At 38.1% G+C, this 251,077-nt stretch overlaps 3 protein-coding genes across 8 annotated transcripts; all 3 read right to left on the reverse strand.

Annotated features, from left to right (window-relative positions):
- Positions 1-17,696: 17,696 nt before the first annotated feature.
- Positions 17,697-87,594, reverse strand: HSD17B4 (hydroxysteroid 17-beta dehydrogenase 4). The gene is made up of 24 exons (XM_053968921.1): positions 87,485-87,594; positions 84,550-84,603; positions 81,520-81,627; positions 80,870-80,929; positions 79,808-79,829; positions 79,665-79,711; positions 78,803-78,887; positions 75,778-75,965; positions 73,288-73,379; positions 72,677-72,701; positions 70,967-71,095; positions 65,132-65,238; positions 64,220-64,453; positions 63,741-63,792; positions 62,395-62,466; positions 60,803-60,906; positions 58,042-58,107; positions 47,870-47,939; positions 43,083-43,189; positions 42,698-42,784; positions 40,247-40,336; positions 37,502-37,640; positions 20,071-20,198; positions 17,697-18,112 (listed from the first exon to the last, which is right to left on the reverse strand). Exons 1-24 carry the CDS (start codon positions 87,543-87,545, stop codon positions 18,023-18,025), a joined length of 2,217 nt encoding a protein of 738 aa, XP_053824896.1. The 5' UTR covers positions 87,546-87,594; the 3' UTR covers positions 17,697-18,022.
- Positions 87,595-98,753: 11,159 nt separating this feature from the next.
- Positions 98,754-154,689, reverse strand: TNFAIP8 (TNF alpha induced protein 8). 4 transcript variants are annotated; one of them, XM_053932725.1, is made up of 2 exons: positions 154,597-154,689; positions 98,754-100,612 (listed from the first exon to the last, which is right to left on the reverse strand). In XM_053932725.1, coding segments are annotated over exons 1-2 (567 nt in total). In that variant the 5' UTR covers positions 154,598-154,689; the 3' UTR covers positions 98,754-100,046. The 4 variants fall into 4 exon arrangements, with proteins under 4 accessions (XP_053788700.1, XP_053788701.1, XP_053788702.1 ...); XM_053932726.1 differs by lacking the exon at positions 154,597-154,689 and adding an exon at positions 132,158-132,190; XM_053932727.1 differs by lacking the exon at positions 154,597-154,689 and adding an exon at positions 119,310-119,356.
- A 1,537-nt stretch (positions 154,690-156,226) lies between these two features.
- DMXL1 (Dmx like 1) lies at positions 156,227-233,679 on the reverse strand. Of its 3 annotated transcripts, XM_053968747.1 has the most exons (46): positions 233,534-233,679; positions 223,953-224,078; positions 220,428-220,505; positions 218,264-218,342; positions 217,637-217,769; positions 215,351-215,417; positions 212,540-212,715; positions 210,952-211,141; positions 209,298-209,466; positions 204,951-205,163; positions 203,933-204,186; positions 203,158-203,842; positions 202,513-202,634; positions 201,879-201,968; positions 201,474-201,576; positions 199,612-199,728; positions 198,162-198,386; positions 195,816-197,507; positions 195,175-195,285; positions 193,676-193,845; positions 192,414-192,511; positions 191,572-191,737; positions 190,547-190,799; positions 187,845-188,935; positions 187,422-187,613; positions 186,102-186,172; positions 185,772-185,899; positions 184,081-184,329; positions 183,589-183,702; positions 177,379-177,539; positions 176,289-176,428; positions 175,873-175,958; positions 173,842-174,043; positions 172,458-172,575; positions 171,112-171,174; positions 169,245-169,331; positions 168,475-168,596; positions 168,205-168,346; positions 164,347-164,397; positions 164,024-164,084; positions 163,411-163,538; positions 163,149-163,241; positions 162,596-162,687; positions 161,614-161,666; positions 160,305-160,522; positions 156,227-159,910 (listed from the first exon to the last, which is right to left on the reverse strand). In XM_053968747.1, the coding sequence occupies exons 1-46, from the start codon at positions 233,618-233,620 to the stop codon at positions 159,686-159,688; spliced, it is 9,291 nt and encodes a 3,096-aa protein (XP_053824722.1). In that variant the 5' UTR covers positions 233,621-233,679; the 3' UTR covers positions 156,227-159,685. The 3 variants fall into 3 exon arrangements, with proteins under 3 accessions (XP_053824722.1, XP_053824719.1, XP_053824720.1); XM_053968744.1 differs by lacking the exon at positions 183,589-183,702; XM_053968745.1 differs by lacking the exons at positions 164,347-164,397; positions 183,589-183,702 and having other exon boundaries at positions 233,534-233,678.
- Between the last annotated feature and the right edge of the window lie 17,398 nt (positions 233,680-251,077).

A 251,077-nucleotide genomic window follows, 5' to 3' on the forward strand; every position in this document is an offset into this window, starting at 1 on the left:
TGCTATTCATTTAAAAAGTACAGAGAAAACTAAAACTGTAAAAACCACCTATCCAATTATAAAAAGCAAATTTTTAAGAAATTGAAAGGATTTTTAAGAAATTTAAAGCTCTTCCTTTTCCCAAGCTTTTGAGTTGAGCCATTCCCATTATTTAGCAACATTTAAGTACTAGTTTATATTACTCCAAATTCCTTTTTAAAGTGTTTTGTAACCTTCAACTGGCTTAACATGTTCTTCTACTTTGTAAACAATTACCACAGTGGAGGTAATTCTTAAGTATTTCTGACAGATAGAGCAGCAAAATGCCTGTGTCAATCTACATGCTTTTACAGGCCTTTTATAATCAAGAGCCTGTGTTTAACTGCTGTTTAAAACTTACACTGTTAAAAAGCATGATTTCATTGTAGTAGCCACAGCAGAGATAAACATCAAATTACAATCCCTCAATACATTCATTTAATTTTAAGTCAGGCAAATAAAGGGGATAAATAATTTAGCTCTTCTCTCTTCTTTTCTCAGAAACTGTTCATATTGTTCTACATACACCATTGACACAACTGCTACATATTATATTTAATTTCATTTATATTTAATTTTTGTAAACTATTTCACAGGACTACTAAAATACATTCAGCTAATTCACAAGACTTAAAATTCTGTGAATTATTCTAAATAATTTTTATGTTAATTTAATTTCAAGAGCAAAGGCCTGTGCCCTCAAATATCCACACCTCCTATTGTCAAATACAGAAAAAAAGATACATTTTTGGATAGAACTGGTTTTAAGGACAGAAAGAGAAAGCAAATTACCATATCAAAAATTCCAACATTTAACAGGGGATGCCATTATATCACTCTTTTTGGTTACACTGGGTTTCACACAATCCCCAGGTATGCAGAGATGCTGCTATAGTCTTGGAAGTTCAGATGTCTCTGCATCAAAGTCTGAGATCAAAAGCAACAGGACACACATGGAAAAGAACAAATGCTATAACCACACCCTGTATTTAGTCACAAGGTTTAGCTGGAGTAAGTTGAAAGCAGCAAGGTGGGATCACACAGACATGGGAAGCAAACAGACACAGGAAACGCAAGTGGAGAGGAGGTGTCAGTCCTGAGGAGAACATGTGTGTCATCAACCACAGCTGCCAGCACCCTGCTCTGTTTCTCTGGGATGGAAGGGGCCAGTGTTTTTGAGCAGTGTTTATTCTCAGGACAGGAGTCTGATCATAAATTTAGAGGCTATTTAAGACTGTCCATTTGCTCCCTGGCTACCTGAGCAAGTACAGTGCAGCTTATTTTGCTGATGGTGCATATCAATCAACAACTGAAAAATATGCTGTATAGTATTGCTAATGCTGAATGAAATATTTCTAATTGATTCTAAATCAAAAGATGTTGTCTAGCTTTACAAAAAAGCAACACTAGTACATTCAACTTATTATTAAGCCACTCTGACTCAGAATTACTTTGAACTCACTGTGCTATCTTTAATTTAGAGAAAACAATTTGCTAACATTTTAGTCACCAAATTGCATTAACCTGAGCAATATTCAAAGAGCAGTGTTCACAACATGACCTAGTCATTACATCTGTTGGGTTTAGCTCAAATGTTTTGACAATTATATCAGCTCCCAGAGTCATTGTTAACCACTCTAGACATTGTTCAAGGTTTGTACAAATTGCCTCATGAGCAGTGTTGCTGCAATGTTTCACATCTGCTGCTCCCAAAGAAGCAATATTGCCCTCTCCATTGTTTAAAGATCAGAAGACCAAAACAGACCCTTACATTCATCAGGTCAGCAGAAGGAAGCCAGGGAATTTTCCCCAATAGAAAATTCCCAAAAGCTTCCTCCTTAATGGTTTAATGTTAACCTTAATGGTTAACATCAAGGAAACCATTAAGAACAAACTTGAATAATTAAAATGTTATGACAAATAACACAGCATAATGAAAACCAATCAATTTTTCTCATTTTCATACCTCTTAACAAAACACGAACTGCCAGATGTTCACTGTTCTTCCAAGCAGCAAGCGTAGCCCAGTTGTCAGGTGAAAGCCTTTTGTTAGTTCATAGATACATGGGTAGTATCTCAGATTCACATGCATTACAGCTGAATTGACTGAACTGCAGTTTTCACAACAAGCAGGAGAGCAGACCCCAAACCACTCAGCTAATGCACATAAATATCTTTGTCTCCATAGAGAAAAGTTTCATCAAGTCTTCAGAACAAGCCTTCATCAAAGCCAGGACAGCAACCACAGACTGGCAAAACATACCAGGTTATCTTTGCCTGAGCTGCTGCAGGGGCCAGCAGGACTACAGAGGTCAGCATAAGCTGCACGACCCACTCTGAGCTCTGCTTACCAGCAAATCCCACATACAACTCTGAAGTCCCTGGACATCCCTCTGCCAAGCAGCCCTGCAGCTGTGGGAATGCCTGCAAAGCTAAAGCGGAAATATGGTCTTCCCACATGCCTAGTAGTTAAAAAGGAAAATGCAGAAGAAAAGGTTGCTCTGAATGAAAGATATTGAAAGATAATGAAAGAGATATAAGGAAGTCTGGTGCAGCTAACACCATTTTTACTAAGGTTCCCTCTGAGTATCAAATAGTATTAAAATTTCATAGAGATTTGCTACAAATTCCCAAACTTCAGTTTCACAGTTTCCCCCTCTCTAGCAAATTGACCAATCTGATCTCTTTTTATGACAAGGCTATGCACTTAGTAAGTGAGGGAAAGGTTGTGGATGTATCTACTTAGTCCTTAGTAAAGACTTTTACACCATTTCCCACACCATTCTCCAGGAGAAACTGGCTTCCCATGGTGTGGACAGGTGTATGCTTTGCTAGATTAAAGACTAGCTGGATGGTCAGGCCCAGAGGGTGATGGTGAATGGAGCTACATCCAGTTGGCAGATGGCCACTAGTGGTGCTCCCCAGGGCTCAAGTCTCTTTAACGATCTTTATTGATGACCTGGACATGTAGATTCAGTGTACCCTCAGGAACTTCACAGATCATAACAAGTTGGGTGTGGGTGCTGATCTGCTGGAAGGTAGTAAAGCGCTGCAAAAGGACCTGGACAGGCTAGATTGATCAACTGAAGCCAAATGGATGAGACTGAACAAGCTGAAATGCAGAGTCCTGCTCTGGGACTTGACAACCTAATTCGGGGCTACAGGCTGGGGCAAGAGTGGCTGGAAAACTGCCCAGTGGAAAAGGATCTGAGAGTTTTGATTGACAATCAGCAGGACATCAGCTAGTATATGCACGAGTGGCCAAGAAAGCCAATGGCATCCTGGCTTGTATCAGCAATAGTGTGGCCAGCAGGACCAGGGCAGTGACCATCCCCCTGCACTTGGCACTGGTGAGGTCACACCTTGAGCCCTGTGTTGAGTTGCAGCCTCACAACAAGAAAAACATCGAGGTGCTGGGGCGAGTCCAGAGAACTCAGGTAACGGAGCTGGAAAAGGGTCTGGAACACAAACCTCTCCACACTCTCTATACAAATATCTCAAGGGAGGTTGTAATGAGGTGGGGGTCAGGTTCTTCTTCCAAGCAGAAAGTGGCAGTACGAGAAGAAATGGCCTCAAGTTGCACTAGGGGAAGTTTAGACTGGATGGAAAATGTCTTCGTCAAAATTGTTATCATTCTCTGGAACAGGATGCTCAGGGAATTGGCTGAGTCCTCATCCCTGGAGGTATTTAAAATTTGTGTTGGTGTGTCACTTAAAGGCATGTTTTAGTGGTGCAATGTTAGGTGTGCAGATGGACTTGATGATCTGAAAGATGTTCTTCAATCTAAATTATTCCAGGATTTTTTTCTTATAAAAAATACAAAAGCATTAATAAATGCTAAAAAAGAGTAACTAAAATTGATTCATAACTCAGATCAATATGTTAAAAAACATTTCTAGTGGCTTCCAGATTTTTCACCAAATGAATGCAGAGACATTGGAAATGCCTCACTGCATTTGAAAAGGATTAATTTAAAAATATCACTATTTTATATGGCCTAAGATTTGTTAAAAATCCTTCATTGAATATTGAAAATCTATTATACAAAATGTTTGAAATGACAGAGTAGAAAAGTATGCATAATACTACAACAAAAATATGCCTGTCATCTAAGACTTCATGGCTGCTTGGATTTTCACAGTAGTGAATCATTTACATTCTCCAAAACCAAAAGCAGAAGATTTTCCCTTCACAGCTAAGAGCTCTGACAGGTATAATTTAATCATACCACCCAGCCTGGCCTGTGACACACAGCAGAACAAATCTGACCATGTCCAGTACAGAAATGTTCATCATGACCAGCCAGGGTTCAGGCTGAATAATACTTCAGATGAAAAATACAATTCCCTAATGGAATTATTTCAAATATGAAGAAGAAAGGCATTGTAAGAGAGCATATAAATTTCACGGCTTCTTACTCCTTCAGATAAGCACCTTTTCTTTCAAGCAATGATGATCCAAGTAATTTAACAATTAACATAAAAGTAATGTTCTTTGAATCAAAATTATTGCAAATATAACTTTCTTCATCCTCTGATATGGTCAGCAATGGGAACAGTAGTGCCTTTAGGAAATGTGAGTATAGCAAAACAGAGGATGAAAATAGCACAGATATTGTTACTGTAAAGCCACACAGCAGTTTCAACCTGATGGTTTCCATTTGTTCAATACATAAGTCAATTAAATTGATTTTACTGGAGTCAGGGAATATTAACAATTGTCATGTTAGAAGAATAGCACTGTGCAGATAACACCAATATGATGTGGCTGCACCTAGCAACTAAGCACCATCTCACAACAGCTCACATTGTTATAACCTCTTCTAGTTTGTTCTTAGAGTTTCATAATTTAATCCAATTTTTGACTTTTTTCTCCTTCTTAAAGCAAAATAGTGTGTCAATACAGTTCTCTGGAAACAACAAACTTTCAATTACTTCAAAGTCATCAGTGTATTTCTTAATCTCTGACTTTTATCATGATGAAAGACGTCTTCTATCAAAATATATCAATGAGAAAAGCAATTATTAAAAAAATTACTTGCAGCTTCTTAAATCTGAGAATCACCAGCCTGGATTTTACTTGGGAGACATCTCAAAAGGACAAAAAAGTGCATAATTTTCCCTTTTATCAGAAAAAATATCATTACAAGATGGGAGAGTTAAATGTTGGTAAAATACCTTCAGAACTTACTGGGATAGATTCCTTGGGACAGGTGAAGCACCAGATCACATTTGCAGTGTTCACTCTTGGAATAAAAGGGCATACCTCAAGTTTTCCCAGTCAGGAGATAAAAGGGAAGCAAAAACCCAGTCCACTGTGGAGATCTAGACACTGTGGTATTTGATAGAGCAGGGCTTAGTAAGACATCCAAAATTTTGCAGCAGAAAGGATTGTTGCTATTAACAAAGAATATTTGAAAAAGCACAAGGTTACATGTTTGTTCATTTTCAGAGCAAGATTCCCTAGTGCAGCTTCTACTGTGGTCATTTAGTGCAATAAAATTACCGACTAATTACCAGCAGATTTCTCTCATACATGCACTGAATCTTAAACAGAAGAAACCACATGTCTAAGAACACAAGTCAGAAACGCCATGGGCTTTGTGAAAGACATTGTATCTGTGAAAATCTTCCCTCTGATCACAAAACATGTAAGTTGTGGCTACTGAAATTTTGCCTAGAACTAACGGAATTTTTCTAAACTCAGCAATGTACCAGCTCCAGTTTGATCAGATTATCTGAATTTTATTAGCTTTTTGTGAATGCATATGGTCTTAGTGCAGTGTTACTGTTCTCTGAAGTTCAATGAACAGTGACACAGGTTGTATTTCCTGCTAATACAGAGAAGAACTTCCTAAAATGCCAGTAAAATTTTTATAAAGTGCACATCTTAATGAACCATTTTAACAATTGAAAAATTTAAGAAGAAAATAATAATCAGTAGCTGCTTCAGTGAGAAACCAGCAAAATTGTTATTACCACCCACACATGGCATCTGTGATACCAGAGAATCCAAGAATTATATATGCATCAGAAAGAAATCTTGCAGCACTTCAGCACCAAGACAAAATAATCATCCTGACTAATACATGTAGATTCTTGCATGTCAATCTATCATTGAAATTACTCTTGAATTGTTAACAAATCAGTCTTTCCAACAATATAGGTATCATCTTTGCTAAATAAACACCATATTTATATCTAACAGGGGAATTTTCATTCTACCTCTTCCAGGAGATTTAATGCATTCACATTATTAATGATTCATAAACTTTCCCTCAGATTTCACTCCTTCTGCTGCTGAAGATTCTTTTTTAAATTAGTTCTTCTGTGACAGATATCTGTGTGTCACTTTAGAGACATTTTTGCAGGGCACAGTCAGCATATTGGGAAAATATTTTAAATATTTAAGAGATTATTACAAATGCAACAAAGAACATCAGAGTGATAAATGAAGAAATACAGCATTGGAACCAAAGCCTATTTTTGCACTATTAGAAAGAAACTCCAGTCCATGCATTCCTGATATTTTCAGATGTTCTAGACCCAGTTTTGTAAAACTTATTACATTTAAAACCTTTAGTTTTAAAAAGACTGGAATTCTTACACACTTGTGGTCTCAGCATCTTTAGACTACGGCTCTCCTGAGGAAGTGGGAAACTGAAAGATAAAACAAGCTCCCAGTTCTTTGCACAGTAGAGCAGAACTTCAGAAATTTAGTTTAGGAACCTGCTCCACTCATCTGTTACATTGCCATGAGCAAGTCAGGTAGCTTCCATGCACCAATCCTTACTCTGGTGAGTTTAAAAGTTGAGAAAATGGAAACTATGTCAACAATACCAGCAGGAAGATAAATATGGGGCAAGCACTGTCCAAGGAAAGTATTAGTACCAAATGAACAACTGAATCCCCATGGAAGAGATTTTTAAAAAGCTCTAATAAAAAAAAAAAAAAAACACTTAAAAAAAAATTAATTAAAAAAAAAATCCAACCTAGACATCACTCCTTTTTTTTAAGATCTCTAGAAACCAGATAATCAGATGTTGTATTGTGTTAAATTTCATGTTTTTATACCAGTTCTGTAATGGTTCATCCCTTTACCCCCATTTTCCCCCATGATTTTACCCTGAACTACCCCTTTCCTTGTATGTCAAACCCCTCCTCCTTCCCTGATGTCAATCTCCCCCCAGTTTACTGGGTCATTCCTCTGTCCCCTCCCTAGTGCCTTGTCCATCACTCGACTCCCCATCCCACTCATCCAGAACCTTTCACAAAGCCGTCGAGTGACTGGATGGGGACCAGGGGTCTGTCATGGTTTGACATGGAAGTGAATTTTTTCAGAAAGTTAGGGTCAAACCAGTCAGTGGTCAGGGTTGGATATTGGCACCTGGAGTGACTGAAGGCATGGACATGCCTCTGAGAACACGGGGTTAAAAGCAGGAACTCCCAGGGGAACTGTCTCTTTGGTTCCGGTCAGAGGGCAGTGCAGACCCCCCTGCCCAGCCTCGGGCTGGGTGGGGGAGGGGAAGCCATGCGGCCTGGTCGAGGTAGGCCGAGGGGGCTGAAGGTCTGGAACCGGGCCGGCCTCATGCATCGAAGGGTGGAGAGAAACGGAGATGCCTTTGTTCCCCCCCACCTCAGAGGGAAAGAGACAGAGAGCTGGCGGCACCTGGAATTTGCAGGCAGAGGAGAAGGGGAACAGGGCGGGGAAGGTGCACAGCCGTGGGAATTGGAGTTCTGGGAAGAGATGTCAGTCGTCTGGGGAGTCCGAGACTTTTAACCCTTTCCTGGGAAATGAAGGCTTTGTAAAATATTACTCCTCCTCAATTTGAAGTAGAAGAGAGACAGTCTGGGGTCTGAGATGTTAGAAGAAGAAATATTTAGGTGGGAGGAGATGATGGAGTGGCTTTTGGCTGGACTTTTCTTGATAGCCATAGACTGAACCAATTTCTCCTGCACTGCATTTTTAGGGGGATGCAATGGTGAGCCAAGAGACCTCCTTCAGCGACTACCAACATAGGAGTGGAGTAAACAGAGAAGAGTTGAGGAGGGTGTGGTGATGCTCTCTGTCATCAGGAAGAAGATGATCTCTGTTCTTGAGACCCTTGGCCCCAGGGGAGGAAGAAAGTGGGGGGGACTGTGGTCCCAAAATGAAAAGCTGAACTGTTGTTTCTTTTGGTTCTTGGCAAAGCATCCTTAAAAGAGCCCTATGAGCAGTCTGTCCATGCACGGTGGTGAGAGCACTGTGACATGGAAAGGAGAGTGTCACACTGGCAGATTTTCTCCGGGCAGTTGCCATGTGTGACATGGAAACACAGAAGGGTGGCAATTGTGTTTCCTGGGGGGGTCTATGGTGCAAGAGAGACTCCTCTCTCCCTTGATGGACTGAGTATTGATTATCTGAAAGGTGGCAACTTGATCAGGAATCCTGGGTGATATCTCACTGTGGTTTATTGGAAATTGGGTGGGGGGAGGAAGAGCGTTTTGGAGGGTCTTCATCCTGGATTTAGTGTGTGTCTTTTATAGTAGAAGTAGCTTAATAAAGTTTTGTTGTTTTTTTTTTTTTCCTTTATTTCTAAGCTTGGGCCTGCTCTGCTCTGTTCTGATCGCATCTCACAGCATTTATTTTGGGAAGGTGTATTTTCATGGGGGGCGCTGGCATTGCACCAACATCAAACCATGAGAGGTTCCCTCCTTCCCACCTCCCCTGGTGAATTCCCCATGTGTCTGTCTCCCCACCTTCCACTCCCCTGAACATTCCCATTGGTGGATGGGTGATCTCCCCCCATGTTTCCACCCCCATTTATATTGTGCTGCACAGCCCAGCTGGGGGGCTTCTGTCGGTTGGTTCCCGAGTCCCCTTGGATCTCCAGGTGGATTTCCCCAGAGATCGCCTCAATAAACCTGGACTTTACCCCCAACTGGAGTCTACTCCTTACTTCCACCATTGTTGCGACTGTCTCACCCTGCAAGGCCAAAAGCCTTAGCCACCCTCCTGACCTCTGGAGACATGGGAGAGTGTCCCTCACCGTCTCCGCTGTGCCAGAGCAAGCCAGGAGTCCCCGAGTGGATACAAGGAGTGGCACAGCGACAATCAGAAAATTAAGGATACAAAATACCTGGTTTAAGCAGTAGTAGCTTCAACCTAGAAAAATAATACTGTAATTACCTCAAGTTAGGAAGTATACACCTGGAACCTTTTTATTCTTAAACCTTTATCTTGCTGTGTATGAATGAAAATGAAATTTAGCATTATCACAGAGAGATGTACTGGATTAAAGCATTAATGTTTGAGCCCACGGAAAGCTTTCCATCTGACTGTATTGTCAGAATGGAGTTAATGTTCACCTACAAATCTGCAAGCAGCATCCCATAGCAGTACTCATGAGTTCTGTCTGGCTGGATTTTTAATGAAACAAAAATTTCCATGGATCTTCTTATCAGAGCCTGTTCTTCTGGTTCAATGCAATGATTAGCATCCCTCCACTCTTACTTGTAAGAGTACTAGCAATCAATGAAAGCAATTACGCTTATAATAGAGTACACAGAGAAACACAAGATTTGATGACCCTTTAAAACTTCAATTATCCCAGTTGCTAAATAATATTGCTAAAACACTCCATCTATATAATTATTTATACTGCTGACCAGTCCTACTGTGCTTAACCACTTTCTGCACTAATTAGATGGGACTACCTAGAGTTTGGATAACAGAACATTGCTTTCACAGGTTTTTGGTGGGTAACAACCAGTAGCATTGTGCCTGTCACTGTGTTTTTATCAGAACGTTGTTTCATTTTTAGCTATAAAGAGTACCATGAAAGCAATACTGATATTCCAATTGCACAAGATGTAAACACCATTTCTGGACAAGAAGCACATTTTCAATCATCATTTAATTGTTAAGAAGTGGTTACACAGAAGGCAGCACTGAAATGTGTGTTCAGATGAAAAGATCTGTGTCTGTATTTATGGTGGATTTTGCCACACGGGTCTCAAAAGCATTTGATGCTTTCTATACATCATGAAGCTCTGAGAGGCGCCTAGCAGAGGCACTTAATTTCATGCAGACAATGGATCTGTGCCTGAAATACCTAAAACTTTGGCTTCATTTGCCTACCCTCTTTCTCTCCAGCTCCTTCCCCATGCCTTGAATGCCCAGACAAGCTCCCAGATTGCTGAACAGATGAATCAGAATGGTTTTTAACTGGCAGCCTCAAGACTGCTATCTGAGATTATCAGGACTCTTTATATATATTTGAATACCACTTCTTTAATTCAAAGAAGGAATTGTCAGTTTCAGCATGCAGGGTACACACAAAGTGAATGTATTTATTAATTCCAATCTACATAGCGATGCGTGTTAATCAAATCAGAATTTCAAACTGTATACATTTGTATGTTCCTTCATGACCACCAAAAAAGGCATAAGAGTAGATTGTTTAAAGGTGCATTGTTGCTTGGAGTTAAAGAGTGAAAATACAGTGTTTTTGATGAGCAAACTAAGTATTATATACAGCACCGAGTTTACTAATTACTCATAATATCCATGCCCATCCTTTTATCAGCCAAATTTCACTAAATGATAATTGCAGAACTGGCACCTGAGAAGTTTAGAACTGATATTTCTCAAAGTGGTTTGTAGTGCCATGATGATTTCAGTTACTTGACACAACATTTGCCTTGCTCCAAAATAAAATGCACCCTTAAAATGCACCTAAATGCTAAAACTGCAAGTAAGAAGTATTAGAAGAAAATGTGAGAAGTACTATCTGCCCAAGGTCTTCTCTGGTAACAAAACCAAGGGGCCAGGAATCCCACAAGTGGTTTGAAGGCAGAATTTCCTTTAGCCCATTAGCAGTCTGTGCAAATTCACTAGAACTTAGGATATTTTATTGTCTGCTTTTAGTTGCCCTTCATATAACTCTAAGTCAATCAAATCAGTGACTACACCATCAAAGTGCAGACTGGTTCTTTCAGGAATTATTTAAAAATAAATGAAAATAACATAATGTAGCATGCCTTTTGGTTGTCTCTGTCAATCACTTAGCAACAGAGTGACAGAGTGCTCCATACATACATGTCAACCTCTTGAGTTGGAGTAGAAAGCATAGCAAAGATGTTTTCATGATGGCTAAATTTGTAAAGCAGGCTTTGCACCTACCACCTAGAAGTGTTTCAAAACCCAGGACCCCTCTGTGGCTTTCATTTTTGGTCTCTTCTGAGGGGGAAAGAGCAAACTGTGAGGGAGTACTGTTAGCTTGGTATGGGTTAAATGTCTCCATTTTCATCTACTTAAAATAGTATTTCATCAGCCCCCAAAAACAATGTTTTATATAATTTTTATACTAGCTACAAAATCTCAGAAACCATGAAAGCTTCTGAGAGACTTATGAAATTCTGAGAAGGCACTTAATAAAAATTACTGTCTAATGGGTGTAGCAATGCATTTACTATTGGAGCTTAGAGCTGAAACACACATCAATTGCATTATAATCATGTGAGTCCAAAGCTGTTGTAGCAGAACTGTTACATGAAGAGCTATGAAGATACATTACAGCCTCTGGTATCTAAACCACTGTGAAAAAAAATTTCCTTAGGTCTCCTAGAACTTCACTAGAAAGATTCCCTATGTGCTGCAGACTCTCAGTCTACCTTAGTAAGACTGTCTACTGTGGTTACAGAAACTGCCATAAATAAATGAAAATTCCTTTGCTAATCATAGACCTGCTAGGAAATAGCAAGAAGCCTTAACATGATCTCACACCATCAAGCAGGGATTTGATTAATTGAGCACTTGACCTCTGATGAGTTGTTTCAGCAGCTCTTTTTGGAATATTGGAAAATTAAATAAAAGCATGCCATTCTGACTGTAAATTGGTATCTCCTTACAAAATAAGGTATTTTGATAATAAACAACAGATTTGGACAATGAAAACTACTGAAATTGCAGGCTCATTAAGAGGCCTGGAATTAATCACCATACTCAAAGTTGCAAAAGGCATGTAGATAAACATATCTTTTTGAAAACAGAACAAAAACCCCCAAAATCTCACACTAACTTTGAATGACCACAAATGTTTCATTTTCCTCCAGATATGAGTAAGATCAACTATCGGAAGAATTTTGTAAAGTGAAACAGGACCTCAGTCAGTGTTGACCATTGGCAGCCTCAGAGACAGATGATTTCTGGGCATTCACTTAAGCCATCTGAATCTGTATTGTGCATCACAGACCACACAGGGAACATATCTCCCCATTTTAAAACCTTCTTTTTTAATTCAGAAAAAGAAAAATGACAAGTGGTTTTGTTCATTTTTCCTCCTTTTCTACAGTTATAGTTTTGCTTGTTGTCCTTGGTAACATATGTAAAAAACAGACTGAAAAAAAATCAGAAATTAATTTAAAGTATGTTTTGAGCTAGGAAAGTTGTATTTTTCCTGATACAGTCCCTAGGTGGACTGATTTCGTCTTCATGAAAAAAGAAACTTAAAAACCCACATGTATTACATTCAGTCAGAAATTCTGCTACCTTGTATTATCATTTCCTAACAGGATTACAAGGCTCTCAACATCAGAGCTATTATGAGCTCATATAAGGTTACAGCAGATACCCATTGCATTTCCCACTGTTCATGAAATTCACGCAGAAGGCTGAACTGTGCAGAGCACAGACCAGCTCTGGCCAGAAGAGAAGCAGATGCTGGGGAGCTGGGAACAGAAAGCAGCTCCAAGAGCGGTCAGGCAGCTTCACAAGCCTCATGGTCTTCATCTCAATGGAGAGACTACGAGTGAAGAACACAGAAAGAGCACTGTAAGAGGAAAAATACTTGTGTACTGCTTTGAAATCTAACCTAGGCACATTGATTGAAAGAGACAGCAACTCAATTTCTATTTTCTATGTGTACTTGCTGTCCTAGTAATTTTGGAAAGATTGTAGACTCTTTGACTCTAGTATGAGATGAGTATGGTTCCTTTTTTTTTTTTTTAAATGTGCAGGAACAGGAAACTATTTGGTTAGAGAATGCAACGAAACCTCAACAACTCACTACAATTGTTTTTTTAGCATTTACAGTAACATACTCTTTTTTGTGTGCGCTGCAGTTAAAAACACAAACTGAGACAGGAGCACAAACTTACATCTACTTATTCCATCTTTTTTACTTAGTTCACAGTAGTGCTGGAATCATAACTGTAAGACTTTTATGGCAGCTTCACTTGTCATGACCCAACAGTGAGTGAGATCCAGATGAAATCTAGGTTACCACAATGGGCTCTTCTTTCCCCTTCCAAATCCAAGTCTTCACAAACTACTGACTGCTACATTAACCTATGTTCATACTTCTTTTGACATGACTTCACAAGACAACTGGCAAAATGCAAGAGCACAGGCAGGAAAAGGGAAAGAGGAAGAACCGGTTAAAAATATTCCGTACACCAAATTGCTGACATTTTTAAAAACTATTTTATGACTCTATGAGATTATATGCTTCTAGAATTAGAAATTCAGAAACATTTAATCTTAACCGAAATGATGCATTTATTCAAATGTGGGTATTCTCAATTGTTCTTTCAGCTTATGTGATGCACATTTTTGATTCCAGTGGAAAAAAGGCACTTGACATCATGAGGGCAAATGTAGCATAGGGAAATATAAGGAAATTAGTATTCTAAAATGGCTCTTAGATGCACACACCATTACACCATATAATTCAGACAATTTCACATATTATTATACCTTGCTTGATTCTATCTTTGAGACACAGTGACCTTTCAGTATGTCATTTAAGTTAGCAAATAATGGGAACTTTGATAGTATTTACTGAGAGACACAAACAGATAGATACATCTCTCAGAGCTCAGCCTGCCCACTCATGTAAGATCCTATCACGCCAGTTCAGTGAACTTATTCTTAGACAGATGAAACATTTGAATTGTATCATGAGAGTAGTATTGAAGTCATATAAATGAAACCGCATTCATAGTCTACTTTATTTTTCCTAATTGACTTCATATCTTCTGATGTCTGGTGATTTTTAGGTCAGTCTACTGAAGAAAGAGCCGACGGCCTAAAGGACAAAAATTTCCTACTGCACATGAATTGAGGAGAACTCATTCTCATGCAAGTAGGAAGATATCTGCACCAACTGAAGTAGAATAAAAAAAAACATAGCACAAATGTGGAGTTATTAATATTTCCTCTTCTCCTGGCTTAAGTGAAATCTTGTTTCATGCTAGAAGGAGGCTGTGTTATGTGAAAACAAAGTCATCACCTTCTGAATGCTGCTCTGCCCCCAAGGGTTGTGCAAGAAAATAGAAGACAAAACTTCAGCAACATTGTTGGGTATATTGCATTAAAATTCCTGTTTATCCAACATAGAATACTTTATTTATTATATCACTGAATCCTTCAGTTTCATAAAGCTTTTCAATTTAACAAAGTAACTCCTGACTGATGAAGAACCTTTTACAGGGAATGCTGCACAGTGAACTAGAATACAAATAACCATTAGGCGTGAGCTCCTCAAAGGGAGAGTGGGAATAAGCCTTAGAGGAGACAACATCCAAGTTCCTCTGCCTGAAGTTGCTCAAGTATACTGTTCCCTCACACTTCTACCCCTCCCCACTTTTACTCATTTTAATATTCTCTGAATATGAATGCACTTGTCAACTTTTAAAGAGATGTTAACTGTAATTACTGATGGTACTGGAAGGTGTATTGAACTCCTCTGAAACAAACTAATTAAGAACAATTCCACTGACTAGAAAGCATAAACTTTCCCCATCCATTATTACTGCTCTCCTCCTTTAATCAGAAAACCCATAAATGACTGAAGAGGACATATGTCAGTGGAACCACAATTTACTTTTTGGAGGATTGCAAGCCAGCAGGAAGACTGTAATGAGTGTAAGAAGGGAAAAGAGAAATAAAATTATATTGTGCCATGTGTAGCAGATACTCAGTTATTCCAGAAAGATGAACAACTGAATTCTTATCTCAGTGTCATGAAATCTGATGTCCAGACTTTACATTCATGTCCAAGCACCTTTTTCACACTATTAATCAAAACAATGTGAGGTACATATGGAAATTAAGGACAATCTTCTACTCCACATTACAGAGATTATATGCACTGCTAAGAATCTTACTGCTAAAATGCTTGCATTTCTACTAAATTTTACAGTATCACTGAGGAGTTATCTGAGATGCTTGGTAAAGAAGTGTGGCTTTGCAATCCAAGGCACTCATTGCTGGCAAAGAAAGAATATTCAAAGCAGCAGCTACCCTGAAAGAAAAGGGTATTTCACTGTTACATGTCTTTAGGACCTGCCACAACAGAGATATTTTTGCAGGGGTATGACAAGAAAGGTCTCTAAAACCACACCAGACAAAATAAACATTGAAAGGTTTGAATACACAATATCCTGAAACAGGAAGACTGTTCTAGATGAAAGCAGCTGACAATCATCCACGCTCGAACAACCACCTTCCAAACCAGCCAACATTCCTGTCCATGGAGTCTCATAAAAATACTGAGTTTACTACTTGTTCTTGAGAATACTACTCCTAAAAGATAGTAACCATAAACAGAAGGTTTCCAAGTACAAGGAATTAGAAAAAAGCCAAAACTTCCAAACCACATCATGTATATATTCAACACAGCAAATTGACCTTACCTGCAGCAGAAAGCAGGTCAAGTTACTAATTAGCATCAGCTAACTAGAATGTTCTTAAGGTAAATACATTGGTAAATAAAATCAACATGCCAAAATAATCAATAGTGACTATTGAGGCCATAAAACAGATGACATAATTAAACACCTGAGTTATACTCCTAAAAAAGAGTCTATCACATTACTGAGAGGTGTGCTCAGGTAGCTTGGGTATGGGAAGCAAAAGGAAGAACAGGACCTTCTGTTCCACTCAAGGTTAACATATATGACCAATTCACTATGTGGAAGAAAGCTGAAGCCAGAGTAAAGATTTTCTGTCCAGCTGAAACTATGCAGGGTAGAAATTACAAGAGTAGCTATAAATCTTTCATTCTCAACCAACACATACCAAGACATTTAGTAAAATTATGCTATTTAGTAATCTCCAACCTGATAAATCGCAACAGATTTCAGTATTACCAATTTCCCCTGTCTGAATATTTTTGCTTCTCACTTAAATAGAGGAAATAAAAAAAAGCTTACTAGCACTCTGTTCCTTCATTGTGAAGCAGTACTTTCAGATTTCAGACTATTTATAGAATTGAGAAAAAAAAAAAAAAAACCACCTGTTTAGAATTATCAAGATCATGTAACTTAAAACGAATACCATATTCTTATATGGATGTATTGGTAATTGCTTTCCTAATCTCACAGTTAGTTACTCAGAGTTCCTTTTTCTTTAATACATATAGTTTTACGGCAATATATATATATATATGTAAAAAATAGGGGTTTTAGTGTACCAAGTTCATGCATAAAATTACAAAGCTTAAATCAATTTCTCTTTCTCATAGAATTTCTTCAGAGAAACAAATAGAAAATACCTTTACCTATTTGACACAAACCTGCTTGATAAATTGCTGGGCAATACAGGCAATTATTAATTCCTATTATATATGAAAATGACTGCTGCTGCTGCTGTGAAAAAAGTAAATGGTAAGCGGTAAAGGGACATTTCTTTCATAATTTCTACTTGATGGCCTCTTTAAGATAGCAAACATCTTACTTGTTCTATTAAATCTATTAATGATGTGAATTACATGAGATATTTGTTGACATACTTCATGTTTCTACGCCTGAACGAAAGCATGGCTGATAGTACAGCTGTGAAGAAATAAATTTGTTGAGAATATGTTTATGGGTTTAATTAGAAAACCATAATTTATTCTCAAACTGTCAAGCTCATCTGCAGCCCCACAAGGTTCTTCAATGGCTATAAGTCTGCTCACAAAGTCAGAGAATGGAAGTACCTTCCAGTTTTGGGACAAAAAACAACCCAAAGAGTTAAAAATTTCATCTTCTAAAAGATCTTCACATCAGGAAGAAAAGCCTGAGATGGCCTGAATTCTTTGATCTCCAAAAAGTAACAACACAGAACACGTGTGAAGGTGAAAAAAAGATAACTGAGCATGCAAAATGTTGGTCACTTTGATGAAATCAAATTTCCAGATGTTCATGTGACAACCAGTGATTAAGAGCATACTTTCTTTAGGAATACATATGGCTAGAGCTGCTAAATCAGTTCTGGCCACAGGTTCAAAATCAGCAATTCACTTCCATCTTTTCCTGCTGCCATAATGCCAGCCCTCATGAGAATGAATTTACATGAAGAACAGTTTGGCTCTAGTGATGGACTTTGGTGCAGTGTTAACGGCTCTCACATGAAAAAGCTTCCGCTAGAGAATGAACGTTAACCACTTCATGATTTACAAGAGTAATATATGAAAATGGTTAATCATTATGGGTTCTAAAGTTCCAAGAGGTTTTCTTCTGGTGCAGACAAAAAAAAACCAAAAACATATAATGACATGATGTAAATAAATGGAATTTACTTCCATCTTCCAGTTATTTTGATAGAATCATGAGAGCTTGAGACAAAAAACATTAGTTTAAATAATAAACCAGAGAAACTCATAGAAGCTAAATCTAAGGCAAGATGAAGACTGACAGACACATAAAAGGAGATATTAATGAAGTCTATTGGTTTAATTTTCTTCAGAATTAACATAGAAATATATGATTCTTTTTAAGAACTAAATACATTTTATTTAGATAAAGATGTACAATCAGAAAAGTATGATTCTCTACCGTTCCTGAGAAACTAAAAAGGGACAATAGTAACAGTTATTTTAATTTCGTAACTTTGGTCTACAGCAATTAAATCAGCTTGTGTATTAGCAGTATAATGAATCAGTACATTGATTTTAACTAGCCTGCAAATCATTGGTTCTGAACTAATTCAGTTTCTATCTTCTACAGTTCTTCACTGCTGTGGTAGATGATCAAGCAGTTCAGAGTTTGGCATAGTCTTTCAGGATCATTTCCAGTTTCTGGCTCAGCATGATGTTCCCCTTCACTTTTAGTTTACCAGAAAAGAATGCCTGAAAAAACAAGCGGGGTTGGGGGGAAACATGTATTCAACTGTTTACTCAGAAACCAAAGAGCTGCCAGAACAAAAAAAAAGAAGCCAAATAATGGTTGTTTAGCAGTCAGGAAAAAGCCTTCAGTGCACAATGCTTAATGGTTATCAGTAATTTAAAAAAACTATTCAATTCTAATACCATTCCGAACCAGATTTTTTTATCTATAGTGCAGACAAGGCCAACTCTGTCACTTATTAAAAAATTAAATAAATACAAAGCAACTTCAGTGGCCTCTGTTCCCTTTCCATATATATAGCACAGCACATTTCTCCACCTGTAAGACAAATGCCTTCACAGAACCTGATGGCAAAACTTCAGCAGGGCACAAAAAATAAAGCTCCAAGCATCATCCACTCACACTACAAATACCCATATATCATTATAAGAAATGAAAAAATTGAATGAAAAGGCTATATAATGAAAATTAAAGACCTAATGAAAATGTAAGCTACACACTCAAATTTGTAACAAATATAAACTTGCACAATGTATTACACACATATGTCAAAGAAATGCAATGGCTTTATACATAGCACATTATATCAAACAGGATATAAGCAAGATTTTGTTTCATTTGCAAAGTCATAAATCAATCAGTATTTTTCACTTCAGTGCTGGTGTATTACATTTTTATTCTCCCTACTTCAAAGAGCTGTATACCCTGTTTCAATTTAGTTTGCATTTTTTTAAAACTAGTTTTGCTTTGCTATGGCTTTGCAGTTTGAAAACCCTTTGAAAGTTCCTTAAATGTTCTTTTGCATAGTTCCATTAGCTTGAAATACATTCAAATAAAGAATAGAGAGAGCCAGCACAAAAGAATTTGAATACATGCTTTGAGCTTCTTCAGATGGAAAACTTCACAGAAACTCAAAGGAAATACTAATGCCTAAACATAGATGGTGTTCCTGAATTGCAGTCACTGTTCTTTAGCATTCTGATAATTACACATCAACATCTTGTTTGTTTTATGCCTGCTGTATACGGAGAGTCACAAAGGGTTTTATCATGTGGTATGTAAGACTTATAGAAAACATTCACCGTGATCATTAGTCTCCAATTTACAATCAAAGTCTCCAACAACTTCTGCTTGGGATCAAAGAAAAGAAACTGTTTGATATACAATGAGCTTAATTAAAGTTTTCATTTGCTCAAGCTTTAATCTGTAAGCTGGCATTTTAAATTTGTGACAGTTTAATTTACTTTTACACAAGGCATTTTTATTAGCAAAATTAGTAGTTTTAAGCTGTTGATTACTTCAAGAAGCTAAAAGTGCAGACTCACATTATAGACCTTCCTTAAATCTTTATTTCCCTGAAAAACATCCTGGTTTAGGTAAATTTTGACCATCTACATGCATGCATTGTCTTGACATTTCTCTGTGCTGCACTACTAGCAATAAATCAGACCACTGCAACAAACATCAACTTCCTGCAACACGATAATCAAAACAGCCTGAATGATCAAACTGACAAACCTAAGCTTGCAAATTCTATAGTGTGAAGTACCAGGAAGCAACAAACAAACTCCTAAATTTGCACTGCCAGGCTTTATGTCACAGAATCACAGTATACTCTATGTTGGAAGGGACCCAGAAAGATAATCTAGTCCAACTCTAAAGTGAATGACCCATACAGGTATTGAACCCACAACCTTGGTGTTATCAGGGCCCTGCTTTAGCCCTTTGTCGTTATCTTTGTCTTAAGATAGTAAAGATGGCACAAATGCCCCCTCACGCTTTCTGACTAATTCAGTTTAAGATACTGATGTGCTTATACCTCATCTGACTCTGGTCTCCACTGTCAAAACATCCCAGGGTTTAGGATTTCAGAACGCAAACAGTCATGAACCACAACTTGATGTAAGGCAAATAATATGTCTACATACAAGACAATATGTCTGTGACACCTAGGTTTTACCTTTTGGGGGTTGATCTTTTGTTGTATCACATCCATGAAATCCTCATCCGAGAGAGTGAAGGTAGTATCAGCAGAATTTCTCGCAGGTCCTTGATACACTGCTCCAGAGCCATTCTTTAAGTCAATTGCTGAGAAGCAAGAGCAAAGACAGTTTAATTTCAAAATAAAGATAAAATTTTCAGGCTTAAGAACAGTACTTTCCTTACCTATTATTATAAAGCATCCAGTCTAAACTATCAGCTATCAGCTACGTAGAAAACAAATGAAGTATAATTCTTCTTCATCAATGAAAGAAAATAAAAAATTATTCCTGTACTGAATGTGAGGGTGTTTACAGCAAGGACTTAAAAATTCTTGCAGCTATGGTAAAATCTATTTTCGAATGACACTGAAGATGCACAAAGTATTAATTAGTTCACTTACTGCAAAAATGTTCAAGTTAGTAATAAAGCTCTGAAGTTCAAAACCAGCATCCTGTAGTCAGACAAGGCAAATGTAGTGGTGTTCAAACATACTGCCACATTTTCCCAGGTCTGTCCCCCAGGCAACACAATATAGCCTATTCTGCTTCAAGCAAGGAGTGTTTAAAGCCTTGCCAATTATCTGTCTTTCTCTCCTGGAAAGACAAAAATTCCTCCAAGTGTCTGTAGCTTCAGAGTGCTCTTTTCCCACACCAAATGACCTGCCAAAATAATCTACTACAAAGCTAACACTATCAGGTATTATGTCATTTGTTTAGAAGAGTATTTTGACAGGATGTGCTCTGCTGAGTAATTCTCAGATTTAGCGAATTCCCATCTTTCCTTTACACCTTTGCCTCTTGATCCATCACATCCCTATCCCACACATTATCCATTGTATATTCCCGTAACGACATGGCATCTCTAGTCACAGAATCATGGTTGACGGTTGCTCTTCACGGACAAATTTTAAGACCCTTGCCTAACCATGGAGCTTTATTTCTGCATAAGCTATCTAATGTGCAACTTTTTTGCAAATAATTCTTTGACAGGGTAAGGGGAACTGTAGAGACTGGGAGTAGTTTTAGTCTATTTAAATCTTTCATTTTCTGAAATCTGCTTTAAGTAATATTTATACAGTTACAACATAACTAGAAGGGAACTTAAGTATACAACATTGCTCAGTGAGAAGTGACATATTGGATTATTATTTTCCAGTTGATTTTACGGTAAATTATAAATCGTGGAACAGATTTAATGCATATCTGTGGTAGATAGGGACAGGCGAACGGAAGATCTCGGGATGTGACGGAAAGCTAGACCCTTCCCCCCTTCTTCCTGCTATAGTTTATCAATTACCCCTAAAGCATGCAGCCCCTCCTAAACTCAGTAGCTTTCCACTCCTTACTAACCCTAGCCAGACCCACCATCCCCTTCTGACGTAGTGAAGCCCCCTTGACTATTTAACCCCATGAGATAAGATAATAAACGCCATTTGACCATCCACCACATTGGTGTCTGTGCATGTCTGTGGCCCGAGTGACCTGGGGGAGGCCGGGTTGCCGTGCTGTGTCTCGAAACCAGGTCGCCCGCCTTCTCATCAGAAGGTGACATATGGTGCCGAAACCCTAAGGTAGCGGGAATCTCCTGGACGAGAGACAGCGGCCAGAACGGCCAAGCCGATTCTAGGTGGGGGAGACGTCCCCGGACCAGCGAGCCACATGGAGGCCATCGCGAAGGTCGTAAGTTCGATTTATAAGCAGTGGGGAATTAAGTGTAAGCTCAAGGATTTTTACCTCGCTATTGCGAGACTCCTCGAGCTGGGGACGATTGAACGTCCCGTGGATATATTACACCCGGAGGTGTGGGGGAAATGTATGGCCGCATTAGCCGAGGAAACAAAAACCTCAGGCAGCGGGAAAAGCCTCAAGGCTTGGGGAAAAGTCGAGCGGGCTCTGTGCGAGGCGTTAGAGGAACAAGAGACATGGAGCGCGGCGAGCGCATGTTTATTAGCTACACCCAAACTGGGGGTAGGAGCGGCAACGCAAACCGCCCCCGAAAGCGAGGTACCCGGGAGCGGGGACCCGGGGGGATCGGGCGCGTCCCCCCCTCCCCGAGCCCGAGCCCAACCCCCCCCGCGGGGCTTCCCGAAAAACTCGCGGACCCCCCGTATGTCCTTTCACCGCGAATCGGCGACTCGGCGCCGGGGGCGCGACAGCGCGCGCAGTCCGTTTGGGAGGGACTGGCTAGGGAAGCCAGAGACGCTGAGGGACGAGGAGGGCCGCCGCCGCTGCCGCCGCCATACCCCGCCGAACATGGCGCCAGCGACCCAGAGGATGGGCGGGGCGCGCATGCTCCCTGCGGGGAGACCCTGAATACCCGGATTCTCGCTAGTGCGCAGCCGCGAGGAAAGGAGGAGGAGGGGGGTGGCAGAGAGCGCGTGCCCGATCAGGAGCCGTGCTCAATGCTGCTACCATTTAAGGGAGAGACCTCCCCCTGCGGGCGGCAGGGCAAGCCCAGGGGGCGAGAACGGCACCACCCCCGAAGGGAGGGGGAGGGACGGGGCCGGAGCTGCACGAAAAGGCACCGGGACCCGGAAACGCGCTGGCACTCGACTTCCGGCTCTGAGTCGAGCACCACCAGTTCCAACAGCTCGGGAGAGCTGACGGACGCTGATGGGGACTCAGAAACGGAAAAAGCGGAGCTGACGCGGTTCGAAACAAAACCGAATAAAGCCTTAAGCCACATCGAAAGGCAATCACAATGCGAACCAGCCCAGTTTACCGACTGGGCTAGAATAAAGATAGCTTGTGCAAAATGGGCTCCTTCCGGGGCAGTAAAAGCCTTCCCGGTGAGGATCACCGGACCTGAGGGAAACCAACAACGGGTATATAATCCGGTAAACCCCAAAGACGTACAGGCAATTGTCAAAGCAATCTCGGAGAAAGGGATCAACTCGGCTATGGTCTCCACCCTCGTGGACAGCCTCTTTGGTAATGACGACTTGCTCCCCTTTGATATCAAACAAATAAGTCGCATGATACTCGGCGGTGCGGGAATGATTGTGTTCAAACAGGAATGGGAAGACAATTGTACGAGGGCTCTAACCCAGGCTTCTGGGGTGGGGCAGCCACTGCATGGGTCAAGCCTATCCAGGCTGCTGGGAAAACATGACGAGATGGTTACACCTCAGCAACAAGCCGCATTGATGCGGGCTGAGGAGGTCAGGGCTACCACTCGAGCTGCTAGGGAGGCTATTCGGGCTGCCTCTCTGGTTGTGGCCAAGCCATCACCGTGGTCCACCATAAGACAGGCAGAGAGCGAAAGCTTCACGCAGTTCGTAGACCGCCTGCAGGCAGCAGTAGACTCCTCTACCCTGCCTGCAGAGGCAAAGGGTCCCGTGGTGGCAGACTGCTTGCGCCAGCAATGTAACTCCGTCACCAAAGACATCCTGCGCTCCCTGCCAGCCGGAGCCAGCCTAGCCGATATGATCAGGCACGTCGTAAGAGAAGAACACCTAACACCCATCCAGACAGCTGTTCGCACCCTAACCAGCGCCATGGCGTGCTTTAAGTGCGGTCAGGCAGGCCACATTGCAGTGAGCTGTCCCCAGCTGGCACAGCAGTCCGTGGCGGTGCCCCCATCTCAGGCACGCCCGAGAGGGCCCTGCTGGAGCTGTGGGAAAAAGGGGCATTTCGCTAAGGACTGCAGGTCCCGGCCTCAGGGAAACGGGAAAGGGAGGGGGCGCACTGGCCGCACTCAGCCTCCTCCCGCTGCAAATGCGAAGCGGCTCATTTATGTCAACCCCCAGTGGGGAGGGGGGCCCTCATACCCCATGCCCCCACAGGAGGCAGCCAGCCTCGCACCCCCACCAGCGGCGCAATCGCAGAGTTTTGCAGCGCCGCCAGTGGCACCTTCGTGTCCACCGCTGCCACAAGCCACGCTTGTGTCACAGGGCCAGCAGGGGACGCCCCAGAGCGGGACCCCTGGGTGGCCTTGGCCATGAAAATAGGGAAGGAACCCCTGAAGATGTGGGGAACATGCCGCCTTTACAGCAGTCAGGATCCCCACATCATAGGGCTCCAGTTCTGGGCGGACACGGGATCCGACTGCACAGTTTTCCCCCAAGCGCTTTGGCCTCAGCATTGGCAGTGCAAAGAGGTCCCCCCAGTGAACGGAGTGGGAGGGCCATCCCGGGCGTGGAAAAGCACCCAGTTGGTGGCTATAACGCTCCACACGAAAAAGGGACCAGAACGGACAGTGGCAATCTACCCCTACATTCTACAAAGCTCTCCACCCTTGACAGGAAGGGATGTCCTCGCTATGTTAGGAGCCAGAATTACAAATTTATCCTGAGGGCCACTGCCGTACACCCACCACTGCCAATCAGACTGACCTGGAAATCGTCAGACCCCATATGGGTCGAGCAGTGGCCCCTGTCAAAGCCTCGAATGGCAGCCTTGCTGGAACTGGTCAGCCGCGAGCTGCAGAAGGGTCACATAGAACCCTCCACCAGCCCATGGAACACCCCCGTATTTGTAATCCCCAAAAGGTCCGGAGAGGGTCATCGCCTCATCCACGACCTGAGGGAGGTGAACAGGGCAATCCAACCCATGGGTCCAGTTCAGACACTGCTGCCCACGAACTCAGCCATCCCCAAAGGGCAGCCATGCGCAGTGCTGGACATCAAGGACTGCTTCTTTTCAATACCCCTGCACGCTGAGGACAAGGAACGGTTCGCCTTTTCCATCGTGTTTCCGAACGGCGAGCGACCTAACCTCCGCTTCCAATGGAAGGCGCTGCCGCAAGGTCTCGTGGACAGCCCGACCATATGCCAGATCACCGTGGACAGAGCACTGGCGCCAGTCCGACAGTCCTACCCCGCTGCGACCATCATTCAATACATGGACGACATCCTCGTCGCTGCACCATCGATGAGCCAGGTGGATCACCTGGTGGCCGCGATCACGGAAACTCTCCAGGCCAATGGCTTTGAGATCGCGAACACGAAGATCAAGAGAGGACCCTGCGTGACCTTCCTGGGAGTGGGGATCACGGACTCCTATGTGACGCCTCCCAAGGTGAAGGTCCGCCGAGACATCAAGATGCTCCATGACATGCAGCGCCTTGTGGGTTCTCTGCAGTGGCTCCGCAACGTCATCCTGGTTCCACCCGAGGTCATGGAACCCCTATATGACCTCCTGAAAGGAAAGCACCGCTGGGACCCCAGGGAGCTGACACCGCAAGCAACGAGCTCCCTCGACTTCATCAAGCACCAGATGTCTACTGGCACGCTTGCCAGGTGGGACCCAGATGCGCCACTCGATCTGTACGTCCACTTCACACAAAAGGGAGGAGTGGGAGCACTAGCCCAAGGACCTTCCGAAAAGTCCCGGCCGATCCAATGGGTGGTCCTCGGAAGACCAACCTGAGCGTTCTCCCCGGGAGTTGAATGCATCGCCAACCTCATCATGAAAGGCAGGAGACTCGCTCTGAGACACCTGGGAACCGAGCCGACAAGAATCCACCTCCCCTTTCGCAAGCGGCCAACCACGGAGTCGACCGCGGTATCGGAGCACCTGGCCCTTGCTCTCACCGGCTTCGGAGGAGAAATCTCCTACGCCACCAGGCCACCTTGGACTCAGCTGCTGACCATCGTCGATATAGACATGCCGCCAAAGGTCATGGACCAACCGCAGCCGGGACCGACGGTCTTCACGGACGCTTCCTCCACGACCTCTACTGCAGCAGCAGTGTGGCAGGAAGGAGAGCAATGGCATTGCGTCAAAACAAGTGACCCCACACTGTCAGTGCAACAACTGGCAGCAGCAGCAGTGGTCTTGGCGTGCGGACTCTTCCAAGACGAACACCTCAACGTTACACCGTAACGGACTCTATATTCATAGCAAAGCTTTGCCTGGCCATGTCAGGACCAGGCGTGTCAACGTCAGCAGCGGCCTCAACGCTGGAGGAGGCGCTCTCCTTGCGACGGGGCACCGTGTCTGTCATCCATGTCAACAGCCACAACCCAGTCAAGGGCTTCTTCCAGACCGGCAACGACAAGGCAGACGCCGCAGCAAAGGGAGTGTGGACGCTGCAGGAAGCTCGGCAGCTGCACGAGTCGCTCCACATCGGAGCCAAAGCACTGGCGAGAAGATGTGGGATCTCGACCGTGGACGCAAAACATGTAGTGGCCACTTGCCCTCACTGCCAGAAGTCGCCCCTGTGGACCAGTGGGGTCAACCCAAGAGGTCTCAAGGCCTCGGAAATCTGGCAGTCGGACTTCACCTTATGCCAACTGCTAAAGCCCCGAGCATGGCTTGCAGTGACAGTGGACACTTACAGCGGAGCGATCGTAGCCACACAGCACCCCAAAGCTAACTCTAAGGCCACAATGCAGCACTGGCTGACAGCTCTGGCATGGCTTGGTATCCCCAAGCAAATCAAAACTGACAACGGTTCCAGTTTCATTTCCAAACCAGTGCAAGAATTCGCCTCGAAATGGGGCATCACCTTAGTACAAGGTATCCCGTATAACAGTACCGGGCAAGCCATAGTTGAGCGAGCAAACCGGACCCTGAAAGCTAAGCTAGAAGTATTGGCAAAGGCAGAGGGCTTTACCAATTCCGTTCCCCCAGGAGACCAAGCGCGTATACTGGCAACAGCTTTGCTAGCACTGAATCAGTTCCCTAGAGGAGATGAGGCAGACAGTCCTGTTCGAAAGCACTGGGCCACTCGAGCCCTAGAGGAGGGCCCACAGGTTGTAATCAAAAACGAACTGGGTGAATGGGAACGGGGCTGGAGACTGGTACTCACGGGACGGGGGTATGCGGCGGTTAAATAAGAGGGCAAGATCAAGTGGTGCCCACTTAAGTCAATCAAGCCAGACCTTCAGAATGAGACTAACGAGAATTGCGAGTTTCTCTTTACAGGACATGCTCGTGGGTCGTCCCCGTAACGCGTACATCCCGGTTCCAGAGAAAAGCGACGAACCACCAAAACGCTGGACAGCACCCAAGAGTTCTACACCGGTGAGACCCAGACAGCAACGGTGGCATTGTGTGATCTTGCTATTAGGGCTCATCGCTGAGGGGCGAGCCAACCCAGACTATCACCCCCATCAGCCATTCAGGTGGGTCATGCAGCATCTTTCAAGTGACAAGGTGTTCAAAGAAATCACCACGGCAGGCACCCCATCCTTCGTGTTCCATATCGCCGACCTGTTTCCAGGACGACCAAAACTACGACCCCATCACCCGCACATCATGTACATGTACCTGTCCTACTGGTGTCCAGCCTCCAACCCTGGGAAAAAGTACTGTAACTACCCGGGGTGGGGATATTGCGGGCACTGGGGCTGTGAAACCATTGTCACAGATGCCAGACCATTGGAAGAAGGGTGGGAACCACAAGAGCCCGATAGATTCTTGCAGTTCACCTGGGCACCTACCGGCTGTAAAAAGCCCGCCCTCAAGGGAGGGGTCTATGACAACTATCATACACAACCCAAATATCGGAAGTGCACAGACTATAACATGACGGTCCTGCAGCCAGAACACCCTAGTTGGGCCACAGGCAGAACATGGACGGTAGTCCTCAAGGCGCCAAAAGAGTGGGTGAACGTGCGGATTATCAGGCTCCAACCACCGGCACCCCGACCGGTAGGACCCAATATGGTTATTAAGGACGTGCTAAAAGGGGGAAACATTACCCATCCCAAACCACTACCCACAAAGGCCACCGATATCCCGACCGGCCATGCAGATGCCTTCCAAATAGGCCGCTTAGCCGAGTCGGACTCAGACCCAATCTTCCGCATGCTAGAGGCTACCTTTCTATCCTTGAACGAATCCAACCCAAACCTAACCAATTCCTGCTGGCTTTGTTACGATGTTAAATCTCCTTTCTACGAAGGAGTCGCTCTAGACACCCCCTTCAGTTACTCCACAGCCAAAGCCCCTCACCAGTGCAGATGGGACACCCCCCGTAGGGGAATCACCCTGAGTCAAGTCACAGGCCGGGGCAAATGCTTTGGCAATGCAGCCTTGGCGAAGCAGAAAGGCAACCTCTGCACCGAAGTCATCAAGCCCAACAGAAAGATCAACAAGTGGGCGGTCCCATCCGCATCTGGGATGTGGGTTTGTCAGAAATCTGGGGTAAGTCCTTGCCAAATTCAATGACGCTACCGATTTCTGTGTCCAAGTTCTAATTGTTCCTAGGGTCCTATACCACTCAGACGAGGAGGTGTACCACATCTTCGAGGAGCCCGGCCGACTCCACAAAAGAGAAATAATAACGGGAGTGACTATCGCAATGCTGCTCGGCCTGGGAGCAGCTGGCACAGCCACAGGTGTCTCGGCCCTCGTGACCCGACACCAAGGGCTTGCTCAGCTGCAAATGACCATCGATGAGGACCTGCAGAGGATCGAGAAATCCATCTCCTTTCTAGAGAAATCCGTTTCCTCACTTTCGGAAGTGGTCTTACAGAACAGGCAGGGACTGGACCTCTTGTTCATGCAGCAAGGAGGTCTGTGTGCCGCCTTGAAGGAGGAATGCTGCTTCTACGCGGACCACACAGGAGTCGTTAAAGACTCCATGGCAGAACTCCGAGATAGACTGGCTCAAAGAAAGAAAGACAGGGAAAGCCAACAGAGCTGGTTCGAGTCCTGGTTCAATCAATCACCATGGCTCACCACTCTAATTTCCACCCTAGTAGGTCCGCTAGCGATACTGCTTTTAACCTTCACATTCGGACCTTGCCTGCTAAACAGGCTGGTCTCATTTGTTCAAGCTCGCCTGGAACAGGCCAACATCCTGTTCATAGGCCGGCAACAAATGCTGTGAACCAAAAACCGAGGACACTGCCAGTCGCAGAGGTTCTCTAAACTTCCCTTGCGAAGATTACTCAGGTTTACCAAAAACCCTTTTCCCCTATCACATTACAACTTTATACCTCACCTTAGTGCCTATGTTTATAACTACCTCATTCATTAGTAAAAAAGGGGGGGGAGATGTGGTAGATAGGGACAGGCGAACGGAAGATCTCGGGATGTGACGGAAAGCTAGACCCTTCCCCCCTTCTTCCTGCTATAGTTAATCAATTACCCCTAAAGCATGCAGCCCCTCCTAAACTCAGTAGCTTTCCACTCCTTACTAACCCTAGCCAGACCCACCATCCCCTTCTGACGTAGTGAAGCCCCCTTGACTATTTAACCCCATGAGATAAGATAATAAACGCCATTTGACCATCCACCACATTGGTGTCTGTGCACGTCTGTGGCCCGAGTGACCTGGGGGAGGCCAGGTTGCCGTGCTGTGTCTCGAAACCAGGTCGCCCGCCTTCTCATCAGAAGGCGACACATATCACTAACTTCAAGCAATATGGGAAGAAATTAAAAAAGGTTACTGAGCACCAGATGAATTATCTGCACATTTGTGTTTGTGGATAGAGGTTGTGCAACAACATCCTTGTGACCCGAAACAGCTACTATATGGTCTAACATACCTGAGCCTTTAACATTACTCCTGTAGCTTATGCAGGCACAGACAATTCTTACAAAAACAAAAATAAAAAAAATCACCTTATGAATCATGAAATGCAAGCCACACACACCAACCAAAGTCTGAGAGTGGATACCAGCTTTCAGATTAAGTTAACCAGGCCTAACTGTCCATGTGCTTTTAAAATGCACCTCTACCCAAATGCTGCTTATGTTAGGCACCATACCAGTGTAGCCAAACTGCTCCCTTTGAGATAAATAGCAAGGTCAGCAAGCACAACAGATTAATTCACAAAACACAGACACAGTGTCTAGGATCCCTGCAGTTCCTAACTGTTTTGAATTACTTCTGGACCTTAGGAATCCCTTTTTGTATTTCATTCTGCTGGCAGTAATCTTTTTCCCTGTCCCTACCATTCCTACACCGCTCCAGAAGGGACCCAGATACCATCTGGGTATCTGACATACCGTCTCCCAAGACACAACTTCTCCTTCTTCACTAAGTACTGGCTGAAAAGAAATCTTTATATACTTTACTGATAATACTGATCCATCAGTCTCACCAGTGCCAGGTTCAGATGACAAAAAACAAATAGGTGTAATGACTCAGAAAAGTTCTCACAAACCCTAAGTTTTATTTTGAATACAGTACATAATTAACAATTGTTACATTGTTGTACATTAAGATATTACTTAACATTATTACATTCCTTGTCCTCCTTTTCCATTTCCTAACCAAATCCCAAGACCATCTTTTACCATCAATATCTACAATTAATACTAACCTCTCAAAGCACAACCATTCCTTTAACATTGCATAATCACAGCACCCATAATCAAGGTAAATCTTTCATGTTTACAGAATCACAGAATGATTAAGGTTGGGAAAGAGTCACTACCTTAACAACTAGAACCACTACCTTAACAACTAAATGCCACATACAGCAGTTTCTTGAACACTTTCAGGGATGGTGACTCTACCCTCTCTGTGAAGAAATTTCTCCTGATGTTCAACATGAACCTCCTGTGCTGCAGCTTCAGAATATTTCTTCTTGTCCTGTCATTGGTTTCCTAGAAGCAGCAGGAGAAGCCACTCCCCACCTGGCTACAGCCTCCTTTCCAGCAGTTACACAGAGCAGCAAGGTCTCCCCTGAGCCTCCTTTTCTCCAGGCTAAGCACCCCCAGCTCCCTCAGCTGCTTCTCACAGGACTTGTGCTCCAGACCCTTCCCCAGCTCCACTGTCCTTCTCTCGCTTCACTACCTCAAAGTCTCTCTGGCTGTGAGGGGTCCAGAACTAGACACAGCACTTGAGATGTGACCTCACCAGTGCCAAGTACAGGGGGACAGTCACTGCCCTGGTCCTGCTGGACACACTATTGCTGATACAGGTCAGGATGCCACTGGCCTTCTGGGCCACCTGCACATACACTGGCTCATGTTCAGCCAGTTGTCATCTAAAACCTTCAGATACTTTTCCACTGGGCAGCTTGCAGCTTTCCAGCCACTCTGCCCAGCCTGTGGCACTGCCTGGGGTTGTTGCGACCCAGTGACAGCACTTGGCACTTGACCTTGCTGAACCTCATCCAATAGGCCTTGGCCCATTGATCCAGCCTGCACAGATCTCTTTGCAGAGCTTTCTTACCTTCCAGCAGATCAACACTTGCACCCAAACTGGTGTCATCTGTGAACAGATTGAGGGAACACTCAATCCCCTCATCCAGACCAATATGATATCAAAGATATTAAACAAGATTGGCCCCAATACTGAGCCTTGGGGAGCATCACTTGTGACTGGCTCCACCATTCCCCAGGCCCAGCCATCCCAGCCAGTTTTTTACCCAGCAAAGATTATGACTGTCCAAGCTGTGGACCGCAAACTTTCCCAAGAGAATCCTGTGGGAGATATTGCCAAAAGCTTTGCTGAGGTGAGTCACCTGGTCATAAAAGGAGACCAGGTTGGTCAGGCAGGACCTGCCTTTTCTACACCCGTGCTGGCTTTGATCCTGGCCCCTTGGTTCCCAGATGTGCTGAGTGATAGTAATCACAATGGTATGCTCCATAACCTTGCTGGATACCAAGCTCAAGTTGGTCACATCAAATCCTTAATCCCACCTCAAGTTAATCCTTACTAGTTACTAGAAATTTTAAGTCAAAACAAAAAAAAACCAAAAAACCAAAAAAAAAAAAAAGCAAAAAAAAACCCAAAAAAACCAAACCAAAACAAAAAAAAACAAAAAACAAAAAAAAAAAACAAAAAAAAAAAAAAAAAAAAAAAACAAAAAAAAAAAAAAAAAAAAAGCACTGATCTAGTGACATCTAGTGACACATTCTTTTCCCAAAAATGTCAAATATCAAAAAGGTTATTTCCATTTCCTCTAAAGTAATTTTAAATAACATTAAGATTTTTGATAAGGATGAAAAAAAACCATAAACAGCCACAAAAGCAAAGCACTCTTGTTACAGAAAAACTGTCTTTTCTAGAAAAACATGAAGAACATTCTATTGTTACTTGATCCATCCCTTTTCATAGGCTTCATCATAAATGAGTTGATGCAAGTAGTTAAAAAAAAAAAAAAAAAAGTGCCACTGTGGAGAAAGAGTGACCCAAAATATACCACATATTAGTATTTAGAGAAGAAAAGTAACTCCCCACCTTATAAAGAATGAAAAAAATACCATAAAAACTTGCTCATTCAGTTTTTTTGCAGGACAGAAAAACAAACAGAAGGATTAGAAATATACACAATCCACTTTCTTCCCTCCTAATCTACACTTAGGATAGAATACTGAAAAGACAATTGAGACTAAACTAGAGCACTAGCTCATGGACAAATAAACCAGCAAGAAAGAAATAAGCTGAATGCCAGAACAGGTTTCAAGAATTGGAGCAGAAAAATCCTAGCTTTCCAATGACCAGAAAGAATGCCCTCTTGTTTGCCCTCTAGAATATATTCTAATATGCATCTGGCAGAAAAGTAGAATCAAGAAGTTCAAGTGAATGAAATGTTAGTTTTCCTTCAAATTTTTACTTTTATTTTGATACGTAGGTGTTGTATTACAATAATTAAAAATCTATTCATTATTATCATCGAAAAGATGCTGTTGTCAGAGATAAAATAAAAACAGGAGAAAATTCAGATACATAAGTTAGAACACTAGATAAAATACTAGATATTGACATTTTATAGCAGGTTGCCAAAAACGTAAAAACATAATATTTGGGGTAGGGATTTTATTTTGACTTTGAAGAGTGCCTTACCCTTTCTAGGAGAAAAATATTAACGGTTAGACTTTTTTTTTGTTTGGTTTGGGTTTTATTCTGCTTTACAGTGGGTAAGTAAGGGCAATACAAGACTCAACCACTAATCAAATAAAAACAAGTATTACCCACTCTTCATTGCCTGAAGTTATATTGCATCATAAATTATTGAGCAATGCCACTGTAATTTTTCAGCTGTTCACAACCAGCTACGTGTAACAGTTTCTTCCCACTACTCATATCAAAGTTTTATTCTTCTGAGAACTGGAAAGGAACAGAAACATCTCCTGCCTTCAGCACTAACTTCAGAAACATGAAGAAAAGCAACAGATGGCCTAAAAGAAGATAGATAATTAATTAATTAATTAACATCAAGTCACAGCTTAAAACAAAAAACTCAGCCAAAATAATATTTTTCCTCAAATACAAGTTGTTTCAGTGATAACTTGTCAAGAATTTTGACCATACAGTGAAATAATATGTAATATTTAGCTACATGAACCAAGCTGCAAATTAATTTTAATGTCATATTTTCCTTTTTTGCTTTCTTGTAGCTATATACATCATGGGATTCATCCTCCAATGTAGCAGTCAGAGGCCCTGCAAGGCCTCCATGCGGTCACTAGCCTAAGATAAGAAATGCAGAGTGATGATGAGTGGAACAGAGCTGCCCCTCTTCCAAACATCAGACCCCTGTTATCTCTCTGTAAGGCTATAGGTTGTATGCTCCTCGACCTCAGCCATAGGACAAATCCTGATCCCTCGACAGCCTATACAAACCCATACCATTGCCCAGTTCAGCGGAAGAGCTGTCACTGGAACCCTTTGCAGAAGCTGCCAATAAAGACATCTCCGCAGAACTCCATACAGCCTTCACCTCTCTCCATCCCTGCATCTGCCGAGGCACTTTGTGAGCACAGAGCTGAAATCACTGAGAGCTGAACTCACTCCACAATTGCTAGCTAAAGATGCCTGTGGCTAGGAGCTAGCCAGGGGGCCCAGACAGGCTGCGCCTCATCAGCACAGTGCTATCCGGGACACCTACGCGGCTGCTGCCCCGGAGGCCAGATGGACCCCTGGGACCCCAAAGCCGTAATACTCCAAAAAATGGCAATTTTACTTAGAAAAGACAGAAAGATAATTCAGAATGGATATAATCTAGCAGCATAACATTCACAAAAATGGTTGAAAATTCCTGTACACAGAAAATCAACTAATGACCACCAGGCCTAATTTAAATGTACAGTAAAAAAGTGCAATTCTACTAACTGAGGTGAGTAACATTAAAATCTGAAGCACCTTTGACAACCAGTCAAAATAGTGACACAGAAATAAATTCAAGCTATAGCAAAGGTAACATCATACTGTCACCTTCTGTTTTTAAAGTAAAAAATCGATTTGTCAAAAGCTAAAATTTCTAATTGTTTAGAGAAGCTTACCTTACATTAATAACTCAAAAAGTCAAGCATTCAAATAAGCAAATGGCATTGTCCATATTATATATTCTGAACTGATTGTCATTGCTCATCCGCATTACAAAAGTCTTGCTGATGACCATACAGAGATCTTGTAAAAAATCACATGAAGTCAGAAATCTTTTGGATTATTGAGAATATCCTAACTGCAAGAAAGCTGTCTTCCTTTGAATGTAAGTTCACAAGCTACCATCTTTTTTGGCACTTGCTGGTAAATGACTTATACCAGCATCTGGTAGAAGAGACACTTGAATACTGAAGAATAATATAACATATGGAAACACGCAAAAATAATTAAGTTGGCAACTGCTTATAAATCTCAAGTATTTGCCTCTGGAAGGTCTTTTGCTTTACGTTTGTTTGGGTATATGCTTTTTAATGGCAGGAAACTGTTTTCAAATATTCCCCAAATAAAAATTTCATCATGCAGATACATATATAGGTTGCCATTAAAAATGTGCCATTGGAGTTAAATAGACATCAACAATATAGGCTCTTGATCCATGTAGGGACAAACAGTGAAGGCTGACACTACAGTTGTCATAACTCCTAAAATTCTGCTAGTGAGTTTTCGTAACTATTTGCATAATGACAATATGAAATTTTAATGTTTAGATGATTTGTAACAGTTTAACTATTTTAGTACTAACCAACTCCTGTTTTCTTCATTCAAAAAGTACTTGAAATGTACTTGAAATGTAAAGGCAAACAAAAATATTCAGAAAACACAAACAAATACAGAAATAGGATGAAACAAAAGTTCTTTCAAAAAAAGTTATATAAGAAGGAAGTACTAGCATACCAATACTCCCAAAATGAAAAGTAAGCAACATTTTCTACAGACACCCTGCTGGGTCACCTAGATATTTACATTCAGCCTTACGTATTTACTACACCACAGAGACTACTGTAATTCATAAGAAATTGACCACACTGTAAAAATTTTCACAGTAACTTTTCCAAGCTTCTGGAAAAGTTTCATTTCAGCTCTTAATAGCAGTCAGCAGCAGGAAGTTTAATATATTAGATTAGCTCCACCAGCCTCCATCCCACTGGGATCTTCAAGTCTTTTTCCAAATTCATGTAATAGTACAGAAAATTTTCACTGCAACAGAAGCAGAGGGAATAAGACAAACAATAGCTATGTCTATTTAATACCTTAAAGCTAGAGACATATGAGTAGAAGAAAGCAGTACCTTCTTCCTCCTGCTTCAGTAGGAGAAGCAGGAGAGGACAAAAGGCTGACTATTGATTTGTTTGAAGCAGGAGCACTCTCTTGATCTGAATACAATAGCAAAAACATTCACCTGTTTCCCCTCTAATAAAATGTGATCTCATGAAGCAAGTAAGAGCACTGCTCAGGCCTAAATCTCTAAGTGTGCTTGTTCTGCATTCAGCAATTTGCAGTTTCAGACTTCCTGAGTGAGAAATTTTATTCATATCTTGAAACACCCCTCAGCAGATTTCTCCTCCATTGCCTTGTCCCTCTATTTTCTGGACAAACATAATATTTAACTTAGGTGATCAATAAAGCAATTCCAAAGCTAAAGCCAATGATCAATCAACCTGAAATAGTTTTCTAGTTGTTATTATAAACATGACCATCACTTGTATCAAATTTAGTTACACATGAAACAATAGACAGGACTTATGTGGAGTACAGAGTGTTTGCCCAACAAATACAAGTTTCCACTTCAAGTTTAACCAATGCACTTCTAATTACCATCTAAAAATGTAAGCAAGAATGCAAGTAAAACTTCATAAGCCTTCTCTCAAAGTTCTGTGTCCATAATTTAAATTACTTTACGCAGAAATGGAAAACTGCAGACAAGAAAAATGATTAAGAGCAGTAATGAATTTTAAGACAGAACATCTGAGGTGGATTATTCAGTATTTCCCTTGTCTCATTTTGATGTATAGGCAATCAGCTTGTATAATCTACACAGGTATATTCATAATATTTATTAACTTCTACCCAAATGGAAATCACTCTTTATCCCTCAAAAACTGCTTAAAAAGCAAGGGAAGTAGAACACAACTATCCTGACTGATCTCTGTATAATATTTTTCCTGAAACTTAACAGCAGTCTTGCTACTCAGAATCTCTACTGGTCAACATTAGGAAAGGATTAAGTGAAAATGCAGGTTTCTAAATTGCTCTACAGTAGTTTAAAAAAAGTCACAGTGTACAGAACAAAACATAATGCAGATCTGATCTGGCCTACAGTGAGTCTCCCCTCTCAGCCTGTCAAAGGGCAGCTCCTTCACTTGCGTCATTACCAAAACTCTTTTGACTACATCTAACTGCTAAGACCAAACAAAAAGAAGTCTAAGCAATAGGCTTGACCCAGACTTTCATTTCTCCACAGAAAGGCCTGGAAGTTACAACTTCACTAAGCTTTTTCCCTTTGGAAAATCTTCACATTCCACCACTAAAGCAGTAGACATGTCAACTAAAAAAAAACAAAAGAAAAAAATCCAAATATAAGAAAATCTATCCAATTAATAAAATAAGATTTGGGGTTGTTTTCAAAAATACATATCTTTATAAAGAAAGCAAAGGAGAATTTAAGAAGAAAATGTTTTTGAGGAAGTAGCTTTCCCCCATGAGACCACTTCAACATAATTCTATTAGTCATTTAATCAGGAAAAAGTTCTGCTGTGATCCATTGCTATTAGAAGCTTTAATTTCTTGTCATCAACCAGTCCCATGCTTAAACAATGGGAAATCACGATTATGCCTCTATTAAACCTTGATCTCAGAAAGTTTAAATGGAAACAAATTGGGCTACATTTTCACTGAAGTGACAAGAACAATGCACTAGAAAGAATTACTTATTTGTTTTAGATCAATTAGCATGTACATCACCAGCAGACTAATTACTGTAATACTCCTACTAGGCTAATTTAGCATGCTTTCCTAAGTGCAGTGACAGTCCAATCTGGAAAATGTAAATAGAAATGCACTGAAGTTCTAAAGGATGATGTAACCTATGCCTACATCTAAATAGGCAAGTTACAGAATTATGTTCCTTGAAAGATTAGTACCTGCAAACTTTATCTGACCTCCTTGTCATTTGTGCACCCAGAACAAATGGGTGTACCTGTAGATTGCACTGCATATTCATCTACTATGCTATGCTTAGTTCCAAGCTATCAGTTTAATTAGAATGATTACAATTAATCCCACTTCACAATAAAAATACATTGGGGTATCATATAAACATTACAACTTACTCCATTGCATTGCTGTTTTTCCATCTTTAGTGATGTCCCACTGGAATACAGCATTTACTTTCTTTACCAATTCATTTCCCATCTCTTTCACACGACGACCAATTTCTTCAAACACAAGGTTACTCTGCAGCCCTTCAGTCTTAAAAAAAAAAAAAAGAGTATGAAGAATTTAAAATTGAAACTTTATTAAAAGGTACTAAGTATGTCACTTTCCAGCACACAACGCTTCAACTATCTATAGCAGAATTACTAAATGCAATTGAGATTTCTTCTACTACAAAATAATCACCTCTAGCCACCATCAGCACTAAAGAATACATTCAAGCAGAAAATGCTTAATTTCAAATTTTCATTTAAAACTATTTCAAAACATGCTTTTATAGTTTTTGTCATTTATCAATACAATTTAAGTAATATTTTTTAATTAGTGCTCTAAGAGTTTCTAAATCACCCGTTTTTTTTCCTTTGGACAATAACCACTGCCACTTCTTCCACAGTGAATGTTATGTTAGTTTTCAGAACAAAAAAAAAAAGATTTTACCAGTACATTACTTGGACATGAAAGATGTTCAAAACATACAGTACCATGAATACAGTCAAAACTCCGGTGCAGACAAAATTTAACAGTGGGATTAGCTACATTTACATTTCCAACTTTTCCAAGCACTTTATTTTCCAAGCATTTCACTGTCTTGCTTTTAACAAATATTTTTACTGGATAAAAGACTAAACTTTAGGAAGCTACTTCAGTGACATTTTTCATCTAACTGGAACTGGAGCAAAGAAGATCTTGGAGCTTTAATTGTTCACTGTATCTACCTGTACAGCAGAACACAAAACTCCTGTACTATTCTGTCACCTCTTTGGTTAAGCCTAACATTTTCCATTACATTAAAGGGTTCCCAATGCCATTTAAATTTCCCAGTATTCGCTCAACTAGGCTGGTTTCCCCTGGTGGATGTCTGACCCTGTCAGCAAATTTCTGCCAAAGCACCTTAATTTCCCAGAATAAGCTTAAAGAAAAACACCTGTTCTGCCAAGTTAAAAAAAAAAAAAAAAAAAAAAAAAAAGAAAATCTGAGCAGTTCAAGAAAGTTCTAATGTTTGAACTTCATTCAACAATTCAGAAGGCGTCAGAAGATTAAACAAAAGCAGCAAAAAGAAGCAGGTCCCTGGATAAATCATAGAATTATAGGATGGTCTGAACTGGAATGAACCCTAAAGATAATCTAGTTCCATCCCCCTTGTTGGGGGGCAGCAAACTTGTCACTAGACCAAGGTGCTCCAAGTCCCATCCAGCCTGGCCTTCAACATTTCCAGGGATGAGGCAGCCACAGTCTGCTGAGGTTGCCACAGCCTGAGGCAGCCTGCACAACCTTCCCAGGTTTCTCTAGGAAACCTGTTCCAGTGCCTCAACAACATCACAGTAAAGAATTTCTTCTTAAGATCTAATATGAACCTATCCTCTTTTAGTTTGAGTCCATTCCCCCTTATCCTGTCACACAAGCTCTAGTCAAAAGTTCCTCTTTGTCTCCCTTCAGGTAATAAAAGGCCACAACTAGGTCACCCTGAAGCTTTCTCTCTTCCAGGCCGAACAAACCATATTTTCTTAGCCTTTTCTCATGGGAGGGGCACTCAATTCCCCTAATTTTCTTAATGTTCTTCTTCTGGACTCACTCCAACAGTGAGTCAATGCCCTTCCTGTGCGGGGGGCGTCACAGCTGGATGCAGTGTTCCAGGTGGGGTCTCACCGGAGCACAGCAGAGGGGCAGAATCCCCTCCCTCGCCCTGCTGGCCACACTGCTTCAGAGGGAGCCCAAGTATCACCCAATATTCCCCATTCTGTGATCAAAAGCTTTATATGAGTATCACTATCTCGGTATTAATAAACGTCAAAGCATTAGAATTTCATTGTTTGCATGCAGGAATCAATGGGGAAAAAAGACAACAGTTTATTAAGGCATTACCTTAATAGTAAATTTAACGAATATGCATTGCCTTAAGTGAATTTTAGACCACATTAGGGTCATCCTCACTACTGCATGTACAATTCTGTGTTTTGTGGCAAGTACAGTACCTGAGGCTTAAGGCATGCATGCACGCAGGGGATTTAAAATATACAGAGTATGAAGAGCATATTGTGTGCTAGGCCTAACCACATGTACAAACAGCTCTCAGAGTTTCATTTCAAAATGATTCATTGACGAAACTTCTTTTCTGTGAATAAATTATCTCATTTTCACTTATGCTAATGCCTTCTTGCCATCCCCCCGTGTCTCTGAAAAAATTGAGAAACACACTTTTACATCCTACACAGAGTTTGATCTTCAACACCTACAAAATGATAAGAAAATCATTGTTCTATAGTTACATTAATTATAAATTACATTAAATAATTTCTGTTTTGAGCTATGCAAGTGCTCAAAACACATGGCCCTCACTGGTACATGCCTTTGCTTGTTTTGTAACATACAGCACAATGCTTATCCTCAGAGTTCAATTAGCATCAAGCACATCAAACATCAGCATCCACTGTATCTCAAAACAACTGGAATTTTCCTCTCAAACAGATCAATTAACATCTGTATCTTAAACAACATGCATGTTAACATCTTTGAACTTGTAACTCCTCTGAATACTGCAAATAAGATTAGTAAGAGACCTAAGTACTTTTCCTGTGTTTTTTACCAAAATAAAACCTAACTATGCTTCTCTGCAAGTTAAGACTTCCATTGCTTCAACCCACCATCAGAGGCTCTTGAGCAGAAGGCTTTTCCAAGGCTGGCACTATATCCACATAGCCCCCTGCAATGGCAACTTCTCCAGTCTCCTTGATCTGTAGTGGGGGAAAATACATTGAAGATTATTTATTTGCAGAAAGCCACAAAAGAAAGGCATTTAAGGAGTATTCCTGATATTTTAAAATCAGAGATGTAAAGAAAAAACAAAAGTTACAGAGTGAAAAAAACACCTCATAAATGTGCTGTAATCTTGAGGCAAGTTCTTATAACATGTTTTCCAAACAACTCTTCAAGCAAAATAATTATTTTCCTCTGGAGAAACTGTACCAAAATATATTGCTAGGGTTCTGCTCACAAAACAGTTGAAAAACCTTATTTACCTCCAGTTTACAAGTTGCTGTCAATATTTCTTCATAGATAGTTCTTAGAAAGACATTGTTCTAAAATGTTTTTCCTTGAGGTAGATATTCAGTTGTCAAGAGTCCATTTAGACAATTTTACTATCTCCACATATCTTATACTTCAACTTGCACTAGAAACAGCTTTTTAAGCATTGCAAGGGAGAAAGATTACAAAAAGAATGATGGAAAATACCTGAATTTCTCCAGTTTAATTTTTTGAAATAGTTAATTCAGATAAGAAAACGGGTTTCAATTTGGCATTTTCTCTTTCAGGGATGAGACAAACCATACTGACTTATGGCAGCTAACAGAAAATGGCAAACTGATTCACTAATTATGCATACAGAGAGGTATATGACAAATAGCCAAGCTGAAGAAATATCAAGTACCACAGTCTAGTTTTTTTCACTACATTAACTATTACTCAAATCATGCCTAACAGGTGCCTTGTCACCTGCTGCCACTGCACTTCAGACAATGCTGAAAATGGATTCAAACCATCTTCTCAAAGTTTTAAGTCCATCTGTAGTTTGATTTAACCAGAGTTCATTTCAGCACAAAGATGGATTTAGTTCATACAAATCCAACATGCAATAAGAAACAAAATTCTGCACACCTCATAACTGTTTAAGATGGTTTACTATAATCCTATTAAACCTTGTAATTTCTATCCAAAATCAGTTACTCCAAAGTTGTGGAAGAAAAATCCTTAGCAAAATTCACCACAACTCTACATATTCACAATTACTAAACGAAGCATAATTACAAATTTTGCTTTTAAACACAACAGAACAACTCACCCTGCTTACAAATTTAGAAGGGCTTGGAAGCATATTATGAACTCTATTAACTAACATGGAAACCATCAAAAGAAAACATATGAATTCTAGATTCTGTCAGGACTGGGTGATAGCACCTTTTAAATATAGCTACAGTAATTTTCAAAGCTCACTTGAGGCACAAAACAACCTCATTTGCTACTAATAATTAGAAATGGAGATTTTGTACACAGCAGTCTCTACATTGTTACCATACTGAAATTCTGTAGCTGCTAACACCCATCAGGTCTGCAAACAAAATTTGATGCCTTCAGTCAATGTATATCGCAGAAAGCTGTATGAATACAGCATTCCTCTGTTCCTAGGATAACTCTCCTTGTTTGATTTTGCCTGCCCAATTCTCCCTGCAGCTGCAACTATACCCTGTTCACTAATAAAGAGCTGGCTGCATTTTTACCGAGATGAGGCTGCAAAACTTTGGCCAGCAAAGCAATGTAACTCTCACTGCATAAGACAAAGCAAATATTGACAAATACCAGTATCAAATCATAGGTTAAGAAAGTAAAAATGTCATATGATGCTACGTAAGTGATGACATTCACTTTTACTTTTTGCCCTTTACTTAGCTCCCACTAAGTACCCTATGACATAGAGACAACGATTACAGGATAGCCACATAAAATGCTACTAGCAAGACCAAAAAAAAATCTAATAATGCAAACTAATGCAGATCTCATAGAAGTGTATACTATGTTTTACTGTAGTTACTATGTTCAACTGCTACGAAATTTCCATTTTTAGGAAGTTGTTCTGTGCAGCTGCAGCTTAAGTTTAACCCAATGTAAGCTAAATCTGCAGCACACTTACGTGCATAAACTGTTAACATAAATAAATGTTAAAAAAAAAAAAGATGAATACACAAAGTTATGAGTAACTCCAGAAAACAAGTACACACTATGATGACCTGGAGATGACTACTCTTTTATTATTTTTCATTTTCCCCAGTGGAAAAACACGAAAAAGGCACACACAATGAAAAGAGTCCTCATTTAATATGAGGGTATTAAGTCCTAGGATTATAATGGTACTTCTATTAGAATCCTAGTGACACCATAAAATAAGTAGGACTATTTAATTCTATTTAGTGCATTTCTTTACAAAGCCTTTGCCAATGGTGTGCTTTTTAACAAGTCATCTATTCTTGCTCCTCCTCATATCCCCAGTCTTTTAACCAATACATCTTTCTCTGAAGCCCACAGTGAGACATTGTTCTGACCTTGGTCTGAAAATGGATTCTATTTCCTTCCTTCCACATTTCTGTTTGCAAAGTTTCCCCTGGATACACTGGCTTTGCAAAGCGAACCTAAAAGAAAAAAAGTGGGATTGCAAAAAGATGTGTCTGCTATATATAAATGCAAAGTTTAAACACATTGGCTCTACTGAAATGATAAAAAGAGGAAAATTAAATCAACTATTAATGTAGAAAGCCTAAATATTTAAGCAAACATACAATACAGAGGCATTAAAATGTATGTAGCTGTAAGTAAAAGCAATTCTGGTAGTTAAGACATGATGAAAGACTTCCCCCCCACTTAAGATTTCTTTTGGCACTAAAACCAAAAAAGTCCAGATAATTTACTGCAAAGAATGAACACACAGACCTTGATTGCCTTGAATCTGTTCACATCATTATTTGCAAACTGCTTCAAAACGTTCCTAGCAGCAAACCCAAAGGTGCATAGTCCATGAAGTATAGGCTTCTCAAATCCTATTTAAAGAGGTAACATTTTAGCATTTTAAATATTAGGACCTTCAATGCAACTTCTATTAGTAGCTATACCTTATTCATAGTATTTTCCTTTATTAGTGTTCTTAATTCTTTTTCTTTTCAACCTAATTTATCTCAACGAAAAAGTATCTGTTAGTATTTATTATTTCCTCTGCTTTTGGGCAAAAGAAAGTGCTTGGTGACAAGCTGCACTCTTAGCATGCCTGTGCTCTGTGAGACTCAGAAGTAGAATTAGTTCCTGTTGAGGTGACAAAATGAAAAATGAGGAGATTATCTGTTCTAGTATGCATGCATAGGCACACCAGACATACAGTTAAATGGAAGTATGTACATTAAGGGTAAGACGTATTGTAATCATTAAAAATGTAATGTAATCATCACAATACTAAGATTATTTGATACTTCCTGTTTTGAATTCCTATTCATGCTTGGCCAAAGTCTTCTAATACAATTCCTGCGTTAGGATTAATTTACCTTCATTTAGAAATTAAAAAAAAAATAAAAAAAGAAAACTTGCAGAGTGTTTTTCTGTTTTTCTTATACCAACATTTTTGTCAAGTTTCCTCAAATTCCTATGCTTTGAAGCAGGAGCTTAACCTCGGCAGAGGATAAGCTTTATGTTAGTGTTGGATCTTTTTCCAGTACTGTCAAAATGTGCCAAAATAAACCTTTGACAACTGGCCTCAGATTTGCTAAAGTGCAACACTTAAGTAATAAAGATGTTGCTTGTATGTTCTGATTTAACAGGTTGTTCTGACCTGACAAAGCAGGTAAACAGTAATTGATCACACTTGCAACAGTCCATGGAATCCAGACAGAGCTGTCCAGCTTTGGCACTGAATGCCCAGAATTTATATGGTACTCATGTTTGCCAGAGTCTGTTTTTCTTGAGCTCTTAACAACTTCTCATTGCATCTACGCAGCAAAAAATATTCTCCCAAAGGACAACAGCTGGGATAAAAACCAAAAGGAAAACGAAACAAACAAAAAAAGAAGAGACAGGAGAAAGTCTAGCCAGCAGAGAAATGGAAGATGTCAAAGAAAAGAAAAGAAAAGAAACCACCATCAAAACAGAGATAAAAAAGCCACAAGGACTCCTTCATCCTAGCTTTGGCTGGGCTAGGATGAATTTTCTTCTCTAGTAGCTTGTACAAGGCTGTGCTCTGAATTTACTGTGACAGTAATGCTGATAATACACTGATGTTTCAGCTGATGCTAAATAGTGTCCAACATGTGCCAAACACTCTTCTGTGACCGATGATCTGCCACCAAAGGGGTGCACAAGAAGCTGTGAGGGAGCATAACTGAAACTGCTGACCTGTTGTAGGTTGGGTTGATTTAGTCAGGGATTTTATTAATGTTAGTTAGGTTGTTCCTTGTACCCCTATTTTCCCTCACAATGGTTTGCTCCAAGTTGTTTACCACAAGAGCTCACTTGTCAATCTTCTCACTTCTGGCAGTTTTCTCCTTACATGGTTCTGTCAGTCAGGGGTTGTCACTCCTTGTTGGGGTGTCGGTCTTGTAATCACTCCCTGCTTCTCCATGAAAGTTCTGCATCAGTCACCCCACTTTAGCATTGCTATTTGTCCCAGAATGCTGTATCCACCTCTGTTATGTTACCATTGGTTGTTATAATCGATGTCACTCCCCTATCGTTTGTCCTTATAGGGTGAGCCAGGTTTCCACCCCTGTCCGCCCACCCCCTACTTAATCTGTTGCAAATTCTTTGTCCATTGCCATTTTGCCTTGCATTGCGCTGAGAGCAATTAGCTCTGACCACGCATGGGGGAATAAAAGCTCTTAGGCTCGCAAGCAAAGTGTCCTTCTCTTGTCCCTTCGCTTCCTCTCAGCGTGAAACTACCAAAGCTGTGTTACCCACACTGTGGCACCCTGCAACCCTGGAGTGCCCGCTCACGTGGTGGCTATAGCCTCTCAAAGGCAGCGCTAGCCGGCGCTTTTCGACTGCTTGAGGTCATAACAGGCATCCACTGCACTGACCCAAACTGGCCAAAAGGACATTCTGTATCGAAGAATCTCATGTGCAGGATATAAACTGGGGGAAGCTGGCCAGGAGCTACTGATCATGGCTCAGGGATGGGCTGGGCATCGGTCAGCAGGTGATAAGCAAATGTGTTGTGCTCTTGTTTCTCTTGGGTTTTATTCTTCACTTTTTCTCTGTCCTTTTAATTATTATTTGTAGTAGTAGCAGCAGCAATAGTATTAATAGTATAATATTTTACTTTGCTTCAGTTATTAAAGTATTCTTATACCAACCCACAAGTTTTACCTTTTTTTCTCTGCAATTCTACTCTCCATCCCACTGAGAGTGCGGGTGGGAGAGGAAAGGGAAGTCAAGGGAAAAACAGGGAGGGGAGAGGGTAAGGAATGAGCAAGTGGCTCTGTGGTAATTAGTTGCAAGCTGAAGTTAAGCCATGGAAGATTCAATGCTGGGAAATATGGGAATTACAAGACCAAAGGAAAGATAAAGCTAGCATAATTATGGGTGAGAAAGAGAAATTTTTTCACATTAGGTTAGGAGACATGACAGAATGACGACAGGCTTAAAGGAATATGAGTCTATTTTCTCACAGTAAGTATTCCAGCCTGATAATTTTGTCGTTTCTTTCCCATAAAATTTTTAGTATGCACACTTTTAACAGCACTTGATTTTGTATACAATGGGTACTGTTCTGAAAACACAAAGTTACCATGCAGTCAGATTACTGTACTATTGTAACATCGTCAGTTTTCAGTATCTCTCATTCAGAATGTTATGGTGACATCTAGCTTCTCAAAAACACAGTTTAATTCACCATACAAGAACCAGAAACCACTCACTCTATTCAGAACTCAGAAACAGCCAAATATACCCAATCCTATTTTTCCCAATATTTTCTTTATAAAATTAATGCATACTCAAAGAAAAATTCTGTAAGCTAATCAAGTTACTTTGTGTCTAAACTGAAACAAAATCAAAGTAAATGTTGCTTTCTAGTATTTGAAACACAAGATACAGGAATAAAGGCACAAGAATATAAACAGGTGTTTTCATGTAGTTTTATGTCTCCTGAAACTCCTGTTTAGCCACAGGAAGCCTTAACAATAATCCAGGAATGACCTGAATGCATTATGCTGAATGCTTGCTTCCCATGCACATTGGTGAGAACCAGTAAAGAAGAGCATCCACAGTGATTGTTACATGACGAGAAGGTGTGTGAATAGATCAGAAGAAAAAAAACATTTGTACACCTAGAAAAAAACATTTGTGGAATATCTCTACAGTCATTTCTTCTTTGATAGTAGTAGTTGTATTTAGTATAGGTAGGGTACTGTCATAGTTCCAAAATCCAGTGCAGCAGTTTTATGTTGAGACAAAGGGACACCTTATCTACAGTATTAATTTCATTTTCCCTATGTGCCAGTGCTCTTTGTTTGAACAGTAGAAGATTTCTACTTCTCTTCTTTTGTTAGTTTTTTAAAGTATTATCATCATTATTATTCCAAACACTGGGTTTTCAATTATAAACACGTATTTTTCATCTCCATCACCATCATGAACAAACCAGTATCATAAACAAAATAGAATGCTTTAACAAACTACAGAAATCTCTTCTTGGACTCTAGTATTTGACAACCATTACTTATGAACAGAAATTTACATAGAATTATACAAAACTGAGTTAACAAACTAATTAGTATGCATTTATGAAAGTTAATTTGCAAAAGTATGTTAAGTGTAATCTGAACAAGGAAGCATAGCTCTGCTCTATTTATCTTGATAAGAACACCATATGAGAGTGATATGCAAGTGATACTTGCATATTAAAAAGAAATTCATCAGGAAACTGGAGACTAATTATTACAGATTAGTAATCTCACATAATGTTTATGATGATAGCATAAATATTCTGGAAAAATTCTTAAAATCAAATTGCTGCCTGCCCAGAGTAATCAAACTATACTACTTACAAGGCCTGAAAATATGTCAAAAAAAAAAAAAAAAACAACTTTACAACACGATTTCAAGAAAACACCCTTTTTTATTAATTGCATCTCTTCAAGAATTAGTTAGTGCAGACTCCGATTTGGTGCTCTGGCATGTAGAATTATGTAAATGAACAAGCTAATGTACTAGCAAGAAGTGTAGTTAAGCAATTTTATAGGAAAGAAGTGCTAACAAGCTCTCTCTCTCCTGCCCTCCTGGATTTATTTGGATTGAGAAGACTACACTAAAGAACGAAAAATTCCACAGAGACCCGCATAACTTCAGTATTATTCAAATGGAAAGAACTATATATAAGAATTTATGGGATTCCTTCAGCAGCTTTGATAGTCAATTATTTCTGCTTATGAAACAGACATTGTAAAAACAGGATAGTGGCAATAAACAAGAAAATAGGAAAATAGCTTAGAAAGTACACTTCCATTGTAAGTAAAGTCTAAGCACCATTCCTCATTTCTAGCTGTAAGAAGCAATGCTTCAAACTGAAGTGTCATGCAGAACATTGAAGTTATTTAACTGATGACTCTAACAAAAGCTATAAAACAAGCACTGCTTTTTCCAGGTTGTTAAAGATATATATCATGAAAATAGATTAAAAATACATTTACATTATCCTTCATCCAAGTATTAACACAATGGTATCCCCATCAGCTCACCTCCAAGAGCAGCAAAACTTGGATCCACATGCAAAGGATTCCAATCCCCACTCAGCCGATACAAGGCAGCCTGCAGAAACAGAGAAGGAGGAGCAGGAGTCATCCATAAGTCCATGAAAGATTAAGAAACATATCACAGTCTACTATATGAGTCCTTACATAATACACTCTACAATAAGGCACATAAAATGGAAACCAGTTATTACTGTTTTCTTTGACAAATTTATCCACAGTATAAAAGTATATGTATTAATATAAAAAAGTATAAAAAAAGTATATGTTTTTTTTTTAGTAACATAGAAACACAGTATCGTGTTTTTCCAACAACAGATTCATCTTAAAGGGATCAGAAATATCCTTATTTTTTTTCCTTTTAAATGATTATATACTTCTCTCATAGCAGATTCATGGGCAGCTGATTCTGGTATCAAAAGCAAACAAAACCCTAAAGTAACACTCCAAGCTTTCTAGAAGACTTCTGATTCACGTTAAATATTCTCTTTTGTTACTAAAAAAGTAGAGAAACACAGATTTACTCTGTTATATACTGTGAATGTGAATAAACCTGAGAAACTATTAAAAAATGGCTACTGTATTTCAGGTTTCTCTCCCTGTGTAGCTGTAGTGTTTTCATTATCAAATCTTGTATTTGCTGTACATGCAGAGCAGCCAGCAGTCCATATTATGAGAGATATGAAAAGCCATCATGTGCATATTTCTGAAATAAAACCTTCTTCTCTGGTCAACAGATTACAGTGAAATCCAGTGACTAAATGTTAGTGGAGTAGTCTTTAGTAAAAATTTCCCAGAAGTACAGTGAAAATCAGTACATCACATTAACTAATGAAGATTCCAAGAATTGAGCAGCTTAATTATGATGACATACACAAATTGAACACAGAATTAACTGAAAAAAGCTTTTAAACTGAAAACAAATTGTACTTTAGTCAAGCACATTGCTGGCCTTTGGAACACATTGTCAATAAACATTTTTTCCCAGCATTTTGAACTGGGACAATAAAAAATGGTATGTATTTACTTGAATGAGGGTAAACTGTACTAAATTCCATTTGGAGGAAAGAAGACAGCAGATTTATCAAAGAGAAAGGTGAAAAAAAAAAAGATTCCTAAAAGGAGAATTTTTCCAATATATGTCTAACACTGTTTTTCTATCAAATCTGAAGCAGACAGTGTAACTAGAGACGTTCTGAACTCTTGTTATCATTTTAAACCATAATGCATCTGTTTTCTTTTTTAATCTATTAATATTCAGGTCATTTCTCCACCTAGCTACACCTTTAACACTAAGCTCTACCTCTGTCTTATTTCTCATAGCAATTTTCAGCTCACAACATGAGCCTGAGTTAAGGTGGAATGTAAAGACCTTGTCTTTGCTGGACAGCTGGAACCAGACACTAAAAACAGCAAGAAGAAAATCCTGAATTGTACCATAGCATTAGCATGCAAATCTTAGAAAGGCAAACAGTAAGCTAATACCTCTCAGTGGCTGTTCACATATTTGTTTACTGGTTTTGAAACACTTTTCCTTTTGGAAAAAAAAAAGACAACAGTGGATTTGGAACTTCTAACTGTAGTTTTATCTTTGCCAAAAAGATGTATTTATTATAACTTTTTTTTTTTCAATTATCTTCTAATTAATTGTATAATTTCTCAGGAAAATAATGAAGACTGGAGATTTAATAGTAGTGTAAGACTGAAGTTCAGCTGGGTCTGTGTTTGAGATCCTGAAAAGGACCAAAGAGACAACAAATAATTTCTTGAATATATAGAAATTATAACACTATGAAAGACATTTTTAGTGAGACACAGACCCATACTGTCTTTTCACACAAGTAAATTTAAATCTGACAATCTAAAGAGCATTCTTCAACAGAATTCTATGAAATAAGTTATCCCCCTTCATTACTCTTTTTACAAAGTTGACTTTCAAAAGAGTCTGAAATCTAACAGTAAATTGTTACTCAAGAAAAAAAAATGCCAGAGACTAAATTACTAAATAATTAAGTAACTTCATAGCTAAATTAAAATTCTAGGGTCTTATTATCATTCTTCAATTAATTTGAATTTGTACAAAAGCTGTCAGGAGGCTCAAAAGAACTGTTGCAATAAATTTTAATTCTAGCTAAATAACATTTAGTTGCAGTACTGGAAAATTCAATTTATGGTTCATTAAAAAAAAAGACAAATTTCTGTGTTAAGCCCAAAACTCAAATCTAGCTATGCAGCTGTTGCTAACTGTAAGAAGAACTAACCATTTATTTAATGGTAAGTAAGTAATGGATAATAAGCACTAATTGGGAAACAATACTTGTACCAAATCCTTTTTAAATTTACTGTAGTAAAAAATACTTGTGCTTTGCTAACAAAATAATTGTAGTAGTTAGAAAACAACTAGGTTCAGAGAATTAAATGTGGTCAATGTATTTAACTAAAATTCTGACATATTAATCTGGGAAATTATTTGTGTTTTTGTATTTTCAATAACAACACTGGTCACAGCTAGAAAAAACACAGGCAGAATTGAATAAAACAGTAACAATAGGTTTTCAAAGATTTATTGCAGCCAAATCAGGTCTGCCAACAAATTTCATTTACCACAATCTTTGGTAAATCTTCCTTTTATAAACTACAGTCAACATGAAAATGGAACTGCTTTAATGCCTTGTTGGCTCTACTTTCTATATTACTCCAGTAAGAATATTTCAAAAATGACAGCATTTGGGGGGGACAGGGGGGAAAAAGAAAACAAAAACCCAAGCAACAACTAAAGATGCATCCTTGAAGGATTACAAGAATCAACTGATGTAAAGCATTAGATTGAAGTCAGTCATAACATGGCTAAATTGTTCTCCAATTAATAACACAAACTGTCAAGTCTCATTTCCTAACAATTTAGGACTTCTGACAGATCACAAAAGAAAAGGCGATATCAAACCTGTCTGTGCCAATTTTCCATTCTTCCTGCAGACTGTCATAAAGGTCAGTGGTAAAGCTAATGAAAAAGGAAGTCAACTATCCACGTATTTTCCCTTCTAACTGGGCAGAAAAATACCTCTACCCAAAAGCTTACCTTACACCTTAAAGGTGCGTATATATGAATTGTACATACAGACATGGACATGCATGCATGTATGCGTTTATAGATTATTTAAGACAAAAAGTAGTCAAGCCACCTTACAAAGAAAACATCCACAATCTCACCTTCATGTGCCAATGGGCTCTTATTCACTTTAAGAACAGTGAAAATTTCCAGTTCAAATGGCAGTGTTGGTGCTTCAAGGGCTCAAATTTAGCACAGTACATAAGTAATTAACTGTACATAAAACTTCCCTACCCTGCACTATTCATACATTTTCTGCTTGTCCATATCAAATGCTTTTCAAATTTAGTATCAACTTACATATTCTGACACAGACTTCACAAAACATTAGTCACTTTTCAGTAGCATGACAAATATGCAAGAAGCCTTTCCCTTAACAATGCCTCTCTTAATTAAAAGAAAAAAAAAATTCTTCATTTTGGGGAACTTCAAATGGATTAACAATTTTTACAGCCTTTACTAAGACATGTATAGACAAGGGGACAAAACAAAGTCAGTAAGTAATACCGTCTTGTCTAACCAAACTGACTGCCAAACTAGTACATTTTCTTTTATCACTTTAATACACAAAATTCTACCATAATCCAAGCCCTTCAAATATTTGTCAAAATTGCCATGATTAAAAAATTATATTCTGATCTTCCCAACAAGAATAAACACAAAGGACTGGGGGTTATATAAAACTTGACACTAATATGAAATGTTCAGAGTAATTCTATTACAAACATTTACTATATAACAGTTCTCAGAGAACCATTTCTGCACACTGAAATTTCTAAATAAACAGAAAGGTTATCAAATCTTATCAAAAAATATGTGGATAGTTGACTTCCTTTGTCATTAGCTTTACCACTGACCTTTATTATCAAGACTTTACATCCCTTTGTTTCTATCATCCTTTCTTGTTTTAGTACTTTTTCTTCTGTCATGCTGTCCATATTTGTGAACCTGCATAACATCACTTTCTATATCATGAAATAAATTATTTATGCTATGAATAGAAAAAAAAAAATCACTGAATCTCTCAGGAGGCTCTTTTGTGCTATTGCCTGAAGTTCACTTAAATTTACACACTTTTAGGCAATGCTACACTACAGTCTTTACAGAACAGGATGTAAATTAGAATTTGCTCTACAACCATATTTTGATGGGAACTATGTCATACCTTTCCTGTTGCACCACAGCTTCCATTTTCTCCTGTTTGTTGCCCACGCTGCGTGCATTGGTGTAGATACATCTCAGTTGGGCTACTGATCCCATCACCTTTTTGTGAGTAAGAAGATGTAATTCCTACACTAGTAGGAACTCTCAAGTGGTTCCATGTTTTCTAACAGATCAATAACTCTTCTGTCTCTTCTGACACATGGATTCCATCTCCACTGAGACATCTTCCCTCAAATACTATCACGTTGCCCTCATGCTTATCTCTAGTGAGCCTGGTTTTACCCCCTTTCCTGCTTCAAATCTAGTTTAAAACTTGTTGAATGAGCCCTGCTAACTCCTGTGTGAAGATCTTTTATGCCTTTGAGACAGGTGTACTCTACCCATTTTACAGCAGGCCTGTTGTTGTGCCAACTGACCCGTGATCAATAAAGCCAAAATTATGCCACTGACACCAGGCTCAGAGCCAGCTATTGATCTGTTGAGTCTTCCTGTTTCTTCCTTCATCATTCCCTAAATTGTCTAAAAACACAAATATTTACATATGCTTGGGATTAAAACACATATGAAAACAGCAGAATAAAAGATGGCTTTCCACAGCTAAGGATTCACATTCCAACTACACAGAAGCTTGAACGGGTCTTATCACACCATCCGCAGGTATAAAGTAAAGCTCATAATAATGAACCTACTGGCAACAGGCAGAAACATTTCATAGTAGATTTTAGCTTAGTAATTCATTAAGCATTTATTAAAAGCTTCCCACAGTCCTCTTTCATTCCAAGAATTCTTCTTAGTAAGTTTTTATTGTGAAGTCCACTCTTACAACAAATTAGATTTCTGCACAATTGTCTTCACAACTGCTTCCGGTTACATCAGGAACTGTAATTTTAACTAAATTTGACACACTGAAAAACTAAACTCAGATAGCTGCAGTATGAGCAGGACTGCAGGACTGAGAATGACTCAGGAAGGGAAGGTGACTCCTGCAGTCTTAATCACTGGATGCTGATAACACTACTTCAAACAGGACAGGGGCCAATTATTTTCTCCTCTTTCAGAGAAAACAAAAAGTAACAGTATGGTTGAAAAAAACCCCAAAGCACTAAAAACCAGCAATTTCTTCATATCCTGTCAATTAATGCTAGATTTATACCTGGAAAAGAAGGCTTTACATAGTTTTTTTAGATTAGTCTAGGTATGATTTACTGAATCTCTCTCAAAATCTTTGATTGAGTAAAGAATCATTCATTTATACATAGTGTGTATATATATGTCTCTTTTTTATGCTGCTAACTGTATCACATCTGGAAAAATCACCATCTGATCCTGCATGCCACTCCTTTAAACATTCCCTGTACAGTTACAATGCCTCAAACATTTATAAACATTTTTGCTTTATAGATTAGAAATTACAAGGAGAAAAGGTTTTAACTGTCAAGTAGCAGAAACCAATTCCAGCTCTCCAATGGAAAATTTGAAGGCCTAGCTTTTTAAAGAACCTCACATTTTAATGTACAATTTACAAGCTCACACAGCCTCTGTTGATTTCAATTTCAGCCTGTGATGTCCAGCCATACTCAGCTAGTCCTACTCCCAAATTCCATCTTCCAAGTTCTATTGTCTAATCCTCTACTACCAGTCACTGATTAAGGAGTACCCATGTCTGAGTGTTTTGGGATACCTGGGTGACAGTGGCCCACAGAACAAAGTACAGAAAATCCACTATCGAACAACTGCAGCTCCAACCAGTCTCTAACCATGAGATAATTTTCCTCTCATTACTCCTCAGACTGTAACTTGTTGCAATAAATAACATAGGAAAACTGACTTCCTACACTGTCTCAGTTGATGCCTACAGCTTTTTCCTCACAAGTGGAAGGAGTTCCTGAAGAAGAGGGAAACAAGCACACCAATCATGCCAGCATCACTGAAAACTGTATATTTAAACATTGCACATAAAGCAGATTAAGACTACAAACCCCACAATCTTTACTTGGAATTTTTATCTTTTTAGATATCTGTAACACTTAAAACACTACCACAGTTTTCCAAATAAAAGCTACTTAAAATGACAGTACATAAATAAGCTCCTTTAACTGACCAGTATTAAGCTCAGCTTCATCAGCTCTAAAGAAGAATTTAAAAACACCTGAAAGCAAGAATGGCCAAACTGCCTGGCCCTGGAAGCCTCAGAGCAGAAGTACCATGTGTTTGAGATCTCCAAACTGTATGGAAAAGTAGCTGTAGCAGAAATCTGCATGTGATAGCTCACATGACACTGCTTAAAGGGCTCATGGTTTCATGTACACAGTTGGTTCAAAAGCATTACAGGCTGAGACACCATGTTTTTCAAAACCTGTCTAAATGTTCCTTTTTACTTTTTTGTCATGTCTATTTCTCCCTACTGATATAAGTAACAAGCACACAGAGTCAGAATTCAGAGTGGGAGAATGCTTTGGAGAAATAGATGATACTGTTGCAAGCAAAAAGAATTTTTCCACTGGCAAATATTTTGTAAAATTACTAGATGTTCTATTGAGATGAGCTGACATTAACAAAAACTTGGAAGTCCTGCAAACTCCATATACTACAGCTTTAGTTTTGCCACACTGCAAACAAAATAGGTAGCTTTCAGGAAAAGGTGAAAGAAAACAGAACAGTAAAACTGAAATGATGTGATCAAAAATTTCCTCCTGTGCACTGCCGTTACGCTGTTTATTTGTTATCATTACACTGTTCATTCTGAATATTATTTCTGATACTTGAAGATAGAGAACAGTTTTTTAGAAGGAAAGTTGTAGAATACCAGAACACTGAGTTTTTCCACAAGCAAACAAACAAACTTTGGTCCACAACAAATTCAAGACACCTTACTTGTTTCCTTCCTGAAAAGTGGTTTGTATTAGTTAAGGTATTATCTACTTTAAATACGCACTGCAGCTTACCTTGTGAGTCATCAGAAAATGAGTTCCCAAGAAATCAACATATTTAGGAAAAGAGTGAAAGCTATATGCAGACAAAATTCTCCAGAGATACAAGTCATTCCCTGCCTGTTATTTTTCATTGCATTAGTAACCATTCAGCAAAATCAGTTTGATTGATTAATTTAAGCACCCAGTTTGAAAACTTTCAGGACAAAAGCTCTGTAACTACATTAAATATTCCCTATAGGGTTGAAATTGAATGATCTATTCCTTGCTAATGGCTAATAGTCAAACACACTCTAGACATCTTGATCTTCTGTCAGAAGGTCTATTTGATTCAAAAAACTCACGGCAGTGTGTCTAGAAGTTCAGGTTACAGAGAGAGAACAAGCTAGAACAATACCACCACACCACATGCATCCCTGCAAGGCAAGATGCAAAAATTGTCATCGAGTTCTTTGCAGAAAAACTCATAAGTACAGAAGAAATATTTCATGTCCTTCTTCAGCAAGATGCAATTTTAAGCTTTAAAAGCTTTTAGAAGATCAGATACTTCTAAATTTTTCTTAGCCACTTTTACCTTTAAGCAGCTTACATCATGGTACTGTAACTCATTCATAAGCACTGGATGGAATATAAAGACCTTCTCAGAAATGGGTACAGATCTGAGAGGGATAAACATATATTATACCTCTTTTTGATACCACTAACCAAAAGGATTACTTTGTTCTGTCAACAGTCACATAGCACAAAGATTTTTCAAGGAACTGTAGGTGGCTGTACCCTGTCTTCTGCTGAACACATGGTGATGGGCAGAAACAGTTATTTAGCCATCCATTCCCAGTGTCCTCCTCACTAAGCAGTGCTTCATCTGGTCTGCAACATTCTTTCTCTTGGAAAAAACCCACTGCTGCAGAGTCAGAACTGAATAAACTTTCAAGGTAACCACAATCATTATCTTCAGTGAAAGACAAGTGTGTAAATATTTTTAAATTATGCATGGAAGTGTTATTTATTAGATGGTTTACTACACGATCATGATATGAAAAGGGAAAAAATGCTAATTATGAAGAGCAGTTTAGCCATGTAATTATTGTAACACAAAAATTGAGTGTCACAACTATCACTAGACATAAGTACAATTTAAGTTAAATCAAATGCCATCTGCAAATGGACTCTTCCAGTTTGTTTTATACTCTGTACCAATTCAATAGTTGAATGGAAAGTGTCATTTCTGACAACACACTTTTCATTTAAACAGCAAGACATTCAGAAATTTTGAAGCAGTTTGCGTGCCAGCTTCCATTTTTTAAAGATTTTGGGCAGTTATGTGTCACTCCACAGACATATAAATGAAAAATATTTTCCCAAGCTGTCCTTCCCATGAAAGTCTGTATCTGTACATAAAGGTCCCGAGTGCTACATGTTCCTCCCTCCTGTACATCCATCCTGTCATCATCAAATGCTACTGAATAATTTGGTACAGAAGCCTTCTTGTGATTATCAAGTGCACTGGCTGTGGCTCCTCTAACTTCTAACTAGAGAATAATTCTCTTTATATATCTACCTGTCAGAGTAGATCTTAAAAAAAAGCAAGTGAAGTGGCTACTCTCTGCTACTTCTTTTATTTCCAAGAATCAATCCTGCAATAGCAAGTTTCCCAACTTCTGTGTTATAGTGTTATTACTACCTTTTACCTCACGAACTTCAAGCATTATGTGCATGATAACAATTCTGACATATGGGTTTAAGGTTCAGAAACTATAACTACCATATGAACAAGGCAATCATAAATACCATGTGAAAATTGATGAGCCTGGAATCAATTCCAAATTAATCATGCAGTGGAGAATCTTTCCAACATTCAAAATAAATACTTCTAAATACTGAACCTTTAGAGATGCTGTATCTCATCTAATAAAGGGTCAGCTGCTAGAAAGCACGTTCCACCACATTTAGCCACCTGCCTGGAGAAAAGTGATACCTCACCATTCCCTGCTTCTTGCTCACCTTGCCAATTTTTGGTGAAGCCTATTGGGAAGATTAAGACACCTGTACTTCCTAGACCAACACTGTGAATTTTAGGATGCAGCCAGTACATCAGTGACAAACAAAAATGCTGATCTTGGCTATCTTTCCCAATTGAAGTGGGTAGGGATAACTTGGACTTCAAGCACAAGAATCAGCCGGATGAGACTTATTCCATATATAATCAGCGAGAGGCTAAGCAGACATTGCAATTACCACAGTTCAGCTAATGCTCAACATTTTAATATCATCTTCCAAAGTTACAGCCACCTGCCATGACTAAGTTGATTTTGGAAACACCATTCAGTGTCCTAATGTTGGTAGCTCCAGACTTTCCTTTCTTGCTTGTCTGACACCTGCAGGTTTACCTTGAGAGGAGGTTATATTTCTTTGCATAGGTTTCTGCCTGGGTAAAGCAGATGCCTGTGAACCACTGGGAATGTGGACAAACAGAAACATATCCAGACAGTGTCTGTCAGTATTTCAGGTTTCCCTTGACTCCTCTACTACATAAATTTAACATTTTCAAAACTGTGAGCCACAAGCAATTCTTTTTTTTTTTTTTTTTGGTCACAATATGTTTGCTTGCACCATGTGCTGTATATTTCAGAAAGCCTGAGCTTTCTTTTCAAAAGTACAACAGGGAACAAGCATTCATCTCCTCCTTCTATACAAAATTTGTAATAAACAATTATAAAATTTCATCAGTCTTAAGAAAAGAATGTTTTACACAGTACATTGAACATACTGTCATAAGCTAAAAGAAATTTTAGCTTTATACAAACATACACACACACATATATATATATATAAACATAAATAAGCAAGTATAAATACCTGAGGTATATCAGAAAACCTAAACTATTAGTTAATATCATTTAACACTGCTTTCTCCAAAGCAAAGATTTCCACACCTAAAGAACACAAAGCTTTACCTGATCAGCTGTTGTAACATCAGAAATTACAGCATCAGGGGGTCTCTTGGGTGGAACTGCTGTTAACTAAAGCACAAGTAATAGCATTATTAATATTTCACAGCAAAAAAAATTTATCCATACCTAATGCCAGAATATACCAGTTATGTATAAAAAGACACAATATTTACCAAATTGGTAAGCTTCCTTCTATCCTTTCTACATTTATGGACAAATAGAAAAAGATACTTAGTCCAGAAAACGTCTTTTATCAAGGTTACCCTTACAAAGATAGTGATTCTAAGGCATCAGATCCTGCCTACAGTTAAACAATTCACCTAATAATTTCTTCCAAATTATCCAAAAAAAGCCAAGCAAGAATCATTCACTCAGAAAAAAATAGCTGTCTCACAGAATAGTAAAATGCTTTGGAACACATAAACAAAAATGAAACTTTTAAAATAATACTTTTAAAAGCACAATGAAGAACAAAATTATTTACTACCTCACCTGTGGACTATGTTTCATTACTCTTCACCTTTATGAGCTTCCAGCACCTTTTTGGTTTACACTTTTTTCTTTTACCTTTTTTTTTTTTTTTTTTTGCAATTACATGCTGCATATTAAGCCCCTCTTTACTGCAAAAGAGCTGTTCCTTGTGCAATCTACAGCTTCATAGTTCAAAGACAAAAATCTTACCTACAGACTGATGGAGAACATCCTAGATCAGGACAAACAAAGTACATCATAACCAATTCAAGCTATTAAAGTAGCTGACATAATTTTTTTCTCCTCTTTTTTTCTACTCCTTGTATTTTCAAAACAAACAAAAAAGTCCAGAAAGAAACTAGCATAAATTCTAAAATGAAAGGAAGCAAATTGATTCTCACTTATCTTAATTTATGTAAGGTCTTTACCAAAGGAAAGAGAAATTAAAAGAAACCAAGTGCTTTGTAGTTTCATGTCTAACAAAAGCAAAGGCTCTTCCCTATTTATTAACACAGAGCAAGATCACTTCTTGGGTGGAAGACTTGATAACAACACTCCTCTTGTCACTTCAGAGAATCACAGTGGACCTACACAATCAGCTTGATAACAAGAACATTACCTAAATACGCTCTCAAAACAAGCATGACTTACCAATCTATTTCCAGCTTGTTTAAAGAAATACAGCTTGACCTACTGAGTCATTAAAACCAACCTACATGTGAATAATCAACAAAACCCCTCTACCCACATGTCAAGAAACCCTCAATTCAAGAAGAGACATATGACTTACACAAAACATTGCTCACCACAGACCTCAACTTGGAAAGCCGTTCCTCTTGACTTGCAATACAATATTCAAATACAACAAAAGTGTTAAGTGACAAAAAGAAACACTACAACATATGTCTGTTCACCCTGGGAATTTCTTTTTGCACAGAGGGGCATGAAACTCTTTTTAATTGGGAAGGTCTTCAAGGAAAAAACAGGAATATTCACCATTGGAAAACTGGCCTCTTGCATGCCAATGCCTCTGTTGAAATTGCTGTATTTTTGTCTTAATGAGACTACACTTGGGGGATTTTTTTTAATCATGGGAAGGAGCTTCCTCAAACAGGTATTCTTCAAAGGGGGATTTTTTTTAATCATGGGAAGGAGCTTCCTCAAACAGGTATTCTTCAAATGTTAAACTGTAAAATAATGTATATAACATTCTCACACTTCACTAAATAGAGTGAAGAAATTGCAGTTGCTGGAAGTGCAATCTTTAACTAAGAAGTGCCAAAGCACTACACTGGACTCACTGATGTCATCACAATAGGTTTGCCTTGAACAGGGTTTTTTACATGCACTGCTTATAAAATCTGACTGCAGAACAATTAAGGCCTCCTTCAAAGACCTTGATACATTGTCTGCAACAACTTCCTGTGAATTTTTTTATACTACAGATAGGCTCTTTAAAGCAGTAGGCATTTCAGTACCCGATTTGTGAAGTTTATATATTGTAAAACTTCTGTATAATTTATACAGATTTAAGTAAAAAAACCTTTAAGTTTACATGCAAAAATCCCAAAGAACATCACCTACAGTATTTCAGATACATGAAACCTAGGTATTTCATTAATAATGTTCAAAACCACTGTGCTTAACATAACCTCTTATTCAACTGTTTATTACTGTAGTGCCTCAGGGCTCTAGTTCACAGTAACAACATGAAGTCACAGCTGACACTACTCTCAAACACAGCATTGAAGGGGACAGTGTCAGGTACCTCAAGCATTTTGACATACACACTCTATGTCCATGTGACAAAGTTTGCTACTTGCTAACTCTCTGAAAACAGGAAAGTTCAGCTCCAAAATATAATGCTACTTCTCTTTTCCTCTTTATGCTTTCCAAGCCTCTTCCATACAAACACATAGATTTAGAAAGAGCTACACCTAGAGATCTTTTCTAGAAACTGCAAGCACAACCCTAATACTGCTTCCCATTAGGATATTCTACCATTTCAAATATTTCAGTGTAGGAATATTTCATCTGTATATTGTTTATCAATTCATTTTTCTCCTTAACTTTCAAAAAGAAACCACTGGTTCCCCAAGACCTGAACAGTACCTTTTCACTCAGGCTCTGCAGTGAACAGAAGTATTTAAGTTCCATCTGAGTTTGCTCAGCCACACTGCTTAAATGGTAGTTTATACTTCCTAGTTCATATAGCAAATATTCTTCTTGCAGTGATAACAGAACTCTTTATGTGTTTGGTGTTTTTTTTAAATATGGATATGTGTGGATTTACCTTGGCCTTTTCTGATGTCCGTTTTCCACCAAATCCTCCAGCTCCAACAAAAAACAAAGAGAACTGATTATAACACACAAGGTCCTTTCCACAATAGGTATTCACTGAAAGACAAAGAAGAGGAAGGTCATTTATTGTCTTCAATCTCCTTTTTCATACAACTGGCATGTGTTGTTACAAGAGACAAGTTCAGATGGAAACTTGACAAAGCTCATTTTAACAACTGTCAGTGGTCACACTTTCACACTGCACTGCTGCAAGTCACTTTCCTAGTAGGGAAGATTAATGATATGTTTTAAATAATATCATGAACTTTATCTATTTGAAAGCATTAAAATAAAAAAATGAGCTACCAAAATGGTGACAACATTCAAAGTGCTAAAAACATTCAACAACACAGTACTGAAATTAGATTTTTCTCAGCATCTCAGACTGTATTAATTTATTTAAATATAGAATTGTACCATAAAATATGATGTATTAAAAGCTACTGAGACTACCCAATGTGTTGAACAGATTATGAACTCATACAAAAAGTGGTACTAGCACCTTGCATGAGAAGAGTTCCAGAGTTTAAGGTCACCTGTTTCTTCTTTTGAAGAATTTAGACTTCTAACACAGTACTGAGATTCAGCTTCGTATTGCAGTTCATATCTATTTCACTCCTTTACAATTCAGACTGGAATTCAGAACTGTTTTTTTAATAAAGTTAATTTCCAGTTCTGGAAGAAATTTAAAAACCAGAGACTCTGCTCACAAAAAGAACTTCTGCATGTTGCAGGAATAGACAGGTTTCATATTAGCCCAGCATGAAAACAAAACACAGCTATGAGAAATGGTCAGTAAAAAACCTTTTACAATTTTATTTGACCGCCGAAGGAATAAAAGGTTAACAGTGTTTAGAAATTCACAGTCTATAAACCTACTCCTTCTTTCTAATTTCCTAAAGGACCTTGGCATAATCACACCTAATGAGAGTAAGATTCTGAAAACTGCAAGTTGTCAATTTCTGGAGACATTCTCATCCTCTAACTTGGGTTTAAAAGGAAGCAAATGGGTTTTGTTTAGAATAAAATAATACAGACATAAAAAAGGAATGCAGGACATGCTCTTATAGATCACTGCTTTGAAGATGGATCTACAGAACATTACAATATAATTAACTTTTGCAAAACCACCCACAAAACACATGCAAACATGCAGGCACACACCCCTTCCTGTGGGGTAGCGGAATATAAACTGGCTACCTTCAGGCAGGAGAAAGTATTATTATTAAGAACTTTGATCTGTTTGCATACTGCATTATTCTATTTACACAGGAAGAAAGTGTTCTTATTTCAGCATGCTAACTACCCAAGGACAATTACACTTTGATCTGTTTGCATGGTGCATTGTTCTACCTACACAGGAAGAAAGTGTTTCTATTTCAGTAGGTTAACTGACCAAGAACAATTACACAGCCACATCTCACTGAGATTTAATAAGCTAAAAGTCTTCTCTGTGGAAGGGCTGGCAGGTATTGGTAAAGCTAGTTAAAAATGAAGCATAATAAATATAACAGCACCTCCATCAAAAGCCATAAAACATTTTACCATCTATTAGCAAGACTGCTCCTGATCCTTTGTCCAGAATATCAGCAACAGTCGCAACTGACCTTAATTCTCCTGTAAGAGCAAAACATGGACACATTGTAAGGTTTTGCTTCAGGAACAAAGCTCACAGATCACTCTTTACATTTCCCTACTATCTTACTAACTTCCTTACCTAATACTATCATTATTGTTGCTGTTATTATTATTATTGTCATTATTATTATCAACATCATCATAAGCATTGTAAAAGTCATATTAATGACAATCGTTCTGACTATAACAACAGTGTCTGGGAATCTTTGCAAATCTTGGTTTGAAGATCTGAGTGTTGTTTTGCTTGGGGTATTTTTATAACTTTTGGGTTTTTTTTTTTAATAGAATTTTGCTATAGTTCACGTATTCAGAGCTAAACACATCCACAAGGATTGTCCACAGATTTCAGTAGGGCTGAAGCAACCATAGTCCTACACAAGAGGAGCTCAGCTCAGAGCCTAGGCACAGGGGTCCCTGAAATTTGTCATAGAGGTTACTGCTTTAGAGACACACATGTGTTTATAAATCAGCCTATAGAATGCAAAACCAAGAACCTTTATGAAGTCCTGGCAATCCATTACTAATCATCAGACTTCTCTGTAGTAAATATAATTTTCAGATATTTTCTTGTTTCAACAAAAAATTCTGCCATTTATTTGCAGCTTGAATTTTTTTTTCTTGCTACAATCTCAAAAGCTTAATTTTTATAAACTAGCAAGGAAATCCAGACACATGCATATCCTGAATTAATGTAACAAGTAACTCTCAGATATTGTAGTCTAGGAAAACTCAGCCATCACTGAAAAGAATTTGTTACTGCAGTAATAATGCCTTGACAATTCTGTCAGGAAGGAAAGTAAATCTTATTAGCTTCCTCATTAGGATATCCATTTGTTTTTTTACATACATAATTTAAATCCTATCCTCTTACAGGTACACAGACACAATCACTGTTGAAGAATTCTTAGGTAAACATCCCAAAGTTTTATGATACAATCTTATTAAAATATTTTAAAGTTTTGGTAGTTAGTATCAAATTAGACAAATAATCCACAAGTATGTAGTGTATTTGCTTATTGTATTAAAGATAATGCACACTTTACTAAGTATACTGTAGAAAAGCAACACCTGATCTCAAAACCACGGTTTTAAAATTCCTTCAAGCACACAACAGGTTGCCTCTCTTTTCCCCCACTCCTAGTAAAAAGGATATGCAGTACTGCAGTTTGAAACAAAGCTTCCCTGTTTCCATTTACAACATGGCTACAGGAACTGTTGTCATACTGAAAAACACATCAGAACACAGGACTGACCTGAAGTTGGTAATGGTTTATAAAGCTCCAGATATTGCTCACCATGTAGCATCTACATAAAGAAAGACAATGCTGTAACAACAATCAACAAATAGATTGCTTTCTCCCCCAGGTCAATACACAGCTATTTTAGAAGGTGTTCAGAGCAAACAAATTTAAAAAACCCCAAGTTTTATTCTTTTGTTTTTCTAACTTCATCCCCAAAATGTTTTCAAATAAAGTTTTAAGCCTTTATGGTTTTAAAAAAGTGAGGTGAACACAAAGTAAAATTGAATATCAAATTCATCACACATCTCATCATAGGAAGTGAATTATACAAGTGAAATAAAGGAATAATTTCTTAGGATGTAAGAATACAAACCACTGAGTTTTTCATTTCTAGAACAAAAGGAACTTAACAATATTACAAAAAAACTACCTGAAGTCACCTTTCAGTTATATGACACACAAGCAAAATTAGCTACTTTACTCATTCATACCCTTGCAAGATCAATATTTAGTCCTGAAAGAGAAGGAACACCATCAAACATTGACGTCTGAGCAGGAATTACTCCAAAGCTGGGTAAACAGCAGAACTCTTCACTTCCTTCAAAGAGAAATTTTAGGTGGTCTGGATCCTTAGTTGACATTCCCACACCAAGTGCATATAGAACAGGCTCCAAGTGAGTGTATTTATACACGTTGGTACCCAATTTACGGCCAACAATGCTTGCCTGGAAATAAGAAGTCAGCATAAAATAAAAGTCAAAACCAGTTAATATTGAACTTATATTCTTTCTGTAATTCTTCTATCAAACCTGGTGCCTGAGGTTTTTCTTTATAGTCACATGTACAAAAAGTATGAGTAATAAATAAACCATAAAATATTAATGTATCTATTGCAATACAAGCAACCCAAATGCAAGGCATTATACCTTACTTCAAGCAATCTACCTCAAGAACAAACAACCTAACTTCATACAGCTGCACTCTCAGCAGTGCATAGGATTTTTTGTAAAACAAACCACAACTGAAATAATTAACACCATAATAAGACTGAAATGAGGAAAAATTATCTATAGAGAAGGAGCCAGAGTAAAATGACACTGCCTAACAACACGCAAGCTCTGCCACTTTTCTGAATAACACCCTAATTAGAGATGCTTAACAGACCTTACAAGCGCTGAGATTCTGCACTATCCAGTCTTATTCAGCCATAAGCTTCCTATGATCAATAGGAAACATAGAGACTGGAGTCTGGAGACATTCTTCATTCTGCTTCCTCACTTCACATTTCAAATTCCACCTTCCTTATTGCAGACAGTAAGCCAGAGTACAAGCTGAGCAGCAACACTGCTCTGCTCAAGGTTTTCATCCAGCTTTGAGTGCATCTGGCAGACAGATTTACTTACTGTGTCAACAGAAGAAGAGACCACTGATCCAGAGCTTGTTGAATTCATAGAAACATTCCCTTGAGATTCTATCTGACTTAGAGCATCACTCAATACACTTATGGACTCTAGAGAAAGGAATTGGAAAAAACTCACTTTTAGATAACCATACATTACACACTCCAGTTACAGACACAAAACATGTGCATCCACCAGCAAATGAGATATAGCCTGGTATTTCTCAGTTCACCTTTAAACACAGTAAAGGTACATCTGCAAATTGAGCATGGCGCTGCATTTTACAAGCATCCACACAAAAGTAGAGGAAAAGTGATTCCTACACAGGTTCCATCAGTTCTGCACCCACCAGTCAACCATGACAGTTATCTCAATGTGTTAAGGAGAAGATAATGACTGCTGTATGTTTCAACTGTCTGAGAAGCAAATATCTGAAAATTACTACTGATTCTCTTATGAGAATTATTTGCAATGCAAGTGACAGGTCTAATCTTCTGACTGCTACCCTCTTTCCTGAATCAGACAGATAGAAAAGCAAATAAGACTGAGACTGAACAATGACAAAATTGCAAGTAATATGATGCATGGCTGAATTCATCTATGGTCACAGCAGGCCATCAAGTACAATTTATTCCTTGAAGCTTAATAGGGCTAAAATCAACATTAAACATTAGAATGACTCAAACAAAAGGTGATGAGAATCTCACGCAGAAAAATAAAAATGTGTTTAAATCAGAGAAGTGCAAAATAATTTCTTAACTACCTCAATACAGAGTCACTCCTCTCCAGTTCAAAACCCCTGTGCCAATACCAATTTGCACTGCTGTTTGCATTAAGACAATGCTGCTCTATCACACAGCACTACTCTAAACAGCCTGCAAGATAAACTGCATGCCCTCTTGCAGAATCCTGTTTCCCTAAACTATCTCTTGCTTACCACTCTCACTGACAGAATCATCGTAACATTTGTTTGTGGCCTGAATCTTGTGAAGAAAAGGAACATCTATAAAACAAACATATGTTGTCACCTCTTCTGCCAAAGACAAGCTTCCTCTTTGGATACAAACTCTGTCACAATATGACATGAGGTTATGACACTTACATAATGTGAAAATGTAAAAAACAAGATTTCTAATTTGTAAGAACCTTTTAAAAGGTCATCTCTTTTATCCCATTGTTCATTCATTAAATGAATAAAAGAAAATCAATACAGAGCTATTGGGAGAAGTAACAGACTGTTTCTACTTTCTCTGCATGAACAAAAGGAAGGTTTCACATTGTTTTAAAACCTTCACAGGACAATACAGCTTGACCTCCAAGCAAACATGAATGTTTCCTCAACTTAGCAAAGCCACAAACTACTTACATACAGGAATATAAAGATCACTTTGAATGGTGAGACCTAAAGATTAAAAACAAGCATTTTTGACAAAATTATTTGTCATAATTAAGATCAACAGTATAAAGGTAACCTGTAAATTAATAATGGTGCAGAATGCTTCAATCTCCTCTTCAAGGAGTCTTTTTTCCAGAATGTATGACGTGAGTGGACTATAAAATTGGTGAGCTGGCTAGTGTCTGGCTGAACACTAAGGAGATCATAGAATCATAGATTAGTTTGGGTTGGAAAGGTCAGCTAGTCCAACTCCCCTGCAATGTTAAGATACATCTTCAACTACATCAGATAGCTCAGAGCTCCATCATACCTGACCTTGAATCTTTACAGGATGGGGCATCTACTATCTGTCTAAAAAAAACCCATTCCAGTGTTTAACCATCCTTTGTAAAAAACTTCTTCCTTATAGCTCACCTAAATTAAGCCTTAGTTTTAAGCCATTACCTCTCATCCTATTGCAATAGTCCCTGCCAAAAAGTTAAGTACTGAAAGACAAAGTGTCACTGAAGTCTTCTCTTCTCCAGACTGAGCAAACCCAACTCTCTCCGCCCTTCCCTTTAGAAGAGGAGTTCCATCATTTTTATCATTTTTGTGGCCCTCCTCTAGCCTTGCTCCAGAGCTGGTCTAAGTCTTTCCTGTGTTGAAGACTGCAGAGCTGGATGTTGTACTTCAAGTGGAAAGGAGACCTCTGGGAGGAAGAATCAACTCCCACAACCTACTGGACATGTTTCTTCTAATGCAGCCTGGGATACAGCTAACTTTTCAGGCTGCAGGCGCACATTGCCAGTTTTTGTCCAACTTTTCATCCACCAGCATCTCCAAGTTGGTCTCCATAGGGACGTTTCTGATGCCTTCATCCTGTATTGATACTGGGGCTTGCCCCAGCCTAGGTGCAACACCTTGCACTTGGCATTGTTGAAGCTCATGAAGTTCCCATGGGCTCACTCCTCAAGTTTGTCCAGGTCCCTCTGGATGACATCCCTCAGGTGTGTCACCACACTATTCAGCTCGGTGCATCCTCAGCAAGTTTGCAGAGGGTGTACTCAATCCCTTATCTATGTCATTGATTAAGCTATTACACAGTACTGTCCACAATACAGTCCCCTGAGGGACACCATTCAATACTGATCACCATGTGGACATTGAGACATTGACCATCCAACCAACACCTCCTCCACTGAACATCCATCACATCCATATCTCAGCAATTTAGACAAATGTTATTGGGGGCTTTGTCAAAGGCCTTAGATGAGTTCAGACAGATGGTATTCACAGGCCTTCTCTTACTCATTGATGGAGTCACTCCGTCACAGAAGGCAATTGGGCTGGTCAGACAGGACTCACCGTAGGTAAATCTGTACTGGCTGTCTCAAATCACCTCCCTGTTCTCCATGACCTTCCCATGCACAAAGTTGAGGCTCACAGGATAGTAATTCCCAATTTTATTTCTAATTTTTTTTCTAAGACCCAAGAAATACACAATTATACCAAAGGGTATAATTTTGGCAGAAGCAAACCCAGTAGGAAACTTTATTGGCATAGGGGTATTTTTAAAATTGTTGGACTATCAGTGAACTCTAAAACCTTAAGTGTTCACCACCTCAGAATGGCCTGCTATTATACAGCAAATCATTAGGAGACAAAAGGAAAAGACTAAGCTGGAGAATAAAAGTTGAAAATAGTCACAACAAAGAGCATCTCTTTCCAATAAGGGGACATTGCATATGAACCATATCCCTTAACAACAGAGGAAACACCACAAGTGTTTAAACCTTTTTTAAATACATATAAGGAAAGCTGACACTGAAGCTGGAACACTTCTCCTCTAATGGAAATTCTTCATATACACACAAAGTATGCATACATATGCACACACACACCTTCAGTGTGTTTTACATTAATTTGCTCTATGTCAGACATAAGCTTTTAAGATGTGCCAGAAGTCAAACAATGAGAACACTTAAGTTATTTTCTGTAAATAGATAGCTTCTAGAGAATTAAAAATGTACAAAAAATTTCTAATAGCCAATAGACCTTTAGCTGAAACTCACTAACATTTTCACAACTGAAGAAAAGCTTGAGACAGAGTGCCTCACCCACGTCATAGACACAGTAAATTCTGCTTCCCTAGATAGCAGAACAACACACTACCTTGTGCAAGAGATACTATAGAATGCTGTGTACAGCATACAGTCTGCAAGACAGGGATGGCTGTCCTCTGCCTCTACCATAACACAGTCTGATTCCCTTTCCACAATAGGAAGAATTGGACAATGACACAAGAGCAAGTAGTACACTATGAAGGCAAGGAGAAAACAGTTGGGAGTTGTACCAACATGCAGTGCATGGTGCAACTGTGACCTACTGCACCCGGCAACACACATTCAGAAGCTTCTGCATCATACTTTATTTGGTCCTTCTGCTTTATGTACAGAATACAAAGTCATAAAGTCAAGCTTCTCTTATCAGTATTATTACTCAAGAAATAAGATTATCATCTCATATTACAGGGTTTTCTACTACATTAAAAGCAAATACTTTATCTAATTCCTTTTTGTTTTTTTTTTTTTTTTCACTGCACCTAATGCTCAGTACACAAATGCTCTTCACACCATCGTATTACTCAAATTAAGGAAATCTGCAGGAAGAGTTTTAACTTGCAGATGTTAGGTATTGTACCTTTTAATCTTTACTGCAAGTACGCTGATTAGTTTCCTTTATTTCACAGTCAAATACCTTCAAGCAACAAAGAGGAGAATTTGACAGTAGAAGAGACTTCTAATAGAACTAAAAATGCTATTCAGCTAACAAGAATTTTTCTCAACCCTTATGCTGATTCTCACAAATACACAATACAACAATTAATGCACAAGTGTTTATTCAGTATCTGTGGCTTGATGGCACTGGAAGGAAAAAGCTGTATCTTGGTCTAAGTTCATAACAGAAGCTAAGGCATGGAAGATCCATGCCAGTGTAACATTTATGATTCCCTGACTGCAGAAACCTGCAATATTGTATTGTAAGCACTTCTACTTGAAGTTCAAAATCTTCTTCAGTTTTTCCTCCTGATAGCATCAACTGGCAGATGTGAAATACCCTATATAATGTTGAAGCAACTTGAAAAGAAATTCCCATCTACAACACTTTTCTGCTAGCAACCCATGAAAGTAACACAGTACATGTGACAGGTCCTAGAACTGATCAGAAGTGATAAAGCTGGAATCATGTTGTTATAAATACCATTTCATAGCAGAAAAGAGAACATGTATAAACTTGCATACATTTGGAACAGGATACCTGTAAGCCAAAGATAGTGAGGTGACCTAGAACTACTGTTTGGAAGGTTACAGTCCCCAGTGTGCCAAGATGTGAGGCAAAGGACAAAGTGTGTACTATTCTGGTTCTGGCACCTAAAAACATATCTTTAAGGTTTTTAACAAAATATCCTAATGGATTTCTGAACCAACGGTTTAAACATCTACTGTGTGTTTAAGTATCTTTGAAATTCAACTGACATTGTATATATGGATGCATTTTTCCCTCCTGCCCTGCACTCTTAAATGCTGGCAAGGAACAAGAAAAGTAAACAAAGCATTAAAAGAGAAAATCATTTCAGTCACCAGCCAATGGGGTGATGTGACCCAAGAACATAAGGCACAGTAAGAACTTTTTTGATGTGATATATCCCACAGCTTAACCAGAGCTTTTTGGTAGTGAAATGTTCACCAAAAACCAAGATTCCAGGTCCGAAAAGAAAACACAATCTCTCTATTACACTATGCTGTCTGCATCCACGTGCAATCAAATAAAACACTGTCATCAGTCTGACACTAAATGCTCACAATGACAAGGATGTCACTTCTCCAGAAACTGTTGAGATAAATTATGCCTTAATACTATAGGTAAGAACACAACAATTGCTTTAGAAAGATCCGACCATAGTGAAACAGTAAATGATTAACGTAACACATTTACAAGAAAATTCACTAGTTCTGTAGATTTTGAAGTTTCAGCAAATGTTTGAAAGAAAGCATTCTCTTCTAAGCTTTGCTTACGCACATACCCAGAACCAAACTGTAGTTTGAATTGGAAGGGACCTTCAGAGGTCAGCAACTCCTGAGTAGGTACATCTACATCTACAAGTAAATCAGTTTGTTGAGAGCCCTGTCTGATCAGACCTGAATATTTCCAGGCATGGGGCATCCATCACCCCTCTGGGCAATTTACACCAGTGTTTCACCACTTTCACTGTAAAAATCTTCTCTCTTATATCTAATCTAAATTGATACTCTTTTAGTTTAAAACCATTACACCTTGTCCTATTGCAGCAGTATACATTTGTCCCACCACTTTTCTCAGAGGCCTCCATAAAGTACTGAAAGGTCTCCCAAAAATATTCCCTTCCTTAGGCTGAATGGCCCCAACTTAAAAGTCTCCCTTACCTTGGATGGTTCTGGGTTTGCTGGCATTATCGAAGTCACACACCTTCTCCCATTTATCTCTCACTGCTTCGGGCGTCATTGGCTGATTCTTTCCTCTGACAATGGCACCCAAGGATCGCTCCCAGCGCACTAATGGGAAACATCAGCCAAAGAGTTCCAGTAACAAACAAAGAAGTTTTTCATTTCTTTAGACAACTTTCCTCTAGGCCACAATCTTCAAGATGGTACAATAATAATAACAATTTTAAGTACTCCAATGTAACTCACTAGTATAACTTCCAGCTGGACTAAAAGGGTATACTGCTTTAACTAGCATTTAGAAAGGAAATACCACTGGTTTTAAGTTTCACTGAAGCTACAATAGCCTTATTACTCTCCAGAAATACTAGTTTAAGGATTCTGTCTACTGAAAAGTTGTAGCTAGTATTGATCTACAGACTTTCTCTTCTGACATGACTGACTACTACTGCTTAGGAAATCTTCTGAAAGTGTGGAAAACTACAGGGAAAAAGTGAAAACCACTTGTTAGCTGTAAAAGACAGTAGCCAGCACCTCTAAATGGTCTCTGAAGTTTTACTTCAATACTGTAACCTGAGAGAAACTGGTAAGGCCAATGTGAAATTAGTTCCATAAGGATACAGACCTGGATTACTTGCATCATAATTCAAATACTTAACCAGTCATGTTGGGTTTGCCATTAATTAGCAGAAGGCTATGAATAAGGCCACAATGGTACCTCATTAACAATCTAGTTTCATATCAGAAACTTCAACAATAGCCATTATAATGATGAGAAATGGTATTTTCTCTTGATAAAAGTGCAGATTTTCAGCTGTATTAAAACCTAACTGCTTGTGAAGGGCAGCAAGACATTTTGAGTGCTGCTACCCTGCTTCTTTTAATCTGTTTGCCACACTTCTTGGAAACACTATTCCAGTTACACAGCACACTTGAAGTTAGCTAGAAATGTACAAAATTATTATTAAGTTGGAAAAAAATTAAAAGTAAGCAGAATGACTTCCTGAATTAACAGCCCTACTTCCAACCCTCTGATGACACTCATGTAGGCTGAAAAATTGTGCAGCTCATGATAACAGTGCTTGTACTAGGTTCAATGGATTTAGGAAAAAAGTCAAGATATCTCACACACTGAATATTTTTTCTTCTCATAAGTCCTCAGTATGACCTGCAAGTTTTCCTTAAATTGGTATTTAAGCTAGTCACTGGAGTCACTAAGGAAAATACATGGCCTTAACATGCCTACACACCAGTATTTTAATAGAAGCATAAGTAATGGAGGAAAGCAATGAAAAAGAATGAAATGAAAAATGAAAAATACGCCTGTTTATCAGCATGTGATACTTTTACAGCATGAAAAATTAAAGTTATCAAGAAAAGGCAGCAAGGTATACTTAACACTACAAATTCTACTTTAAATTATGCACAAGATCCAAGAGTTCAAGTTACTTAGGCAGATTTTCAGTTACTGTTAGCTCAAAAGCATAATAATGCACATACCTAAGTTACCATTTTTTTCCACATGAAGTTAAATTTTTGACTTTTACTGAATATAAGCAGTTTCCTAAAACCTTAGGTTTTTATTCATCTTCTTGCCTGAGTAAAAAATGTCTAAAGAAAATTTGCATTTTTGGTAACAATTCCAAAAATTAGATCAATCCTGCAACAAAAAGTTGCAGGTAAAGTACTTACATTTTCCAATCCACCCAGCTCCCACCTGCCAAGAAAAAAAGAATACCATCAGCTTAGGACATGTCACAAAGCAAAGCTTTGGTAATGTTGGGAAACAAAACTATACTCTAGAACAAACTCAATATATTATGAATTTCTGAACTACTGCTGGTTGTACTTAACAGTTTAGTTAAGCAGCTGAATGTGATCAACATAGAACAGTTTCCATCTAATATAGGTGAGTTAGCAGTTTGATGTCAATACCTATAATGATCATTACTCCTTCCTACAAGCTACTTTCTATGTTAGAATTATTTTGAGAACAAAAATGTCTTTTGAATTTTGGTATCTTTTCAATCTTAAAGGAGTACAATAAGAATTGTAACAATCAAATTGGTAGTATTTTGAATACAGAGTAGAACTTGACAAAGCTACTATTGCCTGAAGTATTTGTCAAATACTGCACAACCAGATCAGTATTTCTTCTGTCTATGCTGAGTATGTAGCTCATACATGGTAATTTAGTTTCAGCGAGAAGTTTAAGGCTGGACAAGATAAAACAAAAAATTGATTTTGGGGGAAAGAACAAAGGGAGGGAAGAAGGGAGAAGAAAAGAAAAATTTAAAAATTACCTCAAATAGACTGCCATTTTCAGCACAGCTCTCGTGACAAAGCCAAACTACTAAAGGAGCAACATATTCAGGTTTGAAAGCATCGACCAGATCTAGAGCAAATCAGAGGGGGGAATCGTGAAATAAAAATACTCTACAGTTTCATTTAATCTAACACCCTCTTATGAACAGCGGAACCAGGAGAATTTCATCAATAGTGTTCTGTCATAAAAAGAAAGGACCAAGTAAATGAAACATTTGAAGATTCAATAAATACGAATGTCTAGCGAGATACATATATGCTGCCAAATCCCATGACATGGCTTCTCAGCCAGAGAGATGAAAGCCTGTTTAACTGTTGGGAACACTGCTACATGCAGACTGCAAAGCCAGATAACCTTCCTAAATTTCCATCTGACAGGCAGCCTGAAATAAGAACAAGATAGCTATACATAATCCTGACAGAGATGTACCTGAGCAATTTTCCTTTTAGTCTGCTAGTCAGCTATATAGAGAAGACATTACGAAAATAATTGCAGTGGCTGATTGTTTAAGAATTATCTCATTTGGAAATGCTGATTTTTCCAAAGTATATAGAGAATTATCACCTGCTAAATTTACATATCAATCCTATTTTGGGATTTTTATTAACATCTAGCACAATAGAAAGCTATCTGAAAATTGAGACATTGTCATGAACAGTGTGGTTGTCCAGCTCTTATCACATATTCTATCCACTGTCTGAATATTAACTTCGCTTAATTTCCTTTTTCAGCTTTTAGATTATTCTTTCAACAGCAGTAGATATACAGCTGTTCCTCAGCTAAAGGTCATCAAGCATTTTCAATTATAGCCAGATTTTCCCAGATGAAGAGCTAGGAAAGCTTATCATTAAAAGTACTTCTTTAATAGCAAAACTAAGGTATCAGAAGGTCATTTTTAGAAGTTCCACAAAAGTAGAAGAAAGTTGAATTCCATTTCATATGGCATGTTTTAAGTGCATAGCAAACCCATTACGCTTTTCCAAAGTATTCCACTTTATGCCACACATAATTTAGTCTCAAAATCTAGCCCTATACTATTATCACTAATGCTTGTAATCAATCCACTCTTAAAATAATTTTAAAATAGGTACTAGAAGTTTAAAAAAAAACAACCACACAAAAGATGCAAACTGCATTTAAGAGTTCTTAGCAAGAACAAGAATATGTGACTCAAGTTGAATATACCTAACAATGTATGGCAATGAAAAAGCATAGGTGCCTGCAGACATCTGAAAACAAACAGGAAAGTCCTGACTAAGATAACAACGATAATTTGGTAAGAACCCTGAAAATATTTTTAAGTTGTGGTATTCAAATCTTTTAGAGTATTTGAAAAACTGGACAGGGATAGAGTGAACAAGGTAACAAATCATCAGAGCTGTAAGCATCTTACAGAGAGACCAAAGGATCCCACTCTTCTTAAAATGACTAAGAAAGAAAATTCTGAGGTATTTTTATCATTCTATGTAGATTAAATATCTTCAGAAATTGCCAGCCACTGTAATCCATTTTACATTGCATGCTTCATGTATTTGGATCTTCTATAAAAAATTGCCATAAATCACTGGAACCTACAACTTCTAAAACTGCTAGAGTCATGATCATCCAGATTATTTAGATCTAAACCAGGCTACTTCAGTCAAACAAAATCAAGTATTCAGTCTGTTCCCAACATACAAAATATATTACTCTCCAATACCCCGTCTATCAGTCTGATGAATATGATGATTTCCTCGGCTTTGAAATCTGCCCATCATAAGGGAAAAGGAGGTCAGGAGTGAAATTAAATAGGCTGAGTCTAGAAGATTTTCTGAGCAATTTCCTCTAACAGACCTGTTTTCCAAATTATTTTTCTTTCTTCTGGTCATTTGCCAAAGTCAGTCTATTTATCCTAAATTTACACTTACATACAACTGTCTCCTAACATGCTCCTTACTGAATTTGCCAATGCAATACTCTGTTAAACCTGTTCAAACTTTCAAAGATTCGTAGCTCCTCAACAAAAAAAAAAAAAAATTAAGCAACTCAGTTCACTATCATCTCCTGCTGATCATGAAACTACTAAGTACACATATGACACATTGTGCAAAAACCCAGTATTTTGCAATTAGGCAATAATGTAACAAGTGCAGACACCTTATGCACATAGTTGATGTCACATGTGATGAAACAAACAAGCCTTTCCACTAGTGTAGGAGGATCTTGGAAGAGATTACAATTAAAGAGCCTTGCCACATGAAATTGCTTTTGCAAATGAGGAAACTTGCTTCCTGTCTTGTGGCAGAAAGTAAGAATTCCTCACAACAGACAAAGCAAATAAGTTGATAGTTCAAAGACAAAGACAGTAGGAAAAATGAATTGGTAGTACATGAAGTGTGAAGGACTTCCATTTTCTAAGAGGTAAGAAAGTTTTCTGTGCTTCAATTCACTGAAAAATATCAGTACATGTAAATGTTAAATTATTCACCTTGTGGCATGACAGTCTGGGTCAGCCTGGATCCAGCAGTAGGAGCAATTGTGTTGCAGTGGATGTTATACTTCCGACCTTCAATTGCAATTGTGTTTGCAAGACCCAAAAGGCCAAGTTTTGCAGCACTGTAGTTTGCCTGACCAAAGTTTCCATATATTCCAGCAGCTGAGGATGTCATAATTATTCTTAGGGGAAAAGAGAGGGAAAAAAAATTAAATTATTTCTTCAAGTTATTTGATTCTACATAACAGCATTTTCCAGCTTTGGCATCATAGACCCCATATTCCACAAAACAAAGTGTGCAAGTACGAAAATATTGTTTGTTGGTTTTGCTAACAATCGGGTAACTAATGTTTGATGGGCAGCAAACATCTCACAAATCCTGAAGCATTGGCAGAGTAGCAGAAAACTAACAAAGTCAATGAGGTTTTCTGAGTGATATTGCAACACTAGGCAAGACATTCTGTGACACTGGGCCCTGTATAGAGAAAAGTAATTTCATTTCTATCTGCATTTCAAGGGGCATTATTCTCACAACTAATAAAAGGTTTCAGCACTCAAAAGAAAATTACTTTACTGAAAATTACTTCCCATAATATTATCTACCTGGTAATATCTGTAGATCTATTCTCACAGAATTGACATTCAAAGAATTCTAATATGCATTAAATGCATGACAAAAGAAGACAGAAAAGGCAAGTCTTGTTCTTTGCTGTTCCCATTATTATTTTGGAGGTGACTGAACTGCTCATACAAGAGTTCTAAAACCACTGCAGCTCACAGTTGGTTTGAGGCAAGAAAACATTGTGCTGCAGGTCATCTCAATTCAATAGAAATGGGTCTAAACCTTCAATTTTAAAGAAAGCCTGTCATGGTTTAACACTGGCCAAATGCCAGGCACCCACAAAAGCCGCTCACTCACCTTCCCCTGCCAGAGCTGGGCAGGGGAGAGAAAAAAAATTAACAAAGGGTTAATTGAGTTGAGATAGGACTGGGAGAAAACACCTCAAGGGCAAAACAGGCTCAATTTAAATGTACAAAGTGAATTTATTACTAAGAGAGTCAGAGAAGTATAATGAGAAGTAAAATAAGCCCTTTTCTTCCGTCAACCCCTCCTTCCTTCCCACCAAGAGCACAGGGACACAGGGCATGGTGGCTTAGTCTGTTATCACTGAGAATTTTCTTCCACTGTTCCAGGAGAGGAGTCCATCCCCTGTGAGGGGTCCCTCCCACAGAAGACAGTTCTCCATTACCTTCTCTGGCGTGGGTCCACTCTCATGAGCAGCAGCCAAACCACGCCTGCTGCAAATGTGAGCCCCTCCTACATGCAGAGAGTCCTCCCAAAACTGCTGCAACATGAGTCACTCTTTCTATAGGGTGCAGTCCTCCAAGGACAGGCTGCTCTAGCTTGGAACAAGGGCCATCTCTTTCCACCGAGTTTTCCACTGGATCATAGGGTTCTCCAGACATCCACCTGCTCCAGCGTGGGCACCTCCCCCACAGGCTGCAGGTGGATCTCTGCATCCCCCATGAATCCCCATGGGTTGTGGGTGGATTTCTGCATCCTTGTGGATACCCAAGGGCTGCAGAGGCGAAGCTGCTTCACCACAGTCTCACCACGGCCTGAAGAGGAATCTCCGCTCTGGCACCTGGAGCACCTCCTCCCCTCCTTCTCCACTGACTTTGCCATGCTGTTTCCCTCACATGTTTTCACCTCCTCCTCTTTTCTAGGCAGAAAAAAACTGCCTGTCCTTTTGTTTTGATTTTCTTCTTAAATCTGTTATCACAGAGGCATTACCATCACCTTTAACTGGCCCAGACTTGGCCAGCAGCATGTCCATCGTCAGAGCCATCAGTGATTGACTCTGCTGGACACAGTGAAAGATTCCAGCAGCTTCTCACAGAAGCCACCTCTGTGATTCCCCGCACTACCAAAAACCAGGCCATGCAAAACCAACACAAAACCTTATCAGATGTTGTTCAAATCTACTTGTAAACACACTGCATAGCTGGGATCAACATATATTTCACTTTTTTTATCTCCCTCACTGCCAATAATCTAATGTTTTTAACCTAAGTAAAGAGAAGTGTTCCAAGTACTGGTTCAATATGATGAAGAAAAGCTACAAACTCTGTGTAAAGCAGGTATTTTGCAGATGGCACATGTCTATCCATAAACTTCAGAAGCACTCACTACCACTGTTATCTGAGCAAATACAGAAAAAGAGACAAGGGAAACATTATCCTAAACGGATGCAACTCTAGAATCAAGCTCTTTTTGAAGAAATAATTTAAACTCCCAGACTTAAGACGTCCACTGTCCTCATAGTTCACTTCCCTGGACGAGAATGAATGTTATTTAGGTCACAGGATGAGAAAACAGCTCACAGTTTTCAGCTGTGGATAGGGTTTTCACGTGGGTATGGTTAAGATTTATATAATCAGTGCTTTGATAAGGTTTTTGATAAAACCACAAAAATGGAAAAAAATCTGATTTCACTGCACTTTTTTTGAGTTAGCAGTAATACATACCAAAAACAGACTAGGAACACCCCCATAATTTTTTAAGACAAGTATATTTGTCCAAAGGGTTAAAACTGACTAACAAAGAAAACTCACGTCAACCAAATATCAAACAAAAAATTCCATGACCTATGAGCAGAATTGCATGTACCAGTCATTTGAATAAGGAGGACCAAACAAGAGTACCTCAAACTTGCAGTAGCATACAAGTAACAAATATTTCTAACCAGTGGTCATTAATTGAAATGGTATTTTTACATAATTACAACTTCTATTTGGGAGAGCCAGAAAAATATGTTTAAATATAAATATATATATAAACTTTATTTGCCTGAGGAAACAGAGAGGACAGATCAGAACTGTAAAGACATTTTCACTGATTTTCCTTCAACCCTGACAAACTGAAAGAAAAGAATGTAAGATTCCTCCTTCACTATTTGGGCATGCATCAGTCTGTTATACCCTACTGAAAAATGCAGAACAGAAGACACATTTTTACCTGCCAAATTTCTGATTTTTCATATGATCCCATGCAGCTCGGGTTACCAGGAAAGATCCCCTCAAATGAATTCTGTGAATTACATCTAGGAACAAATTTATGTCAGTTTAATAATTCCAGGATTTGTCTCCCAGCATGAAACGCACCATGGCTCTTCTTCATGCACTCCCTTCACACTGTTTTTTTGTTGGTTTTATTTGGTGCTTTTTTGGTGGTTTTTTTTGCTGTTGTTTTTGTTTTTTCTCCTCACACACCATTTTTCAGTACTTGCCTGAAGATGCACTGATCATGAAGGGGCTGCCCACATATACTACCTCTTGGATGGGCCTCTCCTGTACAGAACTCAAAAGCATTCAAAATTCCTGCACTTAAACAGACTCAGACAAGAAGTACAGAAGACAGACTATCTTTGTAAAAGTCTTCTCCACTGGCTTATCATCATCTACCATCTCAATGAAGGTTTTGCTTTTTCTTCTGTCCCTTATCTCATCAGTTTGTTTTCCTCTCTGGTTAGCTCTGGGTCTTTTAAGCCTATTCAGTATTCAGCCACTCAGTGCTGGCACTAGGAATGTTCTGTTCACAAAAACTATTGTGTGTAATTCACATGGCTCTTTTTCTTACTGCATTTGGCAAACAGGAGTGGGAAGAAAAGCCCTTCTTCCCCTTTGGAACTACATACACCTACCATGCATTGCAGCACAGACCTGGTTTGCACACTGAACACAAGCAGCTTTCCACTAAGCTTGCAGGGCAAAAGGTAAGCCTTCTCTGCCTTCTTTTCTTTCTTGTTCCCGTGGGAGGGATGTACATGTCACCTTTTGCACAGAAAGAACATTCTGAAGTCATTTTAAAATCAACTCACCCCAATCTTCATCGCTTATCCGAACAAAGGAACGGTCTCTCAGGATACTAAAATGCAACATTAAGAAAACAAAACAAATGCAATATCAACATTTGTTTACACAAAAGGGACAGCCCACACTCAAACAGGACAGGTATACTCACCCAGCATTGTTTACAACAATATCTGAAATAAAAAAAAGGTAACTAATTCAATGCACTAATAGAATACAAGCTTGATTCTATTTTTCTCCCACTTCCAAATATATATAGACAAGAACACTGGACATACACATCATATTACATATATTCTATAGCTCTTTGTCCTGATTAATGAATTCTACCCTTGGACAAAAATTACAATATAATACTTCAGGACAAACAAGTCTCAATCTGACAGGGACATCAATGGGACAAAATCTGAAAGGGAGGCATAGCTGTGAAGTGCTGGCTGCCTAGGAATTCAATACCTGCAGGATGCAGCCATCCTGTAAAGTTTTGAAGTCTGCTTTGAATTTCAGAATGCCCTGATTATGCAGTTTGTGCCACCAACTTTGTTGCAGTAGCCCAAATGATAACTAGAGGAACTACAGAGTCTCAAAGCTGATAAAGTGACCTGGATCATAGCAATTTCTTGTCAGATATTTAATTGGGTTCCTGTTGGCTTTGTTTATGTGTACTTTAAGCCATTTAATCCTGAGATAACTCACTGAATGGTTTTAAATAGTGACAATCACATGGTTAAGAAGAGTTTTAATTGTTAGATAAAATACCTTAGGGTTTTCTTTTTTTCATTTCTGTTAATGCATGTTGACCTTATGTAAGCAGAAGAGCTTACAAAACATGAAATGTTGCTTTCAGCAACATTATTTGTGCTAATTCTATGCAGCCAGCTATACCACTTCATAGACCTCATGCTTTGTGACAGAAATTGTTAAATCACACCCACAACCAAACAAAAAAACAAAACCAAACAAAAAAAAAAAAAAAAAAAAAAAAAAAAAAAAAAACAAAACAAAAAAACCAAAAACTACCAAAAAACCCAGAAAATTTGATCATTCAGATTAAAAGCTGAAAGCCCCTTATTAGATTTCATTGACTACAGGCATCAAGGGTTGGTGAATACTGCTGTTGTCAAAATGTATTTCATACACATGCTGTTAATTGCACTGCTTATAATGGCTTTGCACTTGCAAACAAGTTTCAACATGAATTTAGCAATTGTACCTATCCTCCCAAAAGCCTCAAGGGCCGTCTTCACAAGCTTTTCACCATCTTCCACGGAATCTGTAAGAAAAAAGTACAAATTCTCAAATGAAATTAACTGGATACACTGCACTTCCAGGATATTGACAACTAATTTGACAGAGCTAAGAAAAATAAATTCTGTACAGCCCCAGAGAAAACTTAATTTAGAAAAAAAAACCTTAAAAAACTTTAGGAAAAAAAACCTTAATTTAGAAAACTAAATTCAAATCCAGCCATTATCTGCATGTGGTCTAAAGCAAATCCTACACAGCAAATCTAAATGGCACAACATTTGCCACTGCAAGAAAAACATGTAGCAAAGCAAATAAGAACTATCCATTCCCATTTTGCCTCTGAAAACTGCAGACAGACAGCTGCTTAATACTTCAATGTTAAAAAAAATCAGACGAAAGGGAAGGGCATTAGTAGACGAAACTTAATTAAAAGAGGCAATTAATGCATCTGCTTTTAGCATCTATCTCTCCACTCCATGTGATACCATGTTTGTTTAATGTATATGTTATTGGTAAGCTGGCAGTAGTCTTTCACTAAGCAGCATCAACTTTTCATTTAACTTGTCCACTATTCCTACAGATAAAGCATTACACTCATCTGGAAATATAACGTACCATAATTGGGTACTGCTCTCCCTCCTTTTGCTCTGATTTCATCGACAACTTTGTCAGCAGCTGAGGAACTTTTGCCATATCCCTTAAAATCACCTCCAAGATCATTCACTGTGCATGACAAAGAAATGAAATTTTTGTTGTTAACACTCAGATATCATGGTCTGTCCTTACTTCATTATCATGCTGGAGGTTATAAGGAGTATTAATAAAACCTGCTGCATCTGGATCTTACTGAGAACTACAGATGACAAGAGAAAAATAGTAGGACATATGACTATTTTTTTAAAAGCAATACAACATACATTATCCCTTTTTCTTTAAATAACATGGAAAACAGATCCTTCTTCCCCCCTCCACCATGTATATTCAACTTGCTTGCTTTGCCCAGGCTACCTCTGTAATTGTGTTGTAGTTCAGAGATTAAGATCTAGATTACACCCCAATCATAGGCAATTTATTCCAGTCTCTAACTGTTGCATGAACCCTAAGCAAGACTGGCAAGACTTTGTTCCTGTTTAACAGAGTAGCTAAACTGTTACTAGTCAACACCACCACAGAAGAGATCCAGCGGTCTGAACAAAGTGAGAAGTGCGCTCTCTGGAGATTCAGATCCTGCTCCTGTGGGGTAAGAGGGCCACCTGACACACACAGATGTTCCAGGCTGCCCTCCACATTGGGGCACGCGTCACTAACGGCAGCTGGAATGTACCATTGCCACACTGTGCTGGACTCCTGCACATCCCACAGCTTCACAGAATTACCAAGGAACAAAAATACTCCCAAAAATCCCATAAAAATTGTATTTGGACAAAGTAGTTCAAAAAATGGCAAGAAGTTTTTTAAATGGTTCAAAATGGAATTGCAAGAAAGCCAGAATTGACTGAATTTACATGCAACACTGGTATTGTGCTAAACAGTCTTTTGCTATGATGAATTCCAGCTTTCTGCCTTCTAACTTCTAACCTCAAGAAGCCAGACACAATGAAATCCACAAAATATGCAGGATATTCTTGCTGGTCTTGATGAAAAACAGCAATGCCAAGTCTGTTATATCATGACAAAATGAAAGAGACCCATTTTGTGCCTTTTTTTTTTTTAACTCTCCATGTAAACAGGAACATGGCTTGCAGGATACACCACAAAATCACTCTGTATTATCCAGATCAAGAAGTCTCATCTGGAAACCTATATTCAGCTTTGTGTGCAGCACTTCAAGAGAAAAGTAAAAACATGACAGAAGATTTGTGAGTAAATAAAAATGCTGAAGTTCAGAAGAAGTGAGTATCAAAAGGGGAAAGACATGTCAAAAAAACAGAAAAAACAACCAACTATCAACAAACCAAACCCAAAAAATGCCCATCCTGAAGCATGAAGTACCTTAACAGACTGATGCAAAAAACAAAGGAGACAAAAATCTCTAAGCTAATAGATCAATATCTAAAAATCCAAACATGCAGCCAATGCAATTCAAGTGAAAAGGATTAAGGAAAATTCCTAAGTGTAGCGATGTGTTAGGATAGGCAACACAGGCAGACTGCTCAGTCTGCAACATCCATTATATTAAAGAAAAGCTAATCAGGAACAATACCCGGGAAAGAAGAATGAACAATTTGGTTGGTAAACATATATAAACCATTCAGCTCTGTTAAAACCTTACAACTTTCTACCACAGACAAGTATATATATGCTTATCCCACAGTTCAATAGTAATTTGCTGACAAAAACTTAATTAAATATTTGGTAAAATTTTCAGAGGCGGCAAAGTACCTTAGGCTGAGCACAGGCACTAATGGAGTTGAAACAAAGATGAGTATGCAAGAAAGAGTTGAGCTATTCTAGGCTTCAAAAACATTAATTCCATTAGTGGGACAGAGCAATGAAAAAAAGCCCCTAACAACAAAACATTACAAGTATAACATTAGTTTAAGCCCAAGCTTTACATCATGCAATTTTCAGTTGAAAACATGCAGTCAAAAAGAGCCTAAGACTGCAGTGGCTGTGACAGAGCATACTCATTTTTAATCAATGAAGTAAAACTGAACAATTTTATGAAATTTTTTAAACTGAGATTGGCATTGTCATTAGAAAACTACCAAAAAAAAAAAAAAAAAAAAAAAAAAAAAAAAAGTCAGCAAGGTCTTGTTCCATAATCTCTTTGAGGATTTAATCTTGAACTCATCAACAGTACCTGTACAAATTCATTTATAGGCAGCAAAATCATAAAATCACAGAATCATTTAGGCTAGAAACCTCTAAGTCAAACCATTAACCTAACACCGCCAAGTCCAGGAGTAAACTATGTCCCTAAGTGCTACATCTGCACATCTTTTAAATACTTCCAGGGGTGGTCATTCAATCACTTCCTGGCCCATTCCAGTGCCTGACAATCCTTTCAGTGAATAGATTTTTCCTAAGAGCCAATCTAAAAATGGCAATGCTGACTGCCAATGACTACCCAAAATACAACTTAACCTTCAGGATTGCCTTGTGATACAGCATTTTTCACAACTAAATATGTCCTGCTAAGCTTCAACCAAGGAACTATAAAACCACCAGAAATCCTTTACTGACAGCTATATAGCACTGACACAGAAAAACCAGAGGGCTCTTCTGTCCCATGAGCTGCAGAAAGAAACAATGCTATTGAGTCACATTTCAGTAACTTCTTTCCTGGGAGAAGGCACTTTAAGACAAGTCACATGGTCATATTGGAAGCTTCTGAGTGGAATTTACCTAAGACAACACACTCTCTGGCCACAGATTACAGTAAAGAATTGTATGCATAGATAAAAGTTAAATCTAGGAAATGATCTGACTCAAACTGGCTTTCCAGCAAAGGTGAGCCCTTGGACAGACTTGGGCAACTTGTTTCATAAGAAAATAAAGCTTAGAAGCAAAATTAAACAGGAAAAGATATGACAGAAAACCATTAAATAACAAAGGTTAGTGTCAAAAAGGGCATGGACTGTTGAATGCAAGCTATGTGAAAAGGCAAAGGTTCTAGATCAAGTTAGTTAAGATAAAACTTACCAACTACTGAAGCTCCTCTTTCAGCAAAAGCCAGAGCATATGCTCTGCCCAAACCTAGTTTAAAAAAAAAAAAAAAAAAAAGAAAAAGTTAAAAACAAGAATGAATTTGTTTCCTGGATCACAATTCAGACAAAAGCTACACAAAAATGAATTGGTTACAAGAAATGCACCAATTCAACACAATCTTTGAACCTTGCAGGTTCAAAGTAAAACATTATTTCCCCCATGAGCTCAGAATCTTTTATAAGAACAAAACATAAAGTAAACAAACAGATAAATAGTAAGTAAAACTTCCAGTCAAGAGAAAAAAAACCCTAAACAAACCATGCTTACTCTTTGTTATTGGATCCAACCGAAGCATCAGGAAAAGCTGTATGCTGCCGAGTTTGTGCTTGTGATAGAAAAATACATTTGGAAGGAAGAACCTTTAATATCCTATCGTAACACTGAAGAAGGAGAGGATGTTTCAAGTTAATTAATTACGCACTAAGTGAATAAGATACTTTCCTAGTTAAAGTTAAGATTTGCAAAAGAAACTGCTCAAGATTTAACTGTGACTGAAGATATATTGACAAAATCATTTGGATACAAAGGCATGCCTAATACCTCAAATCACCAAACAGATATATAGTTTGCCTGTCCTAAGAGAAGACTGTCATTTCTGCATTACAAACAAAAGCAAGGGTCTTGAACCTTCACTTGGGCTTAGATTCCAGTTGTGTTTGACATTCATTCCAATAAATGATTTACAGATATACTATCCATTGTACTAATAAAAAGTTGTTGGGATTAATGGCACTGATCTTTTTTTTTTTATTCCTTTCAAAAAAAAAAGAAGATTGGAATGATTAAAAAAATCATCAGTCAGAAGAAAGTTTCTCTGAATACAAACAGTATCTCTTTTCACCTCACCTGGACATTCAAAGCCACTTCTCAAAAAAAAAAAAAAAAGGGAAAAAAAAAGAAGAACTGTATATACTGTTTTGAAGCACGCTAATATCACAACAATAAATTGAAAATTTCCTTAAGACTCCCTTAGGCCTCTGGAATGGAGAGTATCACATGTGAGATGCATATACACCCACTGCTCATGTAACCCAAGTCCAAGAAAACCTTTCTTTGTTGTGTTATGAAAAGCCACAGAGAAGTGCACAAAACTCAGGCTGAGTTGTATGAGCTCACCTTCTCAACTGCTAAGCAAGGATTGAACGTCTGAGAATCAAAACTAATCTTTAAAAAAATCAAAATAGATTACATAAACAACGTCCAACACAGTAATTCACAGAGGATCTGCTCAAAGTGAAAAGAAACACTTTTCAGGTATGTGTGTGTGTGAAAACAGGTATTACTTTGACACAAAACAGTGATTCTAATTTGTCTAAATAAATTCCCATCTCTGATCTGTTCACCAGAATCCAAAAAAATCAATGCTGAAAAACAATGCTATTAGTAATGCAATCTAACTACAGTGATGTAAATTAAATAAAAGCAAAATGAGAACTAACCTGTAGATAACAGATTCCCTTAATCTTGGCTTAAATGTAATCAACACTTACTAAAAAGCTGTTGTGAAGTAAAACATACAAGAGGAATTTCTCTATTAACCATTTTAATCAATTAAACCATTTTCAAGCAGTCTAACCCTACAAGTACAAGGGTCACTGTAAACACACTTATGACATGCAACTTTTACTCAGTGCAATTCTTTTTAGAAGTTTTGTTGCTGCCACAGTGACCTTGTTTTGCTATTACGCAAGGTCTTAACCTGTTCTTCAGTGAAACACTATATAGCGAAAAGGCCACAAATAGAGATCTGGTAAAACCATTAAAAAACTCAGTCTCAATTATTATCAGGTTGGTCACCTTCAGGTGATGTATACAGACTGTTCAGTGCTTTCCAAAACATCTTCTTCACAAGATATCACTTAATCTACAGCCCCAGAATGACTCCTCTGGCTATGTGCAGCACCACAAAATGAGAGCAAAACTCCACTGTGGAGAGGGCAGAACCTTTTCAGAGTACGGCTAAAGAAGTTTCCTAAAGAGCTCATCACAAACACAAACTTTGCCTCTCACTCATCCACACTGACAGCCCATATTTTTGCTTAACCACCGAAGTAGGCAAAGGTCAAAGCATGGACGCAGAGACAGAAAAAAAAAAATCAAAGGGGGAAGAAACAAACAAAAAAAAACCCAACCAACCAACCAACCCCATGCCATAACAAGAAATACAAAAACATTTCCTGGCAGAACCAAGCATTCCACGGCAGACCACGCTCCCTGGAGAGATCGAGCCTGCAGACCACCAACAGCGCAGGCCAGCCCTGCAGCTGACAGAGATCTCTCCCTCCCTCTCCCACCTGCCTGCAGGCCGGCTCTCGGGAGAAACGCGAGCAGGGAAGGCGCAGGTGGGCGGCTACGTTCTGCAGCACCGACAGCACACATGAAAGCCCTGCTGCTGCAGCACTGTGCCAAGCCACACGGGTCACACGCCTCAGACACCACGTCCAAGGCTCAGGTGGAAGGAATTAGGATACCAGGACAGCGCTTGGAGGAGGACATACACTGCTGAGAGGGGCGCAGCGGCGCTGCTCCCCGCATGTGTTTAAACAGCAAAAATCCCCCACGTTCGGACGCGTTTCCAACGTGGGCAGTGCCAGGCCGGCCTCGGACGGCAGCAGCTCTCGACGGCAGCAGGAGGCACGGCCCTGACCCCTGCACAGCCTTGGCACGGAGACAGCACCTCTCCCGCAGCCCTTCGCTTCTCTCCTCTGCAGAAACAACCCGCTTTTCCCCCCCCGAAGCCGGATCGGCCGCCCCCAGGGCACCTGCCAGGGCCGCGGGCAGCAGCGGCTCCGAGGAGCCGCACCGCCCGGGCTTCCCCCGAGCAGCTCCGCCGTCTCCCGCGGGTGCGGAAAACCCAGCCTGTGCTCACCTCCTCCGGCACCTGTCACCAGCACCACCCGCCCGTCGAACCTCAGCCCCGACGCTGCCATCTCTCCACTCCGCGTCGCCCGGCCCCACGGCGCGGCTCCGACCCGCCCGCGGGAGGGACAACACGGGGAGGGGGGTGGGGGGGGGTGCGCCCGCAACGCGCATGCGCCAGCACCGCCGCCCGCTGGGAAGTGTAGTGTGGGATGGGACGCGATGGGATGGGCAGAGGAAGGGGAAAGACAGATGATGGGAAGGGGAAAGAAAGGGGTGGGGAATGAAGAGGCGGGAACGAGGGGGTAGGAAGGAAGTAGGAAGGAGGGGGGAGGAAAGGTTTGCAAAAGAAGGGATGAGATATGATGGGGTGGGATGGGATGAGGAGAGGAAGGGAAAGGAAAGGAGGGAGAAGAAGAGATGAGGAAAGGAAGGGGAGAGGATGGGCAAGGGAAAGTGATAGGGAAGATGTGTGCTAATGTCTTTACAAACAATTCGATGCGTGGAAGTATGGGTGTTAACGTCTTTGAAATCGGTTTTAATGTCGCTATTAACTTCAAGCTGCAGGTTTGTTGCAGAGCCCAGATAACTTGACTCCTGAGATAGACAAGGGTCTACACAAGCTCGGGTCTGAACTTTGGGGTAAAATGACAGGTTCAAGGTGGGATATGTGGTAGGTGGTTCGGGAAGGCTGTACCTTCCTAGTTCCTCAGCCGATGCGGAAAGGAAGAGGGCAACATGTGACCTGGAGTTTAGGATAAAAGGCGGCTGCGTCCTCCAAAACCTCGACACATAAAACCCCACGGGCATGTGCCCCAGTGAACTCTATCCCTTTATTTGAATAAAGTTGCCAGACTCCTCTGTCTCCTTTATGGACACTGGCTTTTCATAGCGTGGTTTTCCGTGCAAAAGGAAGGGATGGGGAATGGAGGAGAAGGAAGGGAGAAAGAGAGGAGAGGAAGGGTTGGGGGAGGGAGAGGATATGATGGGATGAGGAGAGGAAGGGATGAGGAGTGGAAAGGCAGGGATGGGAAAGGGAAGAATAAAGGCAAAGGGAGGGAGAGGAAAGGGAAAGGTATGGGTGGGGAAGGGATGCAGAACAGAGGGGAGGGAAGGAGATGGGGAAAACAAGGGGAGAGAAGGGTAAGGAAGGGATGCAGAGGGCAAGGAGGGGCTTGGGACAGAGGCGGTAGGGCCCAGGATCAGCCCTGCCTGGCCCTGTTTTCCCAGGCTGGCTGCTGTGAAAGGTGGGAAGGAGCAGGCTGTCCTGCCCTGTCTGCATGTCCAACGAGGCTATTGCTGGGCTGGATTGCACGACTAGGCTACCCTGGCATAAGACATCATGCCTCCATTTAAAGTTAGTCTGCAGTTACTTCTTTTATAGTAATCTCACAGTTCATGGTGTGCAATTTTTCTCTTCCTCTGTTTACTGTTTCCCAGTGGAAACGCTGCTTTCAGCCCTGGGTGCTCCGTATTGAGCAGTGAAAGTGCAACACACTGCCCTTCCTTTGCCCCGTGGAGTTTGGCTGCCCGTGTGTGGAGGATGGTGCTGGCTGCAGGTACCTGGGGCCTGCAGGCATTCCCAGGCCCAGCACAGAATTCCCACTGGATCCAAAGGACCCGCTGCCAGGCATGGCTCAGACCCTCAGAAAGGGTGCTGGTGGTGCCTCTCTGGGAACGCATCTATGAAAATATAAAACGTGTTTTGCAGCAATTGTGGAAGAGTGGTAAAGCTGAGGGAGAAACAGCCCTGCGGACACCCAGGCCAGTGAATAAGGAGTGAGAAGAGGTGGTCCAGCTGCAGGAGCAGATTCTCTGGAGCCCGTAGAGAAGACCATGGTGAAGCAGCCCATGGAGGTTCACACTGGAACAGATTTCCTTATTTGAACAGGACTTGTGACCCCATGGGGGACTGGAGCAGCCTGTTCCTGAAGGAATGCATACTGTGGGAGGGACCCATGCTGGAGCAGGTCACTAAGAGCCTGTGGGAGTGACCCTATGATGAAGCAAAGGAGAACGGAGTCAGGCACAAAGAGTAGCAGAGTGCATTGTGTTAAGTTGAACCAGCCAGTGGGTTAAGTACAAATGTACACACTTAATCATTATAGTATTGCAGGTGTTGTGTGAGACAGTGTTATTAGAATGTAATTGTTCTGGCATTTCATAGGGCCAATGCTTAAATCTAGAGGATGCTCAAGGAACAGAGAACTGTGTAAAGAATGAACAGAATTATTTTTGGGGAAAATCATCTACATATTCCCTCTGCACAGATAAACTTTAATTTATGATTAACCTTTCTTGTAAACTTTGGATTATTTCTGGAGCTAATAGAAAGAAAAGATGGTTTTGCTGCCTGGTTATCTTTCTGGCTGTAAATGCTTTACTATCTACATTAAAGAAAGGTGTTAGTTTCCTGGGCAACAGCTATTTGGAGACTTTTAAAATACAATAAATTATCATTTCTGGCCTCAAATCACTCCTGTCTGACTCAAAGGAGTGTGGCATTCACTCCTTTAGAAAGAGTGGGAACAGAGCGGTCTATGATTTTATGACACAGTTTGGCTTGTAGGGGTTTGAAAGCTTCAACTGCAACTTACACTGTGGGCACTAGAGCGAGCCCGTGCTACGGTAAAACTGCCCTAAGTGCCCACATTCATAGTACCACCCACAGGGAAACTACTGGAAACTACAGGAAAAAAATCTATTTCTGAAGGCAGCCAAAGGAATGTGCATCAGATAAATAACCTACAATCAATCACAAGTTTTAAGTGTGGGGAAATATTCTTGACTGTGCGCAGAAATAACCCATTGCACTTGGAGGTGTTTTATTCTGTCACAGCACTAAATACCCTCACAACTAATTAAACTTTGGAAGTTTGTCTATGTCATTTGAGTGCAGCTCAGTAGAAGAGTGAATTGCCCAGCAGTGTGAGGCCCGGTGCAATTGGGTGTGTTTTGCAGAGAGAACATCGCTGATTGTGGTTTGGCTGTGCTGAGCTTGGCAGCAGGAGGAGGCTCTTCCGGGGCGGGAGGATGGCAGAGCGGTGAGTCAGATTGCAGTTGCCCTTCCTGAGGAATTAACAGATTGAGCCCTTGACATCTGTGAGCTTTGGTTCAACCTCAACGTTTTGTTTATTGTTGCTACAGTGTGGAATTAGGCTCCCACCTGGGAAAAGAAAGGGAGGTCTCCAGGATGCTGTGAGAGCAGCATCCAGTAAAGACTGGAAATACCCACAAGGACTGAGTGGTCATCCTTTCAGTACCAATTTTATTTGCATACTCCCCTATGTAACCATATTAATCTAGAGCAGCTCAGATTTATGGGTACTTCTATAAACAAGGCCTAAGAGAAGCAGGTACATTTTCAGTGCTGATTCTGTTCACCACCAGATCTTTCACGATCTAGAGCCGTTTCCGCTCTAGTCTTTCACGTTCCATGGTCTTCCACCTCCTGTTTTTTATAGATGATGGGCTAGTCAAGAACAGGACTTACTCTTGAATTTGCCTAGAAGTTAGTGGTTACATGGCCCAAATAAAATCAGTCCCTGAGGTACTTCTACAGCAGAATTTGTTGTTTAGATACCAAATAAACAGGCCTTGTTAACAAGTCAGGAACTTCTACAGCTACCTTATTTTTGTGCATAGAATGGGATTAGAATGAAGGGAGAGCTCACACTTCGACACAGTTAAGTGTTTCCTCAACAGAATGGTGTTTTTTTTTCCTGTAGAATACAAAGTAAAGTGCACCGGAGAGACAGTACATCACTTCTATATTTTATGTTTTTAAAGTTAAACTTGTCTGTGTTAAAAAGATGCAAAATACAAAGAACCACTCTGGATGGAAAGGTGTTTGATGGGTTCCCTTAGCAGTCAGAAGAGTTTTGTTTCAAAAATCATACAGCTATCAGAAAATATCTGCATCAGTCTGAAAAAAAGTATGACGGGACTGCTGCTGCTTACCAAAGCGAGGTGATGGTAGGTGGAAACATCAGCAGAGAAGGTGTCAAGCCACAAACCAAGATCAGGTGCCATAGTGAGTTTTTAATGATTGAGACATAGTGCAAGAATAATAGCAGGATATTCACATCCCAAACACAGCCAGACAGGGTTCAACAAAAAAGTCAGTTCAAAAAGGAGGACCAAAATTGCTTTATTTTGTCTCAGTGAGCAGTGTGAATATTCATCATTAACATTTATACTGACATTTCAGACAGGAAAAATTTGCCAAAAACCCCACACAGTACCTTGTAATGTGATGATGTTTCTTTCCTGTTACACTTCAATGCCTAGAGCAGGTAAGTTCTTTTCATTAACAGTAAATTTTCATGCTGTGCGCTGAAACAAATTTGATGTATGTTCTAACATCTTTTGGCTAACAGGTTAGATAATTTGGTTTGGCTTTTTTCTTTTACAAGTCTTTTGTAAACTAGGGGCTTGCACTAGGCGGGGGCTTCCACAGTTGTGGGTACTGTGGGAGTTGTAATCCCATTGGAAATGGTGTCTACTGTGCTGCTGGAGATGGTGAGCACCCTGGAAACTTTTATTCAGGGGGAATAAAAGAATTTACTGGCTTGCTTTTACTCTGTATTTTTTAACATTGCTAAACGTTTGGATTTGCTAATGTTTGGATTATGAAGATCATTTTCAAGTACTTTATTTGCTTGCTAAATGGTTTTGCTTATGGAGATTTGCAGAGACCTATTCACTGGGAACAAAGACTTCTCTACAAATATGATTGAAGGGGAAGATATTTTTTTTGCCATGGCCAGGAACTAGATATGAATCCATGTTAAAAACTGTAGTGCTTTTCACTGAATACTGCAAAAATACGGCCTCCAACAGATAGTGCCTCCCAATAGCCTTAGTGCTCTAAATGTGCTTGGGTATGTGAACACAGATTTTTTTGCTGTGACCACAGATGCCTTGCTTGCAGCCAGGTCATCCTCCCCATTTTCCTTCTCCCTCTCTGCAGCCACTCTGGCTGCCAGTGCAGAGAGGTCATTGATGGATCTCAGACCCTAAGCTGGTCACATGTTTATCTCACAGAAACCAACTGCATGGCCCAGCTCACCATAGTAATTACTCCCTTAGTAAAAGTGTTCAGATAAAACTACTTAGAAACCTCCACTGAAGAATTCTTCATAGCTTGAATGTAATATTTCTATTGATTCCTTTCATCTGCAGTATATCAGCATATAGGAGTATTTCCATTCTAGCTTCCATTCTCGTCTTTTATTTTTCTGTGAGCCTGCAGCAATTAGTAAGTGGGGATTTTTTGCCATTGAATCCATTGTTTGTCACCTTCAGAATCTGAAAAGCAGCTTTTCCTGATGAGATGTTGAGGAGCAGCCTACTGTGTAGTAAACAGTGCACACATTCTTATGCACTAACTGCAAATGTAAATGCAAACATTTTTATAGCTGTTGTCAACAATCCACATCACAGGAGGTCTCATATCTCTGTTTTGGCAAGAAACATTAATTTTGGCATTTGTTGCACATAGCACTCAATTAAGTGGAAAATTCAAGCAGGGGGTACAAGCAGAGCACTATGGAAGCTCTCCATTTGATTCCATCAGAGACTTAGGATTTAAGGGAGACCGAAGCCCTAGGTCAGTCAGGGCTTGGTGGACTGCTGAGCAGGTATGAAGTGACACAGTAGTAGAACAAACTTTTGAAGCAGAAACTAGTTGCTTGTGCACATCTACAGCTTTGAAAATGCAACCTGTGGTGACAAGTTAGGGAGGTGCCAGCAAAAGGTTATGGCGTTACTCCCATAACACAACCACACAATTTCACCCTAAATGATTCTTCATGAAAAATCCATTAAATTGGTTCCTTTGAAGGGAAAAAAAAAGAAAAGAAAGAAAAGAAAAAAAATCGCAGTAAGACCCCACAAGGATTAAAAACGGGAACTAAAACAAGAAACAGACTAACAAATAACTGTATGTCACATTCTGTGGAAATCAGGTGTGTCTTTGCACTACTATCAAGTTACAAGTAAACAGATTCTGCAGATGTGCTGAATCTTCAATGAATAGATGGAAGACTTGAAATGCTTCCTGAGAAAACTGGTTTGGTCCATTTGCTTCTTGAATTAACAGCCATACTGAGATTTAGAACTGCTAAAAATTCCAAGAGGTTCTGCTCATAGAATAAATCCAGGCATCTAATTTAATGAACACAAAGTGTTGCCCAAAAGTTAAGTTCTTTTTGAACTGTGCCTTCTAAAATGGCCTCTCAAGTTGCCACCAAGGACATTTTACAGTTCTTAATCCAAATTTTACAGAAGTTTTCTCTGTGCACAACATACATTCATTTCCCCCAGATTAACAGTAGAGTTCCAGTTGTGTCTCAGAAATACCCACTCCGCCAGCTTCCATCCCAACCATCCCAAGAATGCAAATGAAAGCGAAACACCACAGATTTAGATTGTCTGTATTCTGTGGTGAGAATTCCTCCCCAACTTAAATAAAGAACAATTTTAGTCAAGAATACATGAAGTATGGAATAGCCTTCTGTCTAGAAGCAACATGGAGAACAGTCAACTAGCTAACAACATAAACACCTTGTATTCTTCTTCAGCACTTTCTCTTCTAATCAGAAATTAGGTGGGAAGTCAAAATACCCCAGCCAAGGTTCTCCCAGCTCCAAACAGTAGCAAAGGCTAGTTTTCTTTGATACTGTTTTCTAAAGGGCCTCATTCCCTGTTTCCATATTGTGTAGCATGAGCTTCTCAGTTCTAGTTTTGGGGTAAACCATAGATTATGGTGTCATAGGATACTGGAACTGTAGGATTAAATGTATTGTCTTACTTAGACGAAGTCAAATGCCTGTGCTTACAGCAGGCAGCAGTCCTTATCACAGTGTGGATGGCAAAGCAAACTTAATGAGATCTTTGTCTCATCACAGCCCTTCCTCCCAGAAAACTGCTGAGCTTTTCTTTCCACATTTCCCTAATAGTTTCTCATATGATGGCACAGCAAATGTACCTTTGGGAGTGTCCACATCACTAAAATCAAGTTAGGCAGCCTGTAACTGAGATAGCTTTTTGGTTGGGCAAAAAGACTCACTTTAGTTCCAAGGATGAGATAATTTTTCCATTGCTGAATTATCAAGATCCTTGAGATATAGAACCAGCTTTCTTGAAAGGAGCAGCTGATCTCATGTAATGTCCCTGGACCCATGCACTTATTCCCCCTCTGGCTCAAAGCCTTGTGGGGTAATAAGCCAATTGGCCTTAGTCTCTTTTATTTCTGCAACCTCTTAGTAGGCCCAGGAGATCACGCACAGTTGCAACTCTCCACAAAAATGAAACCAATCCCCTAACAAACAAAGCAAAAAACCCCACAGTATTTCCATTCCAGTCACTGAAGTAAGCTGAAAGCATCAGCTCAGTGATTCTGGAATGGGGAAAGGCTGTCCTTTCATGTCACAGAATCCCTTAATTAACTGTAAGCTATCAACAGCCAAGGGACTTTTGTCTCAGAACTCTACCCAAGCCCAGCTACTGAAATAGATTCCCCCAAATAAAACAGTAAATCCTAATCAAGAAAGACAAGTAGTTTTTCAACACTATTTGGTAATGGAGCGTAACTAGTGCATTTGTATTCCCACACAAGAGAAGAAGGGTTGGTGGTATGTGGGCCCTACTTGAGCTTATTTATTCCATCTCCGCCGCCATATTCCCTGTATTAGAAAACCATCACACAACTTTAATGTAACAATATTTTTCATCCATCATTAGCTGCAGCTTGGCCAGAAAAATCAACAATAAATGAATTCTGAAAAATGTACTTCAAAGTGTCCCACAAATGTCTTGCAAATGAGAAGCATTAGGTTGCTGCAAGGTGCCTGCAGAAACTGGAAAACAACTGTGTGAAAAGCAAACAATTTTTCTCTTAGAATGACCTGAATTGATGAAAAACTTCAGAATTATATCCACTAAAAAACCAAAACACCTAATGAAAGAGCCCCAAGGTATCTAGAGAGTATGATATGATGCACGAGGCCAGCTGCTGTTTTGTTTCTGCTCGTGTTTATGTACACAATACAAACACATTTTAAACCCAAATATGGAATACAAACTAAAATAGGAATTAATTTGTCATGAAGCCAATGAAAAGCATGATTTAAATTAAGATTTTTAGAGTAGACAGTGGAAGGCCTTACATGTAAAAGTAATTTAAATCTAAATCACAGTAACTATAGGAAGTTTTGCCTGTGTCCTCCACCTCCCATACTAAGACTTTCCCACAGGAGAGAACAACAAATAGCAAGTAAGTTTTGATTACTTGGGAAATCTGGGCAAGCAAAGTACCTTTTTAATTACATTATTCTTAATCATTCAGTCTGCTTCTTTGTTTGATACTGTGTAATTATGGGACATCCTGAAGTATAAGACGCCTCTTTTCAAATTTGCTCCCTAATAGAAAGAAATGCTGTAAGGGTTGTTTCTCCAGAAACTGGTGTTGTGCTAGCAAGTAGAAATTAACAGATGGTTAGAAAATATACATCAGCACCTGTATTTCCCAAGCTCACAAGAAAAAGCGGGTATTGATTCAGGAATGTCTTGCCCATAAATCTCAACATTAAAATCTGAAAACAGAACTCAAAACTGAGTACTAAGAAAAGAGGTCACTTCAGCAATCTGCAGTTTAAACATTAAGAAAATTTGATTTGTTACACAGACTGAGCACTATCGTAATTGCGAAAGAAAGATCTTTGACGTAGTGTGTATGGAGATATTATTCCTTTGTTTTTATAGACATAAAAAGAAATCACATGTTAACCTATAATATTTAATACTATATATGAATTACAAAGCTGCAATATAATGTCAACTGCAGTATGCAAAATTCAGCATGAAAAGATTAAAATAGTAGAATGGATAATTATTTCAAAACTTCTTTCAAAAGCAAGTTTTCTGGTTCTGTTGGGTTTTGGTGTCTTTTTTTTTTCACTAACTGGAAATAACTACATTACTAAGTCTAAACTTTCTGAATAATAGTCACAGTTTCGCACAGCAATTTGGCTTTAAGATAAATAGGAAACTTTCCCCTCCCAAAAGACATTTCATTTATGTGAAATGCATATTACAGAACTTTTCTGGACAATTATAATCTCTTGACAGTTGTTTTATCCAGAGGACAGATGTTTGCCACTTAACCATGAATGTTGGCTGACCTGCCCAGATCTCCATAAAAAGCAGTTGTAACAAAGTTTTTCTGCAAATGGTTATGCAAACAGGAATCTTCATCTCATGTATGTGAAGTATACCCTCTGTAATATATTCAAAAGCACCTCTGGGAAAAAAAGGCTCAGAAGTACATGTACTGAAATCACATTGATGAGGGTACAGATTATAGCCAAAACAGCTAAATCAAGACATAGATTATTCTTTCAGAGATCAAATTACATTGCCAACGCAACCCTCCTCCCACCAAAAAAAAAAAAAAAAACTTCAACGAATCAGGAAAGCAGTGTTTATTTGTGGTTTTTCATTAAGTAAAGCAGGTAATGTAGCCTATCTACCCTTTTCCTTAGATTACGATGTAATGTAACCCTGGGGTAAAAACAGTAAGAAAGGAGTTGACCAGAATTTTAAGTGTTGGCTACTGAGAATGGCAGCAAAAGGCAAAGGAAAGCTGTGGTAGGTGAGCCCCAGACAGCCAATGCTCATTGTAGAGACCCTCCGAGCCCATGCAATGTACAACTTACCATCCTACTCTTAATGCTGTCCCCTCTACAATGAAGTGGGCTAGATCCTTCTCTGCTAGACCCTGAAAATGAGTACACTGTAGTCCCTTGAAGAGCTACATACAGAATTCCGGTTTACCTTTAAATAGTCACATTATAGTCATTACAACTAGAAGGGGCTGGAAAATTACTGAAGCTAACTGCCATCACAATCAGTTCCCTGTTTTCTTGGGAAAATGTAATCTCACTAGGGAGAGATACGAGAAAGCAATTGGCCATCTCCTCACTCCATTGTTTTAAAAGAATTTATGGGTGGGGTTGAATCTTTTTTTAGAGGAGACATGTTTTGGGGAAAAAAACCAAAACAAAACCACAAGTCACCCCACATCAGTTGCTGAAAGCATCCAGATTCCTTATGATCTTTTTACCTCCTAAATGGAGATAAATCTCAAGAGAATTCAAGGCCAAAAATAAGGCTTGTAATTTACCCAATTGTGTCTTTTTGTTTGTCTGTGCATACAAACATAATTAAGGAGTGGCCAAAAGCCCACACAGAATGGCCCTGATAACCTCTGTATATTTTGGTTTTGTTGTATGGATGCGATCATGTTTGTTTACATCTTGTAAAATGTATCTAAGGTCTGAATTAGCACTTTTTCAATGCCTCTAGAAGGCTATAAAATTAGTTGGCCAGACAGTGCAGCTTAGTAAGAACGTCCTGGGTACTAAAAATGTACATGACTCATATACATGTAAGTAGGTGTTAATTATCAATTTGTGAAGATTATTTCAGCAGTTTTTTTCCCAGGGAAAATTCAAATTACAGCAATCAAAATATTCTGGTTCATGGCCACAGATAATCGTCTGTGCTTTACACAGCATACACATGTAATACACCTAGTTCTAAACAAGGTACTGTCTCCCTCTTTCAGTAACTGTTACCATTTGTTATAAACTAGGCTATTTTGGGAGAATAAGGACATAATTTTAAATAGGGTTTATAGATAAAACTGTTTTAATTTCTAGAAGTCAAGTTCCTATTTATTCTCACCCGAGGAGGAAGAATTGGTATTTCTAGGCAGGAAGATAAAATAAATACACCAGAAACTAAACTCTTTACAATTTGTGAGATTTTCTCCATGATGTTGCATTCCTATACATGACTTCTGATAGACAGAAACACAGTGTATTTACTGTTTAGGTAAAGTATGGGAAGGGATCTTACACGATACTCCTTCAGATGGCAACGATCTAAGTTACTTCTTGGCAAATTCTGGTGTACTGTCCTTACATCAGTTCCCAGTTGTTTCCAGACAAGTAGTACATCAATCTTCTCTCTCTGCTGAACACCAGTGGCTTCCATAAAATGAATGCACATTTTGAACACACTTCTCTGGCATGTTTCCAGGAATATTGAGAGCCTAATGACCAACCTGACATCAGTAAAACTTAAATTTTCTCTTAAAAATCACAAGTAATGCTGAAATTGTATGTCAGATGTTGCAATGCTTTTGTTGCTGGCAGAATTTAGAATTTAAAATATGATAAGGGAAAAAAAAAAGACAAGAGAAATTTGGAGTGCAAATATTCTTTGGTTTACTCATTAAAACAAAAGGACACAGCAAACAGCAAAAACACTGGCAATTAAATAAACAGCAAATTCTTTATATGCTTCCTAACAAAAAGTCTTTGGCTGTTTGAAATGTATTAACTTCATGCTTTTAAGTACATTACAGTGTCTAGAAAGTCACATTTTTTATCCCCAATGTCAAGGCAGAGAGAAGATGAGGAAGAAAAAGAAGGATAAAAGGTAGGAAGTAAGAAAAGAAAAAAATATTTAGAATTCCATGTTTTCATTAGTTAAATAGTATATAATACAAGGATAACATTAATTTCTGTTTCTACTTTCATTGTACACAAAGCAAATTGTGTCAGCTTTGGTGAATTCACATCATCATACACATCAAACTAGTATATCAGATATACTGACATCTTTTCGAAAATAATTTGACCCTTCCAACCCAAATGACTGATTCTATGACTACTAGCAGAATTCTAAAAACCTTAAGGAATTGCACAGAGAAGTCACTGTGTTTTATCTTATCATAGGCAGAGTTAAAATTCTGTACCACCAGCAGTTTCTTGGGAATGCTCTTCCCCAGTTCAGCTATTTTCCTGTAGCTTATTCCTCAAATAATCCCCATGTATTCAAAGGAAGCAAGCACCTGTGCAGATCTATAAGGATGTCTACTTGGGAGATCCTCCCTTGCAGACAGGAAGTTTTCAGCTCTGAGCTGGAGATGCACAAGCCTGCTGTTAAGACTCTATGTGACAGCATCACTGATTTTATTTAAAACTCAATGCTTCGTAATGGCAACACTAGGAAGCTGTTATCTGTGCAGAGAGCATAGAAGACTATAACTGAATCAAAAATGTTTATTTTACAAGTAAACGAAAGAAATTACAGAGTGTACCATCACCATGATAGTCTGTTACCAACATTACTGGATTCTGATAGTTTAGAATTAATTCTGTTAATCTATGAAAGATGCAGATTGTCTGACAGCATATTGTTTTGGTTTGTATATCTGTCTTGCAAGACCCTTACTCTACTTGAACCATTCCATTTGATTGTCTTTATCAAGCTGTTTCGATAGGCAAAGCACAGTAAATAAAGTCATGTGCAATTTTTCTTCCAGATGGACTGTGAATAGCAACACATAGCACATAGTAAGAAATCAATTAATAAAGATATTTAGGAAACATCTGTCATATTGTAAAAAAAAACCTCTTTGCATGCTCCCTTATTCCTTCATAAATCAACAGTGTTCCATCTACAAATAACTCATAGGCAGTCACCTCTAATACAAGTACTTATATGTTTCCCTCATCTAGCATTTTGTTGACCCCATCACAAAGTTTCTGCAAATGGATTTTATAAGGTCCAAAGGGATTGTACAAGGCAGCCAAAAATTCACAATCAGAGAAGTGATCAAACACATTGTTGATGCGTCCGTGTGACTTTGCAGTTAGGTGACGCTGAATGATTTCATGGAGCAGCTCTCTACATTCATTCAACAGTTTGGACAAAAAGTTCCTGTCAAAGGTATAATCCACCTGATGGAAACTGACCACCGTCTTAGCCAGCTGATGAACCTTCTTCTTGAATTTCTCCATCAGTGCTATTTCATCCTGATTAAATTGGTTGTTCCTGTAGAGAATTGCCAATTTGAGGACTATTTTAATGAGGTTTTTGATGATCTTCTCTGCTTCTTTTTTATTTTGTGTATATTCCTTTGTTACTCTGTAAAGCTCATCTAAAACATCACTGCTTGTATCATCAATCAAAGTAGTTGCTATTGATTTGGACACCATTTTTCCCAGGATCTTCTTCTGGGCCTGTATGGCCAGACTTTTGGAGTTGAAGATATCTGTGGCCACTAGGAGAAGAAAAAAGTGTGCAGTCAGTACTTCCAAACAGACAGTCTCTGGACAGCAAGTTCAGAAATATTTCTGTATTTATACATTCACAATAATCTTACTAAGTGCCACAGAAATAATGCAACTTTGCTGCAGGAAAAAAAAAACATATTTAAATCCCTACAACTCTCTTTCTTTAGGTTTACATTCTTTCAGAAAATACCAACTGAACTTGCTCAGAAATGGTTTAGAAGCTCTCTCTGTATATGGATTGATGGAATTTCAAATTGAGGCAATAAAACTGCCCTATTTGATCAGATGAGTCACAAATCTAATCTGATTCTCACATTCATAATGAAATCTAAAACCAGGATTATTTCAATGTCATGACAAATAACCACTGCTACTCAAAGATAATAATTCAGTGAAGCAACCATTATAAAGCCTTTTCCTGCTTAGCATTTTACATGATCAGCAAATGCAGACACCACACATTAATTTTTTTTTAAATATCTATTTTATACATATCTATAAATATCCATGCAGAAATACAAAAAAAGGCAAAAAAAACATCGTCAGCAAACAACAGTGAGATTCTCTGGATGGAATCTGAAGACACTGGTTTTCAGAAGAAAAGCAAATACAGATTAACATTTCTATGTCCTATACTTTATGCAGTAAAAGCAAGACATTTACTTTCTAGGGATTGTCATAACAACTGTGAGCATTACCTTTTAAAAGTATCTTTTTGTGACCAATGAAGTAGATCCTACACCACATTTCCACTTCTAAAACTATGTTTGATTGCACTAATACACCCAATGACTGGTTTGTACTTTTGTTCAAAACAACAAAAAGTTATTGGTAAGGAGACTTCTTACCAAAAGTAAAAGACCCCAAACAATCCTTCAGAAACTTGACTTGTGAAATGTTATCACTTGTTCTGTTGTCAGCAGCAATTTTTGACACATCCTTGACAGCACTCTCTCCATTAAGACACATGTGAGTTGGTATTTTCAGGTACAATTGTCTGGGAAATGGCTGCCTTTGTGTGGCAGCTCTCCTGGAATCTCAGACAGGGGGAAGGAAGACTACATCTGTTTACATTTAGTATACATATGAAAAGTTTGCTTAGCAAACACAAGCACTGGAAATAGTTCCTTTTTTTTTTTTTTTTTTCTTTTTTTTTCTTTTTCTTCTTTTAATGAAAACATCAACTCCGCAGATGTCAGACAGTAAGTCCCCGAATTTGGAAAAGGTTTCCTCTTAACTGCTGGTATGTGGGCAGCTGGGTGTGTTCAGATGCAGGGTGCCTCAGGGGTTCCAGCAAATATAAGAAACTTGTCCTTCAGGACATGAAACACAAATCTGTATTTTTAATTCAAGAGAGTCTTTGAGAAACTTAATAACAAGCTCCTTTTTTATCATCCCATAAACCTTACAGCAGATTTGTTTGTTACAAGTTTCAGTGCATATCAGTATTTTGTTTTGAAGCATGAAGTGTCTGAGCATATTTTTAAAAAACTTTACTACAAGATGACAAAAACAAAAAAAAACCCTTTTGTTAGCTATGTTGGGCAAAGCACTCAAGATCACAAGACAGACACACTTCTCAACCACAGGAAGACATTAAAGATGCTGAGCAGTTATTTTGAACCGAAAATATTTTATTTTCTTTCTGTGTTTTGAAAGCTAAATCTGCAATGGTTACTATTACAGTAAAATTAATCTATGTTTTCCAAAGGGTGGTCAAATACTAGAACTCAACAGACAATGTTTTACAAAGATCTATGGATGAATGATAACTTTCTTTCTCTTCCAAAACAGGAATATCAATTGTTATTTTGTAACTTTTATTAAAGTCTTCTTATTAATGCTCATGATGTCTTCTTTCTGACACTCCACACAGATATGGATGTTCCTACTAATAGCAGTTATTGTTTGGCAGTATGCTAAATATTTTACAGCTTTTCAACAAAAAGCCCTCTTATAATAATTTTGCATTTTACGAAGTACAACTCAACATGCAGTTACCTTTGCTAACCAAAACAAACTGCTCCATTCCAAAAGCTGCCGAACTCTTAAGGTCTTTTTCTAATATCTGTCCAAGTTTTGGGGTTATCCAGCATGGCTTACTTTCTATCTACTTTGCTGTAAGTAACCAGAAGTTAGTTTCATTTTCTCTGGGCTGTTACATGGGTTCTAATTTAATTGCTTTAAATATGTAAATTTCATACTTCAGTATTTCAGCCAATCCAAGAAAGGAACTTGCTAACTCTTTGTAGTTTATAATCAGAATTTTTCCTCCTTACCAATGACAAGAAGACTTAAAATTTATTTCATGGCTAGAATAAAACTCAGTTTAAGCAATAAGATTATAGAGCTTCTTCAGAATGAACATACATACTTCCTTAAATAATAGTAAAGCTATTACTTACTTGTTCATCTAATGTAATTGCAGTTTTTACTGCTGACAGCAGAAAGAGAACCAAAACACCCAAGGTGAAGACTGGCCTGTGGCTTATTTATTCTGGTAAATGCAGCACACGCTTTATTGTGTGCTTTGAAACACTGTCAGAAGCTATCACAGAAAGAACATGGGGTTTTCCTCCTTGCTGTAAAGGCAGGTCTTCTCAGCTACCTTTCTCTCCTGCCTGCAGTGCTTCATTTTGCTTTGGCACCTCAAAAGGCAAAAATACATCTCAGTGGTTTCACTTCCTCAAAGAGAGAGCTGAAAGGAAATTGCAGCGTCAAGCAAGCAGTGCAACACCGAGGGCTGTTCCTACCAACTGACAACTGGAACAATTCACAGACAGGAAGGGAGAAGAAATATCCTTTGACTCGAGAGGACAGGTGACATGTCAAGAAAAGGTTTTAAAACATTAACCTGGTATCTGCAAGTGGAGATACTCATCAGTGTATCAGAGGTGCCTGACTCACAGGTTGTGCTGGGGAGGGCAGCACTCCCTATGCAAGGGCTGCCAGGCACCCCCTTTCAAACATCTGACTGCAATTTCAGATATGAGGACCTGAAAATGCACCTTTATACAACTACTTAGGGATGACTGTATGTAGACACGTTTTGAAAGTGATTACAGTAGCCGGCCTGGATGTCTGACCACACCTCTTGTGTTGACAGGTTACATCCTTGCACTTAAACTGAAAGTGTCATTTCTCTGGTGACCTGCAGGTAATCCCACTAATTTAAAGCAACTCAGTTTGGTTTACCTCATGACTGCTCTTTATAGCTCCAATTTCTTTCCTCTGCAGTTTTATACCTTTTAAAAGGTTATCATTACTTTTTAAAAGGTTATCATCAAAAAATACCCCTTTGAAATCAATGGGATGTCATTTTCTGTACAAACTACTCAAATAAGCATGATTATGTGCAGTAAAAACATGCCTCCCCAGAGGAAAGTAGTCCAAGAGAAAAGGCTCTCAGAGGAAATCCTGTTTCCATTACTTTGAAATTCACAGGATCAGTCTTGGGAATAATGCAGACATCTACAAAATCTCCTAATTTATTATTTAAACAAGCAAACAAGATGCTAGAGACAGCCTCCTGTGAAAGCTGTGAGCTTAGTGATTATGAAAGTTTTTGATTTTCATAGCCAAGCACACAGTATATGTGTTTAACATGGTATTTTGTGTATTAAAATTAATACCGGACATGTAGAATATCCAGTATTTATTCTGGATGTGTTTTTCCCAAAATATTTTACCATACAGAGGTTTTCTTTAAACTGTGGTGGAAGTGTAAACTTTCAGTGAACATTTAAAATTGTGGTTAATAGACTCTCAGGAGACTGCTATAAAAGTACAAGAAGGCTCACACTTATGGCTGCAATGCTGACTTTTCCCTCATGTGGAAGCTAGCACACACCTCCCTCCGTACTGTGGCAAATGACTATTATACTATTACCACATACCCTATGTCTCCACTTTATTTAAATTAAAAAAAAAAAAAAAGTACTATTTGGAAAAAACTTCTTTTTTTCCACAAGACAACAGTCTACAGTAGATTCAACATCACTTGCAGCTGAGTGTATGCAATCTCATGTACATTGACAATGAATACTTTAGTCACGGAATATTTTTAAACTTCTCATTATGAGGAGAAGGGGAAAAAAACAGCATCCAGCAAAATTTGCAGTGAACCATCATAAATTCCATGGTCAAGTCAAGAGTTGAGCTTTCTGAGACTCACTGTGTTGACAGAACAGTCCCAAAAGAAGATAAAATATGACTGTGAAACACTGCTCCCTGAGACCTAGTTCTCATTTTAGTGACTGGAACATCACGTGTTGCATGAGTAAGGCCCAAAAATGATGAGGGTTTTTGGGAACAAAACACCAACATAGGCTTGAGAGGAAAGGTACAGCACTGACTGAGGACTTCAGGCAGCTTCAGGCAGCATTTAAAAGACTATCACATAGCATTGAGAAATGTCGGAATGGACTTCCTGCCAGGAATCCTGTGTGGATATGTGTGTTTGCCTCTCTACAGACTGTGTGTGAGAACTACAGCTTAAAGCCTGCACATGCCATACAAACTGCATGTTCAGTCAGACTCCTGTAGTGAAAGAGCACTATTTCCCTGGAGGGAGGCAACTTGAAATCAAGTGGAATTAGCGTTATTCTCTCTTGAGTGTATGTGACCATGAGTCATGCACCTCCAAAATCATGAGATTGTCTAGATATGAAGGGATAAAAGAATTACTGAATTTTTAATCTTTTTTTTTTTTTTTTTTCTTCCTTCTGCTTTCTGGGTCTTCACAGGTCTAACCTTGTTTTCAGGAATGATACAGGCCAGAAACATAAATGCAGAAGCATATAAATATATGAATTCACATATAAATACATAGCTTCAGTAAGGTAAAGCTCCGAAGGTGATAAACTACAAGAGTTAGTACCAGTGAACAAACAAGTCCTGAGGTACAAAATAGGCAGAAATAGTTATAAACCTGTTACCACGGCTGTAACATGTTCACAATGTACTTACTACATGACAATATGATTAAATAACTTGAGTGGCAGGATACAGACTGTGAAGTCTTCAGATATGAACAAGGTAAGTTGATTTTTCTAGCTGTCAAATGATATATATATAGCTTCTTCTTAATAACCATTTGAGTGAGTCACAGTTTCAAAAAGGTTTTTTAATGCTGTTTTCTTTTTTCTATTTTAAGAGGAGAGTCAGTGTTTTGATTCTTATCTCAGTGCTTCAAAGTTTCTTGGGTGAAAGGTATGCTAAAATCCTTACAATTCTTCCCAAAAGTCTTCTAGAATTCCTTCCAAAAATACAGCAGTTCCCGAACAGCCACTTCAGCATATTGGCCAGTCTCCACATTCACAAGCATTTGTTCACTTATTGGCTTTTCAAAAGCTGATGGAAACTGAGGCTTGAATCAGCCATGCAAGACCAGAAACACTCTGAGAGCTTTCACTCTTCAACCTCAGACACTGGACTGCAACTTCACAGCTGCCTGAGGGCAGGAGTGGGAAGACACTGGGACAGCCACAGAGTTTATTGATAGAAGGACGTCAGCAGGGCACATGGTTTGGGCAAGCACCATCAGACAGTGGAAAATCCAGACAGCAAATAGTTAAGTGCAGAAGGCGGAATGAAAACAAACCCTCAAACAAGGGCCCTGTATAGTATTTGCTTCTTTCACATGCACCTCTACTTATTTAATTCATGTACATGAGTTCCTTATTGGAAGATCAAATATTTTACTTGGCACCTCATGTTTAGAAAGAGGGATTTATATATGAATACCGATTTTAACTAGAAAACAGTTTTAACTAAAATTTTCAATGCATACAAAGCATTCTTTCCTGAGTAACATTTCCCTACAGTTCTCCTAACAGGTCTTGTAAATGGTACTGAATTCTGTCTTGCCATAATTGCTACCAACTGAGCATACAATGAGAATGTTAATTATTCAAGCAATGTACACTAGTTCTAGCATTCACACTGGAAGACCTTCAAAAGGAAAAACCCCCCATCTGAAGCTTTATGCATGGCAAATACTGCATGAGCAATCTTACTGGATTTGGAAGTCAGCTATCAGGCTGCAAGTCACTCTGGAGCAATAGTTAATCAAGCAATTGCAGAAGAAAATATGGCTAATGAAGCATTTTTTGAAAATACAGAGTATGTCTGATTTGCATACTCATACTGAAAGTGAGCACATATTCATCTGCAGAAACATGGGAAAAATAAACGTCAGCAAACACCATTTAAAACAGCTTTTTCTCACCCAATAAAATGTTCAGTAAGTCATTGCCAATATGTTTGCAAAACATATGTGATACTCTTATATGCTTCTGGATTTTGCTACTTAATTCTAATATTAGTGTATTAAAATGTCCAAAACTTTATGAACCACAAAAGATGATCCACATTCTAGCTGCAAAAACAAAACCGAACTATTAAAAAAACAAACAAACAAACAAAAAAAAAACAACACTTTTTTGGTCAAGAGGTGAGAAGAATTGCCAAAACATGTACCTGAAGATTAAGGGTGGGTAGAGCAGCAAGGAATTATGCTATTTCCAGTAAGAATGTTGCAAAGTTTTGCAGTCCCATGGGAGCAGTCAGTGCCAACAAGTTATTCTGGTTTTACATGCTTGTGCTTCCCACAGCCAGCCTATGCATCACATGATACATATACTATAGCTGATTTAGAAATTTTAAAAAGCCTCCTAAAAGCCATTTTCCCCAAAACCTCTGCATGTATTTTAATTAGCAGTGTAGCTTTAAAAAGGAAGGAAAAAAATTAGATTAACTTCAGATGACTACTCTCAGAATATTTCAGAATACACTGGATATTAAACCAAGAAAATGACAGTCACACAGAGCAGTGTCATGAACTTAATTTGGTATTTCAGTCCTTGGCCACCATTTGTTATCCTTGTTGGAATGCAGCAACTGGTGCAGTGCTATAAAATATGTTGCTGTTAAATATGCAGCCTGTGTATTTCAGCTGTTGGTCTTTTCAGGGCTGTATCAGGTTCCTCTGTATCTACCAGGTGTCCACAGTAAATAGCAATACTGACAAATCCTTTCACAGGAAATAAAGTGTATCTTCTATCATTCCTTCCAATCAATCAAATGCAGTGCAGGTACTCTGTATTTTGTCCAGCCTTAGAAATACATACCAAACTGCAGCAAGGCAACAATACCAAGCTCCCTAAGCCAAGTGGCACCCTATATTTGAAATTTAAAAAAGTGGTATCTAATTGCTCTTACAACTATCCTGGCAAAAAGAATGTTTTTTTTTCACAAAAAATGAGCCCCAAAACACTTAGCTGTAGGCGCAGGAACTACATACGTATAAAAAAAGAGTTCCTGGCTTGAATGCAGAACAAAAACCTCAGAGGCTAGCAGCTCTGGAGAACTTGGAATCCAATGGAGAAAATTAAAGCTAATACGTTGCAAAAATACAATGAACTGGAAGGTCCAAATGAGATGCCAATCTGGAATGAGAGGGACAAGGAACTCAATCACAAAGCAAGTGTCACAACCTGGCCATCAAAATGCAAAGGGCATGTATTTGAATCACATGTAAAGAAAGTCAAAACAGAGGCTTCAGAGAGTTTAAATGACACAGAAGTTTGTGAGGGATCTTACAACGTCTTTGAAACTAGTTAATAATGTTTTTCCTGTATTTCTACTTCTGGCTCTCTGTTCTTCTCCTTGTCGATCTGTAGCTACACTGTCTGTTTCTTACAGAGAGGATGGGAGTCCCTCAGTATCTGTCTTTCATTTTAATGTCTAAAATAGGCTGGATTGCTACCATTCACTTTATGTGTATGTATATGTGTATATATATATATATATATAAAAATATATAAAAAAAACTAACTTCTCAGGCACTGAAGACTGCCACAGCTACAGGCCAGCTGCATAAAATCCAGTGGTGATACTCAGGGCTTTCAGTTCTCAGGTGTCTGGTCTGTATATTGACTTGCAATATCAACATTGAAATCTAGATTATAAAGAATACACAAAATTATCCCTTCTAAGAATTTTGCTTATCAGCTATCGGCTGTTATTTAGGCCTAAAACACTACTAGTACTCTTAATCTCTTTTTAAATTTTTAATTTTTTACAACCTTTTTTTTTTTTACTACAAAAAGGCTAAATTTTATGGCATTCAATGCATGGCTGTACAGAGAATATGTGTTTTGTCTGCCTTCCACATCAGTCACTCATGGCAGCTTCCATGATTATAGAAGACTACAACTGGTGGCTGAAATGGTAATTTTCTCTTCACACCTAACACATTTATTTTCCTATTCTACAAGGAGCAAAATAAACCAGTCCCTGAGCTTTAAGTTCTTTTCCCATTATTTAGTAGCTACATGCTGTTTCCACTGTATCCATACTATCACAATCTTTATCCAAACACCCAGTCGTGAAACAAGAGGTTGACTCTTTTCTCTTCTTCACTTCTCTTTTCCCTTGTTGTCAGCATGGAACAGGCTCTCCAAGACCTAAGCACACAGTTTATCTTTCATAGGCTTTGCTTTGACTCCTCTTTGTTTCCACTAGTGCCACCCAAACCCACCTTTAAAATATTTAACTTAACAACACCAAAACTCTCATTCATAACTTAAGACTGTCAAAACACCAATCCACCTCCCCACATATCTTAAGAGTTTGGTTTTGCTTTCACTAATGCCCTGAAGTTCTAGTGGAATATAAAACATAAGAGAAAAATTAGGTCTTCAATATTGTTAGCAACTTAATCTTCTGTAAAATTGAATCTTTGTTTAAACATTATGTCTGACCCTGTCATTCTCTTTTACATCAGGAAGCAATAGTATTTGCATACAGGACTCTGTTATCTAGCAAAGCAGTAGTATTCCTATTTATTTTTAAATATCACAAGTATATTTACTGACTAAAAACTGGATAGCCTCCAGAGATCCCTTTTCAGCCTCAATTCTTCTGTGATTTGTTAAACCTGTATCTTTGTAATGCTCTTCTTGGGGCAAAGCATACAAGACTTGACTGCACTGTGTTTTACAGCTGTTGACTGCTGCAGAATTTGACAATTTAGCTTCTTTACTTTGGAGTGGCATCAAATGACATTTTCAACTAAGCAATGGACAGCACCGTCAGCTATGAAAGGGCATACAATAGCAAGAAAGGTTGTTGCACCTTGAGATTTCCAAGATTATTACCTATAGTAAGAAGGAGGGAACACAAATTTGAACCAGGAGAAGGAAAGCCTTCAAGTGGTGAACAGAAACATCATCAATCTAAATTTCAAATGTTTGCACTGAAATAAAAATGTCAGTACTTTCTCTTTTCCTCACCATAATGTTGTCCTCTCCTTCCCAACTGCATGACATAGCAAGTCACAGCAAAGGGATCAACATTTAACCGCAAGTCACTGATTTTGATACCAACTGCTTTTGCAAAGAAATGTGAGTTTAAACATACATCCAGGACGCAATTTCTTGCATCACAGAATTTAAATCTCTAATTTCAAGCATTGAGGACAAGGCTGTGATCTTGATGAGGACATCTTACCACAAGGCACCAGAGTCAAACTTCATTCCTACCCCTTCCTGGAGTATCCACCATTTCTGTTTGCAAATGCTCAAATTTATGATTCGTTTTTTCAAGTTCCTAAAGAAGTTTACATCACTATTTCTCAGTGAATGTTTTTAAAACAAATGTTTTTAAGTTCATTTTGTTATTTGCAAGTAGTAAAAAACTGCCCTTGGAATCAGTAGCTGAAATATTCGCCGGAGTCATCTGCTCACTTCTGTTAATATTAAACCAAAATTTTATTCTTTCTATAAATAAATTGTCTTTGTAGAATAGTTTTGCAAAGTGGACATAGCAAAATCAAAACCATTCCTCATTAAAGCCTCGGTTTTAAAACAATGGAGTTTCTGCATTTTTCGAAGTTTTCTCCACACCTCTTTGATGGATGCTTGTCTGTGCATGCACTCGGTCAGTTCTTTATTAACTGCTGTATGAATGTAAATATTTTGGGACAGAGACTTGAGGGTATCACATTCTTAAAGATCCTGAAATCACAGGGCAGATAGCAATGCCTTAGAGAAACTTGCAATTACTGGCCTTTATAGATACATAAACTCATCTCATATGTCCCTGGGTTTTCAGGTTTCAAACCTTTCAAGGATAAATGCTCTCAAATAAATGAGGTGCTTATTCCCACGTTACTGCAATTTATTCTCATTACTGCAAACTGCCAGCAGGAACAGGATTCTGCAGACACTCTTGACATTTGTACTTATCTGTAAAAGTGAAATGTAGGTTTTCTCTATTGCTTCGCAAAACAGACTATCTCATCCTTCACTACTAATCTGCATAGTTCCAAAACCCAATACTAAATTCTGCAAGAAGTAGAGAAAATTAAATTAGTTTATACAGTATGTATCCAATCCTCTATATTGCTTCTGCTGAAACAGTTCTGTGGGGAAGATTGTGAACACCAAGTTCCCCAGACTGAATCCAACATGCCAGCCAGAGATGTGAGCTCTCTACTTCTCACTGCCTGCCAGCCAAGCACTAGAAATGAACCAAGAACTAGAAATGAACACACCAGAACTGGGACAGGAAATGAACTGATGAAACTGAGTCAAATGACCAGTCAACTCGGGCAGGGAATCTTAGGGATAAGAACAAAATTTGTAAGAAAACATCCCACAGTTATGAATGTGGAATGAATATCCCAAAAAACAGGCCTCTCAGTTTCTCTCCTTTTCCCTCAAAGTAACACTGTCTCCAAATGACAATGGGTTTAAGGCTTGTGCTTTTACTGACACAATGATTAAAACAACCAAGGTTTTGGCAGTTGCATTTTATTGCTAATCCCACTGTGGATCCTGTTCTGTAGTCATGTCAGAGATGCATCCACAAAACGGGAAGTGTACACCTACCATTAAAAAACACAAGCAACTCATCAAATATAATTATGCAAACCAAGAAAACATGAACATCTGTAACTTTCAGATTTCCCACCATAAAAAAACACCTTAGTGTCAATATGTATAAGGCTATTGTTCAGATTAGTGCTACTCATTAATGCAGAACAGCCAGTTTAAGCACTCAAATTTCTTACAAACTCATAAACAGCAATTGCTACTAATAACAGTACTACAGCTGGATACTACTGGATCTATGAAGTATCTAACCAATATGCAAACATGAAAAAAAAATTTTAAATATGAAAAAAGGTAATTTTTGCTTTAAAGCCATTATGAAATAGATTAAATTATTTTAGCCTACTACTTTTATTGAGTATGGAAAAATGAAAACCAGAAATTGTTTCATGAAATAGCATAAAAACCTTTCTCTTCATAAAACACTCTCCTCTTACCACATTTTGTAGTCTAACTGTAGCAAAAAATCATTCCAAAAGTTTGAAATAACACCTGCAATATAGTTTTCATTTGCTTTATTTATTATTAGAGGGACACTAAATGAGTGGAGAGGGGATGCATTTCACATCTCAAAAAGCAGCATTTAAGAATCCTTCTGAAACTTTAATATTTAATGGAAGATTTGACCAAATAATAAATTGATACTGATAAAAGAAATGTTGTGCATTTTTGGATAAAAACTGCAAATTACAATTATGTTTCAGCCTTACATTTTCCTTAAGCTACTCCTGGCTAATATATAACAAAACAGACATTATTCTTAGAAGCAATTAATTTAGCCTGTTACCACACCTGGAAGTAGTACTGGTAAAGACTACAGCTTTACCAAATATACATGCAAGGTCCTTCCTGTACCCAGATATTTCTTTTGATTCTGCAGAGATTCACTGACTTTTGCTCCTGGTCTCTAACCTCTGTCTCACTTGTGGCAGTCCATTGTTTGCAAAGTCCCCGAGGAAAACAACCCAAAGGTATAAGTACCATAATACAGTAAATGCTATAATCAAGATAATTGAAAGGAAGGAATTGACTGGGAAACTAAGTCTCCAGTACAATAAACAATTTCAGAAGATGAAAAGGTTCTCATAGAACTTGAAACCAAACTACTTTCTTCCCCTATGTGGAATACTGTGAACAGTATTGGGCTCTCCAATAACTCCCCAAAAAAAGGAGCTGACAAACTGAAGCAGTTCCTACAGGCTGTCATCAGCATGGTTAGGGAGGTAGGGCACCTGACACCAAAGATATGTTCAGAGTGCTAGGTTTGATCAAAATAACAGTGGTCCTTACCAACATGTGCAATTTGTTACTGAATAGTTACAGAGTAGGCAAAGCCATGCTCTTTTTGAGGATGCACAGCAAAAAAAGAGGGCAAGAGACACAAGCAGCATCAAGGGGAGGTCTCATTTGGAATGACATAACATGCATGGCCAAATAATGAAGTACAAGAAAAGTGGTTGCTAGAGAAGTGGTGGCATCACCACTCTCAAAGACACTATCAATGCAACTGGAAAAGCCTGAGCAACCTCATCTAACTTTGATTTTGGATCCAACTTTAAAGTTGGCTCTACCTCCAGTGAAAGGTTGTGCCCAGCGACCCCTAGAAATTCCCTAGAGTCTCAGTTAATCTATGATTCTCTCTATCAACCAGATAGCTCAAGGGACTGTATCTTATTTGAAACGAAGCATGTGAACCTTGCAATTCATTTTGGATTAAAAGATTTGATTGCATAAGTATAATTATATTAATGGAATTTTCTCAAAGCAATCTAGCATTCAACCCTATGATCACAGCTAAATGATTAACCTGTTAGGTTTCAGTGATTCGCTGAAGTAATCTATCAGCTACAGCCCATGTTTATCCCATGGCCTGTGCTCAAATTACCACCTAGCTTCCTCATCTGATCCAGCTGCACAGATTAATAAATACATGAGGTACAAAGTGTCCTGCAGAAAACAACTACTGCATATGGACTTCCAAATGTGTTACACAACAAAAAACCACCGCTTCAACTAATTAAATTCTGAGCCTGCAGGAGAAGCAATCAGAGTGGCCATCTGATCCACTCAAAAACAGGTCATCTCAAAGATGACCCCAATGTGGCCAGGAAAATAAGAACAACCATTCTTTCAGTTTTGAAGGAGAGAGGTGCAGAGCTTCTTACAGAGTCTTATGGCTTAACAACCTGAAGTCAGTGCTCTTAATGATGGATTCAAGGGCCCATCTGAATGAAGCCACAGCAGCTGTGCTACAAACCATGGCAGTTTTTGTCCTCACAGACCTTTATTTCCTGCATCTTTCTACATTAAATGTACTGCCACCCAAACTGTAGAGGAATTTCTCATGGAACAAGGGCATGATATCCCTGATGGTATTTCTTTGCAGGAACTGGACAACCCTGGCCTGCAGATTTGATGTTATTTCTTTGCATAAACTGGACAACCCTGGCCTGCAGATTAGAGAGATACTTTAGTTATTTTAGAAGTATTTAGGACATCCTTGAGAAGACAATAAGCTTTGTACAAATACAATAGCCAATGCTGGATGCTGAAAACTGTCATGTACTATAACCTGATCAGACACTTGTAGTATAACAGCCAATCAGTAAGTGACTTGTATATGTAATTATATTACATTAGCCAATGAATGTTAATTAGCTATTGTATTATGTAAGGCAATAAGGTATAAAATATGGATAAATTAGACAATAAAGGAGGATGGCATCTAGCCATATTGGTTTGAGTGTCATTACTCTGGCCGGCTCTCCATGGGACCCTCTTCACAAACGACACAAAAAAAAAAAAATCTACCAGCTCCTGTGTACTGTACTCTCACTCCCCCAAAATTTCCCATTGCTTCTTCTCCATTAAGGTTTTCGCCTCTTTGTTTTCCTTTTGCCCTGCTATTTGTACCTCTGGCAATGCTTTCCTCATCCATATGTGATATGGTTTTACAGCACCTGGTTAGTAATAATTCTTTCTAAAGTCTCATAAGCTTATTTTCTTTGTTGCTTCTTTCCTAGAAGGAAATACTAGAAGGATACTTTTTTTCTTATCACTCTGTCCTATTAATAATTCCAATTAACTATAGAAGGGATTGCACAAAAGGCCAAATTGTCAAGCATTGCTATGATTTACAAAGCTGTGCACATGATATGCATAGCCAGCTATCTTTTCATTCTCTTCATCAACAGTAAGAAAGTTATCTGTGAGATTAAAAAAAAATCTCAAATTGAGTAATCAAGATATCTAACACATCCACTGGGGCCAGATGGTTCTTCCTGCTTCTGAACTGAACTGTCCACAAAAGGCCCCTGCTTCACTGTCACTAATGTTTTATGAAGATTATTATTTTGATAAGGTAGGCTAAGCAAGAGCAGGTGAAACAAAGGAAAGCCACATTTTTTAGTCTTTCGGGTGAGAGCAGAAGGTGATTCAAATCTGTGGGGTTAAGTACTAATTCTGTGCTCTACTTCTACAGTTTGGATTTCCCCATTCATTGGCATAAAATAAAAATTAGTTCTAACAAATGCTAGTTTTGGAATTAGTGGGATGGGGAACGATACATTACAGAGTCCCACTGATGGAATAAATGTACTGCAGGAGCACAAGAGCAGTTGATTTGTTGTCTAGAATACAATTCTAGCTTGGAAAAGATTCACACCTGAGAGGTGACTGCAAAATGTCAAAGCAAACCCAGGACTACTTACAGGAGGGAGTACTAACTTCTTGAAACAGTGACTGCTCTGTGATTTTATAACCCCTGTGTTGTTCTGAGCTCTAAAAGGAACAAAACAGGTGAGCTCATTCTTCAGTAATCTCATTTGGATTTAAAAAAAAAGGTAATCATGTCTAAAAAAATCTCCAAGCACTTGTAGGAATGCAATGATCTCTCTGTCTCCTGAAATGTGGTATTCAAAACTCAGTATGAAAAAGGTGCAATGCAGGCTCTCACTTCTGTCTGAGTTTGTAACAAAATATGCATTGTTTTACAGACTATGTATTACATTCACTCTGATATCTATTACTATTTTACTTTTCCTTTGAGATATTAGACTTCTCCCCTGTTATTTTTTAAATATACTGCATAAAACATGTAGAATGAGGCTGAAATTCTCTGGAGCTTTACATAAATGACTGTTTCCCTCTATTGAAGAAATGCATTCACATCACAATAATCTTGAGGTATTGCCATGTATTTTAAAAGGTGCACTCATGGTACATAGTTTTAACACGACAGCACTGATAACATTCCCCTCAGTCAAAATCAAAGCCTGATTCAAAATCAAAGGATTCAGTCAAATCAAAGCCTGAAACCATTTGGTACCTTCCATGGAAGGTGACATGCCACCAATCAACATAAGAATGAAATTATGCCATGCAGTTAAATCCTATGATCTTTTTATGGACTTTAACACACAATTTGTTTCATCTGGGGTGAAACAATGAAAACAAGAAAATGTGACAGGGTTATTTATATCGTGACAGTTGCTGGAATCTGTAAATGCAATACAGATTGATGCCATAAAGACACATGCACATATTTACCACAGGATTGTGGGATACAGATGAATACAAAGATTGTTGAAGTTACTGAGCAGCGTGGCAGGAGAAAAAAAAAACCTGCTTCATGTTACCATTCTAATATGGACCATGAAGACATCAAAGGCAGAAGCTGAAAACCCCACATACACTGCTGCATACCCTATATCCAGCAATTAATGTAATATATACCAGGGTAATGGCTGTCTTCTAACAATGTCTTTTTAACCTCTGTTCCTGCTAAAAAAATTAGATTTTACTTTTGGGGTCAAATGCTCTACCATTATTTGATTAATTACAAAAAGAAAGTATTTAGGAGTCATTCTGTTGACCTTGATTTTGGGTTTCATTGTAACAGTGGATATAGTTCATTTTTACAGCAGTAAAGCCTACACACTTGGACCTTGTCGTGTAGACTTTTTAAAATAATCCACATTAAGTCTACTTTTATAGACATCCCAGTGTTCTCCAACTACTGCAATTCCCTTGCATAACGTAGCTGAAAGTGAAGTATTGCTCACTTCAGCATCAGATCATTGGCAGAACATACACAGTGTTCAATGTTATTACTGCACCCTCAACTCTCCTTTTCACTGAGGCTGATCATCGAACACATGGGAGTCATGCCTGGAAGCTGCAACTGAACTTCAGAGCTCCTCACAGACCCCTTTACTAGCTCCTGGCCATTTGAGAACCTCTGCATTAAGAACCTCTGCCTATGCTTACAAACATCATTAAACCAACATTTCTCATATAGCATTCTCCTCCTTTCACTTTTACCTTGAAGCAGATTAGCCACTATATCCTTCATCACTAGTTTTGGTCTTGAAATGTACAGAATCTGGTGAAATACCTGTTCTATAACTGTCCAAGCGTACCTTCTACTCCTTCCATAATCAGGAGTTACCACCTGATTCCCTAGGTGGACCATATCGTTTGTGGGTAAATCAGAATTTCTTTTTTAGAGTGACATTTAGTCTTGCACCTTAAGGAAAATTCAACAGCCTCCCCTTTGGTAAATCATTTAAAAATTATATATCCTCCATGTCAAAAAACTGAGACACACATTCAGTTTGAATTTGTAAAGCATCCATTTTCTTTATGCAAAAAAACAAAGTTTCTTCATGAAACAGAGCTTGTTGAAAACCTCTTGACTATTTTATGCTACATACACTGAATCACTACCAATACAGTATGTGACTGCATTTTTCAGTATTTTATGCTTCCATAAATGTTCAATCAGACTAAGCAAAGTAGTGTGACAGCTGCAATTCTACATTTTTACCTGTTAATCCCAGTTTTTATTCACATACAAACTTTTCTCATGCATTTTCTAAATTGTTATTTTAAAGATGTGATTACAGGGATACATTTACAGAATGACTGAAAAACCTTCTCAGTGACATCTGTACCTCATCTTCCCACAGTGGTTACTGTTTCATTTTCCATTCTAACACATTAAGAACAAAGAACAGAAAAACCCAAATATTCCCCAAGTTCAAAATAACTAATCAAAAACCTACCTTTTTTTTTCCTGTCTCAGACACCTGTTTCAAAAGCTTTTTTTTTCAGCATTAAAATCCTGGCACCTCAAATTGTTTATGAAGAAATGCAAAGAAAGCCAAATCTATTTAAGAAACAGTCATCTAAGAAGGTAAGACATTTCTTCAAACAATAAAATTTGCATTTCAAATACAGCCAGCTTTGTAAAACTGTCTGGAGCTTCCTGTATGAAACCAGATGATCTTTCCTGCTATGGCATTCAAGCAGATCTCTCCTGCTGTAAAACTGAGGGAGAATGTTCACATATTCTCTTTTTCAAACTTTCAAAAGAGAAATAATTTTTACAGTTCTCCTTTTCAATAAATCTGTCCTACAGAATCTTCTTGGAAAAAAAGAAAAAAAGGGAAAAAAGATAAGCTGCCTTTTGGTTCAGCTGTTCATTTGACAAGAAGAAAAATACAAAGATTATTCTTATCAAAACAGAGGCTATTGGGCTCCATTACCTACCAGGTTCTACCAGCATTATTAGTATTAATTCTGATTCAGTGCAAGGACAGCTTTTTGCAAATCAACAAAATCCTCTTTTAAGCAAGTCAACAGATGCCCCTGGTAATGTTATATTCAAGTGAAGGAAGTTGCACAGACTCTGAGGGGAAAACCACCTGAAACATTCTGAAAAGTTCTTGTTTTCACCAAATACAAAATGCTTAGGTCGCCTGACTGCTTTTCTGTTAGGGCTTTTAAAGTTGTTTTTCTCAGCCATACTAGATCTCTGTATGTTTGAGTCCCCCTAATGACTTTGTGTAACCATGAAACATCAATTCTATTCTAAGAAATCCAGCATAAAACTCCACCACTGCCCTCATCTATATAAATGCTCTTTTGTGTATAGGCACTTTCAGGAAATTGCCCTCCTCCTCCCCCGCTTGTTCCCCACTGTCCGAATCGCTCTCACACCACCGCCCCCCCCCCCCCATCAACACCAGGGAATAATTGTATTTTTGTTGGAGCGCTTCCAGCCGCTCCACACGTTCCAGTCCAGGAGCAGCAGCACACTGTAGCTTTGGCACGCTCCTCTGTTTTAACACGCACACATACGAACACTCATCCACAAGGAACTAAGTGGCATCAACCTTATTCCCAAAATAATGACCTTTCACTTCTCCCCATGCAACTTCCTCTTTTGCTGAAAAAGTGCTTCCAAATTAAAGAAATTTTCCTCTTTCGACATTTGACTACCAGTGTTTTGAAACAGTTTCTTACATTTATCTGTACTCTGCGTGTGAGTAAATTACCGTTGCCGAGACAGATACCCCTGGGATGCCAACACTTCGGTCACTTCATATCCTGCAAAATCGCCAGGACTTCCAACACTTTTGCAAGGCCTTTTCCCCTCCCCTTTGAATACCCGAAAGCTGAAGAGAGCACAAACTCTCCTCCATGCTCAGAGAAGCAGCGTGCGTATTTCCTCTCCTGCGAAAATAAACAGTTAAGAACCGTACCTTCTTTAGGTTCATCGGCTTCTGAGCTCATGGTGTCAGGCAAGGCTCTGGGGACCAGATTAACGCTGACGTGCGCGCTGAGATGCAGCCGCAAGTCAACTTCTCTCCCTCTCTCTCTCAGAATGGGAAAAAAAAAAGAAAGAAAAAAAAAAAAAAAAAAGAGAGAGAGAGAGAAAGAGAGAGAGAGAGAGAGAGAGGGTTGGGGTTTTAAGGGGAAAAGTCTACGAATCACAACTAACCTACTTGAAAAGGATCCCGCCCCTTCAGCTGCGCACAGTGTTTGTCGGAAAAGAAAAAGCACCTTCACACAAACCCCGATTTTACTCGCAAGCTGTTGCCGTTTCTGAATCTTATTCTCCCCAGTCTGTAGGAAGGGTGGAGTTTTCACTTGTTGCAGCTTGCCAACGTGGTATGAGAAAGCAAGAAGGAGAGGCCAAAAAAGCCCTGAGTGCAAAGCAGCGTCTGATTGCCATGACTGACAATCACACTGGGGCTCCCTTAACTTGCAGGAAAATCTATTTTAGATCGTTTTGGTTTTAAGCCTAAATTGTACATTTCAACACTGTTTGCTATCTGGAATTACTTCTGCAGCCTTCGTAATTACACTGACTAATTCTGGATGACTTAATAGGTGCTTAAAGATGAGAAGTAGCAACCTTCTTTCAGGCAGTTACGCAAAATAGTTTTCTTTCACTCATGCTCAGTGCACGGTGCCATCTACCCTGAGACTAGCATTTCACCTTACATTCTACGAAAAACTACCTGGATTCTTTGTGTTATAGTTACCCCACATCCCAGAAAAGATTGATGTTTTTAACTACTACACAATACAGTTTTACAGCAAGAGATCAGGGGTCTTTAGCAGCCACATTCCAGTTTGCAATGCGTCGCACATGCCTAGAGTGCAAAATCAGGGGAATTAACTTGGAAGCCAGTTCTCAGTTAGCACAGCCTCCAGTAAAATCATTGTCCTAGGGAACCTTCTTTCCCTACTTACTCATTTAATGGATTTTTAGCACAGTGAACAGGAGAAAACCTCGCTGGAAACGACTGCTCTGACAAAGGAGAGGTGTGGTCCCTCAAGTGAAAGCCTGATGGCACTGCCAGCTCCAACGTGCCATCAAATTCCCACCTACCCCTCTGTCTCACAGGGTTAAATGTGTGGGCCTGAAGGGCTGTCAGGGTCTCCCGGAGGTAACATCATTAACAGCTATTGACAGTTAGCAAATGTCTTACTGGAGTCAAGTAGAAATAAGTGTATTTGTATTTCATGGTGAAGTCAGAAAGAGCCAAAGCTGCTAGCTGCTCTGCACTGAGGTACAGAGGAGAAAAACCCAAACTGTTCAGATTGTAACATTCCCTTATACTCGTTAAGGCTTAAACACTCACAAAGTTGTGAAGACCAGATATAGGTAGAATGGTCTTGTAAATAACAGATACAGTATGAATTCTTTACCTACAGCAAATCTGTTCCATGGACTGGCATAAATAACACTTCAGAATGTTAGCACTTTTATCCTATTTGCAGTTATTTTATTGCAAGGACTGTCCTTTGCATGTACTCTTCCCACACCTAGGAAAGACAGATTTCATTTTATTTAAAGGCTTTGGTGACACTGCCAATTTCTTGTTTTGCAATACACACATATAACTCCATGGTTTCCTTAAGGTTACTTAAGAAGCTGTCTTCTGCAGGCCTTATCATCTCCTGTGGTGTACAACGCTGCATTCTTGAAAGCGCAGAAAATGAAATTGAATATTACCCTAACTACATCACTGGAGTAGCTAAAGAAGCCACATTTTCAAAATAAAAAAAAGGAAAAAAATTAAAAGTACTAGTTAAGGGTAGTTAGGAGATTAAAACCAATCAAAAAACTTCACACAGAATAGACAAGGAACAGGAAGAAACATAAGGTTAGTCCAGAAGAACTGCAATAGTCTCTGGGATCCATTAATCAAAGGAAGTGTTGTAGAGAAATAGGAATATAAGCCAGCATCAAGATCCCTGCATGATCAGATGTACATATTAGATGGATACCTTTTGTTATTTTAGATGACAGACAGACAGGTAATAAGACTTACGATTAAATGTCAGCAAGTTCTGGAAATCATGATTTCTCAAATCTCTCAGAAACTTTATACCTCACTGGATAGATAATGAAGATACGGTGATTTTATTTAGTTTCTTCCATACAAAATCAAAATCACATCTCCTCATGCTGTCTGGTTACTGCTGCATACAGGATCTCAATTCAGACTCGAGAAACTGGTTTTTCTTTCACTTTGGTTGTTAGGCTTCTTAAAAATACACGCACTGGCTGAAAAGACTCTAACCTGGCCAAAGACTGGTTAGGTATGTAATTTTCTGCTCTCAGGTCAAGCAGGAACTTGTACTGGCATACAACAATGGGACATTATCACCTTTTCCAGAGTCTGCACCTGAAGAGGGTCCCATGGAGAGCCAGCTGGCCAGAGTAATGACACTCAAACCAATATGGCTAGATGTCATCCTCCTTTATTGTCTAATTTATCCATATTTTATACCTTATTGCCTTACATAATACAATAGCTAATTAACATTCATTGGCTAATGTAATATAATTACATATACAAGTCACTTACTGATTGGCTGTTATACTACAAGTGTCTGATCAGGTTATAGTACATGACAGTTTTCAGCATCCAGCATTGGCTATTGTATTTGTACAAAGCTTATTGTCTTCTCAAGGATGTCCTAAATACTTCTAAAATAACTAAAGCATCTCTGTAATCTGCAGGCCTGGGTTGTCCAGTTCCTGCAAAGAAATACCATCAGGGATATCATGCCCTTGTTCCATGAGAAATTCCTCTGCATGCACCTAATCAACTTTAATTATTGTCCTTAGAAAGACAGCAACAGTAATAGAATGAGGCAGGTTAAAATTAAGCAGAGTCTGTGAAAAACACTGGAGCCCAGGTAATAGATGACACTACATCTACAGGGAAGTGACATTTATGAAAGTATCCAGATTGATCTGGATCCCATGGTGAGTAAAAAGCCTGGAAACCCCAAAAAGTTCCTCTTTAAAAGTAAACTGTGCCTGTGATTTGGAATAGGAATGACAAAAAAAGAATTACAAAAATTCCAGAAATATAATTAGTAGGCGCAGCTAAATTTAATAGGACAGGTTGTCTTACAGAAAAGTACCTTCCTACAATGAAGGCCTAAAACTCACCACACACTTGGAGAGACACTGTTGTGGAGAGAAGGCCAGAATTCCTACAGGAAAATGAATTAATCTGTGTGCAACACCAGGAAAAAAAAAAAAAAAGGGCTGACATATTTCAGTGGCTAAAAGCCTGAAAGCTTCAAAGCTGGGTAAGACAGGGTCCTTTCCACCCTTCTCTGCTGAAAAAAAACAACCAACTTTTGGTTTTACTTTGCAAAAAAAAAATTAGCTAGTTTGGGTTTGGCTTGGCTTTTAACTCATCATCTGTAAATTGTCTTGACTTCTGCTAAACCCTAAGGGAGGGTCACCACAGCAAAAGCAGACTAGAGCCAAGCCCTGGCTTACTACAGTAGTACATGGGGAATTGTGAAGGGATGGGTCAGCACATACCCCATCCAGCTCAAAACCCTGCTTATGTTTTGTGTCACAATCCATTCTGAGACAGCTCTCTTTACACGAGGATTTGTCCATTAGATACAGAAGTTGCAAATACAGTGATGCATTTTTAAAGTATATAACAGAAATAATAGGCATCTTATCAGAAAAAAATTAAAAAGTGCTAAAATTGCTGTCAAGACTACTCTGAAATGCCAAAAAAGACTATAATATTTTGTTTCATAAAAAAAAGAGGAAGCAGCACCACTACCAGAAAAGTATCACCAAGAAGCTTTCAAAAGGAGGCAGCTGCCACGGAAGCAAGACTAAATCCTCTACTGTGAGAAAAAAACCCTGTACAACTCTAGAACAGTTCTAGAAAGAAGGATGTGGTAATGTCCACAACTCTTCAGACTTTACACATTCATGGGATTTTTAAATAAAAACCCAAACTTCCCCATATTTTGTTAACATAATTAAAGTTGTCTGGTGAATATCTTCTGCTCTTCCAGAATGTCACATTCAATGAATTGCAAACATTTAAACAATAAAAAATAAGATCTATGCCCAACTACAATCCCCTGACACAGATGATAGTCACCAGTCCTTTTCCCTAAGTCACTGTCTCTTTTACTGACTGTAACTTACTGAATTACTTGAAGCCACATGACAGACCTTGATAGCAGCTGAGATCTGGATTTCCCACCATACTCCCAATTGTGAGGAAAAGGTGTACAAGTAAACACTGCATGTGATATGGAATAGGAGGGGCAAAACAAAGAATGAAAAAAACTCTAAAAATAGAATCAGTAGACACAACAACATTTTGTAGGGCAGATTTTCTTACAGAAAACCAAAGTAACTTCCTACAATGAAGGGCTTAAACCCCACCACACATATGGACAGATAATGCTGCAGAGGGCAGGCCAGAATTCCTAGAGGAAAAATACACGGAAAACTTTTGCCATTTCTCCTTTTAGCTGCAATAAGCTGTTGTACCTATTTCTGACATTAGAAGTTTGGGTTAACAGATTTTCAGCTTCTGAGGCTCTTCAATGTGTGTGGATATATGATTCAAGTTTTCAAACAGGATAAGGAGAACATTGGATACTATCCTGAATCACTCACATATATTAATTTTTTTTATGTATACAATTTTCAAAATGTACTGGGAAATTATGTGCCACAGTATAATGCATTTCACTAATTCTCAGGAGTTTTGAATTTTTCTCGAACTAATGTTCTGAGAGGGAACAAGATGTAAGATTGTTATGTGTAAGTCTAAAACCTTCCAAGCAGAAAAAAGGGTATCATCTCTGGTCTGCTGTAGGATACATGTAGGGAATCTCCAAACATGCTGATCTCTCATAAGGGCTAACACAGTATCTCAGGAAAAAAAAAAACATATAAATAATGTTGTTTTTTTCCTCATAGAAATAAGAGGAAACTTGTTAAATTCAAGTCTGGAAGCCACTCTGAGATATCAATAGGAAATTAACAACTGCTTCTGCAAGTCATACCTTAATAACTTGCCGATTTTCCCTGAAAAACCTTTTTGTAGAAGTTACTGATTGAGTAAGCAGGCAAAGACAGCACAGAGGCTTGCCCTTGACTTGCTCCTTTCCTGCATCCCTTCCAGTACCACTACAACCTTTTCCTCAGGCAGTCAGATCATAATTGCACTGAGTTTCAAGATGCACAGATTTATAAAACAGGAAATATTTTTGTTTTCTAGCACTTCTCTATAAGTTCAGACTGGTGGGTGAGCTCTCAGAACACTTAGATCTTGCAGCACAAAAGCAGGATCTGCTGCCTCTTCCAGCACTGTCGATGTCCTCTCCCAGGATGCAGAAATCCACCTGCCAAGCTCTCAGGTGCCCAAGGGTGCAGCGCTGACCTGCAGTCTGTGCCCTCTGCTGATGCCACACAAGGGCATGAGGCTGCATGCAGACATTGTGTGTTCAGGATGGGGCATGGGGAGGGTGTGGAGAGAGTGGTACAGTCACAGAAAAAAAAGTGAAGTTTCAGCTTTATTGCTGAAACAAAGAATTGTATTATGCCCACTTTATCTAAGTTGTTCTGCTTTCAGTTACACACTTAAACAGTTGCAAGCAGACCAAGCAAACCAGGCAAACCAAGAAGTTTATTTTAAAGTTATTTCCTAACACAGAGGAAAAGCAACACCATCTGTAGCTGTATTACTTCTACTATTGCAAAAGAAAGTGCAATATGCACTGTCCGTGAGGTGTGAGCACAGCAAAACCAAATTCCAGCTCTTACGCAATTTAATTATTTTGGACTTGAGTAAAAAAAAAAAAATTATCTTGATTAGCTGTGTGATTTTAATAGCACTGTTTATATAGCTCTGTAGATAAGAATGTTAGGTACAATACCCTATCTGTTGCTGTAACCAGACTTTACTACTGTTTTATTTTCTACCAGAAACAAGACATACTTCAAGATAACCTAGACCGTGCGTAGTTTATGAATAATGTAAAAAATACTGTTTTCAGCAATATTCAGGGATTCCATATAACAGCACAACTCTAACATCTCAGTTACATATGATGCAGAATTTTAAACCAATTTTTCTATATGCACATAAACTATCAGGTAGTTTTTATCTTAGGAAAATTCAGCCCACTGAAAGACAGAGAAACAAAATAAATAAAAAATTAGCAGGTTGAGCTGTAATCCAGATCTGAAACATATATGTACTCCTGGGTTTGGTCTGATCGTTGCTGCTTGTTATTCCTTAAATCATTATTTCCCCCTTTGCCCAGCGGACTTCAGATGCATGCAGATGGTCTGGTTTCAGCACTTGCTGGAACATTCACAATACCCCCACCTGTTGGGGAAACCCATGAATGATACTCTAGCGCGTGCTTCTACCATGTGGTTAATAAATTATAGAAGTTAACAACTATAAGTTAACAAATTATAAAAACATGTCATTGTCACCTGATAATTTTACTAGGAGATCACTCAATGGCATTTGCACCATGCTTTGCATCCAGCACTTCATTCTATTCTTCTCCTCACCCCCCATGCTGCCCTCCTTTCCTTTTTCTAGACCTTCCTGTTAAAACATCTGTTCTCCTGCTATTGGTGGTCTGAGGGCTGTCCATACTTTCATTTCCAAAAGATAAAAGCAAAATATGACAATTCTGGTGCTGAATGAACCCACACCACACTGTTGGTGTGGCCCTTCAGAGTGAGCAAAATCTAGGGCTTCACCACAAACTAAGATGTATAAAAGTGTGTCTGAAGACCTCCTTTTGACAATGAATCAGCCAAATGAGCAGCAGTATGGGGTAACAAAGGAATTCACAACAAGCCTACCAAGTGAGGGATCGGAAAAAGCAGCATGATGGGTGACAGATCCTGGATTCCATATGGATGCAGTTAAACTTCCCCAATAGACAGTCCTCATCCCAGCTCTTCTCCCCAGTAGAAAATGTAGAGGGCAGGAAGATACATGCACAAAAGGCTCCATAAAGTTGAATCTGCTTTATATTGAACATAATTTTGCTACAACATTTGACAGTCCCATCTCTGCAATACCCATGACCACATTTATAAATACTCAGAGCTGACAGCACAAAAAGACAACATGATAGTAACCACCCTGCAAACTGTCAAGACAACATGCAGTGTGCATCTTCCAAACTGCTGTTCTTGACACAAACATGCTGGTATTTTAAGCTTCCAAATAGTGACAACAGTTGTTTTTAAGCTATTATGGACTCTACTCAAAAGCTCCTGTGGTTAAAAGATGAGTAAACTCCTTCAGTTAGCCTCAAAATGAAGCTTTCTTCTTAAATTTTAGCTGCATCTCTCATTAACTGTTGGATTATCAGTCTCAGCACAGGCCTGATGGGATGGTGGCCTAGACTGATCCCTACCTTTCAACCTCACAATAATCATTATTTGTTACAGAACAGCACATTACCAGGGTACAAGACTCTAAGCTCAGAAAGAGTTTCACTGGTGTATCTTTTTTCTTTCAAGATCAGTCTGAAAATTCCCACACAAAACAACACTGTATCTTCTGAGATGTGAATTCTGATGTAATTCTGATTTCTTGTCTGTACATATCATGTTGCCAAAACCCACTAATAATAAGTGGTCTTATTGTAGTCACACAGATATTGTGCACTGAGAGTAGCTAACTTATCCAGAAGTTAGCAGCTAGTGAAGACAAGTTTTCAGTGCATAAACAAGCATAAAACAATTTCTCAAGAGTGAACATATCAAATAACATTCAATGGCTTGGTTGTTATTGCCATGGCTTAGCCCCAGCTGGCAACTGATCCCCACAACGCCATTTGCTCATTCCTACCTGAGGGCAGAGGAGAGAACTGGAAGGTCAAAAGTGAGAAAACTCATGGGTTGAGATACAGACAGTTTAATAGGCAAAGCAAAAGCTGCACACACAAAGCAAAGCAGAACAATGCACCACTTCCCATGGGCAGGGAGGTAGGTGTTCAGCCATCTCCAAGACAGCTGGGTAACAGTGGTTGGGAAGTAACAGGTAACAGTGTCTTGGGAAGGCAGATGTTATTGCTCTGAATATCCCTCTCTTCCCTCCTCTTCCCCCAGCTTTATATGCAGAGCCCAACACCATATGGTCTGAAATATCCCTCTGGTCAGTTTGGGCCAGTTGTCAAGTTATGTCCTGTCCCAACTTCTTGTGCAGCCCTGAACCACTTGCTGGTGGGGTGGGTGAGGAGCTGAAGAGGCCTTGGCTCTGTGCAAGTAGTAAGGAAAATACCCCTGTACTTTCCAGCAGAAATCCAAAACACTGCCCCATACTAAGTACTGTGAAGAGAATTAACTCTACCACAGCCAAAACCAGCAGAGCTATCCACAAAGAGGAGGTATCACAGTAACAGGCCCCAGCTAGGGTAATAATTGGTATAGACTCTATGTATTTATAGAAGGTTGATGAGTTTCTTCTATTAAGAAACTTATTGGTTTTTTATATCCTAGTTTGCTACAGGTGGACTTACTTGGTTTTTTACTTAAAATATTATCACCATTGGCTAATTAAGAAACCACCCTTTGGTAAATAAATTTTTGTAACACATTTTACATGTTCACAATACCAGGTGTAGCAAGTTAAGATAAGAATTGTTTCTTATTCTTTTCTCTGATCTCCTTACAGCCTTTCTCAGAATGATGTATTCTGGGAAAGCTGTATTTCTCTCTGTGGCCAGAGAGCTGCTGCCACAAGGAGATAATCAGTGACAGTTGCTGGTGGTTTGGGAATTTCATACAGGTTGTGGTGGAAGTTAAAAAGGGCCTTTTTGAGGGCCTTGTACAAAATCATGCAACATGTACTGACACTGGCTTATAGCATTGTTTCTTCAAATAGTAAATATTTCACTCACTATTTTCACTTTTTAAAGTGAACTTTTTTAAGGTCTTGTAACAGGACCACACACAAACTGCTCCTGCCAACAGTGCTATGCCAAGCAAAGAGCAGCACTGGAGAAAATGTGACCTGCATGAACGGAGGTAGGAAAATGCAATTATCTGGTCTGGTGAAGAGTACAGCAGATCAGAGCTAGTTCTGTAGTTTGGTCACACAGGAAAATAAGCTTCCCAGCAGTAGTTTATGGTATAATTCTTATGAGATATTTGCGTTACTATATGATGTTGCAGCCTTTGCAAAAATAAAAGCAAGGTCTAAGAAATCTGAGGGCAGAGCACCAAAAACATAGATTTGAAAAAATCCCTGCACTGTAAACAGAAATCACACCACAATGTCACAGTTTCCCCAGACAAATAGAGGGAGTCAGTGTGCTACAGAACCTGCTGACAGCACCACCACAGGCCATGAGAAGAGACACTACACCAGATCTGCTCTCAGAAAGACAGAAGTGGTATTGCTGGATGCCTGTGCATCAAAACACAGTGCTACAACAATTTTAGTTGAAAAGGGATATCAATTACAATCAGAAAATCTAGTATCACATAGCTAAAACTCAAAAAGAGCTCAAAACCAAGGTGCCTGAACTAGTGCTAAATACAGTACATTTTAAACAGTGCCACTGGAGTGTATGGCAAATAATGGCTTTTTTTTTTTTTTTAAGCTGAAAGAACCGGAAACTGAAAATTATCTTAAAAAAAGGAAAGTCTCTGTTCATATAAAAGTGGTGTACATGTGGGAAAACACATGTGTCTCAGTTTGGGAGGACTGTGTCCAAGTATTTTGCTAATGCGTACAATCAAACTATGCCCTTTTTCTCCAATACATCAAAGATATTAATATGCAAACAGTTAAAACACCACTTACATATCAAATGAAGATCTTATCTAGAAAAATTCAAATTAAAAAACCTTTAAAAATACCTATTGAATAATCTCCTTTTAGTACAAATTCAATTAAGAGATTAAAAGAGAGATTTAAATGGATATTAAACCTAAGCAGGGTTTGCTCTTTAAAATTGAGTTTAGCTATAGTTCACATTCACAAACCAGATGTACCTAATTATATAGTATTCCTTCAAATAACCATATTGATTCCTGCTTGTTCCAAATTGGCTTTAAATCAGTTTATTATTTGCATAAAGCTTAGACTGAAGCGTGAAGAATCTAGAGGAACACTTGCAAGAGCTGGTTTTTTGGGTTTTTTTTTTGGGTTTTTTTTGGTTTTTTTTCCCCAAAATATTAACTATGTTGAACAAGTGCTGGAATTTCAATACCTAAAGAAACTCAGGAATTCATAATTCATGGAAGTCTTTCAGCACTTGCTTTCTCTAGTTTTCATAACTAAGTCATACTTGAGAAAACAGCGCTTCAAACCGGTCTAAGTGAGAGTGTCTGTCTACCAGAGCATCACCATCTCCCTCTTCTTCCTCTCCATGTACCATGCCAGCATAGGCATGTGGTGTCCTTTTACAGGATACATATAGCTAACCTTTAATTTTTTTTTTTTCTTTTTGGCTGGGAGAATTTAAACCACAAGTAGACCTCCTTTTTTTTTTTTGCAGCTAAAATTAAGTATTTGTCTCAAAAAGAAGGTCTTGGATGATTTCTAATCTAGTTATAACCACTGAAAATCCATACCTTGCTCATTTTTCCTTCTATTAAGCAAGCTTACGTTAGTGAGCAATGTTCATGCAAATTTCACATGTAAACTCTGGTTAGCATTTGACATTGCATTAAAAATTCAGTATTGGACTTCTACTGATTGCTCTCAGATCCAATTAAAAAAAAAACAAACCAACAAAACACATCAGAATTTTGCTGGACTCCAAATGAAGCATGTCTAACTTCTCAACAATTTTATCCACTTTACAGGAAACTCATACTTCAGCCCTTAGAATGCTTTAGCAACAATAACAACAGAATTTGCACTCTGGTGCTCAGTCAAACTGTATACCACTTCAAAGGGTTATTGCAAGACTTTCAGGAACTATTTCAAGTATTCAGTTTCAAAAAAAAAAAAAAAAAAGTGGATAACAAGATCTGAACAAGACTTCTTACTCTTGTTGCTCAATATCTTGTTTACAGAAAGCTGAATTATGGCACATACTTAAGATGATTTACTTGTTCAGGCAGATGGTCTGTCAGGGCTGTGCTTCTGCAATTCTTCCAAAAAGCTTAGGACTTTTAAGTGTTTCCAAAATCTGAAAAATCTGAGACTCAGTACGGACAATAGCTACTATCTTTGTCCACTAGAAAATAAATGGGACAAGAGAAAGAACAAAGACTGCCACTGACTCTGCACACAAGGAATGTGGCACTTGGATCAGAAATCTCATGTAACAAACTTCTGAGAGTTGCACTGAAGTCAGGTCTCTTAGACCCACTGCCCCCCTCTGTGCATCCCACATCCATCTCACTTGGACATGTCAGTGATTGATGTAGGTCATGGAGCATTTGCTAGTGGTTTTGGCCAATGCCACGAGGTGGCAACAGCACCCTGATTAAAAAAGAGCAGGGATTCTTGAATGAGTTTTGCTCATCTAGGGAACAGAGCAGGAAAGCACTGGCTAAAATTTCAAGCAAGAGGCTTCCCATAAGCCCTGCAATAGCATTTTATACTGCAACACACAGAAAGGCTGCAGTTGTGTTTTGTACATGCTGGTATGGCAAATCTGAAGAACTAAATGTTTCTGAAGCAGTGGACATCACCTGAAATCCCTTGGCAAAAACCAGGTAGCAGTACAAAATACCTATCATTTTTTCCCAATCCAAAACTCAGATTAATTTGAAAAAAACTTAGTTGCATCTAGAGGATAGCTACAGTACCATGGCAATATAGCACATGATCTAGTGGTAACAGCTTGGCTCCATGAATTTGAAACCACACTAATATTTGAAGTATCACTTCAAAGTATGGATACAATTGTGCTACTCATGAGGCTCACTCCTTGCTCCCAGCTTCTGTCTGCAATGACTTAGTTCAGACCTGCTCTGCCCTCTATGTTTTTCCCTTCCCTATCCTGCCTTTCCAGAAATGGGATAGTGTAACCTTCTCTTTTTTTCCATTGGAGGGGATGTGTTGTGTTACCTGTAACTCAAGTTCCCAGCTGCAAAATCAGTGCCAGCATTTCCTCTTATAAGACATGCAGGATTTGTTTTGCATGCAGAAGTGGTGGATTATCGGGGGGCACAGTGTTGAATTAAAATGCCCATCAAAAACCAGGAATGCCATGTATAAAGATTGCACATGTAACGTCAACTAGGTCTGAAAAACATCCCCAAGTATTAAGCTTTTCTTCATCTTACCTCCATGAAAAGACACTGTCTCATTAATTTTGTAAGAATTCAGATATTCAAAAGATGTTTTTCTTTTGAAAATTAAGAGCAACTCAAATGGTGGCAAAAGTATAAAGGATGTATAAAGGACGTATAAAGGATGGCATATCTAAAATTAGGTAATAGTTGTTGTTTCTCTGTCCACTGTAAGACTGCAGTTATCTGGGGCATTCCCCTTCAATATTTCTTACTATGCAGCTAATTTATAGTAACAGAGATGCCATCAGAAAAATTAGGATATTCTAGTTTAATCAGTGTTGGGTAGAGGCAATTGCCTACCATGTTTTTAGATGGGTATGAAAACAAAAATTACTAAATCTCTCTTTTCTATTTCCTGGCTGCCTTAGAGCATTTAATCCTAAATGTATGGCAAATGCATTTGAATTTCTTATGAAAAAAGATTAAGCAGGGACTGCCACCACTTAAAACATTCCCTTTACTCAAAACAATGCTAAGCAAATAAGATTTTCCCCAAAATCTTGATCTGTATTTTAAACCAATGTAGAGTTATCAAGTTCTTCATCTCTGTAAGTGAAATTGAAAAAGCAAATCTCCATTACCCAAGACCAGAAATGACACGCTTGTCTTAACTGTGAAACTAAGAGAATAGTACTAAGGAACACATTAACTGAAAGCACTAAAATAGCATCTGTTTAGCACAAAGCTCATATGTTCCCTTGGCTATATAGCTGTTCCATTCAAACCAGATTTTTATAACCAAACACTCTTACTTGATCTCAATGCAGTTGTCTGTGTGTAGAAAACAGTAGCAAGTCCAGTTGATGAATAGAAAAGCAGAGATGAAATGTGGCATTATGAGGCCAGGCTACAAATATATTTGACTCAAAGCTAATGCAATGCCTTCCCAAAACAGATAATTTCAACATCCACATAACATAGCTTGTTTTTAACGTCAGGAAAAAGCCAGCAGGAACCTACCTGACAGTAAACAGTGAGCATGTTTGGGCAACATAATACTAAGGCCATCATGTTTCCCCATTTCCCCGAGAGTTTGCTTTCATAATCTTCTGTGGTTTTTACTCCACAGTTTATACTGTAAATGCAGACTGACCTTCAAGCTTGTGAGCAATTCTTGACAGCTCTTCAATAGTCACTGCACAAATAATCTAATTTCTTTTCAAAATTTCTCTGGAATTTAAACACAGCAGACTCCATATATAGATACCTGGAAATCTAGAAGTAAGTATATCAGTCTATCAAACAACGTGAATCAGGGGTTAAGAAGTGAAAACCCTGCAAAAATCATAGGCATGACGAAATAAAAACAAGAGCAGTCTTGGCCCTAATGACTGCAAGAAAGAAACAAAAATTCCAATTTGTCATAGTGGGTTTCTAATATTTATTCCAATATTTATCAGAAATAGGTGAAATGCAAACATTTAATAGTGAATGAATGGGCAAATACTGGAAAAAAAATTGACTACTACACCAAAATATGCAAGTATTTAAGACAAATAAAGAAATATATCTAAATATGAAACATCAAGAAAATGAATGTCATTTTAAAAAAAAAATTACTACTCAAAACTGGTATTTTGTGATGACTGATGATAAACATTGTAACTTTGTCTTAGATTTGTGAACTTGATACATTTTTTTATTTCTCTAGTTTTTAAGAAGCATGCAAGTACATTCATAAAATGTTGCATTTTAAACTCATAAGGTGTAACAAATGTCAGCAGCCCCTGTATAGCTCTGGGCAACAAAGATTCTGCAGAGCCTTCCCTGACCACGGACACATGGAGCAGCTCAGGGTATGCACTGTCTATTTCTTCCAGATCCTATGAAATGTGGTATCTATGAACATCTATCCTTTGCACATGAATGCCAACTCTTTCTCTTAAATGTAGATGTAAAATTCTTCACAGAACTAGATGTACACAGGGCCAATGTGACAACAACAACCAGAAAACACTCAGTTAATCATGTTTGTGCAACAAAGATCTGAAAGAAAGTAACATATTTGATGACCACAGAGATTTATGCTCATCTTATCTGATCTCCAATTCAAATCTACTTATGCCTTCTCACCAATTGGTTTCTAAATGAAATCAAAGCTGAACAGGGTTAGAAATGTTTGACATTGGCAGAGACTTGAAGTAAGAAAAATTTTTTATCACCTTGAAGCTCTTTCTAACATCATTATATAAATAAATGAACAAATCTCACAGATTATATTTACTCCAAATTCATGTATTAACAGTCTCCATTCACAGAAAGGACTTGTTTCAGAGGTCCAGGACATTAAATTTTTGGGGGACACAGGTACTACCTTTCCTCTCTCCAGACAGGAACTAGGACTTCATGCATGTCAGCTTCTACTATCACCAGGAAGTCCTTGCCCAGCCTACTGGTGGTTGTGAATTCCATGTAAACTGATCAGCTCTTTTTGAGGGTGCTGACGTCTGATCCAGGGTGTGTGCTGAAGTCCCGTGGTGAATAAGACAGCAGTTCTTTCCTCCCCAAATTTTTTATGGCAAAACCCTCATGTATAAAGCTACAGATTTTCCATTTCACATACTATGGGTTTCATAGAGTAAAAACACTGTAACTACAAATGTCTGCTCTAAAATTGGCTGCACAGGTAAGTTAATTTTTCACAGATGGTTTATACTAAAACTCAAACTAGATATAAATGTTATTTTGACTAAACAAGACAAATGAAACTGAATCTTTTGCATCTCAGCAGAACTACCAACCCCAACAAATAAATAGCATCTGTTTATGCACTGAACCAGAGATAAGCTGTTGATCAAAGAGTCTGATAAACCTCCAGGGAAGGAAAATGGTTAGCAACATTATGAAAGATAAAGTCCAGGTAGTGACAAAAACCATCCACAGTTAACATCTGTGAAGGTACCCATAAGCCTCCTTTTTAACTGTATTTGTGATACCTCATAGTCTCTTAAAATGAAATACGTATTTCTATTTTTATATACGTGATTACTAGTGATTACAACGTTTTTGGGGACCAGTTTCATTACAAAAATTAAGTAATTTAGTTTTAGGCCAAACACTTGAATATATTCAGCACCCCATCACAACCCTGTGCTATCATTCTGGTCTGCATAAACCTTGATTTACTATAAAATAAGACAGCAGTATTAAACAACTCCCCACCTGGTTGGCTGTTCAGAAATAGTCCTAAAACATGCACACTTCATCCATAAAACCAAGTGCTTTCAAATGCCACTCTGCTGTATTCCTAAATGTTTATGTTATCAGTAACCAATTTCTTGGTTGACAGAGATACTGTCTACTCACATTATAACTAAGCATGACTGGAACTGCAGGGGCAGACGTGCTCACGTTTCCTCCCTCTAGGAGGACACAAGTAGCTGGATCATGCTGCTGCACTCTTGGTTTCTTCACAATCTTTAAATATCAAAATCAGTTGACAGCACTCAGGCAGAACGACAGAGGACAGTGAATACAGATATGGAATGCATCTGGAGTTATCTGTAGTTATCAATAAATAGCCCTCACATCTCCTTCAGGTAAGTGCTCATTCATGCTCCCAGCCTTCTACTCCAGAGGAAAAAGGTTGCTCAGGGCTGCAGCCTTGAAAGACTCTTTAGCAAAATACATCAATGCCTATTTGAGGCCTGTCTAAGGTGCCCCATGAAACACTATCCCTGAAAACAAGAAAATACCAAGGAACTCAACTGAGGCCTGACAGGAAGTCATGGGGTGGCATGTGTTGGCTACCCCTGTGTTTAAAACTGACAAGCAAATCTCATGAGGCTGAGAGACCCCCACATTAATGAGGCTAAAACCAACTAGCTGATAAGGGTAAGCACTGGGGAAGGGAAGCTGTCCCAGCATTCCCAGGACTTCTGAGTATTTCTGTATATGAGGCAGAAATACTCAGTAGGAACTCGTACCTCAGACTGAGAAGGGGAGAAGGCACCCAGTTGTGGTGCTAGGAATCCATGGGCTCAGAAACTGAAAAGCCATTACTTATTATAGTCAAAAAGAAAGGTAAAGCTTAGGAGTACTTATTTCAAGTCCTTTTTTTTTCAACTTTTGTGCTGGGTCTCTCACTAGTAGCCCAGATGTTTAACGAAACTGAGTTGTCTTGTAAGACAACCTCCCAAAAGTCATTGTCTTCCCTACGAAGGATAAAGATCTCGCTGTTCTGTTTATGTGATACATTATGATTGCTAACTGTCAACACTGAAGCATGACAGTTGTTCTTTCAGTTTGGAAAACACTAGACATCCCTCCACACTGCATGGAGCTGCTGTGCAGGGGTACACAGAAATGCTGTGCTGAGGAAAGCAGCTTCAACATAATCCTAATCTGGATGGGTCAATCCTCTACAAAACTTTGTCTTGCCTTGCAGCATCCAAAAAGAATTCAGAATTCTCAGAACATCAATCCCAGCTTTTGTCAGGGACTTCTGATGCCCTGCATCATTTTATGGAGAACATGGCATGAGATACTATGTCAGCTGATGACATCACACACTCCACTATATCAAAAACATGAGGAGGGATGTTCATCATGATATAGCTGCAACTAAATGGAAATTTTACAATCTGTGTCCAAATGCAGAGCAGAAGAAGGAAGAAACCACATCCTTTCTGGCAGGAGTCCAAAGATGTGGTGGTGAGATGCAGTTGGAGGCAAAGACATAAAGACAGTCTCTATAAGCAACAGCACTGCTTCCTTTTGTGAATATATATGGACGAGTACAACTGGTCATAACATTAAATAAGAGATGCAGTGTTTGCTAAATTCTGGCTTAGTTTCTTTCAAAGACAGTACAGAAAATGAAGGGGAACTCCTCAAGGGCACAGTTCTATCTTCACTGTTGTGACTCCAGCACCTCTTGTAGGGAAAATTCAAAGCACGGTGATCTTCTGGAATAGTATTGGAGTCAGCTTAAATATTGTAATACTAGACAAAAGTTATTTGAAATACTTATGGACTAGCACTTAATAATTTGTTTTAATTTACAGTAGTTAAGGGATATAAAAATAGGAGTTATCTGTTTATATTGTACAAGTAAATCTGAAATTAGAAAAAAGTTAGATTAATTTATAAGGCAATCAAAATATCTATTTTTGTTCTTTTATGTCAATGAAAAAAATAAATCCCTAAACAATCTACTCTTCAAGCATCTCTTAAAGAAGCTGGGAAAAATCCTGAACAGTAAAATCATACATTTATGTCTCCAGCACTCTGGTTCAGCAGATAATTAAATACAAATGTAATAGGGAAGAAAACCACAGCATCTTGGCTTCTGTGAATTGTCCTGTTTTGTTGAAATACCTCTGTCACAATAAATGCTATTTTAAATCACCTTTTGTACTGTGGATTTTAGAGAAGCAAAGAACTACAGCAAAAACTCAGTATTCAGTCTAGTCAGCTTAAGAAATACTATCATTTTAGCTTTCCCATGTATTTTGAAAAGGGGACTGAAGATCAGGATTTAAGACTACCAGCTTTCATCCCTTAGTTAATATTTCAAGTATGTTGAACAATCTCAGTCCTTCCTTCACATGTACTGACTGAATTTCCACTTGTACTGAAAAGCTACACAGAAACAATTAAACAACTGCTAAGGAAGAATATTTTTTAAAACTCTGTATGTTTGCTAGTAGAAACACAAAAATACTTTGACATGCACATGTATGTCAGCTACAAATGTATTTAGTCAGATGTTTATGGAGCAAAGGATTTTCTAATACACAACAGCCAAGGCAAACGTGTGTGGCTTGCAGATGCTATGTCGGCCCTTCTCATATATATCCTGCAATGCAAACCTGCCACTGCTGACCCTGAGAGACACATATTCATAAGAGTTAACTACAAAATTCTTCATTAGATACACCAATATAAATGGCTAAGATTAATGGAAAAAACCTTCAGTGTCTTCTATCTTTTGTTTTCCATACATCCATTGTATTTAGGCACTGCTGGGTCAAATTCCCCTGCACTGCAGGGTAAATCTCTCACTTCACTGTGACAAGTGGCACAATAAATGCCACACACTACAGTGGCCCAACATACATGTAATGGATCATAAGCCTTCATGAAAGGCAGTTTATTCAGGTATACAAGTTAATGCTTGAGAAACAAAGCTAAGTTCTATCAAGTACTGAATGCTCAAAACCCCCCCATACTTCAAAAACTGACATAAAGAGGATGAAACACCCTTCCTAAAAATATCTCAGAATCCACACTACAGAATTCTCACAAAATTCTTATACGCAGATGATGATGATGATGATATGGATTTAAAGCTGAATAATTTACATCTGTAATTTAGGAAAACTTCAAAATAGCAAACAATAAGGGGAATGTGAGAGGTAAATAAGTGATCTGACCAACTATTACTGCCTCTTGGTTTACAGCAGCACTCCATGTAATGGCATGCTTTTTAAAGAGAGAGTAAAGAAATTGAAACGTTATTCAGAAATGGCTATATCAAAAGGAGGTCACATGAAAACAACCTATATTTTCCAATTCAGACATCATATAAAAAACCCATATATATACATATATATATATATATAGTGAACAACAGGTGACTATTAATGCCTAATTGGACAGCAGATTTGCTAAAGGAAAAATTATAGCATGGAGTTCTGGAAGGGGGAAATATCAGACTAAAAGAAGCTTTTTTCTACAATTTGGGTAAGCCTGAATCTTTCCATGTATCTAAAAAAAACCTGCAGAAACAAAACTTGGCTCAAAAGAACGTGGGCATTTGTGAAATGTCTCCCACAAAGCTGAGAGGTGTCCTGAACAGAGAAAGACAAAACACACGGGAAAAAAGGAATAAATCGGGGTAGGGTTTCAGTGAGATGATACACAGACCAGTGTACCTAAGCACAAAGTCAGACTGAGACACTTTTATGAACACAAACTTTTAAGCATTGCCTCCAAATGAAGTGGCTGCACAATTCCCAACCCTCAGACATGTTACATCCAGTCTGTCCCTTCCTTTCACCCATTCTGAGAGCTCCCTGTGGTAGCAAAAGCATCTGTTTAGCTACACAACACATAAGATTGAAAAACTAATTCACAAAAAAGACTGCTGGGGGGAAAATAAAAAAGTCTTACTGATCTCATGATTGAGTTCCTCATTCTGACGAACATGAACGTTTCTGCTGACACAAGGAAGGAAACAATACAAGCATGGGAACAGGACAGCATGACATTTTTGGCAACAGAAGGGCTGTGAAATCAGTGCCAACTGACTTGAATCGTTCAGCAGAGAGGATATCATCCACTGGAAACAAAAGGAAAAGGTCCTGTGCCACAAGATCATGAGCAATCAACCAATCTGTCACTATTCTGAAAAAGATAAGACAACAATGGTGAGACACACAAGACACTCATCTCCATATAAAGGATGATACAGACACTTGGTATGTGGCTAAACAATAAAGCACAGCTTCAACTCTTCTACAGAAACTCACTAAAGTTATAAAATGTGTGGGCTTAAGGATCTCTTGCTTTTTATCCTGTACCCAAAGTCATGCATCATAATCCTTTAACCATTTAGAGACCACATAGGTCAAAAAATTGTTCTCGTCATATCTTTCCTTTTCTGAGACTGAAAATTTATTAGCTCACTGTATTTCCTTCAGTTATGCAGCCCTTTACTGCATATACTGGTGTATATCTGTCATGCATAAATCTGTGCTACTTGATTACACAGAGGGTCCTGCATTTGAAACAACACTCACACAACACACTTTTAAAAAAGTACTTCCGTTGTGTATTTCTCAGCCCAATTTCCCATTACCTTCAGTCAGGCATTACACACATTTTGTAACAGGGGACATTAGCAGCTCTCAAACCCTTTTCCTAGATGCACCACATTTGTTTCTCTCTATCCACCCTTCACCTAACCTGACAGATTTTGACCATTTCAAGACCCAAGTTCAGGCTACCATGATAACGTCCCCAGGATGGATGTCATTGTATCAGACTTGCCTGTCAGCATTGGTGGTTGATTCCATTTATTTCATCAACCACCTCTTTCATTGCATGGCACACAATTCGCATGGTGGAGAAGATAACTCCAAAACCACTCCCAAAATGCTCCCAGCACAATATTCACCCTACAGTTTCCTTTGAGGCTCACATACCCACAATCTCAACACCTACTGGTGCTTGAAATGCTGCATGCCTCATACAAACATCACTGAGCTTCTCTCCTTCTGGGTATTTATCTTATTAAACTGAGCTTTCTTCATCCTCAGGTCAACTCTAGATGAGCAGCTACCTCAGTAGTGTGTGCTGAGAGCAGTGCTTAACCTTCACCTGAAACAAGGATAACTTCAAGTTACCAGGGTTTTTCCACCCTGGCTCTTAAAACCTCTAATGGCTGAATCCTGACAATGTTTGCTAAGGAATTGTACAGTTTCTCACATGCAGAAAGTGAAGGAACCGAACCCACCACATCTCCTTCTGCTTCAGTTACCACTTCACAGCTTTAATTGTGTACCAGGACCTCACCAGGTCCTCCCAGGACCTTACAGCCCCACATGCCCTTGAGCTCCAAAAGTGTCTGCTACACCATCACAAACACTGCTCAGAGCAGCTGTCACAGCTAAGCGTGAAGAAAAACATCTTTCCACAGGTTTGCTAATAATATGCGTAAGAAACTGCTAGTAATGCAGCCACATAGCCTGCTTGTTGATGACTAGTCTTAGAACCTTAAAATCATTCAGATTGTAAAAGATCAATGAACCCAACCTTCTTCCAAGCTGTACCAGAAATGCTGCCACAATACCAGAGTTAATGCCAGTGTGCATCTATGCCTGTGGCAGCATAAAAACGCTTGGCAGAGGAGTCCACCTGTCTCTCTCCAGCAAGAACAGAAGAGAAATACCATGAACAGTGATTCCAGCAGAGACTCCACCTAGAGATGTTATTTATGGCAGATGTGTATGTATGTATGCAAAGAAAATCATGTACTTGTCTGCACTGTTCAGGAAAGCAGGATTCAAACCAGGGGAATTGCAAAGGAGGAATGTAGCAGTCAAGGGAAGGGAATGCACAGCAGGCAGAAGAGTTTGATATATTTCCTCTTTCAACCAGCATGCTCATCAGAGAAGACCTCAGGCTATGAAAATATCCAGGGTCTGAATAGCAGGTAATGGAAAGAATTATTTTAACTCACAAGATGATATGAAAACATGCGAGAACAGACCAGCCACAAGACAAGTAAAACTGTACTGGAAGCCTCCAACACTGGAGCAAATCCCCCAGCAACCTCTGTAAAGAGTGAAAGTGCCTGTGCAGAGTTAAAATTAGGTTCAACCACAACATGAGATGCAAATGCTTGCTATATGGGCACCTGTGATTCAGAAGGCAGGCTTTTTCCAGCTATTTTTTCTAAAGCACAACCACCATCTTTGGCCTAATTAAATTGGTATGAGTGCACACAGGACCCGGACAAAAGCTATAAAGCTCTTTCTTACAAACCTTATCTTATCAAAAAGAATTAGGGGATGTCTTAATTAAAGGTAAAAATTCCATCAAGTGATTTCATGCTACCAGCATAAACATTTGCAAAAAATACTTAGTGATTGTCCCCAGGTTATAAGAGGTGAAACACCAGAAAAGATTTTCTAAGAGTCAAAGTCAATACCATTCAATATTAATTGAAGAATAGCAGTGAAATTTAGGTCCAGAAACATTAAAATTGTACAGTCAGCAAAACCAGGAAATTGCCTGTAATGAGTTTGATTCTGATTAATTTGATATTATGAATATAATTTTAAGTTAAATTTCTTTAAATCCATTTTCCTACTCAAAACAAAGAATCATTTAGCAAAGTCATAGACACTTCTCACCTCCTGCCATGTTAAAAATTATTTTAAAAGGCTTAAAATATCATATATTTAGTTTCTTTCAGGAAAGAAGCTTGAGAAGTGAGGGGTTTTTTTATAGTACTTATTTGGAAAACAGTGGAAGACAAGAATTTGAATGAAAGCAGCTGATGACTGCAGCATGAGAGTTGGTTTCAGTCTGTGACTGAAAAGGCTTTTGCTGGTTTTAACATGCACCCTCTGAAGCAGTCTTTCAACAGCTCCAGTTTCCTGGCTTCCAGACTTCTTTCCAATAAGGAAAGAAGTATCAGTCACTGAGGGACTGGTCTCCTTGCACAGTCTCTACAACAAATACATTCATTACTTTGCAAGTGGGCTAACACAGCTGCACATCCTGGAATGTGGTTGCAACTCGTCATCTTTACCAGCAAGTAATGTTAGCAAAATTCAATGCTTTTGAAACAGCAACAACAACAAACATCTTATCCAAAGGACACTCTAAAATTTCCTTATTATATGGCTATTGACAAGGTACAATTTATTACAGCTATCTGGTACTTGATGTGTAGTTAACACAAGGAGGTGCTCTAATGCTATTCTGAGATAGTGCTAGAATTCCATTCTAAGCTACACAAATAAGTTTTCAGCAGAGCAACAAATTTCCATAATTTTACCTCTGAAAAACAGGTTCCCAATCTGCATATGCTACCCAAGCAAGCATGTAAGGGCTGAAAGTGCTCGCTTCCCATAGCTGACAAACAAAACAGGGGTTCTCACAAGACAGAAGAGGTGCATTTTCTTTACACATAAACAGAAATTATACGGGAAAAAAAAACCCACAAAACACCAAAATAAATAATACTCATAAAAATACAGAAACAATCAAAAAATATATTTTCTGAATGTAGCAGAGAAAAAACGCAGTTCCTCTAAAGATGCAGTACCCTGTACTAAACTACTTTTTTTATTATCTCTATAGATGACACATTTCTATGTTAATCATCTAGAAATCTGATGGAGATTTCATTTTTTTCCAGAAATTCTTAAAAACTTTCATGACACCAGAATTATCTGGAAGTTTCATAGCTAAATGTTACATTAATTAAGCTTCATGCAAACACTGAATTCTGTTGCATTAGCTAAGAACATCTCTTTTCGGAAATGCGACTCTTTCAGTTGCAGGTCATTTTAACAGGGAAAAATCACAAATATAATAAAATATTTCTTGAAACTTCTAACTGTGAGGGAGTCAAAGCCATGGAAGCTGTCACCTAGCACAGATACATAGGTACTTTCACTGTTCTCACTCTACTAGTCTTTCCTAGAGGATTAAGGCCATGCATTGTTTTTCATAACATTAGGGCAAATTTTCCCTGAAAAGAATAGACTGGAAGAACATAAAGCAGAATAATTTGTAGTTTTCATTATAGGGCTTTCCCTTCTTTCTTTCTACAACCAGCTATTGCCTATCTGTAATGTTCTAGCTGCACAGATTATTGACAGAGTTGTGAGATGTAAATAGAATCAAGTGCATGCAACAGAAGCTAAACCAAAAATTGGGAAAATTGGATATAAGCTGGGAATGTGCCCTTGCAGCCCAGAAAAGCATCAAAAAGCATAAAAAGCAGTATGGCTAAAAGGTCCAGGGAGATGACCCTGTCCTTCTACTCCCACCTGGAGTGCTGCATCCAGCTCCGGGACCCCCAGCACAAGAAGGATGTGAACCTGCTGAAGAGAGTCCAGAGGAGGCCAAAGATGATCTAAGGACTGGAGCACCTCTCCTATGCAGACAGGCTGAGAGGTGGGGGTGTTCTTCCCAGAGAAAATTTTTCTGAGTTTTCAATACTTAAAGGGGATTAAAAGAAAGAGGAGGAAAGACGATTTACTGGAGTCCATAGTGACAAGACAAGGGGTTTTTAACTGAAAGAGGGTAGTTTTATACTAGGCATAGGGAAGAAATATTTTACCATGAGGCTGAGGCTCTGGAATACACTGCCCAGAAAAGTCACGGATGCCTCATTCCTGAAATGTTTAAATCCAGGCTGGAGGGGCTTCAAGCTGTCTAGTGAAACATGTCCTTGATGACTATGGGGGCCAGGGTTAGGCCTAATCTACCTTTGAAGGTCCCTTCTAATCCAGGTCATTCTATGATTCTGAAAAAATGGGAGCATATAGTCAAGAAAATAAGGAGAATACCAGCATGCTGAAATTACACCCAGCATTTTCCAAGTAAATACAGGCATAAAGGTTGCTTAGAAAATATTTAAAGATCTATGAATGAAAATGTAGGTCTGAATATTTTGAGCTACTTTCTTCAGTGCAAGAGTAATACATTGAAAGAACAAGGGAAAAATTAGGTTTTGAGAAGAAATTTAGTTTGTGGTCCCAAGCACAAAAAAGTTTTCATCATAGCAGTTTCTGTATGTTATTCTTACAGAGGAAAACATTGTTCAGACCTACTACACTTCCTTGATGTACATGTAACTATATGCAGCTGAATTTTACAGAGAAATTTAGAGAAATATGTATGGATTTGTCACTCTGGAAAAAAAAAAAAAAAAAAAAGAAGAGATATGAATTGTAGGCAGAAAAACAACTTTTAAAGCACATGGCACTTAATGAATCAAATCAATAAACATTATGAGTAGATGTCTGAGAAATATTCCTGTGTATAACAAAATTTAGCTTGGTATGAATTACCTCCTAAACTGTGTAAAAAATCTGATCTTATGTAAGAAAACTATATTGTATAATACTAATATTACCAATTACTGAAAATTCCTCACCTGAATAATGGCAAAACACAAAAGAAATTACATTATTCTCTTTGACAGTTTGGAAGGAAGCTTTATCCCAAAAAGAAATATGAACTCTTCCAATCATGTAAAGCAAAAGGAATTTAAAATGTCACAGAGAAAAGTTTCCTCCAACAGATTCTTTTCAGCTTGGTGTCAAAACTAACAATATCTGGAGCACATTTACCCTGGATCACACAACCAGCTTTACAGTCACCAGCATTAATTCACTTACACACCTCCACTGTCAATAAGAGATCTTGTGTACTCAAAGAGGAACCCATTTCCCTTTAGTGATGATTATTTTTTACTGGGACATCTTGGACTGCCTTTACCTGACACGAGTCAAATATCCCCAAGGGGTTTTCAGGAGGAGAAGAGCATGGGAAAGAAGAATTAAGTAGAAGCTCTGCATAGAAGGAGCACATAAAAAAAGAGGAGCTGCAAAATTTGCTAGTCAGACTAAACATTCACATGTACCTGTATAGTGCCAGAGGTACTACAAGAAGAATGGATGTAAAGCTAATCTGTTTCCTTCCTTTAGAGCACTCTAAAGAAGAGGGTACTAAAGGAGCAGGCAGGTTATTAACTGAAGTCTTTCCACAGTTTTTGAATTTCATCTTCTTATTTCACTTATGTTAGAGTAACTTCATTAGTTTATCTTCCCACCTTCTCTCAGCAGTTAGACTAGACTGTAAAAACATCATTGCTCTAACATTTTGTCTAAACTACATGGACTTGTGAATCTTCTCAGGATTCCCATTTTAAGTAACAGAACCACTCTGTCAATGTCTGTTTATAGATAAAAACTAAATTATGCATAAATAACACAACTTGAAATAATTTCAAGGGAAGGGGAAAAATTATGGTTTTGAAGCATTTGCCTTTTATTCCCTTGAAGGAATCTTGCATTGAAAGTTTCAAGATTCAGATCCAAAATAGAAGCTAGTTTTGCTTTAAGTTGGCACACACTGAGTATTACAGAACAACTGCTGCACAATAACTGCATTTGCACTGACAGCTCTTTCCCATTTCAAACCGCACTGTATTCAGCCAAAATTTTCAGACACAGGAGCACAACCTTTGAGATACAGTCACCTAAGTGCTGTGCTCTGCTGCAGACTTCCAGACTTCCACAACTTGCTCTGAGGCCACTGATGGAGAATAGAGCAGATAATGTTATAATGTGCTTTTTAAATGAGAAGTCTAGCAGGATGTAACAGTTTTTTGCATGTTTTATTTTGGAGAAAGTTACTCTTTCTATTGTACTTTCCTTCAGTACAGAGGGTTGAGAAAGGGATGGGGGCTGTCCAGAGAACAGGATTTCCCAGCTCTGACTACTGAAGGGCCTCTGCTAGCAGGATGCACAGCTTTCCACAAGGAGCACTCACTCAAGAGCCTGAACACCACAATTCAATATGGTCTTGTTTAAGGTATAAACAAGCTTAAGGCATGTTATTTTCAGGGTTACACTGCAGAAACACTAAGCACCTTAACAAATTGCCTCCAAATTAGGCAGGCCCAGTAGTGCTGCCCTTGAGGGAACTTCAGTTGAATTTACCTGAGCAGAACAAATTAGGTGATGCTCACAGCTCTTCACACTGCCAGTGTGACACCAACTGACCAACTGTTTATTTGCCTCCGTAGCCAGCACAACCCCACGAGATCCGTACTAGGTCACCCACCTACTGCAGGGGACACAAACACTCCTGTCTGGCTCCATACCACTGCTTTAAACCATCTACCTGCATATTCAAAACCACTTGTACAGCAAATACTGCTAGCAAACCTGCACAAAAGCATTTGGTCACAATCAGCATACTTTCTGCACCACTGACCAGTGTGGTGTTTTGCAGACCAATGCAACACAAATTCATTGTTTGGATTACACAGATTTTTCTACAATTCAGATATTAATCACATTTCTACTATTATTCAGCTCTACCTGTAAGTTCTAATAAATTTTCAAAAGCTCCAAACTTCATGGAGAACAAATTAAGTAAATATGCCTGGAAATAATCAATTGAATTCACAAAAGTAGTAGATAAGACCTTGATATGAAATGCATAGCAATACAAGGGTATCATACAAACAATTTCTAGAATGAGATCTTCAAACAAGAAGAAATTCCACTACTCAATATGTTGTCAAATACAGGATTAAAAAAAAAAATGGTCTGGCACTTATACAAAACTATTAAGATTCCTACATTACAAGATCTGTATTGTTTCATTATTTCATCAGAGAGGTGGGTAAAGCATCCTGTAATTTATACACAGTAACTACAAATACTACTCAGTATACAAGAAAATAAAACTGTAGTCAAACAGAGAAAGACTTCTCCTCAGTGAAGTCTTCCAGTGAAACCACTGGAAATCACAGAAGATAGAATCATAATATGTTTAGGGCTGCAATGGACCTTAAGGATCAGCTAGTCCCACCCCCCACTGTCATGGGTATGGACGCCTCCCATTAGACCAGGTTGCTCAAGGCCTTTATCCAAACTGGCCTTGAATGCTTCCAGGGATGAGACAACCCACAACTGCCCTGGGCAACTTGTTCCAGTGTCTCACCACCCTCACAGTAAAGAATTTATTCCCAATATCTAACCTACACTTCCCCTCTTTCAGTTTGTACCCATTACTCCTTGTCATGCCACTGCAGTTCCTGATGAAGAGTCCCTCTCCAGCTTCCCTGCAGGCCCCTTCAGATCCTGCAAGGTTGCCATGAGGTCTCCACACAACCTTCCCTTCCCCAGGCTGGACAGCCCCTGTCTCAGCCTGGCTTTGTAGGGAACGTGCTCCTGTCCCTTTCATGTCCCTCCTCTGGACTTGCTCCTACAGTTCCATGTCCTCCTTATGTTGGGGACACCAGAACTGGGCACAGCACTGCAGTGGGGTCTCACCAGAGCAGAGCAGAGAAGAGGAGCAGAATCCCCTCCCTTGCCCTGCTGGCCACACTGCTTTTGGTGCAGCCCAGGACACGTGTGGCTCTGTGGGCTGTGAGCACACACTGCTGGCTCATTTTCCATCAGCCATCCCCACCAAGTCCTGCCCCACAGGGCTGCTCCCAATGAAGAGAAAACTCTTCTACACTCATCCTGACTCCATTTAAGACTTCAGGAGAAGATATCCCTACAAATGAACTTCATATATTTTATACAATTTCTTCTATTAACTTATAAGCAGTTGCAAGGGGAGGAGGGATATCCAACCAGTGCAGATCTGCCCTTTAGCTCAAATGTAGGACAGTCAATTTGTACCATGAGGTTAACAAAATTAAAAAGCACAGCATCTTGATTTTGTTATACAAACATTTAAAGTACAGCACAAACACAACAAGTCCTTGAGCTTTCCTCTTCCCTGTTTCACTGTAATCCTAGCCATAATAAAACATCTAAACATAAAGGTTATCAACTACTTTCTTCTAACTTGACTTTTGGACAGCTAAGAGAGCTTCAAGACTCCTACAACATGCTCAGATTTGTCTCTCTTGCTCTATCCTCATGTCCTCCTTCTTGTATCTTTTACAAAAAACTTACACTTTTTAATCTCTTAAAAAACATAATTAATTTTCATATGCCCCTAAACCCCACTTAGCTGCCTACAAAATCATTCCAGTCATGCCAAAAACATAACAGAGCTGAAAGTTCCAGCAACACTACAAATAAGATCCCCTCTAGACTACTTGAGACATAGATTTTATGTCTGGAATCCCAAACACTACAAGCTAGAGGCAGCAAAATGTTTTTCTCCATATCAAAGACGTAAACAATGTTTCCTCAGAAGAGGATTTTTAAAATAAAACAGTCCTGCAGTTAGTCTTAAAGACAGTACTATATACATCAGGATTAAACAAAATCTCAGTATCAACAGTTACTGACAAGAAAACATCAAGATGAGCTAGAATTGAAAAAAATTGCTAAACAATTGTTCATTTTTGTTTCACCTTATAAAGCATAAAGTAAAAAATTCATTTGAAGTGCAGCTGATAAAATGAAGATTTTGTGTTCTGAATAGATGAAGAAGGATGTGGAATGAGCTGAAGGTGGGCAAAGGTTCTTCCACATAGCCTGAAAGTTACTTTAATACAGGGAAATGGGCTAAGCATATATACAAAACAAATAACCTTCTGCTGAGAAGTGTAAGTATATCATAAACAAACACATATCTAATTATGAATACTCCAAACCAACTGAATAATCAGGGCTTAATTACAGGCCATTTAACTAGGCTTACCTTATCTAGCTTTTTTATGAATGCACATACCTACCACTCAGAAAGAACCATCTGCAGCAGATGAGTCAGAAAGGCACAGGTACCTTCTAACACCAAACTACTATTTCTCTACATTCTGAAACCACAGTATGTAAACACGCAAAAAAACCCCATCTCCCAAATATTTTGCAAAAGATGGGAGGTATGGTTTTGTTACTGATTTCATACTAGTTAACCATGATATATAGATCTAAAACACATTTCATATAAAATGGTGATGCTTTATTAATAGCAATTAACACAGCAGCAACTTCTTCTCTTTTCCCCAAGGCAGAGTAGCACCAAAACCCCCTTCATAACTGTTAACATAGCACTATATGTTGGTTTTGCATGGCCAGGTTTTGGTATTGGGGGCTACAGGGGTGGCTTCTGTAAGAAGCTGCAGCGTCTCCCATGTCTGGCAGAGCCAATGCCCACTGGCACCAGGATGGATGTGCTGCTGGCCAAGGCTGGGCCAATCAGGAATGATGGTAACACCCCTGTGATAACATACTTAAGAAGGAGAAAAAGGTTATTGGCCCAATGAAAATGCACTCAGAGAAGAGAGGAGTGAGAACATGTTAGAGAAACAACTCTGCAGACACCAAGGTCAGTGAAGGAGGGGCAAGAGATCATCCAGGCACCAGAACTGAGATTTCCTTGGAATCCGTGGTGCAGCCCATGGAGAGGCAGCTGTGGCCCTGCAGCCATGGAGGTCCACAGGGATGCAGAGGTTCACCCATAGTCCATGGAGAACCCCCGCTGGAGAGGGTATGTGTAAAAAGGCTGTGAACCCATGGGAGGCCTGTGCTGAAGTAGGCTCCTGGCAAGGACCTGCAGGCCCGTGGAGAGAGGAGCCCATGCTGGAGCAGGTTTCCTGGTAGGACGTGTGACCCTTTGGGGGACCCATGCTGGAACAGGACTGACCCCACAGAAGAGTGACCCACACTGCAGCATCCTAGGTAGAACTGTTGCCTGTGGAATGGACTCAAGCTGGAGAAATTCCTGGAGAACTGTCTCCTGTGGGAGGGTCCCCATGCTGGAGCAGGACTCCTCTCCCTGAGCAGTGGCAGAAATGCACAATGAACTGGCCATAAACTCCATTCCCCATCTCCCTGCACTGCTGGGGAAAAGGTGAAGCTGGGAAGGAGGGACGGGTGGGGGGAAGGTGTTTTTAACACTTATTTTTCTTCTCATTATCCTGTGATACTATTTGGCAGATGATCTCTCCTGGTCCTTATCTCAATCCTTGAACGTTTTTTTCTATTTTCTCTGCCTTCCAGTTACCAGGATGAATGATAGAGCAGATTTGATGGGTGCCTGGCAGCCAGCCAAGGTCAGCCCTCGACACACTGGAATGCTTTCAGGAAGTCAAGTGGCAGTTACTTACTTCGGACTTAAAAATCTGAATCATATTTTAGAGCATTTCACTATTTATAGCTGCTGGGGATAAGCCTTCTGCTATACAGTGTATGATTTACGGATAAAAAGAATTTGCTGCAAAATCATCTTTCGAAATTGTAACACAGCAGAAGATTCATGGGCCCAGACATAGCCTTTACTTTTATACTTTCCAATATAAAGCTTAACATTTTCAGAGCCCATGTCCATAAGAAACCAGCAGAGATTATTTTATCCCCATCCCATCAACAGTATTCCAGTGGTAGCAATGACCCAGCTATGTCTCAGATTTCTGCAGAACTGGCAAAAGCAGGAAATTACACTTTTGTTTCTTTCAGAACTGAGTGAGAGCAGCAATATATTCAGGCTGGAAGTGCTAGTTAGAACATACACCCAACAGACTTCTGACAGAGAATGCTCCTCATCACCTGAAGCCCAATTTTTAATACTCTTTTTTTTTCAGAATTTTACAATTAACTTCCAGAACTTCAGCTGTACTTGCAGGTAAAGTTCTTTATGTAAGTATAATATTCTGCAGTAATGCCAACATACTTTAGATAGCCCAGTACTATGCATCGAATTGGAAGTGGGCAACATTGGAGTATAGGAATTGGGTTGAAAATAACTTCAGCTAGAAGCTAAAGAGAAATTCCTCTTCATGGAATCACAGTGGTTACACACCTCATATTGCACAATCAATAATTTAAATGTGGTAACATTTTGTTTGATAAATTTCAATTTGGCATGTATTTGGATAAAATTATTATCCCTTTCTTAAACACTTTTCTACCTAACAGGCACTTTTTTTTTGCCTCTCTGGATAACTTATTATTACTTAAAATACCTTTCAAGACAACCAAATTACAACACTATCTGTGTATCATATATATGCTGGAGAGGACAATCAGTCACAGGTAACTAATGGATTTTATTTCCACCACCATAGAGGTATTCCAGCTCCAAAGTTCAAGAGACAAACACCTTAACAGATAATGACATGCAGGTATATGCTTTCTCTGTTTGCAGCTTGTTTTTCTGCTTCTCATTACCTTAAAGTTTAGTATATTCTTTCCTTTTACAAGTATTTAGTATGTAGAGGAATAACATGGACTATAGTTACATGTTTTTCTTCAGTTCAGTTATTTACAGTTCACCCTGAATATAACTGAGCCCCAGTAACTTCTGCAGACAAAACACCAAACAAGGAAAAAATATATTTCTGTAAAAATACTCGGTTAGCTGGAAATTTAGTTTACAAGTACCAAAGACACTAAAAGACGCAAGCATGTAAAATCTTCAACTATAGAAGCCAGTTCGGTTTAAAACAGTCTGCTTTGCTCTTTGCCATTTCCTGAATTCCTCTCAAGACCTCCCTAGCAAGGGCACACTATTCAGGCATGCTCCAGTAAGGCTCCAGTACTACAGCAAAAAAGAATCCATTAATTGAGAAAACAGAGAGAGCCCAGCCCACTGCTCATGCACACACACCTCCTTCAGATGATTTAACAGTCATCATTCAGGGTCAGATATGTATCCAAATAACTACCATTAGCCACAGCTGCACCCAGCCTGATTTCCATAGGGCAACACTACTGCACTCCCACATTCTTCACTGCATTATTCCATAAAGAGGAGAAAATGCCGGGTTTTAATGTGTCCTTTTTTGTTGGTCCCACTATTGTCAGCATACAACTCATCAATGCCAGCTAAGGGTATTATCATCAAAAAGTCACGTAACACCTTTTCACCTTTTAAGTCCCTGTAAGGTTTGCTCAAGAGCTGAGACATTTACTATTAATAATCTGTATTTCCAAATAAAAATGTATTGAAATTAAGGGGCAGCTTTAACTCCTTTTTCATTTAAAAACTACGCATTTTGTTTAATACCCCATCTCACACACCTGCCTTACTACCGAGATTCCAGGAACCACCACATTGAAATGAAGAAAGAAATGATGTTTCGGCTGGAAGTGACAGTCAATGATCAGTTCAGACAACAGTACCTGAAACACAGGATTAACAGCTTCCAACATAAACCCTGTATTCCACACTCTTCCCCTTCTATGAGGCTTGTTAGAGATGCTTAGGAAACAGCCAAGTGCTGCCACTGCTCTGCAAATTATACACCTCAGTCTCAGAGCACAAAGCTCGCTTCTCAGTGGGGGGTGAGGTCAATCTCTAAGTTAAGAAAGGAAATTCTGGTTTGAGCAAAACATTACTTGAGAAAGAGAATGTAAAACTGCTGTGTGAAACCTCTTGTGTACATGCCTAACTGAAAAATACCATCTTAACTTTCACTTGAACACATGTAACATTTACTTTGGGTCTTATGATCTGATGACATTGGAGGTATAAGAGGAAAAAAAACCCAAGTAATTTCAAACCATACTCACTTTCAGTGATTGCAAAGCCAATATAAAATAAAGAGGCCTAGAATTTTCACTGCATTACATTTGAAGAATGTTGTAAACATTTTAATCACAAATAGAATTGACAACATGGCTGTGAGTAGATGGACACTAAAAAACCCCCAGACCAGCCCAAAAAACTCCCCAAATTACTTCAACATTAAATCATAGCTCCTGGAGCATCACAGTTTGTGTATTGATACTTCAAAGAAAAACAAGAGCACTAGAATCTGTCAAGTTGAGATACATATTACTGAAATTTGTCTTGACACTTTTCCAAGGTATATTGTGTACAAAGTATACTTTCCCCAGAAGAAAATTCTTCCTATATACTTAATTTTCAGTAAATTTTTGTTTTGTTCATCAGTTCAATCTGATTCACAAAATGTGACAAACACAGTGTAAGAAATTTGTCAGTGGGAGAAAATGAAAGTAGTTTAAATGATCAGTCTAATACAAGGAAAAATATAGAAAATTACAAGAAACCTACCTACAAAGGCAGTGGGGAAAGAAAGACAAAAAGAAAAGAAGCACAGTACCATCTATTTGCCTTATAATTTATCTTAATGATGTAAAGCTCTAATCAGATTTACCCAGAACATGGTTACAGCTGCTAGAAAGTAATAAATACAGAAAAAAACTATGAAAAGGTACTACCAACCTTTTAGATTAAGTAGGTAATTTTAAAGGATATATACAATGGCAAGACTATGACAAATACCATTTGGTGACTTTTTTCTCCTTTTCATTTTTGTAATATTCATGTACAAAGATTAACAAAAAACATAAAGGTGAATTCTAGCCCAAAACCTCTATTATGAGGTAAACTCAAGAACAAACATCTGCAACTTGGAAGAAAATTTGTGTTAAAATGTAACTTATCTCAAACCAGCCACTGTTTATAAACTGCTATTACAGTATTAGTTTTGTATTAAACTAATCTGTAAGGATGCATCATCTGCTTTAATGCTAATTAGGCATTTTACTGTCCATCACTTGGACGACTTGCCTTCTTGTACCAAAATACGAACGACCGAAGTTGAGATTATCCGCTCAGCCTTTTCAAGCAGCAAGTATTATTCTTTACCTAGCAGCAACTATTTAAAGAAAACTCAAAACATATAAATAAAGCCATGGAGCACACTGAAATCTAGGTTTAGTCAGACTAGGCAAGTTACTGTTTAACGGAAATGAGCAGCTTCCTGTTCAGGGCAAACAGCGAGCAACTTCCATTTCAAGCTGCAGTATTTTGTGTTCCTGCAAAGATCTGCACCATAACTTCTATTTCAATAGTATTCCAGGTGAAATTTGCTTTCAGGTGAAGTAGAGACATTAAATGTACTAGAACGTTTTAGCTCAAGTACTAAATGCAAACATACTAGAACATTTCAGTTCCTTGTTCCTGCTTCTAAGAATGTTCCAAGTACACAAAGTTTTGTCTTCCAAATACAGGGACCTCTTTCCACCACAACACTCCAGATTTTTTTTTTTTTTTTTTTTTTTTTTTGGCTCCACTGTCGATGTTCTTTCAAAGCAAATTTCCTAGTTAGAGCTTACAAAAGATAAACAGAGCTGGCAGCACTCAACCCAACCAGTGAGTGTGAAAAGGACTGCTGGGAGAAGTTTTGACCAGGCTGTTTTTAACATGAGTGGTTTCACTGACCAGTTACACAAAAAACTTGCAAAGGAGCGTAACTGAAACAAGACACGTGCAGAGAGGGGGAAGCATCACCTGAACCGTGTTTTGCTTCACCCGTGCTCAGGTAAAGCGAACATGTACCTCTAGGGACACGCAGAGGTGTGGAAGGTCTGACCATTCACGTTTCTAAAAAGGAAGATTCCACACTGAACTGTGATCTCTCTTATTTAATTAGCAGTATGTAAATAAGATACAACTAAGTCTACAGGCAGAACTTCAGGATTTTTCCTAGTAGTACTTCAAAGCCAAACTGGCACGTCTCAGAAGAGTTTCTTTTACCACCACCGTGCAGACTTCAGCTGCATCACCACGCTTGCCTCTTCCTCAAGAGCTACAGGTCAGTCCTGCGCGCCCCGGCACAGGCGGACGCGGGGCACGGCTCACTCTGGGTGAAAGCAGAAACCTTCCTGGGAAAACAGCGAAAAGCTAGCCCAGGAGGAGCGGAGGAGTTTCGCTGTCCCCGAGGGTGCAGAGCAGAGCAGCCTTCACTCAAGCATATCGGCGGTGAGGAAACTCTCCCAGCGTGGTTCCGGGCGCCTCCCACCTGGAGCACGGCACCGGGACCAGCCGGGGCAGGAGGCGGCAGCGCCCCGGCCCCAGACCCAGTGCTGCATTTTGCGCCCCGGGCTGAGCCCAGCGTTCTGCCGGGATCGCCGCCGGGTCGCCAGCCCCGCCGCTCGGCGCGCAGGGCAGAGGCCGGGGCCGCTTGGCGCGGCGGGACCGGGACGGGGCCGGGGATGGGGCCGGGGCCGCGGCCCCGCGGAGCGGCGCGGAGCGCAGCGGTTGCACTCACTGTGTCTGCGCGGCGGTGGCGGCGGCGGCGGTGCCGAACGGAGCGGGCGGCGGTGGCGGCGGCGGCGACTCGGGGCTCCCCGCCGGGACCGGGGCGGAACAAGCTCCCGGCCCGGCCCTGCCTTGCGCGCGCCCCGGGCCGGGGCGGGGCCGCCCGAGCTCCGCGCTGCCTCTCGCACAAGCGGCAGCTAAAACCCTAAATACAATCGTTTGTGTCTACCGCGCTGCATGCAGAGGCGGTTTAATTTTTGGCAGCACCTTGCTGCGAGCCTGACGAGATTCATGCTCTACTCATGTCCATTGTGTGACTCGCATAGGAGCTGCTAGGAGTTAAAGAACAAGTCTTGAACAGTATTAAGGCCAGAGAGGAGGGGAATTTGTGCCAGGAAGGTGGTAATTTCAGGCCTGGCAGGGGCAAGCTCTGGTTAGCAGAACCCGGTCCGTACATCTCCACTGGGACAGACTGTGAAAAGCAGCAGCTCACACACCTATCGACGAAGAAAAAACATCCCAAGTTACGGGACAGCCAGCCTTTGCAACCACCAACAGGCTCCAGAGCTCCCCTGTGAATACCAGCCCTGTGGGCTGTATAAAGGCAATACTGCTCAATGACCTAGGCGGAGGTTAACAAAGCTTGGAAAGAAGGATGTACTACTGATAGTGGATACAAAAAAAGCCAAATTCAGAGACCACAAGGACATCAGGCAGAACTGCCAAGATAAGGAAGACACCAATAAATCCAATTCAGCAACTGTGTGATCCAAGAAATCCACTGACTCAAAAAGAGAGAAAGAATTAGCATAGGAAACAACGGAATCATTAACCAATAGAAGATAGGAGACTAACTAGAAAAATATGCAACTTTGTTTGCTAAAACAACTTTGTTTGCTATTCCTTTATTTGCTAAAACACCTAGTGAAAAATTTTCATAGTCAGTGAACTGCCATAGTCAGTGAAAAATTTTCATAGTCTGTTTCATCTTGTGTACCCAGCACCTCTTCCTGCACAGAACTTAACAAAAGAAGAATGAGTTAGGTCCCCTCAACCCACTGAGAAGCCGAGGATGAATAAGGACCAACAGGACACTGCTGGATACATGGGTGGTGACTGTCTTCTGCTGGCGCTCTCTCTCTCTCTTTCCCCTACACACTAAAACCTACAAATAAAGTCAGTGTTGTTGAACTGGCATTTCATCTCGTTTGCTCCTTAATTTGGGCATCCCTCACTAATCAGATCATAATAAGTGCATTCATACTTGTACGTCTACTAGAGGTGGCAACATAGAGGTGGATAAAGCTCCCCAAGACCTTCACAGGTTTTCAAGCTTAAATGAAACAGAAAAGGGGATTCAAAAGTTAAGTTGTGGCAGACAACAGAAAGTTGCCTCATTACACTGCAAAATAAGAAAACTGAGCAAAACAAACTTACTTATACATAAGAAAAAAAAAAACAAACAAAAAAACCCCCCAAAAAAAACCCAAAAAACACAAACCCCCAGCAACCAGTCCACCTCCCAAACACGAAAAAGTTAGAAAAAGGAAAGATAAAGCATGAGACCATAAGGCATTAAAAAAAATCAAAATCATGCATATTTTAGAGCTAAAATGGGAGGAATAAGAAACGCCACAAAACTTGGTAAATCAGTATCTTTATTTTATAGAAACTAGTTTGATCAATGTGCTGAACCTGCCATTAGTGATGGTTTTGCTATTTTTAGTAAAAATAAACATTTGAAAATAATTACCTTGGAGAATATATAATCTCCAAGCTTATTTCCCCTTAATCACTGTTGCTTTTTTAATAACTATTGCATCTAATCTAACACTGGGTGCTCTTAATAGGAAGGGGGTACCAAGTGTAGGATATCTCCATAGTTTATTTCCTGCAACTGGTTCTGAGGTTCCTAAAATGCAGAAGAACATAGACAACCTCACCCTGCACCACCTTGGCACGGTACAAAATCTGCATCTCTTTCATCTTTCTCCATCAACATCCTGCAATGTCAGCTGTCAACTGAGAATTTTCTTGTGTAAAGTCACACAGCAAGCCAGTTTAAGTACCTAGATGGCCAGAGTTTCAGCTTTCACAAGTTACTGAAGTAATCATGAGGAACTTGGCTTATGTGTCTAAGGTAATGGAATCAGTTAGCAACACAAGAATGGCACACTGACAGTATTATGTACTGCTACAAACATAAGTCACAGCTCCCACTCTGTGATATTTAAAAGGGACATTATCAACTACAAGCTAAATTATTTTGTCTGGACAAAAAAGTATTTTTGATTAAACACTGTCAAAAGCAAATTTTATGTTCAATTTGTGCACATGGCTACTGTAAGTACTGGGACCTCTGTAGGCACTAGTACCCTTAAGTTTGAGTAACTTGCAATGCAACAGGGGAAGAACATTAATTGCTGGAGGACAAAAGTCAGTGGAAGTTAAGGGCAATAGCCAGAGGGTTCTGACTGCAGTTCTTCTCCAATGACTAGATTAAAAGTTGAGAGTGTCCCTTTAAAAGTTTCACATACAACAGAATTTAACTAATTTTTACTCCATCATTACAAGAAAGCTACTGATAATTTGTCTTACAATAGTTAAACATCAATGAACAATATGTAAGTGAACAACTGTTTTGTAAATGAAATAGCAGCAACATGGAACTGTAGAAGGTTGAGTTTCTGCAGGATTTATTGGAAAGATTATAAAGGTGGCAAATATTTGTGGCAAATACATTGTCATTTTACATAATTTAGTTTCAGGAATAGCTTATGGTAATTATAAACATTATTGAAAATGCTTGGTCAAGGTCAGTACTTTTCTGGTATAAGCTAAATTTGCCAGGATTTCTCAAGGTGCAGCTTTACTCAGAAAAATGACAACATTGTATGTCATGGAAAATTGCATTTAAACTCTGCTCAGTTTGCAGATGGTATGACAGCTTTTTGTGATTGCCAGTACAACAGATTTGAGCTTGAAGTATTAAAGCTAATGAATATAAATATTTAAGGACAAAACCTTAAGGACATAATTATATAACACTGCCATGATTTTTGCACATGTAACTTTGTAAGTTCAGTGGGTGTATAAAACTGACACATTTATATAAAGCAGCTACAAAGTCACGGTTTCAGCTGATTCTAAAGCCGTGTGCTATTGTTTATCCCCGTTTTCCTTCTTCCAGAAGAATAAAGAGTATTAGAAACTCAGCCACTGAGCGGGTAACTCATACTCATTGGGCAACTCTATTTTGTAAGGTGGTGTCACTTTTAGTCATTTTTCTGGTCCATCACTGTACTTAAACTGTTTTGAAATCACATTCAATTTCGATCTCTAAGTGTTAGGAAGAACAATTACAAGTGAATCACTGAACAGCTGTACCAGTTTGAAATGCTGTCACGTGTTTCTTCATGGCAAAACATTCACATTCTTTTATTGCACAATTTGAAAATTCAGGTTATGTGCATAAAAACCTTCATAGGGTTCACACTGCAACTTGCAAAACATACATTTTAAATGACCGTAATACATTTTACAAAATCTTTTTAAACTACTTTATATTCTTAAGATAAAAGCATCCTGAGAATGTTACATAGTTCATTTTACAAGCCCTTCATTTCTGCTATGCTTTATGTATCCCCATAGTTCCTAATTTGACAGGTTTTTTTTACAGTTAATATCTTGGTGCTATATTTCACAAAATATCTTTTAGCAAAAAGTACACCACTGGCATTCAAGTAATCCAGCCTCACATCTAATTTACAAATTAAACCTTTGTCAACTCTCAAGTAAAGAAAAGTAAACCAAAATACATACATAAACAATTTAGCTGACTTAAAAAAAAATTAAAGGCCTTGTGCATGAATAATTTGGTCAAACATTTAAGCTATGCAGTTCAATATTTTGGCAAAAAAAAAAAAAGCCCTCTACATCTATCCTTCTCAGTTTGTTTTCTTTCATCTGACACCAGATGTAAACATAAACATCAAGAAAGAAAGACTGACAGTGTAGAAGTACTTTGCTGTTGAACTACTTTTTCTTTTTTTAAACTACTTTGAAAAAACAGACTAACAAGAATATAAGTGCTAAGAATGGACTATATTTGGGCTAAATCAAAGTCTTACTGTAAAAAAATGTAAAAATAAATTAGGTTAGGTTTTTCTTTTATTTCCTCTACAGACATCTAAATAAATAATCTTTGAAGAAATTCTAGCGCCATATCCTAGAGCAGTATCTTCCTGTACCTTTTGATCAAGTCTAAGGCTTCACACGTAATCTTGACTATTTTACTAGGAAGATATCCATTCATATTTATATTTTATTTTTGTAAAGGGAGTGTTCAGGGTTAAAAATATATTTATTTTTAAAGCCTGCCATCCTGATGGCAGTGATTCAAGGTATAGAACAGAAGACAAGTTACAGAACATCCTTCAGTTTCTTATACCTTAGATGAGAGGAAGGATATCAGGCAAGTTAAGAGAGGTAAACAGCCTGGATTTCAGGAATGGAGAGAAAAAGTAGCTCATTATATGAATATCTGCTTGACCAGGAATATTCACTCCTGGAGACTTTGTTTCTCTTCTGCACATAGGTATACATTTTTATTGTTGGCTGACTAAACAATTTGAGAAGAGAGACAGTTATGGCTGCCACAGTGGAAGAACATTACCTAAGGTTTCCATCAGGACCGACATGCTTTTACAAGGTGACAAGGTATTTAATATAAGCAGAGGTCATGCCCAGATGGTACACTCCAGATGAGAGTGTAATTACCTCAAAAGGAAGAGTAATCCACTTCAGCAACATCTTTATAAATTATAACTATGTAATTTCGGGTAATATTTAGCTTTTATTTTAGGCAATGATCAAAATCTGAAGGACCTTTTAATATTTAAGGCATTAGTGCATCTGGGACTAAAAGCTCCAGGATATTAATAAATAGGGGGTTGGGGACAGACAGGGAGAAAGGAAAAAATCCACAACATCTTTGTATCACAAGCTATCATTGTGCATCTGCTTTGTTGGTTAGTTCCAGGAAAAATGTTTTCAAGGATAGCAGAAGGGGAATGTTATTCACTATTCTGAGAAAAACATTAGATCATAAACTTCACGTCATTTTTTAACATATCCTTTAAAGGACTAAACCTATCAGGCAAAATTCTCATCTTTACTGTTCCATCAGCACCACAGGAGAATATGTGATTTGCTGGTCCTGTTTCAATTTGCATAACTCCTGTCCCAATGTTTCTGAAGAGAGACTGCCGAGCATGCTCATTGATGAAAGTGTGAAGAAGATTAAATGCAGACAGACTCCATACCTGGAAAAGCATCAAAACATCCACCTCTTATAAGGAAAATTACCATGATCTTAAAACCATCAACAGTGAATTGTGCAGAACTGCACTACAATTTGTATTTACTTTTCTGACATTAACTGTAAAAGAAGAATATGTAGCAATCTGTAATGACACATTTATAGAATACTAGTACTCATTTACTATAATAAGCAATATAGAGACACTAAGGTATCACTAATTAAAAGGAGGACTGCATTAAGAAGAGGTTAAGACTGACATTTCATAATTAAATTCATAAATGTGAAAGTCAGAGTTGAGAACAAATGCAGTACATATGACATCTGATTGTTCCACACCCATACAAGATTCCTTCTGAATGTACACAGTACCTCTGCTCCCTCCCCCTCATTAATACCTTTATATTGCCTTCAGCAGATCCTGTGACAAAATACTCTTCTGTAGGATCAACAGCAATTGCTTTGACTGGAGAATCATGACTCTGGAGTAACTGCTGCTGCTGCTTTAGGCGAAGATCAATTACACAGGTAAAGCCTTTTCTGCCTCCAGATATCAACAGCTGGTGTTTTGGAGCATATGCTAGCACAGTTGCTCCACTATCATGACAGATAAAAGCTGAAAGCCAAAGGAAAGTAATTCAAATAAAACACTGTACTAACTTGCATTTTCTATCAACCTCTAATAGTTCAAGACAGTAACAACAGTGACTTCGATGCTGTATTCCAGCTGACCGCAACTAGCCCACTTATTGCAATACCAATTTACATGTAAACCCAGGTTCCCATCAGACATTCTGAAGCTGCAGTATTCTCAAATTAAGCAATTAAAATCTGTATTAACAAAAAATTATATCCTTATTTCTATCCCTGTGTAACCACAAACTATTAATCCTTGACCAGAAACAGATTATTTTAATAATCTACTATTAAAGTAACAGATTTGTTATTTTAAGTAATATAATTTGTTTTTTTAAGTCATATAATGCCCATCAAAAATTCTTCCTAAACTACTTGCACAAATATCTTGCAAGTTTCCACTGGTCATTTTACTGCTAATTTGCTGCTTCTTACATTTATTTGGATGTCCACTCCCCTAAATGAGTGGGAAAAGCAAATGAAAATTACAGTTATCCAAACACAGCTTGGTATGCTGTACTTGTAGTTCAAAGGGCCTATGAATTTACATTTAGAAATTCCATATGTCTCTCACATACACTCAGGCATTCACCATACTTTAAGTACAAGGAGTTCACAACTCTCTGATCTCAATTCTGTATTTCAGATATTGAAATGCACTTCTTGTATTACTTGTAACAAAGTATTAGTAATAGAACTAATGAAACAGAGCTAAATATTTTTTGCACCCCCAAAATCCAACTTAGAGGAATAACTGTTCTGAAGCAGAAGCTACCCAGAGCCTTTTAAAAAAGAACAGAAATGTCTGGCTTGCACTTGTGGTCCAAGGACAGAAGGCATGCAAAGGAAGGGGCTCATGTCCATGAAATCAATCATCCATATAGAACACCAAGTAATTTATCAAGAATCTGGTTTTATACTCCCACTGGTGCACTCACACAGAATGGTGAAAGATGTTTTACTGCCAATGTTAAAATTACTTCCCTAAGTAATTTTCTTCCATAAAGACAGACTCAAAAATACACTTTTTTATACTATGGTCAAACATTTTGGTTGTTGTATTTTACTTACCATGCACCAAGCTGTTTGTAGGAGAAACCAGAGTATCCCAAAGACAAATATTTCTGTAGAAAAAAACATGGCTTAATTCAGCAAGAGATGTTCTAAGGTATTTTGAACTCCTGAAAAGTCATCTGTACCTTAAAAAGGTTGTTTCAGGCATAAAGCACTGTAAATAGACTCTCAATGATGATATCTGAGCAGACCCCAAATTACTTCCATAGTTTATCATACACTGCAAGAACATGCCTTCTACACAAGTATTCTACAACTGGCTATCTCCATAAAGCATTAATGTTAACATCTTTTGTAGTTTAATTCACAGGAATGTTAGCAGGTTTTGGTATTTTTTGATCAATACTTACTTATGAAAACAAATGAAAAATAAAGAGCTATGCAAATTCCCTAGAGCTATGCAAATTCCCTAGAGTTTAAAAATAATTTACAACAGGTCCAAGTGTGTAGGACAGAACAGAATAGTTCAGCTGGATGGGGCCTAGAAGGATCATGTAATCCACCTACCTGGCACCTTCAGGGCTGACCAGAAGTTAAAGCATGTAATTAAGGGAATTGTTCAAATGCCTCAAATTCTGACAGGCTTTGGGGACTGACCTCAAGGAAGCGTATTCCAGTGTCGGAACCTCTTGGTAATAAAATGTTTCTTGATGTCCAGTCTCATGCCAGACCTTCCCTGGCACAGCTTTAACCATTCCCACATACCCCTCTCTGGATTCCCACCTAAATCACTCAGGACCTCTCTTTCTACTTCTCCTCTTCATAGGGAACATGAGCAGGATATTTATGCTTCCCCATGAAACCTCCCTTAATAGGCACATGAGTTTAGCTGCAAACATTGCTTCTGTCCCTCTCCTGCCAAGAAAGAAATCAAGCAGAAGTACTCTTAAACTGCTTTAAGAAGAATCATAAAAAAAAAAGTGGGGGAGAGAAAATATAGCACCACTTCACTTTTATGAAGTATCGCAATAGATCTTACCTGTTGTCAGAAGAAAATCCTGCTGTAGCTATCAAAGACGATGAACTGATGAAAACAAAGTCATTCGCTGTTTTGTTATGACATTGCCATGTCTGAAAAATTGCAATTTGAAATTATTAATTGAAAAGGAATCTATTTTGTGCAAGCAGGTAATATTAAACTTCCTTGACAAGAAAAGGTATTTCATAAGAAATTTAAAGAACATAAGATACAAAGGTATTGGTATGCCTGTAAGACTTAATTTTTCATGGAAATATACTCTGCAGCCCTATGTAACTGTCTATTAACAGACAAGTGACAACTATTGACAAGTCTTAATGAATATTAAATTAATTTCTGAGCTCATGTTACATTTTCCACTCTCCACTTAACAAGTATTATTAGAGTGTAAGAACTTGTCATACAGACGACAGGATGGCAGCAATTCATAACTTAATCTTGGTTAATACTGGCTAACATCACAATCCTTGCCCTCTCCTAGCTATTCTGAAGGGAGAAAGAAGTTAGGGAACACAATGCAAGTTTATGGAAACTAATTTATTATTCAGCTTACCAAATATGGCTTAGGTGAAGTTCCAGTAAGTGGACAACATTTCCAATTTGTCTGATATAAACTTATATATCCATCAGCATCAACAATTCCAAACTGAAAGAAAATATACAGAAATAGTAAATACATAAGTATGTATTGCAGAGAAAACACCCACAATTTTGAGAAAATACTTTAAATTAGAAGCATGTGATGTTTCTGCTTATTTGCAATTATATTGGGGGAGGGGAGAAGAGAAGGCATACAGAAACATTTTGTCAGTTACCTTATTTCCTTGGTAATTGAATCGCATTCGAGTTACCCTTGAGTTGCCACCAGATCGAAAACATGTGATCTGCTGCGCATGACCCCATTCAAACATTCTTACACTTCCATCTTGAGCACCCGTAAGGTCTGCAACAGAAAATACTGACATGACTTTTCACAAGAGTTGTAGCTTTTATAATTTCAAGAAAACTCACACTATCTCAGAATAACTAGTATCAAAATTATGCCATAGTATCTATCTTGGTATAGGAGCAGGACGTACTACTGCAACTCAAAGTTGTGTTGCTCATTATTTGAAGATTTGTATTAAGATGCTCATGAAATATATAGCTATTTACTTGGAGATAATAACACATTTTTTCTACTATCATTTTAGTCACAAATAATAGAGAAATACAGTACTTTTTGCCATTTCTGAAGCTATTCTACATCCCCCAATATTGTTTTTTGAAATGAAAAATAGTTTCAGTAAGTATGGCTTATAAAGAAGTTTCAAAACATATAATAGATTGTTGTGCTAGTATAAAATAGCAACACACTAAGAAACAGATGAGTAAGAAATATATAATCTTTTGATAACCTTTCTGTTTTTTATAAGAACCTGAACTTACAATATGGCAATGTTGGATGAGAAGCCATTCTTCTGACATTATTAATAGCTTTCTTGAGCATCTGTTCAACATACAAAAAAACAGTATTACTGAACAAAAAGTTAACAAACAAGAAAATAATTAGTGATTGCAGATGGTTGTTTCCTACCAAAATTCCTACGAAAACAAGTACAGGGTTTAGGGATTCAGATAGAAGTCTGTGTCTTCCAAGACTAGTGTAGATGTTAACACTTTTGCAGCTTTATACATCTAGATAAATATTAAACTTTTGCTTCAGAAATGTATGGATCCAAATATAAACACTCCTTAGACTGCAGTCTTACCTCTTTTCTTGCCAATTCCTTTCTGATTCCATTAAATTTATTGGAATATTCCTGAATATTGTAAGATAAGCAAGAGAAAGGCAGAAGCATGTAAAGAAAGAGGTAAACAAACTTTAACAGAAGTAAAAAATAGGAAGGAATTATATCTATTTTCAAGTCTAGTTAACTTACTCCCATTGATTGAAAAGTGGCTATTTATGACCATCTAGAGTAAGCAATATGCCGCATAACTGGTATAAAATAAGTAAGTAAATAAATAAATTTTCAAAGGTATTTATAATTTTGCAAATACAGATCCAATGAGTTTTCAGTAGCATGTTTGTTCCTAAGTTCCAAAATCTGCTTTGAGCTAGGCATATCATCCAGATTTTTGTTTTCTCTTATTTTATTATTTCCTACTGGGAAGAACTCAATGTACAAAGAGGACTGGAGACATTAGACAATTATATTTTAACCCCATCTATTTAAACAATATGTTCAACACACAAAAGGAAAAAAGAGTAAGAATTTTTTTAGCAAGGAAATACATCTGTGCCTGTGCTGTGTCTTCCCTTCTTTTCTTTCTCCTAATGTATGTTCAAGTTTCATTTTCATTCATTTACCCCCCAATAGCTCTCAAAAGTATCTGAGACTTCTTTCCTCAGAGAACTGTTGGATTTGGTTTGCTTGTGCATGTATTATTTACCTCAAAATTTGAGAAGGGCAAAATATGTATTTGTGGCAGGTGTTAACTTCAAATAAGAACACATATGGAGTTTTGCTGCCAGGGTACTCATCTTCAACACAGCAGCTTATCACTTACCACCTACCACCAGCAAGCTGGCATTGACCCACTTTCAGATAAACATTTAGGTCAGAAAAGACCTTTAACATCACTGAATCCAACTGTGACTTTCAACTGCTGTAAATTTTGTACCGTATTTTAACGCTGCTTTATCATGGGGCAGTAGATAGTGATGAGGTATTTCAATTATGCTATTCTCCCCTAGGCTCCAATTTCATCAGGGTGTCAACTCGAAGGAGGCAGAAATTACAAATTTTCATGTGCTTCATATTCCTAAATACGATCAATAGAATTTAAAAGAAATATCCTCTAAACTATCAGTTTGCAAACAAAAATGAGGAAAAGTACTCGAAAGAGAAATAATTTACTTTCTTGTAAAAATTTCCGTGGGTTTGGATTTGTGGAATAACCACAATCCTCTGAATTACATTTTGGAAGCAGATTTAGATCTTTCAATTCTCAAAGTTTTATCACTGTTGAAGAGAAAGCCTTGTGCCCCCCAGTTATTCAAGTTCATTCCAAAACACTTTCTAAAGATAAAATAGATGATCTTGAAATATGTATTTCCCTTTTTTTTTCTCCAAGTACTTTAAATATCAAGGAGAAAGCCAAATGGATTGGTAAAACTATATATACATTTTAAAATTCAGGACAATAGAGAATGACATTCTTCAAACATTTACAGAGTGGTATGCATTTATAATTGCAATACATTACTCTCTAAACTCACAACTTATTTTCTGTATGCAAATGGAAGAACAATAATTCATGGTCACTCTATTTCTTCACTAAAATGAAGGGCTGTATTGAGTTTTACAGCTACTAACTTTTACCCAGAAGTTAATGGAAGTCATCTTCCTCCATTCAACAAATAAGCATACATCATGATCCCCTAACCCCTCCTGGATTATGCTTTAGAAAAATGCAAATTTACAGAAATGTGCCTTTGAAGGGCTACACTAAAAGAACTCTTTGGTATGGTTTCTCCAATTTAGAAGAGAAGTACAATTATAAAATGCAAATATTTCCATTATTAATGTAACTGACATTTGACACTGCTAGCTCTCAGTCTGCCCTTAGAACAGCTGACGGCTGTAACACTGGTTACTTTGCTAGACAGTTGGGTGCTTTGTCCCTTAATGTACATTAAGACTCAAAAATGAAAATGCACTTTTAACTCCACTCCACTCATTGTTAAAACTGTTAAATATTGGTGTCAGTCACACTGACTTGTATGACAAGCTGTTGGTAACACTGCCTGAGTTTCAGAGCTGTAGGTACATACTATTTCCTTCAGTACTCTCTTACAAACACCTCCTGTAAGGACTGTGTAAACAAACTGTGCTGAAGTGTCTGACCCTCCTTACTTACCTTGTATGAGCTGCATAACAGGGAAGAGTGACAGAAAAACCTTACAGCTAATAAAACTGTAACTGCCTGAGTGTCCCTTGCTGATGAAAGTGAAGCAAAGACAATGAGATTGAAAAGCTGGTAATGGTACAAAACAGTGGGCTACAACTACTAAATGGGCTGCACATTATGGAAAAGCAAAGATGACATCAAGAAATCAGCAGTATCTGAAGGAACAAAGTAGCAAATAGTAGAAAAAGAAAGGTCCTAGTGAAGCTGCTTTTCTTCCAGGCTCCAGTTCTTCCACAGCAACACTATTTCCTCTGGAGATTCCCTATTTTTAATTTCATTTACTTTGTCCTTCTTTAGGTACCTCTGTCTTCCCTCCCTATTGGGCAGGTGCTGTTTTATGCTGTGGTGGGTTGTCGGCCACAGTCAAACAATATGCCAGAGAAAATTCAGGTCCAAAGTTTAACAGCAGAAGCATTCAACACAAGTACAGCCAAATATATTTAGGAAGAAAGTTTTACAGCATGCAAAATAAAAGGCCATGTAAATACCATTTGCATTAATATATTATTTAATTACTTAAGGCTGAGAAATATACAAACACAAAAATTTTGTATGTACTTATATATATATTTGTAAAATGAAAGTAAGAAGAGAAAATGGCAAAGGCATTCATGAATACTTGCACAAGAGACCTTATTGTAATAGCAGAGCTGCAGCACTGGCACCTAGGATCAGTAGTTCCTAAAGTGAAGGCAGATGTGTAGGTACTGGCACAATACCCACTTCTATACGTGGAAAACATTATCAATCTTCTAATGCTTATTGCTCATTTACTCCTCCTATTCGTCAGCTATTTTCAAGTCAACAACAATATTAATTAACATATGCTAATTTAATTTTGCCACCAGTTATAAACTTGCTTTGAATTGTTAAATGACACCAAGTACAGTCAAGACTTAATGCATTTGGTTATTTAGGAAAACTCCACTTTATGCATTCCATGTGCAGAAGGACAGAGATACTGGTGTCTTGTACGACCATCACAGTTCACTTAAGTGTCTCCAAATAAGCATCTCTCAGCCAGCTAATCAACAGATCTGCATCTATGCTCCACAGGAACTAAGATAAGAATGTCAACGGCCAGGCTACAATTATCATTTCATCTGAATTAAGTCTAACCTAATAGCCTTTTGCTCAGGGCCAAGCTTCATTCCAGACACAAGATCTATTTCTGAAGCTCAGAATGAAGCTGAAGATTATGCTTAAAATAAAAGCTACCACAAAATTTCATGTAAATATTTCTACCCAATCCTTATGATTTATATTCTGAAACCTGCTAAATACACACTTTTTATATAGACCATTTGGCTCCAAGTCATTAAAGAAGAATTCATAATCTAACTTCTTACCCAAATCCTGATTCTTTGCTTTTAGATAATGCTTTTTAAAAAAGCATATAAGACTTGACTGAAAGCTTTGCTTGTTTAGTTGTCCCTTAAATTCTGTGCAGCATTTTAACCTATTAAGTTAATTGTTACAAAAAAAATCCAGCTTACCTCGGTTACACAGAAACGTTATATTTAGTTATATAAAGGTTATATATATTTAGGTAATATTTATATTCTACTGCAAAATATAACAAACAAGATTGAACAGATAATAGAAGGGAAGTAGATAGAATATATAAAGCTGATCTTTGACAAGCAACTTACCACAGATGCACCCCTGCCAGTTTGTGTACTACCAAGCCAAGGCATATTGATAGGTGTGCCAGGATTACTGTGAGTATAAGGAGTGCTTCCCTGAACATTTACCAGATCATCATGAGCATGTATAACTAGGAAATCATCAGCCCTAGAAATGAAGAAAGCATTTCAAATTAAGATTCAGAACAGCAACAGTAACAGCAACAGTAAATACCATGTTTTGTTACTCTGATTTAAGCACAGTCAAGTGTGATACTGAAAATAAAGAACATATACCCTTTATTTTCTATTTCCATATCATCATCAACCCAGGTGTAGATTTGCGTAGCTAAAATTGCAGAAACATCCAATTCTTGAATATCATGACTTGATGCTATTGCAATGCAGTTCTGATTTGCCTGAAAAAAATAACATACAGAAAGACTGATGTAAATGGAAACCCTAAAAATGGACTTATTCTATTTTTTCTGATTATAGCACTGTTGCTCACAAAAATATACACTTAATTTACAAACCTCAAACATTTACATCTACAAATCTATATGTATTTATACTTTACATTTCCCTTTCTAAACTTATTTGCATCGGGGATAGTATCATCCATTATTTGCATCTTGTACCTCTCAAGCAGCTCAATTATCTCCTTGCTTTTCTCAGAGGATAAGCAATGGGTAACTATACTACAAGGCTAGCAAGCAGGCTCCCCTCCTCCAGTTCTGAAGGGTTACATGGCTGAACAGAGAAGAAAAGATTACTTCCTGTTTGACAGAAAAGGACAAATACTCCTACACATAAGCCTTAAAAAAAAAAAGCAGAAGCCACCTCTCCCTTCAATCAATCCATTGCACAATAGAAAAAGAAAAAATTTGTAGTAGAACTGTTCATGAAAAGGTAACTTTGAAGTGCTTTAGAGAAGGGACCGCTAAAAATTGTAGCTGCTAAAAACAGCAGGATGGCTAGCAAAGCCTATTTCATCCAGTCACAATGTGCCTGTGTATCAGGTGGAAAACACAGCAATTAGATTATTCTATCTCCTTTATACTCACCTTATTGACTGCAAAAGCAGTAATGATGTCTGACTCTTTATGGATTATTCTCGCCTTGCCACCAGGGTATCCTGTATCTGTTTCTATCTGTATTTAAAAAACAAAGCATAGTTAAATGCAAACTTCCATGCAGTACCACTTCTTATGCAAAGTACAGAGACCAAACAATGTTACGTGTGAAATTTTTTTCCCCTTAATTTTAATTCAAAGAAAACTCAACAAATGTAGCCTGTAACAATTATGCTAAACCTGGTTTGTGTAATAACATAGCTTCCCATTACCATGTTAAGGTTACTACAGCAACAGAGAAAATGTAATTTGTCACGCAAGCCACAGTACTGTGTTCATTTTCAAGTTTTTCAGGGGTGCTGAAAACCAGCAAGGCTACATGCAGCACACTGTTGATTTTGAATGTTGTATTTTGCTCTCAAAAAAGTTTGCTAAGTCTATGATTGCTCTTAGCAAAGACCTTTTGCCACTGAAATTGATGAAATAGTTCAAAAGAAGGTGCAGGTAAGCTCCTGAACGGGAAAATTAATTTAAACTTCGTCAGTGCATCTAATCACAATTATTGCAATTATATAAATCTGGAATCCTGTACATGTCAGAACCACAAACCTTTTGCTATCACTTTTTTTTCCCCATGTGATCTAATGCTGGATTTGAATATTGTCTATAATTCTGTATTTTAAAAATGCAATCAGGTAAATACCAGCACACAACAAAACTCTAAATTCTACCAGCACTGCAGCAATCCTTTTCAAAATTAAAGAACTCAGCACTGAAAGAATTGATAGGTTACTGACACAGACTGTTACAAAATAATTTTGCAGTAAAAACAATAACACTGCCAAATTAATGGTGACCTAAGAATTCAAACCTGAGTTACAAATGCAATATTTAATTAAAAAAAAAAAACCTAAAGAATTATGTCAAAACTATTTCCAGCCTCTCATCTTCAAATTCTTAATTTTCTGTGCTTTAAAAGATCTAAACAATATTTTATTTGAAAAACAGTATGATTTTTCTGTCAAAGAACTGAAAAAAGTCTTTTACAAAGTCTAAAAAACCAATTGTTATGGACCAAGAAGTAGAATATCTTTTTTAAAGTCAAAATAAAATTGATACTTCATTGATTTCATATATATAACACTGGAGAAAACTGCAGTGGCAAACAGATAAAAAACCACCATTTGTGTCTTATGATGAACAAACCTGCACAAAATTAAATTTTTTTCTCCAGCCAGTTCCAATTACTACTTGCTAATACTCCATTATCACATAATTAATATTAACAAGGTAGCCCAAGCCACAGAGTGTTCCCTTTTCTGTCTTCACTCTAATTTTGTAAAAGAAAGGAATATGGTATTCATTTGAGTACCTAAGCATTGTAGTCTATCTATTTAGTATGTCACACCAATCTTAAGTATTAGTGAAAGCTTTCAGTAGCAAACTCCTATCATGCTAACAAACTGCTCAAAGTGCAGCTCACCACCTTCACTAAAAACAGCTACTGCAGCTCATACTGATCAAAGGTTCTATATGTACCATGTATCATACTACTACTGAATTTTTGTCACTTGGGCAAATCTCAACTTCAGCTCTTCACTTGGCCAAGCTACAGAAGTTGATAATAGCTATTGTTTGTACCTAGCTGATGCAGCTAAGATGATTTCACATAAACTAAAGATAAGTTTCACATAAACTCTGAAACAGTTTAACTCAATCCCTTGCATTTTTTATATTTTTAAGTTTCTTTGCTATGTGAGCAAAGACTTCTGTTTAAAGTGAGATCAGCACCACTTAGACAAAATAAAAATTCATAATTGTGTTAGGTCTAATAAATTTGAGAATTATTACTGTGTACCTTATTGATGACGGGCTCCTCCACCACAGAATTTTTCATGGTTTCATTGTGCTCCTCTAATGACTTCACCAAGGAAAGAAACACCACAGAACAGAGCATAAAGATCAAACATGCATGTTATCAAGGAAATCCTCAATTCCATGTTGCTTACTCCAACACAGGACAACAGAAATACAACAGCATGTCGGCACACGCATGTGCATAATTTATATAGTAAGAATAATTAACAGATTCTAAACTCTGTTTTCTGTACAGAATACACTGATTTACTCTGTACTGTAACAGCACCCAGTCCATCCCAAAAGCCAAATTTCTTAAAAAATAAGCAATCTACACTGACATTTTATCAGCAACAAGATAGAAAATAAAGCAAATTACTCTGTTTAAGGCTGTGAGCCTACCTTGAAACATATAAAGCACATCTAAAATTTTCCAAAATACCTGTCCATACAGCATAACATGGCTGTGTTAACGTAAGATATGATCAGAAGTGGCAAAATGGAACAATTTTTAATGGCAAAAAGGAACAATTTTCCTTTTAACTGCACTCCGCAGTGAACACAATTAGCCAACATTACCCAAACAAGCTAATATTCTAGCTGTGACAGGACAAATGTTAGGTCATGCAGAAATCTCCTCTGCCACAGCTTTACTAATCATGAATATTCTTTCTCCTGCATATTTAGTTTGTTCACATCTGCTTATTTCTCCTCCATTTCTGCTATGCTACAGTTTTTCTGTTATACCAGCAATTCTTTCAAAATTATGAGCATGGGTAAGTAAGAAAAAGAAGTAAAGAGAGAGACAAAAATCCAAAAGCTCATTACAGAACCAAAATTTTAAAACATTTAACTGCATCCAGAACAGGAATCCAACTAGACACTGTGACAAATGTTCATGGACAGAAACAGTAATTGCTGCATGAGCATTTTTCTTATTAAAAGTGAATTATAACATGGTAGATCATGACCACTGGATAAAAGCCAGGATGAGTATGGTAGGGACAAACTAAAACTTCAGTACTTTGGCTCATTAGATTACTGGCTTTAATCTTTGAAACAGTCCACTTTGCCCTTCTTTTGAGGCAGCTTTTATACTGATCTTAAAGAAGAGACTGACTGTAGCAACACTGTGCTAGTTGTCATTTTACAGTCAAAGTCTGATTATTTTTGTATTTTATGAAACAATGGACAAGTATTTTTTTGTATGAAATACAGTAGATTTGGAGCCGTTGACAAGTACATTAACCCTTCATGCACCAGAAGTAAACAAGCCAGCCAAGTAACTAAAAAGACAGTTGACAGATTGACCTGCTGTATTTTCTGCATTTTATATACCATACTGACCTCATTTAGGTATCGTTTCTTCGTAAAAATATTTCTAATAAAAGTTTCCTGGATTTCTTCCTGTTTGACCAAGTACTGCCAGAGCCTCTTCACAGACAGTGCAGCATGACTGCTAGAGCTACAGAACAAAGTTGAATAAATACATCATGCTGAATACATCAAAGTTGAATAAATACAACATACAAGAGTGCAGTATTTTATATTCTAATCAAACTATAGTCAGAAGAAATGCTGAAGCAAAACTACAGAGCTATAGACAGTATACTAAGGCCAATCTGGAAGCACTTTTATACCCTCTTCCTGAAAAACCTACACATGAAAGGAGGTACAAAAGAAAGAAACAGAGTATGTAGAATGTTCTCCTATCTTGGTACAAGTGAGAAAATCTCTTTAAGAGATTACACAATGGTAAGAGCAGCATACAGATTATTTATTAGTCCAGCTCATTCTTTACAATATGAATAATTTCTGTTAAGTCCTGAAGAGTGATCCTTTCACATGGACAATGAATGACTAACACTTCCTCCTAGAAACACATCAGCTGTGTAACTTCTTTGAAACACCCATGATTTTTTAGTAACAAAATTGGAAGGCTTGTAGAATCAGATTAGAATTCAAATGTTTGTGCTTATCCCTAGAAATGGCACACTCAAGCAAAAATTATAAATACCGATATAGCTGCTATATATAGCTGCTTAAGACAAGCCAAAATCCATCAAACTCTGAATTGCTTTAAATCATAGTTTTAAAATAATGTCAGAACAGATACCTGTTAAACTGGTCCCTTTTAATCAACCTGAGTTACTGAAAGTGTGACCATGATGAAATATTTTACAAGAAAAAGCCAGATTTTCTGTATTGTGAAATCTACAAGTGACAGTAACATTAAAAAGGCAGAAATCTATATAGAAATTACACTTTGAGAGACTGAGAACACTTTTCTGGCTGAACATGCAATTATGTTAAGTCATACCTATGCAAATATTAAAAATAATAAGAATTTCTTCTCTGAATTTAGGTAACAATACTGATAAGACTGTGAGGTAATTTTATTACATCTAAAGGTGGGGCAATTATTTAATTCACTGTCACTAATCCATAATTATCTCTCAAGGCGAATGTTTTATTCTTTATTTTATTGTCAAGCATACTTTTTCCAGAGACACTCAAAATCCATGTTAGGCTTAAGTAGAAGAATTTTAAAAAATTAGAAACTGTGGTACATTTTTCCTGCTCTTGCTTCAAATCAGAGATGCATGAAATCTGACATGTACCCTTTGTTTCACATAGCTATTGAAGTTGCAGTCTATCACATGCACTAACAACCTAACACTTGATTTATATCAAAGATATTACAGGCAGTGTTTACAGAAATTAGACTCACGTGAAAGGAGTGTTTGTAGGCTCGAGTAAAGTTTTGTGGCGGAGCAATGCAGGACCAGCAGCAACGGCATCTTCAGAAGCATGAACTGAAATATAATGTTGAGGTGGACCTCCATACAGCTCAAGATGCCGGAGAAGAACTTGTTCCCAGCGCTGTAAAGTTTTCAAAACTGCATGGCATATTGGGGAGCTAACTGGAAGCTCTAGAAAGACAAGTAAATAATAATAAAACTCCTCCCCTTTCCGTTATAACCTTGATAAAGATAATTCCAGCAGGTGAAAGTTGAAGTTTATTTCAAATGTCTCCACAAGTAAGCTTTGTTCAAACCTCAAGTCAATATTTGCAAGTATAAGAAAATGAACTGCTTAGGGCTATTTTTGCTAAAAAAGGGAACAGATTTCTCCAGTATTGGAGAGATTATTACGAAACAGATCCTCCTGGAAGATATCAAGGAACATGGATGACAAGCAGGTGTTAAGAGAAAGATGACACACCTCATAAAGGGCAAATTGTGCCAAACTAATCTATTAGTAGCATTCTGTTGTGAACTGACTGCAGTGGAGGGCAAGGAAAGAGCAACTGATGTCTTAAGCTTTTAACTTCTGTAAGGACTCTGACGGTGTTCCACACAACATCTTTGCCTCCGCACTGGAGCAAAAAGAATGGACTATTAGACAGCTAAGGAACCAGCTGAACAACATCACCCAAAGAGTTACACTCTATGGTTCAACATCCAAATGGAGATCAGTAACAAGCCGTCCCTCAGGGATGCATGCTGAGATTGGTACTGTTCCATCTCTCCAATAATGACACAGGCAGGGGTAGTGAGAGGCACCTGCAGGCAGCTGGCAGAGAACACCACGGTGAGTGGTGCAGTTGAGTTCTTGGATGGAAGGGATGCCACCCACAGGGACCCTGGCAGGCCTGAGGAATGGGCCCATGTGACCCTCACAAGCTTCAGCAAGGACAAGTGCACCTGGGTCAGGGCAATCACCAGTACCAAAACTGAGTGATGAACAGACTGAGACCAGCTCTGTGGAGAAGGACTTAGGTATACCAGTGGATGGAAAACTGAGCATGATTCCGCTCACAGACCAGAAAGCCCACTGCACACTGGGCTGAATCAAAAGAGCAGCCAGTAGGGTGAGGGAGGGTATTTGGCCCCTCCAATTTGTGCTTGTGACACTCTACCTGGGATACCATATTCATGTACGGAGACCCCTCTACAGGAATGACAGAACTTGTAGAGAGGGTCCAAAGAAGGCGACAAAAACTGGTCAGAGGGCTGAAACGCCTCTTCTGTGAAGACAGGCTGTGAGTGCTGTGGTTGTTCAGGCTGGACTGGAGAAGGCTCCAGGGACATAATACAGCAACCTTTCAATATTTAAAGTAGACTTACAGGAAAGACATAAAGAGACTCTTTACCAAGGCCTGCAGTGATAGGGGAAGGAGTAATGTTTTCACACCAAGCCAAGTAGATTTTGATCAGATAAGAAAAAGACATTATTATGATAAGGGTGGTGAAACACTGGAACTGGTTGCCAGAGAGGTTGTGGATGCCCCTGACGTGGGAGGTCATGTCAGATGAGGCTCTGAGCAACACCATCAAGTAAAAGATGCCCCTGTCCATAATGTGGTGGGCTGGGTTGGACCTACCTGACTGTTAAAGATCTCTTCCAAAACCAAACAATTCTAAACAAGGAGTAGGAATGATATTACTTCAGTTACAAAAAAATTATAGTGTTTCCACCAGGAAATAAATATTGCAAACATTCTTACATGACTAAGCAAAGACAACATAAGTATGCAGAGACCTGAGCATTCTTTTTCACCCATTCATCTTAGCCACCCACCACGTCATTTCATAAATATACCTGCTCTATGATAAACAGTATCAGAACATTTATTCCCATATCACTAAAAAAACTAAGAACTTTTGAACTAAAAGCTACAACATATGCATATTATTCAACACATTGCTGGTTTTAATGTGCTGATTAGGTATGAAGAGACAACTCTGCTGCTTATTACCTGAAAGATCATGTCCAGCCAAAGGGTAGAAAATCTTCAAATTGTGAAGTACCAGCTGAACCATTGCCAATCTCATCAGTGACCAACTAACAAGAAAGCACTAGTAAGTGATTTACTAATAGGAAAATCATTTTCTTACTTATTCAATATTAGGTTTTAAATTTAGAGCTTCAAATCGTCATTATAAACTACTGAAAACTCCAAACCATACTTTAGAATATTATAGGTACTTTGAATTCAAAAATTACTACACCACATACTAATAAAATGAATAAAATAATTATTGTGAAAAATTAACTACTAAGTCTAGGTAATACATGGAAAATCCAGTAATTGGTATATTATCTCAAAAATAGAAAAGCAGAAATGCAAGTCTAGACATAGAAAAATATCTTGCATTCTAAAGAGCTATTTACCTGTAAGAATTTGAATTAGAATGCTCTTGGTTATGTGAATTTGATGCAAACATATCTCCATCATTGTCTTCATCATCTTCATCACTTTCCTGACTCTCTTCTGAATCATATTCCACTCTACTTTGCGATGGAAGAAATGGCTAAAAATTTCAACAAAATTCTGTAAATATCTTCTAGCCAACATCTCATTCTAAATTACCTTTTAAAAATTCAATCATTACAATGCTTAAAGCTTTTTATAAAAAGTAGATATATCATCTTACTCAGTTTAGTAACATTTAGAGTTTGTACCTCATGAGAAGGGTAAACATACATCAGTTAACACCTTAACTATTATTTACATTACTGAAAAATTCTGATGCTGAAAATAAAAGCACTGTTTTTGAATTCTTATTTTATTTTCATGCCAGATATACCAAATCAAGTATGGGACACACGAGCCTGTCAGAGAGAAGCCAAAACCACTAGGGTGTATTCTCTTCCATTTTTCCAAGAACTCAGAGAAATACTATCCTCTCTCTACAGTGTTCCATATTTATGATCAGCCCATTATCATTGCCTCACTGTGCTATTCAGTATTTGCATTTTCTTTTTTGTCCTTGCTCCTAAAATACGCTTGTTTATTTTGCTTATGTAACACTTGATAGAGAAATGTGTGTACAACTCCACAGAAGTATGTAACTTTCTAGAATGATCTGTCACAATGGACTTAACAAGGCAACATAATTTGACTTCCAGTGGGTATGCATAAGCATTTCACCCAGTTGAAATAACTGATAAATACTTCTCACATTTCCTTGTTCCTCTAAATACCTGACTCATAATTATATACACATTTGTACTCTGTAACTATAAAAATCAACATGATTTGTTCATACCGTTATCTGGAAATAAATTAATTGAATAACAACAGTTTTCAAGAAAGCTGTTTCAAAAATATGTATAGGCTTTTTTTAGAAAAAGCTAAACATAAGCAATAAAAACAAGCAGATTCTATCACATCAGTACCTAGAATAATGACTAAGAAGAGAAAAACTACCAATCCAGAAGTGATTGAAGACACTTAATTGTCAAAACAGCAAAAAATTACCTTTGCAATGAAATAATCCCAGATGCTAAGCTCAGGAGGGATAAATCTTTCTTTATAAGATGATTGTTGGTCTAGCAATGGCAATGCAGGCAACTGAGAACTCTCTTTTGGAGAGATTTTTGATGAAAGCCTGTAATGTTTTTGCTGTTTCTCTCCATCATCTATGGGAGAAAAAAATAGAATATGTTGCTTTAAACCTTCTGCTCTACCTCCCTATTGCTTTTAATAAACGGATTCGTAATGAAAAGTAAAAATTTCCATCATGACAAGTTTTCAGAATTTTATCTTAGCATTTATGTAACAACTAAACACAGAAAATGTTAATCCTCAAATACATAAAACTAATATATAACTAGAACTCCAGAATATAAAAACTCCCTGCACAAATAGTACATCCCTAACTGTATTAGATCTCCCCTTAAAAGGTGACAAATATTATTACTCAAGCCAACGATCTTGCAAAACGAAATTACTTTAATAAGAACTACTGAATACTTATTATGTTAGCTTTTAAGACAAGCCAGGAGACTTGTTTTTCAGTATATATATTGCAAATACGTAAGCTTGCCATTCCTGCTTCAACTTGTAACTCCATGTGTCCCTCTAGTAGAGATCTGTATTTTTTTTTATAAGTGGTACAATTCCGCTAAATCTCCATGCCCTGACAATACATTTCCTCAGCAAATATAAAAGATAACATCTTAACTAACACAATCTAATATACAACTTACTAAATGGGGAAAGATTAATTATTTGCAGTAACACCCTAATTCCTAGGAGTAGAGAGGTCCCCTCTCTTGCCCCACATTGACTTTTTCTAAACTTTGAACATCAATGGAAGGTTTTACTTCCATTCTTGATTATTACAGAACTGAAGGAAATAGCTCATTCAAGATTGCAGGAATATCTTAACATATTTGTATCCCCTTATACCTGAAATACTTCTGGATCTTGTTAGGAATCATACTCCAATATAGCCTTTTATTAGTAGAGGAGGAATGATACCAATTTTCACTTGTCTCCAATTGTCAAGTGTTCTGACTCTCCAGAACACATCAGAAGTGAAAGTGACGAGGGAGAAAAGAAATTATATTTGGACATTTGTTGGCCATCTTTCATAACAGAGAAAATGAACTTGAATCAATTTCCTACTTGATTGTAAAAGGTGGAGCTTGTGTTTGTATTTTGTTGTTGTATGGTTGGGATTTTTAAAGATTTTTTTATTCTGTTTTCAAATAGATACATGGAATGTACAGAGATCAGTTTCTACAGTGAAACCTAGGAGTGGGTTCAAGACTTAGGTAAAACAAAGAAAGCTTAAATACGCAGATAAAAAGGAAGTTGATTTTTTGAACTTCATTTTGGAGTCCACAGAACTTGGAACGCTGATTTAGCTGAGTCAGTTTTCTTAAGCAGAGGGGAGTATGGGCTGCCTTATGACATAACAGCAGTAGTAAGTATGAGCCAAGAAAGCAATTCTGTAGGCTTAAAGGACCTCACCTGAGGGACAGATACCTCCATCACTGAGTTCAAGCACCAACACGTTGGGCGAGACCAGTTCCAAGAATGAACTAACATGAATATCACAAATGCAAATAGCTTCTTTACTGTTTTAACTTTCCTATTCTCTTCTGCTACCAAGGGCCCACAAAACTAACAACCACGGAAGCTTCCAAAATTACCTTCTCCTGTTAATAATGCTGAGCATGGCAAAAGAAGAGCCAGCACACCCATCTGTTCCTGGAGTAAACTACCATTAAGTATTTCCTATACCCTTATTTTATTAGTGTTTTATCCACAGGAGACTTTCTGAGTCTTGATAGTGCCTGAAAGACTACTGTCCTTCAAAACTCTTACAGGTATTCCAATCACTTGAAAACAGAAGGTCTAACAGTCTGAACAAAAGAAAAACAGTGGTAATTTACAAACACTTATTTCCATATGTAAGACTTACTTGCTCATAATACAAACTGAGCCAACTGTACAATTTTAACTCTAGGCCATTAAGATTTAAATACATGGTTTTTTAAAAAAGAACTTCCAGGATTTCCATATGTCACCATTTTTTATTTGTTTTCTTTAATGGACAAATTCGCTGTACTCACACTATTCAATGGAATTCATTACTTCTGGTCATTTCTGGACCAAGAATAAACATGTTATTCCAGGATTCAGAAGGATTTTTAACTACATATGAAGACAAACATTATCAGCACAAGCAGCTGAACTACTACGCTGGTTGAGGCTGGGGTAGAGTTAGTTTTCTTCACAAGTGATTATTGTGAGGCTGTGTCTTGGATTTGTGCTGAACACAGGGTTGACAACACAGAGATGTTTTGTTATTGTTGAGCAGGGCTTACACAGAGCCAAGGCCTTTTCTGCTTTTGTACTTCCACCCTGGCGAGGGAGGTGGGGGTGCTTGGGAGGCTATACAGCCAGGACAGGTGACCCAACTGACCAAAGGGATATTCCAGAGCATCTGACATCATGGTCAGTACATAAAGGAGGGGGGGAAGGAGGAGGAAGGGGGAAAACATTTGGAGGCATGGTGTTTGTCCTCCCAAGTCACCACTGCACATGATGGGGCCCTGCTCTCCTAGAGCTGGCTGAACATCTGCCAGCCTATGGGAAGCAGTGAATTAATTCTTTGTTTCTCTTCGGCTGTGTGCACAGCTTTTGCTATTAAATTGTCTTGACCTGAACACACAAGTTTTCTCTATCTTTTACCCTTCCTATTTACCTGGTCCTGCCAGTGGGGGAATGAGTGAGTGAGTGGCTGCCTGGGGCTTGGCTGATGGCTGGGGTTAAACCACAATAGCCACAAAACAATTTATATATAGAATCTAATAAAAGATGAAGACATCCCGTCTTTAATCTTGAAAGAGGAATATCATAACAGTATGTGTCACACTTCTATACTGTATAATAATTTTTTTTCCTGTTAGAGATAGTACTTGAAGTCCACTTACCTGTACTAAAAGTCAAAACCACAATAACTGCAGTACAATGCATTTTCATTTCGTTATTCAAAGCTTATCAGTGAAGGAGCATGCACATGCATCACTATGAATTTTTAGCTAATTTTTAGCAACTACTTAAAAAAAAAAAAAAGAAATTCACTAGGCATGAAACAAGGAGCAAGTGTTGCATGATACAGAAATGAGCAAGTACAAGGCCTGCAGGTTGTTTTTCTAAGCAGAATTCAAAAGGTAAGTTTTATTTAAAAAAATTTTTTATTAGAAGTTTTTACTTTTTTATTTAAAAAGTACTTTAATCCTTTCTGTTGGATCACTCTTTGTATTTTTAAGACTATTGCAGGCTAGCCATTGGAAGAAATTCAGTATGTAAGGTAAATGAAAGAACAACCACCTAAGTGGTTTGACAAACACCACTCATGCAGCTTTCTTTTTATACATTCTAAAAGAAATTAATGACATAAAAATGTTGTTAAAGTTCTGACTGTCATTTGGGATTTCAAATTACTGATTACACACACTTTCAAAAAATGATGTTATTTCCCAAGAATATTGGAGTATTTCCAATAGACAAGGAAAATCCTTTAATTTCTGTCGTGTTCTAAGACATGCAATGATAATCAAAAGATATGTTGCCTTCCACTTCCCCAGGAAGAAGTAAAAGGCAGATTGCTCTCAACTTCCCTTCATCTGCTCTTGCAGCATGGAATAACTGAATATATGAAATGAAACTATGGATTTCTAACTGTTAAAACAAAGGTCAAATTCTTCCTTAAGAACCTTCCAGATGATACAGAACTTAAGATCTCTATATAGATTTAAATTATAAAACAGTTTGCTTAGGTAGTTTTCAAGCATAACATGGCAAATGTGATTCTGAAAAAAACCTAATATAATCAACAAGGTTCTTTTTTTTTCCCTCTTGGAAAACAAAACATCACGTGCTAGTTCTGTTTGCCAAAATCATTTGCTGCAACTGCAAAAACAAGAAACATGGCTGAAAGGCATACTGAACTGAAAAGCTTTCAAACTTATGTGACAGAGGCTCTAAAACAAGCTTTTCATTAAAAATATTCCTAACAGAGGTTAAGACTTTATAAGACTACCAGATACTGGTTTTTGGTTCCTGTTTTTACCATTTGAATCTAAGAGAAAGATCATATTTACTTGAGTGAAATTTTACATTCAAAGCTACTACATGCTCTAAAGCAAAGAGCAGAAAGGGAAATAACTTTATTGACCAATGCTGTACATAGTTATGATCTCTTAGAAGAAGTTTCAAACTTGGAGATCAACACCCACATTCACATATGTACTAAAGGATTGGAGGGGAGGCAAGGAGGAGAAGACATGCATAGTCTTATTGTATTAGAATTATTAGTGTTCAGAATTTTTAGCTATTGATCTCCATTTGAGAGTGGAAGCATTTCACAAAAACCTAAAAGTAAATGTAAGGGAGAAGAGTCTAGTTACGCATAACAAAATGGTAAAATACAGAAAAAATCTAAATAATATTACAGAAGGATATAGCATACTTGACTGGAACAAGCATTCCAGTCACTTCTCAGTATTTGTTTCTGGGTATCAGAAACAGTAAAGGCACAAAAATATAGTTGACTTTAATCCTAATCCCTCTGCTTCACTGGAGGTCTATTTTTTTTCCCTCTCTGCTCCCACCATTTTTTTCAATATCACCGAGAAAGGACTTTGGAGAAATACCTTTCCCACAAATTTGCTTTACATAAACACACATGAAAAACAAGTAATAACCCACTGAATCCTAGAATTACACAGGTTGAAAGACAACCAGTCCAACCCCTTGCTCAGAACAGGGCTGACTTAATTGATGACCTAGTTTGTTCAAGTTTTCAAGTAACTCCAAAGATGGAGATCCCACACCACCTCTAGGCCCCTTTCTCAGTGATTATCCCTAAAAACTAGTATTAAAAAATGTTTCTTCTTCCCTTCAATTTTTAAGTAGACCTTCGGGATTCTTCCAGCAACAGTTTTATTAAACCTGTAATCAGTCAGGCAGCATTCCTCCTTCAGAAAAACATGCAGCAGATAGGCTATATGTAGTAAGCATTTCAGAATACACTTCTTTGCAAAAATACTTTACATTTTAAACCAGTGGTAGCAGTAGTATTAACACAGCTTAGCATAGAGTTACCAACACCTATTTAGCAGAATTGCCAACAAAAGCCAGTTAAGGTTTCTGACAATTCTGTGACAGGAAATGTATTTACCTTACTAAACTGATAGAGAGAAATGTTTATACTCAGTACCACTGAGAAAGCTAATCAGAATAAGAGCTCACTTTTGGGTAAAGATCTCTGAAAACATTTTTCTGTAAGTCTGATGAAGATATTTAAACAGACCACATTTACAGTTTTCCATAAATGGAAGGCATTTTGATATGTAGCATACATCTGAATATTAGTAATATTTTTTTTAAATATAAAGTTACATTTTGTCTCTCTACATATATATTCAGATGTGATTAGAAAGTCATCAGAGTTTAATTAAATTTGTCCTTAAAAAATCTTCTCTTAAAAACTTAGTTAATTGTACCATTTTTGCTGATGGTTTTATAGAAGTCAAACTAAATCAAAAAGCACATAACCCTATGAAAAATAAAAGCATTACAGGAATTTTTTCTGGACCTAAGGATAGTTTATCACTAACTGAATTTAAAACTTGAAGACTGTTTGCTTTTCTAAAGGGTTCTTAGAGTATCAACAAGACACCTTTCACTTGTAATGTCTGGAATGAACACTTAGAAATCCACAAGCACAATAATGCTTATATTCAAAAAGCAAAATAAGCAGCTCTCCAAAAAAGATATGAAACACTTCTGATCTTTTCAAACCATGGTCAAAGTATTTAATATTTATTTCAAATGAAGAGCCATAAGAATACTACAGTGCTGACAATTTTCTTTTTTTAAAAAAGCCCAATTTCTGTGCTTCTTTAATTATAAAATTTTACTTTAAATTTTGATATAATGGCTTACAAACAGAAGTTTTTCTGTCTTTTTGCATATGCAAAACACCAACAAAACAAAAACAACAAAAAAAAACCCCACACAAAAACAAAAAACAAAAACAAAAAAAAAAAAACCCAAAAAAACACCCCAAAAAAACCCAAACAAACAAAAAAAAAAAAAAAAAAAAAAACAAAAACCCACACATAGCAAACTGCATGTAGAGGTCTAGTACTAAATCTAGTATCTTGCCTGAACGTTTGGTAGGATTATGAGTATTGAAGGAGGGAAGAGATTTGGAAAACCCCACACATTCCATGGAGAACACTACTACCTGATGTGGGCTAGGCATTGGGAGATGCCTACCTGTCAAAAAGAGAAAACATACTGTATTTGGTATTTGTAAAATGGGAATATATTCCAGTTCGAAGAGAACTGGAAAGCATTAAAATAAACACAAACTAGGCTGTAATAGTATGGGAAACTCTCTAAGATCAGCTTAACTCACTCATATTAGAGCAGCTGTGCTACTTGAAAACCTTATTTCAGTAGCATTCACTTCTGTTTCACTCTTCTACACGATATCTACACGAATAATTTCAGATCCTTGTTTTTCTATGCAAATCCAAAACCATACTGAATTCTTATTGAACACAAGCTACTTAAAGTAATTCAGCTTTCAGCAGTCACATAATTTTCTTAAAAATTCCAGAAGACAAATATACATAAAACAAGAGAACTGACCAGTTTTTGTCTTTAATTGCTTCTGTCCTCTGCTGGGCGTATGAGCTCCTCCTCCAAAGACAGCAGACCACATTTTGTTGTTAAGTGGATGAGCCATAATTCTATACAACTCATTGCTAGAATGTGTTGCAAGGCCATGGATGAACAGGCTGAGATAGACCGCAGTTAGAATTTCACAAAGTAGAACTGTGAGACCTGGCTGGGCATCCTCGCCAGCAGCATTCAAGAGACGTATTAGAGCCGTCATTCCTGTTTATATAAAATAAACATAATCTCTAAGAAAGCACAAATGTGTGTGCGAACATACTCCAGATTATCATGGGTATTTTGTCTGGTAACCTATGTTACTTAGTAATGTTTAGTGTAGAAAAATTCCAAGTTCTACACATTGAAACCTAAGTTGAAAACTTCAGGAGAAAGAGGCAAGCTCTTAATTTTTAACAATTTATTAGTTTTTTAGCTTCCTGTTTTGGACTAATGGTTAAAGAAATGTATAACACCTTTTCAATTAATATAACTACATTATAATCCTGAAAGCTGATATTCTATCTTCTCACTTTACAGTGGTAAAACCAATAAGAAATCATGGGCATCAACTTGCATTACACATTGTTTGGCAAGTGCTCTTTCACCCAAGTACTAAATATCTTGTAATATTTTTATGCTCCCACAAAAAGGTGTAGTTTCAGATGTGGCTTTAATGTGACACTTTGTACACACAAGTAAAAATGCACATAGTCATGGCCAAAGAATTCTGCTTTTTGTCATGCTCTCCAATTTGCACACGTATGTGCATGTGAATCTATTAAAAAATAGAAGTCAGTTCAAGGTGATGCTATGAATAAGAGCAACTGCTAACAATTCTTGCCCCACTCATGAGAAATTTAACCCTGTGATTAATTAAATAACAAGAAAACAGATGACAAGCTAGTTTCTCTGTAAAATCTCTAGATTCAGTAACAATGTTTGGCAGAAAAGAAAAAATGGCATAGCATCAAAAACAAAGACTTCTTCAGGTTCTCCATGAAGATTTTAAAGAGAAATTTTCTGATTTAAGAAACAATTCTCATAATAAGTAAGCACATTTCTTGACTATGCTTACATTAAAGTCAGTACTGTAAACTGAAGCCCATACCTAAATGCATTACATTGATAACATTCCCTCTAATGTAGCTCCCTAGCGTAGTTTCACCAGCATAGATCTCAGCATATATTACCTGAAATCTGACATTAACTTTACAGCTTCAAAAAATCAGGATTTATGAGAAATGTCTTATTTTTAATAGTTTCAACGTAGTTCAGAAGTTGTCCATAAGGTAAAATAATTCCTAGCTGGAGCACAAACTAAGACAGCCTTCCCAGTCTGTAGGACTCAAGAAGTAGAATACTGGTGCTCCAGGGGGCACAAGTAGAGCACAGGACATGACTTCACCCTACCTCCTGTTTAGATGCTCTCTCTTTACTAGATCCAGCACTAACATTTTTTATTAAGGAAAGCAATATAAACCAACTTGACTTAGTGAATAATCAGAAGTACTAACTTAGCTGTTTTGAAAAAAATAATGCAACATTTTAATCAAAGAACTGAACACATCTGTTGCAAATACTATAAGAAAGTCATAGCCACATGCTCTTACAGTGGATACAAATAACTCAGTTTTCCTTAAGAGGAAAGAAACAAGTCTAGATACCTGGCCACTGAGCAGGTGATGTGTTGGGAGTCACTGTTTCTTCTAAGCTTGCTGTTCTTAAAGAATGACGCTGAGTTAACAGGACTGTCTGGTACACTGTTCCAGTGAACTGATTTGCTTGAAATGAGCTGTGAAACAGAGAAGCAGTAAATATTTATTTTTAAATTAAAAAAATATTTTTTACATTTTAAAATTTTTTTTTAAATTACAACTATTCAGGTGATAGCACTTTCTAGATGTAGGCAAGTGTGATCACTCCTTCTGGTGCACTATCCATTAAAATGACTGCAATGAGACAGCTGTCTAAAAATCACTTTTCATAGACTTTACCTGTAGCTGTCACAGAGACACTGGTAGATGCAAGCGGAGAGCGATGCTGCTAAGGTATGCATTACATATATCTGTAAGACAAAGTTTTACAGAACTCATTACACCCAAAGTGAGCTGTGGTTAGTATCACAGCTTTTAACTCTGCATACAGACGTGTAACAAGCACTGGGCATGAAAGGTCTAAGTCCTTATGCATTTATAAAGCCACCTTTTGCTTCAGAATTTTTATCAGACAAATCAGTTCACACCCTATGAAAAGGATAAGGGAAAACTCACTCGCCTCACCAACACACAATCACAGATCAGCTCCATGTGAAATGTTTTCAATTATTAAACAGCAGCCTATTAAGCCTGTATTCAACAATCCTATGTAATTACACCCTAAAACAGCAGCAGTTTGCTTGATCAGAATACAAAGAATTTATTTCAGAATGAAAACTATAATGCAGCCTAGTTTTTGACCAATTATAGTGCAGCTCTTGGACACACACTCAATTTACTCAGTATCATACTGATCAGTACTTTTAACACAGCTGACACTTTTTTCTTAATATATCACAAAACACTATAAGGTTAAATAATATATCACTAAAACAATATAAGGTTAAAAAGCTAGAGAAGCTGTTAATCAAAAAGGTTCAATTAAAACAAAAACAGTTTATTGTATTTTTTTGTTTGTTCCCTCTAAAACAAAGCTAACTAGGATTAAGCCATCTTTTCAGTATTCTCTAGAAATCCTTAGTAAAAGCAGACATGATCTGGGACCTAACAATACAAAACTTCAGGAAAGACTAAGTTTTATTTCCAGTCAAATGTTAAATACAGGAGAAATCTTACAGAAACTATTTTTAAAAACTACTATACAAACACATACTGTTTCACAAAGAACAGTATGGGTTTATTGAAGTTTGCTAACACTCAGTTTTGTACTTAAACATTTAATTTTATTTATGTCTAAGAATGAAATACAGAATCTGCTATTAGCATAAAAGAAGTAATGAACATACTGTCATAAAGACAAATATGATGCTGATGGTTTAGTATAACATGTTTTCCATTAAAATGTCCTCTTGGACAAACATCCAGTTCTCAGAGAGGCCAATCTACAATAGTTGAACCAGATCCTCAACACCTCAACAATGACTAATGGTCACTGGACATTTAAGCTCAAGATGAGTACTACAGAAAATGATTACGTTTCATAGTTTTACTTTGTCACAGATAGGCACAACACAAAGTTTTCACACTGTCTGAATGAAAAATTTGTGACTTCAGCAAACTAGATGATAAAACAACAAAACCACTTTAAAAAATACATACCTTGCTGTTCTGAGTATCTGGATGAGGTGGCGAATCGAAGTTTATTATAGCATGTAATATATCATGAGTTAAATTGCCAAGATGTAGCAATGGATTAGCCACCACTGTTTTGGCACTAGCTGTGCAAGCAAATAGGAGAGGTATGGAGCTTTGCTCTGCTGGAGGGCTGGAAGGTATCTGTACTGACTGCTCCTAAAATCAAGCAAGAAACACATAGACAAAGCAATATGTTCCTTCTTTAAAGGAACATAACTTTTGAAAGAGGGAAAAAGATTCTATAAAACAACAACAAAAAATAAACAATGAACAAAAAAAAAACTTAAAAACAGATTTAGATTAAAAAAAATGTGTATGCTACAGTAGGAAAATTTTACAAAAAATATTACAAAGCAGAGAAAACAAAACCTAAGCTCCCCCACATACCTGCTGAGATTCCTGCAAGAGCAGAATTAATTCCATTCTGACAGATGCCAAGCCTCCACCATGTGAGCCATGAAGTACACAGTAACTAAGGAACATTCTGAGGAGAGACTGGTATTTCAGAAGCCATTGACGTCTTTTTTGAAAGTCTTCTTTCTGTAGCATAGTTTTTTCCTGGTCAGCTAAGTCTTCAGAGTTTTCATGTAATGTAGCTTCCTCGGGCATCTCTCTAACTCCTGACTGTATCTCTTCTACTTCAACAGCATAATCACAGGTCTTCTGAAGAGCTACCACTTCTCTCTCAAGCCACTGGTAAAGCTGATACCGCAACTTTCCACCATCGACTTCATAGCCAGTGGACAGTGTACGAAGCTCCACAGTAAGGATTTTCAGGCATGCTCTAAACTTCAGCTGTGCTGAAATTATATCTTCTGATGGACTTAGAATATCTTTGTCATCAACTACACTAGAAGATTCTGTGTAGCTAGAACTTGTTTCATGTAATTTTTCAGTTTTCTTCAGAGGTTTTAGCTCTTTCATTACCAGGGAAGAATCTTCACTTTCATCATTTTCATCACTGTCTGACTGTAGTTGCAATTGTTCATCTTGGAATAGAGCACTTGGCTGGCTCCAATCAAAGGAAAGAGTGGAACTTGAATGTTTTCCTGATGAACAATCTGAAGACGAACCTAGACCATTCAACACGGGCTGTGACCAATCAATACTGGAAGCTTGATCTTTTGTTTCATACTCTTTAACTGGAGATAATGGTGAGAAATCTTTACTAGTATCAACTAAACTAGGGGATTTACAGAATAACTTTGACCTCTTGACAACTTTGGGCATCTTTGATAACACTTCTAAGGCCAACATGGGACAACCAGCTTTTAGATGAGCATATGCAGTGGTGAAAAATAGCCCTCTTTCACCTAGGTTGATTTTGTCAGTTAATCCATTTTCTACTGTTAGGCAAATGTGTGTGGAAGATGTATCAGAAGAGCGAAAATGACGTCTCAGCAAGAGGGGATGTGTTCTTAGGTAGTTATAGAAGTTAAACACTGCAGGGTTGCAACTTGATGAGCCATCCCCTTCATCTGAAAAGATATGGCAACATTTTACCATTCTGCATGAAATAACCAATCTGCAAAGTCCTAAGTTCATCAGAAGGCTTTTAGGTCTTAGTATCAATCCTGTTGTCTACTTCATACATCCATTCTACTGTTTACTTCACTGCACCCTCCTTTGCACCTTCATCATTTGAATACCTCCATGGGAAGGACATTGCCAAACCTACTAAAAACAAGCAGAGTGGGGCAGTAGGCATGACTTCTTAAATTAAAACAGCTACCATTTATTTTCCTTGTAGTCAGGCCGGTTTTACTGAAGTCAAACAAGGCCACTTTTCTGTTAATTTTAGATTTCTGCAGTCTCCATGTTCCATGTCTAAGTGACAATAACACAATATCTTCTTTATTACTTAAAGTCTCATTTAAAAAATTGGAATAGTATTTTTTTTTTGTCTACACCTCAAAAGAAATGCAACTTACAATAAAACTAGGAAATCTATAACATTTATACATAATGGTAACAGTATTACATACAAATAAATTAATTACACAGCAGTGCAACACCTATAAATTTCATTTTCATGTCCACAATAAGAAAAACCCTGAAAAGCTATAAGAATCAGCACAGCATGATTCACAGTTTTCAAAGGTCTCAGGATAGCTGAAATAAACCCTTACTCTCTCCTCTATCAGAAGTTACAGCACAACTGGTGACAGTTAACGGAGAGAGCTACATGAAAACACATATTCTAGGTAAGAAAATAAGGCAAGACACCACAAACAAGCCATGAACTGACCACAGAAGAATTAGCAACACTTTAAAATTATTTTACACAGAAAGATGGGATCAAGACAGCAACAACCAAATGCTATATTCCTCATTTGCTCAAAATCATCCTAAAGCATTTAACTTCTACTAAAATCAGTTTCACAAATTAGTTACCCAATTCTAAGTATTTGAGCCTTTATTTATCCCCTTCCAATTTCTCTCCGCAGCCAGGGCTGAAACCAGTTAACTAGCAAGGACTTGAAGCATTTAACTTCAATGAAAACACTACCTTTAGGAAATAAGACAATTAATTCTTAGAAGGCCTATAAAGCCAGCAAGTGAACATAGAATGAATTGCTCTAGGAGACTCACATGCTGTTTCAGGCACCACATGGGCCTCCTCGTACCATTTAAAGTAACAAAATCTATCTCTTGGTAGTCTGCTATTGTAGTCAGCTGTTACCAAGGGCTAAAAGCTACCAAAACACCATGTCTTACAGACTCTCCTATGTAGATGGGCAATCAGAAATTTTGTCTTAGACTGTGATGGAGTCAGATTAATTTAAGAAGTTAATTTGTCTCCATCTTTAGACTGCTTCTGGAAAAACAGCTGTATTACTGCAGGGTCATTCCATTGTCTTGATATTCACATGCCTAAAAAGGATGCATGCTTGGGATACAGGTTAACAATAATACAGTCACCATGTTTGCTATTAAAGTCCACATACATTGCTACAGCAAGTGGTTTACTAACAATGGTGAGGAACTGTGTGGTACTTGGCTTTGTTCAGATGACACTTTAAGAAACTGTGGCTTAAGTGAACAAATATTTTAAATCAACTCAACAGGCCAAATACTTATATTCTTACCTCCTTCATCTTCAACAGAATGTTTAATCAAAGTCTCAAGAGCCTTGCTATAATCTTCCAAAATCCAGTATGCCATACTTCGCAGGAAAGGGTCACATTGTAGGTTTCCCAAGTTCTCTTTTCCAGTAGACACACTTCCCAAAACTCTCTTCTGTAGTATAGATTTGTAAGTACTAGACACTTCAAACTCTGATTCATAGAGTCTTGATATTACAAGAGCCAACTGAATGTCATGCAGTTTTTCAAGGCAGACCTAATTAAAGATAAGAATATTCAAATGATCAAACTTTGTCATTTCTCCTCAGTTTAAAATAATTACAGAGCAAGAAGTGACATAAATTTGCTCAGTAGGTCTACCAACTCCATAGAAAGTGAGCAGGAACTAAGCAGAACAGGTGTAGCTAAGTATCACATGCAAGACTGGATTTGCATTTCTTCAGTTTTAGAATGGCATGACAACAGATCTTTGAAATCAACCAGCTCCAATAGATCATTACCAATGTGCACATGCCACCTCTTACCTCTGGATTCTGGTTGTTTCAGCTACAAAGCTTTACAGACCAAATCCTTCATTACCACAGAGATTAATTTCCTCACAGTTTTGCAATTTAAACAGACCCAGGAAAAAAATTGTGTTTGCTTTGTTTTCTGTAAAGTGATTCTAGGACCTAATCCACATCTCTGCTGAAACACCACATCTGGAACTTCCTAATGAAAAACTATCCTATCTTCCTATTGGACTGGGTAGAAAATCTGGAAGGAAGCAAATTGTAGGTAGGCCCCTTAGTATTAGTGCAGAGAAATTACCCATGTCACTTTTCAATATCAGTAAAATGACAGCTAAAAAGGAATCAGAATGTAAAGAAGGTGGTTTTGTATTTATCATTCATTTGGGGTGGGAAAGAAGAGCAAAAATTGAAAGCATAAGAAGCTTCAGGGGCCATACTAATCAAAACACAAACTGCATTAGTATATTTGTACATTTGGGACAATGCAAGAGTCTTAAACATTAAGCATTTTATTACCTCCACTGCATCTTTTAAGTGTCCTGCCAACAAGAAAAATGCTGCAGAATGCTCAAATCGCTGTTTGCCAAGCAAAGAAAAAGCATTCTTTAAGGCTGCTTTACGCCATCTGTCCTCAGTAAAGTTGTTTCCAAAAAACTGTGTCATTTTAGTATCTTTTTGGGACCTGCATATTAAACATAATTGATAAAAACATTTTACTTTTTATTACTTGCAGTATGGTTCTTAATTTCTGCAGATGTCAGTATAATTTTACACAGATCTTCACATTAGGAAATGCAGAGTCTCTCACTACACTGGGAGCTGAGAAGGCTACTTCTTTAAAAATAGCAGAAACTTAAATAAATACAAAACCTAATGGTATTTTCAATAACCTGATAGAGAAAATCTTTTTTCTTAAGATGAGCTCTTAAGTGACAATGAAAATTAGCTTTCAGAAGGTTTGCAACACTGAATGCTGTATTATGAAACATCAGTTAGGAAGACTTAAGTCAGTCCCCTAATCTAAAGGTAAAATTTTTAACAACAAACATTTATGTATAAGATAGGCATGACATTTCACACACTACACTGCTAGTCCTCAGAAGTAAATCAGAATTAAGCAGTAATTGAAATTACAGGAGATTTGAGACTAAAACTTGCAGCACCTACCTTCAGAAACAGCAACTAAATTTCTTCAGTTTAGGGTTAGAAACTACTCATTCAATGTAATGACTAGTTTAGAAATCAAACCTCAGCTTTCAATGGTAGTATTTGTGCTTCCTTTGGATAACCATCACATTCAACATTTTCCCCCAAAATTATACCAGACAGTGTGAAATTCCATGTAAGAGCTTGAATACCTGTATAATCCCCAGATAACAGCTTTCTTCTTCATTGCAAGGTAAAAAATGGCAGCATCAAGTGGATTGTTGTTTCTCTGGAAAGCTGCTTTAGCCACCTGAGAAGACAGTTCAAAAGCAAAAAAACAACCACAATTTAAATTAATCTTAAATGAGATTCTTGTTTCTTCTGGCATCTCACACCCGATAGTGCTTTGAAGTTCTCTTAAATACAGGATCCCTCCTGTAATTATGAATCTGATATAAGAACATGTGGAGATACAACAACCTGTTTTATATCACTTAGCCCATGATCTTCCAGTTCTAGAAGCTTATTTGCAGATCAAATGGGAATCCATATGTCTGGAAGTAGTTTATAAAATTATAGCAAAATTAATTTACTAGTTGCTCTGTTAATCAAAGGACAGATGGAGTCTTGAAAATCAGGCTGGGACCAGTGATTGCTTTTGGAAGGTGGAAAGGAAAAAGGGTAAGTGGCAGCAAGAATAGTCCAAGACCCGTGTAAAATAATCTTAAACTCAGGCCAAGAATACCTGGAATTTTTTTAATGCAAGGCAGTTAAGTTTCATAAAATGATGATTAATTACTGAATATTTAAAAGTAAGAGTAGAGACATGCATTTTATCACTTCGTGCTTTGTAGTCAAAATATCTTGTGCATGTCATTTTCTAGCTCAACACACTTGGCTTTTCCAAGAGCTTAAAACAAGTGATAATGACGTTAGGTTTACTGTCACATTGTGATGATTAAAATATTTCATATAAAAAACCCAGCAAAATCCTCAAACAAAAAAAAACCACCAAGCCAAAACAAAACAATAGAATGTTTGTTTTATCATGTAAAATAATCAATTTGCAAGACAGATATACATATAATATCTAACCTGTTCCCACATCTGATAGGTTTCTAAGAAGAACCTTTTCCCACAACTTCAATTCTCAATTTTGCTATAAAAAACAACTATATCCTCCACCTGTATCTTGAGCATCCACAATAAACACTGTACAATATTACCTTTAGGATGGAGCATCTAAGAGCAAAAAATGTACTCCACACTGGAATTTGAAGTACTAAAAAAAAAATTAGTTAAATACAGAAGTTCATATTCTTACAGAAAAGTATAGATACAAAAAAATACAGTATGAAACACTCAGAAAAACTTTATTATCTAAAAACTTAAAACTAGATAAATAGAAGGTAAACACTGGAGAACAGCTGTTTAGAAAGATTTTGTTGGGGTTTTTTAAGAATGCTATGTTTACCTTTTCTATGCATTTCCGCAGGCTGTGGATGTTTCGGACCCACCATCCCACACCCATAGCTCTGAGCTCGGACCATGTTGGATCTCCCTTCTGTACTGCAGGGAGCATACTCAGGAGCTCTTCCTCTGCTACAGAATGGAATGCCCAGGCAAAGTGACTAGTAGATAAGCCTATGCAATGACCATTTAAAAAAAAGAAAAAAAGAAAATTCAGAAGATATTCATTAATAAAATAATCCAGAATCTGAAGACAAAGTAATGGGAAAGAGAGAAGCGAAGAAGGTCAAACTGCTTGTTTTGGATTTTTAAGTGCATTGCTGATAAGGCAACAGAAATCTAAGAGTATTTGTTAGGACTGCAAATCAAATCTTACAGAAAAATCATACAACTAGAAGCAATTTTTCATCTGCAAATTCCTTAGGAAAGTTTGTGAAGAACAGTTTTTCTATGAAGCTCAAACATATGGACAGTAAGTGGCACTAGGATTAGCCATGATACAAAGTGCAGTGTACTGATTAAATTTTTCAAAATTTTGAAATATAGGCTCACTGTTTTGACTTGGATTAGAAAATGCACAAGTTTTGGATAATCAGAGCAAAAACACCTTTGGGGATAGAGATACAAAAGAAAACTTGAAAAAAAAAAACTCACAAGGAAGGAAGCAATTACTAAGGAACAACATAGCTGGCTAAGAATAATTACAACTCTGGTGAAGGCCAGATGCTTCTTTGTAGAAAGGCACTTCTGCGTGTGCCCCAGAAGCACTTCCCACTCTCACCAATTTCTGAGCTCACCAGAAATCTCAAGTATCTCAACTAAAATTACTCCATCAGAAAGTTAACTCTGCAATACTCTGCAATACTCTGCTGTGGCAGTTCTGGCAAATTCCAACCTCTGATTCAGCTGAGGGGTGATAAGCCATGAGATTGAAAATGTTATCACAACTGTCATGATTAAAGGAGTAATCACAGACAGTCATTTAGATCTGATTATGACTAATCAAATCCATCTCGTTCTGTCATCTGCAATATCAGGATGGAACTAGTTAAATTATACAAAAATACCTCCTTATATTAAATAGTCAATTGTATAATTACAATTAGTATATAGAAATATATAAAGTCTGAGTAGTAATTTTTCTTTCCAAATATGTACCAAACACCTACACAAATAGGTACAGTTGTTTACTACATTATTCCTGCAGAAAGTTATTGGAACAACATGGTAGTAGAATTTAATTTGGGGAATTTGGGGTATTTAATTTGGGGAAACAAACACTCCCCTACCAACTAAAAACTTGTTAGAAAAAAAATCAGTTCTGAGACCTTTACCAAAACAAGACATTTTCTGCTCTAGCATTCATTCATATTGGACAATATTTTCTTGAAAGACCCCAATAAATTAAATTACTGGTTCTGCAGAGGCACATCAACAGCACAACAGTCATAGGTGCAGCTACATCACTAAAACCCAACTCATCTAAGAAAACACATCAGTCACCTTGGTGAAGCAGCTGGGCTCGATGCACAGGAGGAAGTGCAGTTGTTAGAAAGGTGTGACGCCGGACAGCCAATAAAAATTTTAAACCACACTCATCAAGAGTTTCTCCACCTGGAAATAAATATTTTTACACAGATTTTATAGCCATTAATCCAAGTAAGTACTGTGGGTCTTAACAGAATAAGTATAATTTTGTGACTACTAATACTTTTGAATTTGTAAACAATAGCTTAGTCCATAAATTCCTCCCTTCAAGAAAAGGGAAAGCAGAAAATTTCAAATATAAAAACTGCTGAAATTATTTGTTCTGTTTAATGCAAGAGAAAAAAAAAGTGTTATATATTAAAAAAGCCAAACCAAATTATTTCTCTACACAGTACAACAAATATTTGTCATTCCTATCTCTTCAAAAGTGAATTAAAAATAATTCTAGTATGTGGATGGATGGACTCATAGTGGCATTACCAGGTGGCGAAATAAAATTTTACTTTTATCAAAGCAATAGGTCTTGAAATAATTATACTATGAAATGAAGGCGCATCATCATCTTACAAACTACAAAAATATTCCAAAATAGGCAAAAAGTCCCTGGAAAGGCTGTGAAGCACAGTAGTACAATTAACTTGGAAGAGACAGCTTACCCTGACTTCTGTCTCTGCTTTCTCCAATGTCAGTACTGGTAGTAGCAATTGTATCGGCCAAGGCCATCAATGACATTTGCTCCATCCTAGTCAGACCTGGCAAGCTTGAATGAAGCAAGTGACGAGAAAGAACTTGAGCATGTTCTGGTCCAAAGTAAGTTGGGCTGTATTGAGAAAGATCAATGACTTTTGAACTGTCTTCATCTGCCTCAAACGTGACAAGGTCATCTGTACTTATAACAGTATTTTGGAAGATATTTTCATAACTGTCATTGGGCATATCCTTTTTATTTTGACTATTGTGATTATTGGACTTCTCAGAACAGGAGTAAGATGAATCATCATCCGCAGCAAGAAGAGCATACAGAGGCAATGGTGGAACAGAGTCTATTTCAATATAGTCTGTAGTCTCTGTTTTGCTGAACATTTTGGGATCTCTTGCAGTACTTCCACTAGCACTGATTGTCAGAGATCTGAGCCTCTTGTCATGATTAGGCTCAGACTGATTTATAGCAACAACTTCTCCAGCAATGCACTTCACCAAATGGGACAGAATGGCTTTTGCTCTGCGTACTTTACCAAGATCCATGAGCTCCAACAATTGATATGGATGGTACTGAGGTAAAGTTGGAGATAATATATGAGCTGCTTCAAATAGACCAGAATCTTCCATTTCCATAGACAGATCAGAGGCAGATCTTTTCCCACTAACTTTCTGTGCAAGGCTGGTCATAGATCTGGTCAAAGTTCTCTTTGGTGGATGCAGACTTGAGGCAGCTGACTGGCTTTGTTTCATTAAGCTAGTTAGGCATGGCATGCTTCCACTGTAGGAATCTGTACTAACTAGTTCCTGCTTAGAAGGAGATTGCCACTGGGAATAAACATGCATTTCACAATCCATTCCAACTACCAGAATGCCATCACGCACCCAAGACAAGGATACAGGAAAAGGAGGTGACCCCTCCACAGATGAAACCAAGTCAACACAACGCAGCAAAACAAACCCAGAAAGGGTTGCAGCCTTAGGACTGCTACTGTGGGAGATTGCTACAATCTCATTACCATTTTGTTCTTGCCTCTTCCCAGACATCTGACCAAACATATAAAGTTTTGATCCAATTCCCACTGTCAGAATATGTGAACCATCTTCCCTAGACATCCAATCCAAGTGTACCAAGTGCTTAGTGTTGGGTATAATACACCCACCATGAGACAGAGAAGTATCTTGTTGGTTATCTGCCACTAAATCGCTATCAACACTAACACCAGAGTTCAACATGGTGCCTAGCTCATCTAAATTAAGTGTCTGTTCTAAAATCCAAGAAGAACCCCCTGTAGATTCACATTCAAAAATACTAACGTGCATCACAAAATCTTGAGAAAGATGTCTATTTCTAGATGCTGCCTGCTTGTATGCTACTGCTAATCTGTTTGTGTGTGCACAGCTGACATCAGTTGGCCTCCCTGGAACATTAATAGCACTACTACTAGGAAGACCATCCTCAATCAGTAATGGCCATTCTTCCCATACATATTTAACAACACCGTCAGTGCCATATTGTGGCATGGAAGAAGCTGATGATTCAGTGACAACCCTGCATCTCCAGAATCGAACTTTTCCATCAGAGCAGGAAGTAGCCAACAGGTAAGGTGCACGACAAACAGGATATATGGAAGAAGAACTGAGATGTCCTAAAATGAAAAAAATAAAACATTCTTACTGGAGGAAATACTAAAAAGCAAAATTAGCAACATTTTTATTCAGCCATTATTCTATTTTTCCAAATTAAAAAAAGTATTACTGCTTTCTCACAAAGAGGTCATTTACAGGGCCTCACAAAGAAGACAATATATCAAAAATACCATGAAACCATTTTACCCTTTGACTGCATTTTGTGCTCTAGAGAGGAATCAAATAATATTATTTAAACATGAATACTACTAAATATTCTCTTCTGTCAAACAAATATTTCTCCACTGAAAAATCTAAAACTGTATTTTAGAAAGACTACTGAGGAAAAACTTAACATTTAAGTACAGATCCTAAAAAAATTTTCATGAATCACAAAATTTATGCAAACAAAAATTTGTGTTTCAACTCTATTTTTTGCAAGTATATGGAATACAGTAAATATTATACCTCAAGTAAGACCTTTATTTTAGTGTTAGTTCAAGGATTGAAATATTAAGTTATGGGAAGTACATTTTAGCAAACCTTTTGAATTCACCCACACATACTTGATTCCAACAACAAATCCAAAACTCACTATTACTTTGTTTCTATTTTAAGACCACAGTCAAGAAGGCAGATTCCCTATTTTAGTGTTTTAAAAAAAGATGACAAACCTGCTGATGGCTTTACACTTATTATTTCTACTCCATCTGGCATGCTCAGCTCTTGACTATACACCATTTTGGAAGACAGAGTAAGCCAGCTGGTGCTCTGAAGGTTTGCTCTACAGGCCCGATACTTTTGAGTGAAAGGTGATTGGATTTTCTCTGGATCTGGTGAAGAATACGATTCTTCTGTTTGCGTTGCTTCTTCAGATGTATTTGAAACTATCTTTTCATCTAAAAAAAGGTATGCATTGTTAACCTTAAAAGATCAGTAATTTCTTATAATGTAAGAAGTTATTTTATTCACTTTAATAGATCCAGAAGAACTTGACTTAAAATTTTACATTTATTTTAATGAAATGTATTCTCATATTCAGATTTAAAGATAAACACCAGGACATCTCACCTTAAATACTTCAGAGATTCTAGAACTGCTGAGAGATTATAAAACAATTAAAGTCTGACCAAGAAGACCAAAACTGCAAAGAAATATGTATTTGGCTAACCACTGAAAATAAGGTTTCAGTAAGCACAGAGTACTTGTAGCTAGGGAAAATTAAATTAAGACCTTAATGTCTTAGCTTACAAATTGATGAAAGTTATTTTTGAGAAAAGTTTCAATAACAGCTTTATTATATTCCTTAAAACAGACTCTCAGAGAATGTGATATGAATGCCTCCCTTTTTTAATAAAACTCAAGACCTGAAGTATAAAATTGCTGGAAATGGAACATGAAAATTTTCAACAGATTTGATGAAGAACCTTCTCAGTAATTTCTTCATCATGTAAGTACATCAGAAAATTTTTATCTTTATTATGCTCACTAACTTATAAACTAATTGCAATAACACTTCTCTTGTTTGAAAGCAACAGTTAAGAAATGCTAATTTAGTTTAAATGACAGAAACATGCATTATAACAGATTCCTCTGGTAAGTGGTACCAGATTTATGTTTCTTAAAATCTTTAAATGTTAACAGAAAACTGTGAAAGTGTATCTTGCCTTTCTTTAAAACCTTAGCGTTTTAGAGGGAGTTTGGTATTTTGAAAGAGAACCAGCAGATTTCAGAACGCCAGAATTATTTAGAATTGTAATGGCATCACTGATGCTTACGTGCTTCAGAGTACGGTCCTATTTAAAATGTATGCATAAACTCAAAAATTGCAGAACTAAAACTTCCAAAAAGCAAAACAGCTTAACTGTTAGACTGCATTAAAGCCAATTAAGCATATCTGGCCTTAGAATGCATAAAAAAATACCAAACTTCAGGCTCAGGCTGAACTGAGGAGTTTCAGCAATCAGAAGATTAGGTAATCAAGAAAGAATGGTTGTGATAGAATCTTGTAATCAAATGCAGAATCTTTTCAAAAAGATGAAACATTTTAGATTACACTGAACAGCAGATATTCACTAGACAGCAGCTATTTTTTAAAAGAAAACAACAAGAAAGAGGGCTTACCTATTGAGACAGGAATTGCCTTCAGATGTAAATGCCACATATGTAGTAATGAATGGTTTTGTGTATACTCTATCACTATTAAGTAGAATTTTTCAGAGAATCCATTCTGCTGTTTTCCTGGTGAAATTGAGAAAGGGAAGATCATAGGGGTTATTCACCTGAAAGCAAAACTAAATTTTGCTGGCTAGCAAATAATCAGATTAAGCTAACGTGAACTAATACTGAAATGCAATGGCCTGACTCCATCTAACTCTTACATTAGCTTGTCCGTTTTTTACCACAACCAACAAGCAACAGAATTACATATACACTCATGTAAGAGCTGTTTTCTTTCAGAGATGACAACGCATTTGCCTGTCTTTGCTATGTTTAAAGTTAAATCCCAGAATGTAGTATCAACACAGTATAGTCTAGAAGAGAGAAAGCGATACAATGCTTCTTCCTAAGAATTTACTTGCCCTAGTTATACACAAAAAGAAGATGCGAGTTGTACTATCAATAGTGCCCATTTCTGGAAAGTTCACCCATGTATTCTCTTCCCTTCACATAAAAGTCAACCCATTAGGACCAAGATGGAAGAGTTAATTTAGGGACTCTTTTTCTTCCCCTTTAGGGATTCCTCTGACCCTTTAGGTGTGTGTATACATAAAACATTACCAAGAATAAGCTGTATTTGCCCTGTGCTTTTAACATTGCAGTAGTTATGGTACCATAGAAAAATATAAGTGAATTTGTTCTTTTTAAAAACAATATGAGGTAAATACCTTCATGCATTATTAAAGAGGAAAGAAGAAAGTGCTACAAAGTAATTTCAAATTCAAATGCATGCAAATAATACAGTTCTAATTTAACAGTTTTTCAAAGGGTCAATTTAGCCCAATTCCTTACATGGATGGCACGCAGCAATCTAGTACAGAGTTTCAGAACACATACAAACGTATACAGTTGTCTAAGATCAAATATTTCCCTGTTTGTTCTAAAATTATTTCTGTGTATCATACTCAAGATGTACACGTACAATTATGCTGTAGAGTAACACTTTTTATGTCCTCTATTTTGTTTCTTATTTTCAACATATCAGTTGTGTTTTCTGAACTCCACTGAGGGCTGGGATTATCTCCATTACTCCAAATCTCTTCCTCAGGTAAAACCAGCCTGTTCCAGACCCAAATAATCACTAAATATATCCAATTTCCCTAAGTTCCTTTGACACTTTTCCACAACTCTGCTTCCTTTAATTCAGGACTCCTGTCTAGTACTGCAGATGACCTGGTATCACAAACTTTACTCTGACCTCTTTTTCCCCGCACATTATTTCATTGGAACAGAACAATGTGATGCCTACACAACCAAATAACTGAGGCACTCCACCAAGGAAAACGAGTAATTTCTTCTAGAGCAGTTCAGATCTGTCCAAGGACCTAGAAATCCACGCACTACTCACAGTATTATAGTGAGGAGGAATTGTTTGGCTTGCCATTTGTTGTACCATGCAAGGCCTGAGGAGCAATATTTAGCTAATGTAAAAGAAGAGCATCCACCATGACAGGATAAGTAAGTTTTGTCTGTTTTATACCCTACAAGGCTTCATATTTAAAATCCTTTCCCCCTTCATGATAAGGGACTGCTTAACACAGGACACAATGGGTATCTTGTGATTTAAACTACTTGATCTAAAATTTGGTTGCACACAACTCAAAGGAAATGAAACACCCATGAGTTTCATCAGTTTAATTCTTCTGAAGATCTCAAATTAAGGTATTTGACATTAAAATTATAAAAGCCATTAAAGAAGTTTTTTCTTCTGTGGAATGAAAAGTAAAACACTGTCTTCAATGTTCTATGAAAAAAAAATTCTTTACCAGAGTCTGATGAAGTGTTCTTCTTTGAAGGCATTTCCTTCTCCTGATTATTTAAAATAAATTCTTCTTGAAAAACATGGAATAACTGTGTTTTTCGGCCATGCTAAGGAAGTAAAAAATACACAAGAAGTGAACATCCTGGTGGTATACTTTTCAAGATTGCTCTCTAACACAGGAGCTTTTAACTTGGTAAGTTAAACACATCAACAGATGACTCCTCATGAAAATACATTCTCATTACTCACATTCATTTACAAGTACTGCTGAAAACAAGTACAAGAATATGTCAAAAACAGTCTAAGTATCCCACATTTACCTAATTGAGAACTACAAGTATTGCCTTTATTATTAATGCTTTTTAAAAAGCTCATTATGACATAAAATGAGTATAGCAGAAGATCTTACAAGCTCTGTAATGGCATCCAGTTCAATGATACATCCTGGGCGAGCTGTAGATTGCTGACTTATGATGTTAAAAACTTCACCAACATATTTCTGTTTGAAAAGAATCAGAGGGGTGGTCTTGTTAACTCCTATGCATTTTTGTGGCACAACCTCCTAGATAGGTGCAACATCACTATGCAAATGTTAACTAAAGCATAAAATACAGACTAGTTGTGATTGAATAAGAACATAGGTAACATTCCCTGTTTTATGAAGAGCACATTTGGTTTTGATGGCTGAAAGGTGACAAGAGTATCTAGAAAGCCCCACATACAGCAATTTATTGTCCTTTCCCTGAAAGCTGCATTGTTGTCTCGACTTTTCCTCAGAATGGCAATGCATCCACAAAGTTATTATTCCTTGGGGTGTGAGCACTTCACAGATACTTCCCAATCAAACCTTGGCCTGCCTCAATATGCAGAGTTTGAGATTAAATGAAATATAGTACAGCTAAAAAGCCTTACCTAATCTGTTTTTACAAGCAGAATAATCTGTGAAATCCTCAGCAACCAGCTTAGTCAAGTCACCAAGGCTGAGCTTAGTGCAACTGAAAGAAGTCATAACATGCAAAAACTTGAGATGGCTTTTCACTTACAGAAATTTCTGGATTAGAAAGCTCACAGAGAAGTTTCTTAGCATCTATTACAGCTTGATATAATCTTAAATGCTGTCCGTCACTAGCCACAAAGCAGGCACTTGGAGAATTACAGTATGCACCTGAAAAGCAGGAAGAAACTGCTCAAATATTCAAACACCATATGGCTTCATTTTTTGTTTTTGAACAACAGGGATTTTTGAAGTTATGACGAAAAACAATACACCATAAAAGAAAGTCCTCTTAACTTCTATTCACAAGCAAGAATTACAAAGTTTAAAGCTGTGCTTAGCAACCAAATCAAAATACATGAAAGGAAGTAAGAATTCCATTAACAAACTAGAGCTAAATCTCCCTCAGTTTTTAAATCTTCAGCATGCTATGAAGTATGCACTAGTATCTAAGAACTTTTCGGCATAAGCTTCTAAAATATCAAATACATAAAATTAAACAGTAGAACATGGAAACTTTTTACACAGGAATAAAGAATTCCCAAGTATCAGCAACTTGAAAATTTCATAAAGGACCCATGCTTAACTTTCTTTCCAGTACATTCAAGTATCTCTGTATTATCTATTAAAGTGCATTATTAGGTTATATTAATTTTATTCTAGAATACTTCATAAATCAGAAAATTAAACTCACCAAGGCAATAGCTGGGTATAAGTGTGGGCAGCCATGCAACATTAGAAAAAGCTGAAACATGAAGAGAATTGATCCGAGCAAGTTCAGAAACTCCACCAGAAAAGGACAAAGGCCCAACAGGATCTACTCTCCATAGAATAAGTTCACTGTAAACAGCATTGGGATCCTGGGATGTCACATTTGCATTGCCTCTACTCTGAGGTCTTACTGGTGACTCCTGAGACTTAAAAGACTCATTTGCCTGTATTGCTTTCTCAACATCTGGTGAAATTAGAGCATTGTGATGTGAGGTTGTAAGCAGCAGTGGTAACACTGAGTGGCAAGCCAAGTCGTTAAGATGAAAACGGTGACCACAATATCGGGATTTGTGTGAAATACTGAGTACAGTTGAAAAAGCAGATTCTTCAGCAAAACTCACAAGCCACTGGTTCAGTGACCCATCTGCATGTTTGGAAATCATCATAACATTAGGTGTGAAGATACTTAGTTTTAAGCTGTTGGTTGATTTACTGTGTCCAGAAGAAATAAGCATAGATGAAGATCGTGTAAGGCCAGGAGGCTTTTGTTTGCCTTGTTGAATAGCTAAGTCAACATTTTTGGTACAAGCATACATCACTATACTTCTGCAAAGAGAGTTTGCATCACCCGTTGGAAATGCAACAGGAATTCTTGAAACAAATGACACCTGCAATTTTAAGAAAGAAAGACTAAGTATTAGAGTTCCCATCATACTTTTCACTGAACATCAATGTAAAATGCAGGAGGAATAAAGTACCTGCACCTGGCGAAACATGCCAGGCTGGTATTCATCCAGCCAGTCCACATGCCATACCAGCAGGGAGCCATCCATAGGATGTATACTGAAGAGCATGTCAGCATTTTTACTCCATTCAGAAAGCAGAACTTCAATTTCATGATCAAAAATAGCAGAGGATAAAGGAACAAGGCTTGAATAAGGAGCAGCTTTCTCATCACTTAGTTCCTTCTTCTCTTGGTTTCCTTTTTGTTCATCTCCATTTTCATCAGCTTCTAAAATACACACACACATATATATGTGCACTGAAGCACCTAAGCATCATCTATATAGATGTATATATAGATGTATATAGAGATATACATACTCAAAACCAGAAGTATAATAAGCAGCATTATTCAGGCAGTGGAGCTAATTTCAGGCCTTTTATAAGCTACCCATATGAGAACTAATTTAAAAGGAAGAAGATTACAATCATATATCCTCTAACAGAGCTCAGTGTCTAACAAACCAAAATAGTTTATGTTGCACCTTAATTTGAAATATTTTTCTTTTCCCCTATTTTATACAAATTTTTGCATGCATAGACAGAACAAAGGACAATAATCGCCAGGATGTATATATTCAAATTAATTGACTTGTACTATGTTATAGAATAAAGCTATTTAAATTCGCTGTACATTAATATCTAAATAAAGAAAGTTAATTCTAAAGTTGCTCCTGCTTCCTTAATATTGAAGTAACATTTTCATGGGAAGACCTCCAGTCAAGCCTAGTTAAATAATACCGTTTTCAGCACAAATAACTCAAAATTGCTAGAACAACTATGAAAAGAGAAATCAGAATTTCCAGATACATTTTTTTAAAGTCACTTGGATACTTTCAGTGTAAGGGAAGAAAATGCATTGAAATGCCACTGTAATCTGTCTGTACCCTTGCATGTCAAGTTGCCAATCTCTAACTTCCGTCCGGGGGAACATTACAAATTACTTTAAAAACTGTAATCCATTTCTCTATATGACATATGTCTGACATTTACCTTCTTCTGATCTGCCATCCATTTGATTAGAATCCTCAGCATTAGTCTCAGGGGAATGATGTTCAAAACTCCTTTTAAGTTGTTGCAAAAACACTTCCATAGATAAGGTAAAATGAAGTTCTTTGTTGTTTAGCCAGTGTACAATAAAAGGTCCACTTTTTTCTTCATTGTCACCAAGACTTAGAGATGTGATAGAAGGCAGTAGAGGAATATCTACCAGAAAAAGATACTGATTAACGTTTTTGAGAACTAGGTAAGTTAGGTCAAAAGATAATTTTAGAGAAATGGTTTTTAAGAAGAAAACCCACTATGAAAAAAATAAGTCCACGTATATTGCCACTTGTCATTCCCAGCACCAACACCATCTGCTTTGAGACTTGTTCCACACAGAGGTTCTTTGGTATGCTTATGTTAGGATAACAGTAGAGTCCTGCAATGTTGATGTAATACTGTGCATGCAAGTTAATTTCCTTTTTTTTTTTTTGCTACTACAGCTCAGTATGAACCAAATAATTTAAGCATAATTTTCCAACATTTAGTCCACAATGGATGCTGCAGTACATATACACTGTAACCAAAGACCACAGGGGTTTACACTAGCAAGAATTAGTACAGAGATAAGACAATACCCTCTGTAACACCATCACAAAACCCCAGGAGTTCTAGTTCTGATACATCATGTTAATTCACATGGCTGTTTGATGGTATTTGGTGTCCCACGTTGCTGTGAAAAATAAAGCAGTAATCACAAAGTATGTGACAGAAGCAAGGATCAGACTGCTGCAGAGTAACATAATCTAAATTAAAAAAAAGCAGACAGGTGATTTACTGCAATTTCCCCAAATGCGTGATACAGCAACATGTTAAAATCTCAAACTGCATGTAATTGCCACCTAGAAGTCTCCATGTATAGTTTCATCTCCTTCTGCTATTTATGCAGCATTACTTAAATTCCACATCCTGGGAGACAAAATACTTTTCACCCAAAATCTGTTGTTTCTATCAAAATCAGCAATAGGTTTGAATTACTAATTGTCCGATATAGCCAAAGAAAACTGCAATTGAGTGCACACAGATAAAAGAGCACCATGACAACCAGCAGTTTTGTTGTGGGTAGGGGATACAGCAGGGGAAGGGGGCAGAAGTAGCACAGGTCATTTAAGAAATACAGTACAGGCTAATGCCAGTCTCAAAAGTATCATTATACATTCAGAAAGTAACAGAATCTGAAGGAAAAAATTCTGCTGACAACCTTTGAAAGATGAAGCTACAGTAAACGTAAACTAGAAAGATTATTTTTCAGATACTTTTTAAGTATTTATCGAAGTCACTAAAGAAATCACTTTTTTTCCAATTTCCATCTAAAACTATCAGCTTCTAAATGATGTTCAGCTCTGGACGTTATTATTAATGAATTTCTATTTGCTACATAAATCACAATCTCTCTTCCCAGAAAACTTCTAAGTCTTTGAATTCAGTAACTTTTTCTGTAATTGCCTAGAGACAATTTTGTCCAGCAACCACTGCTTATTCCTTTCACAGAATTCCACCCAGGCTGAACACCAGAAAAAGTAAAATTATAGTATAAAAGTAGGTCTCAAAGATTTTTGTTGCATGTTGTATTTATTCTTATATATTTTCTTACATGTAAGTATATATGAAAGCATTATTCTTCAAAATGTGACATGAATGAGAGATAAAACTGTTTTGGCTTTAGTTTTTATCAGATACTTTAAAATGCTGTGTAAGAGATCACAAACCAATTTATTTCAAATCAAATGAAAGGAAACACAATTAGGTTTTTGGATTAAATTGAATTTCAAAAGGGCAAACGAAAAGGCCTACTTAAAGAATGTGGTTAGACTTAAGAGGTACTTAAAGACTTGACTGTGAGGGAGAACGCTTATTTCTTCAAATTAAGATTTAAAATGTGAAAGTTATTCTACAATAAAGAACAAGCTGTTATCCTCCAATCAACTGAGTTAAAGACCAAGTGATCCAAAAGACATTAAAACAGATATTGATCAATATAGATAACTTAAAAAGAATACAAGATTAGAAAAGCCAAAGACAAGTTTTAAGTAGCTAATTTTTCTAATCTTTTTCATAATTAAATTTATCCTCATTCTGTGAGTTTGCTGCTTGGCATATTCATACTGCAAAGTTTATCAAAAGCAAAATTAAAGTTTGCATAGTTGTGCTGGTTTTGGCTGGCGTAGAGTTAACTTTCTTCATAGAGTCTGTGTTTTGTACTTGTGCTGAACACAGGGTTGATAATGCAGAGATGTTTTTTTGTTGCTGGGCAGGGCTTACACAGAGCCAACACCTTTTCTGTTTTTTGCACTGCCACACTGGCCAGGAACGTGAGGCTGCATTGGACACTGGGAGAACACACAGCTAGGACAGGTGACTGAAACTGACCAAAGGAATACTCCAGACCATATGATATCATGGTCAGTGCTTGAAGTGGGAGGAGGAAGGAAGAAGGGGGAAAGTTTGAAGGGACGGTATTTGTTATCCCAAGTGACCCTTAGGTGTGACAGGGCTCTGCTCTCCTGGAGATAGCTGAAGATCTCCCTGCCCATAGGAAGCACTGAAGTCATTCCTTGTGTCTCTCTGGTCGTGTATGCAGCTTTTATTTTCCCTATTAAGGAAAACAAGGTGGAGATAAAACCTATTAAATTGGTTTTATCTCAACACAGAAGGTTTCTAGCTTTTACCCTTCTGATTCTCTCCCCAGTTCTGCAGGGAGTGAGCAAGCAACTGCCTGGGGCTTGGTTGATGGCTAACCATGGTTAACCATGACATTAGCTATTCTGTATAAAAATAAGAAATGCTTTAAAAATAAGTAAAAAAATATGGTCAAAGATGAAAAGATTAGCTAGCTCACTGAGCAATCTGAAGAGGAAAAAATATAGAGGAGATAGACAAATCTCCAAGAAGCTTTCAAGAAACTTTCCTGTGTGCCATTGGGTAGCAACAAGCAATGACTGGAGACTTTTCCTGTAGAAATATGATAGCACTGATGGTACAGCACAAAACTGTAAGACGTTTCCTTCTGGTAGGCTGGATGTGATTCTAGTCCTGTCTGTTAAAATGTGAACCAATGAACCGCTACTTAAAATGCTGAAAATAATCAAGGAGAAAGTGTTTAGAGCTTTGCTTAGCACAGTAGTGTTAATGGAAATCACTTGTTCTTTCCAATCATACCAGACTGTATTCCTAGAAACATGAACTAATCATTAATGCTCTTAGCTGAAAATTGGCCTTTCAAACAAAGTTAAGTAAGAACAGAAAAACAATACTATAAAACAGAGCTTAATTGAAATGCCATTTCATATTGCATTTCTAGTCAGGTCTTCAATGAGCAAACACACGCGTCATTTACAGCATACACAAAGGTATGATTGGAAAGACAGAAGTATCAGCAGCTATAGGGGATTTTCCTCAACCCCTATCAACATGTTGTTCCAGTGCAAGGCAATATCAAAGTTTATGGAATACAGGGTGAAGTCATGTTTTGTTTGGTTCAGAGACAGAAGTACATGAATGTGTGGTTATTTCAGCACTAAAGTGTCAGGTGCTCATTTTAAGAAGCTTAGAGATTTTTTTGTTTTATCAGTGTGTTCCCAGTATCATACACAATTCACAGTAAATTTTATCTCCAGTTACAAATACTTAGTTTTCACCATTTTACACACTATCAATCTCGCTTAAAAGATGAACAACATAAAAGACAGGATTACTGCAGTGGAAATTTATTCAAATAATTTCATTACTATAGAAAGTTCTTTCATGCAAAAACGAAACCAACATACTAGCAATTTTGCATGATAATATAAATACTGAACTATAGTAAAACGCAGCGAATGCCAGATCAGGGAAGAAATGATAATGTCTGGACTCCAGATCAGAAGGCTGAAGGATAGCTTTATTAAAACTATATTATATTACATTAATATACTATTTAAAGAAATATTATTCTACATACTTACTTCTTACTTACCCAACAAACTCATGACTCTCTGCTGAAGAGTCCAAGACACAGCTGGATCCAATTGGTCATTGAACCCAAACAACCTTCACCAGAATCCAATCAAGCAATCACTTCAGGTAAACAATCTCCATACCACATTCCACAGGGGGAAAACAAAGGAGCAGAGATAAAGATTGTTTTTTCTTTTTCTCTCTTGTGCTTCTCCAAGAAATCCTGAGAGACAAAATTATGTCTCTCTGTCCAGAGAATGTGAATGTCACACTGAACAAATACATCTGCTAAGTTTCCAGAGAGAACACATACCTAACAGCAACTAGAGTTCACTTCATAGCAAGGATTCCATTTCTTACCTGTGGCTGGATTGATACTGGCAGCAATATGGTAGTGGCAAAGGGCATTTGCATGAGGAGGAATGTTCTGGTGAGCTTCATGAGGATCTTGCTGATGCAGAGCATATCCAGTATGTGCTACAGCAGCACCCGACCTCCTCCTTCCATGTCGGAAGTGCCTCAGGTTTAACTGCATGAAGAATAAGGCATCATTTAAAATCCTTTCAAAAAGATAAAGCAGATTTAATCTGTAAGTAGTTTTCTAGGCACTAATGAATTATATTTTTCAGTTTAAAAGCTAATTTAAAGAATCACTGGAGCTTCCTGCAAACTTCTGCTGAGTCTGCAGTAGAGAGAAACCAGTGCCTTTGGATTTATGAAGGCCCATAAAATACCTTCACGTAGTAACTACTTCATACTTCAGTGCGCAGACAATGTTCATACACTTTTTACACTTACACAGAAAATACTCTTGTGTTTCATAAATACACATCATGCTTATTCAAGATTCTGAACAACGCAGCAATACTGAGTAGTCTCATTTAATGAAAAACTGGATCCATACTTTGGATCTAATCAGATCAGCACTTCAACACCCCACAAAAGGCCCCAGTGCATTCTAAGGTCTTCCTCTTTTACACAAACACTTGTTTCCAAGGGAAAGAATAATATTCCATTTTTAAGACTGACTTACACAGTTCAAGCCTTTTGTGCTGTAGACATCTATGTAAGCACCCAAAGGTAAACAATTTGTTTAAAAATGGTGTTAAGACTCTTGACATTGCTTTTGATTTGCTGTGCTTTCCATCTTCACACAGCATGCTCATGTCGAACAGTCTTCTCTCAATTATCACATAATTGCTGTTTCTGATTTCTAATGTTGCCTCTTATTTTCCACACGAACAGAGAAATTTCTCCAGCTTCCTTTTTCCTCCTCTCTTGGACTATTTCCTTTTCTCTGTTGTGCCTTTCAGTCTGTCATATTTTTCAGGCATGCTGCACTATTTTTCAGGTATAGCATGCACTAGGAGCATGCTAAATACATCACTCCATTAATATAAAAGCACAATGCCCACATATGCTCTACATACCTTTGAAGCAGACCATTAATGCTACACTTTCTTCCTGATTCACACTGGTTAGAAAACACTACCTGGTAAGAATCACTTGCCTTAATACTTATCAACAGTCTGCTCTGAGAACTACAGCAGAAAGACTGTTTTTCTTTCCTCCATATTACTGCTTTTCCAGTTGCAGAAGTCAGAGAGAACATCCCACAACTTCAGAGGTAACTAGTGAGCCCCTACCACATGTCTTAAGGCAGCATCACCCTTGGCTTTCACATAACCTATTTATAATGTGTGCTAAATACTGCTCCTAGCCCTTTGAACTAAATACTGCAAAGCATTCTTCTTCAGTCACCAGACAAAAATAGGCAGTTGTGACTTTGAAACAGAGTGTCTTCAATGTGAGAAGCTCAGCAGAAGAGCTGTCAGCTTAGCCTGCCCAAGGAAGATTTCAAGGAAATTTACCCTTTCATAACATTTTATGCACGTCTCTGGTATAAAGGATTTCAGCTTGTGATACATGTCTGAGTTACAATTACAAACTTGTCTAAAATTTGTCTAAAGGTTTTTACATGTGTTTACTCTCACTGTTCAATTTCATTTCTTACCTCCAATGCACTCTGCACTTTTTCTTTACTTGAAATATTTCTCTTGAAGTTATTTGTGAAGTTCGCTGCTTCACTCCAATTGCTGTATCCTCCCCCATACAATAGACTGTCATTGGGTAACAAAGTCTCTGCCCAGAGACGACAAACATTATCCTTACAGCAAGTCAGGAGTACATTGCAGACAGCACCACTAATGAAAGAAAATTTAAGGAGTGAAGAAGCTGCTAACTATTACACAGCATCAAAATAAACTGATGTTTCCAAACAGTTTTCCACTACCAGTCTTTCGAATTGCACCAACTTACAGATACCGGCGCAAGAAAAACTCATCAACGTATTTTCAGGAAAATAATTTATGTAGGAAAGGCCTTCCCCTCTGTTCAAGTATCTGACCATAAATCACCTCAAATGTCATCACAAAATAGTGCAACAACAAATTGTGGATTTTAATTTAAAGAAAAATTCGTACCTAGAATAGCAAAATGTAAATTTTTCTCTTTTAAAGTCATTCACATAAAAAGCTAATAATATTCGGGACACCTGATTGTAATTCCAGATTTTACTGGTATCTCCCACTTACGAAATAATATATATCCAAAAGAGAGAAATTCAGATAATACCAGGAAATCAACAGAAAATTTAAATCTACAAGTTTTCCTTAGTTACTATTTTTCCAAGTGTAACTTGTGTTAAATACATAGCCAAAAAATTCAATTAGAATTAGATACCGGAAAAAACTATGCAGATTATCACATTTCCAGGCCATGTAAGTTCACAATTTAGTTCTACACAAGGCTCGAAAGCTATGATTAGACTGTCCAGCAGAAAATCCCCTTAGGAATCATGGAGCAGGTGGATTTTTGGAAGTGACCTACAGAGTAAGAACTATAGATTTATGAAGAGTCTTAAAGACTCTTGCTCCAAATAAATATTGGAGCAATAAACTTGCTCCAATACAAAGGTATGCAAATTTGTTCACTCTTTGGAATAACATGGCAAAAAGATGGCTGCAGGCCACAAAACTGCTAACATTATTTCAGTTTAAGATTGAAAGTACTGGTGAAAACTAGGGACAGGTCATTCTGGAATCATCTGAACCTCAAAATAAAGGTATCAGTTCCAAATGATTACTTGAATTCAACTTCCAGATACTATTTCTGACAGAGGTCTAGCTTTGTACTAGGTAGAGAAACAAATAAAAAGACATGAAAATATTTGAATGTTTGTGAAAGAGGACTTCAAGTCACAGGATTTTTGCTCTGATTCCATCAGGATATGTCAGGATTAAATGCATGAATGGTCACTTAGTGCAATCAAAAAAAATCCAAAGAGACGTGGCTTTTCAAGAGCTGATTTTGTATTTAGTTTAATGTCTAAGTCAGTCTCTGAGGCTTCTATCTTTTCAGCTCTTTCCCAGGTAAGAGGATACTTGCCATCCTCTCAAGAGCAGAAACAGTATAAAAGGTGTGCACACTCAATAACTGAAGTTAAACATAACTGTGTGACTATTGATTGTTAGAGAGAGGCAGACTGTACAGTTTGGGGGTTTTCTGGGGCAATTTATGAACTAGTTATTAGAACTACTGACCGTGGCATGAATTTACTGGTCTTTCTCCATGAAAATGCATTTACTGATCGAGGATGAGCCAAATAAACAAATGAAAAATCAAGTTCTTTTGCGTGCTTATCTGGACTAGCACCAGGTGGTGATACGGCTGACCGCCAGCTCTCTGCATTGTACCACACTTTCACAAGACAGTCATCCTGTGGAAAGACAAAAAAGGATAGTAAATAAGATTACCTTGCATAAGAATATGATACAAAGTACACTTTGAGTACTTTTGGGTACATCTCTTGAGGTTTCATTTTTCCTTAAAGTAAATGCTTTTCTGATCAGAGAGGAACAGTTCCATAAATGGAACTTCAAAACGTGGTCTTAAAGAAAACATAGGAGCAGAGTTTCCACTTAACTTTTGCCATTACTAACTTGGATTTCATATAGGTCCTTCTGATTAGCTGCCAATTTTTAATCCCGAAAACACAACTTGCACTAGGCTGAGATGGCATTCAAATGTTAATACAACTAATTCTACCTTGTCAGAAAACCACCCAAACCCCCTGCATAAATTTAACTTTTAGGAAAACAAACAAAGGTCAATAGATGTTATCTCAAAAACCAAGCTCAGTAGCGCTCAGTCTACTTTTTTCAGATACACACATAAATTGATTATGCCTTCAAGGACTAGACAAATTAACCTGGACCCAGATTCACAAGTTGTTGATCAACTATTAAATGTGAATAGCACAAAAATATTGAAATAACCTGGGTATGCATAACATGACCCTGCTGGGGGGAGGATAGGTTGGTGTCGCTGACCAGCATTGTCCCTCACAAAAAGTTAAGTAAAGGTGTAAGACATAGAAACAAAGATGTGCTTTAAAGGTTCTCCAGGCAGGTAACTAACTTAAGCATTTATGGTAGAAAATATGCTATTAATTTTCCTACTTACTAATTTTTTTACTTATTCAGTAATTCGTTTTGAAGGAATTTATAATCTAAAATAACAGGACATAAGACATGGGAGTCAAAAACTCTGTAGTAATATTAACCTAAGCTATTTGCAGATTAATTCATTTTTCCACCGTTACATCAAATTGTAACATTAGAAACCATTAAACCATTTACATTTAACTTGTAAAATTAACATTAACTCCTATCCATCAAAAAAAGGTGGAATACATATATATAGTGTCGACAATAACAAAACGCTTTTTACATAAAACATACTTAGAAAATTTTATTTATTTGAAAAATGGCTGGAAGGCTCTCCTTTCTAGGACAGTTAAAGGCATCACAGAACATATAGCAAGAAGTACAACATTCAAATAAGCACAAAAAGAATGAAGCATGAGAATTTATTGTTTTGTTTTTATATAGATAATAATCTATCATGAAGAAAGTCAATATTTCACTTTATATGATGAAAGCTTGTTAATTAGAGTATAGTTTTCCTAGAAAATCTAGGCAATTTTACAGATTTGTTACATCTTTATCTTTTAAGACAGCAAATGTCTTAAAAGGTATTCTTCCACTCAAACATGATGACCTGAAATAGCAAGCTTTAAAGGAAAAAACATACACATACAACTTATAAAGATGTGCACTACTCATCTGTTCCTGATGCACTGAACTGATAACTGAATCACAAAAATATGCATGACAACTACCTCTCAAAAGCAAGATTTATTTGCAGTCTGAATCACCTTCTAGTCTTTGTCTTTCAAACATGTATTAAGGGATATACCATGACCCAAACAGCCAAGTTCTACAGTATTACTAAATCAAACACTGCTCTAACCACTTATTATGTGTACACACTAATTTTTCATTCATGCTCCCATGACAGACTAGGGCAAGTTGCAAAACTGCCTTTTACTCTTCAGTCTGAAACATGTTTTGTCAGGTTACTTCTGCTCTGGATTCTGTGACACTTAAACCAGGTTTTCACTAATATTAATAACTGATATTAATCTTACATACTAGCATGTTGTTTTGTATCTAGTAACTCTAGTAACTCCTAGGTTCTTTAGTTGGTAGCAGAAATTTGATGCTGAAAATAACTACTTCTCCCATTCATATTCCTTAACAAGTAATATAAATTCTCATATGGGTTAGTCACATTTGTTCACTGGATCCTGTACATGATCTTGAATTTTTTTTTCTGCTTTGATCTGAAAGGACATTATTCTCTTATAAAACCTGAACAACAAGCTTTGGAGTGTAAATAAAAGATTAGTTTGTTTCAGGAAAAGACTGACATTTTGTTTTAATTTTTTTGCTTATTTGGCCAAGGGGTTCTGCTTGTGCTGACAAACTGCTCAATATTGAGCAGACAGAACCAACTACTGGGATTGGTCACAAACACTGTCATGAATCATGTGCCAATATACCTATGGAGGGGAACGTGAACCTCTTCTATGGACACAAAAAGGCATACAGAAATATTTACACAAAACCATATGAAAGAGCTATTTTTCATTTTTTAATAGTCTTTGGTATTTTGATTATACTTCCTCACTAGAGTAGGATAGCTAGCAGTGATTTCATTCATAGATTTCCCCCATTCCCCAAAACTCTTCTTTTTCTGATGTCTTATAATTTGGCATAAGTTAAAAATGAGTATTTTAGAATATTAAGCAGTGAATATTTAGTGCGTCACCTACCTGCCTCAAACTACTTTTCTACCAAATTCGTATTTACCAAAATGTAAAGACAAACAGACAGACTACACAAAAATTATGAGATTTTTTTTCATTAAGTAGCCTTTTTAAAATTTTTTTTGTTTGCTTTAATAGCTTATCTGAGTTAGTACAAAGCTATAAGGAAGAAAATGCTTACCTTTCCAGCAGTAGCAAAAAACTCTCCATCTGGTGAGAATTTCATTAAACAAACTTGAGAAGCAGTTCTATGGAATAAAGACAATTAAAAAGAGAAAAACAACTTTAACAACTTTTATAGAATTCTAAACTTTCTTTTTTCTTGAATGTATAAAACATTTTTAATTCTTAAATACAAGTGTGTATTGTGTTGTGTGAAATAGTTAAGTTTTAACAATGTACAAAAGACTAAGACTCATGTACAACACATGGCTGTCATGATCCAGAAAACCAAAATCTTGTAGCTGAATACCCAGTATTCAAAAATACCATAGCAGAAAAGCAGCTGCTAACAGATTAAACTGCTGTACTTCCATTTCACGATTATATGGATCTCAAACTGATCTCTGTTGTACCATATTATCTTCCAATTTCTCTTAAAGACAGCTTCACTTCTCATATTCCCTACAACTACAACTCAAGAAAAAAAAAAAAACAGTGTAAAAGGAATTATGTAGTTTAAAAGTGTCTGAAAGTAGCTTTTACATGAATGGGCACACAGCTCTAAGCTGTGACACCAAAATAGTCTAAACCTAATGATGTGGTTAACTTTTGGAGGATTTTACTTTAATTAGATGTACTAACAGATAAGCTCTTTTACAGGGTTTGAAGCACTCAGTTATTAGCTAAGTAACAAAGCTTATTAATAGCAACAAGAACATACAAAAATTTAATTGCACAGCACAGATACAGTGTACATTTTAATCTTGAATTTAATACCCATGTAACAAGTTGTTGAGGCCTAACTTTCACAAGGGATTAAATTAAAGTCAATAAAAGCAGGGTGCATTTATGTGCAGTAAGAGGAGCAAGGCGATTACAAGAGCCCTATATCAAAGAAGTCCACCCAGGTTTAACCAAAATTCTCCTGCTGGGACAAATATGAAAACATTTGGGAATGTTTCCCTCAGGCATTAAAACAGGATATTTGCAGGGGTAAAATGACTTTCTTGCAGACTTCTCGACAAGAAAAATCTATTCTAAATCTAATTGCAGTATAAATGCCAGAAGACATACAGGCATCAAAGGTACCCAAAAAAAAGCAAGTTTTGTTGACCCTTTCCAGGACCTACTCATTCAAAGAAGACAACACTCAGCTCTATCTCCAACAAAGTGAGTTTAAAAGAGGAAAACGGGTGGAGAGCGGAGAAGGCTTCTGTAAGTCTTTATACATGATACAAATGCAAAACTTGTTATAGAAGGGACAGAAGAAAAGTACTCTCTGTATGATCTTGACTACTGTTACCAGAACCCCAGATTCTAAAGCCATACTGAATGGCATTCTGTCTACAGGCTGTCTTCTCTTATTAGGCTGAGAGATGAGCACTCAAATATGTCTCAAAAAATAGAGTAAGTCTTCAACTTCTTGTATTTAGAAGGTTCATCACACATGAAGAAAAGTTTTTCTTTGTCATTTGGATGATCTGGGTTTTTAAACACATCACTACTGATAAAATTTCACGTATAGAGAAAAAAGAACAACTGAAGGATCATAAAATGGATGTTTTTCTGGTACATCCAGAAAACTACCCGTAGAACTACCTACTAGAATTCTAAATGCTTCACAAAGAATAACTTCAGGTGGGTCTGCCCAGTCAGCCACTTCAGGAAACTTCTTTAGGAGATGGCCATATGGTACATAGCTCCCACATGAACAATGTGCTAGAAAAGTTTACCTATGTCAGAATGCTTTATATTGTCTTATAAACTTAAAACTCTTCTAAATGTACAATATACAAATGTAAATATCAAAATCAACATGAATACAAGAAGAGAATTCAGGGACAAAGAAAAGATAATGTATTAACCTTAACTGTTCCAAATACCCAGAATAAACCCAGAAAAAGCAGGAGTGAAAGCAGGGGGGGATGTGTGAGAATAAAACAACAATGGAGTACACTGAACACAGAAGGAAGCGTATTTTAATCAGTCCTGCCAGCAATTACACAACTTTCATCTTATTTCTTCTACAAGGAAGAGTGCCTATTGGAGAGCTTCAGTATTAGCCTTCCCTCAGTATTTTTCTAGTGCTCTCTGTAACTGAAGAACTGCTCCAAAACCATTTACAACTGATCTTATAAGGGGAAAAAATGTCACATAGTCAAGGGAAATACGATTAAAGTTTATCTCACATCAATATTTATCAAGTAACAGTATGCAATAGCATTTCACATAACTACACTAAGTATTTCATCTCAAAGGTATGAATCAGTAAAGAGAAATACTTCTCCTTAAATGGGTTCCTTACTTGCATTGCCAGATACATCTCCACTCTCCAAGTCCAACATCTGCTCTTTCAGTACTGTCATTGTCAGCAGGGTTTTCCAACAGAATATTGGACCAAAGTTGAAGACAACTGGAACCAGTCAGAAGGCGAGTACCTGGAACAAATATTTATGGAAATCTAACAACAAGCAAGTAGCAAACTTAGACTTCTACAGAGAGAAAGAAAAAAGAGTTCTGCAAAGCTGAAACTGCAGAAAATAATCTGGCAGATACAACTTTTCTAGATTTTTTTGGGTATTTGAGCATCTACAGTTCAAACTATGAAAATTAATCAAATTTTTGCTATTCTCTAAAAGAAATACCTAGGTCTACTGCAGATATTACTCTTTCTCAACAAATATTTACCATTTAAGCCAAGGTTTCTTATCTACTCAGATAAGAATAATCAAGCCAGACCATACAGATGAACTTAGTATGTTAGTTCTCCTGTAGTAAGTGATGAAAGGTACATTTCACTCCACTTCGATATTCTCTATCATGCTAGGACAGAACAAAAACCTTTTCCTTGTCCACAAGGAATGACAGAATTTAAATTAAAAAATTAGGTGCAGTATCAAATAGAAAAGTGTTTCTTTTAATCTCTTCGTACCTGTGGGATCCCATGTTAAATTATGCACTATGGCGTCCAGTGAGATTTGAGCATTCTTCTGCCACTGGTAATGTAACACCTGAAATTTTAAGTATTTACAACCATTATTATGAAAACTCTTCATTCTCCTCCGTCCTCTTTTTGTAATATAAATAGTACATCTTCATTGCATCCTCCAGATTTTATGAAGATGTTTAACATGTAACTGCTTATCTAATAAAAATTGATTCATTCTGACATTAAAACAAAATAGCTTTTCACTAATATGGCCATATCTATGAAGTCTTTAACTTCTAATTTTAAAATTTAGCTTGAAAAAATTAGTATATAAAATCACTATTGGAATTTGAGAATGTTTTTAGGAGGAAGTAAGATTTTATTTTTGAAACAAAGAAAAGATATCAAAAATGATATCAAAAATGACACAAAAATTACCTAGTGTTTGATATCTGTACCATTGCTGAATTAGTGGTTCAGAAAAGTCAAGACAACACATGATACTTCCCCTCCACTCCTTTTTTTTTTAATATACAACAGGACAGTCCAGTATTTTGCACTTTTGCATCACTACTTCACTCTCTAGAGCAAGTTGATAATTAAGTTTATAAAACATTTATCTTGTCTGTTTCTGTAATAGACCAAAAAGGCTTGATGTTTTGATTTATAGAAGAAACTGAAAACATTTATGGAAATAATATTAGGAGACAACAGGTTTCTTTCTTAATTCACAGACTTTCTTAAAAGTAGTCATCCTCCACCCCAAAAATATCACACAGAATAGAAGTCAAGTTAAAATATGACAACTCAGTCTTTCAGAAGCTTGGCAAAAGACAGTAAGAAGCAACTGCAGGTAAGGACTTAGAGTATTTGCAAAGCTTTTTTTTTTTTTTTGGGGGGGGGGGGAGGGGTTTAGACCCTGAACATTACAGTAAATGGAAGACAATCTTACAATAACTTTGAACAATATGCTGTAAACCATTGCATAAAAGTCAACTGAAAGAATGAAGTAACAGACTATTTCTTCAACTACAAACATCTGAAAGCAAATTGTGTGGCTGAGTGCTTCCTCTACTGCTTACAGTTGCTACTCCAACCCTGAAGTTTCAAACTAAGCGTACTCTTTACCAGTATAGAAAAACATTCAGGATGGATGGACCAAAAACAAGAGCACTATATCCAAAGTGTTCACAGGAGCGTAAGAATTCACATCCTACTGTAATTTTATTCTACTGCTTTCCAGTGATGTAAATTATTACATAGGTGTTCATTTCCAGCTATTCAATTAATACATAATATACAAGTTTACATGTACACCCAGAATCTTATGATTGAGGTGGTTAGTACAGAGATGAGAATCCACTAGATGGTGACATAACAATTTGTTAATGCAAATGGTGACCAAACCCCTGAAGAGGGAGACAGAAGTTCCTTGAGCAATTGCTGTCAAAGTTCTTATATCAACAAACTGACTTCAATTAGAATCTAATGCTTCTAATTATAGCCATATGCCTCCTCATGTAAGAAGCATGGTTAAGTAACTTGCCCTAAATCATATTATTATTCAGAAATTAAGATTCTGGATATTGATGACCAAACCACTGTCATCAGAAGTAAGCCCCAAAATAATAAATATTTTTCTTCTTCACCATTATAACACTGAAGTATAATAATTCAGTCTGATATTCTAAAAAAGCCACAGATTTCTGAAACAATTACAATTTGGGAAAGGGCATGTAATTTCAAAAGCAAAAGTTAAAGTAAGAACTGTAAAACACATAAAAACATAAAGGCAACACAGGATGGTTCAAAAAGGAATTCCTATTTTAATGGCTACACTCATGGCAGAATGGGGCTGTGTACATCTTTTTGGGTTCTGGTATATTTCACTTATGAACTGCAGGGTTATTTGGTTATTACCTACATAAGCAAGTAATATGAAGCATTATAGTAAAGTCTATCTTCCTTAAAACTATTTCAAATTACAGGCTTTTGTCCTTATCCCACCCTTTTTACTTCCCAAGGACCACCTTTAACTCTCAACTTTATTCTAGCATTAAAAGAAGACATTAAAAAACCTCCAGCTTTAAAGCAAACTTTACTTTAAAATAAAATCTGTCAGGCTTTGTAACTGCTCAAATAAATTAAGGACTGTTGAAATACTTACATTATGAAGACTGCTGTTCTGCTTCAAGACACTAACTGGCTCAAAGATACAAATCACTTTTCCATAAGAAGCTGCAATCTAAAGTAATATATATTTATATGAACACACATTAAATAAACAAGCTGAATAAACAAAAACAAGATGCAAATGGTTGATTCTACTTTTAACCCCGCTTATAGATAAATTTGAAGCTCAAATCCGTATTTCCTTTTGAAAATGGAAAATTCCATTTACCCAAAACCACTAAGCTAGTGTTGTCAATAATAAAAATTCAATCTTCCATTTACTCATTAATCATGGTAAACTACTGATACTATAGCTGGACAATTTTTTAAAATCAGATTATTAGCAATATTCTTCCCATATTAAACTACGTAAACACTCAAAACAGTTTGCAGAGTTCACATTCTCAGACATGAAACCAGTACACAATTAGAGTACTTTTGTGTACTTGCCTAGCATTAGAACAGGCTGCCTTTTAAAAAGTTATTTCAAAAGATTTGAACTATGCAAAGAAAACACACAGTGCAGAAAACTGCAAATAAAACTACTATTAAAGGCTAACAAAAAACAGTCCAAAAAAAAGTTGCATTATGGTCAGTTTTAAGTCAGTGTTTGAAAGTCTTATTTCATCACAGATTATCACCCACCTCAAATTTGCATTAAGACAAAATTAATAACATTTGATCTCAAGGTCTTATATAAAAGCAAGCCTAGAAGACTTGCTAAGAAGAGCCAAAACAAGCCAAATATATGTTAAAGACCTCAGGCAGAGAGTGTGAGAGAACTGTCATACGACAATGTTGCCAAAAAGTATTCTGAATTACAGATTTACAAAAATTAAGGAGTCTGCATAGGTCATTAACAATAGACATCCTGCATTCTGAAGTGATAGTAGTTAAAAGGAGAACATCTACAGATATAATACATTGTAATAATCAATCTTCTATTTCTGTAAAATTCTGATTTAAAGAATTCACAGTTTTCCTTTAACAATAATAAAAAAGTTAGATTCACTTTATAAAATATATTTTGATTCCAGTATCTACCACTAAAGTTTGAAAGGAAACCAAACTAAACTGTCATACCTGAGATCTATACAAATATAGAGATTCATATAGATCTCCAAAATCCACAGAGCCATAGCTTTAAGAGAAACCCTCTACATTAGAAGAACAGATAGTTAGATAAATTTCCATCCTACTAACATCAGCCTGACCCAAAAATGCCAAGAATAATTTTGTCACATTTGCAATGAAAAAGTTTCTTCAGGCATTTTGCAGACTAATATCTGCTCTCTCTAATTCTCTTTAACTACCTCACTTACTGTTGTATTCTCTAATAATTCCATTCCATACCCAACAGCAAAAATTTATATAAACTCATATTGATTAGATCTTTTCCTTTTTCCCTTTTCTCCAAATGTGGAGATTTTTTCCCTATTTTATTGTTCAGTGGGTTTTAAAGATAAACTAAGATTAGCATTCCAAAATGCTCAACTTGTAGTGTCCAGAGCAACTGCTACTCCCAAAACACTACACACAGCCCACATCTTCACTGAGCTGCACTCTGCCAAAAAGAATAATAGTAGCATCGAGAGCACCTTCAGCAAGTTCCCTGACAACACCAGGCTGTGTGGGGCAGGTGACAGGCTGGAGGGAAGGGATGCCAGCCAGAGGGACCTTGTCAGGCTAGAGAGGTGGGGCCATGTGAACATCATCTACTTCAACAAGTCCAAGGGCAAGGTCCTGCACCTGGGTCAGTCAGAATCAATACCATCACTACAGACTAGGGAAATTAACAGATTGAGAGCAGCCCTGTGGACATGGATTTGGGGATACTGAGGACAAAAAAAACTGTATGTGAGCTGGCAGCAGGTGTCTGTAGCCCAGGAAGCCAACCATGTCCTGAACTGCTCCAAAAAAAGGGTGGCTAGTTGGGTGAAGGGGATGATTTCCCTACCCTAGAGAGACATCAGCTGGAGTACCACATCCAGTGTCCTCAGCACCAGTCAGATATGGACATGTTGGGTCCAAAGAAGGGACACAAAAATCATCAGAGAGCTTGAGTACTTCTTCTGTGAGGACACACTAAGAACATTGGAACTGTACATTTTGACAAACCAAAGTAGAATTTGTGTGTCAGTATTGATCAAGAATGTAAGAAGAAATTCTACCCTTTTAAGAATGACCTGAAAATGCATTGATCAGTCTGGTCAATAAGCAAATTCCTAGCCATCCACTGCTTAGTACTTCAGCATTTTAGAAACACATCCAGTTTCCTTACAGCAAACAATACGAACTTACAGACTCTAAATGACCTCACAGGTCTACTTAAGAAATGAAAAAACTCTGAAGCTTAGTAAGCCTTACAGTGTGATATATTCAAGTGTATTCATTTACATTTCAAGGACAATTTTTCATTTAAATGCATACAGAAATGGCATCATGCAATCCAGATGACCTTGCAAATTTAGAGAAATAATGCTCAGTGAACTCAAAAAAAACCCCTTCTCATTAACAGCAGTGAGTGGAGAAACCCAGCAGACTATGGCTTTGAGGTGCCAGAGTTTATCACTCAAATGCTAAAAAGCAGGAACAGGGTGTGGCTGGGTTTCATCAGCACAGTGGTCATACATAAACACAAACTGGTTTCCATCAGAGGTCTTGTCTCAAGATGGACACCAGGATATAACCAAAGCTCTCATCAGCTCATAAGGCTTGTAGTAATGAACAGAAAGCTGACATTATCTACTCACAAGGACAAGCTTAAAGAAACAAGAAACAACAGAGGTAGAAAACCCCTCTTACATGAACAGATAGTTATCCAGAGCTCCCACTGAACTGGTCAACTGCTTAATCCCTGTGACATCCCAATGGGGTATTATGGAACTGTGACATCCCACTGAACAGTCACCTGGTTATTTCTTTTTCACTCTGACAGGAAAATTTAAAAAAAAAAAAAAGCTCTCTTAAAAGGAATTAAAAGCCAATGTCATCTAAAATGCAACATTCTGATGTAGACCTACTAACAAAAAAGCAAAAGCTAAAATTAAAAAAAGCAAACCCCATCCAAGAGAGGTTTTATGAGTTGCTTGAACATGAAATGATCTGAACTTTCAGATCATTTTTCTGGATGATCTGAAAGTGATTTTTGTGGAAGCACTCATCTCCTGCCAGCCACTAACATGTCAAAGTATGTCAATGACATGCCCAGTAGTGCAAAGCCATAATGAATAAATTACTTTTGCTTCCAACTTAGTAATATCTTAGTCAAATTTCTGTCCTGAACGTAGCCCTGAATGCACAGCATCCTGTGCAGTCCTATCTATCTTCTACAACCATCTATCATATCTATGGTTAATATTTCACATTTACTGTGCTACTTACAAGTAAAGACAGAAAGCAATCAGTCATTTTACCATTCATTGTAGTATATTTGCCCTAATTTGCAAGTATACACATTCCTAAGAAAGTGCTTAACATGACATTGCTGGAACATTAGTAGGAACACTGCTCTACATACCTTGCCCTGTTGCATTGAACAGTCCACACATCCCACTTGTATGTTTCCATGTTTTGCTCCAGGGATTATCTGTAATCTTTCAAAGTCAGTCCCCAGTACCACAATATCACATCCTGATGCGTATGCCTACAGTATATATAAAAAAAAATTAAAAAGACACAAAAAAAACAAAAAAACACTCCAAAATAATGTAAAGCTTTATCTACTTACAACGTATCAGTGAAGTATGAAACAGTATAATCCATGTAAACACCATATAGTCAGAAGAGGTCTTTGCAGAGAAAATACAGATGTCTGCAATTTAAAACCGAGCAACAGAAGTGCATCATAAGACGTGCATAACAAGCAAACAGTGGTTTGTGATAGAAAAACCAAAAAGTGGAGATACAAAAGCATCTAAAAGAAATGTAAAAGCATAAAAACCGAAGTTCTTATGAAGTAGAAAAAAGTAATATATTTTTTAGATTGGAGACAGAGATTTTAGAAGTTTTTCTATTAATGTTTGAAATTTCTGAAAAGAGGGAATAGAATTGAGGAGCTAAAATTTTACTAAAAATTTAATAAGGATTTTGTAGAGGCAAAAATCAAAAGACTTGAAGCTTAGTTAAACAGAAGCAAAACCATCCTCTCAGACTTGTTGAATCTCCTGTTATTTGCATGAATTCTATTCTCTCAAGTTTATATTGTGACTGAGTATATTGATATATCTAACACATTCACAGATCCAGTTCACTATGTCTTGCCATGCTTGAGTCAAAATTTCTTCCTATCTTCTTAGAAGTCTTATTAGAGGAAAAGAAGTTTTAAATAGAGGAAAAGATTAAATACTAGAGAAACTTGTGGAAACAACAGTGAGGAGAATCATCCAATTAGCATAAGAAAGCAGCATTCAAGGATGAAATTCTTAGAAAAAGGAATGTACATTCATTAAGAAGTTAATCAGGAAGACAGCAACAAAATTAAGAGCACAAACATGTATTCTGTTAGCAAGAGACTCATAAAAGGATCAAAAACATACCATTTTAATTGACTAAAAGTTTCAAGAGCAGAATAGCATCACAGAAACTGAAGATGGAAGATTTCCATACACTGACAGAAATGATCATGCCTTACAACCAACTCCTCTATTAATTTCTAATATATTAAATAAAAACTATGGACATGAAAACAAAAGCAGAATAACTGAAATCTAGATATATGAATTTAAAATCTGATGATCATGTTTTCAAGCGTTTTACATGAAAGAGTACTTTTACCAAGACTGGCCTAGACTATCATTCCATTACACACCTTAAAATAAATAAATGAAATGAAAAATATTGAGATTTCGGTCCGAAGACATTTTTGCCCACAAAGGCTAAAGTGATGCTTCAAGGAAGAGTTTCAGCCAGAAGACTGTGTTCACCACTCTCAGCCTATATTCAGTTATCACACTGCAACCAGCAGAACACCAGGCACCACCTCATAATTGAAAATGCTGTCTATAGTTCTGCAGACTAAATATAACCATATATTTATTTATGACCACTTATTAATGGTAGGTTTTTGAGCCTCTTCCTGTCCAGTTCCCCCTTCAGCTTCAAGACATTCAAGCAGTGTAATTTGTCTTGTCAAAAGAGCTGTGTTTATTATTAATTAGCATACTGAACTGCAGGTTCCAAAGCAATCTAAGTGAAAGCTCATTCAAAAGAGGAGATTGAGTAGTAATTTTTGTTCAAATGTTAGAGTAATTATTTTGATATTGTGATGGCATGAACTTCAGACCTGTTCACCGCAGAATGTTTTTTTCTTCAGTTAAAAATAATCTCGCCTGGTGACTCACTGGTTATGTCCACAGTTCACCAGAAAAATCTTATTCTGAAATACATATATACAATTTTTCCTAAAGCCATTTCTCAGAATTTAGAGTTCTGTATAGAGGCAGTTTTAAGGAAAACAAAAATAAACTAAAAAAGTGCTTCCATGTAAAGACATAACACAGAAACCTAGACACAGCTTTATTAAAAATGTATTTAAGATTGAAGTGTCAAAGGCTGTACGAAGCCCACCTGCTGTGTTGCTTATGCCCCCCTAGGCCTCATCAGCACTTCAAAGACTTACTATACTTCTTCCATCTGGTTCTCACTATTTCTAGCTTCACAGACAAGCCTGAAACCACCTTGTGCCACCACCACAATAGGACAGAACACAAAGAATGGCTTGGATTGGAAGGGACCTTAAAGATCATCTGGTTCCAACTCCATTGCAATGGGCAGGAACATCCTTCACTAGACCAGGTTGCTCAGAACCCCATCCAACCCATCCTTGAACACTTCCAGGGATGGGGCACCCACAGCTTCTCTTAACAACTATTCTAGTGCCTCATTAACGTCACAGTAAAGAATTTCTTTCCAACATCTAACCTAAACCTATTCTCAGTCTGAAGCCATTCCCCCTTGTCCTGTCACTGCATGCTCTTGTAAACAGTCCCAATCTTTCTTGTAGGCTCCCTTCAAGAACAGGAGGAACAAGGAACACAGTACCTTACCACAATAAAGTAATCCTTACTCCTCTTTTCCAGACTGAATTTCTCTCAGCCCTTCATCATGCAGAGGTGCTCCATCCTTCTAATTATATTCATGGCCCTCCACCAGACTTGCTCCATGCCTTTCCTGTGCTGGGGACCCCAGAGCTGGATGCAGGGTTCCAGGTAGGGTCTCACCAGAGCAGAGCAGAGGGACAGAATCCTGTCCTTTGCCCTGCTGCCCACACTGCTTTGGATGCAGCCCAGGACACATTTGGCTTTCTGGCAGTGAGTGCCCATGGCTGGGTCATGTCCAGGCTCTCATCAACCAGCACCCCCAAGTCCTTCTCACAGGGCTGCTCTCAATCCCTTCATACCCCAGCCTGGACTGATAACGGAGGTTATCCCAACCCAGGTGCAGCACCTTGCACTTGGCCTTGTTAAACCTCACATAAAACTCCATACTTTCATCATGGTGAGTAATGCATACCATTAATAGAAATCATGCAACACATAAAATAGCTATTTTAATGAGATCATAACTCCATCAGTTTTAAGACCTCAGTACAGTTGGCATTTTGAACTCTGTTAAAGAGTGCACTCTGTTAAAGAACTCTGTTAGCAACTATCAAACATTATACATTGGAAACTTGAGGAATCACATATTCATCAATGTATCAGGAAATAAGATTTAAAACAGCTGTTATAGAATATCCTGAGCTGGAAGGGACCCACAAAGATCATCACCGTCCAACTCCTGGCCCTACACAAGAATCAAACCACATGCCCAAGTGCAGCGTCAGAACACTTCTTAAACTCTCTCAGGCTGGTGCTGTGACTACGGCCCAACCATCCTCTGAGAGAGCACTCTTTTCCTAATACCCAGCCTATACTTGCCCTGACACAACTTCAGGCTATTTCCTAGAGTCCTGTCACAGGTCACCAGAGAGAAGGTATGAGTTGTGCCTGTACACTTTCTCTCATGAGGAAGATGTAGGCTGTCACGAGGTCTCCCCTCGGTCTCCTCTTAGCCAGGCTGTCACTGCTGATATGGCTTTCCTTCCAGACCCTTCACTGCCTCCTTTGAATGCTCTCTCACAGGTTTATATCCTTCTCATGTTGTGCTGCACGAAAGTCAGAACCCAGGCTAGCTCCTGCAAACCCAGGCTATGATGGACAAGAGTAGCTTAAAGATGTATTAAAGCATCCTAGACTTGCTGTTTCCTGAAGGAAAACACCCTTATGTTCTGGTATTTCTCCACACTACTTGAAAAGACTGACACTTGGGGGGGAAAAAAGGAATCACTTCAGACATCAGTCTGTTCAGACAGATTAGATCATACTTGGTCACACTGGCTTCCCAACACCCAATAAGCTGCAGATCCACTGACTAAGCTCCTAAGCCTATAGAACTGATCCGTTCCCAAAGAGATAGAAAGGGGGAAAAAAAGGCCTTTTCAAAGAGCTTCCAAATATAACTACAGCCAAGCAGAAGGATGATGACTTGGAGGTTATTTTTGATATTTAGTTAATGTTCACCTGCAGGAGAACCACAGTTTCAAAGACAAAAGGCAAGGGATGCAGAGGGTAGGGAAGTTTTATATTGCAATGGAAAAAGTGTCTGAAGAAGAAGGTGACTAAATTTTCTGGCAACTGGCTCACTTTTCTACTGTTCTCACTATTCCTCACATTGACCAGACACCTTAGGAGGGAAGCTTGTGTACCCCTCCTAAGGTGTCCTTCCTTCAGTTCTTTGTTATCCCCCCTGCAACGCATCCATTAGACTGATTCTGTGCAGAGATGTCAGATCCTCTTACACACTCACTGGAGCCCAGACTTCAGCTGAAAATGAGGCTCCTAAGCAGCAGTATCTTACCAAAATGTTTCTCTAAACAAATGTATAAAATTAACTGCTGGATTAATTTTACACTTAAGATTTTTTTATTCATTGCAGAGGTATTTTAGTGTAGTATAATAGAAGACTGTACTTGGGATTATCTTCCATACCCTAAGAGGGTCTCAGATACAACAAGAATGAATTCTGCCTACCAGTCACTTTATCTAACTTTTATTGTGAGTCTTGTCCATGAGAGTTCACACACCACTCATCTTCATTTTAATAAGAGTTAATAAGAGTGCATCTTTGTAAGAAATGGTAACCAAGAAGAAAGGTAATTCCAGTCTTCTCTTAAGCAAAGTGCAAGTGATTCCAGTATAAGAATTCACTGTATGTATCTATATACACACATACAGCATACATATATACACATATATATATATATATTCACTTACCTATATTACTTTGCCCTTGTGGGAAGCAGAGGGGAAGGGCACAAAATGCTGTCATACAGTTGAATGGAGAAAGAATTCCTAAATATATATTGATTTTAAAAAATAATATTAAAACCCTAAGACAAGCCTTTAAAGCAAGCAGAGCCTTTACATCTGATGTTGGCAGGCCATAAAAGCCTTTCACCTTAAGAATGTCCTAGAACATTTACAAGAAAATTGTCTTTGCACAATAAGACAAACAGATAACGTGATGTTATCATGTACTTGGAATGTTTATTAAACAATGCTTTGTTCTTCTGTTACAGAAATAAACAAGCTAGAACTAGCTTAAGCTGCAGGACCATAGATCTCACTTGCTACTGACATAGTAAACAAGCCTGAAATTAGGAAGTGAAAGATGTTCCAGACCTGTGAAAATAAATGTCATTTTATATTGCAGAAGTGAGTTTTCACAAAAATTCTGCCCATGTTTTGAATCCAATGTTGGCTCTTAGTTCTAAATTAATATTTCTTTGAAGAAGAATAACAGAAATTTTCATTAGAACAGTGCTTTAAAAGCATGGGAAATTAATTATAGACAATTATACGAACTATTCTGATTTCTTTCTAAAGTGAAAGTCTGACATACACAACTCACAATCTGAGACTGCTATTGGGAAACTACTCTCAACAGAAGGAAAGCAAACAACTGGGGCCTCAACCTCTAACATAGCACAGCACCTTCAACACATTTATTTCCCTTACAATCAACCTTCTTGACATATTTCTTCTATGTACTGACATATAAAGTTTTTGCTGGTTTCTGCTACAGCTACGTAAGGGCTGACACATTATCTTGGACAACTTGTACAAACTTTATTTAACCTACCTCTCTTACATGAAGGGCAGCTGTTAACCATGGCTACAAGAAGCAGACCATGTGTGCACACATGCATATTTATAAAAATACTTAAACATATTCAAGCATATATGGGATGAATATACACTAGAAAGACAATGCAAAACTCAGTAAAAGTCAAGATAAAAGCTAAAGACAAATCTTTGAGGCAGATGATACTGTAATAATTGCTATATTTTTCTGTCCTGTGCATAGAATGGTCAAAACCAAAACAGTCACCATGAGCCACGTGGCATCTTGCTGAATTATTTTATTCTATTTTAGTATGGTCTCTCTCTAACCCCACTTTTGCAACAGAACTTACACTAGTCTAAGTATTCCACTTAAACATTTATTTAAAATAATTAAATTATTTTATTAGGATGCTAAATTAAATTTTAAGCAATTATATTTCATCATGTTTCAGAAAAAATATTCAACTTTTTTATTTATCAGAAGTACTTGAACTATTATAATACAACTGTATTATAGTATATATAAGTACCCAATTGATTGGCCATGCCCTTTGACTCATGCTTCAATGCACTTTGAATCATGAAACCACTTCTCATTGATGTGAAAAGAATTTTTTTTTAATTTATTAAGACAAAATTAATTTCTTAAGTCCAGAATACCTTAACGCAAGTATTATTAAAAAAAAAAAACAAAAAGGAACTCTTAAAAAGGTTCCCTACTAAATCCCTTCCCTTTACTAAATACCAACCAAGAAGTAGGTGAGGTGTAAACAGTGTAATTTCTTGACTGACTCTTACGATATCTCAATTTTCTGGACTACAGATATCCAGGGAGCTCTAAGTGCAAATATTAAGTTTTTTCTAGACAGGTAAGTAACAATATCATTGAGTCATAGAAATTACTTTTATTTATCAAAAAACTTTGCAGAATGGGAAGCCTTTTTCTATTGCTACACAGTATCTTTAAAAACCTCAGTGTGGTCTTGACCAAGCCACGGAACCCCACCCCTACCCCAATTTTCCAGATGCCTTTCAAGTTCAGATATTTAGTTCCTAGCTCTATCAATTGTACACAGCAAGTCTCAAGTCCAGAATTAGTTTCATCACACAGATGAAATCTGTCAAGGAAATATTTTGGTTCCATTGAAATAATCTGTGTAATTAATCTTTCTTTCACATATTTTTACCCCTACAAACAATCGCTCTTTTGTGACTTTCATTATCAGTCTTGGGACTTGCACTTGTAAAGTTGCTATTGCTCACAGAGACCTCCCTCCTCCAAAATCTTCTGCTACTTTGGTGGAGGGAAATAATAATGACAAAAAAAAAATTATAGAATCAGAACTGAAAAAGCAAAAACAGTGTATCAGTGCTGGTTACCCACTTAACTTAATAACATAAATACAACTTCAGTAATAACTAGTTCAGAAGAATCCTATGTGATAAACTCCAGGAGATTTTTAAACTTTTACTCAAATATTTCAGATTTGACATGAACAAAAGAAAGCAAAGGATATCTTCCAGTGTGGATAAGTACACGGAAAATAATTCAGTACCAAGGACACAAAGAATAAACAGGTAACATCTGACAGCTGAGGGCCAGGTTCTCATGATTTAGTGTGCCATACCTTACTATCACCTGCCTTCAGCAGAGAAACAACAGGCATGCTTCTTATGGTATCTTGATGATTATGAGCCTTTTTCAACACATAAATAAAAGATAGGCTAAAAACTTTACAGTGTTCTCTCTAAGGAAGCTCATGCTCCACTTTACACTTCACATCCTAAAACAAAAAAGTCAGAACAACAAACCTGCCTCCCATTAGATAGCTGAAATACCTCCTTAAAACATAACAGCACATATTCAAAAAGGTATATATGATTTGATGGATACAGGAGGTTTTATTCTAATTTTGCTTCAAAATTTTCAGCTTTTAAGAGAAGTATTCTGATATTTTTAGCTTAGAACTGTAATATTTTAAAATACTTCACTTTGTCTATTCAGTGCTGTCTATGAGAAAATATCCTGAAGCATACTCTGTCTTAAAAAAAAAAAAAAAATTACAGACCAAGTTCTCCTGTTGGACAAGGACAACTTGTCCCTCCTGTGCAGTACATAACCTTGAAATATCAACTCCTATGTTGTCAGCCACAATAACTGGAAGCATAGAAGTTTGACATGTTTGGGTTTTTTTTTCCATTTCTAAAATACAATTCAATAGTATTTATACTAATTAATTCTTATATCATAATTTCAGAAAGGGAAAAACAATGGTCAATTCTTTTTCATTGGATTTTCTAAAGCTTGAGTCCATCATCCTTTTCCAAAAAAAGGAGAAATTAGCTTCAGCACCTTTCACTTCTTAATCCTTCTGAGCAATCTCGTTAACTTAACACAGCATTACAGAATCAGTAACAACAACAAAACCAGCCCTAAAGCAATCAAGGAAGGATATTTCTGTTAGCCATTTTAAATATGAGGAAAAGAAATCCATTAATAACCTTTCAGGGAAAAGGATAATGAAAGGAAGATGAATGCAGCTATAGGAAATACTGTTATTACATTTATGTCTAGGAAACATTGTTACAATATACCTATATGAAAACAGCTCCTCCAAAAGAGGGACCACAGTAATGAATATCAAGAATTACACTTCCTAATCATTCCATTCTCCTCAAGAAGAGACTCCTACTCTTCTTATCCACTGGGGACCTCCAAAACTTTACGTAAGTTCGGCTGCAACAAGTAGAAAGTGATTCTAGTGACATGAATTACTCAAATGCTTTCCCTCAAAAAAAAAAAAAAAAGACATCAAAATGGCAAACTTATGAAAACATATTTTGAAAGCTTACTAGCATTTCTCTGTAAAGCAGACCTCCTTGTCTCTTACTAAATGGCTTCCCATCACAGGTGGGTCTATTACATTTCTGGATATGTAAAATTAAAAGAGTTTGGCACAATTTAGTATCTGAAGTCTCAATCGCTGTAGTTTAAGACATCTTACAACATGAAGTTATTTATAGGAAGCAAGGACATGGCCGGACAACACTGCAGACAGACTCTGCAGAGCCAGCCTAACCCTGGGGAAGCACCTCTGCTCCACTGACCCAGGCGAAGCTGCAAGTAGCCAGACGAATTTAACTGTGTATACCAGACGGGACAGCAAACAGCAAGTCTTCATTTCTGCATTTCCGTCAATCATTCCCTTATCAAACTGGAGAGCACACCAGGCTGAAGCTGGGAGCAGCCTTAAAAGGTAAGGTTAAAAATACCCCAGCGTGGTGCCCTGAGAAACTTTGCTGCATCTGATTTCATTCCTCTTCAGCCACACGCGGAGGGAGGGTGGGAAGAAAAACACAACAGAAGTCTGTTTACCAAACAAAAGCAAAAGGAAGGAAAACGCACGCTAAGGAAGACTTTGGCCTTTACAACGCACTCAAGTGTTTTCTCTCCACTGTAAGAGCAAACAGGCTTTGAAAACCTCAACAACAGTACGGCTGGGTATTCCAAGGTCTTACTCAGCTATGCGCAGGAGAGGATTTCATCCACCTTCCTGACTGCAAGGTAGCGCTGAAACTCCCTTCCAGAGCGAGCTGCACGTCCCAGCTGCCGTTTATGTAATCTTTTATCACCGCCACCTCATCTCCGCGGCCCCGGACCGCCGCTGCCGGCATGTGCCCGCCGCGCCGCCGGCTCCGCGCCCGCCCGGGCCGCCGCCGGCATCGGGGCCGCCGCTCCGGACAAGTTTTGCGCGTCCCCACCCCCCGCCGGGCCGGGGCCCCGCGAGCCCCTCGGGCGGCGACGCCGCCGCCGGCGGACGGAGTTACCGGGGCAAGCCCCGCGCCCGGGGCCGCCCGGGTCGCCGCGCCTGACGCAGCCGCTTTCGGCGCCGGGCCCTGCGGAGGCGCCACGGCCACAGCGGACGACGCTCACCGTGAAGGGCTGATCGTATAGGCTGCCCACAGAGAAGCAGCTGTCCCCGGGGTTCACGGCGCCCGTCAGCACCTGGTGCAGGTTCATGGTGGAGGGCGCGGCCGCTCGGCCACCGCCACTTGTCCCCCCGCGCCCGGCGGCGGAGGCGGTGCTTCGCGGAGGCGGAGCAGACACCGCGCATGCCCGGCCCGGCCGCCGTCCCTGGGGCGGGCTGAGGGTTCCGTCCGCCCCGTGAGGGGCTCGACTTTCCTGTGAAAATAACCTGACTTTCCTATCAAAACAGCGCTGGAAAACGCTTCCGCCACGCCGGAGCCAGGCGGTGGTGACGGAGCGGACTTGAAACCTGCCGAGCCGCTGCGCCTCCCGCCTACCCGGGCCGACAGCGATGATCCCAAGAGCATCCCCTCCCAGCCCCTTTCACAAGGGCATGGGCTCAGCCACAGCCCTCCTACCGGGCAACGACAAGAGGAAGCACGTGGTAACCGGAGTCCTGGGTCCCCGAGGTTAGTGAAACAAAACGTTTTTGCTTGGACCTCAGATTGGCTGTAAGGCAGCAGGGCTTTTTACCGTCCGGATGAAATGAGGGGAAATGGGAGCCGCCTAGGATAGCCCCTGCAGCTCACCCTGAGCGGGTGAGTGCGGGCCGGTCTGGCCCGACGAGAGCAGGCGAGGTCGAGTCAGGGCCGAGCTCAGCAGGACCAGTCCGACCACGGCACCTCACCATTTCAGTAGCTCTTCAAAACCTAAGGTACGGGAAGTTGGGGTGTCTGCCAGCTGTGAGGCAGCATGGCCATTCTCTCTGATACACTTTATAAGAACTTTATAATATTTCTTTCCACTGTGACTAGTTTTTAGTCTTCCATCAATTTCTCATAGGAACTTCAGCATTACAAGTGTTTTCTCTTGTAAATTACAGGTCCTACCTCAATTTTCATTCTTACATTATCCTTGTATCAAATATTAGACCCTCTATCTACCCACCAGCTCTTCAAGGAAAAATGCAAAATTAAAATTATTTGACGGTGTTAAGCATAACTTTGTGTACCACATCCCAGGATACTTAGAAGGTGATACTGCATATCTGTAGATTGCAATGCCTACACGGTCTTGGCATAAGCAAGGTCAATCTCATATACTCTTGGGCATTATGTTTTACACATGGTTTTAGTAAATATAAGCCTTGCATCCTTTGAAAAACAGATTGACAAGCATGTCACCATAACACAATTTGCTGATGATAATTCATGCATATTAAACAAAGATTTCTCTTATTTTTAAAGTCTTCTGATATAAGAAAAAAATCATCAAGTTTGGTACTCTGTGTATATAGATGTTTCTCCAAAGAAAGTTATAAACTCCCATAACCCTAATCACTTTTGTTTGGCAAAAGATCAAAAAGCTTATCAAAGTGTCCTCTCAATGAGTAGTGATCTTACTCTTGCAAGGATTGCTGGTCACTAATAAATGATCTTAATTCTCCTGCCAGCTGCAAAATCCAAAAAAAATCAACCCTAGTGAATTTTTAAGGTAACAAAAGTTCTGTTCATTTGGTTCTAGGTAAGAAAGTGAATTATCCCTGAAAACAGTAAGAGACCCTCATTTGCAGTTTTCAGTGCAACCAGCTACTTCTGGGCTCACACTATGAACTGCTCTGACTTTGCTTGCACCCATCTGGGACTTCTTTCCACAAGGACTGATCTGGAATACACTGGACAGAAGAGGTCAGAGGTACTGCAGATCTATATTGGTTCTTCAAGCCTTATTCAATCCACAGGTGTCAAACTCACAGGATTTGCAGTATAACAAAAGAAAGCAGTCTAACAGTACACAGCAATCCCAGACCCCAGTCTGAGAAAACAAGAAGGAGGGGAAACTCAGGATGCCAACAAAAATGATGAAGAGTTTTACTCTGCAGTTGATAACTGCTTTTTAATCTAAATCTATTTTAAACACAGTATGCATTTATAACTGCAACAGCCTAACATGCTGATATGCTAAGAAAATACAGAACTTCCCATTTCCTTTGAAAGTGAATTTGACCTTTGTCACTACTCAGATTAGTATGTTTGGCTTACTTTTTAGAAGAAAGGACATTAACTGGTGTTCTCTCTGCTGTGGATGGAGTGAGAGCCTATGTAATGACATGTCAGGTATATAAATCCACATCAGGGTTCCCATCCCCACAGGAATAAGGCATTACCTTCCTCCTCCCACATTTGCTGTCAGCAACATGCAGTAGCGCAGGAACTTTCATACCTCACCTCACTGCTGATCTCTGACACTGCTGCTGTGCTTCTTCCACTTCTTAGCCTGGGGAATGGCAAGGACAACCACTAGCCATGTGTCTTGCAGTTTGGTTGATGCCCCTTCTTCTGCAACATCTGTGAATTCAGCTGCAGACAAATTATCTACGGTATATTTTATTATAACGTCAAAGTGAATGCATTGTAGGACACTGGCATTTAAAAAGAAAATCTTAAAATGGTTTAATACAAATAAAAGTGTATTTATACATCATCTTGTTGACAAAAACATGTAAGTTAGTTTAGCTTAGAATTTTAAAACTCAATGGTTTCTCAAAGGTAAAAAAACATCTCAGAAAGCTAACAATTACAACAACAGTTCTTTCATATAATTTTTGTTCATTTTGCACATTACCTCACCTTCTCAATAAACACTTTTTCTTCTGTTAAGAAGACCTTTGGTTTGCCTTTTACTTAGAATTAAAAAAACAGAATAGGCATTGAGTTTAACCTATAGTATTATAAAGTACCATTATGAACTAATTTTCATTGTTCCCCCCCTAACCTCAGTAAATCATCTTTATTTGAGTCTTTCAGGAGCTGCAGTTCTTCTCACAAGCTGATGACTCCTGTCATCCACAATTGCTAATGAGTATGCTCAGTCCTTGACTTTGTTTCTTTAAAAGGGCACTGTACAAAATGGTATCTGTAATAGAAGATCAGGAAGGTCAGAAAGGAAAAACCCTAATCTCCCAATATCTTAACATACAGTGGCTGTGGCTTTTCTGAAAACCTGACAGAACTGCAGCACTTGTGCATGTACAAAAGGGCTTGGAAGTGAACAATTTACTGCTTTTTGATTATTGAGAAAACTATTACTTTTTCAATAACAATGAGGCCCTTAAATGCTCCATAAAGCAATACCAAGTATATGCATACACACTTCTCATTAGTAAATCCTGCATGTATTTTCCTGACAGTATCCAAGGAAAGTCTAAATGAGAATGTTAAATCATACTCCTGTGAGTCTCTTCTAAATTCAAAATTGCACATCTGCACAGAAAATCCGCATTAACAATATTCTTCAGCGTAATGCAGTACAAAATTTATATATATATATATATATATGTAAATTATTTTGCTTGCAGAATTACAATGACATACTTTGTGTTCCTTCTGTACAAGAAACATCCATGAGTCACTCATTAACAGCAGTGAGGCCACTTATGTCAATGCTACACAGGCAGCTTGAAAGAAGCTGGCATTTTAAGTGGCATGTTTAGAGTTTGTCTATGGTACTAGAAAATGTTGTATTCTTCCTGTATTTCTTAATAATTAGCTACAGGAAGGTAAGATACATTTTACATTTGTATTTTACCTTATGTGAAAAAAACAAGGCACTGCAGCCAGGAATAGCTGTGCCACCTCATACACTGTTTGACCTTGTCTTTGCTACCCTTGATGTTTCTGCAGGGTTTCTTTGGTTTGTGAATACACAAGGCAAAAGTGGACTTTAGTGAGGTTAAGACTGAAAAGCCTTTACTGATCTCCTCAAGATCCGGCATCCTCCCTTTGTCTTCCACACTGGCAATTACTTGAAGAACTACTTGATTCTTCTCTTGAGCTTTTGTGACTTCTAAAAGTGTAAAACAGTAAAAACACATCATAGAATCTTGGGAAAATGTGAAATGCATAAATACATAAATACTGGCATTTAGTAGTGAGATTCTAAACAGAAGACCACTTTATGAAACCTTTCTTTTCAAAAACCTTGCTTTATTCATGTCTTCAGTACCCCAAGTTTCATTATTTATAACCTGAAGGTTAGAGTGATATTTGGTTTTCTTTTTCTTTTTTTTTTTTTTGGTACAGTTTTCATTTGGTGAAAGATGTTTTGTAACATCACATGTTACAAAATGTTGCTATCACATCTCCTGTACAGTGCAGTATGTTGCCTTTCACTTCAGTGATCTGATATGAGCTTTTATTTGTTGAGGGAGATATATACTGACTGGTATCCCTTTTTTACAAAATATTAGTAAAGATGTTTTCATTTATTAAATTCAAGTTTTATTTGGCTTTTGGTGATTCTTTGGTTCCAGCAGACAGTATCATAACTAGTTAATTCTAAGGTAAAAGTCAACAATTATTAGATCCCTCAGGCTTGCAAATTAACATCTAACAATTAACAGACTTCTAAAATTTCCATTCATATACAGAGTTTTACATTCATTTCACATAACTGAGATTAAAGCTATTTGTGAAGAACGTCATGAAAGGACTGCTGGATAGTACATTAACTGTCCACTCCTTCCCCATGTATTTATAAAATACTCTGTGATCCCAGCTGAGGATGCTGAGCTGGACTTCATCTCTTGAGTGAGAGTAGTGGGGGGCCCCAGCAGGTCCGCCCATCACTTTCCAGCAGGCTGCTCTCAGGATACAGATCTGCACCACAGCAGAGGTGGGAGAGCCAGGAGGGCTGCTCTGGCAAGGAGCTGTTGTGCAGAATATCCACTGGTGGATTACACAGTACATGGTTGGGAGTGATCTTGTTTGGCATGTAGAAGCCCTGTCTACTGAAAATGCTAAATAGTGATGATTTCCAGATGCACCAGTCAGTTTTCACATGTCATCTGTCTTACATGAACAGGGTACTTTTTGTGCTACAGTGCAGTAGTCAATATCCTGGAAATAACTGAGTCTGGCTTTCTCCACTAATACAAAGATGGGTCTGGTTGGGTCAGTTCTTTGTGTAAACCTGGAAAGCTCCATCTGGCCTCGGAGAAGTTCTGCTGACAGCTGACCTGCTGGCACTGAACTCTGATTAGGCTGCTGATGTATAGCCTATTACTTGAAATTCACATGAAGAGCTGTTGAAATAGTCATTATGCAGTATTATCTACCAGAATGTATTTGTCCTTTTTATGAAAATTCTCAATTATTCTGTAAGTCTATTTCTGTTTTATAAAGTGATTTTCATGTTGAGCATAATAGCAAATACTATTTTTGTTTACTCTGAAATGTCAAATTGCATGTAAATAAAAATGTAGACTCCATATTCACATAATGAATTGTCATACTGCCAGTCTATTCCAATAAAGAATATTCTTTTATAAATTTTGAACTCTCTGGGGTATTTCAGATGGCATATGGTTTCCATATCAAGCTTAAAAGGGTTCATATCAACCCTTTATATGTGTCCCTAAGAAACTTCCCTGAGGTATAATGCAATCCCTTTACTTTTCCTTTCATGTTTATATCAAGAGCTTGGATATGTATGTTTCCAAATTCAGTATCACCATATCTCCACAAATCTGTTGCACACAGACATTCATATTTAGGCCTTTAAAATGGCTTGAGACGCTCAATGGCTTGCCTGAGGAAAAAAAAAAGTGATTTTATGCTATTATTTCAACCTGTTATCTCTTTACAGTTGTTAATGGCTAGGTTTTAACCTCTTAGGATGATTGAGTTTTTGACAGAAGACTGGTTTTTCTTTTTACATGTTGTCGTGGTTTGACATGGAAGTGAATTTTTTCCAGGAAGTTGGGTCAAACCAATCAGTGGTCAGGTTTGGATATTGGCACCTGGAGTGACCACTGAAAGTATGGACACGCCTCTGAGAACACAGGGGGTTAAAAGCAAGAACTCCCAGGAGAACTCTCTCTTTTGGTTCCGGTCGTCAGAGAGTGCAGACGCTCCCCTGCCCAGCCTTAGGCTGGGTGGGGGAGGGGAAGCCACGCGGCCTTGTCCAGGTAGGCCGAGGGGGCTGAGGGTCTGGAACCGAGCCAGCTCCTGTGGACGGAAGGGTGGAGAGAAGTGGAGATGCCTTTGCCCCCCCCATGTGGGAAAGAGACGGAGAGCCTGGCGGCACCTGGAAATCTGCCGGCAGAGGAGAAGGAGAAGGGGGGGGGAAATGCCCAGCGTGGGAGGCGGAACGTCGGACTGAGATATCAGCCGTCCAGGGAGTCTGAACTTTTAACCCTTTCGAGGGAATGAGGGCTTTTTAAAAGTATTACTCCTCCTTGATTTGTAGTGGAAGAGAGATAGTCCGGGACCTGAGATGTTAGAAGAAGAAATATTTAGGTGGGAGGAGATGAAGAAGTAGCTTTTAGCTGGACTTTTCTTGTTAGCCATGGACTGAACCAAAATCTCCTGCAATAGAGACTGCATTTTAGGGGGATGCAGTGGTGACCCAGGGAGACCTGTTTCAGCTTCGAACAGCACAGGAATGGCGAGAAACGAAGAGAGCTGAAGAGGGAATGGTGATACCCTCTGTCTTCGGGAAGAAGATGAGTCCTGTTTTTGGACCCCTCGGCCCCAGGGGAAAATGGGGGGGACTGTAGTCCCAGCATGAGAAACTGAACTGTTGTATCTTTGGGTCCATGGCAAAGCATCCTTAAAGGAGCCCTACGAGCAGTCTGTCCATGCACGGCCGTGAGAGCACTGTGACATGGAAAGGAGAGTGTCACACTGGCAGATTTTTCTTCCGGGCGGTTGCCATGTGTGACAGGGAAACACAGGGGGGCAGCTGTGTTTCCTGGGGGGCCTGTGGTGCAAGAGAGACTTCTCTCTCCCTTGATAGTTTAAGCATAGATTACCTGAAGGGTGGTAATTTGATCAAGAATCCCGGGTGATGTTTCATGGCTGGGTGTGTTTGGAATTGGGAGGAGGAGGGGTGGTTTTAAAAGGTCTTCATCCTGGATTTAGTTTATGTGTTTTCTGTATTAGTAGTAGGTTAATAAAGTTTTTTTTTCCTTTGTTATTAAGCTTGGGCCTGCTCTGCTCTGTCCCTGATAACATCTCACAGCATTTATTTAGGGAAGGTGCATTTTCATGGGGGTGCTGGCATTGCGCCAGTGTCAAACCATGACACATGTACACAAACTTGAACAATGACCATTTAAGTATTGGGAAAGAAAACCACTAAAGCCCATTCTTCTTTCCAGTTGTGGTGGAACTAACAATTTTATCCTCAAATGCATACTCCTCCTTATCTCAGCTATTTTGTGAGGTAACCCTGTTATTTTGTTCTTTGCCAGCAATTTTCATGGTATGCAACTCAAAAGTTGTTTCTTTTTCTGGTTGCTACATTTCATGAATATAGTTCACATTCATATGTACAAATGCAGAGTTTCTGAACTGTCAGGCATACTTGCATTTACAAGATTTATATTACCTTCTTTACACTGTTTTTATTCCACGAGTAGGGAAGAGAAAGGAAGACCAAATGAAGGAGTGTTCATCTATGTGTTAATGCACATTCATTCCGCCATTAAATGGCATATTCATAATGCTGTAGAAGCATAAAATTTATCAACAGTGCTGAGACAAATTAAATGTTTCAGCCTGATGGTAGATTCTCTTTTGACTGTTATATGCTGAGTAGAAAATGGTGTTCCAGTGACTGATTTTCAGTGTAACAAACCACACACCTAACAAGGCTTGATGAAAGCTATTATAATTGCTGTCTTTCTCATCACTTGAACACCTGTATATCATCTATTTTTCTTTATAGGGTAATAGAGTGTTTGTGTTTTTATACAAGAGAATGGTCTTGAAACATCTTCCATTTTATAAACAAAAATCATAATATTTTTTAACATACTTGTGGACAAGAAGTAAAATTTACACATGCACATTTTAAAACATATTAAAGGGTGGTGGTTGTTCATTAGTACCAGACTTCGTCTGTTTTGCAACTAAAGAAAATAATTTTTTTACCAGATTAAAAAAGAAAAACACACACAATTTCCTTGTTTAAAGATTGTTAAGAGTGTAAAGTGTCACTGTGTTTTATGAACACTATGATTTTCCTGAAACAGCATGTGGGTTTGTGGTGTACACTGTTTAATCTGCCCAAGAGCAATATTGCTTTCTCGTGACTCTTCTTCCACCACATATTGTACACTCCACCTCAATGGACTGATTTTATTTACTGCTGAGTCAATATTTACCACTTTGCTACTGCCTGCCTATTTTAATCCCTGTCTCAGCAAATGAATGGTACCAGGAGCTTTTTAAAGCTTTAGGCCTTAATCCTGTCACATTCATGAAGTTTCTAGTGGAAGTTAAGGATGCTCAACACCCCAAAGTACTAGAATGCCTTGGTTATTATTGTTTATTACTTGTATTGCAATAGCCCAGGAGGACTTGATTAAGTAATGGGGAAATACTGTGAGGCAGGACATATATAAAACCTAGAAGGTGCTTTTTTTGTCCCACAGTGTTTTTCTAATCCCATGGAAAAAGTAGTAGGATTTTTATTTTCCCTGTATGTGTGAACAGAAGGGATCCAGTTGTACCAGAAGCATACACCTGAGAAGGAACCAAACATAAGAGGAAATATGACAGAAATGCCATAACAACAGCCATCAAGAAGCTGCTGTCCTCTGATTTGATTCACTAAATCATTTTGTAAATAGAGACTCCAGACAGGACTGTTTCAGTCCTTCTTCTAGAAATCAGTATATGTCTTTGTAAGCAGTTTATTCTGACAAGTTTTCAGCAGTGATTTAAAACCACAAAATCTTCTTGAACCATACGGGTATTAAAATATCAACAGGGCAAATGAAAAACAGCTGTGAAAAGCTTTCTTCTGCAAATACAGGTAGCTCACGTGTAAAAAAATATATCACCTTGGAGTAGACTGTCAACTGTGTTGTAAAGACACTGTCCTTAAACACCTTTTGGAAGAAGAGAAATACATTTATCTTCTGCAATTCCAGTGTCTTCTTCTGTATGTTAACTGCAGAATTTCCATTGCAAAGACCACTGTGACTCAGTAGTGCTGCTAAATAAACAGTAGTGCTCTCATTAATCTAATGTCTACAAGGAATTGTTGCTTGTACTTAGTATCAAGTATTTTATCTCTGTTTTTTCTGGGGGACTTCACAAAGCAAAGAAGTAGCAAATACAGTCATATGGTAAATAGAAGCCTGGTATGTATTCTGGTTTGTATTTGCAGCTTACTCTATCTTCTTTCTAATAAAAATAGAAAGCTCCAGTCTTGCCCCAGGAAGAGAGAGAAATAAAATTGATAGCAATCCTATATAATCTGTAATTAGATCCTGTGTTTAAATATACTAGTCCAGAGAGGAAAATAATTAAACAGGTAACTAAATAAATAACCAGCACTAGAAAGCCTAAAACTGGCAGTTAAATCTAGGAAATTGTTTCCTGCTCTTGAGGTCCACGTAAACATTGACCAGTCCTGTTTACCTCATTGCAAGTCTGTGTTGTGCAAATGTGTACATCCATCTGTGTGGTTTTTTGTGTAAGAGAAAGAGACCATGAATCACCACCAATGCATGGTATTTGGCATATTTTCAGCATGCATAGAAATCAGCAATGATTACTTGAAATATGTAGAGATATGAATCTTTAATTATGTCATAGCTAGATGATTTAAGCAACAGCACATGAACCTTTGGGTTACAAGATTTTCATAATTCTAAGAATTCACAGTGCTTTCATATTACATAAGAAGTACTATCTACCATAAAATGGATTTTTTTCCCAAGGTGCAGCCTTACCGTTTTTGCATTAACAACAAGTGACTATTTGACAAATCAATATTTAATTATTTTAATGTGCTATATAATAAGCAACAGAAAATATAAAATAAAATATGAAAACTGTTAAAATCAACAATTTGGATTTTACCATAGATAAAATTTACTGTGACAAAGGTAATTTTCCACTGAATGATTGGTATACATGTAAATAAAAATAAATGGTCTCAGGAAAGTTCCAGTGATTTTATGTCTTGATTTCTGTACTGCTTGTGCAGTTTTAAAACTGTCATCTTCAATAACTTAAAAAACTGTAAGGAAAAGCAGGGCTCAAACCAAAAGCATTACAACCCCCAATAACTCTTTAACAAAGGATATAAATATTTCTTGGGGAAAAAAAAAACCAAACTAATAAATGAATTGTTAACGTTTCATTATCTGTGACTTCCATGTTAATTCTAAACTTGTTTTAGTTCTGACTTTTAGTTTATGAGCCTCCAAATTCAATGCTATCACAGCATTCTTTTTTATGAAGTTATATTTCACAACGACCATAAAAACATTTTAAATTTGGGAAATGGTAATTGTTATAAGGCCACATTGCATAATATTATACTAAATGAATTACTGAATTTGAAGAAATTTAAAGTTTCATAAAAGAAAGAAAAATAGTAGATTTGCTGCATAATTTTATATACTGGTCCAACAACAGGAATAAGAATGAAATGTAAAGTTCAATACAAATCATTAACTAAATGTATCAGCTGTTATCATATTTGGAGAAATCTAACTAGAAAAATATCTACAAATAGCTTCATTCTTCCTAAGACAAGTTATCTAATTTTGGTAAAGTGTGCATTTTATTCACTGATGACAAGAACTGGGAGATGGATCTGGAATTCTACCAAACCCTTTTATAAAAGTAAAAAACATAATTTTTATGTAAATGGAAGAAGTGATGTCTGATTTGGTGTGTGAAATTTATGTATTCAGAAGTACATAAATATTAGTGGAACACTTTATCCCTCAATATATCTGGGCACTTGCCAATGGAGTGTTTTGAGAAGCTCACTAGTGCCCTCTGAAGATGATATTTGGTTGCCTGTTTATTGCAAATATTTGGCCAAAGCCCCCCTAAGAGCTTCTCCCGAGAGAGCAGACAGGACTAAATTAACTGAGCAGAGTCAGAAAGGTGTCCCTTCTCATTCATTACCACTGTTAAGTGAAATATGTGAGCCCTTGGCCTAAGATGCTTCGGACACTAAACTTATTCACAGATGCTCTTATTAGGATCTAAGTTTCCACAAACCTACGTTCTAGTGCTTTTTTGATAGGTACCGCTACAGCAGCAGGCAGCTACATAACCTGCCTGTCATGTCTGTTCAGGCTCACATGCAGCTCCCATTGTTGCTTCTTTCAATCTCTTTACCAATGTTCTATGGGCACATGACAAATCTGGTGGTCTGTAGACTGATACAAACCAGATTTTTTTACAGTCAGCTGCTAAAAGATGCTACAGTCAGCTGCTAAAAGATGCCTTTTAGCACTTCCTTACCTCTACATAAAGGAGTGCAATGCACATGCTGAGAACCTGAAATTTGTGTAAATACATTTCCCCAGTAATGTCACTGCTCATTCATACACTTCTCTGACTTTGTAGTGCATGCATCACACAACAAAATTTCTACTGTGCTGTAGTAAACAAGCTATGTGAAAATCAAGGTAATCTGAGGATAAATATTTACAAGCTACCTATGAATTCATCACTTTTGTTCGTCAGCACACACTTTTTCACATAGAGGCTGTTTTCATAGTTGTACAACTGAGAAGGACACACAAAATTGACACACACTGCTACTTTTTCTCTGCTTCATAGTTTGGGGAGGCAGCACCATAATAAAGACTTCTGCTGCACATGATCACACAGATACACAGAAAAATCAGTGTCAGATGCAGCTCAAGCTACAGAAAATTCTGAAATGTGCACCTTTATGTAATATGGTGCAGCCAAATTAATTGCAGTTATTTGGCTATTAAGTGGCTTTTCTTTCAGCATTGAATAGACACAGTGCTGCTGCTTTTGTTTCTTCTTTTCATGAGGATGTCACCTTAGCTGGCTTGAACCTGCATGAGATAAATTCCTTCCAGCCTATTTCCCACTCTTCCCTGAAGTGAATCCTGGTTTTTTTTTCACCATTCTTGGTAGGAAGTCCATTGAGCCATCTTTTTATATTATCTCACAGAAGTTCTGATATAGTCTGTGGACTATAGTGTTGCAACATGGAACTTTAAATTCCTCTGTGCTTCAGAGCATACATTAATATTGCCTTCTCATCCTGGTTTGTTAAAAACTTCAGCAATATTCAAGAAAATTGATAGCTTCTATGAATCTCCTTTCTCCTTGGATCCAGCTTGTTAAAAACCTTGTGGAATTTTCCCCACAATTTTACAGCATTTTAAGTTTCTAGCCTTCTAAATCACAGAATCACAGAATAGTTAGGGTTGTAATGGAGCTTTAGAGATCATCTAGTCCAACCCTACAAATTCCATTACTTTTCATCCCAAAAGTCAAAAAATCATCAGGTTGGAAAAGAACTTTGAGATCATCAAGTCCAACCCATGACCTAATTATCAGGTCTTGGTCTTGGAAAGAAAATAATGCTAGAAGATTCTTTGGGATTCACTGCTCCCACTGATATCAAAGCTGGCTCTGATTCTCCAGAGAACAGGCTCATTCCTGAAGTGTCTGTCCAACCCCATGACTGACCATGCTCTGTCTTACCAGACAATGCTATAAAATTCAAATACATGTACAGGGTGTTCCTTAAGTAGTGAGCTACCTTATAATAGTGATGCATTCCCCACCTCCTTTGTCCTTATGATATTTTTAATGATTTTGCTGGGCTGGCATCTACAGCACTGTATAATACACTCTCCTTTTCTCTTCCCCATCTCTCCAATGCAGCCTCATTACTAAAGTAATCTACACTAAAATTGCTACTATATTTGGTGTCCACAAAGGGACAGGTCTTATTGTGCGTAAGCACAACCCATCACACTATTTAGCTGCTGCACAGCTTACTGTCCTTAGAGGGATAGTGTCAGGGAGAAATCAATCCATCATTCTTATAGGAAAATCTCTGTTGTGACTTGCTGCAAAGTGAGAGGGGTTTTGTAGACTGGCTTAAGTCATGTTAAAATTGCAGGTGAAAGATAATAGATGCCATGTCCTTGCACTAGGAAATACATTGCAGAGCCATTATATCAACATTACGTCAAGGTTTCTACTGACATAATTATATTACGCATTGATCTTGCCTACTACATTATCTGTCAAGCAGATAGTGAAGTAACACAAATATATCGACACTACCACAACAATTTATTGTGCAAGGCTACTCATGGAATTACACATTTGGATTATTTAGCACTGTTCAAAACTTTTGCTAGACTGTAAATTTTCTTGGGAGAAAAAAAATCAGTCCAATCTAAGGAAAATAATTTGATCAGGGTCTGGCAAGCATTAAAATCAGGGTATTAAGAAGGAAACAGTCTGCTCAGCAAATAATAAGATTCCTAAAATTAATAAGGCAGTTTATTTTTATTTCCTCTGATTTGCTAGCTACTGGAAGAAAGAGGATGTTTTGCCTGACAGAATTTTCTATTATGTAAAACATTTCTTTGTTGGGGATACAAATCCATGAACTTCAGTTTTCACTTCTTTAAATGTCTGATACCATTAAGGATATTGTAATGTGCTCCAAGTCATCAGAGTTGCAATCACAGGCTGCAACTACAGGCTTAGTGATTGGAATTACCTGTTATTAGCCCTGTGTCAGGAGTGAAGCCATTACAAGTGACCAAACTTTCAAACCAGTGATGAAATGACTGTGTTAGAAAATGTCTTTATGTCGTCGCAGGCCCCTAGCCAGGTAATAATTAGCATTGACTCCATGTTTTCAGAAGGCTGATCAATCACTTTATTATACTATACTTATTAAGAAACCCATTGCCCTTAGAGACAGTCACAATACAGGTGGACTGAATTGGTCCTTCAATATAAACACCATAATACATTCCATATGTTCACAACAACAGGTGCAGCAAGTGAAGATAAGAAAGAATTGTTTATCATTCTTGTCTCTGATCTTCTCACAGCCTTCCCCAGGCCAATGCCTGGGAAAATTATGTGTTGTTCTCTGTGGCCAGAGAGCTGCTGCCACATGTTTAAACCTCACAAATGTTTGCTTCTGTGAAAGAAGCAAATGAATATTAGTGATCTGTCACACTATATATTTCACTTACCTTGGATGTCCAGTCTAAGCTATTTCAAAAAGGAGATGACACTTACATGTGACCTTATAGAATAACTTTATGAAGTTCTATGTGACTTTCTTATGCAACATGAGAGATCTACTTGCAACAGACAAAACCAAAAGGAACTGAGAAGGCAGTTTTCACAAGCATAAAAGCAATCAGACTTATAAGCTGAATTAGGCAACCAAACTATAATTCAGTGTATTTTTCCAGACTACAATCTCTTCACATCTTTTGTAACCTACCCATAAAAGTGAAACAAAGAATTGAGTACTCAAGAGATTTTCCAGATCAGTGAAGCCTTGTGGGTGTTGTGCTGGCAGGGAACGCAGCCCAAGCAGCAGCCTGGCAGGTTGTTTCACAGCACACCGTGGCACAGGCAAGATGAACACTGCAGCAGCAGAGCAATAGGAGAGTGGCAGTTCACAAAAGGAAGGGTGACAGAAAAAAAAAACACAAGTGAAGCTGCCATGAAGAGTTATTTTTAGCTGGCAATACGTCCATATATTGCCATATGCCCTTCCAGTATATTATGACAGTACTCATCACAGGGCTGGCCCACACCAAGACAGCAACTGGTGACAAAGGCCAACCTCTGCAGGCACCAGTACATGCCAGAAAAACAGCTTTTTCCCCTCGGCATTTACATTTTTACTGGTCTTTCACTTTTTCATTTACACTAGAGATTGGAATGGAAAGCAGGACATTTTTCTCCTCCTCATTCTTCCCATCAGCATGCTTATGCCAGCATGAATGTCTGGCTGGTCACAGAGTAAATCCAGCTGGTCTGTCTGAGAGGAAATAAAGAAAGAAACACGCAGGGTGGCTGTGTGGGCATATGGGGACTAACATCAGCACCAGGCAAGATGGGGAGTTTGGGAAGGTGGGCAAGATTATGACCTTCACCAGCTCTGACAATTTATGTGCACCTTCAAATTATTTTTTGCATTTAGAAATATGCTGCAATTTTTAAAGTTTACAGGCTTGAAAAACATGTTGATTTGAGCTTGATGGAAATTGGCTGGAGGCAGCCTGCAGCACCATCATCTAACACCTGCTACCCTGCCAGCACTCACCAATTTCTGAGCTGGAACAAGTGAACATTGTTTCATGAGAGTCCAATATGTCTGTGTTTGTTTACAGTTCTCATTAGGAGAAGGAACTGTTAATCCACCACTAAAAGTGACTACTTGATCAGGAACAAATACTTGCAGAGCCATTGGCACCTGCCCACCAAATGTAGAATATTGAGCTCCCAGCACAAGTAGACTGTGAACAGCCATACAAGCACTACAGCTTTTATTAAATTCATTTGGAAATGGCCATTTTTCTGTATAATTAGCAATATTCTATCATAACAAATGCAATCAAAATGTTCAAAAGCTGCTTTTCAATAATGTCTGCTGGCCTAACTGTATCCATGCCAGAGGCTTAGGGCTCTGCTAGTTTATCTGTGTGAGGTAAACACTGTAAAATATATTTGCAAATGTGCAGCTGCAGACCAACCTTTGGCCTCAGGATTTCTCTTTTCAAAGTGAGCCGCTTAGGCTAACCTGGGTGAGACTTCAAAAGCAAAGCTCCAGTCTGTACTGACATTTGTCTTACCCCAGTACTTCCCATATTCCTGGAAGAAAAATATTACTGTGTAAATACCTTTATATAACTTCACTCAAATTAATTTCAATGCAGAGTCACTAAAAGATTTCACTGTTTTAAGACCAAGTTAGGAAATCATAGTATCATTGTCTTCACTATTATTTTTTCAAAATGGCTAGTAATTATCCTCAAGGGAGAATGAGAAAGAACGCTTCCTGGTATTAACGGTATGTGAAAACATGTAAACCAGTGGTTTTGAAATGTAGTAGTTACCTTGCAAAGTCACGCCCTTATTATTTCACTGTAACTCATCTGTGTAGTTATGCCAAAAATAAAAGTGTATGTACAGGAGATAAGATGAGACAGCTGGGATGGGATGTTATTTTGAGCTATTTCCTCACACAAAAATAATTCCTAACTGCACATTCTTACAGGGTATCTGCAAGGTGGGGGAAAGTTTCCATGGACAAACAGTATTATCCCCCAAATTCTGTGATTCTGTGAAGTAAACGAGGCTATGGAAATTACCTCTTTTTTTGGCAAATATTTAGAAGAGAGGTGTTAAAGAACAAGCTCTGCAGAAGACTTTTCATCAAGAAAAATAAAAGCATAATCACTGCTGCAAAACATTTTGGGCATCATTGCACAAATTTTAGTTCTTGGGTCAACAGAAAAAATATACAAAGGAAGAATAAGCAACAAACTGTTTCTATTGCTGCTGCTGTTTCTCTAGTATATGTAAAGGACATTTCCATGCCCCCCGTAGTAACAAAAATAGCTTAAATGAATTCTCCATTTCTCAAGGCACTTGCTGTCAGTATTTATAAAGCAGTGATTTATCATGAATGAAAAGCAAATCCAAAGCCTTTAAACATAATGAGTAATATCTGAAGCCCATAGGTGAAAAGACTGGGAGATAACAACATGCACTGTACATAATTACATAGGCCTGACCACGTAATCAGTTTTTTAATAGTGGATAGTTAAATCTTTGTCATTGCTTGTTTCTTTTGTTCTGATTTTTTTTTCTTTTTTTGGAAAGTGTTCTGTTTTGTTTGTTTGTTTTGTTTTAGTTTCTATTTTTTGTTCCCTGAAATGTAATCCTTAGCTGCCTAGGCAAACAAGTAAAATGGGGTGCTTTACTCCCATCCTTTGTGTTGCAAATCTGTTATAGAACAGAATCTTCTGGAATAGAGACAGGCAATTTTTGCCCGTAAGTCTGACAGGATCTCTGTGCATGTGGAAAAATACAGTACCTCCAGCAACAGCCACCAAGTCCTTGGTGGGAAGTTGGAGAGGATTATTCTGGGCAGCTATCTTGTCTCACTAAAACATTCTTTTTCCTTCAAAAAGGCCTGTCTTGGGAAACAAGTGGGCTGACAAATCAGGTCAGTACATGCTTAGGTCAGACAAAAAGCAAGCTCTTCCCCAAAACTCAGTAGTTTCTGGTTTTCAGTTCAGACACCCCCACAATTCTCCTGCACTGAGCTCAATTTCCACCCTGAGTGGTATTTACCAACATTGCTCTGGAACCCCCTTATCTAATATACTGTCTTCCATATTGCACATGGGCTTCTGTTTGCACGTGTTGCCAGCTTAGAAGGTGCTTCATTGACACCATTGTGCTGTACAAACACCAAGATGTTTGTCTGTCTTCTGTTGTGAGGCAATGAGGCAGAATCACACAACAAACAAAAGCCTTCTTTTTCATGGTGGCCTTTGTATAAGCATCTCCCAGTTCACCTGTCTCAAACTTGTTCCCCTTGGCTCACATTTCTCAGTGCCAGTCAGTTCTCCAGGCTCATGTGTGGTGCCATGAGGCAGCAGTTTAGCTCAGCATGGTGTCCAAGCTCCCAGCTCCCGCTGCACTT

This window comes from Vidua chalybeata, chromosome Z (assembly GCF_026979565.1).
Source record: "Vidua chalybeata isolate OUT-0048 chromosome Z, bVidCha1 merged haplotype, whole genome shotgun sequence".
Taxonomy (NCBI): Eukaryota; Metazoa; Chordata; class Aves; order Passeriformes; family Viduidae; genus Vidua; species Vidua chalybeata.

Excerpts from the sequence above, each read along its gene's own strand:
- HSD17B4 (XM_053968921.1), bottom strand. The coding sequence starts at position 87,545 with ATGGCAGCGTCGGGGCTGAGGTTCGACGGGCGGGTGGTGCTGGTGACA. Across the intron at positions 84,604-87,484 it reads GGTGACAGGTGCCGGAGGAG|GTTTGGGCAGAGCATATGCT; the intron begins GTGAGCACAGGC and ends TTTTTAAACTAG. Across the intron at positions 42,785-43,082 it reads ACAGATTCAAGGCAATCAAG|GTTCGCTTTGCAAAGCCAGT; the intron begins GTCTGTGTGTTC and ends TTTTTCTTTTAG.
- TNFAIP8 (XM_053932724.1), bottom strand. The coding sequence starts at position 119,101 with ATGAGCTCAGAAGCCGATGAACCTAAAGAAG. Across the intron at positions 100,613-119,070 it reads AGCCGATGAACCTAAAGAAG|TGGCCACAGATATCTTCAAC; the intron begins GTACGGTTCTTA and ends TTCTTCTCCTAG.
- DMXL1 (XM_053968747.1), bottom strand. The coding sequence starts at position 233,620 with ATGAACCTGCACCAGGTGCTGACGGGCGCCGTGAACCCCGGGGACAGC. Across the intron at positions 211,142-212,539 it reads ACCAGTAAATTCATGCCACG|TGGTGCTGTCTGCAATGTAC; the intron begins GTCAGTAGTTCT and ends TTCTTTCATTAG. Across the intron at positions 191,738-192,413 it reads GTTATCTGGGGATTATACAG|GTCCCAAAAAGATACTAAAA; the intron begins GTATTCAAGCTC and ends TTTAATATGCAG.